The 288,358-nt window shown below is 44.5% G+C and overlaps 7 protein-coding genes and 1 non-coding gene across 12 annotated transcripts; 4 read left to right on the forward strand and 4 right to left on the reverse strand.

Moving 5' to 3' along the window:
* Positions 1-33,022: 33,022 nt before the first annotated feature.
* On the reverse strand, positions 33,023-127,249 carry eipr1 (EARP complex and GARP complex interacting protein 1). 2 transcript variants are annotated; one of them, XM_030718184.1, is made up of 10 exons: positions 127,094-127,249; positions 126,927-127,010; positions 119,684-119,816; positions 116,149-116,305; positions 90,857-90,956; positions 83,397-83,533; positions 64,055-64,222; positions 59,099-59,266; positions 53,828-54,046; positions 33,023-33,052 (listed from the first exon to the last, which is right to left on the reverse strand). In XM_030718184.1, exons 1-9 carry the CDS (start codon positions 127,133-127,135, stop codon positions 53,872-53,874), a joined length of 1,164 nt encoding a protein of 387 aa, XP_030574044.1. In that variant the 5' UTR covers positions 127,136-127,249; the 3' UTR covers positions 33,023-33,052; positions 53,828-53,871. The 2 variants fall into 2 exon arrangements, with proteins under 2 accessions (XP_030574044.1, XP_030574045.1); XM_030718185.1 differs by lacking the exon at positions 33,023-33,052 and having other exon boundaries at positions 53,739-54,046.
* A 75-nt stretch (positions 127,250-127,324) lies between these two features.
* Positions 127,325-159,057, forward strand: trappc12 (trafficking protein particle complex subunit 12). Of its 3 annotated transcripts, none has more exons than XM_030718182.1 (12): positions 127,325-127,433; positions 129,860-131,123; positions 132,036-132,152; positions 145,049-145,162; positions 147,245-147,383; positions 150,068-150,180; positions 150,497-150,569; positions 151,327-151,400; positions 152,784-152,882; positions 154,030-154,133; positions 155,909-155,996; positions 157,411-159,057. In XM_030718182.1, exons 2-12 carry the CDS (start codon positions 129,867-129,869, stop codon positions 157,651-157,653), a joined length of 2,421 nt encoding a protein of 806 aa, XP_030574042.1. In that variant the 5' UTR covers positions 127,325-127,433; positions 129,860-129,866; the 3' UTR covers positions 157,654-159,057. The 3 variants fall into 3 exon arrangements, with proteins under 3 accessions (XP_030574042.1, XP_030574043.1, XP_030574041.1); XM_030718183.1 differs by lacking the exon at positions 127,325-127,433 and adding an exon at positions 127,505-127,622; XM_030718181.1 differs by lacking the exon at positions 127,325-127,433 and adding an exon at positions 129,547-129,774.
* An 18-nt stretch (positions 159,058-159,075) lies between these two features.
* On the reverse strand, positions 159,076-162,823 carry adi1 (acireductone dioxygenase 1). Its single transcript, XM_030718186.1, has 4 exons — positions 162,648-162,823; positions 161,354-161,473; positions 160,553-160,732; positions 159,076-160,041 (listed from the first exon to the last, which is right to left on the reverse strand). Exons 1-4 carry the CDS (start codon positions 162,768-162,770, stop codon positions 159,925-159,927), a joined length of 540 nt encoding a protein of 179 aa, XP_030574046.1. The 5' UTR covers positions 162,771-162,823; the 3' UTR covers positions 159,076-159,924.
* A 3,465-nt stretch (positions 162,824-166,288) lies between these two features.
* On the forward strand, positions 166,289-171,008 carry tedc1 (tubulin epsilon and delta complex 1). Of its 2 annotated transcripts, none has more exons than XM_030719490.1 (8): positions 166,289-166,483; positions 167,739-167,820; positions 167,937-168,136; positions 168,212-168,349; positions 168,441-168,509; positions 169,158-169,244; positions 169,357-169,500; positions 170,453-171,008. In XM_030719490.1, exons 1-8 carry the CDS (start codon positions 166,319-166,321, stop codon positions 170,810-170,812), a joined length of 1,245 nt encoding a protein of 414 aa, XP_030575350.1. In that variant the 5' UTR covers positions 166,289-166,318; the 3' UTR covers positions 170,813-171,008. The 2 variants fall into 2 exon arrangements, with proteins under 2 accessions (XP_030575350.1, XP_030575351.1); XM_030719491.1 differs by lacking the exon at positions 166,289-166,483 and adding an exon at positions 167,186-167,381.
* Positions 171,009-171,204: 196 nt separating this feature from the next.
* pth2 (parathyroid hormone 2) lies at positions 171,205-175,847 on the reverse strand. The gene is made up of 4 exons (XM_030719654.1): positions 175,742-175,847; positions 172,898-173,002; positions 172,379-172,558; positions 171,205-171,426 (listed from the first exon to the last, which is right to left on the reverse strand). The coding sequence occupies exons 2-4, from the start codon at positions 172,999-173,001 to the stop codon at positions 171,252-171,254; spliced, it is 459 nt and encodes a 152-aa protein (XP_030575514.1). The 5' UTR covers position 173,002; positions 175,742-175,847; the 3' UTR covers positions 171,205-171,251.
* An 8,200-nt stretch (positions 175,848-184,047) lies between these two features.
* rin3 (Ras and Rab interactor 3) lies at positions 184,048-206,794 on the reverse strand. The gene is made up of 14 exons (XM_030759113.1): positions 206,532-206,794; positions 197,469-198,018; positions 194,563-194,677; positions 194,390-194,462; positions 194,114-194,205; positions 191,906-192,923; positions 190,088-190,268; positions 189,822-189,993; positions 189,375-189,496; positions 188,248-188,434; positions 187,878-188,009; positions 187,618-187,784; positions 186,635-186,749; positions 184,048-185,132 (listed from the first exon to the last, which is right to left on the reverse strand). Exons 1-14 carry the CDS (start codon positions 206,564-206,566, stop codon positions 184,864-184,866), a joined length of 3,228 nt encoding a protein of 1,075 aa, XP_030614973.1. The 5' UTR covers positions 206,567-206,794; the 3' UTR covers positions 184,048-184,863.
* A 48,402-nt stretch (positions 206,795-255,196) lies between these two features.
* trnas-gcu (transfer RNA serine (anticodon GCU)) lies at positions 255,197-255,278 on the forward strand. Its single transcript has one exon. It is a non-coding gene; the product is annotated as a tRNA-Ser (tRNA).
* Positions 255,279-261,491: 6,213 nt separating this feature from the next.
* On the forward strand, positions 261,492-285,318 carry LOC115772300 (gephyrin-like). Its single transcript, XM_030718442.1, has 23 exons — positions 261,492-261,663; positions 268,331-268,409; positions 268,487-268,544; positions 268,775-268,867; positions 268,943-269,037; positions 270,219-270,285; positions 272,170-272,478; positions 274,395-274,496; positions 275,061-275,198; positions 277,215-277,257; positions 277,351-277,488; positions 278,033-278,125; positions 278,265-278,320; positions 278,951-279,070; positions 279,148-279,206; positions 279,296-279,571; positions 281,046-281,133; positions 282,249-282,322; positions 283,045-283,109; positions 283,632-283,735; positions 283,823-283,919; positions 284,235-284,373; positions 284,486-285,318. Exons 1-22 carry the CDS (start codon positions 261,492-261,494, stop codon positions 284,366-284,368), a joined length of 2,460 nt encoding a protein of 819 aa, XP_030574302.1. The 3' UTR covers positions 284,369-284,373; positions 284,486-285,318.
* The last annotated feature ends 3,040 nt before the right edge of the window (positions 285,319-288,358 follow it).

Genomic DNA, 288,358 nt, shown 5'->3' on the forward strand with positions numbered 1-288,358 from the left:
AAGCTGGTACTTTGTAATCTCTTTTTACTTCATAATCGAGTGTTTGGAAGCTCAAAGAGCTCCACCAGGATCCCTGCCTGATGCAAAGGAAAGGCATCTCCGACTGTGACCAGCATTCAGGGCTTTCTGTCCCTCACAAACTGATATCATATCTCTGGAGCTTGCGTCACATCAGTGAATGAGCAGAGTTTTTCCTGTGTCCATGGAGTTGAGAAACAGCAGACTGATGGCCAGCTTCACACAGCTGCAGACACACTGTTTTGTTATGAAGATGTTTTTCTCCTGTTGAGGCACTCAGAGTTTTCTCAGTGCTCCTTCATTTAGTTGCTTCTGTAGAACACGGATAAATCGATGCTGTAGTGTGACACTGAGCACAAACCTGTGTCATGAAGTCCACATCTAATACTGTGTCCAACACAGAAATGAGAAGAATAAATGTGTTGGAAGGAGCATGTTCAGGATTCCTGAACGTGCGTGACAAATGACTGAACAGCAAAACTGTGACTGTGTGAGACGGCTCACCTGAGTCAGCTGTGGAAACAATCAGACTGAGATCTACCTTTCAATCCTGGAGGATCTTCTGTGTGTGTGTGTGTGTGTGTGTGTGTGTGTGTGTGTGTGTGTGTGTGTGTGTGTGTGTGTGTGTGTGTGTGTGTGTGTGTGTGTGTGTGTGAGAATAAATGTCAGCACCTTAATGTGCGCCACTCTCTCACATGTGAGCATCATGTGAAGCTGCAGGTATTTAACAAACTCCAGCAGCTGAAAGCAACAAACAACAAACAACTTCAGCTCCTGCTAACATTTCACCCAGGATCAGGCTCACAGGTGAGTCTCATTAATAACCTCTCACAGACAGGTCTGAGTGTGTCTGGGAGTCTAACACACACACGCACACACAGTTTTGCATTTTGTTTCTGGACCGATGCTGGTGCTGAACAAGCCTCAGGATGCTAACAAGCACAGCCTGATATTCATTCAGTAATTATTGACTGAGAGACCTAATCCCTTTAAAAGCACACAGGCTGTACCAAGCGTTTCTGTTCTTCTGTCCAGTGTGTGCTGCTTTTTTCTTTTTCTTCTCTTATTAAAGATGCTCTCACTCTGAGAGGCACAATCGTACCATTCAGCACTCTGGGTTGGTTGAGGTCAGCCGAAGCTATTGTTGGATATTCATGACATTTGTTTGTGTAACTCAGACTCTCACACTCACCCCCACGCACTGTTCTGATATTTGTATTTGAGATAAATGGGATCATTGAGGGTTTTGTGCAGAGAGGCCGCAGGACTCCCAGAGCAGGGCTCAATTCGGGTGTTGTGACTGAATCACTGGTGTGTAAAGACGACCCAAAAGATAGAGGATAGGTCATGGAGTAACACGATTATTATAATCTAGACTGAAGAGAGGCACACCTTGCATTTGACACACAGTCACACACTCACAAAGTGTTTTTCCAACTGCTCTCCAGGTTGGCTGCGAGCTGGGAGCGTGAAGGATAAAAGTGGGAGGAATGGATGTCATGCGGTGGCGGAGAGAGAAACAGAGAGAGAGGCAGAAGATGTCAACAGTAATCCCGAGTGGATATCTCACCCCTGAGGGCATCCTGCCCTACGGCGAGAGAGAGAGAGAGAGAGAGAGAGACCCTCACACTGCTCTGAGAGTCAAGTAACAACCAGCAAGCAGCTCAGCTATTCAACACAATATTTCCTACCTGAAACTTGGAAGAGAAACAACCTTAAGATTATTGAAACCTTCAAAGATGAGACATCCCACACATAACAACTGCTTCCACCAACACACACACACACCGAATGACAGACTACCATTAGAGTCACATTGCTAGGCAACCCCACTAATTCTCATCTCTTCTTATAACACAACAGAAATGGATAATTGTAAAATACCTCTGAAGAAAGACATCCCCGTAACCTTCAATCAGCTGAGTTATTTTAGCCACTAAATGAGTGGGGTCGTTATATTTTATACAAGAACCCTTTTTAATGGCTCGTTTGTGTTTCCTTTATCTGTGACAGATATTCAGAAATGTTCTCATGACATTTTTCATGATTTTCAGTCATTTTTAAGCAAAGAGAATTTAACCTGTCTCATCTCCATCAGCTGAGATGCTTTCATCGTCACTGTGGGCTTCAAGTATCTGCAGCAGTAAAGAAAAGCAAAATTACAATCAAATCAAAAAATTAAAAATTAAAAAAATATTTGGTAAAATATATTTCACTAAACTTCCGACTGTTTGCCACACCAATGACCTGATTCCTGTAAAAACGCTGTAGATGTACATTTTTATGATTGAAAATGTTTTATGTCAGTATTGTTGCAGTTTTCCAACATGCTCAGAACAAATGCAAAGCAAAGTTTTTGTGTGCTTTGATCACCTACAATGTTCATGTGGTATGAAGTTATGATGGATCAAAAATGCTAGAAAAAATATTAACCCAGTTTGCACTGGGTACTTGGAGGGCCTTTAACTATAAAAAATAATCATAGTCAGGGCTTAAAGTGAGCCACAACGATCCGGAATGGCAGATGGTTCAGTTAACCATTCAACCTTGAGTGTACCGTCACCGAAAAAGTTCTGGCATTTTTCCACATCTGAAAGGGGACCCCATCCCCCGGTCGTCTGATCTCAGCTCATATCAGGGTTCCCCTACCTGCCAAATCCCACTTTAACCCCTGATCATAGTAGGTTACATGTTACTGTACCAAATTACAAAGAAAAACAGCTGATTCAACTTTCATGGACGGTCTGTTAGTCCAATGAAGCACAGCAGCCATATTATCAGTCAGATAACTGCATTCAAAATGCTCCAAAAGGCTCCAACAACCCAAACACGGTCCAGAGGTCCAGTTCAGGGACTCCAGTTAGCTGAGGTGAAGCCTAGCAGACAGCTAGCAGCTACAGTCGCCTGTGTCACTATCTACCTGTCAGTCAAAGAGGCCACGCCCCTTAAGCCAATTTAAACAGGTGAGATATAAAAACATCCTGCTGCCGTACAGCTGTTATGAAGGAGGAAATAATCTACAGAGATCAAAGCAGTTTCTGTATCAGTCATATTTCTGCTGGAAAGTTTTAACATGGGAGTCTATGGGAACTGACTCAATGTGGCGCCTCCAGTGGACAGCAGAGGAACTGCAGTTTTTGGTGCTTCAGAGTTTGATTCTTTTTTTTGCTCTTCCACTTCCTGTCTTTGCCAGTTTTCCTCTCCTTCACCTGTTGAATTTGTCTCCTTTTTGTTCTTGGCAGTCAACCTTGCCAGCAATGTATGGCTGTTGATGGCTGCTTTTATGTACAGTATATGATCTTCGCCTCGTATTAAAGTTTTGTTTTGGGACTTTCACCTCGGTCCTCTGTTCAGGTCTTCTGTCTTTCTCTGAAACTATTACAGTTTTCGGCCTCTCAGTGTTTGATTTTACATCCTCGTTTGGAAGATCCTTGAAACAGAACAGTCCACTCGGCTCTTACTCCTCATTAAGACCGCCTTGCCGCTCTCGAACAGCCAGTGTGTGGTTTAACATTGCTTTCAAAGCATCCATAGAAAACAAGCTGCCATTTGTATTCAGCAGGCTTCAACACTCAGCCGTAAATATGACAACTTGTTTGTATGGAAATCATTGTGAATGTATGTAATTACAGGGCAGACAGTTTTTAGGAAGCATTTACTGTCTGGGGTTTATTTATTAACATTATTTCAGCCTCTGTCAGAGTTTTCCACTAATGGGAGTTCTGATAAACAACGGTTATGAAGGAACAAAAGCCTCAAAACGGCCCAACATGAAGAAAAACAGAAATATTGAGTTATACGCCACACAATGAATTTTGGTCAACTCTTCGATCCATTCTCAGTCGACCACTTAAGCTGTCTGAAGTGTGAAAGGAGAGCTGTCAGAGCTCTGAGAGGAAAATCAGCTGGTGACGTGGCGGCGCTCTCCGTCATTGATCCCAGCATCCATCTGTCCGGCCGTCACGCCGCTCTCTCTTTCATGTTTACAACATCCCAGCTCTTGGGGTCAACATCCTCCTAGCCCTGCCAGTAGCATCCCGTCCAAGCCGTCCATCAAAACGCCCACCTTGCCCCGCCCCTTTTCCCCTCCATTAGCTGCACACAAACCCCTGGCGGCTCCACGGGACCAGACAGCCCGCCTCTGGCCCTGGCTCCATCTATCGATTGGTTCTTATGGTAATGGCCGTCTGTCTCCCTATAGTCTAATTGGCTAAGTGATGGGATTGATCCTCAAGATTGTTCGCTAAGTTCATTTGCTGCGGCCACCATCAGGACCAGCGAGTGGACCGTGTGCATGTTCAGAGCTGCTGCGAGGCAGTCAGGGTAATGGCTCTGTAATTGATCAGCTGCGAGCGGTGGTGGGAGGGGCTGGGTACATTAGTGCAGGAGGATGTTCAGAGAATGTTGATTAAGGCTCATTATGGCCATCATTATGTGATAATCGATTGAGGTGCACGTGTTGTATATGGTCCGGTGCGCCCTTTTTGGAGCAAACCTTTTATCTGACGTCTCGTCTGCAGAGCTGCTGTAATAGAAGATGCTGGGGCAGCCCTCTCATATCTGCAGGAAAACATCAAATCTGCTAAATGACTAAAGATCCGTGTAAGTCATTCAATAAGTTGCACCCACGGGGAGGTTTAGCCAGCTCCACATTTCAGTTGTATCAAGCAAAAATCTATTTATAGTCATGTTTGAACAGGTAATTTTCTCTCCTCTGTAACTTCAGAGCTGCTCCTCAACTTTCTCACCATCTATTTACACAAATATTTAAGCAGCACGGCGGCGTACACATGCTGTTTTATTTTATCTGGAGCCAAAATAGCAAGCGCAGGCCGCCGCCGGCCTCCTGTCCCAGTAGTAATAACACATACTTAATTCCATATCTGAGTCTCACCTTGCTACTCCCACACTCCTCTTATTGTTCCTCTCTCTGCTTACACAGAGTGGGCAGCGAGAGCGCGAGCGAGCAGAAACAGACGCGTGCACGAATCTGCAAAGCACAGCGCTCATTGATTAACACGGGATTAACACCTCTGAGCGCGCGCACACACACACACACACACGCACACGCAGAATCAACACCCCCCATCACACGTGTGGGCTCACCGGCAGCGTGCACACCACTGTGTGTTATCTCCCTCCCATATGTGTACCTCAGGGCAGTCCCGGTCCCTGTAATACACTTTCACTCAGTCTGAGTTGTGCTGGAGGGATTGTGGTGTGTGTGTGTGTGTGTGTGTGTGTGTGTGTGTGTGTGTGTGTGTGTGTGGGAGGGGGGAGGAGGGGGGGGTCACCTTTTTCCATGCCTGTCACTCTCCTATAAAACAATTAAATCCGAAATCCTACCCCACCCCACATCGCTGCAGCCCTCAGTGACTGCGACAGACACAGTGTGTGTGTGTGTGTGTGTGTGTGTGTGTGTGAGAGAGAGAGAGAGAGAGAGAGTGTGTGAATGTGCATCATGCTGGGTTCAGTCTTCACGAGCTTTATCAGCCTCATTATGACTCATCGGCGTGATGTGAAGCTTCATTCACATTCAGGTGAAAGCCGCACATCTTCGGTACGATCCCTTCATGTCAAGAGTGCACATATGGCAGCCACTTGGAAGAGAGTTCAGGGCCCTGGCCCACGTTAGCCCTCTGGTCTCCTGTGCATGTCACTCTGCTATCAGTAATGTTGAGCCTGAAGGGTGAAGATTTCCTCACGGAGGGAGAAGAGAGCAAAATAGAAAGCGTGGGATGAGGCAGTAAAGGGAAGGAAAGATAAGAGAGGGAGGGAGGGAAGAGGAAGAAGTAGGGAGGAAGCCAAAAGAGGTGACACAGTGATGCACAGTGAAGTGTTGTCACAGAGAGGAAAAAAAGGTTAATCCATTTAACGTGCTGCATATGATTCCATAAGCTGCACGGCAACGATGCCATCTCCACACACTGAATGCATCCTTTAAAAACAACATTCACACAGAGAACAATTACCCTCCACAGGTAATGAGTCACATTTTGACAACATGTAGGTCACTGCTGAGGTCACGGCATTCTGAGACTGAGATTATTAGTAAGTACAGTTGTATTTCTATTTTCTATAGCTCTTTTCAAAATAAGTATTGCAAAGTGTTTGACAACAAAAAACAAAAACTAAAAGTTTAAAACACAGAGTCAAGAGATTTCAGGCTCAAAGGGAGAGATCTGCAGAGGTCACTGTGGCAGAAGCTCGGCCTCCTTTAGTTTTCAGCCTCATATGATGCACAGCCAGCCATGATTGATAGATAGATAGATAGATAGATAGATAGATAGATAGATAGATAGATAGATAGATAGATAGATAGATAGATAGATAGATAGATAGATAGATAGATAGATAGATAGATAGATAGATAGATAGATAGATAGATAGATAGATAGATAGATAGATAGATAGATAGATAGATAGATAGATAGATAGATAGATTATTGATCCCGGAGGAAATTAGGGCATCCAGCAGCTTAATACGCACAATAATAGAATACAAACAATGGAGGTATAAATTATACAAACTATACTAAGCTGTACGGGGGCTCAGTGCTCTGAAAACAAGCAAAACAAAACAAAAGTGCGGTAGTGTAATATGACTAAAGAAGCAGATGTGCAAACAATGCAGTGCAGTAATATACAGTAGGAAAGTGTGTGATTTATAGAGTGCCAAATATCAATAAATGTAATTATGATTGTATGTTATCATTTCTTGAGTGAAACATTCTGATGGCTCGTGGAACAAATGAGTTCCTAAATGTGTCCGTTGAGCAGTTCTGAGAGCAGCTTTCCACTGAATGTTATACTGGTGTGTAATGGGTCCATGATAGAGAGCAGTTTGTCCTTCTCTGTGCCGCTGTAGTCAGAGAGTCCAGCTCCACTCCGACCACTGACCCAGCCCGCCTGACCAACTTATCCAGCCTCAGCATGTCTCTCTTCCTGATGCCACCTCCCCAACACACCACCGCATAGAAGAGAACTATAGATTGGTAGAACATCTGCAGTAGTTTTCTGCAGCTGTTGAAGGACCCCAATCTCCTCAAGAAATAAAGCCGGCTCTGCCCCTTCCTGTACAATCACATCACCTCAGGGACCTGCTGCAGACGTATGGATGTAAACGCTCTCTGAAATACGCTGGTGCTTCTCTATGCAGAGCTCTAAAAGTCAAAACCAGAATCTTATAGTGGACTCTGAAGTTAATGGAGAAATAAAAATGAATTATTATAATGCAGACACAATGACATAAAGGCATTAATAATAATCTCCAGTTCAGAGCGTGACCCAATCAAACTCAACGTCACAGTACTTCTCAAGTGAAAAAAGCAAGAGCGAAAGTGAAAGCTGAGTCAAAAATTACTGCAAGGTTCCTGATAGGAGATTTAGCAAATGTGACAAGGAGACCAAGAGTTTCCATTAGCTTAGGCACAAATCTGCCAGGAGCACACACAAGGACTTCAGTTTTCTCTTCATTAAGTTGGAGAAAGTTGTCAGCACTTGTTGATCTGTAGCTTAGAAACATCTCAGAGCTTAAAAGAGATATACAACTGAATGTCATCTGCATAGAAATGATAAGAAATGCCCTTCATAGGGCTCAAACTGTGGTGAAGAAGGAGCAGATATAATGAAAACAGTAAAGGCCCCAAAACAGAACCTTGTGTGGCACCCCATGTGTACATATAGGTCCTCTTACGAGATTAAGACACACGTCACCTTCATCTTTTCTCCTGCACAGCACCGACGAATCCTTTGCTTCTTTTAAATGATCTTCACGTTTTGGTTTCTCTCACGTCTACAGCTAGTCTGTCCCACTTTTGTCTCCCCAGAAACACTTCTGTTGTGCTTTGTGTGGTTTTGCAGTGTTTTTCTATTTGCTGAAACTTTTTTTTTTAAGTTGCAGTGACCTCTCAGGGCCACTGTACATTTGTAATTGTGAACTTGTTTGATGTGGAGGTGCTCACCACAAACAGGTTTGGAGAAACTCTCGGCGAATAAAGTGGCCGCTCTTTGTATTTTTATGGCTCAGCCCATCCTAATAACTGCCTCAGTGTTCAGCTGCTGTCTGCATCTATCATGCTGCTGATGTTTTCACAGCTCATTTAGGTGTTTTCCTCCATATCACCTGATGGTGTCTGTCTTTGTTCTGACTTTATGTGAACAACATGGTGGCAACTACTGAGAATGCACTGCAGTTCCCAAGCTCTATTAAATTGTTAACTAAAAGTGTATCTTACACTTAACTAAAATTACAGGTAAGTAAAACTGTTAGCTGCTGGATGAACACTTTAAGCTAATAGCCAAAATTATAAATAAAAAAATGGTACACTATAAGCTCACCGTATGGCTAGAAAAAAAAAAAAAAAAGAAGAGCTATGGATCAAGAGCTGAAAGTGTTAGCTAAACTTTTGAAGTGGTCAGTAAGAAAAATGAATCTCTGAAAGCAGTGGACAGATGGCTTTAATAGTGAGCCAACAATTATGAATGGTTGGGACACTTTGCTGCCACAACTGTTAAATGCAGTTTAAAATGAGGTCAAATTAATACATTTAGTGTTCAGATTAGGAGATGCTGTTGAAGGAGCTCCCAGATCCTGAGGATAAAGGTTGGAAACAGCTGAGGTTGACCAGACGAAGGAATGAATTTCCTGCGATGTGGCCATTGTTTAGGTTAAAATGCTCTGATTGGTTGTGATTAAAAGAAAAGGGTAGAATATATATGATTTACCAAGTGTGTTAATGATGTCCAGCAGTGTGTTACGGTGTGTTATGGAGGAGTTCACAAGCATGAGTGTGTGTTAGATGGCCAGGACACCAATTACAGACGGCACCAGGGGTTGCAGCAGTATCTATAGGTCATTACTGTGATACGGAGCGTGGCTGGAACCTATGTATTTAATGGACACAGGGGTGTTTGGGCCATTAGGCTGCTTCTCTGCAGCCATCTGGTCATCTGAAGAAACTCCTGTAACAACCCAACATTGCACATCATTATAGCCATGACCAGGCAGACTGTGACTCTCTGTGTGTGCGTGCGTGTGTGTGTGTGCGCGCGCGTGTGGAAACGGAGGTTAGCGCCCGGCCGATGATAGAATCAGCAAATGGACGCCACCTTTTCCAGCAGGAGGACAAGTCATTTTAGCAGCCTAATGGAATTTTACAGCACTGGAATACAGTGTGTGGAAGACGATATCATCTGCTGCAATAGGAGGAGCTGTGTGCTGCGGGGAATTCTGATATTTCTATTTATTCACTCACAGTGGAAGATGAAACTTATTTCCAGGTGAGGTTAACACAGATGAGATTGCTCAGACTCAGCTGTGGGACTTAACCCTCACTCTAACAGGAAGCTGGTGTCCAGGTAGAGAGCACACTCATTGGCTTAAAGATAAATTTCAGAGGTGTTTACAGCTCGTCAAGCACCATGCCACGAATGCCTGCATCTTGCTTTTTAATAAGCATGCAGCCATAAATAACTGCCAGATTCACTAAATCATTAGCCATTAGCTGCTTTGTGTGAGCTGTTAACAAAAGGTTTGCCAGGTGAAGTTTATGTGTGTTTATTGGCACTGTGAATTTTTAAGGAGGGCTTCGCTGAGTGCAGGAGATCAATAGCTTTTCTATATACAAGTTCTGCTCTAAATCATTTCACACTGAGAGTCAGGTTACAGCTTTGTGACAGTGCTGATGATGGAAGTTATGAGTAGCAGTATTGCTGCCAGAATAAAAAGCCAAGTACCATTACCAGGAGGGAAATAAACTTCACTTTGATGCAATTAAAAGGTGTGGAGCTGCTATGGACTTTGGCATAGCAGAGTGGGACTAATCACATATAGCCAGAGGTGTGTATTGAATTTTTATTTGGTTTTGTTAATGACCAAAATAGCAGCAGACCCCTCGAGTGGGAGGTTGGCCCCCAGGAGAGCGAAGCTGTTGAAACTCACAAAATACATCATCAAACTCTGAAGAAGGCTTCTTAATTTGGCCTTTAAAAAAGTGGGCATATATACTGTATCCTGACACAGACCACCACCTGCGACAGCTGGTTAGCCAAAAGCATCATTAGTTGTTAGAACTGTTTGTTAAAAGTAAAGATATAAAATAAATCAGCAGCTTGTGAAACCTCCTTGAGCAGCAATAAGTTGCAGTGATGGTTTCCTGTGTGACTTTATCAGTCTGTCACATCACTGTGGAGGAGTTTTGGTCGTAGCTTCAGCTCAGTGAGGTTTGCAGCATTCATTCATGCACAGCTCTCTGAAGGTCCCACCACAGCATTCAGTCAGGCTGAGGTCTGGACTCTGACTGGGCCGTTGCAGCACCTTCGTTCTTTTCTTTTGCTGCTGTGCTTGGGATCATCATCCTGTTGGTGACCCAGTTTGGTCCAAGCTTCAGCTGTGGGACAGACGGCCTCACACGTGACTCTGAATACTTTGGATGGTCTGCTCAGTGACTGCAAGGAGCCCAAATCCTCAGCCCTCCTCCACCGTGCTGACAGCTGGTCTGAGGTGTTTGTGCTGATGTGCTGAGTTTGGTTTCCTCCAAACGTGCTGCTGTGCATCATGGACAAACATCTGCACTTTGGTCTCGTCTGTTCCAGACATGCAGCCCAAACTTCTGCTGTTACAGAGATGCTCACACTGCTGATGATCAGTTAATAAAGTGCGCTGATCATCTGAGCATCTGGCTGCATCTTACCCTTCTTCCTGTGGAAGCAGTGAGGGTGGATTTAGTTTTTCACTGGAGTGCAGACAGTCTTGTGAAAACTATAGCTAAATCACTAAAATAGCTATTCAAGCTATTCAGTTCAGTTCAGTTTTATTTATTTAGCGCCAAATCACAACAAACAGTTGCCTTAAGGTGCCTTATACTGCAAAGTAAAATCTATAGAATAATACAGAGAAAACCCAACCATCAGATGGCCCTCTATGGACCAACACTTGGCAACAGTGGGAAGGAAAAACTCCCATTTACCAGGAACAAAGCTCCAGCAGAACCAGGCTCAGGGAGGGGCGGTCATCTGTCGAGCTGAGGGGAGAGAGACAGGACAAAAGGCACACTGTGGAAGAGAGACAGAGATTAATAATAACTAAATTAAATGCAGAGTGGGGTATGAGCAGAGTAAAAAGAGATGAATGAAAAGAAACACTCAGTGCATCATGGGAACCCCCCAGCAGCCTAGGCCTATTGCAGCATATCTAAGGGATGACTCTGCCTCCCATTCTACTCTTAAGTATCCTAGGAACCACAAGTAAGCCAGCAGTGTGAGAGCCAAATCCTCTGTTGGGGTGATACAGTACTATGAGGTCTTTAGGATAAGATGGGGCCTGATTATTCAGGACCTTGTTGTACGTGAGGAGAAGAATTTTAATTTTAGTTCTGGATTTAATGGGAAAGTTATGACTAAAATAAGCTGAAATTTACTGCCAAAAGTATGTCCTGTAGTCAGAGTTGTCAGCTACTAGATAAAGGGCTGAAACAGCTACTACATCACTCTGCCTCGTCTTTATTTCTTCTTCTTCGGTATGAAGAATCCTTTTCAGGCAGCTTTTAGCACAGAGTGTTCACGGTCTGATGAAACTTCCTGAGAAAACAGTGCACATTATTTGGCAGAAATACACTTCTTTACCCACACAACACAAACATGTCCACCAAAGTCTGCTAACCACTGCACCACTTCAGGTCGCCAAGAGCTGATCACAGGCTCGGTTCCACTACAGCACTAAGAAGTCCTTATCTCCTTAGCAGCAAGCTGCTTTAGCCGGCCTTCTGAAGGGAGGAGACAGGCTGCGCATACAAATACAGATAAACAGAGGAGGAGCAATTTCTCTCTATCCTCTTTCCTCCACGTCTCTTCTTACCCACAAGGCTGAGGGAGATGCGATGTCGGAACAGAAGGCGTGTGCAGCAAACCATGAGAAACAACCATCGTCACCCGTTGCCTAATTGCGGTGGTGCCAGCGTGAGGGCACAGTCTGCATAAAACAAGCTGCAAACAGTCGAATTAGATTTTATTCAAATGTGGCTCCTCTGAGGCTCCATGAAGGTTCACCTGACCTCCATTTTGGGCCCGGTTTCTGATTGTTGACATGGTTCACGCAGAAACTTCCTGTTTACTCCCCAAAGAGGATTTTTTTTGTGTAAACTCCCTCAGCACCTTTGCACTTCCAATTTGCAGTATTACGTCGATTTGAGCGATCATTCTATTAAGCTGTCAGGTCCCAGAGTCCCAGCACTAGTTTGGGAGGATGAGATATTTCCAGGCCTGTAAACAGAGAGGAAAAACTGCTTTTACTCTGAAAAAAGAAAAAAAAAGGAAAAAAAGGCATCTGTTTATGTTCTGGATACAGTAAAATGCTGCAGTAAAATGCTGGCATACATAGGCTGCATGATGCACTGAATACCAGCCAGAACAATTACTGAACAATAAGTAATTACCTGATCCAGTCAATGAGTGGAACTGAGACAAGAACAGAGGTAACAGTGAAAAAAGTTGTAATAATAAATTAAACTATTAAATATACATAAATGAAAGAAACAAGGCCAACAGCCACCAAGAGCTTCACCTGAAGAGTTCAGAAACAGTAGGTAGACCAAATACTGTCCATGGTGCTGGATATGGATTACAGCTTTCCCTCCAACAAATAATGATGGCTGTTTTTATGCCATCCATAAATGGCATAGTTTTATCAAATTGATTTTATTTTGTATTCAATATGACCTGAAACTAGAGAGCGAGCCCATAAATTCATGTCGAAAGTATGTTCTGAGGTCACCTTCACACCACTGGCTCAGGAGCTGCTCCTGGCACACAAGCTCTGTGCTGATGTTAGTGGCACAGGAGGTTCAGAGCTCTGCAGATACTGAGTCAGCAGAGTGCTGGCGACCTGTAGTTCCTCTCCTGAGCAGGACTAACACATCATCAGCTGTCCGTGGATGGTCTAATCCACAGCTCACGGTCCTTGTTAGTGGGTGAAAAATCCAGTGCTTGGTGAATTCTGCTGAGAGCCAACAGACGTTTTTCTCCAGCCTTCTGTACATTAAAGATGTACAGCCACCCTCCCCTGCTGTGCCATTGAAAGGCTGCTGCCAACAATCACCCACCTAAGCATCCCAGAAACAGTGATCCCTCACCCACCCTGGGGTTACGTTCCAGGGATCCCGTGATAGGTGAAAAGTAGCGGCGTTATATTTTATTATTTATATATATTTTAAGACTTTATAAATCCTTCCAACACTCCTATAAACCTTTTCCACTCTCTTATTAATAGTGTGACGTGTACAGCGGTAGTGGCGTACAGTACTGCGTTTCCATTGTGCGTAGTACGTAATTAATCCGCTGATGAAATACCAGTACATACTGTATTTTATTTCAATTTAAAATTCTTTTAATAAGTTTGAACATTTTTGTATTTTTATATAAAAATATTATGTAAAATATTATATAAAATATAATACACTAATATAATACTGCAAAATCGATATTTGATATTTTTTTTAAAACCCACGAAACAGTGAAGCCGCAGTAAGTGAATGAGGGATAACTGTACAGAGAGGCAAAGTCGATGTTAAGGGTCAGGTCGGTGGCAGTTTTGCAGTCGCACACAGTGTGAAACAGATCATTACTTCTTCACCCTCCCAGGTCAGGAGGTCACTGTTTCACACGCAAACAGCTCATTTGTTCTTGTGCTGCACAGTTTTAAATTTTCACATTTTTCTGTTAGTCGAAATCAGCAAAAATAACGAGTAACTAAGGCTTTAACAGAGATGCAGTCAAGTTTCCCGCCTGCATGCTGCAGGTGTCTCTGCCTGCATGAGTGAGAGGACACCTGTTAGCCTGCTTACCTGAAATCTGACACATTCATAGACTATTCAGCTCTAAGATCATGCAAACTAAAACATTTCGTTTAAGCTTCTTAATTCACTTGTGCTGCCAGTGTGTAAAACAGGTGAACAGGTCACTTTCAGGAATATGCTGCCTGTTTGAACATGGCTACAAACCAGTCTCTAAGTCTCTGAGTTTAGGTCAGCAGGTCATGACCCCAGCTCCAAACCCAAATACTAACCCTGTGTTTGAGAGAAATGCAAAAACTGTAAATAGTTTGTGGTGTTTGACAGTTTGAGTGATTTCATTCTTTCTTCCCTTTGATTGCCAAGAACAACACAAGGTTACATATCTGATAGAAGCCCGTTCGGGTCAACACAGATGGGAACTCAGACATCACAGAGTTAAAACTACTCGATTAGAAAAAGAATTTGGGGTTAAAATTGTTCCTGTTTACTGGCCTGACGAGCTCCGCCCCACAGAAAGGTGATGATAGCTTTGGACATTTTACAGGTGGCTGAGGTTTCACAGGTAACCACAGCTGGTTAGAAGTGACAGCTTCCCCTTCCTCAGAGCTCCGTCAGAGGCTCAAACACATGCAGAAGCAGTCAGCTGATGTCATCTAACTTATTGATTTTTTAAAGATTTGATCTAAAATTAACCAACTTCAGAACCCAAGGCAGATGAATATTTTAATGGGAAGTAAGAAGGCATATCAACTATAATCTATTGCTTTTCTATCCTGTTAAAGGGGTGCTTACATGATTAAGATTTATAGATGCAGTAAATATTGCCTACTGATGATAATTAAAAGGATTAATTGCACATCTGTCAGTTTATTTTAATTATTTTTTATTTAAACACTGATTGTGGATTCATCTTTCCATGATCACGGCCCACAGTGGTTTCTCCTGGTTCTGCCTGGAAGGAGAGACGTTAAAGTACCACTAAAGAAAACTTCTAAACGTGGTTAAAAGTCTTTGTTGTTGCTCTGTATGCACTCCATGTGTTGTTGTGAAACTCCAGGGTCCAGAACTTGTGTGGGGCGGTGAGGGTGGTAAAACTTGTCCGAGTCATCCATCATTGCTGGGGGGGGGGGAGTACCCACCTCTGGTGGCACAGCTGTTTGGGCAGTGACACCGGCGTGCCAGTCGCGGCCCGCACATCTGCTGCTGGGTGGGTGCTGACAGGGTCATCTGTGGGTTTTTTGGAACACAACAGGCAGCACGGCGCCGTCTGCAGCACACAGACTGAGACACAAAAGATGGGGTCAGAGGGCTGGAAGTGATATTTTGGGTGGAAATGAGTTTGTGATCGAAGCTGATTTCACGTCAGATGCTGCTGGAGGAGAATGGACTGGCCAGCAGGAAGAAAAGAAATGTAAGCTGCCCCTTTATGGGTTTCATTTTTCTTTTTGTAGCTCCATGAAAGGAATATTCACTTTGTTGATTAACCTAATGAGGTGAACATTCAATTAAAGGAATGTGAACACCTGAGTGAAGTTTTACAGATCATCTGTCACTGTGCCCCTTAAAGCTGGGGTAGCAACATGTGTTTGTCTCTGGACAAAAAGCCTATAATGAAATTTCAGCACATTTAAATGTTCTGACAGGGAAGCATACTCCAGCCAGTGGTGGGAAGAGATTGGCCAATCACAGGTCTTTTCAGGCAACATCAAGTGTGCAGCAGGCTTTGGTGGTATCACAGCGTTACAGTATATTAGAATACATAGAAATCCTGATGATATCCATTCAAAACCATCAAAAAAAGCACATGCTGCTCTTTGTCTCTTTTACAGAGACGCTGTGTTAAGGTCATGTATTGCACTGCATGAAAACTCCACCAGAGGGCACTCTGGGCTCAGTGAGCTGCAAAATGTGGAGACTGCGAGTCGTAAATAAAATGTGATTAGCAAACTGTTATCCCAGCTTTCATTTCTTGATAAAGGTGAACCGACAAACATGTTTGCATCTAAACAAATTGTGGCTGAAGAGGAAAACGCTTCAAACGGGATCTCTGTGCAGCCCAGCGATGTCCCGGTGACCACCGCAGACCACACAAAATATGGATGTAGCTTCTGGGTCTAAAAAGGGAAGCCAACACTGAAGTCCCTTAAACCTGCATTCTATCTAATAGGCAGCAGGGGGCGACTGCTCTGGTCTGTGGGAAAACAGCTTCAGTGATCAACGCTGAGACTGATGACTTTACTCATTCATGTTCAATAAAACATGAAGTTGATTTAGTAAAATTTTGCCATTTGAAGAGTCAGAAAGGAGGAGATGCTCATTGGCTAATGACCTGGCATTCACTGTGAATACTACCTGTGATACCAGGCTACAATGTATTTTTTCAGGATAGAACCTCCAGGGGAGGTGATGTAAATATGTATGTTAAAGACCATCTGCATTGCACTGTTGCTCTTTCTAAGTCAGTCCCCAAGCAGTTTGAGTTACTGCTGGTAAAGCTTAAAATCTCAAGTTTCTTTCTCAATGTTGCTGTCTGCTACAGAACACCCTCTGCCCCAGCTCCTTCACTAACAGCCCTTAGTGAACTCCTAGCACCATTTATCACCTCTGAATTTGTTCTTTTGGGTGATCTAAATTGGGATATGATCAACCCCCCCACCCCCACACACACACACACTGACATAGTTCAGCAGCAATTTAATGCGCTAAACCTCTCAGAGCCTACCAGACCCAACCTCAAATCTCCCTCATCCTCCACACTAATGATTCTCATTCTCACTAACACCCCATCTAACTACAATTCTGGAGTTTTCGCCCAAATGTGAAATGAGCCAAATTGCACTATTACATGTATACGCACTGGTCGCTCTGCTAAAAGATCACCAGTGATTGTGACAAAGCACTCTCTGAAGAAACTTGATATGCAGGCCTTTCTTCTAGATGTTGTTGCGGTGCCTTGGTACACAATCAATTCTATCCACTCCTTAGATGATACCTGGTCCTATTTTAAGAATACCTTCAGTCTGATTATCAATAAACACACCCCATGAAAAGATTTAGGACTAAAGATCGTTAAAGCCCATGTTTCTCCCATGACCTGGCAGAGCTCATCCATAAAAAGAACACCCTTTGGCGAAAAGCCTGCTCTCTCAATCTCCTATTGACTGGCTTGCCTTCAGGCAATGTCGGAATAAAGCCACACAGGAGATCAGGAATGCCAAAATCTCCCACCTTAAGGAGAAATTCACCACCTGTGGCTCTGATGCAAGGAAATTCTGGAAAATGGTCAAGTCCATGGAAAACAAACTTACTTCTCCCCATCTGCCAGTCTCTATGGTATTCAACAATATTGTTATCACAGATAAGCCCTGCATGGCTTCACTCCTCAACCATTACTTTGTTAATTCAACCAAAGCTTTTACTATTCCAGACTCAGTCACTGCCTTGTCTGCTGCTGAGCCTTTCCTTTCCAGCAAAATATTTTCTCCTTCAAATTCCTCTATTTCAGAAGTGCTGGATGAACTCATTAAAATAGACCCAAATAAATCTGCTGGCTTTGACGGACTTGATCCCATGTTCTTAAAAGCATCCGCTCACATCACAAGAATAGTTAACCTGTCTCTACAGCTTTCTGTCTTTCCTTCTGACTGGAAATCATCCATGATCTTCCACCTCTTCAAAGGTGGCTCTGGCTCAGACCCCAAATGCTATTGACCCACTTTCATTTTACCATGCCTATCCAAAGTCCTGGAGAGTCTGGTTCATAAACAGCTAAGCCACTACCTTGTTTCAAACAATATCCTGTCTGATCTTCAATCTGGTTGTCGTGCTGGACATGGATGTATGGCCACTATCACGAAGGGTCTTGATGACATTATTATAGGATTAGACAGCAAGAAGATCTGCATAGCTGCCTTCGTTGATCTTGCCAAAGCCTTTAATTCAGTCCTTGTCAGGATCCTCTTAGGTCAGCTTTCCAGCATTGGTCTGTCCACCACCTGCTGTGACCTAGCTGACCATGTCCAACAGCTGAAAACAGAAAACATCTTGTCAGAACCATTAACCATCTCCAAAGGTGTGCCTCAGGGCTCCATCTTGGGACCAACCTTGTTCTTGATCTACATTAATGATGTAGCCAAAGCCGCTGGCAGTTCCCAAATCCATCTTTATGCTGATGACACCATCCTATACTCAACTGGACTTTCGCTATATTCTGCAGCATCTACACTTCAACTCAGCCTCACCTTTGTAGAGCAGTCCTTTCACAACCTCCATTTCTTTCTTAACACCAGTAAGACCAAATATATCATCTTTGGTCAAAAAAAAATGAGGCCTCCAATCCCTCCCAAGATTAGCTATGCCAACGGCACAGCTTTGGAGTATGGTAAATCTTACAAATACCTAGGCACCTGGCTGGATTCATCTCTGTCCTTCACCACACACACATCAACAATCTTCAGACAAAAGTCAAAGCCAGATTAGGTTTCCTCTTTGCAATAAAGCCTCCTCATGCTGCCAAGCACCCTCTTGACAAGATGACAATACTCCCAATTCTGGACTATGGCAACATCATCTACAAAATGGCATCAAGCACTGCTCTCAGAAAACTGGACACTCTTCATCACTAAGCCATCTGCTTTGCCACTAATGCGCCTTTCCATACTCATCACTGTGCCCTCTATAAACTAGTGGGCTGGCCCTCCCTTTATACCCGGCTGCTCCATCACTGGTTTCACTTCATCTAAGACAACAAGACACCACCTTATCTGTCATCTCTTCTTCATGTAGCCCATAATAAATATCATACAAGGTCAAGTGAATACATCAAGCTCACCATTCCCAATACCTCTACTATTTTTGGCTGCAAGTCCTTTCATGTTGCAGCAGCAAATGACTAGAACACTTTACAAAGCTCCCTCAAACTTGCAACTTTAACATCTCTTACAACTTTCAACCATAAAATTCAACAGATCATAGTTGACTGTTGCTCTTGCTGATCACCCCAGATCACACTAATGCACACACCCACAAACACTTTCTCCTATATATAGTCATACATGCGTACAATCACACACAGCAACCCCGCGAACACGGAGCCTGTTTTTACGCCCACAGCAGAGTAAGTCCCACCTGCCGGTGATGTCAGCCAAGAGGGTTCTCGAGAGCAGCAGCTCAGAGAACGCCCAGGACTCGGCACCTGCACAGAAGAGAATCCGTAGGGATGCAGATCTGTTTAAACCAGCAGTCACGGTCATCGGCACCAAGCGTCCTGTCGCAGCACCCCGAGCACCTCACTCAAAGCCGCTCAGAGCTGCAGGAGCTACTGTAGCTGCGGCTCCGTCTAGAGGTGTCATTAAGCCGTCTGTAGCTTCAGCTGCAGCAAAGGGAGGCACGAAGCAGTCTGTTGTTTCGATGGGCACAAAAACAGGTGGGACCGGGGCTCCCAAACGTAAGCCTTGGGACCTGAAGGGCAAGGTCAGCGACATGGAGGATAAGATCCGAAACTACCAGACAAAAGTGAAATCCTTAAATCAGGAAAACGAGGTTCTGAAAGACTCGATGAGCCAGAGCCAGACAAAAATGGTGGAAGTGGAGACGGAGCTTCAGAAGCAGAGGACCAAGATCAGAGAGTATGAGAAGCAGCTGCAGGTGCTTGCAGGCGTCCAGGAGGAGCTGGAGAAAGTCCTGAGTGATAAGAACGTTCTTCAGAAGGAGCTCTCCAACTTGGAGGGAAAATCTAAAGTGATGGAGACTCTCCGAGACAGCCAAGAGACGGAGCTGCAGACTCTAAAGATGACGCTGTCTGTGCAGGAGTCGACTCTGGCCCGTCTGCAGGCAAACCTCCGGGACACCGAGGAGGAGGTCCGGTCTCTTAAAGACACTGTGGCCCAGCAGAAGGATGAACTTTACGCTGGAGAGATGGAGCACAGATGCCTCCACAACACCATCCAGGAGCTGAAGGGTAATATCAGAGTGTTCTGCAGAGTGCGCCCCCTGGTGGGAGGAGGCCTTCCCAAACACATACAACTCACTGCAAGTGACAATAAAGCAATAACACTGGCCAAAACAGAGGAGGTGAACGACTGCGTCATCAGGACGGAGACTGCCAACAAAAAGTAGAACCTGGGTTGAACCTCCTGAGGTTTCTGCTCCGGTTTAAACTCTGTTTGTGGTGACGTGTTCACAGCGTATCAATGTATGTAAAAACCTGCAGTTTCTGTAAATGTATTTTAAACAACTTGTGTGCATCTTAAATACTTCAGACCTTTCATACTTGTGTAGTAATGCACAGAAGTATCTGCAGCGCACTGCAATAAGAAAATGAAAAGGCAAAAAAAGGTGATTTCACTGATTCAGCGTCCTCTCCTTATCTGAGCTCAGTGACCTCAGTGTGACACATCAGGTAAACTGATGCAGGTCCTCAGGTAACACCTGTGTTTACCTGCTGTTAGAAATCAATGACAGTTACACTGAGGCTTTCACCACTGTTTGTGTTTTATCATCTGCATTATAACTTTTGCTCATTTTCAGTTTTTACTTTTTTCATATCAGAAGGATGAAACTAATAATATGCATCGAAATTGAATGTTTAACATGTACTTGGGGTGGCTGTAGCTCAGGGGTGGCTGTAGCTCAGTAGGTAGAGCAGGTCACCTACTGATCAGAAGGTCAGCGGTTCAATTCCTGGCTACTCCAGGCTACATGCCAATGTATCCTTGGGCAAGATACTTAACCCCAAGTTGCTCTCCGACCATCCTGTCAGAGTATGAATGTGTGTGAATGCTAGTTAATTAAAAGCACTTAGCTTAGTATAAACATGGAAGTGCTTGTATGAATGTGAGTGCATGGGTAAATGTAAACAGGTTGTATAAGCGCTTTGAGTGCTCTGACTGAGTAGAAAAGCGCTATATAAGAGCTAGTCCATTTACCATTTACACACACACATTAGCGCCCCCTCTTTCCCCTTTCTGCTAACTCACCTATTCTTCTCTTCATTCCTGCTTTTTATACAGTTGTCATGATTCACATGCTTGCTCCATGTTAATCTCAGATTTATTCATTTATTGATTTATTTTGGTATGTTTATGTGTGTATATTATGTATCTATATGTAGTGGACCTGATTTTATTGGGCCCTCTTGGCCAGGTCATGTCGGTAAATGAAAACTGGTTCTCAAACATTTTACCTGATAAAATAAAAGTTTAAAATAAATAAACAAAAAACAAAACAAAACAAAACAAAACAAAAAACTCAGTAAGGCCTCCAGCTGTCCCAGAGTCTATGGCAGGGGTATTCAACTGGTGGCCCAAGGGCCAGAACCGGCCCATCAGTCATTTTGGACTGGACCACTGCCCATTTACTTCTATTGTACAAAAAATTTTAAAAGAAGCTGTGACTAAACTGTAAGCACGGCATGTAGTTCACACTCCTTACAGGTGGTGGCGGTAAGGCACCATAGATTACCAACCACCACTAAACTCAAGAAGAAAAAGAAGTAGAAGAACGGCATTTTATCAGTGCTGCTGGCGACTTTGTCGCTAGAGTTAGCAGCTTTTCAGACCCCCCTAGCGAGTTTTTCCCAACTAGTGACAAATTTATCGAGTTTTCCCGGTGATGTCGGCGACTTTTGGAGAGCTTTTTGTTAACCTTAAATCCTCCACTATCGCTGTGTTTTGTGTACATACAGCCTTTGTACTGCGTCCATTCACACGCTTTGGCATCGCCCGGACCCCCAAGAGTACTGAACTGTTGGTATGTACCGTAAGTCACGTGACCTTAATAGTGGAAGTGAGTCTGATCCTGTCCTCGTGATGCAGTCGGCAGATACGACGCCACATTGAGTGGGTGGGCACGTTGCTGTGATACGTCAGCATAGATGTCTATGGCATACCTGTCAAGTTTTGTATTTAAAAATACGGGAAATTTTCCGCTGCTGAAAATAGAGATCACTATATGACATCATCACCTAATTTGCATAATTGTTCATTTGGATGTAATGTAGTTGCAATCGAGGCTGCAGAAGAGAGGAAAAACATCTTTGGAGAGACAAAAAGTGAAGAAAAAAAACCCACCATAAATATGTTTAAAACTACAAATAAACTTTATGAAATAACTTTAATGCCTTGCCTAGACCCACATTACATAGATCTATTTTGTCTCGTATTGTTTAATGTTAGAATATTGTAATATTTATTACGGCAGAGAACAAAATACAAGGACACTCAACTTAATAATATAACTTTATTCATAATCTAAGACTTAGAATCTTTAAAGAGGAACTCAGTATGACAACCCCAGACAACAGACATCAAAGATCAGCTCAGACAAGGTTCTCTCTCCAAAATGACTGCACCCAATCACTGCAAAATAGAAATCAGCGCATGCTATTCCATAACACACCACTGCAACCCGAACGGACCATCACAGTATCGATCTAAATCACTCCACTGCAACCCCCCCCATGGGGTCTGAGTATAGAAAACTCCCTTGGTTGATTGGACACACCCTTGGCTTCCGGGCTCTTCTCGGAAGATGAAGGAACTCCAGCTGCACTGTGATTCCAAAGGACAGGTGTGGCTTCACTCCAAACGACTGAAACACGCTTCAATCTAATCTAACCACAATGTATGGCTGGAAGGACACATCTAAATCCCCAATCCCTAGCTACCTAAAAGAGGCAACTAGCCTCTCCTTTTTAACTGTCCTCACCGCCGGCAGTGCTGATTGCTGCGAACGGCACCCTCCCACCTGGTGCCCAGCAACAACACAGAAGCAAGGAAGCACTCGCTCACCTCTACACCTGTTCCCTTTTATCTCCTCCTCCCCAGGTGAGTTCAATTACTCCTCATTAAGTCCTGCTGTGCCAAAGGCCCTACTATTCATCACAATATCAAATTTAAACGAAAACACTGTGGGGTGAGACTGCTAGCTAAGTTCAACCCTCCTCCTTTATCTGGGCCACTGTTGCCAGCTTGTGTAAGAAAACTCGCTGTCGCCTGTCTCAAAGGTTGAGAAAGGCCGAAGTGAGGTCCGGGGATGGGAGCGGAGGGAGCAGGTGGGCAGGCTCGGTGTTTAAGTGAGGTTGGAGGGTGGAGGGTGGAGGCGAAGCGAGGTTTGGGCAATGCCAAGGTGTACGAAGGGACACAGTAAGAAGGCTTTACGTACACAAAACACGGCGACAGCGGAGGATTTCACTGTCGCTATATCGCTTTATGGGGCAAAAAAAAAAAGCTAAGCTGGCAACACGGAGCCCTATCATGTCTTGGTTTACGCTGCTAAACTAAACCGGAACACATCACCGAACTCTGTGAAAAGGGCGCACTGAGGTCCGGGTGTTTTTACGGGGTTGTTCCGGCTGTCGGCACTAACCTAGTGATAGTGACAATTCAGTTTGGAGCGGCACAGGAATGCTTTAAAAAATTGAAAAGTGAAAACTGAAAATACGGGATGACGCCGGAACAGAGGGGTAATATACGGGAATTTCCCGGCCAAAACGGGAGACTTGACAGGTGTGGTCTATGGATTTACAAATCCTGCTGACTGAAGGATGGAAGTTTGTTCATTCAGTCTGTTTACATATTTTGTTCTCTTACACATGAGGAAGCACTTTGGTGAAGTCTACTTCACTGCAGACTGGCTTTTTAAAGAATAAGTCAGCATTTTGCAATTTTGGCTCTGTATCTTTTCTGTTAAAATTTTAATAGCACAGCTGCGAGTCTTTTGTTATGGAGAAAAAAAGCATTAAGTTATTTGGGGAGCATTATTATTTAAATATGTCAGTGGTTTATTTTTGAGCAATTTCTCCTGTACATCTACAGCTGAATGTTAATAAAAGTGTCTGTGTGACATTTGGGACATGTAGCTTTGACTCAGAGGTGCCTTTTTGTTTATACCTTCGGGAAGAAAAATATATCAAGATATATTTCGTATATCACCATTCAGGTAAAAAATATCGAGATATTATTTTGGTCCATATTCCCCAGGCCTAGTAGTTCCAAACATATTCAGGGTGTTTTTTTCTTCACTTTTTGTCTCTCCAAAGATGTTTTTCCTCTCTCCTACAGCCTCGATTGCAACTAAATGCAAATAACCAATTATGCAAATTAGGTGATGATGTCATATAGCGACTTTTAGGACATCCAATAGCTACTTTCCTTGCTGAGGAGTTGGCGGGAGGCCAGACAGTAGTTTCTGATGAAATGATGTCGCATTCAAAAGAGAAGAGGCGTAAGGTGGACAGGAAAATAGAAAACTGAACAACAACTGGACCGATAAGTATGCACAAGAGTAAGTGTCCTGAGAAATGTGTGGCCCACCGGCAGATAGCCTCATGACAATTTGGCCCATAGAAAAATGTAGTTGAATACCTCTGGTCTATGGAGAAAGGTAAACTATTCAGTTCCTCAATTTGATCAACAGAAATTAAAATTTTGACTCATTGCCTTGATTGAAAGCATGAAAACACGTGGCTAACGTTAACAGTGCTACCAGCGTTCCTTCCGTCCCTGCAGGTTAGCACACCTGTGCCGAGCATGGCTATGATGCTGGAATCCAGTCAGATTATTCCGACACATCCTTTCATTTTCATCCTCCTCCTTTCCAGTCTGGGCCGTTAGCCTGGCGGGAGGGGAGCTCCCAGAGCTGCAGCGATATTTTTGTACACTGATGATATGATTCATTAGTTTGGGAAACTCGTGTCATTGTTTAGATGGCTAATCATTCACACGCACAGCTACAGTGACTTCAGAACGTCAGCTTTAAACACTGTTACAGCATAAACACCGAAATATTAAGAGAGTGTGAATGTATGAAAAAATATAACACCCAAGCCTGGTGATTATCACAGAGTGACGGCAATAGTAAAAAGTGGACAGATGAAATAAGATGATGGTGCGATGGGTCAGTCAGAGGGCTTTTACCTGGGAGAGCGAGGCCTGTGTGAGGACTAAAGTCAGCATGGATTTAATTTTAGGTAACCTAGTCTGGTGGGAGGGGCTTATAACTGAGAGTGAAGGGCTGTTCTGCCTACTGCATCTTTAAGCCGAGGTGCGCTCTTCCACAGCTATCTAGTGTTGATGGTGCAGGTCTGCAGCAGCACAGCAGTGATGCCCATAAACATATTTTCTCATTCTCAGGTCCTCTGAAACCTCCACTGACTCTGAGCGCTGCCTTATGTTCTCATCACGTTCTTCTTTTTACTCTGGGGTCACATTAGTGAGAGAAACCTGCCCACATACAGGAAGAACAGGTGGATTTTATAGCAATTTGAGGGCATCATTATGATTGTAATAAGGTGGTATTCACCATAACACATCAAGTACTTTGTAATTTGTGCTGTTAAGAGAGTTTGGTGGATTTGAATTCATATGAAAAATCTACACACAAACACAACAAAAGTTAGCTAAGAGAGACTGAAGATGAAATAACGAGAACATGAATTTAGTTCCCAGAAGGTAAATTACTGTTTGTGATGGATTTGTTGATTTGGGTATCTCTGTTTGGTGAGGTCTGGTTATTTTGGGGGGCCTGAAAGGGTCAGACCTGTCAGGTGGACCCTCAGAGGAAAATTAACTTCTTGTGGCCCACCTGTTTCATTTTTGGGATGACGCCCACAAGGGTACACATTGGATACAGTAAACACAATTAAAGTTCACAGTGTGTAATTTGCAGACCCAAACAAAAATATTAGTCAAAATGATGAAGTCCAGAAAAGGTTATCACAAACACGTTGGTTCAGTGTTTGAACTGTTTTTACAGCAAACAGCGCAGTACTCAAATATAAAAAAAATAATAATAATAATAATAATAATAAATCAACTGTGCACTTTCTGAAATTGATGCTACTGCTAGATTTCTTCTCTTGTTTGCTGCTAAAAAGCTGGAGGTAAGTAGCTGAAGCTGAAGGGAGATAGCAGGTGGTACTTAGATTGTACAAAAGAGTTAAGAAAGTAAGGCCAAGAGTCTTTTGTTTTGAAAATCTAACATCTTTCTGAGCAGCGTTCATTTTCTAAAATCAGTTTAATTTAAACATGGGACTTAATGAACTAATGGGTCAAGTCATTGTGTTACCTCCATCTTTTATATACAGTTTATATGTTTCCACAAATTAAACCTCCCCAACACCAAAATTTTCAGTTTGGTTATTTTTGTTGGAGTAAATCCACTTTTAAACTGAAACATGAAAGCATCTCTGAGGCTGTCAGCATTACTGCCAGCTGAACCTCTCACAGGTGTACACAGGCGAGGGGTTGGGTGAAGCTCCCTTTATGGAAGGCTCGTGTAGTGAAAAAGGTGAAGCTCCTAGTTTTCTGCCTGCAGACTGAGGATTATCCACTGGGCCAGGGAAAGGCAAAGAAGCTCCCACACTGTAGAACGGACTTGTCTCCAGTGGGCACTGGCATATTGTTTTTTCCACAACCGTGTTTAAAAGGAAGAGAAGTTTATTACTCCAGAGGGTCCCATTGCAGGAAGAGGCATGGTGCGACTGGTGTGTGGGCTGAACAGTTTCATATAAAGAAAAAATACTTGTGTCAGATCATCACAGCCTGAATGTCTTCTGTTTGGCATCATTAGTTTTGGATCTACAAAGGCCTCAAGGACAGCCTCGCTGCTCGGTGATGTGCAGAGGCTCTTATCTTCACGAAGGCACAAAGAACTCTGTGGAAGGTTAAATCTCAGAATTTGATGACTATAGCTGGTGTGCCACTCAATTCTCCACTCCTTCATATCAAGTACTTTCATAATAAATATATCTACTGTGTGGCAAGACCTCCAAAATGTATTTATATATATTTTTTAATATCAGACTAGTATTCAGACACATGAAACATTTAATAAAACTGCACCCCAATAAAAGATTAAAAGGGCAACATTTATTCCAATTAACTAGTTGAACATCTGCAATAAATATAATTGAAATACAAATACAAGTGGTTTGCTTCCTCTGAGAGAGGAAGAGAAGATCTGAGGAGGTCTGGACGTGGTCGCTTACAGCAAGGAAAATATATTTAATAAGGTCGAGCACTCCCCAGGACTACACACACACACAAACACACACACAGCAAAGAAAAGCATACAGTCTGTGGAGGAAACGCCAGCATAAATACCACCAAACCCATCAAAAAAGGGGTGTGAAGCACAGGTGAGACTTCCAAACCTCAGAAACAGAAACGTCAGCTGTGTGACGACTGCTGTGGTCAACGTGCAGCTTGATAAAGGGAACAAAAATGTTCAAAATGATCCAAAAGTAAGAAGGTGAAAACATAAACAACAGCTACAGAGACAACAGCGTCAAAGAAATGTGCGTCAGACTGATTCAAACCGCTCAGCACAGAGATGCTGAAGCCACAGCAGGCTGATTACTTCATTATAAAGAAGTTTGAGCCTTTGTTACTTTATGTACATTATTAACACATGGAGCCAACTGATGGCACTGAAAATGGAGCAAGACATGAGGAGCTACAGAAGAGATGCCAGGGCTGCAAAGCTGAAACAAAGAGAAGCAGATATGAACATCTATTCCAGCTGCCATCATGGGGAATAAGATGGACAGGCTCGACTCCCGTGGGGCTTATGTGTAGCACAAATAAGAAGCTTTGTCATTGGTCAGATAACTGCATTAAAAATGCTCCAGAAGGCTCCAACACCACAAACATGGCCCAGAGATCCTGTTCAGGAATGCCAGTTACCTGAGGTGAAGCCTAGCAGACAGCTAGCAGCTCTCTTTGTCACTATCTGCCTGTTAGTCAAAGAGGCCACGCCCCTAATAAGTTCGGTTCAGGTCTGGAGAGTGGCTAGGCCACTCCAGGACCTTGAAATGCTTCTTATGGAGCCACTCCTTAGTTGCCCTGGCTGTGTGTTTCGGGTCATTGTCATGCTGGAAGACCCGGCCATGACCAAAATCTGGCGATACATGCCCCCATCCATCCTCCCTTCAATACGGTGCAGTCATCCTGTCCCCTTTGCAGAAAAGCACCCCCAAAGTATGATGTTTCCACCCCCATGCTTCATGGTTGGGATGATGTTCCTGGGGTTGTATTCATCCTTCTTCCTCCAAACATGGTGAGTGGAGTTGATACCAGAAAGCTCTATTTTGATCTCATCTGACCACATGACCTTCTTCCATGCCTCCTCTGGATCAGCCAGATTGGCCTTTGGTGAAATTTAATAATGGACATTTGCTGGCGTGAGCAATGGGACCTTGCATGCCCTGCACAATTTTAATCCATGATGGCACAGTGTGTTACTAATGGTCATCTTTGAGACTGTGGTCCCAGCTCTCTGCAGGTCATTGGCCAGGTCACCCCATGTAGCTCTGGGCTGATTCCTGACCTTTCTCAGAATCATCCTTACCCCGTGAGGTGAGATCTTGCAGACTGAGGAAGCTTGACAGTCATCTTTTGGTTCTTCCATTTTCTATTATTGCACCAACAGTGTTGCCTTCTCGCCAAGCTGCTTGCCTATTGTCCATGTTTAGCCGCATGTTCTCCTTGAATCGCTGGCTGTCTGAGTGGTGTCCAAAAAATGACGTGGGCTTCATAGATAACTGGCAAAGTTTCTGGGGAAAACCTGGTCTTGTTAGGAGAGACGGCATCCATCCCACTTTGGATGGAGCAGCACTCATTTCTAGAAATCTGGCCAAATTTATTAACCCTCCTAAAAACTGACTACCCAGGGTTGAGACCAGGAAGCAGAGTTGCAGTCTTACACGCCTCTCTGCAGCTTCTCTCCTCCTGCCATCCCCCCAAAACCCCATCCCCATAGAGTCGGTGCCTGCTCCCAGACCACCAAAAACCAAAGCTAAAATCAGCAAAAAGCTATTTAAGCATAAAAATTCAAAAACAATAAATAATACAGCTTCATCAACTGCACCAAAAAATAAAACAATTAAATGTGGATTGTTAAACATTAGGTCTCTCTCTTCCAAGTCCCTATTAGTAAATAATTTAATAATTGATCAACGTATTGATTTATTCTGCCTTACAGAAACCTGGTTACAGCAGGATGAATATGTTAGTTTAAATGAATCAACACCCCCGAGTCACAGTAACTGTCAGAATGCTCGAAGCACAGGTCGAGGAGGAGGATTAGCTGCAATCTTCAATTCCAGCTTATTAATTAATCAAAGACCCAGACAAAGTTTTCATTCTTTTGAAAGCCTGACTCTTAGTCTTGTCCATCCTAATTGGGAAAATCAAAAACCTGTTTTATTTGTTATTATCTATCGTCCACCTGGTCCTTACTCAGAGTTTCTGTCTGATTTCTCAGACTTTTTATCTGATTTAGTGCTCAGTTCAGTTCAAAATAATTATAGTGGGTGATTTTAACATCCATGTAGATGCTGAGAATGACAGCCTCAACACTGCATTTAATCTATTGTTAGATTCAATTGGCTTCTCTCAAAATGTAAAGGAGCCCACCCACCACTTTAATCATACTCTGGATCTTGTCCTAACATATGGCATAGAAACTGAAGACCTAACAGTATTCCCTGAAAGCCCCCTCCTGTCTGATCATTTCTTAGTAACATTTACATTTACTTTAATGGATTACACAGCAGTGGGAAATAAGTTTTATTACAGTAGAAGTCTTTCTGAAAGTGCTGTAACTAAGTTTAAGGATCTAATTCCTTCATTGTTATGCTCTTCAGTGCCATGTGCCAACACAGTGCAGAGCAGCTACCTAAACTCTGCTCCCAGTGAGGTCGATTATCTCGTCAATAGTTTTACATCCTCACTGCGTATAACTTTGGATACTGTGGCTCCTCTGAAAAGGAAAGCTTCAAATCAGAAGTGCCTGACTCCGTGGTATAATTCACAAACGCACAGCTTAAAGCAGATAACCCGAAAGCTGGAGAGGGAATGGCGTCTCACTAAATTAGAAGATGCTCATTTAGCCTGGAAAAAGAGTTTGTTGCTCTATAAAAAAGCCCTCCGTAAAGCTAGGACATCTTACTATTCATCATTAATTGAAGAAAATAAGAACAACCCCAGGTTTGTTTTCAGCACTGTAGCCAGGCTGACAAAGAGTCAGAGCTCTGTAGAGCCGAGTATTCCTTTCACTTTAACTAGCAGTGACTTCATGGATTTCTTTACAAATAAAATTTTAGACATTAGAGAAAAAATTATTCATAAACATCTCAAAGATTATTCTTCATGTTCGGCTGCTTTCAGCACTGCTGGTATTTGTTTAGACTCTTTTGCTCCAGTTGATCTTTCAGAGTTAACTTCAATAGTTACTTCCTCCAAACCAGCAACATGTTTGTTAGATCCCATTCCTACTAGACTGTTCAAAGAAGTCTTTCCAATCATTGATGCTTCAATCTTAAAAATGATCAATCAGTCTTTATTAGTTGGCTATGTACCACAGACCTTCAAGGTGGCTGTAATTAAACCTCTGCTTAAAAAGCCATCACTTGACCCAGCTGTCTTAGCTAATTATAGGCCAATCTCCAACCTTCCTTTTCTCTCAAAGACTCTTGAAAGAGTAGTTGTAAAACAGCTAACTGATCATCTGCAGAGGAACGGTTTATTTGAAGAGTTTCAGTCAGGTTTCAGAATTCATCACAGTACAGAAACAGCATTAGTGAAGGTTACAAATGATCTTCTTACAGCCTCTGTAGACTCCAATTTGTTCATGTAAATGGGGAGTCTTCTTCACACACTAAGGTTAATTATGGAGTTCCACAGGGTTCTGTGCTAGGACCAATTTTATTTACATTATACATGCTTCCCTTAAGCAGTATTATTAGAAAGCACTGCATCAATTTTCATTGTTATGCAGATGATACTCAGCTTTACCTATCAATGAAGCCAGATGACACACATCAATTAGTTAAACTGCAGGAATGTCTTAAAGATATTAAGGCCTGGATGACCTCTAATTTCCTGCTTCTAAATTCAGATAAAACTGAAATTCTTGTTCTCGGCCCCACAAATCTTAGAAACATGGTGTCTAACCAGATACTTACTCTGGATGGCATTACTTTGGCCTCCAGTAACACTGTGAGAAATCTTGGAGTCATTTTTGACCAGGATATGTCCTTCAATGCACATATTAAACAAATATGCAGGACCGCTTTTTTGCATTTGCGCAATATTTCTAAAATTAGAAACATCCTTTCTCAGAGTGATGCTGAAAAGCTCATTCATGCATTTATTACTTCTAGGCTGGATTATTGTAATTCATTATTATCAGGCTGTCCTAAAAGCTTCCTGAAAAGCCTTCAGCTGATCCAAAATGCTGCAGCTAGAGTACTGACAGGGACTAGAAAGAGAGAGCAGATTTCTCCCATATTGGCTTCTCTTCATTGGCTCCCTGTTAAATCTAGAATAGAATTTAAAATCCTTCTCCTCACATACAAGGTCTTGAATAATCAGGCACCATCTTATCTTAAAGACCTCATAGTACCATATCACCCCAACAGAGCACTTCGCTCTCAGACTGCTGGCTTACTTGTGGTTCCTAGGATACTTAAGAGTAGAATGGGAGGCAGAGCCTTCAGCTTTCAGGCCCCTCTTCTGTGGAACCAGCTTCCAGCTTGGATTCAGGAGACAGACACCCTCTCTATTTTTAAGATTAGGACTAAAACTTTCCTTTATGATAAAGCTTATAGTTAGGGCTGGATCAGGTGACCCTGAACCATCCCTTAGTTATGCTGCTATAGGCCTAGTCTGCTGGGGGGTTCACATAATGCACTGTTTCTCATTCACCTTATTTACTTTGTTTATACTCCACTCTGCATTTAATCATTAATTGATATTAATCTCTGGCTCTCTTCCACAGCATGTCTTTCTCTCCCCTCAGCCCAACCGGTCGCGGCAGATGACCCCCCCCTCCCTGAGCGTGGTTCTGATGGAGGTTTCTTCCTGTTAAAAGGGAGTTTTTCCTTTCCACTGTCGCCAAGTGCTGCTCATAGGGGGTCGTTTTTGACTGTTGGGTTTTCTCTGTATTATTGTAGGGTCTTTACCCACAATACAAAGCGCCTTGAGGCGACAGTTTGTTGTGATTTGGCGCTATATAAATAAAATTGAATTGAATTGAATTGAATTGAATTGTGTAGGTCTACAATTTTGTCCCTGGTGTCCTTGGACAGCTCTTTGGTCTTGGGCATGGTGGAGAGGTTGGAGTGTGATTGATTGAGTGTGTGGAGAGGTGTCTTTTATACAGGTAACGAGTTCAAACAGGTGCAATTAATACAGGTAATTAGTGCAGAATAGGAGGGCTTCTTAAAGACTAACAGGTCTGTGAGAGCCAGAATTCTTGCTGGTTGGCAGGTGATCGAATACTTATTTCATGCAAAAATGCTAATTATTTAAAAATCATACAATGTGATTTTCTGGATTTTTTCCTTTAGATTCTGACAGTTAAAGTGTAGCTACAATAAAAATTACAGACCTTTCCATTGTTTGTAGGTGGGAAAACTTGCAAAATTGGCAGTGTATCAAATACTTATTTTCCCCAGTGTACCATGACAAAATCAAAGACAACAAGACATGTTTACTGGACAGACGTGTTTTAACTGGAGAGGTCGTATCAATATATTGGTTTAATGCTGTTAACAGGCCAAATAAAAGTGATCTGTTGAAAGAAGACACTGAGAAATAACAGTTTTCTGTTTTTTTTTTTTCTTTTTGAGTGAGAAAGAAACCTCGGCCGATGTGAACCACCAAAACTCAAAGGCAAATAAAGGCGGAGTCTCAGCCAGCATGATAAAGTGGTCAAAGAGGAAAAACAGGCAAAGAGGTGCCGTAAAAACACTCGGAGGAGGAGGAGGAAGGATGAAGTCGTTTTAGAGTTCAAACCCACAAACATGCCTGAAGAGCTGAAGGGAGGCGAGCACGTCGCTGCTCCTCTCCTCAGCTGCTCCACCCCAGCGAGCTTCTCCTCTCACCTCCCCTGCTGAGAAGTCAGCTTTCATGTTCTTTTCAAAGTCTCAGGTAGTATTACCCAGGGCAACCCTGACAGAGCCCGGGGCAAAGGCAGCGCTCGCTCCATACCTGCGAACACACACGCGCTCGGTGCAACGCACGCACGCCATTACCCAGGCATCAGTGCTGCTCTCTGCCTACCCACCCACGCACTGCCTGCACACACACAATAAGACACACTTTGATTGTCTCCACGCTGTGGCTGTCATTAAGACTCATTAAGGGGGATGGTTTTATTGAAGGCGGCCGTGTTGAGGCATCCGCTGAATTATTCATTTTCACCACACGCACGCACACACACACACACACACACACACAGCATGGAGATGCAGGAAGCTGGAGCAGACTAAAGAGAGAGAGAGATGCAGCCTATATAGGTCACTTCCTCCTCCACCCACATCACTCAGAGAAGTGGAACTGGAAGGCAGGAGGGAGGGAGATGGAGAGAGAGGCTTATTATAGCAGGCGCTCACACACAAACACTGAAACAGGGAGGCCATGGAGATAAAGAGGCGCACCTCAGAGAGTCGACTGTCGCTGCCATGAATGAAGCTTCAGCGTAGCACTAATTCACTGAGGGAGGCAGGGAGCGGTGTTTAGAAAGGCTTCACTGTTGAATAACGTGTTTCCTGGACGTCTGCTATAAAAATGGTCTCACCTCATCTGCTGCAGGTCTTTGTTGGACTTTCTAAGAAAGGCAGGTTTGTGTGACCATGTAACATTCTCGCTCTTGAAAACAGAAAAGGTCAAATCTGTACATGAAACACAGACTGCATATAAAAGATGGGCATACCCACTGTGATGTCACCTGTTGGTGTCATGTATGGCGAGCAGGGTGGACCCAAACGCAGAACTCCAGAGGCAAACTGAACTTACTGAACAGTGACTTTATTGTAGATAAGTGAAAGAAAGCAGGTGAATGGCACTGAAACAAAAACTCTAACAACAGGACAAAACCACACCTTCACGAGGGAGGACGCGACAAGGAACAGAGCGAACACGGGCTTAAATACACACAGGAGGTAATGCTGGGAAACAAGAAAGAGCTGGGGAACACAGGGCACAGGTGAACAGAATCTAACAAATTAAACAGGGGAAGCGAAACTAGACATGACACAGAGGGAGCACTGGACTATCAAACTAGAACAGGAAATAAACAAATGCAGACTAAACACAACATGAGGAAATAACATAGACAAGAGGCCAGTAACTAATAAATGAAAGACAAGAAAAGGATACAAAACCCTAACTAAACTCAAAACCATAACAAACTGACGACTGACATGAAAGAAACCAAATAAACATAATCAGAGATATAACAAAACATAACCAAAAGAACACAAAACTCTGGGCCACCGGCCCCGAATCATGACAGGTGGTTGGTGAAGTCCTATTAAAAAAGGCATTTTCACCATCGGCATCATGAAACCAGATGAAACAATCAAGGGGAGGATCTGACTGTGGAACAGTCTGAGGGACGTTACATACCAGGTTATTTCTCCTTTATGACTAATGTAGACCTGAGCATGGTGCAGCCTGCTTGTACCTGACCAGCCCACATGAGGTCAAAGGAAAATCAGGATTCAAATTTAAATAAGTGTACATCATTCAGTTTGTCCCACTTACTAGTTTATTTAGTAGTGACTTTGGGACGGTATGGATCTGACAGGGAAAAATGTTGGTTGTTTGAAGCAGATGTCCTCTCAGATAAAGTGACTGAAATAAACCTTCTTTGTATCATATTGTACAGCAGGAGGTTTTGTCTCAGTGCTAAAAATGACCCATGTTGTTGATGTCACACACAGTTTGTTGCACTTTTGGAGGAACATGAACTTGGTGACAGGCTATCACACCTATGTGGTAGCCTATGTCACCATAGGCTGTCAGGGGGCTCAGCCTGGGTGAGGTGTCTGGGACCCGAGGGTGGAAACCTGAGAGCTTTGTGAGAAGAAACACTTGGACATGGCAGAGCTCTCAGATGCAGAGTGGAAGGCAGATTGATGTGACTGTCCCTCACATTTCCACCTCAGACACTGAACCTGACATTAATACACTTGTTCAAGCCCAAAACAGACTAAATTTCTCTCAGTGAACAAGAAAAAAGAACTTAAAAACTGCAGAAAGAAGCCATTAACCTACAAACAGAAGCAACAGCAATTTGGCTAAAGTTGAAAGCCTTTGAAATTTTTCCAGAAAGATACACATTTTGTTCACAAATGTTTTTAGGAATGTTGATTAAATAGTAATAAAATGTTTTCCTGGTTCACATTTTCAGTGTAATTGTAACATCTACTCTTGCCAACAGTGGTTTATAAAGAGGTAAAAATTCATACTGAGCAGAACGGAGTTTCTCCACAACAGTCCCAGTTTCTCATGTGGCCCCTGTGGAACATTAATTGCCCACATCTGGTCTAACATGACCATAAATTCCAAAATGAACTTCATGTTTTATTCAGTCAGGCCTGACACCAGTGACTGAGACTATGAAGTCATCAGGAACGAGTTTACTGAGCTCAGAAATCCACTGAGCAGGAGGCTCATGTTCTCATAGACGTCTATCCAGTCACACTTCTTTTTACAGCCAGGAGAGTCGCCTCCTGCTGGACATTAGAAAGAATGCGGGTTTCGCGTTTCACAATTTTGAAAGAAAATAAACTGTAAATTAAATGTACTGAAAAATGTAAAAGATATTTTAAATGTGCATTTTCTGTCTTTATTACAATAATAAGGTCAATATTTCTTGCTTTGGCTTGAGTGGACCTCTCTTCTCTGTGGATTTTGTTTTTGCTGTTCTTTTATTTATTATATGTTTTTGCTGTTTTGATTGGAGACATATTGTCTATGTTTGCTGGGTAGTGAAGACTTAAAGGCATAAAGACCAGACTCCTCAGACCTGATGGAAGTGATCACCTTTTCACCAACCCCCTTCTGCACTAAACCCACAGTATGCATGGAGCTGGGTACACATTTAGATTTAGTTTGATCATATATTCCATCAAATATTCATAACGTACAATCAGGGTTAAATATGCATCTCATCATCACCATGTGGCTGCAGCAGGAAGAAGAAAGGAGAGCTAAGTGTTGTGGGTAAATGCACACTGGAGGCTAAAATAATTAAACTATGATGTTAATTATGGTTCACTACAGCGTGGCTCTTATTTCTGCTTCTCCAATCATGTTTTTAATGATGGGACTGTACTCACAAGTTTGCTGCTTAGATTTAAGGATTCAATGATATCATGACCCTAAAGAAAGGCATTAAAATAGCCTGCTTCCTTCCTGTGATGGCCCTCTTGACGTCTCCACCCCTCCCCCACCCGCCACCTCTACAGTTAGTCTCACTGCTGACCAGGTGAGAAGACAACTTAAGAGACTCCACAAAAACAAGGCTGCAGGCCCTGACGGGGTCTCCCCCAGGGTGCTTAAAGCCTGTGCCACCCAGCTTTGTGGAGTACTGCACCATGTCTTCAATATGAGCCTGGATCTTCAGAGGGTCCCTGTGATGTGGAAGACATCTTGCATCGTTCCGGTCCCAAAGATGCCGCGACCCAGTGACGTCAAGGATTACAGGCCAGTGGCACTGACTTCCCACTTAATGAAGACCATGGAGAGGCTCGTCCTGGATCAGCTCCGGCCCATGGTCCAGTCATTTCTGGACCCCCTCCAGTTCGCCTACCAGCCCCGCTTGGGAGTTGAGGACGCCATTATCTACCTGCTAAACCGAGTCTATGCTCACCTGGATAAGCCGGCCAGCACTGTGAGGGTCATGTTCTTTGACTTCTCAAGTGCATTCAACACCATTCAGCCTGCTCTTCTGGGTGATAAGTTGACAGCGATGCAGGTAGATGTCCCGCTTGTGTCCTGGATTGTTGACTACCTGACTGGCAGACCACAGTATGTACACCTGCAGCACTGTGTGTCTGACAGAGTAGTTAGCAACACTGGAGCCCCACAAGGGACTGTCCTCTCTCCCTTCCTCTTCACCCTCTACACCACAGACTTCAGCTACTGCTCAGAGACCTGCCATCTTCAATAGTTTTCTGATGACTCTGCAATAGTTGGATGTATCAGCAGGGGAGATGAGGATGAGTACAGGAGGACAGTGAAGGACTTTGTCACATGGTGCAAGCGGAACCATCTAGAGCTCAACGTGACAAAGACAAAGGAAGTGGTGGTGGACTTGAGGAAAGACAAGGCACCGGTGGCCCCTATGTCCATCGGAGGGGTCAGTGTGGACACCGTTGAGGACTACAGATATCTGGGAGTACACATTGACAACAAACTGGACTGGGCTAGGAACACTGATGCCCTATACAGGAAGGGCCAAAGTGGCCTCTATTTTCTGAGACGCCTGAGGTCCTTCAACATCTGCCGGACTATGCTCAGGATCTTCTATGTGTCTGTGGTGGCGAGTGCCATCCTCTATGCTGTTGCATGCTGGGGCAGCAGACTGAGGGCAGCAGACGCCAACAGACTCAATAAACTGATCCACAAAGCCAGTGATGTGGTGGGAGTGGAGCTGGATTCGCTTATGGCAGTGTCGGAGAGGAGGATGCTGTCTAAGCTGCAGGCCATTATGAACAATGGCTCCCACCCACTCTACAACACAGTGATGGGACACAGGAGCACATTCAGTGCAAGACTCATCCCACCAAAATGCACCACAGAGCGCCACAGGAGGTCATTTCTACCTGTGGCCATCAGACTCTACAACTCCTCCCTTAATAGGTGACATTGTGGTTCATCAGTGTCATTCACTTATCAGTATTCAATTGTACATAAAATTGTTTAAATTTCCATATACATTGTACATACACTATATACATTGTACATTGTACATACACTTATACATTGTACAAAAAAGGACTGTGCATATATATATAATGACACCTATTTAAAAATTTTTGCACTCACAATTTTCATATGTGTATAGTTTTAGATGTGTATATAGTCAAAATATCTCTTTAGTCTTTATACTTTTATGCCTTTAGTGTATGTTATTGTGTTTTAGGTTTACTCGTTTAAATGAAACGGTTGCAGCTGTAACAGTAGTAATTTCCCTTTGGGATCAATAAAGTATTCTGATTCTGATTCTGATTCTGAAAAACAGACCACCAGGAGGAACAGACCTCCAAAATTTGAAACCACAAAAGGAAAGAAGTTAAAACAACGTGAAAAATATTTGCATGAGAGTGCATCCTGGATTCAAATTGTTGTTGTCTGAGGAGTGGATGGGAAGGAGCGGCCTGCCTCCGGCACTTAACAGTGGGATTAACAGGAAGTGGAACTGCTTCGCCTGATCTGCTCTGGTTCCACCTGTAGAGGAAATGGAATCTTCCACCAGCAGTTTCCTTCCAGTAGGAATCTTCTGACTTGGACAAGCTCTTGTGGACATGATATTCTTACATTACGCCCAAACATTTCCTCTGTTGTGTGTGTTACGTGTTGGGCAATGAGCAGCATGGTTAGTCTCAGTATCTTTATCTATAATTCTTTCTGCTCTTTCAGCTGGCAGCTCTCCTGTTGGGGTTGTGCTTCTGTTCAGTCATTAAGCTCTGCAGACTCTCTTTTACCTGAAGGCTGCTTTGCATAGTTTTAGTTTAGTTATAAAAGTTTAGTTTAGTTGGAAATCCTGTCCTATACTTCATCTGAAAAAAACTTTCCATGAATTAAAATGATTTGTTTAATAGTAAAAACATTTGTGTCACATTGCATCAGTGATTCATTCATTTTCTAAAAAGTAAGAGCTGAGAAGACATCCTCCGAGCGTCCAGGGGTCTGATACATAAACAGAAGACATAAAACAGGTGAAAACAGTTAATAACAGAAAGTCCAAATACACTGAGATGAAACAGAAACTACCCTTCGCAGTAAAACAGGAAGTAACCAAAAGACAAAAACTCAGAGACAAGAACCCACTCGAGATGAGGAAACACTGAGGGAAGTAAACCGAGCCAAAGGTCACAAGAAAAATGATGAAATCAAAACCAGAACCAGAGCTCAAATGATTTCCAAACATTAAAAATTCCAGACAAAGACGATTCTGTGACATCATAAAGGAAAAAAATAAGATTCCTTGACGAGTTTCTGGTGACTTTAATGGAAGGAATCCTTTTTCTCTGAATATCCTGATTCGGATCCATTTTTAAACCTCAAATGTTCGTCACATGCCATCAACATTGCTGTTTTTAGTTGTATTGTTCTTTATTGAAACACAGAGCTGCTCCTTCATTTTCAGGTTGGTTTCTTTCCCTGTTTTGTCTGCTTGCGTGTTTTCTCTCAGGCTGTGGCGCTTTGAACTCTCAGGGCCGTAAATCTGTGACGTTACATGCACAGAGGCGCAGGCAGCTGAGATATGACAAAGATGCCTTTGAAGATGCAAACTATGCTGAATGACAGGTGAAAAAATAACCCTGCATTTAATCCCTGAGCTTTGTGCTACGAGAGTCTCTGACTAACGCAGACTGCACCAAACGAGGAAGAGGATGCGTTCCCGCCTCGTCACGAGGAAGATCTCTGGTTAGGTGGGATGCAGCAGGTTCTTCACATGTAAAACTTTCAGTCCTGAAGCAGAAAAATATATTTTATATGAAGTTTTTTTTTAATATCAGAGCAGCCTGTGCTGAGCAATCTCTCACTGAGAGCACTTTTCAGCATATAATAATGAACAGCATGCCAGGTCCATAATAATACTCAGCAATCAAGTGAAACCACCAAAGTTTGAAACTCCATCATTAATTCACCACGAGCTCAGTGTTCATGGAGCTCTGAGCTGGCCTAATTAGTTTTAATAGATTTCACAGAGCACCGTTTGACTGACACACACTGACATGTTCACCTGTTGGTTCACCTGCTAGTCACTGATCAGTCTGCAGGTGGGTATACATCGAGTTTAGGATGCAAGCTTTCTCCTTCGAAACAGGAAACAAACCAAAAGAACCCAAAGAACCTAAAGCAGTGTGCTGGGATGCTGCTCTGCAGGCAGCCTGACGTCAGCGTCCCCTGGGTCAGGATTTTTCTGGATTATTGCAGAAAATAAACTGAGTGTGGGGGGGAAAAGGTTTACAGTGCTTACACCCACTTGCCCCATTGTGAAGCATCGAGATAACCGTTTCCTGTGTCACCATCTTGGCATTTTAAAACTGAAAGTGATGAGCAGTTCCGACTAAAACCACTTCAAATGTTGATTGTTCTAAGACCCAGAAAAAAGATTGACAGCTTCATTAGCCAATGAGCAGTCCTGAAAACAAGTAACTGAGCCCGCAAACTCAGGAGGAACGTGTTTGCAGAGGTCAAGTTAACACTGGAGGTCCTTTTGCACCCAAAGAATCTCCTTTTCCCTTGATGATAGAGGTTAACAAGTGAAAAATCCCAAGTTCAAGACTGGTAGGAGACACAAACCCAGCCAAGTGGCGCTCCCAGGCCCGGCTAAATGGGAGGGTTGCGTCAGGAAGGTCATCCAGATCCATCCAGGTCCATCCACTGTGGTGACCTCGTGGGAAATAAGGAGCAGTTGAAAGCACCTTATTCTAGAGATAGCACAGGTATATTTATCTAAGCAAACATCAGAAATTTTGATATCCTTAAATTCAATATCAATTGTCAATAAGGCAGATATTGCATTGCAGTTAAAGAGTCCTGTCTAAACTAGAAAATAAAGTTAATCTTATGCATGAATACCAAGTTAGTTTGGATCAAAATGATTGGTGGGGGCAGTTAAGCAGTTAAGGTATATATATATATATATATATATATATATATATATATATATATATATAGACACACACGCGCGTGTATATTTTTAGAGATAATAGGGGGCATCTCAACAATCCGATCACTACTGATAGAATGATCAGCGACAGGAAGGAGCCGGAATCATAATGAAAACCATGAACAAAAGGCTCGCACCTCCTGTCATCCAGTTTCTCATTGGCTGTTCGGAGGAGGACAAATAGCAAACACACCTCTGAGTCAGGCTTCCAAAGGCAAAAAAGTGAGTGCGGCTATTTATGCTCGCTTGACAGGCAAACACGACGTGGAGACGAGCGTGTGTGTCTGCGTGTTCCTGTGCTCACAGGGGCAATATCACAGCAAAGGTTCACTGCTTCTCCCTGTCACCTGGGCTCCTCTGTCCTCACCTGATGTCTTGTCAGCAACCCAAATGTCAAGTGTGTGCATGTGTGTGTGTGTGTGTGTGTGTGTGTGTGTGTGTGGTCAACTGGGCAGAGAAGACAGATCTGGGTCAGGCAGCTCCCACGAGTGTGTCCGAGCGCTCTGCGGCGGATGACATGTCTGATATGAGCGAGTGAGCAAGGAGGAGAGAGAGAGCAGCATGACAGAGGAACAGCCGGGGGTCAGAGGAGGACACACACGCACACGCACTCCTGTAGCTAATCCACATGCATCAGTGCATCAGTGCTGTGACAGTCACGCAGTTGTGTGCGTGTGTGTGTGTGTGTGTGTGTGTGTGTGTGTGTGTGTGTGTGTGTGTGTGTGTGTGTGTGTGTGTGTGTGTGTGTGTGTGTGTGTGTGTGTGTGTAGCAGAGTGGTGGAGAAAGCCTGTGTTCTGCAGGTACCGTGCAGAATACAGTATGTTAGCTGTTAGCTCACACGAGAAAAAGGTACAACCACATTTATTCACATGAATGAACCAACCAGGAGCCGAGGCTGAAGTGAGAGCCGGGGAGATCGTTTCTGGCAAAGCTGAGACAAAGAAGGGAGCAGAAGTCTCTGCTTAATAATCAGAGCAGGAGTGGAAATTCAGGATGTGTGTGTTCAAAATGAACCATTATGCAGCTGCAGCATTACATTTGTTTTTGGACTGCAGCAAATTTTTCATACTGTTGGTGGTCGTTTTTGGAGGGCCAAACAACAAAGACACCAACACCAAACAGAAGACACTGCACACTGAGTCAGGTGGAGATGCACAATATGCTGAACTGAGCATGCTCAGTCTGGATGGCTTCCCATAGTAGTAACTCCTTTTTTCATGGGTCTCCAGTGCAAGAACTGAACTGTCAGAGTTTGTAGAACTCACTTTCCAGACTTTTTTTTTTTTAATCTCCTGCTGCAGTAGGAGAGCATCAGGGGACACACAGTGATGGGCCCAGACAGAAGTTCATTTTGATCAGTAAAGCACTTTAACGCCAGTGCAAACAGCAGTAAACCCTCAGACATGTAAACAACAATGTTAGCCTTAAAAATGGAACAAAACACAACAGAATGAACCAGGCTTTATTGACCTCATATGTGTCAGGGTAAATGCGACACAACGTTGACTCATCAGTCTCCAGTTTCCCCTCAACGGGCCACTAGACATCTGCTGTACAGTGAAGAAATGTGAGGGGAAAAGAGAAGAGGCTAAAACAGGATTGGAAGAAAATAAAAGACCACAGCAAGATGTGATGATGAGCTGCTGGACCTGTTAGCTGTGGGAATACAAACTCATCCCAAGGTAATGTCCAGATCTGCTTGGTCCAAAAGTGGTTTACATCTCCTGACTAGGAACACCTGGGTGTCCCCTTTGGAGAGGTGGGGGAGAGGGAGGTGCTTTTATATGCATTCATCAAGATTTTGTACATATGTAAGATTTCTATGTTTTAACATTTCAGATCAAATCCAAAACTTTAAAGATCAATAGACAGACCTCTGAGTGAGGTGAAAGTTTCTTGATTCTTGTTGGACAGGTAAATAAGCAGCAATACTTTACAAAAATTGCTTTTGAGGCAGAAGAAGAATGTTACAGGTGGAAATCAAAAGAAAGTCGGTCCATCAATCAGCCCATCCCCTCACTTGAAGCAGCAGCAGAATTATTTTGTAAAAGCAAAGAAAATGGAACAAAAAATATAGTCTTTAAAATCAGATCAGCCCGGATGGAGTCTATGTTGAGCGATCCCTCACTGAGCGCTTTTCAACACATAATAATGAATGACACACCAGGTCGTGGAAATAATACTCAGCAATCAGCTCAAACCACCAAAGTTTTGAAAATCCATCATTAATTCACCATGGGCTGAGCGTTCATGGAGCTCTGAGCTGTGCAGCTCTGGCTAAATTGGTTTTAATGGATTTCATGGGGTGCCGTTCGTGGGCTGTTTGATTGACAAAGAGGTTTGAGAGTTGCCATAGCCCCTGCTCCCGCTCTGTCCCCGAGCTATGCACCATTGATCAAACACATACAAAGTGTCACTCTGTATTGCCGGGATGCCAGTGACGGACTCAGCAGTCACTTCAATCATTAGTCAATCAGCCTCACATCCAAAAGCTGAGGTCACAAAGTGAAGCACGAGGAGAATATTGCTTGTATTTCCAACTGGTTCAAGGTGAAAAGAAAAATCATTTAAACATGCTAAATGCAGCATTTTTGAGTGTGTGTGTATTAAATGCTTTTTTATTGCCATTGATTTATAAAAGGAACAAAAACATATAGCCTCAAGTAGTATTTTTTAACAAAACAATACTAATGTTAATGTGCTTGGTACCAGGTAGTTTGGGCATGGTAGAGTAAAACAGTGGCATTCCATCAGGGCAAGCAAGACAGGCAGTGCTTGCCCAGTGAAATCTAAAAATAGACATCAATTCAAACCTCTCCCTTGCCTTGCATCTCACACAGTGTTCTGTCATAAAGCTCCTCTTAAATCAGCATCCTCCCATCAACCTGATTTTCACTGAATCAGCATTGAACACTGATGGTGATTCTTCATCACTGTTGTGCACCATTGATTAATTATTAAATTAATAGTGAAACAGAATTGACACCATTGCTAAAGATCACCAGGACTTCAGTGGTATTTCAACTGCTATTAAACACTGCTAATTACTATAAATACTTCATAATATTGTACTTCTTTATCTACTGCCAGGATCAATGTTGTAGTTATGTTGATTAAATATATATTCAACCTAACTATTAAACCACCTGTTGCAGGGCCAACACAGAGAGACAGACAACTATTCACACCTATGGGCAATTTAGAGTGACCAATTAACCTAACCCCAGTAACTGCATGTCTTTGGACTGTGGGAGGAAAGCCACACAGACATGGGGAGAACATGCAAACTCCACACAGAGGCCAAGGTGGAATTGGACCCAGACCTTTTAGATGTCATTCTAGCTGTGAGGCAGTAGTGCTTACCACCGCACCACTGTGCTGCCTATAATGATCATTGCAACTTTCATAAATCTCTGTATCACTGCATATAATGTTGACAATATAGATACAATTGGTTAAAAATTAATTTTGCACAATTACAAAATAAGTGAATGCTTCACTGCAGTATTTATAAAGGAGATCGCTGAGGTGCAGTAATGTCTTCTACCACAAGATCATCTCAGTCAACCATAAATCAGGGATTTTTCAACACAGATGTACCACTGCAAGAGGGCTGCAGAGGAACAATCCAAGTAATAATAGCTTTAACCGCACACCTGTGCTAGGTTGCAAAACTTGAGCAATGCATGACAAGCTGAAACGCCACCAAAGTGCAACTAACGCCAGCAGATGTTGCTATGATGGCACCATCGATGGGTATAATGGACCTACAACGCTCCAAGGGGAAGAAGTTGTTTTATGGGGTTTTACTAATGTTTAAGTTGCAATCTAAGAAAAAGTCATCCTTCTTTATGTTCAGTGACAATAAATTAAGCAAATGCTGTCTTATGTCAAGTAAAAAGGAAAAAAAGAGGTAGAGGAATATTTTAGTTGCGGTAATTCGCCAGATATAAAAGGTGTTAGTGGGCGATGTCTCTGCGTGATTATGTGACATCATCCTAAATAATGTGTATGAGTGTTAAATGTGTAACAGTAACAGACAACCTGCATATGGACCTGAAGAGTAGCTGCAGAAATCTGCAGAGCTGCATGGCACTGTTTAATAAAGAGGAGCAGAGACTTTGACAGTAAATGGTTCATAATGGTGGCGGAATCTCATCACCTTTTACATTCAGTTAGTTCTGTTGATTTTTAACCTTGCGCAGACCTCTGCCTCCGCAGATGTACATGCATTAGCAGACCCGACTCCCCCTGAGCAACACGACATCCACGCATGACACAATCATTTCATTGAAACATACAAGCAAGCAGTTTTCTACAAATTCTGCCCTCCAACCCACCATCAAATAATCCAATCCAACATTCAACCTATGACCCGTGATGTCCTTCAACAACAACCAGCTCTTAATCTCCATGGAGACACCACGAGGGCATGGGGGAGCGAGTGTCGGCACTGGACATGAGAAATGAGCGCAATTACGGCATTTGAGAGGTAATTACATGTGCGTTGTGGTAGCGAGGGCCCATAAATAACCCTGGATCCACTCCGTGTGCTTGTTCGATAATTGAAGAACAGCAAGGTGGGAAAAGGGAGGTGGGCACACGCCACACTGCTATAGCTCATCATCCATTGTGGTCTCTTTCACCCCAGAAGAAAGGAGGGTCGGTCAGGCAGACAAAGCCGAACAATGACAAGCACCAAGAAAACAAGCCTGCTGAGAGTGCTCCTAACAGCAGGCTGGAGGGGAAAAAGGGAGAAAGAACCTGGAGAAAAAAACTTTGCAGCCTTTAATATAAAGATTTTCAATGAGGTGTAGAAATATATAACAGAAGTGTCTGTGTAGCTTCTCAGCCATCCAGTTCAAGTTGGTCTGAAGCATTTAAGTCGAAGGCAGCTGGACGTCTTTTAGGTTCTTGAGGACATTTCACTTCTCATCCAATGGGCTTCTTCAGTTCTAAAGCCTGATGGAGAGACCCATTTATTTACCCTCGAGTGGAGGTGGTCTCAACATGTTCCACCTTACCATCATGTGAGTTTTTAAGATCACAAGGGTCAAGGTGTGAATGGTGGTTGAATGGGATGTCAGGACTGCTTTCTAGGTGGCTGATAGATGGTGCTGTAGGCCACCACCTCAACGTTGGTGGCCTATTTGGACATAGATGGCCTCCTTTACTCCTCTCTCAAACCATCTGTCTTGTCTTTAGCCACTAAAACACATCCTACCAAAGTCCAGAGAGATTTAAAGTGTTGGGAAACCTACAGTATGCCACAGCGGACCGTAGGGTGGGTCACCCAGACAAAGCTTAACAATGACAAGCACCTTCAGGTCTGCCCAAGAGTGCTTCTAACAGAAGGCTGGAAGGGAAAAGGGTTCAGAGAAATGGAAGAACAGACTTTAGGTACTAATACACATCCTGCCAAGGTCCAGACAGACAGACACAGTGGACTGTGAGGGCTTCCTTCTAAACCTAAATACAGACTCCTCCTGTAATTTTGATGGCTTAATAGTCTCAGTTCCAAAGCAGTTTATCTTCTCCAGAAGCGATTGGATGGTAAATAAGTAGCTTACGGCACACATAGGGGCTTTTCCCTGACTACAGGGTGGTTGTCAGTGTTAAGTAGCTATCCTTGCACGCTCTGAGCTAACATCAGAAGAGATGGGACCGTGTTTCATTGGCGCTAAGAGCCTGAGAGCACACCAACAAAGAGCTCCCAGCAGCTCGGTGCGAGTAGGTTAGCGTTTAACAGATTTCTTCTCCTTGTACAGTAAATCCCTGCACATTTCAAACCCTTTGTTTATTTTTAGTCCTCCACAGGCTCATCTCTGGGTTTCAGAAGCAGTGCAGGGAACACAGGTCTTTTGCCCTGCAATGGAAAATAATCATCCTCAAGTTCCTTCGAGTTGCGTGCAGCTCAGGATTCACACTGAACCGTTTTTAAAAACACACACATAAATGCTGGATCTGCATGAGCATCAGTAAGCTCAACATAAACCCCCTCGAGGACCACACTTGGCCTGCCTTTCCCTCTTCTTCTGTACACACAAATAATCCTGAACGTACACTTCTCTCTCCCGTGGGCGCCGTCGTCAGACCTCTGAAGTCTCCTTTCTCCTGCTTTCCTTCAGTCTGTCTTTGCTTCCTTTCACCGTGTTTGTGCATAATTTTCATTTCAAGGGGTCACATAAATTCTCTTCCATGCAAATGAGTCGAACTCTCAAAGGTAATAATCACCTGAAACACCCGCTCGTGCTCACGCTCATAAACACACACAAACACCCCAGGTGGCATCATATTGCATTGCTGACATGAATAAATAATTAAATGAAATCTCATTTTTTTAATTTCAATTCCACAGCAGCTAAATCTAATTCCGCCTCCACCCTTTGAGGACGGGCGCCCGGGTGACCCTCAGGTGCAATTACCTCCATTCAAGGCAAACACTTGTGTTTTAGAAGTATTTCCTGTTTAAGATGTGACATATGAAGCAGCCGCCATCATCCATGGTATTTACAAAAAGAACAAAGACATGCAGACATTATGTCTCTGTGGCATTTTCCTCATCAGTTTCAATGCAAAAGCTTCAATAATTTTTCTACACAGTGCATCCTCACAGTAAAAAATATATTTCTGAAGTAAATCCAGAGAAAACAGCGTCCTGTTTCCCAGCATCATAAATATTTCAGTCGTTTTCTCTGTTTGGTGCATTTGCCTTCCCGAGCGAGTGCACTAACACGCGTGAGGCTGCTGGCAGCCACAACAACACTGTCACGTCTTATCAAGGTCAAGAGGGTCACGACCCGAGGAGGCCCGGGTGGCTGGCACGTACACTGCCCCCATCATGTGACCTGCGGTGATGCCACATGAAGCTGCAGTTCTCTGTTGGTGTACAGAAGCAGCCTGTGGAGCTTCAGGATGGGAGATCACAGTCACTACATCTAAACCACAATTCCAATTAGATACTTTACATTTAATACAAACTACGCAGCATTTATTAAAAGCTTTCTTAGTGCCAATAAGTGAACAGACCTGCTTAATTCTTCTTGCCATTCATTCAACAAAATGCTTCCTCAGAGTTTTTGGTCCATGTTGACATGATAGCATCACACTGCTGCTGCAGATTTGTCGACTGACTCCATGATGAGAACCTTCTGTTCCACCACACGCCAAAGATGCTCTGTTGGACTGAGAAGGCCATATGAGTACAGTGAACTCATCAATTCAATTCCCATTAAAAAAGACAGATTGATCATATTTAAGTTTGAAGCATTGATTAATATAAAGACTTCTTTGAACAGTCTAGTAGGAATGGGATCTAAAAGACATGTTGGTGGTTTGGAGGAAGTAACTATTGAAAGTAACTCTGAAAGATCAATCGGAGAGAGAGTCCAAATAAATATGAGCAGAACTGAAAGTACTCAAACATGAAGATAAGTCTTTGAGATGGTTATGAATATTTTTTTCTCTAATGTCTAAAATTTTATTTGTAAAGAAATCCATGAAGTCACTACTAGTTAAAGTGAAAGGAATACTCGGCTCTACAGAGCTCTGACTCTTTGTCAGCCTGGCTACAGTGCTGAAAACAAACCTGGGGTTGTTCTTATTTTCTTCAATTAATGATGAATAGTAAGATGTCCTAGCTTTACGGAGGGCTTTTTTATAGAACAACAAACTCTTTTTCCAGGCTAAATGAGCATCTTCTAATTTAGTGAGACACCACTCCCTCTCCAGCTTTCGGGTTATCTGCTTTAAGCTGTGCGTTTGTGAATTATACCACGGAGTCAGGAACTTCTGGAGCCTATCCTGGCTGTTGCTGTGAAATCCATTATGTACATGTAAATGTTATTAAGAAATGATCAGACATGAGCGGGTTTTCAGGGAATACTGTTAAGTCTTCAGTTTCTATGCCATATGTCAGGATAAGATCCAGAGTATGATTAAAATGGTGGGTGGGCTCCTTTACATTTTGAGAAAAGCCAACTGAATCTAATAACAGATTAAATGCAGTGTTCAGATCATTTTCAGCATCTACATGGATGTTAAAATCACTCACTATAGTTATTTTATATGAACTGAGCACTAAATCAGATAAAAAGGGAGAAATCAGACAGAAACTCTGAGTAAGGACCAGGTGGACGATAGATAATAACAAATAAAACAGGATTTTGAATTTCCCAATTAGGAGGGACAAGACTAAGAGTCAGGCTTTCAAAAGAATGAAAACTTTGTCTGGGTCTTTGATTAATTAATAAGCTGGAATTGAAGATTGCAGCTAATCCTCCTCCTCGACCTGTGCTTCGAGCATTCTGACAGTTACTGTGACTCGGGGGTGTTGATTCATTTAAACTAACATATTCATCCTGCTGTAACCAGGTTTCTGTAAGGCAGAATAAATCAATACGTTGATCAATTATTAAATCATTTATTGCAGGGACTTGGAAGAGAGAGACCTAATGTTTAATAATCCACATTTAACTGTTTTACTCTTCGATGCATTTGAGTATGCTATATTGTTCTTTCTTTGTGAATTTTTAATGCTTATATAGTTTTGGTTTGTTTTTTGTTGGGCTGGAAGCAGGCACCGTCTCTTTGGGGCAGGAGGACAAAAGCTGCTGAGAGATGTGTAAGACTGCAACTCTGCTTCCTGTTCTCAAACCTGTATAGTCACTTTTTTTTGGGGGGGGGGGGGGTTAATAAATTCAGCCAGATTTCTAGAAATGAGAGCTGCTAAGTGAGATGGATGCCGTCCCTCCTAACAAGGCCAGATTTTCCCCTGAAACTTTCCCAAAAAATAAAGCCCATGTTGTTTTTTTGGACACCACTCAGTCACCCAGTAATTCAAGGGGAACAGACGGCTAAACAGCAGCTAAGCTACCTTGGTCAGGGGCCTGGCTAGCTACAGGATTTTCAGGGTGTGGAGCCGGGTCTCCAATTCACTCAACATACCCTCCACAGCTACAAACAGGCTGCATTTGTTACAAGTACCCTTACTGGAGGCCAAGGAGCATGTTCAAGAGCATGTCCAAGAAACCCTTCTTGAACCAGTCTAGTCCACCAAGTCTTTGTGACATGGTGTGTTAACCTGCTGGAAGCAGCCATCAGAAGATGGTTACACTGTGGTCATAAAGAGATGGTCAGCAACAACACCCAGGTAGGCTGTGGTGTTTAAATGATGCTACTAAGGGGCCCAATAGTGTGCCAAGAAAATATCGCCCACACCATCACCCCATCAGCAGCCTGAGCCACTGATATTAGGCAGGAGGGATCCATGCTTTTATGCTGTTTACTCCAAATTCTGACCCTACTATCTAAATGTGGCAGCAGAAATTGAAACTCATCAGGCCAGGCAACATTTTTTCAATCTTCTATTGTCCAGTTTTAGTGAGTCTATGTGAACTGTAGCCTCAGTTTCCTGTTCTTAGCTGACAGGAAGGGTACCTGGTGTGATCTTTGCTTTGTAGCCCATCTGCTTCAAGGTTGGAACTGTTGTGCATTCAGAAATGCCCTTCTGCAGACCTTGGTTCAGATGAGCTCCTTTCAATCAGCTCGAAGCAGTCTGGCCATTCTCCTCTGACATCAACAAGGCATTTCCTCTCAGAGAGCTGCTGCTCACTGGATATTTTCTCTTTTGTGGACCTTCTCTGTAACCACAGAGATGGCTGTGTGGGAAAATCCCAGCAAATCAGCAGTTTCCAAAACACTCAGACCAACAACCATGTGAATTAGACATTTGCTTAATTAAGTGGCTAACAAAGTGGCTGGTGAATTATATGATTATTTTTTTAGGACTCCAATGATATGAATATATATTCTGCAAGAATATGAAGATTTATAAAGGATGAATCATTCTTCTGTCAGCTGTTCAGTGTTAGAGCATCATGAGAAATGAACCATGATGCTCTAAAAATGTTTCTTGGTCAAATCATGCTCAAAACTTCATAAATACAAAGTGGAAACTGAATTGTACTCATTTTGATCTGTTAGGAAGGAGAAACTCTTTAATACAGTTTGGGAAGAGATCAAAGTGAGAGGAGAGATTATTTCAAGTGAAACTTAACCAGACCCAAAGCTGTTTCTGCTCTGTTTGCACCCAGAAGGACATCATTTTAATAAAAATGAACAAACACCAGTGAACCTCATTTTTTTAAATGCCTAAGAGCCAACAGCACTGACTGGAAACAGGAACAGATGCACTGAAGGACAAATAAAAAGCATTCAAAATGGTTTGGGGGAGCTTTTTGAAGTCAGAGTTGTTTTTCCTGTGATTTGTGAATTGATGAAGATTTTTCATCTTTTGTGACTTTGTGCGTTTTGTTTGTAGGAAGGAGCAGTCTTTGGTTTATGTAAAAATCTAAACTGGATTTAATAAATTGTTGCAAAGGAAGAAGGAAACACTGAAACAGCACAGTGACAAAAGTACTCGTTGATTACCCGACGCTACCTTGCGTCTTCGTGATAAAGACGTGATGAGCTTTGGATTTTGTCTGCTCTTTGGATCCTCAGAGCTCCGTCAGGTTTGATCTGCAGAAACTCTCAGATACGTCAGAGATGTTGGTTGGGTTCAGGGTTAGGTCTGGTCCCACTGGAAGCTGAACCCTCAGATCAGTTTGATGTCCTGAACGCTCTGGAGCAGGTTTTCATTGAGGATCTCTCTGTTTAGCTTTTTTATATTTTTTTTATGGATGCACAGATATCCTCCTACTTTGGTGTTCATTAGAGATACACACTGAGACTGTGGGGGAAGACAGAGAGCTCACATGAATTATTTTGCCGGAGGCAGAAAAGCTTCTGAAATCTTAGATTTATTACAAGAGCGTGGATTTAAGGAAAATGATCTCCAAAAAATAAAAGATGAGCTGGAGATGTTCTGATAGAAAGCTGTGGCTTAGAAATAGGGTACAGTAAGAAACCATTTCTGTAGAATCTACAGCAGTTATTGGATATAATAAATGTACATATATGTTCCAGGGCAGTAAAAGGTTCATATTTGCATCATTCCTTCAAGATTTGAAGCTTCAGTATCAGAAGACGTTCTGTGCTAAACATGGGACTGATTTATGGGAGGTGGTGATACGTCCCTTCCACTCTCCAGTTTGACGTTACACACTTTGACTTGAACCTTCCCATGCTGCATAAACATGTCATTGGTACTTTTTGGTCTCATACAAATGAATGAATCCAGGTCCCGTTGGTCGCTCGTTGTCAGGAGGCATCTGTGTCGTGGCCTTTTCGGGATCAAAGGGCGTGGCCGACCACTTGGTGTCTTCTGTGGGCGATGGTGGTGTTTGTTTTGTTGGTGATGTGACTGCAGTATCGGCTCCCCAGCTGAAAGATGCTGACCTTCTTGTTGATACTTGCTGATGGTCGCATAGATAGATGTAAGCAGGTGGAGCTTGATCTGATAACACCTGGGAGAACAGCCACACTGATCATTGTGTTGGAGCTGGAAGAATTTGGACTGTTTTTAACCATCAGTGGTGCCTCAGAGACAGAAATGGTCTGAAAAAGAGGCTTAACTGTGAAAATGCATGTGAGGTGTGTGTGCGTGTTTTAGAGGGAAGATGTTGGTGGGTACTGACAGATTTCGGCTTCACTCACCAGTTGACATCATGTGTTCTTGGCCGGGAAAACGCTGTAGGCTGCAGACAGCAGCTGAATATGATGCAGGTTATTCACGCTGTCAGCGCGGATCCCGATCTGCACATCGACTATCGATGCATCACAGTTAATGTAATTTGTCGTGGGCATACTAAAAAGGTGCTGTCATCGATTCGCATGCAAACACTCAGCGGTTATTAGCAGGAGGATTGACTGATGGGTCAAAAAGCTGCTTTCATAATTTCATACTTTGTCACACACGCTGGTCGCCCTCACACGTCTGCCTGTGACAGGAAGGAGAAGACGACGTGTGACACGGGGAAGAGTCAGCGCTCGCCGTCCCTCTGCAACTCCACCCTGATCCCTCTTCTTCTTAATAATTGACTGTAGGGTAACAAGGGCGGTGTGTGTGTGTGTGTGTGTGTGCGCGCGCGCACGTCTGTGTGTGAGCAGCTTCTCTGATTAGATGGATGCATAAATTCAGTATTCAACCACAGCCCTGCCTGCACTGACTGGCATACCTAATGAAGTGCACAGGCCCTTCCTTTATTGTGTGTGTGGATTTGTGATCGTTGGAGTCGAGCTGCAATTAAGAGGCCCGTCAGAGCCGTCTGCCTCAAACTGTCGCCGCTATCGATCGGCCTCGGCGTGCACTGTACAGCTCCAGAGGGGCAGGGAGCGAGTGAAGAGCGAGGGACTCAGAATAAAGAGGGTGAAGGAAGTGGAAATATTGGAATATCTCCTGGTTGGATGTTGGTGTGCAGACGGTTCAAAACCACAGACTGTATATAAAAGATGGATGTCACCACTGTGACGCCACCTGCTGACTGAAGTCAAAGTGTAAATGAACTAGTTCTTATATAGTGCTTTTCTATTCTGTCTGAGCACTCAAAGCACTTATACAACACGTTCACATTTACCTCATTCACACCCATTCATACAAGCACTTCCATGATTAACTAAGTGCTTTTATTATCTAACATTCACGCACATTCACACTCCAATGCTTGCATCGGAGAGCAACTTGGGGTTAAGTATCTTACCCAAGGACACATTGGCATGCAGCCTGGAGTAGCCAGGAACTGAACCGACGACCTTCCGATCAGTGGGTGACCTGCTCTACCTCCTGAGCTACAGTGTGGAGTGTTTTGACGTGATGAGTGAGCGGTGCTTCTGACTGTGAGGCCACATACTCACTGGCTCGTTGTTAGCCAATCGTCCTTTCTGCCTCTTAAAATGACCAAAACTTATAAAGTGCACTTAATGTTTCAGTCAGTATGACCTGAAACTCATCAGAAAGTGTTTGCTGAGGTCAGGCCTGAGGCCGTTTTCTTCTGTAGGATCTGAAATCTTTCTGCAACTGCAGGTTTCGCCCCCTGGTGGACATTAGAAAGAATGCAGGTTTGAGGCACTCCTGTGTTTTAGTACCCAGGAGTTACATCCATGTTTTGTACTGTGTTCAAAACATGGCAGCTCGATTTCGGTTTCAAGGAAAAGGCAGCACATCACTCCTGTTTTAGCTAATGTGAGACTAAGAAATGATTTTAAAACGCTATTTAACTCTGAAGCGTTACATACCTGTGAGCCCAACAATGGTGTTAGAGCCAACAACAAGCACAAAATGTCAAAAGTTTATCCAGACATGTCTTTTACTTACAAGCAGCACAGATGATTTTTACATGAACAAAGTTTGTAGCATTACACAAAACACACAGTCTGCCACACACACACACACACACACACACACACACACACACACACCACTCAGAGCAGGATGCGGTATTTGAGTGCACGGGGGACTCTGTTGATGACGAGGCGTCCGTCGTAACTGAGTGAGGCGAAGAGCCAGGGGTCGGCCGACGACCACTCCGCCGCGTACACGCTGTCCTCATGTTCCTCATAGGTGGACACCACGCTATCTTTCAGCGGCTCCTTACCCCTGCATCACACACACACACACACACACACACACACAGAGGTGAGCCGTGAAATGTGAGGCAGGAATCACAGCTGCTTTTGTTTTATTTTCATTGCGTCACTCTCAGAACTTTTTCAAATACAATGATAGATGGTATCCATAGGAACAAGCATCATCAGGTCAGCATCAGCATCACAAGTGGCAAAAAGGCTGCTGCACCGATCAGAGATGAGCGAGTCGATAATCATTCAAAAGCAAACACAGAAAACTTTATTTAACCAGGAGAGTTAGAATCTGTTTGTGTGACTGTCTTTAGCCTAGCAGGATTCAAACCCACGACCATTCTGCTGTGAAGTGCCTCTGCGTTTCCTGTGTAACCAGAGGCAAACAGAGAACCTTAAACATGTTCAGTACGTACATGTAAACAAATTCACAGAGAAATCTGCATCCTGCCATCACTCGTCCACAGCTCGTCACATTAAGCAGTGTGACGTAAAGGTTCCTCAGACACTTCCCCTCTTGTGTTATGATTTTTTTATGCACCAGTTCTTGGTAGAAATGTTTGTTTACTGGAAAGAAGAAAAATTAAAATATAATAATCACTTTGTTACATGGCGGCTTTAAAAAGTGAAAGCAGAACATTAAATTCAGACTGAAAGCCAGACATTAGGGCCAAAAACCAATATTAATGATAAAAAACTAATAAAAGAATAAAATCTATACAGCAGTTATAACAGGCAAAACTACACAAAGATCAGAGCTGATAAGAAAATACAGCATCACATAAAAAAACCCCACAAAAGTGTGTTTCTAAAAATGTGATTTGAAGGTCATGAACAACACGTCAGCAGTGAGTGAACGGATCGCCGCGGCCTCACTTCGGGGATTCTCCTGCAAACGCCAAAACCCGTGGGGTCACTTTCTCCCCCTGATGAGGGGCTCCTGCTTCCTGTTCATCCGTATGAGACGCAGTTAAAGTTCATTATTAGAGTGACACAGTTTCAGAAGGTGCTGGAAACTAATGCTCTCCTTCCTGCTGTGCAGTTGTTCCTCCTGCTGCCGCACAAAGCGACAGTAAATCTGACTCCAGCGTTATGATCGAGCGTTATTGCCGTCCCAACTTCCTCCCAAACCTGCCGCTGTTAGTGCTCCTGAGGGGAAACCCTGACATACATATTTGGATTTATATTACACGTTAACTGTTTCACGCCGACTGTAGCTGCTCCCTCCGGGCTGCCGCCCAAAATAAAATCACTTCTCAGCTCATCACTCGTATAGATTCATCGTGGGGAGAAACGGGAACGAGGCGCTTCATGTGAGCGCGTCTGATGATAATAAATACTCAGCTTGGCCTCCGTTAGCTTAAAGGATCGGAGGGTTTAGGGATCGTGTCATCGAACAGTTTTAGTGCCCAGAGATGATCGTGCATCATACAGGACGGGGACACTTCAGATAAAGGTTTCACTGCTTTAGATCAGATTTTAGGAGCAGGTACGCTGATGATTAATTCACTAAGGACGGCTCTTCATGCTCCACGTGCACATTCCTCAGTACTCATCAGCTAAATTCTGTTTTTTATGGCCTGGTTATTCATGTTTTCATGTCAGACACAACTCTCACTCTCAAAGCCAGCACTTTTTTTTAATGAAAAACTGAGTTTTCAGTCAGGCTGTTTCCACGTTTCATCACCAACTTACTTTACATGCTGGCACCACACAGACCTGTCTGCACAAGGTTCATAAAGAGGCTGAACAGTGAACGCAGCCTAATCCTGGTCTGAAACAACCTGGATTAAGGGGTTAAATGGGAGCTGAAGTTGTGTTTGCTGCTTCCAGCTGATTGAGCTCATTAACAGACAGTAGCACTGACTGCAATTATTCAAGTATCTCTGGCAGGATGCAGATCGGTCAGGCTCGAACCATTTCCCTTATCTTCTTTGCTGCACAGGTTCATGAGTCCCACATTCAGAGGCTTTGGGTGATGTCTGATCACTTCCTGTTGCAACTGAAACTCTGATCTAAACAATGTGGTAGCATCTGCTGCCCCAGGAAAGTAGAGGAAAGTACGGATACAGCAACACCGGGGAAAACAGGACATACTGTGACTGTGTGCAGTGACTCTGTGATCTCATTGTCTTTGAAATGGTTGCTTCAAAGACAGGGACCAGGTCTGCAACCACTCTCAGCCAGCTGCCATCTTCAAAGTGATTTTGGTGCATCAAGATGGCAATAAAACAGCAATGAGATGCAGACTGACCAGAAAACAACCAGTTAAGCCAAGTCCAATATGCACCCTCAACCTCCGAGCAACCAGCTGGTGCTGCAAAAACTAGAAGATGGTTTCCAACAGCAAAAAAAGATCAAAATTAAATATGGAATTTAATTTGGGCTATTTGCTGTCAGGTGTAATTCTTGCACAGTTTTTGCTTTAACGTCTCACCTATCCCCTCGTGGTTAAACTGATCACAAGACTAAACATATCCTTTTCAAGAGGAAACAGAAAGTACAGTCTGCTTTGTTTGGGCCACAAAAAAAATAACCATCAGCCCAAAAAACCACGGGAGCAATTCAGGTGTCCAGGTACTGTGGAGTGGACACGTACTGCGCAGACAAGAGGGGTCAATGACTGCAGTGGAAGGGTTAAAACTGGAGCTGAGTGCTGTGATTAGGAAGAAGAGCTGATAATTGTGGATGAGAGTCAGTCATCAAGAGTAAGAGCTGGTGGCTTCAGCTGAGAGGGGGAATGGGACCATAATGGATGGAGGACAGCGGCAGGTTTGGAAAGCACTGAATGGAACCATTACAGATGATATCCCTGCTGTTTGAAAACCAGCTCTGAACGCTATAGAGAAAAACTCCTGAAGTGTTTGACAGCAACACATTTTTAATGTTTTAACTCTCCACTTTTATCACTCCGAGTGTCGAGCCTGAGAGTGAAGGTTCAGCCCGTCAGCTTTAATCTGAGAGGACGATTATCAAATAAACCGCTCAAAATATGCTCAGTTTGTCTCATTAGGCTCCATATGGCACTAAAGAAATGTATAAGCAGGTATAACGCTTAAAAAATCTACTCACATATGCTGTGATGAAAGCTGATGGCGTGTGCCTTCACACAGCGCTGATCTGAATTATAATATCACAGCAGCAGAAGAAAGAGCATCACGGGATCAGCACTTCAAGATGATCAAGGTCACAGATCACGAGGTGTTCAGAAAACCCGACAACAAATCAAAGATGTGAATCCAAAATAATAAAGTCACAGAAGAAGAAGAAATATGTTAAATATTAATAAACTAATATCAGAGCTGATCAAATACCACTAAAGCTCTGCCCACGTACGGTTCTGCATCACTTGCAGCCGATGGTTGTTTACTAGCAGACGTTTCAGGCTCAGGTTGCACAGGTATCCACCCACCCCTCCACCCACCCATCCGGGTTGCAGACAGTCCCACCACAGACACCCACACCTCCCTCTCCTAGCCATCTCCTCCAGCTCTCCTGGGGGGACAGCGGGGCGTTCCCAAACCAGCTGAGAGATGTAAACAGCTCATCCAGGAGGGATCCTGCTCAGATGAACCTCCTCAGCTGGCCCCTTTTTGATGTGGAGGAACAGCTGCTCCCTCTGAGTTCCTCACCCCCTCTCCAAGGCGGAGCTCACCCTTCACAGGACGCTCATTTCTGCTGCTTGCTTCCTCGATATCGTTCTCTCAGTCACAGCTCGTGGTAGTACCCCACAGCACATCTGTCAGTGCTGCCCTCAACGTACTTAACCTCCTCTCTGAGAGGTCCATCAGTGTGCTTAGGATGATCGGAAACATGCCGATACACCCGAGTGACATCCGATGTTATTATTTTAAAAGTTATTATTTGTATTGCTTCAAAGAGCTTTGAGCCTGTGCACATTTTCCTGCCATTTCTGATAAACAAAAAGGTTTTATTGTATTTGAGGAAATAACACAGCAGTGAACAAAATGAGGATAAAGCTGGTGATTATCCTCTGGCTAGAGAACCTCACAGGCAAAGGCCAAAAACCGCACTGTCCCATCACGTGCTGCTGTGGCCTCATGAGCTCACATTGTTGTGCTACTCAGAAACTGAAGGATTACTGTATTTAACAGGTTCCAGTTTGCACATCTGTTGAATATCGGTAAAGCATGAGGTTGATTGCTTCATGTATTCATGCAGATTTATCAGAGGCAGACTGGAAGAAAAGAATTCAGGCTGGGAATATGACTCCATCTCCGGCTCTTTGGCCAACCCTGTGTGTTATCTGGGACTGTCACTACATCAAGGATCCTCCGCACGATTAAAAGAATTCTTTAATTCATTTCTGGGATGTACAGCAAAGAAAATAAACAAAGAAAGGAAGATTTTTACTTCAAACCTCTGTTCGGTCTGTTTTTGGAATATGAATAACACTCAAAATAAAAGTGATGGCCGGAGGAAAGAGAGTCCGTATCCATAACTGCACAAAAGACGCACACTTTGTGATGCTGTATTGTATTTCTTAATACCAAGGTTATCTTCCATACTAGTAGGTACTTAGTGATGTTCCTAAGGTACACTGTGTCTGGAAGGGAAGTTATCCAAAAACCCGACAAACCTGTCGGAACATTCCAAAACCTCACAGAGGAAAACCTCACAGAGACGACACTGACATCCAAAACAATCATCCTGCACCCTTCAAACTGAGAACGAGATGCAGAGCAAGCTCAAACGTTTAAGTGAGGATCTTTAAGAGGAAACGGACCCTCAGGCCAACAGGAAGCGTGCCAGCGCTGCCGACGGCCTGAGCTGAATCCTGACCCTCCGCTCGGCTTTGATAGTCATCATCACTGGTGGATGTGGCTTCGCTCGCAGGTTAGGTTAGTTTAAAGTTTACGCACAGGTTATCAACAAACCTCCAGCTTCATTTAGAAGAACAACAAAAGATGGTAAACGTGTAGTTTGCTAAAGTGTCCTACGGATCCACACAAACACACACAACACAAACCTCCTGTGAGGAGGAATGAAGACCAAGATTTTGCAGCATTACAAAGTCACGTGACCTGTCTGAAGTTAGTGTTCCTCTTACTTGTCCTCCTGGTGGTTCTCCTCCCCCTCGCTGAGCTCCTCGTCATCCACCAAGTGTCCAAACGGCTCTGAGGAGATGGACACCATGTTGGACAGGATGAGGCGGCTGTCGCTGCTGGCCGTCAACACCAGCTGGTCGTGGCTGTGGTTGTAGCGGACGCTCCACACCCTGAGGCCACACACACACACACACACACACACACACACACACACACACACACACACACACACACACACACACACCAAGGCATTAATTCAGAATTAACCAAAGCAGCAGTGTGGATAAGAGCAGCACTTTTTCCACCTATGCACACATGAATCACACATATACAACCTCATCGTTCTGAACAACGTGTGGGTGAAGAAGCCAGCGGCTATCTCTCAGTGCTGTGATGCAGATGACCGTCATCTTCAACCTCTTCTTCAAGCCCCCCCCCCCCCAATAACACAGGGAAGACTGTGATCTACAAATCAAGTATCTACCACAGGCTGCTTATAAAAAACATGGGGTGGCTCAGCAGGTAGAGCAGGTCATCTACTAATCGGAAAGTTGGTGGTTCAATCGCTGGCTGCTCCAGTCTGCGTGCCAAAGTACCCTTGGGCAGGATACTGAACCCTGAGGTGCTCCTGATGTGTTCATGAGAGTGTGAATGACTGAGACATGCTGTGTAAAGTGCAATATAAGAAGCAGTGTTTTAGCCACGGTGAGAGCATATTGTTTGCATGAGAAACGGAGGGAGGCTGCACTCGGTCCTCCTCACAGTAGCCCTGCCCTCAATCTATACGCCCTGTATCTGTTCCACTCATAATGGAACCATAATTTACTAAATAAAATCATCTTTTCAGACCCAGAAGCCACGTCCATCTTTCATATAGTTCATACCTACCAGAGATGACAAAATACCATTCAGCATTCACTCTGGACCTGCGTCCCTAACCTTAAGGATCACCCAGCCCACCCCACTCTCAAATGGATGTGACCGTATATGAAAAGACAGACGTAGGTGGGCGAGTCCTCTGGCTTCCAGTTATATTGATACCGATGGACAAACAGCCCTCGCCCCCTCCCTCTGTGACCTCAGTAAACTCTTTGCTGATGACTTTAGCGGCTCGGCTGCTAGGTCCAGGTCACAGTAAATCCAGTGTGCAGTTTACTCAGTAAATGATGGTCATTATTGCAGTCAGAAAGGAGGACTGTCATTGGCTGAGTTGAGTGGTTAGTCCTCACATCAACCAGTCGCTCGACAGTGAAAATGCTTCATGATGCGACTCTGTTTATGGATTCATGTTGTTCGCTCACCTTCAGCTGATCATGTGCAGATCAAGGCTCTGAACATCACTATTTCTATGAGGACCTCAGCCTGATGCTACTTACAGTCTTTGTTTTGTCGTCTTTCTCAAGTGTGCCAGCAGTGCTGAGGATGACATGCATTCATGTGCATTGGACAGCCTGATGGCCCGTGTAATGTTACTGAGGACTGCCAGTGGTGCAGAGCCACTTCTGCGTTGGAAACACTTCATTAACCAGTTTACAAAATAGTATTAATAGCAGAAGTAGGGCTCATTTTGGGCTGTACTTGCCAACCAGTGGTGATTTTTTTCAGCTATTATGTCAATAGTTCCAACTTTGGGCCCAGCAAATGCTGGAACCAGTTCTAGGTGGGCTCTGTCACCATAAAAGTGGAAAAGGGGTGATAGTATGAAAATGAGTGCTTTCTTTCCTTGTTGGGCTTGTGGACTACATGTAATGGTACAGAGAGCCAACTGTGGCTTTCACACCACATTTTTATCTTTTTTCCATCAGTCCAGTGACAGGTCTGAAGCCAGCAGGGAGCCCTTTGAGAACCAGTAGGTTTTAGAACAGATTATTATGCAGGGTTCTCTTTTGGTGGGATGAACATCATACATTGTCCAATCAGCAGTGATTTTCTTGAGAAAATACCCCTGGTTTTGGTAGCAGTAGCAGTCATTGTTTGGGTAGAAATGTATGGAAGTGCTTGTAGACGGGGCCAACGCATCACGTCAGTAGAACCTGGTCCTCAAACATTTGTACAAACGATTCTCCTCCGTGAAGAAGCACCTTTATTTCTAAGAGTGCTCTATGGTGAGTGTTTAAGTGCGATATATGTTGACATATATGTTGATATATGTTGTTGAGCAGACCACACATGCAGAGAAAGTGCCTGCATCTGTCTCTCTTTCACACACTCATGCCCACACAAATCATGCAGTAAATACAGCAGATTCACAGTGAAATATGCCTCTGTGTGCGTCTCTGTGTATTCAGATGCCAGCAATGGGGATTTGGTTCCTCGTGGCCTATGTTTGAGCTTAGTTCACATGAGCTGATGATATCATAAATGATGCTGCCATTCTTTTCTCCCTTCCCACCTTCCCTCCCTTTCTCTCTCCATTTTGTCCCTCTGGTTCTCTCTCTCTGATTGGTGACACTGTCTCCCTGTCTCACTCTTTTCCATCCCCTCTCTCTCTCTGCGAACCCGGGGCGCAGCTCAGAGTCCCAGTTCCCTCACAGGGAGGGATTGAGGGATAACCAACGCTGTTGACAGAAAATCAGCCACGGCCACGCCGTTCCCTGCGCTCCCCTAATCCGCTTGCCTGCTAAAAAATAGTCCCTAATACCCCCAGCAGCCCTGAGGCCATATCCTGGCTGCGCTCCGAAAAATGAGCATGCACAACAACCACACAGACACACACATACATACACACACACACACGCACACACACACACATATATACATGCGCCACACAAAAGATGTGTGAGCATACAGGACAAATGCACACACACGCAGTAAAACCACACACAGAGATAAAAAGAAAACCCGTCCATAAAGATAGATTAGATGGTGCGCGCGCACACACACACACACACACACACACACACACACACACACGCACACACACACGCACACCTCTATCTCCTATCACAAGAGATCCCATCTGCAGCAATCTACAGCTATGGATATGTTTGCCAAGTCTACCTTTGGTTTGGAGATAACTGCTGCTCTTGAGTGTGTGTGTGTGTGTGTGTGTGTGTGTGTGTGTGTGTGGTGTGTGTGTGTATCTTTATCAGGCAAGGATTGGTGTGCTGCAGCAGTAGCCCAGTTTGGCTCTCAGACACACTGATCATCTATTCAGCTCACACAGGAGAGAGAGTGTGTGTGTGTCTCTCTCTCTCACACACACACACACACACACACACACACACACACACACACACACACACACACACACACACACACACCTGCAGCACACACCGCTGAGCTTGTGGCGATGCCTGAAGCTGCACAGCAGATGACCCCATGCAGGACGGGGTGGCGCTGTGCTTCAGTCCTTGGTGACAAAACGAGTGGCTGCGTGTTTAATTAGTAATGAGGGTATGACGAACTTTTACTGCACCGGGAGCAGTTGGGGCATTTCATTAGTTGGGAGATAAAGCCGTTAATAAAAGCAGAAACCAATCAGCAGCGCAGCGAAGGAGTTATCACTATGTTTATCATTACTGTCGGTGCCTTTTCCTCAATGTGGCTCAATTACCCTCCAATGCAAAGTGAGACGCCTTCAGTTCGTTATGCAGATGATGGCAGAAAAGTTTTTTCTCACATTCAAACTGATTTGATGAAACAATCAAAGATGCTTTTAACTGGTTTAGTGAGATGTTCTGGCAGTGTTCACCCTGGACAACAATATCAGTGTAAAATATTAAAGTTTTTCATCAGTTCTCGTGTTTTTAGTGCTCTTCGTGTGCTTCCTTGTCTGTCTGCTTCTCTGGCCTTTCTTGTTGCTTCCTCTCTTATTTTGGTATCGACTTTCTCTGCTGTCCTTCTGTTGTTCCCTTCCTGTCCTGTTTTCCCTGCTTTGTCATTTGCTGCCCCGCCCTGATTGTTTCACCTGTGTCTGTGTGTGTTGTCCCTCTGACTCAGTTTTCTCTGATTGTGGTTTTCCTGGACTTTTTCTATATTTTCTAATAAGCTTTATTAAAGCTCATTTTTCATTTTTAAACCTTCTTCTTGTGTCTGCATTAATCTGATCGTTTAAACATAATAATAGTACCCAATGCAAAGGTCACACCTGACATTAACAAAGGGCTGTTGCAGTTTTTCTTAAGAATCTCATTAAAGAGTAAGTTTAAGACCTAAACCAGGCGAATGCAGCACCAGTTCCACAGCAGAGTGTGTCAGGATGCCACAGCTGGACTTGGATGAACGTGCACCTCTGCGCTCATCCTGGAGGTTGGTGGAAAGCTTAATGAATCAGTGACACACTTTTCAAATACTGCAGTAGCATCAGTGTCTGAGGCTTAGACATCTCCAAAGATCTTCAAAGTTCAAAAGTGTTACTGTGATGGAAAACCACATCAGAACTTTCCACCTGACCCCTCAGCTGTCTTTAGATTGTGGCTCTTGGAGTGGGTGTAAAACTGATTTTATTGCAGTTTTTAACAGAGCTCAAATGTGTTTTTCAGCCCTGAAAATCTCATGTTGATATCTGTTGTACTTATGAAGTTATGAGGGCTCAAAATACTGAAACAATAATGTAAGAAGCACCAAATTTGGAGCCACCTCCTGTGTGCTTGGAGGGGCTGACTCTGAGAACAGTATAAAAGTTAAAGGTTGCACGGCTGCATTTAAAAAACTAAAGTTATTGTATTTCAAGAGAATTAAAAAAAAATCAGCCGATTGTGGGGACGTATTTTCAGATTTGGTTAATGTTAAATGGAATAACCCAAAACCAAGAAAATAAACCAGAATGTTTCAACTACAAGCATCATCTCAAAGGTAAGATGCCACAATAATAATAATAATAGTAATAACAATAATAACACTTTATGGGCCCAGCTGTCATGAGCACAGGTTCAGGTTCAGAGGGGAACACGAGGACAGGATCTCTTTTCTTACTTCCCACCCACACCTGTCCCATCCTGTCTGCATCCACCCACCAGTGCGAGTGCTCCTCCAGCGTCTTCACGGGCTCCTGCGCGTTGCGGACATCCCAGAACTTGACCTTGCAGTCGTCCCCGCAGCTGGCCAGGTAGTACTGGCGGTTGGGATTAAAGTCCAGGTCACGCACCAGCTGGCCATGGGCGTTCTCTATACAGTAGATCTGACTGGAGAGAGAGAAGGAGACAAGGTTAGAGGAAAGAAGGCATGAAGGGAAACAGATAAGAGGAGAAAGTGGGAGGAAAGAGGATGAGAGTGAGAGGAAGCAACCAGTGCGAGAAGTGATAAGCGGGAAAAGATGGAGCAACAAGAGCAGATACGAGAGAGAAAGATTCACGGAGCTTTCCCGAGTTAAATCAAAGCCCTCTCTGTGTCGCTGTCTGTCAGCAAAGGCCAGGCTCAATAAAGCAGCCGACACCGGTGGTGGTAAATTACAAAGGCAAGCCTCATAACCGCACAGCCTTGACTTCCTGCTAACACAATGACACGACAGCGCGTCTCTTTCCATTTTTCCAGCCACCTCCGCCTCCTTTTATCTCCCTCAAACACACCTTTAAAAGAAATATCATCCCCGCTCTGAAGTTCAGGCCATCACCAACAAATTAACATCCTTCTCATGAAGCACGTCCATAAACAGCAGTTTTCAGGTTGGATCGCAGAGACTCGCAGAGACTCAAACGCTTTTGGCTCGTTTGGCATCATTTTGCCTGATGCTGTTTGTGCAGTTTTGTGGACTTTGTTAACATCCTTCTGGACTCCTATCCCCTGTATTTTGGTGGAGCATCGCTAGTTTTCATGAACCCTGCTGAACTCCCTGATGGAGGCTTGTAAGCCAAAGCTGAGTTTTTTTAGGCTAAACGTGACTGTGAGAATGAAGGTATTTAAAATGTTCTTTAAAAAGAGAGCGTGCCTCGGAGTTCTTTGCTGTTTCAGATGATGTATCCCTGCTGCTCAAACACAAACTAATTCAATCCAGGAAGGGCTCCTACTCAAAAACTGTCCAGTGTGCATCATTTAAAGCTGATCTATGATTGCTGCTGTGTAAGAAATGAACAGTTCATGTGTATTCTTTATGTTTAACATTTTTTATTTAATCCTATGAAAACTGTAAGTAATTTCCTAAATAAATTATCATCAGTTTAAAGATTTCACCAGTTTTGATGATTTCATGGAGTTCTGAATTTGGTTTGTTAATCAGCAATAAGGTATATCTGGTGTCTCTGACACCCCCATACAGAACATAGCAGGGATCAGTGGCAGGGGGTATGACATTGATTACAGCATTGATTAAATGGAAACGGCATGAACGGGGTGGAGATGGGTTGCAAAGTAGCTTGCATTAGCATAGTAACTGTGGTTAGGCTAAAGCAGCTTCCACCGTGTGAACTGTATGTGATCTGGATGCACAGACTGGTATCAGCTGAGCCCCCGGCTGATGTGGGCTCGCTCTGAGCTCAGCTGATTTGGCAGGACTGTGACTGAAGTGAGGTTACGCTGGATTTCTGTGAGACCTGAAGAAATCTGAGCTTTGAAAAAGTGTCAGCAGCAGTAACAAACTTTTTTTTTAAAACTTTGCCTTCAAACCTAAACAGAAAAATGTGTGGTCAGGCGTTACACTGGGGTTCAGCAGGTGGAGGAGCCCTAAGATCTGCGGCTCAGGGTGGGTAAAGAATCACACCTAATTATTTCTGTTGTGACCACCAGCAGATTTTCTTTGTGTCCAGGCTGCGATCAGCCGACCTGTGCTGCTGCTGTTCTGTGTGGATTTCCATCCCTGCACTGTCAGTGTGCTCTCATACGGTCTTTACCCTGACCGTGTAAAGGTTGAGTTCCATGAATGTCTTTACCTTCACAGACATACAAGTACAAACTTCTCTCAGACGTGTCAAACCTAAAGTAACGAGTGTCTTTGGAAAATGTGGGGAGCAGAAAATGTCGGGAGTAAAAGTAAAAATAAATACTCGAGTACAGTCCAGATACCTGAAAACTCAGTACAGTAACAAAATATTTGTACTTCATTACAGCACATCCCACCTCTGCTGAACTATTAAGATCAGTTCTGTGTGGGAGTCGAACCATTGTTTCTGGTGTGAGTTCAGAAATGATTCATTAAAAGTGGAAACTCAGACGGGCTCGTGTGAGCCAACATAAGGGGTCGAAATTCAGGAAGACAAATTATTGGATCAAACTTGTGACTGTTTGATGAGACGGTCGGACCGACACAGTGAGTGGAAAACTGCACATTACTCAGAAACACGTGACTACAAATCCTGCATTAATCAAATGTAAACACATGGAATAGAAACATGGTTACTGCTACAAGCAGAGCTCAGATGGAGGCGAGCTCAGATGAAGGCGAGCTCAGATGGAGGCGAGCTCAGATGCTCATGCAGGTTCCGTTTGCTCTTTAGGCCCAGCTCGGTTCATTATGAAAGCTGCAGAATTCAAAATGAGGACTTAATGGAGACAAATGAAAGTGACATTTATGGCTTTGTGGTTTTACCTTCTATTTGCTTTTGTTTGCTTTGTTTTGCTCCAGAGTTAGAGGTGACTGTCGGAGCAGCTGATAACAGCAGAGTGAAGAGAATATCTAAAAGCTGAAATGTTTGGATTACATTAGCTTCTAACCTTTTATTAACACTACTTTAATACCTGCTGATAATATAACACACTGAGCAGGAGCTGCCAAAAGCTCTCGCTTACATGCTACAGTGTCACTGTGCAGGTTAGCAGCGAGCTGCCGTCACACCAGTGGCGGCTTGTTCTGATTTCTTCTGCATGTGGAAAACATCTTAAAGAGACTGCAAGAATCACATGGATATACATACATTTCCCTCTAGCCTGTACTGCTATTGATCCTTGTAGGGATCAGCTACAGAGATATCTGCCTTCTGCAGGTTCATGTAGGACCTGTTTTCCTCCCACTGAGCTGCATCTATCAGCCATATCACTGCACAAGGATGGATCCACATTAATAACCTTTTATATGAAAACTGACAAAAATTAAACAAATGAATGTTTCATGCATCAAAAATACAAAATGTTAAACACACTGACATCTCTGCTTTCATGTCCTTCTTTTCGTTCGTACTCATGTCACTGCTTTATTTACCCAAACTAGTCAGATGGACAGAAAACGATAAACGCACATAAAGATCAATAAAAACTTTGGATAATTAACTGGGAGCATGACAGCGAGGGTTGGCCCAGCTCACTGTCCGTCTGGATCCGGGAGTTTCCTGAAAGTTTGGCATTTCATCACCTCTTCAGAAACTGGAACAGCGCGGCACAACTCTGGATCCAGACCTCTTCCCGGACTCGTGGGGAGGGCAGCGTTAAAGCTGCGGATGAACGGCGGCTCGCTGTGACACTGTTGTCATTTTTTTGTCCGCATTTTGACAAAAAAACACACCTGTGCGTCAGCGCCATGCGATTGTAAGAAAGGAGTGCATGGCTGGGGGTGATACAGTGGAAACCTGTGTGAAGAAACTGGTAATTAACTGGATCTGGCTCTGCTTTGTCCCTGAATGCAGCACAGTGCTGCAGAGACGCCTGTTTTCTTCAGCACCCGCTCCTCTCCAGGCTAGCCCGGCACCGCTCAGTTCTGCCTGGCTTTGTTCAGCCGAGTGGAAAGCCTCTGTGTTGTGGCCCAGCTGGATGCCAACAGCAGCTAGCCGGCTAGCTAGTCACCCCGCTGATTGTGATAGGCAATTAACATGCTAATTAAAAATCTCATTAAAATAAGGGAGGAATAAGAGAATGACCTGAGGCAGACCGCTGGGCTCCAATTAGGTCAAGACGGCTCAGGGGCTGTGTGTGACTCGTGTTCGAGAGAAAATATCAAATAACAAGAACGAACTTAAAACACTCAGAGAACAGATGCGGACGAATCTCAGTGTCTATGCTGTGCAAGACGGAGTGCAGACGTCCAGATCTGCTGTGCACTGTGCATGTGAAGGCCTGAAGGTCAGAAGGTTCAGAGTAATCTCATTATCATAAGAGAGAAAAGTGGACACTTTGCATCAAATCCAGACAAATACATCTCAAACTGAAACAAGGAGAACTGAGACATCCTCCTGATGTTCTTAAGAAAACATCTAAACAAGCTCTTCATTCTGGATCCATGGACTCAGTTTGTGGATGCTACCACCGTGTGTGGTGAACAGCAGGCTCTGCCCGTCACCTGCCAACACCCACCCCCACAGCGAAGCACGGCGACAGCAGCAAGGACAGAGGCGAGGAGCTTTCAGCACAACGATGAGCTGAAGCCAGCAGACCTCTGCACAGGAAAGCCAGACAACACGTGAAGAAACAGCACGGCACAACATGAAACACAGTTCTGCTGAAAGTTCACCCACTCCCACGCTGCACAGAGATCATTAAGAGTTAAGCAAGTCAGTGAGATTTTATTTAAAATGATTCAGATCATTTTATTTTATTTTTTGAAGCGCACAACTACAATTCACAGACCAAACATGGTGCCTCTCATGCCTTTTTATCTGGAACAATGATTGGCCCAGAGCCACGTGACCCCGCCCACTCTTATAGGCGTATGTGGAAGCCTTTTGCTTGTTTTTGTAAATGCGCATTTTTGATTTTTAATACTTAATACTTTAAAAAAGTTCTTCCTTTGTGAAGCCTCCTGAGCTACAGACAAGCTAACCTGCACAGCAGCAGCCTGCACATGAAAGGCAGAAAGGTAAAAAATAAATAAATCAAACCAGTGAAAATGTGGGACATGAGGAAACCTGGTCACACACCTCCCACACCTGCTTGGCATGAAGATTAGATGGAAAATGTGTGAGCTTACCAATAATCACAATAACCATGGTCATCTTTATATGGACAGCAGTACGAGGGCAGATAAAGTCCTGCCTGCCTTTGACAGCAGGGGTTTATCTGAACTGCTGGTGACATTTCTTTCCTCAATGTTTCTGTATGTGTTGCATGAGTCGGTCGCAGGGATGGCGGGTCACCGGTAAGAATAAATCCAGAGTGTTTGAGCACTCGTCGAGCAGCAGCTTCCTAATCCAAGATGACGTCAAACTTCTGGTGAACTTCAATCACTCTCAAAATAGCAATTTCATGTGTAATTTCGAGTTGGAGCACATGATTTATTTACAGCGCCGCCTTCCTCTGCTGTGCGCGGCTGTGAGGTATAAGGCGTGACCCGGGGCTGTAGGGTGGCTGGTGTTCAACCCGGCCTGCTGCGGAATGGGACGCGCCCGCTGCGTGAAAAGGAAATGGAGCAGGAAATTGGGTTAGTTTCGCTCTTTCCCTCTCTGGTGTCTCTGAGCGATCCCCTCCAAGCACACGCACACACCGAGACACGCGTACGTACGCTCCCCTGGCCCGGCCTAATAGAGGAGAGACCTGGGACTTCGTGTGTGTGTGTGTGTGTGTGTGTGTGTGTGTGTGTGTGTGTGTGTGTGTGTGTGTTTATGTTTGTACGAGTGTGGTTAGGATTAGAGCAGTGGTTGGCCCGAGCTACCAAAAACACTCAATCTTAAGTCATCCAGCGAGTGTGTGTGATGGGGGGCTGATGAGGGGACGGGGGACCTATTACACACACTGTTACACACACGCAGATAAAAACATAAAACCGGAAACACACACTCCCTCAAATACCATCTTTGTGTGTAAATACAGGCGAAGATAAAGGTGTGTAAGAAGGAAGCTACAAAGGTAGACGGACACACACACACACTCTTCTGGCTTAGTCTGGGTGATAAATCTCTCTGCTGAGGGGATCGACAATCACACACACACTCACAGACTCACACACATCCCTGTTTCCATGGCAACCATGGTGAGATGGGAGGGGGAGAAAAGAAAAATCGAAAGAGGAGAGCAATCATTTCATCGCTGATCAAAATTAAAGCCTGGCTTTGAGATGGAGCTGGCAGAGAAAGAAAGATGGGAGCAGGAGACGGAGGTAGGGAGGCAGGGGAGGAGGGGAGAGGAGAGGAGAGCAAGAGGGGGAGGGGAAAGCCTGCAGATGAACAAAAGTAAAGGATCATTACATCAAGCAGCCTAAATGATTGAGGATAGTATTGCAGTGAGTATGAAGTCAAAGAGAAAAAGTCACATCAAAGTAGGAGTAAACTTCCAACATAAATAAAGTTTTATCACCTGAAACTTGTATTTTTTCTAGTGTCCAGCAGGGGGCGACTCCTCTGATTATAAACAGAAGTCTGATTGTATAAATCTGTGAGAAATCGAGCCTCCTGCTCACCTGATCTCAGGAAACACTTTCATGATGAGTTTATGGTTTCAAATCTTACTGAATAAACATCCATTCTGAATGCCAGTTCTCAGGTGTTCTCAGGTCACTGCAGGTTCCCTCCTGGGTTATCATCCACGTTGATCTTACAGTAGATTAAAGGAAAACAACCAAAATTTGTTTTTTGTTTTGTTTTTTTGTCAGATGCTATTCGGTGTACCAAGAATCAGCCTCTGAAAAATAAATCATGGAAGGACCCAAAGCTGCAGCTCCTCTGCTGTCCGGCAGAGGCGCCACAGTGAGTCAGTGTTAAAATTTTCCAGCAGAAATAAACATATGAACATATTTACAGCCTGATACAGAAACCGCTTTGGTCTCTGTAGATAATTTCCCCCTTGATAACTGCTGGGGGGGGTCTATAACTCATCTGTTTAAAGCTTGCATTATTAGGGGTATGTCCTCTTTCACCAACAGGTGGGTGGTGACACAGGCGGCGGTAGCTGCTAGCTGTCTGCTAGGCTTCACTTTAGCTAACTGGAGTCCCTGAACTGGACCTCTGGACTGTGTTTGTGCTGTTGGAGCCTTCTGGAGCATTTTTAATGCCGTTATCTGACCAATAATATGGCTGCTGTGCTTTATTGGACTAACAGACCGTCTAAGAAGGCGGAGTTTCAGTTTGGGTGAAAAATTCTGGCATATTATGTGGACGTAACTCAGCGCTTGACCAGCCAGGCTAGAATTTGCTGATAACTGCATACAGTATGTGCTGTGGCAGGCGTAGCAGCTAAATAAGGGTGGTGGAGGACGAGACGTCTTAAATGTAAAGGTATTCATGCTCACTGTAATTATTTTAAGGTCTGCATAAGGTCATGACCCCTCCATTATGAGAGTTACAGCGTGATGTCTGGTTCTTGTCTTCTGAGGAAAAGCCCGGAGCTCAGGAAAAGGTTACCGATGATCGATTTGACAGCAGCAGGGTTCAAAAGGTCACCCTCAAATCAACAGTGGCATATGGAAGAGCACTATTTCAAAAACAGCTGACATCTTTTGCATAATGGCCCGTATTTGAATGTGAAATACGATACTTTCAACAGCCAACACTTTTTGCATAATAGAGCTGGATTTGAATATGTGAATAAAATATGATGGAAAAGGCTCGTGAATAATGGTTTACCTTGGCTAACCTATCATTATGGCGCGCTGAGGCACTGCCAGATCTGTTGAATAGGTGGAATGAAAAGGCTGTTTTTGGCCAGGTGGCGTTCAGGCTGATCGAGAGCTGCGTCGTCTGTCTGGATGAGAAGGTTTGATGATGTCTGCTCCTCGTCTTTCTACCAACAGACAGCCGGCTTTTAACCTGGATTGCAAAGGAGCAAATAGCACCTCTATCAATCATTTTGCCTCCTTTTGCTCTCCATTTCTGCTCTGCCTCTCGCACATGCACACATACACACCACAGGGGAGGTGTACAGGATCCATGCTTCACTGCAACACTGCACTGCTGTTCAGTATGCACCCTGCAGAGCATGGTATGGCTGCAGGCCTGACAGCTATTACACAGCTCAGTGTGTGTGTGTGTGTGTCCCTCACTATGGACTGTGGGTCCAAGAGGGAATTCAGAGTAGATGTAGAATAAGAACATCTCCAGTGACAGGCTTCTCTCTCTCTCTCTCACACACACACACACACACACACACACACACACACACACACACACACACACACACACACACACACACACACACACACACACACAGAGGGAGCTACATGCCCAGTGGCGAGTACTGCATGCCTGTTAGCTAGCCTAATATTATTCAAAGGCTTAAAGCCCCCCGGTGTGCCACCAACAGCCCAAAGTCAGATCCTCACAAACTAACAACTTGTTTTCATCTTTGCTCTTTAAAGACATTTTTAACTTACAAACGCAGCAGTTACTGTTTTGCAAATATACAGTATGCATGCATCCAAAATGTGAAATAGTTTTGAAAAAGCAATTTCTTTGTTTCTATGAAGTGTCCTGTTTATTCTTTACAATCAGCAAGACTTCGGATCCCAAGAACGGTTGGTGCCGGGGGGGGGGGGGGGTCATCCATATAAACAAGAAGCAGCAGCAGCTTTGGGAAAAAAAATGCTGCAATCTGAACAAAACCACAATCCCTTTCAGAAGCCTGACCTTACTGCTGCTGTCACACAGGCCTACTGAGCGGTCAGCAACCATTTGCAACCACAGGTCACGAGGAACAAATACAAATTCACCTGAAACCAGGTAAAATCAGTCGCAAAGACAGATGTCTTCTTTTGGCCGTTTCATTTAGAGGGCATCTGCCTCCATCTCCCCCTATACCAGCATGCACCAGTCACTCCAACCCTCTGCATGTCCTCCTTCACTACATCCATGAACCTCCTCTGAGGTTTTCCTCTTCTCCTCCTGCCTGCAGCTCCATCTTCAGTACATCCACCCTCCCTCCTCTGCTCATGTCCAAACCATCTCAGCCTCTCTGACTCTGAGCTGTCCCTCTGATGGACTCATTTCTAATCTTGTCCATCCTGCTCACTCCCAGTGAAGGTCTGAGCATCTTCAGCTCTGCCACCTCCAGCTCTGCCTCCTGTCTTTCTCTGGGTGCCCAAGGGCATGCTTCCCTTAGGCAGTATTATTAGAAAGTATTGCATAAATTTTCATTGTTATGCAGATGATACCCAACTTTATGTATCCATGAAGCCAGATGACGCACATCAATTAGTTAAACTGCAGGAATGTCTTAAAGACAAAGACCTGGATGGCCTCTAATTTCCTGCTTCTAAATTCAGATAAAACTGAAGTTATTGTTCTCGGCAGGTTTTAATGGTGTGGTGTCTAACCAGATACTTACTCTGGATGGCATTACTTTGGCCTCCAGTAACACTGTGAGAAATCTTGGAGAAATGATTTCTCTTGTGAGAGATCATTTTTGACCAGGATATGTCCTTCAATGCACACATTAAACAAATATGTAGGACCACTTTTTTGCATTTGTGCAATATTTCTAAAATTAGAAACATCCTTTCTCACAGTGATGCTGAAAAGCTAATTCATGCATTTATTACTTGTAGGCTGGACTATTGTAATTCATTATTATCAGGCTGTCCTAAAAGCTCCCTGAAAAGCCTTCAGCTGATCCAAAATGCTGCAGCTAGAGTACTGACAGGGACTAGAAAGAGAGAGCAGATTTCTCCCATATTGGCTTCTCTTCATATCACCCCAACAGAGCACTTCGCTCTCAGACTGCTGGCTTACTTGTGGTTCCTCGGATACTTAAGAGTAGAATGGGAGGCAGAGCCTTCAGCTTTCAGGCGCCTCTTCTGTGGAACCAGCTCCCAGCTTGGATTCGGGAGACAGACACCCTCTCTATTTTTAAGATTAGGATTAAAACTTTCCTTTATGATAAAGTTAGTTATAGTTAGGGCTGGATCAGGTGACCCTGAACCATCCCTTAGTTATGCTGCTATAGGCCTAGGCTGCTGGGGGGTTCCCATAATGCACTGAGTGTTTCTTTCCATTACCTCTTTTTACTCTGTTTATACCCCACTCCTCATTTAATCATTTATTATTAACCTCTGTCTCTCTTCCACAGTATGTCTTTTGTCCTGTCTCAAACCCCCCAGGCCCAACCGATTACAGCAGATGACCCCCCCCCCCCCCCCCCTCTGAGCCTGGTTCTGAGCCTGAGGTTTCTTCCTGTTAAAGGGAGTTTTTCATTCCCACTGTCACCAAGTGCTGCTCATAGGGGGTTGCTTTGATTGTTGGGTTTTCTCTGTAATTAGTATAGGGTCTTTACCTTACAATATATAGTGCCTTGAGGCGACTGTTTGTTGTGATTAGGTGATGTACAAATAGAACAGAATTTGCCAACCGGTTGGGGAATACACATTTTCCCTAGTGACTGGTAGTGTCATAGAACTGCTGTGGCAGGCAAGGCAGAGGACCCCAATGCAGGACTCAAGAGGCCTGAATTAAACTTAAGCTTCAGCTTTAATAGCTTGAACAAAGGACATAACAGAGCTGGTCAGGTGCCAACTGCACAAAACACTAGCTCACATAAAACTTGACTTGATTTAATTTAAACATGAACATGAACATGGGCGTGAACAAGAGCATCAGCACACAGCAGGAGGACCAAATGACGATGAGGACGCAACCAAGGACAAAGGCAAAAAGCAGACAATAAATACACAAAGGACGATGAGGGGAGTGACAGCAGGTGGGGATCACAGCTGAACATAATCACAGAAACACGACACAGAAGTCAAAGTAAACCAAGAGAAAGACTGACAAAATAAAACAGGAAACTGAACATGGGGACAAGAACGCAGAGTTGGCACAGGAGGAGGCAGGCAAACTGAAGGAATCAAAACTAAACCATACACAAGACTCAGGTGATGAAACTAAGAAAGGCAGGTGCTACAAATAAACTAAAACCAAGAACATAACCTATAACACAGCAAAACCAAAAAAATGAAACAAAGGAATCTCTTAAGGAAAACAAAACTCAAATTTGCAAAATACTTCTTAACATAAATAGCAGTCAAGACTCAAAACAAAAATGCTGGGTCAACAGACCCACGATCATGACAGGTAGTTGCCAGATGGTCACCGACCGGGCTGTGGGCCGGTGTAATGAGAAGTCACGATACATGAACATAGCTTTACTGGATAAACCTAGCCAAGAAATGTTGTTGCCTCAACCTAACCGAGTAGCTTTGTTGCTTAAACCTGAACAAAAACAAAAATGAAAATCAGAGTAAATACAGAAAAAATACACAACCTTACACCAAACCTTTACACAAGTGTAGACTTACCAAAATACCCCCAAAAGGTGTAAAAACGTAACACCTTGAAAAATTGGTCACAGTTCTTGGACTCTGTCTCACTATCTTCTTGTTCTAGACTGGGTCAGTAAATCAGCCTACAACAACAACCGAGGAGGATCCAGTGGACACTTACGAGACGTCTTGAAGACCTAGACTTCGCTGATGACATCTGAACTCTATCCAGTTGTCTACAAAATTCACAACACCAGATCAACAGTTTAGAGACTATGGCTAAAAGAGTGGGACTCTGCATCAATCCATCCAAAACAAAGACTATGTGTATAAACACCAAAAACTAAAACAGAATCATTATTAGAGACAAAGAAATTGAAGATGTCCAACAGTTTACTTACTTAGGCAGTATAGTTAGCATATTTGGAGGAACTGATGAAGACATTAAAGCCAGGAAACAGAAAGCGCAGCATGCATTTGCAATATTAAGATCTATACAGAAGAGCAAGACACTGAGATTAAACACCAAACTCAGGATATTTAATACCAACGTAAAATCGATACTGCTATACGAATATCGCTGGAATGGAATCCTCAGGGCCAAAGAAGGAAGGTCGACCCAAAAACACCTGGAGGCGAAACCTAGAAGCCCAGCTGAGATCTGCTGGGCTGTCCTGGGGAGAGATTAAGGCCATATCTAAGAACAGAGTCAGATGGAGAGCCACTGTAGATACTCTATGCCCCCATTGGACAAAGTGGAATAGATGTAGACTTACCAAGATACCCCCCAAAAGGTGTAAAAATGTAACACCTTGAAAAATTGGTCACAGTTCTTGGACTCTGTCTCACTATCTTCCTTCTCTCCATGTAATCCCAGACTGGCTTCACCCTTCACATGTGTCTTGGTAATGTGATCACGAGTGGGCAGCTTTGAGAACAGCAGTTCAACTTAGACACTGGGTGGGCTCTCCAAGCCTGGAATGATCACGTATCCCAAAAATTAGAAGAAGAAACCAAAGTAATGCGGACTGGCTAAAGTCCTTTTCGTGCTCCAGGCCAACAAAAATTTTTGCAGCCTTGTAATACGTCTCTACGTGCTTTTAGAAATTTTCAGACAACATGGACAAAGCCAGATTTTTGAGAACCGAGAACATACTCATCTTGTTCAGAGAATATCAGGTGAGTAGGCGATCCTTCAAGGGGGCTGAGGACACAGTGGAGGGCTGCCTTCACACTGCTGAAGCCCAGGCCACTTCTGAATGAAGCCTGAACCATCGGATCTCTATGCAGCGTCGCCTGAGTGCCTCTGAGCTGCACGCAGAGCTGTTCAGTGTCCTTTCACACATGCTAATGCCACGTGTTAGCAGGTCTCTGTGGGCCATATGCTGCAGGAATACTTGTACACTTTTTATGACCGGCTGTAAGCTGAGGGTTGTTGTGTCACACTGAAGAATAAATCTGGCACAAGCACCTGCAGACAGCATCTTTCCATTTGACAACAGGTTGCTTCCTGAGCTCAGTTTTTATGGTCTTTAGCACTTTAGCTGATACTGGTTGAAAACTGATGGCTCTGATTTTATTGATGAAGCCCACACAGCTTTAGGAATCAAAAATGTGCGAGTAAGGTTGAATTATTCACATTTTAATTTCCAGACTGTTTATGTGCATATCAGCCATCATGAGCTCCATCAACTTATCAATCTGCAGTATAATTAATCTGCTGTATATAATTATGTCATATTTGTTACAGCCCAAACATTCTTCTCTGTAAACGAGTGCACATCTTGCACACATTGTTTGTGGAGCTCTTCAAAATGCTGCCCAGCACTTACTAATGACCTGTGGCGTAACTGAAATAAGACCTTTTAAAAATACATTAAGGAAACAGACCTTGCCTTAAAAAAAAGAAATCACAACAGCAGCTCAATACAACAGGAATTATTCTGTGAATAATGTAAAAGCAAAGGTACACTGAGCAGGCTGAGGAGAAGTGAGAGTGTGTCGGGATTTTCCATTAAATGCAGTTTCTGTCCCCATATCGGAGCCAAGTATTCCATAATTTACATAATGCTGCATATTACATCAGTACAAAGTAGAACAGGTTCCATATATGTTTTATAAGCAGTGTTATCGTTGCATTTTTTTTTTTTTTTTAAAGCCATGCGTCTGGGAGGCGAGAGGGTGCTGCAGATACCAAGCTCCTCTCCAGGGTGTTAGATAACCAGCTAAAGGCGCCTGCTGCTGGCTGAGCTGCACTCCCCGTTCTTATTTTAGAGGACAGGAATAATGCTACAGTCTCACCAGGAAAAACCTCATGCACAACCAAAATTATTGTGACTATGTGCAATGAACAACTTTGTTGGGTTTGGAATGGTTGCTCTGAAGACAGGGACCAGGTCTGCAACCACTTCAAAGTGACTCTGATGCAGCAAGACGGCGATACAAGTCCAACAGGACAGAGTCGTCTGCTGTCAGCTTGTGAATCACTTTGCTTGTGATTAACGGTGATAAATCAGCAAAAATTGCTATTGCTGTCTGTATAATTAACAATAACTAGAAATTTACATTAAGCAACCTTCTTTTTTACATAGAAGAATAACCAGAGTACAACCAGCTGGGCTGAGTCTCCTACTGCAACAAGACGCATCGCAGACAAGTTGCACTCATCAGTGCAGACTGACACTGATCGATTGCAGCTTGTGACAATCTGTGTTTATAAATTAGATAATTATTTGCAAACCTTCATCAATCTCTCTGAGAGCGATTGCAGTCAGTCTGTGAGCCTGACCGCAAATGTTTGGAGACAGGCTGCCTCCCACCAGGTGACCTGTGCAATCACCTTGTGATCCAACGTGGTGTTACCTGCTCAACCTACGAAAACTCAGTCCAATCACCGAACAACCACCTGTTTTTTCTAGTCGTTGGGACGGTGCGTCCCATTTTCACTGTAGTGTGACTGAACTGCAGAAAACACGAGCAAAAGACAAGATGGGAGAAAAGAAAGAGGAGGGGAGAGTGCAGGTGTGAGGGGACACCACAGAGGTCACCTGAAGAGGCAGTGAAGCGTGCTGAGAGGCGGACACACACACACACACACACAAAAATGTTCCCACAAGAAAGAGCAAACACTGGTGAGCACAAACTCAAACACACATGCTGGTCATTCACGCTTGCAGCCACTTCACACTCGTGCACAGGCAGTGAAAGACTCACAAAAACCCGACATGCTGTGCCTCGCACCTGCAGACCTCATACGATACAAACATCTCCAGACTTTCCAACTGTGATCATAACTCCAGTGTCCACAAATCTCCTTCAAAACGATGTCTGAAAAATCTTTACTGGAAAGTTTCACATGCATGACTGCGAATAAACAACTTCTTGTCTATGAGGGGAAACCCACTCATACATCTGAGGTACACCGTGGACGGCCAACCCACGAAAGCCGCCTCCTTAGTGACGCTGCAGTGTTTACATAGTCGGCCTGTGGAGACAGCGCCGTGTTTCCTGAGCTGGAGTATACTCCTGCTGTGGGCTGACCTGAGTGGACTCACGGGCGTGGAAAGTATAACCCTAGCTTCACTTGTCACGCTTCTTTTAATGCACAGCACTAGCTTAGCACATGCGCACGCACACACACACACACACACACACACACACACACACACACACACACACATGAGATTCATAATAACTGCATTTATGTAGAGCACTATAGGGCTCACCTCAGGCTGAATTGGTGGTGGGAGGTCACATAGTGGGTTGGGCCATCTACAGGAATGTGGAGTGGGCCCCCCCACCTCACTCTCCCCTACCCCACCTGCCTTCTATTTTAATGCATCTCACTAATTTATTTACACAGGTAGGTGGGGCTCACAAAAAAAAAAAAATCCAATCAGGCAATTGGAAAATGCATTGCATTAGTTATAATAATTTATAGATATTCCCCAATTGGGAAATTGGGGAACAGACTTGAATCATAAATGCATAGACTCCATATATTATATACAACACATAAATAAATTTTTTTAAAAAGGGGAAAGGGTAAGAGTGATTGTCACTATGGGTTGAGTGGCTGGTGGGCTGGTTTGACTCGGGGGAGTTTTGGCCCCCTGCGTCTCTCCTTCCTCCCCAGCACTGGTCCTCTGTGGGTTTCAGGAGTGGGGGCCGGCCTGCTGTGGGCTCCTCTTTCTGGGTGCCCGTGCTGCCTGGGTGGGACTGGGTTGTGCACTTGGCCTCTGTTGTGTCTTGGCGTGGGCCACAGGCACTGGTGGAGACCTTGCTGCGTGTTTCTGCCTCGGCACACAGCTGTCCACTGCGTCTGACCTTTGATGTAGGCTGCAGCTGCTTAGGTTCTTATCACCATCCTGTGCTGTGATGTTTGGACTCTGGTGACTTTGTTGAGAGTGGGGGTGCCATCAAAATCACCACACTGCCTGGTTTGCTTTCTGCTAGTCTCTTTATCCTTGTTTAGGTGTCCGGATGTTGGCCTTCACTGAGGTGCATTTTGCTGGTGACTTTTTCTAAAAGATTGCTCTCATAATGAGTCAAGATCACATGCATGACCTCATGTCTGCAGGGATACAGGTGCATATGCGCGCGCACGCATCGTGAAGATCTGAAATTTTAGGAAACATAAAAAAGCCTCTCTTGGTTAGATGGAGCCATATATTCAAAGAGGGGAAAATCAGGTTTGAGCTGAGTACCTTTATCACAGGAAAAATAATCCCAGACTTTCACAACAGCGGCACCTTTGATAAACAAAATCGCTGATAAGTTTGAGAGTAATCGTCAGCTAACAAAATGGGGTCCCAAAATATGCCTTAATCCAGGAAACAAAATGAAGGTTTTAGAAAATCCAGAATTAACACATTTAAAAAACTCAGTTGATTGAAGAATTAAGAAAAAAAAAATAATTGAAGTGCGACGTCTGGTTGAGCTGCTGTACCAAATATGAGACCTCGCCAAATTGAAAAAGACTGTAAACAGAAGCTGGCTGTTAATATATAAAAGCATCAGGCTCAGCACTGCAGCACAACATTCCCTGATCTTCAATAAGAGCTCCAACATCATGAACGAGCACATACATGTAGCACTGTGATGATTATTTTCAAATCAAAGGTGGACAAAGGCGAGAGTCACTTATTTTTGTTAAAAACATCCATGGTGGTGCACCCTCTACTGGCTGCATGTGTCCAGATAATAATGGTGTGTTTTCACAGTGATATCAGGGATGAGGCTCCTCTCTGCTAACAAGCCCCGCTCCGCCGCCCCCTCCCTCCCTTTGTGCCGATGGCTAAATCAGCACTGTTGCATCTTTCAAAATAGCACAGCGGGAAGAGAGCGGCCAAAACGGGGTGTGCAGGAACTCTTTAATTTGTTATGGGGCTGACGGGGAGTGATATGAATGATTCAACTATCTTATCTGGCCCTGTGATACACATCTTGTAAATACGTTCTCACTCTCTCCGTCTCTCTCCTTCACCCGGCACCCCTCTCAGTCTCTTCGGCACTTTGCTGTTATCATGGCGATCGATAGCGAGGTGATTATTATTCCTCCAGCACAGCCCACACGTAAACACACGCTGACCTCACTCATCAAGTGCTGCAGAAACACAGGAAACAAACACACGCCCTGCAGTCCGTGCACACACACACACGCACGCACACACGCACACACACACACACGCACACAGAGGTTGGAAGGTGCTGCTGATAACCTGCAGTTACAAGGTTAATGTGTGGTGGTACATATGCTCCGTGTCACACAGGAACATCAGTGCTCAGCAGCCTCGCACTTCATCATGTGGCGAGCAGAAAAACGCACTCGACTCAACCCACGAACCGGAGACGAGAGGATGTTCCCTCTGCTTCCCGAGTGCTTCCACAGACAGCGTCACACCTGACACACACACCTGGATGCAAATATTGTTCTGCACAAGACTGCAGAGATTTTTGTCTGTGTGTCTTTTGTTAGAACACAGAAACAGTGCTGACAGCTGCAAGATTAGGGCGAGTATAAGCTTTAACATGTTACAGTGAGGAGGAGTATGGAGTATTTCCTGTAAGCTGCACCTTTCATGGGTTCATGTGTGTTTTAATAAACTGCAGCCTCAGACCTACTAAACCTCGTTTAGTAATTCTGCTCATTTTCAGCTGGATCTGTATTCTTGGACTCTATCAGAGGAGCTCTGAATGATGCACAGTTCATAATAATTATTATTTATGTCATACTGAGCCTCGGTGCAGCCCCTCAGATCATCCTCTCTCTGAAACAGCCTGTTTTAGCTCCTGCCCCTTTAAGACGGCTTTCTTCTGATTGGCTGCCACTTGCAAACAAAAACTTTAAACTATAGTGCGTGGGTGGGTCGTCTCTGCTCACAGCCACTGCCTGACATGTCCATATGAGGATATCCCTTCTCTGTGACATCATACAGAGCTCAGGTTAGAAAACGCTGTGATAAACTGAGTGTTTAGAGCAGGCTGAGCTTTGGCTCACAGGGATTACTGACACACACTGAGCTCATTATTAGAAACAGCCACACTTGATATCGCCTAAATGAGCTGATGGCTCAGCTGATACTGTTCTGTGCTTCCAACTGGTAAAACTCACATAGGACGCACGATTAAAGCTGCATCTGCAAGCCACTTTATAACCCAGCTTCACCCCAGCTGCTCAGTGTGACTGAGGTCTGATAATAAGAACTGATGTACAGACAACAGACAAACACCGGACCTGAGGCAGGCTCACAGACAGCATCAGCATCAGCATCAGGTATGTTCAGGTGGCACTATGCAGCAGTTAGCTACTGAGATTCACGTTTGTCTTAACAGTGAATTACATATCCACACAGAAGCAGCTGACAACATGTACTAAGAGATACAGTGTCTTAATAAATGGTTGCAGTAGAGCCAACAGAGCTCTGGTCTGTGGAAGTTAGAGATTCACGGTTTTCCTTTAATTTGTCCCGTCCTGAAAGGTTCTGTGTGGGCCGCTGTCCACAGACTCCAAGCCAACAGACTCCGAGCCAACAGACCAACAAATCTTAGTAATCGCGAACGAGTTTAATTCATGTAGCAGTTTTGGCTTTGAGTGGACAATATAACATCTGATTCCCCTTAAGCTTCATTTCATTGCCAGTCTTTTATTGACTTATGCATTGTAAGTGTCCATATACTAATTAACTGCATCTGAGAGCTGCGAGCTCTGTTTCTACTGTGCTGCTAAGCTACCTGTAGCGAGGGTCACAGGTTTGTGGTGCTTCTCTTCTAATTTAACTGCTCCAACAAGTCACATCAGCATCAGTGGATGTGCAAATAGCAAAAAAATATGAGACCATAACATTAGACCATAATGTTGGAGCATGATAAAGATTCAAAGGCTCCAATACAGTGATGACCTCTTTAAAGGTTTGGGATCACAGAGAAATATGAGTGTTTCTGAAATAAAGCTACGTTTGTTTTTATGTAAAATGACCATAAAGTGATCAGAAATATTGCAAATAACTCCTAATCATTCATCATAATCACTTATGATGTTTAATGGAATATCTATGACGTATGCAGGCCCATTTTATGCAGCCATCGCTGGTTTGTTCCATCCTCACCTAATGGAAGTTCATCATGATTCCAGACACTCAGCTAAGCACATTTATCGCTTCTTAAATCAGTGCAACAGTTTTCAGCTTTGCTCAGATCATTTCTTCTCATCAGTCTTATCTTCTAACAGGATGAACTCCAAATTCCAACAATGATTAAAGACTCAATCATTGATTGGCATGTCTAAGCAATTTGAAGTTTTAAATACAAAAAAAAAGGAGTGGGGGCACTGGTTGTTTCCAAGCAGTTTTCCTCAGAACCAGAAAAATGTAAACTCTGGTCATGTCATGAATCACTGATGACGCTCAAGCTGTAAATATGAAGAGTCTCTCACGGCGTTTTTAAAGATAACATACGCAGCGCGTTTCCTGACGAGCTGAAGGCAGTTTGTGACTCGCTCGTCATGATGAGTCAAATTAAAGGAACGTCCTGTGTAGTGCACTGAAATGTTGTGTAGTGACCGTTTAAACTGGAAAGCTCTGAGTTTCCCTTGTATCACTCGGTCCTGTTCAGACTCAGTCAGCTCAGAGCTGCAGAGTGAAAAAAGTGCATTCATGCTGATCAGCAAAGCTGGAACAAACACACCTCGTCAACTATCAATGACACCTAAACACTGCTCTCAGAGTCTCTTTCATGCCTCGCCCATCCAGGTGTCCCTGTCAGGATTCACAGAAGAGGACGGGACTATTTTAGGTCCAGCCTCAGGTAGCAGCGCTCACCTCATGGTGCGAAGGTCCCAGCCTCGTATGGCCGTGTCGTTGGCTGTGGCGAGCTGGCTGCAGTTGTGATGGGGGCTCCACTTGCCGGAGGTGAACTTCAGCTGACCTTTACCCTCGAGGGTGGCAGTGCTGGAGACCTGCAGAGGGACGGCAGCGCCTTCATTAGCAGGGACATGAATTTCATCTGTACATGTGTGACAGGTTCAGCCGGAGCAGTTCATTAAATCAGCATAATGAGGCTTTATTAGGAGTCATTTTCTCTGCGGGCCGCTCTCAAAACTACAATCGTTCGCTAACAACTGCAGTAATATTTGGGGTATTAGTGGCACACCAGCTGCCTACATCATGCCAGCATGTACACGCTTGCAAACATGTCTCACCTCTGTGCTGTTAATGTGCATTTACAGCATTATTCAGACTGGGTCAGTATTATTAGGGACTCTAATAATTGATCAGGATCTTCATATACAGAAAGGATGCAAAGCGATGGCCGTGACTTTAGTGCACAGCGCTCTTCATCCTCGTTTAGCTCATCTTTTGTGATATCACATATTCCTCAATTATTAAGCCTGCGCCGATCAACTTGAGAAAGCTGTTTTAAAAAGAGGGTGATCTCAAAGGGAGAGGAGCTCAAGGTCTGCACGGTGCCCCCCCCTCCCGGTACAAGATAAAGTTATTTTGCACTGTGATGCTGACCAAAGCCTGGACCCAATGAAACAAAACATATTTTACAGTTTCATTAAACTCTGGATAAAATCCAAATGAAATACAGAAAAATGAATGTGTAAAAATGGTGTGGAGGTGGTAGGGGACACCTGATGTTCTTGCAGGTGCTCTCCAAACACCAACAGTTGGCCACATCTTCAGCCTGCAAGCACGGGAGCTCTGCAGGTGCACTGGACAGGAAGTCAGGACAGCAGCCGTGAGGAGAGTGACCGAGCGACACCTCGTACACTTTACAGCACTTTCTAACCTTCACACACAAACTTTTTTTATAATGTTGCTCCTACACATGTGAATAACAAACTGGATGTAGACACAAGATATGTTTGTAATGCCAGGTGTTGTGCTAAAGCTGGTTGTGCTGCCCCCTAGTGACCAAAAAGATCAACCAACGCATCAAAAAACTTTAGAAAATTCGAACTTTAGAGTAAAGTCAGAGACACTCACATCTTTGTGATCAGACAGGGTTCCTGTATTTGCAAAACTTCAAACTAGATTTATTTAAGCTTATTTCCCCATCAAAAAGAAAAACAATGAAGAATGGAGCACAAACAGAAGAAGCTTCCAGCCAAAGCTCCCCTCATCTCTGTGCAGCGCTTTGTTCTGCAAAAAAAAAAGGCCAAAAAACTACGATTATATTAAACGTGTTTGAATCTGAACGTCGAGAAACCGTCATCGAGATGATGACAGCGTGCCAAACACAGGACACTGATATAACGCAGATATAACGCAGGTCTGTCAGGTCCCGATCGCTGCCCTCGATGGCTCCGTTACTTACGAATCAGATCAACATTTAAGACTGATCAGCGCTGAAAGTCAAACCAAAACATTTAAAACCTTGAATTGATTGCACCGCCTTTGGTTTTTCAACAGAAACACATTAAAGTGACAAAATGTCAGTGGATCCCAAAATGAGCTGAGCTGAGCTGAGCTGAGCTGAGAGGCAGGCAGGTTAAACTGCTGCATTTAAAGCTTTTCAAAGCAGGCGACGCGCTCGCCGTCGTATATTTATCAAACCTGCTGCACATATTTCACAAGGCAACAATGGAGGTGAAATTAATCAAAGTCAAAATGCTTCAAGGACTTTGAATTATAAAGCATATCACTTCATCAGGCTACTTTAAAAATGGAATCCAATTAATTCAGCAGGCCGGCTTTGGAAATGATTATCTTTCCTTTAAACTGTGATGCATCCAGCAATTCAAACAGCAGCATCACACTGCCTCATTTTTCTCTGCTCCCCCACTATCTGCAGGTTTTATTCTCATCCTTCTCCCTCTCTCCCCCCCGCCTCTGCCTGTTGGAGCAAGGATCATCGATCGGCCCGTCAGCACACGGCTCCGTGGTACACTCTCATTATTTCAGCTAGAGCGGACAGAAAGAGGGAGGCAGAGAGAAGAAGGCCGACTGAGCAGGGAGGTTTAAAAGAAGGAGACCAAAGTGGGCAGAAGGGGAGAAGAAAGGAAAGGAGTCAAAAGAAAGGAGCTGAAGAAGAGCGGCAAAGGAGGGGAGGAAGAAAACAAAAAGGAGAGAAGCAGGGTTTCCTCTGTGGCCTTGAAGTATATTTCCAGGACTATTTCACGAAAGTCCATTCACAAACTGAAAACACTGGTTTCTCTATTTGTAAAAAATGTCATTTAAATGTAATTTTTAAATAATTTTTCATGTTTTGTGAGATTTACTGAGCATGCAGAGCAGCTGCAGCTAAAGCGCGGCTCCAAAGATCTGCCTCTGAGCTGCTACACGCTGTACAAGTATCCACGGTAAATCAAATGTTTAAGCTCAAACATGTGAAATGATGAGGAATGAAAACGCCTTCCTAAAATCATTTCTTCCTCTCAGCAGGCGCAGACAGAAAACAATCCCACAGGCTGATCGGCACCATAGACTGTATACAAAAGATGGACATGGCAACCGTGACGTCACTCACTGGGTTGTGGACGTTGCACTAACACTGCATTTTGGGGTTGATGAGACCTGAGTGTCATCAGCTAAATGAAACGCGGTGACGTCAGGAGTCGCCACACTGAGTCATCGTTTGGCTCTGCAGAGCCAGAAGTTCAACTTCTCAGGAAGGACTGCAGATAAAATGCAGACGAACCTACAGCGACTGCACAGCAGCTTTATTATTGGGCAGATCATTTTATTTAAAAAGCCCCAAAAGGCTCCAACAGTGCAAACACAGTCCAGAGGCGACACTTCATCTGAGGGTTTTTAGCACTTGTTGGGTTCATGGTTCATCCTCCAATGTTGCTGCTTTTTACTGACAACATAGTAACGGTTAAGTCCAGAGGACCTGTTGTAAGAACTCTTTAACCAAGCATGAAACATGCAGAAAGTCTCTGAGTTCGTCAAAGAACACACACGTTCCCTGACTTGAAGCTCTGCAAACCCCATGCTTGCATCGTGCAGCCCAGGTTCCCAGCTTTATTAGCGCACTAACCAAATTAGGGGCCCTAACAGGGCAGCACACACAGCACTGGGGGAGGCATTCATTTAGGATGCAAGCGGCACTAATGCAAAGCTATCTGTCACAACACCATGCATTTATGCTTCCTCTGTAGTCCGGAAAGGAGTGTGTTAGTGTGTGTCTGTGAGAGCAGATGTGCAGGACGAGGTGTGTGGGTGTGCTGTGAGTCAGCGGAGATGTTTTCACTCAATCCCACCAGCGAGTCTAATTGATGAGCCACACGCACACACAAACACGAAAATGTGCCTTCAAACACAATGCACACAATCCTCTTTTGTAAAAAGAGGACTCACACATTCACTAATCTAGGCCAGGCCCTCGAGAGAGACGTCGACGCTGCAGCTGGACATGCTGGAGATGAACACGTCACCCTCTGGCAGACAGGGGGAGCTGCAGGAGGGTGGCAGCTAGATTAACGTTCTCATCAGCGCTGGAGGAATTTGTCTCTCCTCTTTTTCATTCCCTTTCTCCTCATCAAGCTCCTTCCTGATGCGTATTCACTCCTTCATCCTTCCAATCAGCAGAGCTCTTCATCGCTCCCTCCATCTACCCTACCCTTTGTCATCGTCCTCCACCTCCCTCCTCCTTCCTCCATGCAGGCTTTAATAGCCGTGTTGCCTGGCGTCTGTGCTCGAGAATTCGATCAACGCCCTCGCAAACTTTGGCGGTCCTACTCATCCTTACACCGAGGTCACAGGACGCACACACACACTGTGCTGATCACAAACAGAACAAAGACACCCCTGAACATTATATGAGCTGAGCGCAGACAGAGCTCCATCCTCTGAAGCAGGCAGCTTCAGGTGTGTCACTCACTTCACTTTTTATTTTGCAAAACAACCGAGTGGGCCACAGTGGAGCACAGAAATATAGATTCTCAGGAGTAAATTCATTCTTTGTGTTTTTAATATCACCTGCAAGAACATTTTTAAGCCAGTTAATTGTTCTAGAAGCCTTCATGTAATCCTAAAACGAAGTACCTGCACCTTCTACTTGGTGACCTTGTATTAAATTTGGAAATGAACTTACAAACTGCTTTGAATTGTGATTTTATATTTGTTACTCTCGGGCTGTTTAACACCACCGAGGCTGCAGCTGGAGGGAAAAAAAACTACAGTTTTCAAGCAACGCAGTGATTTACAGTGTTTCTCAGAGTGGAAGCAGGATTTTTAACGGGGACATTGAGGAGTTCTTTTTATTGAAGGTGACTTTACACACACAGACTCCTGATAATGTGACCGTCAGCAAGCTCTGCTGAATGTGTGGAACTAAGAGGTCAGAATATCCCCCAAAAATGTCCCCAACATGTGGACTCTGGAAAAACTCTGTGTGGAGCTCATTTTTGTGTCACATCCCACGGGGACCGCAGCCTGCATGTGTTTGGGATCCTCCTGATTTCTGTCTGCAACCAAGAAGGGCAGCTTACAGTTTTAATATCACATTTCTGACCTAATGATAATGGCAACTGTCCAGTTAAATCAGATCTGTTGTTTGCCAAACACACTCACCTGCCTGAAACAGAGGAAATATCCAATGAGCAGCAGCTCTCTGGGAGCAGATGCCTTGATGATGTCAGAGGAGAATGATCAGAATGCTTCGAGCTGATAGGAAGATCAGTGATGCAAACAACCGCTCGTTGCACCCAAAATCGGCGGGAGAGCATCTCTGAATGCACAACACGTTGAAGCAGATGGGCTACAGCAGCAGAAGACTACACCGGGTACCGCTCCTCTCAGCTCAGAACAGGAACTGAGGGTCAGGATTTGGTATTGACAACATGAAAGCATGGATCCATCCTGCCTTATAACAACGCTTTGGACCTGCTGCACTCCTGTATCTACACTTGTCCATGTTTCTGATTGGTCACATGCTACAAACGCCACGTCTTTCATGTGAACACAGCTGCAGCTCGATTGATAAACCTGGGGTTGACTTATCAAACTAGTGCTACTAGCTACTGCAGCCAGTGAATGGCCAGATTACACACACAGATTTGTACAGGTGTGTGTGACCTCGCTGGACTTTATGTGAATCACTAAACGAGTGCATGAATCACTAATGATTCATCTATAATCATCACTCCGGACGGAACAACACACTCCTGAAAGCCTGGGCCAACCCACGCCGCTACTCTATTGCTTCTTCCGCACACGCCTGACACACGCTATTATTCCCAGGCTTTAAACACATAACGGGCCTTTGGGTGCAAAGCGGGCAGGTAGGAAGACAGAGTTTACAGTGAAGAGCGTCTTCACCCTGCATTAGGAAGGACAGGACCGCGGACAAATTGACCAAAAGCATTGATGCACAATTCCGTAACACAGTCAACGCTTCATTTTTACTGCGTTAAAAGTGATCAGCGTGTGCATCTGCAGGCTGACACATGACAGGTCCATACACATGTGGTTTTTCCCACTTTGGACTGAAAGAACCTGAAATCAGAATCCAGGACCTCTCTTCATCCTCTCAGAGAGCTCTTAACTTAGCCTAGAAACTATTCTCAAGGTCTCCCAGTTTAAAAGCAATTCAGGAAAATTTTCGGAGCAACCACAGACAGTATAAAGATGGATGTAGCTTCCAGGACTGAAAAGCTGATGCGGAAGCACATTAAACCTGCATTCTTTTTAATGGCCACCAGGGGGCGACAGCTGTGACTGCGAAAAGACTCGCGAAGTCCGTATGAGAACTGTGCTCTGCCCTTCTTCTTTCAGCTGCTCCCTTTAGGGGCGCATCAGATAATCTGCCTCCATCTCCCTCGATCCCAGCATCCTCTTCTGTCACCTCAGCTCTCTGCATGTCTGTCTTCACTACATCCATGAACCTCCTCTGAGATCTTCCTCTTCTGTCTCACTTCTGCTGAGTTTCACTCCTCTTCTCTCCAGAGCATACCTCCACCTCTCCGGACTCTCCTCACAATCTGGCCTGACCACTGTAAATGCTTCTTTGATGAGTTTATGGACTCAGTCCCTTATTTCAGGTCATACTGAATAAAGCATTACACCGATTTTCTACTTTGGTCATTCCAAGTCGGTCATTCCAGAAAAAAGGATTACCCAAGACACAGATTTAGTTCTGAAAATTCTGTAAGTATACTTTAGCTTACAAACTGTAAGGAGACCTGTGCAGTCCTTCATTCACAGGCTACAGTATTTTTGCTGGTACCTTTGGTACTTCATCTGTCCAAGCATTCAATATTGCACCAACAGTACTGGCAGGATCGCTGTCTGTGAGGGCCATTCTGTAAGTCTGTAAGATGTGATTAATGAAATGCAACACATCACAGCACCAAAGTGTGAAAGCGCAGTAACTGGTTGCGCCCATGCAGAGACGAATGCCATCATATGGCAGGAAGAAGACACTGAAAATGGACCAAACTTCAGCCAAGAGAACATCTGAGATGATCCACCCAGAGCACCGGTCAGTCATTAATGTGCAGCTGCGAGGTTTAGATTACTGCTGTCAAAAAGTCCTGATCCTCGGCTTCATGTCCACAGTGAGAGGGATTCTTCTCTGCAGGGCTGTAGCTCCACCGCGAGTTTTTAAAACTGAGCTCAAAGACGAGCTGCACGCCAACAGCTGAGAGCGACGCCTGAACTGCAGCGCCTTAAAAAGACGAGAGCCTCATCCGGCGCGGGAGACGCTCGGACCAGATCCGCAGTGGATAAATGATAAATGACAAGATAAATAATGTTTAAGCGACAACGTTCATTATGATTTTATTGTTTGTTAGCAGCAAAACAATTAGTGACTGAAGTTTAATTAACTCTTTAATTAACTCTAAGTCTTTCCAAAGCAGCAGAACGAAGTCACAAAGTCTGCGCACGTTTTTAAAATGAGACGCTCGGCTTCATGCGTTGTGTGTAACGTTCCTCAGACACATACATCAGGTTGTGTACTGCAGCGCCTGTAAGTGAAACTTAATGTATAACTGCAGCAGCTCTACTCCAGTGAACTGTGAAAAGAGATGGAATGATTTCTCTCGTACTTATTAAACAAGACTATTACTGTCACAGTGGGAGAGACTTGACCAGAATAATATTAAAGGAGTCACAGCGCGCGCGCGCGTGTGTGTGTGTGTGTGTGTGTGTGTGTGTGTGTGTGTGTGTGAGAGAGAGAGAGAGAGGCAGAATGAATGGTGGACACTGCTGTTGTCACACAGAGAGGATGTGTGCGTCTGATAACACCAGGACGATATGGCGGTTATCAAATAATGAGTTAGCTATTGTGCGATATGGCGTGCGTGTCTCTGGTTTACAGTTTGTCTCACCGTGGCCTGTGTGGAGCTCTCCTGCAGGTCCCAGAGCAGTGCATGGTTATCAGCCAATGAAATCACGCGCTTGCCGTCCCCCATGGGTTCCCACAGCACGCTGTATATACACACACACACAAACACAGAAGCACAGAGTTACAGTCAATGAGCGCACACATGCTGCAGACATGCAGGGGGTGGAGTCTATAACCCGTTTCACACGTTTGCAGACGTCTGAGCATGATGCATAAAACTGCACGTTTACAAAGATTAAAACAGATGTGTTGTCAACAAATTCCTTTAAAAACAAATTAATAAAAAAATATTACTTATCAAGTACCAAAAATAGAGGCAAGCATCAACCTCTGAACCTGCAGTTCCTCTGCTGTCCAGCAGAGGCGCCACAGTGAGTCAGCCCCCTTGTTAAAACTTTCCAGCAGAAATAAACATGTTTGATACAGAAACTGCTTTGGACTCTGTAGCTCATTTCCCCCTTCATAACAGCTGTAGGGGGGAGGAGGTTTCTATAACTCACCTGTTTGCATTACTAGGGGGGGTGGCCTCTCTGACTGAGAGGTGGGTGGCGACACAGTCGGATGTAGCTGATATAATTATCTGGCGTTGCTCTCAGATGTTTGTTGGTTTTCTTGTACTTCATCCCACCCTCTCTTTTTAACAGTTAGATACTTGTGTTTTGGTTCCTTCCTGTTTTACTTTGAAAGGTAATTTTCCCATGTATTTTTTACTTCCTGCTTTTGTTCCTTTTCCCTCCTTTCCTGACTGACTGACTGACTCACCTTCATTATTCCCACCTATGTCTTGTTTTGTAATGGGCCGTCTGTGCACATCTGGTTTCATTGTTCCCTCCATCTTACTGGAACATCTGTCTTACTTCACCTGTGCTCCTCTTCTTACCTTTGTCACCTGTGTGGATTATCTGACCAACAATATGGTTGTGCACTTCATTGGCCTAACAGACCGTCCAAGAAGTCTGAGCTCCAGTTTTGCTGAGTGAAATTCTGGGATTTTATTTGGATGTTACGGAGCAATGAGCAGTTATGTCTGGCCCCAAAACCCAACATGGCCACAACCAAAAAGCTAACGTTGGGGCTTGTAAGTGGGTGACGTCATGGATGCTGCTTCCATCTTTCATTTTACAGTCTATGGCAGGCATGGCTCCCGAGCTTAACCAACGTTAACCTTACTTCAGTGTAAAATGGAAGGATATGGGTGTAAAAATTCAGACCTTCAGTTCATATGATTTCAGACAACTTTCTGGTACTTTGTGTTTTTTGCCAACAGAAACTTCCAACCGTAACAAGCAATACCAACGTCAAATTCTCTGAACTTGCACTGAATGATGTCGAGGGTTTTCAGGAACATAACAGAACCATTATCAGTGATTTTTGTGTGCAGTAGAGCTCTGACACATCTCATTCCTCCGTGCCATGGAGCCCTGTTGTTGTCTAAAACTATTGAAAACCCATCAGTGAGTCATTCTGTTGCACTGCGTTACCCGCTCCTTTGTTAACATAAGCTCGCTGTACTTTATTTTGAGTCAAATCCACATATGCTGTTCTGCTGCCAATGATACTCACAAGAGCACCAAGTGTGTATTAACCTACCTATTTCAAAAAGAGAGAGCAAGAGAGGAAAACAGTCCCTTTAAAAACAACCAGACACGGCTGCTGCAGGATGCTTTTTAAAGTAAAAACTGCAGAGAGGCTGCATTCAGCCCAACGTGCCCCTCAAACATGAACATTCAGAGTGAACTCCTAAACTGGCTGGAGAAAAAGGTGGGTAGGAAGATGGAAAAACACATCCTCTTGTAGGTGGCACTGTGACAACTGTGGTAGTACTTTGGAATGAGTGGATGTCGAGAAACGGACATCTCAGGTGGTCACCCACCCTGTCAGGGTTCACTGAACGGGAACGTTTTCAGCAGGGCTTCAGTCAGCTCAGGAAGATGTTGGTTGATTAAGAAATCCACAGCCACAGTGGATCGAGCGCAGCTTCTACCCTTATTAGCCTAGATTATAAATAAATATAAATGAGTTACAAATAAATATGGAAAGATAGTATTTTCAGCATGTTAAATTATTTTATTCACATTATTTTAAACTAAAATGAAAATAAAGGTAGTCCATCACAATAATAACACTAATGGGTTTGTCCTGAGGTCAGACATAGTGAACTGCTCCCTGGATTAATCCTTCAAGGCTGTTTTCCTCCTTATGAAGCTATCGCCATTCTTCTGCTCTCCAAGGGCAGCTTTGCATGATCCAAAAGTCATAATAATCCTCCTTCATCTTACACCTGGCCTCGGTGCAGCCCCTCAGTTCATCCTCGGTTTAAAACAAGCAGTTTTTGCCCCTCCCCTTTAAAGACAACTTTCTTCTGATTGACTGTCCCTCACAAACAGAAGTTATCAACATCAAATGGGTGGGGCTTGCCGTCTCTGTGACATCACACAAATCCCAGAGTAGGAAAAACCTGATAAACTGAGTGTTTGAGCAGTCTGATTTTGGCTCACAGGGATTCCTGCACATACACTGACCTCATTATTAGAAACTTTGGTCATGTTAATATGACCATCCACCACTGAAACCACATATACATCAATCAAAAACCTTGAATGATTTAAATTTGGATGATCCCATATATTCGGTGATCTTCTCATGCCCCTCGGGACCATGTTAATGCTACATTTAGGTCACTCTGTGGAAGTCCCGTTGTCTCTGTGTGGGAACAGTGTGCCGGATCTTCTTTGGTGTTTCTTAGATATTCATTTTAGGAAGTAGACAAAGTTACAGGGAGGCAAATCTGGACCGAGAGGCAGGTGGCGACTGAAGATTGTGCTTATTTGGCCACAAAACCTCCTGAATGTTCAGAGTGCTTTGAGACGGCATGAGATGGCACGCACAAAATTTCTGATCCATTTCCTCTGAACATTCTCCGGCAGATGTCTAAGAATGTTACAGTAGATCTCCACGCTGACAATCTCACCCTGAGAAGCAAATTCACAGTGCAGGACCCCATGAACGGGCAATAAATGAAGAGCTTGCTCCTGGTCTCGCTCCTCTATTGATGTGCAGATGAGTTTAGAACCTTTGGACTCTTCAACTGAAAACTGCTCTCATCAGCAGCGCTGATTCTCCACATCAAACTCAGGCCAGTTTGAAACAGAGGTACAAGTTCAAGGCGGTGAAATAACAGCAGTGCTGAAACCTGTCCAGAGGTGCACAAGAAGATGATCTTGAACTGGAGATCAGACAGACGGCCAAAATGAAATAAGGTAATGTTTTTCGATTTTTATGGACATAATCGGAACCTTCTGATCACAGCACATAAATGACAGAAAAGAAGAAGAATGCACATTAGGTCCAGTTTAAAAGCTGCCCTGTTAGCAGCATTAGCAGCTTTTTGCAGCCACAAAAGTGACAAAAGCACATAAGTGAGCTGTGCATGGTTAGCACAGAGGACCCGGTTCTGTCAGTCTACTCTCTGACAGTAGAATACAGTAGAGCTTTTAGTGCACACTTTGATTCCTCCCTGTGCGCTTCCGTCTGCAGAGTATCGATTCTTCACTGCAGCTTCTTTAGTTGAGATTCTCCTCTGCGCTCTACTTAAAGTATGTATTCTGGGGGGAACTTACACACCGCAGCACTAACTGTTTTTCATTATTCCCTTGATGCTGATGGGATCACTTGTATGCTTTTGTTCCCACCTCTTACTTTGGATGGTTTAGCAGCTAAATAAAGACAGAAACCAACGGCATGGTCAAAGAAGGAGGACACAGCCCAAGTGAGAAAGCAGTGCTTTTAACTCCGAGTCCTGCCAGCTTTAAAAGCAATGTGTCAGTGCAGTCAGAGACCTTGCAATAAGCTAAATATAACCTTGGCCGGGAAAAGCTGCTATATGCTTGTTAGGTTTTGATTTAGTGTGACTTTTCAGCTGCGTCTAATCTGGGTTAAAGGATGTAAAATGTCAGCGAGGTGCAGACGTGGTCTGGCTGAAGGTTTGGATGTCTGTCATGGCTATAAATGATGCCATTTATTTAAGGAGTTCATCAATTAGACAACTCCATTTTCTTGGACTCATTTGTCAGCTTGAAGCAGCAGCAACAATGCCAGCGTTTGAAAAAGGGAGCGCGGAGGTGAGAGTGTTCAGGGGAGATAAAAGAAATGACAGAGGAAAGGAGGGGAAGTTAAAGTTTGCTTTTGGGTTTAATCCAGGCTTCAAATATGCACAGTGCTATTAGAAAAGGTGGAGCAGGGAGGGAGGAAGAGGAGGGAGAGGAATTTATAAGGGCTGTAAATTCATAGCTGCCGAGGGGTGGCTTTTACTGCCCTCCTGAGGAGCAGCGAGTCATGGACGCACTCACAACATGCAACCTTCTTTTTGTCATTTAGGAGGACATCACACTGACTTACATTCAGAACCTGCAGACTAAAAGGGAAAATAGTTTTCCTGAATCTCCCTTAATGCATTCCTCACATTCCTATATGTGGAGTCCTTGTCATCTGTGCAGGGTCAGAGCACAAAGAGTGCACAGGCAGCCGATGACTGGCTCATGTCACTGTGCGGTTTCCCACCAGAAAGACTACGACAGAGAGGAGCACAGATTCATACTGTCACACACAGCGTGTCCACAGAACAGAGGTTAGAAACTAAGATGCTCATCAGGAATCCTGCTAAATCTGCATTTAGGACCATCATGCATGACATGCATAAGCCAGTACAAACCACAGCACTAACCGGTAGGGTGACCAGATTCCCCTAAGCTAGATGTGAGGATATGCAATGCTGGGACATAATCTGATATTACCATAACCTAACCTAAAAACGCCAAACTGCAGGTTACAGGACTGTGTTTTGCATGCAAAGGACAAACATATTTTTTTTCCAACTCCCTTTCTCAGTAAACCCAGTGAGAACGAACGGAAGCCCGGCGTTGTGTTTGGTCCTGTCTGCTAATCATCTCTGGGTTTCAGTCCAGGGATGCGCACACACACACACACGCACACACACACACACGCACACACACACACACGCACACACACACCACACACACACCACACACACGCACACACACACGCACACACACAAACACACGCACACGCACACGCACACGCACACACACACGCACACACACAAACACACGCACACGCACACGCACACACACACACGCACACACACACACACGCACACACACACACACACACACACACACACACGCACACAAACACACGCACACGCACACGCACACGCACACACACACGCACACACACACGCACACACACAATCATGTCACACGTTATTTCCCCTGTGCAAAACTGAAAAATAAATCTTACAAAAGCGACAGACATATTTTTTCAGTGTTTATTGTTGGTAATTATCATTTTTGCTGAAGCCGGTGACTTTTTGGTGATGTTCCCTGTTGAGCATTGGTAGAAAAAAGACTGGTTAACAGCACTTTCCTGCTTTCTTCACATGCGATGGATAAAAAGGAAACATTAGAAAAGTGCATGCCCTGCAGAGCCAGCCAAAATGTGAGGAATCATCATGATAAAGAAATGCTGTGCAGACGCACACAAACGGGGACAGCTGGTCACCTACTAACCACATGTACATGCATTCTAATGGGGAATTACACAATTACAAAAGTGAAAACGTGTTTTAAAAGGCACAACTGTGCGTATCTGCAGAAGAGAGAGGTGGATCTGACTGTGAACTCACCCACTCACTGATTACCAACCTGTCACACAATGATCATGCTTTTACAAATTTACAAAACTGACTTACTCTTTTGGTGAGTACCACCTGAAATTAGTAGTTGGGCCCATCAACTCATCAAGAAAGTGTTTCCTGAGGTCGGGGCAGAGGGCCTTTTTGAAGCTCCTTTACTGAAGCGAATATGAAGCTTCTGTCTGGCCTAAATATGGCTTTGACTCAGGGCGAGTCTGCTGCCTCAACTCAGCCACAGGTCCACATCTGACCCACACAACACCTGCCAGCCCAGCCACTGAGGTGAAAGTGCCATTCGCAGCCCAGGTGAGGCTCAGCTGCTGCTATTGGAGAAGTCTGCCACAGATTTCTGTTCTCACTTCAACATGAAGATATTTAAGCATTCAGAAAACATCTAAATGTGTTTCAGGTTTGTATTGACACATCAGTGGATATAACACAAACTTCAGACTTGATACGTATGGTAATTTAAGCCAGACATCTAATATGTGACATCTGTTTTCATGTACACTGTGTGCACAGTTATTAGGCAAGTCATGTTTTTGAGGATTACCCTTATTAATCACCATCAACAGTGCTCTCATTTAATCCAAAATGTTAATAAACCTCAAACATGAATGTTTAAGAAAGTAAAAGTGAGGTTTTGGCTTCCTTAGGAGAATATCTACAGTGTATCACAAAAGTGAGTACACCCTCACATTTCTGCAGATATTTAAGTATATCTTTTCATGGGACAACACTAACAAAATGACACTTTGACACAATGAAAAGTAGTCTGTGTGCAGCTTCATGTCTTCAGACATTTCTTGGCCCAGTCTAGACATTTCAGCTTGTGTGTCTTGTTCAGTGGTGGTCGGGTTTCAGATTTCCTTACCGTGGCCGTGTCTCTGAGTGCTGAACATCTTGTACTTCTAGGTGCTACAGGTAGGTAGCAGTTCTGGAATATGACAGAACTGGAAGATAATGGTTCCTGGCAGCTTCATGCTCCATTTTTCTCAGATCCTTGGCAGTTAATGTGTCTTTTTTTCTCAACACGTTTCCTGTGAACCTGTTGAATATTTGCAACCAAATGTCTGTGATCACGCCCCAGTATCTTAGCCATTTCAAGTGTGCTGCACTCCTCTGAGAGACTTTTGGTAATTTTTGACTTTTCAGAGTCAGTTAAATCTCTTTTTTGGCCCGTTTTACCTAACAAACAAAGATGCCTAATAATTATGCACACCTTGAAATAGGGTGTTGACCTCCTTAGGCCACACCCTCCCTCATTACACAGACACACAGCACCTGCTCTGCTTAAATCCATTAAGCACGGGGTGCTTGGGTGGCTTAGTGGTGAAGCTGGCGACCACATACACATGCCGCATTGCGGTGCGGGTTCGCGTCCCGGCCCGTCGCCAATTTGCCCACGTGTCTTCCCCTGTATCTTTCCCCCATTTCCTGTCTCTCTCCACTGCCCATAAAAGCCGCTGTGGCCAAAAATGCAACAACAACAAAAAAAAAATCCATTAAGCATTCCAGTTTATCCAGCTTGGAGTTAGAAAATATGCCTAAAAATGATAATATGGTCAAAATACTCACTTGCCTAATAATTGTGCACACAGTGTATTTCTGTTTTTATATATAGTTTTCTAACTAATGTTAGCGGGAATGTGATTAACTGCTGATAAGCCACTGTTTTAATATCAGTTTTATAAACACGTCTTTACTTAAATTAAGGTGAAAACTGACAAGATTTTTTTCTTTTTAATTTTTAATGAACAGGTTTTGTGAGGTAAAACATGAGCACATTCACATAAATTTAAAAAGAGCTCTAAAGGGATACACCTGACTATTATTCAAATCATACAATTGTTTTCTTGGTGAATTAAAAAGTAATTAACGGCGTGCTTTATGAACGCTCCTTGCTAAGCTTACTATTGCAATACTGCTGCATCAATAAGTTAGTGGTAAAGAGAAAACAGGACAGCAAACTGCCCCAAATTTGCATCTTCTGCATTTCACAGTAAGAATAACTCATAAAACAAACAGTCAGATCTTTAAATGAAATTGAACACATGTCTTTAGTCCAAATGGAGCTGTCCAAATCAACTTAAAGTCAGGTTATCTCATCAGAGATCTCTCTGGATTATCGTTTTTAGAGACACCTCAGAATCTATGGATGCTGGAGACACACAGCCAAACCCTGCCCACCGTTGTGGACAAATGTGTGCACAGACATTTCAGCAAGATGGACACCTCAGCTTGTATTCGGAATAAAAGGAGCTCAGAGGAACCCAGATATTATTAAACAAGCCCCCGTTAGCCGGCTAGCTTTAACTTCTGCATCCGTATGTTGAGTTTGTACTGGAGTCCGTGCTGTGCTGCACTGAATTACTCCAAAGATCTCCATCTTTTAACAACCAAAAAATGACTCTGAACAAAGCAGGAAGACTGCTTAAATATTATTTTGCAGTAATTATCTTCTTTTTATACTGTTAGCGCAAATTTTTTATAATTTTGCTCTGTACACCACCCCCGTGGATTTTATTCTCTCTTTATTCAGTTACCACAGCAACAACTATTCTTCCTGGGGTCCACAGACAATACAAAACAGCAAGTTATAGACAATCACACATATAATGAAACAATTAATATATTACAAATGCACTGAGTAAAGTAAACACCACCTGCAACAAGAAAAACAGAACAACACAGCTATCAATCTCCCCGATCAATAATCAAATGTGCCCCACCCAAAATTTCTTAGAATTGCTGCTTTTAATTGCTTTTTAAAACTTTTACTACTCTTAACCTCGACTTGAAAAGATAAAAAAAAAACATCACTATATAATTGAAGAACAAGAACAGCAAGGACAGAAAAAGACAGGAAAAAAACTGTTTGGACAGATGAGACCAGGTTGAAGCTGTGGCAGAGAAAAGTGTAGAGAAGGAGAGAAACAGCTGATGATCTGAAGCATCATCTGTCTAACATGGTGGAGGCAGTGTTACGGTGTGGGCCACTGGTGTTTATTGATGATGTGACTGCTGATAGAAGCAGCAGGATGAGCTGTGATGTGTACAGGGCTGGACTCTCTGGTCAGATTCAGACACATGCTGCAAACTGATCACACAGCACATGATTTAAGCAGCATGAGGTAACTGTTGCTGTGATTTGGTGCTATATAAATAGAACTGAATAGAAGTGAACTGAATAGTGCTTCACAGTACAGATGGATAATGAGCCAAAGCAAACCACAAAAACAACCCAAGAGTTTCTCAAGGCAAAGAGATTCTTCAACGGCCAAGTCAGTCACCTGATCTCAGCCCAACGGCAGCTTTTCAGTTATTAAATATGAAACTGAAGGCAAAGACCCACAAACATGCAGCAGCTGGAGGTGGTTGTCATCGTCCCAAAACTCATGGATCCAACTGTAACTGTTGGAAGTCAAACTGACAATCTAAGTTATTACCTGATTAATATCCTTTAGTACCCCAAAGGGAAGTTAAGTCCCCTAAAGAACTGTGTGAACACTATGTTCCCACAATGTAGTAAAGTAAGTAAACACGCACACACACACACAGCCCTCAGTGCTCCACATAGACCTCGTCAACGGAGACTACAGCATGTTCGATACACTTCTCCTTCCTTCCTAAACACATACTTCAGCACACCACAGGACCAATTAAAACATACTTCGCTTTGGGATTCACACACCGCATGTTTCCCTGTAGGATCAATTAATTCATGCAATACAGAGAGGCAGAGACAGTTGGGGTATGGTACTCATATCTCTTCTCTCTCTCTTATGAAACACTCCACGTTATGTGCATATGACCTTGAGCACTGCAACAAGCTGGCACACTGTCTACTGGAATGTATGTAAATACTGCTGGGAGAGCTGTGGAGGGTTTTACAGCCCCATATATCCACGTCTGGGCCAGAGATGCACCCCTCTCTCTCGCACTCTCTCTCTCATCAGATTGTTCACCCACTTTGCTGTGCTTTGCATCCATATGAGTTTAATCCCTCCTTATAGAAAGCCCAGAGCCAACACAAACACTTGCTGATCCTTCTTAGGCATGAATACAGGGACATGAAGAACAGTGTGTGCAGTCCAAAAAGTTGTTTTGTTTTTTTTCCCCACAGTTGTAACAGAGTGCTGCAGGAATGTGTCCTAAGACTGGGAAATGAGATTGCATTTTGCACTTCCTGTTCACTCTTGACACTCTTGTGTTTGTTGGGTTAGATGCCTAAAATAAGGCTGAGATCAGCACAAGCTTTAGACATTTTTAACATTTTATGTATTGTAGAGATTAAAGTTGAGGTTTACTTATATAGATTGCATTAGTGCCCCCTGATCTGTGCCACACACCGACTGGTGCTATGTAAGTGCATAAATGGCTTCTTCCCATTCCTTCTTGTCACAATAAAAGTCCCTAAGACACCTTTAGCTCAGCATCACTAATTCTCAAAAATGCACTGAAACATTTTATGAATCTTTAAATCTTTTCTTGTTTTGGTTAAAGAAATGTTTGTATTAGTACTATGAAAGCACTAATACAAAATTACTTCCAACAAGAACAACAACATTCAAACTGTAACGGTGACAGGAAATACTCATAATTTCACACGTGCATTGAACTAGTTCTATTTTCTGGATCGATACTACAGCGGCATCAATTTGTGGAGATTAAAACTTCATGTTAGCAAGTCATTTCCAAAAGATGCTATTTTCTGCAATAATCCAAAAGATTATGGAAATATCCTTTTGATTTCAGGGTTGGCAAAAAAACTAAAACAAAAATAATACAGCATCCAAAAGTTTGCAGCTTACACCCACAGAGTGCGCCACACATGTTAAATTGCTGCTATCCGATTGTCTTCTGTACCTGCCACCTTCAGCTCAGTCAAACACACTTCAACCAGTTCTTTAAGATTCTTTGGAGAACTCAAACAGATTTGATGGTTATAAGTGACAAGCTGCAATCCTTGTCAACATGGGCTAGCAGCATTAGCATCTAGGTCTGACCTCTTACCTGCAGACAGTTTAACCTTTAACCCACTATGTTCACCTTTCTCCCACAGACTGCCTTCTACACACTGACCGCCAGACTGACAGCTGACATTTAACCTGCATCATTATGTTATGATTTAATCAGATAATTTCCAAAATCCTTTTTCTTCTGCATTTTAAAAACTACAATACTGTACATAAAGTTTAAGATCAAAGGTCCTGATTGGCTCCAGGGCCCTTGGCATGTGCACACTTTGCTCACATAACATACCCAGCAGCAGCCCATCAGGAGACAAGCAAGAGCAGCAACATGTGAATTTTCCCCCAGGGCGAGACTGTAAACTTGTGGTTGCACTTTGTCCTGGGGCGTCTGAATGAGCGTATTCAAAGGAAACAAACTGGCATCTGCCAGCGGGCTACCTCACTGGTAAAAAAAAAAAAAAAAGCACAGGACTTTTCTCATCCACACCAACACAATGTAAATGTGTGCATGTAGGGGAGATTGAATGGTTATCTGTCTCTGTGTTAGTCCTGCAGTAGACTGCCGATCCATCCAGGGTGTCCCCTGCCTCTTGCCCAGTCACAGCTGGGATAGGCGACAACAACTCATATTACCCAGCCTTCTTGGAGTCACTGGGCGGAGGACGCAGGATGGAGGATGCTCCATCAGTGACTCTGTTGTCCAAGTGGGAGACTTCAACGCTCAAGTGGGCAATGACAGTGACACCTGGAGGGGTGTAAATTGGAGAAACAGTCTTCCTGACCTGAAGCTGACTGGTCCTCTGTTATTGGACTTCTGTGCAAACCACAGTTTGGTCATAATGAACACGAAGTTAGAACTTAAGGATGTCGTGGCACCAGGACAGATCAGATGTGCAGCCACATGTTCTGGACACTCAGGTGAAGAGAGGACCTGAGTTGTCAACTCATCACCACCTGGTGATGAGTTGGATCAGATGGCAGGGGTGGATGCTGGACACACCTGGCGCACCTAAACGTATAGTGAAGGTGCGCTAGGAACGCCTGGCAGAGGCCCCAATCTACAAGATCTTCAACTCCAGCAGAAATTAGACAGCATTACGAGGAAGGCTGAGGACATTGAGTCTGAATGGACCTTTCTCCACACTCCATGTGCCTGCTGTGGCATCAATCCCCGAACCAGATGGTGGACACCATCGGAGGCAGCTGATGGGTACCAGCAAGCCAAGGGCAACGCGACTTGGGCAGTGACTGAAGCTAAAACCCAAGTGTGGGAGGAGTTCGGTGAGGCCATGGAAAAAGACTTTTGGACTGCCTCAAAGCCATTCTGGCAAACAGTCAGGCAAATCAGGAGGGGAAGAGGGTGCTCTACTCATAGGTGGGATGCTGCTGACTTCAACTGAGGACCTCTTTAATCCCACTGACACACCTTCTGTAGATGAAGCAGAGTCTGGGGAAGGGGGAACGACTCGACCATCACTGGGGGTAAGGTTACTGAGGTAGTTAAACAACTTCTTGTTGGCAGGGCCCCTGGGGTGGATGAGATTCGAGTTCCTGAAGGCTCTGGATGATGCCCTAAGTCCCTGTACAACTGTAGCAAGAGCTTGGTCTGTATTGCCGCCAATAAGCTGGATTCATTTCCAGTGGGTGTGAGACTGTGTCAGGGCTGCCCTTTGTCACCAAACCATGATCATTTCCCATAAAAACAGTGAAGCTGTTTTGCTTTTCAAACCTAACCATAGTTGTTTTTTACCACAGAAAAACAAAAGTAACAAAAGTTAAAAACAAACAAACAATAAGTCATAATCTTGGATCCCTTTCTTTTGATGTTAAAAAGTCAAAAGTACACAGTTAATAGCTTATCTATTTATAAAACTGATGAACAGTCTGAGATGTCTTAAGAAAAATAAGTACAATTTCAACAATATGTCAGTTTTTCCCACTTTATAAAGAACTACAGAAACCTGTCAGCACAGCTTACACTTAAAGACATAAATGTATATAATTACAGAAAAGGGACTGAGCTTATTATGCAGACTTTGTCCTGTATTTTAAAAAGAATAGATAGCTCCTGTATTTTTTGCAGTGGAATCATTGTAAAATTAAACAACATAACAGAAAAATCTACAGTAAAAAACAGGAACTTTTCTGTTATTTAATAGAATAAGAACAATAGAAAAACACCTAATTTTCTCTCATTTAACAGTTTATCTTCTACTTACCAGGATGTAGGCCAGCTTTTGTTCTTGCTAGGTTTTATGATAATGTTTCAGTTTCTAAGTTTCTAAAAAGGTTGTAAAACTGGCAGCCTGAAATTTATGTTCTCCTTTTCAGTGTTCATGTCTTCCAAAGCCTTACAGTGGGCCAGACTGGACCCTTTGATGGCCGTCAGGCCTTATGTTTGAACACCACTTGATTATAACATCATCCACAACACCTGATTTCTAAGGTAGACCATTTTCAGTTTTTCTTAGTACCCTCTAAATTAGAAAATACCTCTTCCTCCCGAGGTTCATTTTTTAGCAGCAGAGGTTTCTGTCTGCTTTGAAGTGTTGACCCTGCAGCAAGCACTTCTTCAACTCTATAAACCACTCTTAAAGAGGCCCTCCTTGTTCCTGCAGTGGAAAATACCTTTTTGTGCAGTCAGACCCACCTGTACACCTCAGCTCAACCTGTAGTGTTACAGGCAGATTTGAAGTCGAAATAAACTGGAATTATCCTTTAAGGTAACTGCCACCAACCTCAGCTGCACACAGATTAATTTTGACCAGCAGCTGCTTTCAGTGGAGGGGGAAAAAACTGCAGAGTTAGAAGCTTCAGTCCAATGCCTCCATCATGGTATCTCACACATAGACACACACACACAGAAGGTGGATAGTGCACATGAGAGCCCACGTCAGGGGTCCAATTGATTGAGACTAGGGGACACTCACAGTGAAAATAACACTCGCAAAGTGTCAGTTGACTCTCTTGCATCCATATTTGTGCATGACGAGGCCCGCACACAAACAAAAAGCAGTGAATATCAGGGCTTTTCATTTAAAATGACCACACAAGAATAACACACACGGCTGCATTCATGTGTGTGCATACAAACACACACAATCACCCCCATAAACACCTCCTACCCCCTCCTGTCACACCCCACTTTAGAAAATCAACCTCGCTGCCTTCTGCGCTTTACCATTCCCTCCTAGGGCCGTGATTGGCTCAAATGGCTCCACAGGAATCGATGCACTCATCTGGCAAGGCTCCCAATCGAAACCAAGTGCAGCAGGAAGGGAAAAAAAAACAAAACAAAACATGATTTTTCCCGAGGTTTGTTTAGCTCCGGCTTTTTGGGTGTACTCTGCCGGTATTTCCATTCAGAGCACGCTTCACAACAGGGCAGAGGCTCAAATGTTTGCCCACCCAAACAATGAGGGGATTTGGGGGAAGGAGAAAGTGTTATTGTTGCTGGGAGGGGAGGGACTCGACGGCAACTGGAAAACACACACATGAAGGATGCGGACACGCTACAGTGGACACACAAGCAGGTGAACAAACACACAAAACAGACAAAAACCTCATAAGAACTCAAATCTCTTTACTCTTTGTCTTCTTACACACACAAACATGCACAGAGTGGTGCAAGCTGCCGGTATTATCACTCTGTGTGTGTGTGTGTGTGTGTGTGTGTGTGTGTGTGTGTGTGTGTGTGTGTGTGTGTGTGTGTGTGTGTGTGTGTGTGCGCGCACTTGTATTCCTACCTAAAAGTGGACTGCTGTGTCATTACACATTCACCAACAAAGGACCACTGGGCAAAGTGGGACATTGTTCCAGTCCCCCGTTGGTCCTGCTTTAAATCACACTAAAATTATTTATAAACGTTCTGGAGTGGAGTCGATGCAAAAACTAAAATTAGGTGTGAAAAAACTTTTCATTACTGAAATAAATAAAATAACTACATTTTAGAAATAGGCAAAATGATAAAACTACTTAAAATAATATAAATATGCAAGCTTTGGTGAATGTGACTGTTGCTACTTTCCCACCGCCGAGGAACCGGTTCGCGTGCCAGTGCCCGTGCCGATCCCAGTGAACCGGCGAAACGCTTAAGAACGGGCCCGCGTTCCCACCGCGTTTCTGTAAACTGCTCCGTTACGTATGAGTGTGGGCGGGTCCTCTGGACACGGAAGCCGAAGCGCACAAACGTGGGAGAACACGCTCTCCTTTCTCGTGCTGCAAATACGTTTTAGGGTCCAAACCAAACTACTGCAGCATCTGTGTGCAGCACAGAGGGAAACACAGACAGCGATTAGAGCAAGACGACAAGTACGCACTTTGTGTCCTTTTATCTGTGATGTAAACTGATACAAAGCAGCAAATTCAGCCTTAGAGCCCAACCTAATTCACAGCCATTACAGCCGCTTTTCTCCTGTAATACACATGTAATATGGTAGAAAACTTGATGTTGAGACGGCAGAGTCACGCCCCTCAGCCGCTTTCGGCACGCGTTCCTGGTTCCAGACCAGCTAGTTTGCGGGGCCGGAATTGAACCCGTTTTTCGGCCGAGCACCGAGTGCTTCGGCGGTGGAAAACCGGCCTAATGGTTCAAATTACGGCACAGGCTCCGGAACCCTGTTGGTGGGAAAGAGGCCTGTGTGTCCAGTGTTTGTGTTGCATTATTTTACTTGTCTGCACATCTAAAATCGTACATTCTGACAAATAGGATTTTTATGACATGGATGCTAACAGTAAAACTAACAAAAACTAAAGCTGAACAGTTTTACATAGTAACATCTAAACTGAAAAAAGCAAACTCAGTGGTGTGACCAAATCCCGACAGAACAAATGTGGAACAAGAAGTATGTTTGTGTGGGACAGTGCAGGGAGGCATTTAGCATGTAAAGGACAAAAATACTCTATTTGAATGTGACGTTCCCAACTTCCTTGCTAAGTAAATGCAATGAGGATAAAAGGAAGCTGAAAGTGTAGTTCTACTCTGATGATCTTCTTGCTCTCATGAATGCTCCCGTTTATCTCAGTGACCTTTAAAACTATTGTTAGCTGTTATTTCGGTTTCTGGTTTATCTTTGGTCATAATTTAGGTTTCAGTGGGGGAGTATCCATTAACTGGCACATCTCTCTTTAGGCTTCAGACTCCCAAATAACTGAAAACTGGAAAAACTCTCTGAGAACCAATTTCCACCAGTTTCACCCAGTTATCAGAGTCTTTATTGTAGCTGTATTTCCTTTAATTTTGGGATCATTTTGACTATATTGCATAAAAATCTACACAGCTTGGGACTTTGTGGTGACTTGCAGTATTCCCCATGACTTGCAGTAGACCCATGAGGACAGTCTTGCTTCACAGCAATTCAGTGAAAGCCAGACTCACCTGTCTCAGTATGTAGGAGAATGCTGTGCAGTCCCACACAAAGAGGGACACCCAGTCTGTCACCCTGGTGCTTATGAGTTTCATTTTCCTCTGATGCCTGGCATTGGTTCCTTATTTGTTTTGTTATTTAATCCTGTAGTCATTTAGTTTGTTTATAGATTATGTTTGGTTTATTAGCTCCCTGAGTATTACTGCCTCCATTGTGTTTCTGTGTCTGTTTTGTCTCTCTGTATCCTGTCCTGTCACTGTCTACAGCAGTCACCCTAAAACTAAAGTAAAATTTAAAATATGACTAGAATAATGTTGGATATGAGTGCAAGCACAGGCCATGAGATTCAACTAATCCAAGTAATTATTTCCAGATAAAACCAATAATTTAAGTTTTTAGGATTCTTTTCAGAGAAGATTAAATTATAAGCTGTTTGACTGCTAAATCTCATTCTCCAGTAAACAAATTGTGATTTAAATGTTGCTTATGTCATAAATAACATCTTACATATACAATGTCAGATTAGTTAGCATACTGTGGCTAACATTAGCAGTGCTAACAGCATCTTCCTTCCTTCTCTGCAGGCTAGCTTCCACATCTGTTTGTGCAGAATATGGTTATGTATTGCTCTGATCTTTCCACCTAGCTTGCTGACAACTTCCCATCACAGATGGACTAGTGGCAGGTGGCACTGTTACATCACCTAGATAAACATGGGATAAACATGGGTCAGGGTTGTCAAGTTGCTAGACTTCAAGTTGCTGCTAGATTTCTTTTTTCTTTTTCTTTTTTAACTTATTTAATTTATCTCTCTTAAAAATCTCTGGAAACACTGGTCCTCTCTTGACCAGTGTATAATGACAGTCCACACTAGATACGGTAGGTGTATATGTGTGTATCTGTGTGTATGTGTGTGTGTCGTAGAGAGATGGAGGAGGTGGGCAACAGACCAAAGCCATCCATCTAGAGAAGCCAATAGTGCACAGCATAGGCTACAGGCTTCACAGCATTGAATTCAGACTCCACAACACACACACACGCACACACACACACGCACGCACGCACGCACGCACGCACGCACGCACGCACGCACGCACACACACACACAAAGTTTGGTGCCCTTGTGAGGGTTACAGCTCTCAGGGTGTTAAGATGGTGGAGCCCAGAGACATCAATCTTTACCCAGCAGCCTGCTTGACCTGCCCTCTGACACACACACACACACACACACACACACACGCACACGCACACGCAGAAAAACACACAGTTACACAAATTCAGTATCTTCTGTCTTCACCTCCTCCTCCTCCTCCATCTCTATCTCTCCCTCCCAGACACCTGCTACAGTATGCATCATGCTAACTGATTGGCGCCTCTAAAAATGATCGCAATCATGAGGCGGACAATGAAGAGTGGAGTAAAAAAGGGGGGACAGCCATTGATTTTCGTTCTCATGGGGCTGTGAGTTATGGCGAGGAGCTCTGACTGCAAGACAAAAGGATCAGACCGTGACTACAATCTGAGTAAAATGAAATGGACTTATATGGCGCCTCTTGACTCAGTTGAGCACTCAAAGCGCTTCTACTACAAGTCTCAGTCACCCAGTCACAGACACACATTCATACAGTGCTTTTATCTACGATTAAGTGCTTTCTAGCGTCCCCACACACACTCACATACACACTCCGATGGATGCCTCAGGGCTCAGTATCTTGCCCAAGGATCCTTCCGCATCCAGACTGGAGAAGTCAGGGATTGATTCAGCGACCCTCTAAATGGTAGACAAACCGCTCTTCCACCTGAGCCACAGCCGCTCATTTGAGATGTGGCCCAGTCGATAATCTGGGCCAGGAACGAAACAAAAGCACCCATATGGAGGAGTGTGTGGGCTGGTTGAGTGCCTGTAGGCCTTACAACAGGTCCATCTGTCCACCCTGGAGTGATTTCCACTTCATGTCTTCCATTTAGTGCTGTAGATCCTGAATCTGTAATCTCATTATATAAGACTTATTGTGCATCGTATGTATTGTACATATTGTACAAATCCAAAGGATGTTTTGTATGTTGAATGCTGACTGGTTGGAAAGTTGGCTTTAACAGGAAAAGGAGTGAAAGTGGAGATCAGCACAGAGATGAAAAGCACCAAAAAACATCAAAGATCAAAGCCACAAAGCACAAGGAGCAGCATGAGAAGCTCCAACAGGCTGCAGAGGACGCTTTTCACGATGACTTCTATCTTCTCTGCCTTTCAAACTATAAGCTAAAGGACCAACAACAGCACATGCTTGAATAACAGTGGCCCACAGGCCAGTTGTTTGTGACAGCATCTCCTGGTGACAGTACAGAGCTATAACATGTAGACTGCAAAGCTCAGGATAGGTTCTCCAGGATCTGCAAAGATACCATCATCTCAACCAGGACTGAATCACCAGAGACCTGAAGGCCCTACTGAATGATAAGCAGAGCGTCTTCAGGTCTGGGTGTTAACTGAAGGCGGGGCTAAGAAGGTGCAAAGATGCGTTCAGGAAAAAGATGGAGACCAAACTTCAGCTAAATAACATCAACGATGTATGGAGATCTAAGAGATCATCAACAGCAGGGAGACAGCCTGTACAGAGCCAATAAGCTGAATCTGTTTTTCAGCATGTTCAGTACTGGACCCTTGTTGCCCTTCCTCACACAGCACCAGTCTTAACACCTCTTCCATCTCTTAACCATCAAATAACCCACCACTCCATCCCTCCTTCATCCTGGGCTTGAGCGTGATGGCTGGCCAGCTGAGGAGACAGCTGGAGCAATTACACCAAGCCAAAGCTGTAGGACCTAACTGCATCAGTTCCAGGGTCCTGAAGTCTTGTGCTGCCAAGCTGCCTGGCATCCTGCAGTATCTCTTCAACCCAAGTCTGCATGAAAAGGTACTGGTGGTATGGAAGACATCATGTTCAGTGTCTGTACCAAAGTAAGCCGCCCCTTTGATCTTAATGATTTCAGACCAGTTGTATTGACATCACATGTAGGGATGTGCGTGACTAGTCAATTAGACAACTAATTGTTGCTATTGTCACTAGTTGGTACAGACATACTAGTCAGTTAGCCTAATTATTAAGGCTTTAATTGATACCCAGTGCTCGTAAATGTTTGTCCTAAATGTTATGCAGCCATCTGCCACCAGATGGAGCTGCAGCCCTGACACTGTTATAGAAAAATGCATTAACTCCAGTATTCTTGGTCTGATACTTTTATTAGGTCTAATATTGTTAGTTATTTTTGAAGTTTTACAATGTAACCTGAAGTGCACCCCCAGAGAAATACCCTTCCTTCCCTGGCCATCATCGATTCAGAGAAAGACTCTACTGACAATATTATACAGGAACAAGCTGTGGGTGCTGCGTGGAAAGCACCCAAAGCCGCCAGAGTAGCCAAAGCCACCATAGATAAAATCAACAAGGAAGTAGAAGTATTGTTCCAAAAAGCCAAATCAAAAATGGAAACCATACGCAGTAAACCACAGAAAACAATTATTCATAAGGTATGTACATTAATTCTACATGTTCCTGGCATGTTTTCATCTATGCTGGCCTGTATATTTGTGCGTAATCTGGTGATTGGCGGCCGGCACTGTTGCCAACTGTTGTGTAAGAAAACTCGCTGTCAGCTGTCTTGAAAGTTGCTAGAGGTCGCTAAAGGACAAATTGAGGTCTGAAGGAGTGGGGTGTCCCCAAAGCGAGGTCCGGGCGATGCCACAGCGTACGAAGGGACACAGCACGCAGTACAAGCGCTGGATATACACAAAACATGGCGACAGCGGAGGATTTCTGGCCTATCTCCAAAAGTCGCTAGGGGGGCAGGGGCTCTGAAAAGTTGCTAGCGACAAAGTCAATAAGTTGGCAACACTGGTGGCTGGTGCAGCTTCTACCATGTGACAGAAATGTTCTTTATGACTCAAAATAAATTGATATCATTCATAAGAGATAATGTTTAAGATATGCTTGATAGATTCTAGGTCCAAAAGTCATTTACAACAGTATAAATACCGGCAATAATTTTTTTTGGGCAAATACCAGAAATCACTTTTTGGCACAAGACCGACTATTCAGATGACAAATTGCTCCATTGCCACTGTATACAGTGTGGCAGCATGTACATTTTGCATACATGCAGTGCAGTACACATTCACGTTAAAATTCAAATCAGTTTATTGCACCCTATAAATTCTAACATAGGTATATCTGTTTATTAGTACAACAATACAATGTTTTAGTAGATAGGAAAGAGTATATTTGATACAAAAATTTACAGAATTTGTTTTTAATACTTCCTTTTACATTAAAATACCAAAGAACCAGGTGAAATTAAATATCATGAGAAAAGATTAACATTTTCTTTGTATACTTTTGGGGAGGAGGCAGAGGGGTCTGAAAAAGAGTACTCTTTGTACACTTTGGAAAATGTTGCTAATTGTGAATGACCGCTTACATAGGTTACGCTGTAGCTCTACAAAGACCGAGCGCCACACTTTTAAGTTGCAATTTATTAGTTTTTTTTTAATGTTATTTTCTCATTCGATGATGCGTGAACATCATTTGCAGTAACACGTTTTCATATTTTTAACATCGAGTGTTTTTTTTCCCCTTGTTTGGTGTTCATAATGCACGGTGCCACACAGTTAAGCAGCATTTAAAGTGGGATTCATTATAGAAGAATGCGATTAATAGTTTCAAATGTCTTTCTTTAGAATGTTTTTTGGCATTGTCCATTAAACAGGCATAAAATTTAATTTGATATCTGAGTGTTTCTTAGTATTAAACTAGTTGGTTAGTCTAATGTTTTCCTTTTGTTTAGTTTAGTGTAATGAAGGTGTTGGAGAGACTGGTTCTTGCAGGCATCGCTTGCAGGTGAAACACGCTCTCGACCCCCTTCAGTTTGCTTACCAGCCCCGTGTGGGGGTAGATGATGTAGTTATTTACCTGTTGTAGTGTGCTCACTCTCATTTGGATGGTACTGGTAGCACTGTGAGAATCATGTTTTTTGATGTTTTTAGTGCCTTTAATACCATCAACCACTTCTGCTGAGTAAGAAGCTGTTCAGGATGGGTGTCACCACTTCTGCTGTCTCCTGGATTGCTGACTATGTGTCAGAGAGGCCTCAGTTTGTACAGCTGGGGGGAACCCTGTCTGATGTGGTGGTTAGCAATACTGGGGCACTGCAGGTGACCGTCCTGTTTCCTTTCCTGTTTACCTTGTGCACCTCAGATTTCACTGCAACAGCGAAACATGCCACCCGCAGAAGTTCTCTGATGACACTGCAGTGGTTGGGTGTATTAACTGTGGGCAGGAGACAGCATACAGGGAGCTGGTGAGCAGCTTTGTGGAGTGGTCCAGCAGAAACCACCTTCTTCTGAATGTCAGCAAGACAAAAGAGATGGTGGTGGACTTCCGCAGTAAAAAAACTGCAACTACTAAGCCCATCAACATCATGGGTGAGGAGGTGGGAACAGTGGACAGCTACCTGAATGACATACTGGACCGGAGGACCAACAGTCATGTTGTGTATAAGAAGGGGATGAGCAGACTCTACTTTCTAAGGAAGCTCAGACACTTTAATGTGTGCAGCAAGATGTTGGAAGTCTTCCACCAGTCTATGGTACTGAGTGCCATCTACTCTGATATTGTCTGCTGAGGTGGCAGCATCAATGCCAGAAATGCCAGCAAGACCATCAAACCAATTCACAAGGCTGGAACTGTCATTGGTCAGAATTTGGAGGAAGTGAGGGACTGAACAAACAGCTCTCCATCATGGGCCACCAATTTCACCCTCTCCACTCCACACTACTGAGGCAGCAGAGCTCCTTCTCCCTCAGACTGATCCAACCTTGCTGACATAAAGAATGCTTTAGGAAGTAATTCCTACTTTTCTCTATAAAACTGTATAATAACTCCTCTCTGTGACTGGTGAACTCACCTGTCATGCACAACTCCACCCTGTCATCTGCAGAAACTCTGACACTGCCATTGTTGGCTGTGTGTCAGAAAGCAGGAGTACAGGTGGGTCATCTCAGACGTTGTGGGCTGGTGTCAGCAGAACCATCTGATTCTGAACACCAGCAAGCCTGAGGAGCGTGTAATTGACTTCCGAAGGAAACCTTCCCATCACACACTGGTGAACATCCAGGGCTTGAGACAGTGGACTCGTTTAAGTACCTAGGTGTTCACCTCAACAATAAACTGGAGCGGACAGACAATAACAACACCCTGCACAGGTCGGGCCAGTCTCGACTACAGTCCTTTGGTGTGTGTGAGGCTCTACTTTGGACATTTTATGACACTGTGGTGGCTTCTGCAGTGTTTCAGGCCACCCTGTGCTGGGAGGGGGCAGCACAGACAGAGAGAGGACAAGACTGAACAAACTGAGCCTGTTGTAACTTTAAGTTTAGTTGGACTTTGAAGGACATTTAAGTTTAATATTTCCACATGATGCACGTTACAGTTTATTGGGGATTTCATATTATATTTGATTTGATTTATACAAGTGAGCAGTTATTAGTTATGATGTCATCATTAATGTATGTTTGCTAATTTGATACTACAATTTGAACCCAGTATGGACAGAAGTTACAGCTACATTACCCGAGATGCATTTCACATCCCAGAATGCACCATGTTCTTGTTGTGACATGAATGGAGATGTACCGCTGTATCGTGAGTTTCCGTAGCTGTTTTCTTACAAGGGCTCTACGACTGTTTAAGTGTTGGCTAGACAGATTAGACGCAACAGAGCCAGCTCTGTCCTGGGCTGCCCACCGGACTCCACTGAGGAGGTGAGACACAGAAAGAAGGTCAATCCCTCCCACCCCTGCACCACACTGAGCAGCTCCGTCACCACAAGACTCTTCCATCCCCAGAGCAGGGAGAAGCTACTGCAGCTCATTCCTGCCCACAGCCATCAGGTTATATAACCTAACATGGAAACAGCCACAGAAATGCAAGAAACCACGTCATCTGTCAATGTGCAATATTTACGTATATTTAATTTTGTAATATTCAGTGTTAATGTCATTGACGAAATATTTTCATCATAGGTTTCACCAACGACCTTTTCTTCCATGATGAAAACGAGACCATACCTAAATTAAAACCACCTAAACGGATAAAAATGATGACGAAATTAATTTACGCTTTCGTCTTGACATAAGTGTAAATTAATTTCACAAGAAAATTAATTTACACTTTCGAAAATGGTTTCGTCTTGAAGAATCATCGTTTTTAACCTTTTAGGGGGTTTTAATTTAGCAATCGTCTCGTTTTCTTCATGGAAAAAAAGGGTCGTTGACGAAAACTATGACGAAAATATTTCGTCAACAAAATTAACACTGGTAATATTCTGTATAGTTTTGTTTTTCTATTTTGCTGTATTTGTTTGCTGTTCTTGTTATCAAGTGCTTGCTCATAGAGGATCATTTGACTGTTGGGTTTTCTCTGTATTATTGTATTATAGTCTTTATCTTATAAAGCACCTTGAGGCGACTGTTATGATTTGGTGCTATATAAATAAAATTGAATTGTTTTCTACCCTTTGTCCACTGCTGCTGTAACAAGTGTCAGGATCCTGGATCTGTGACTCAGCATCTTCAGTTCTGGACTTTCAGTTCCTTTGTTTAACGTTACTGTTTGATTCTTGGTTTAATGACATCTTTGCAGTTTTGAGCTTCTGTAGCATTCCTGGTTGGCTTCTTTATTTATCCCCAAGCCTTCTTAGTTTAGTTTTCTGACTTCTCTTCTTAGATGTAGTTCATTTGTGTTTAATTCCTTGTTTCAGGTATTATGCTTTCTCAGTCTAGTTATTTCCTGTTTTGTTTTGCTGGTCCCTTGTCTCTTGCACATTGTGTTTGGTTTTGCTTCCTCTGTCTTGTTTTCTCCCGATTACGTTCAGCTGTGTACCTTTGTGTTTCTCGTCTCCCATAATTATCCCAGTGTGTATTTATGCCCTTAGTTTTCCTCTGTTCTTTGCTGCGTTGTCCCTTTCAGGGAGTGTTTCCCTGTTCTGTGTTTCCCTGAGAATCTTAGTCTGTTGGATCTGTTTTCCTTGTTTCCTTATATTTTGCGAGTTACAGCAATAAAGCTGCGTTTAAGTTTACGTTAGTCTCCAGGTTCCTGCATTTGGTCCACATCCTGCCTGCCACACTGTAAACCATGACAATGTGGGATTAATCAAGTCCTATTTTATCTTTCAACCTTCCCAGTCCCTTTAGAAACAGTAAGCAAAACACTGTACATGCACAGAAACATTATTCAAACATGTTCAAATCCATGAAATTTAGTAGACACAACTGCATTCCTGAGGTTTAAAAGAAGTCAGCAAAGACAGCAAGCAGCAAAGAACCCAGAGTGATGTTAAAACTGGCCCCGACCAAGCAGCCAGAGCCTCATGTTCAATAATAATAATAATAATAATAATAAAAACAGTGATGATGTATAGCCACTTAACTAAAAGAACTGTAAAGAGCTACATAAGACATTTATTACATAAACCATTTGCAGGGTGACACATTTTTCAAAATCTGACTTAATGTCAACACTGCAAAATCCAAGTCGGACTTTTTATTACAGTATTAATATTATTCTGCCTTCTTGCCTTGCTCATTAGGTAAAATGTAGTAAAGCTTTAGAAGCCTTAAATGAAGACACAAATAAACTAAACGGTGCAAAGCCCAGCGGAGCATGGCTGCCTGAACCAGGAGTCATGGACCTGCGTTACCTGTGTTCACTCCTCGCAGGTACGCCTGATCTTGGCCTGGAGTTTTAAAGCCATCAGCCTGCTTAAAGTTCTATTTATTATCAAAGTACTGATACTTAGATTCCATTGCACAAACACTCAAAGTGCCCCACAGAGCGTAACAGCTGTTCAGTTTCAAAGTCAGCCTAGTCATGTTAATAGATAATCTGCATTTCATTTATACTTCCAGGCCCTGTCCTTCCTTATAAAGCGACTGTTATGATCAGAAGTGTCTATCTGGATAGTAAAGTTTGCCGACCCTGTTTTGTGATGAGAAAACCTTTAAAGCAGTCGTTCATTTTATTCTCTGTGAGCTGCAAGTTGTCCTGAAGCCCATTATTAATACCTCGCCTTGTAATAAGCCCAGATGCTGAACACATTACGGTGGATCAAAGGAGCTCTTGCATCATTTGTACTGCGACTCCAACCGTTCCCCAGCAACACCTACCAGGCAGCGTTGCCGTGGGTGCTGTCGTCTAGGTGACAGAGCAGCTCCAGGGTTTGGGGGTTGTGGGCGGAGTCGTCAGGTGACTCATGGCTTCCTGTCTCCCAGTCAGAGGGCATCCGCCACACGGCCGCACAGGATATCACCCTGCTGTCACTGGCTGCAGACACACACACACACACACACACGCACACAGATTGTTAGGGTGGGGGTGCGTACTTGCATTACTAATGTTGTGGGGACACCTGACTTCAGTCCCCGCCATGTTAATCGGTCATTTTAGGACATTTTAAGGTAAGCGAAGGAGCTGAATCTGTGTTCACAGGAATCAGTCCACAGGCTGTTACTTTAGGGAAGCCGTCATTTTTTTAAGTTAGGATCCAATCAATCTAATAATTGGCAATAAAAATGCATGAAAAAAATGTTGCATTGAGTATGTTTCAGGTGGGGAAAGTAGACCACCTTTAAGCACTCCTAATGAGTGATGAGCGCCAGCATACAATGTTTTGTTTTTTTGATTCTATATATCCATATTTTGCCTCATTGTTGGCAGTTCTTGAGGTTTAAACTGAATCATTGCTTAATAAACGAAGCCTTTAAAGATGGACAAACAGAGCATTGACCCCTTAATGTCCCACTACAGTGGCCCCTCAGTGGTTCTTCTTCAGGTTAAAATAGTCACTACAGTAAGGATAAGGTTTGTTAGTGTGTGCATGAGATGTGCAGGCACTAATGTGACTACACTCTCTTCCTAATCCGCATAATAAACGATTTATTTTGGCACATCCACACCAGGGCTGGAGCTGCTAATTGGAACCAGAGGAGTAAATGTAGAGTAGAGTACAGTGATACAGTAATTGGACTAAAAGTTTGCGGGTGGAGAGCAGAGGGAGAGAAAGACTCATTTCTTTTTGGTGTACATATTGGCAGTGTGTGGGCAGGCGTTGGGCCTATTTGTCAAATTAAAAGCAGCGCGGCACGAATCCACAGACTCTTGAGTGGTTTTAGACAAGCTTGCACTCGGACTAAGTGGCCAAGCAATCATTGTGAACAAAACCTTTCCCTGCTCACATGAGAGGCGGTATGGAAGCGCTGCATTAATGCACTTAAGTGTGCTGCCTGTTGTGTTTCTATATATTTTGGTTTTGCAAGTGTCGGTGTGTGCAGCGGCGCGTAGTGGGCTGTCCACCGTCGCTGTCATCCCGTGAACTCAAGCATGGAGAACTCAGCTGACAGAGAGACGGAGATGGAGATGGAGGGGGAGAATGGAGACTACACCCAGTCCCAGAGCTATCTACCCCCACCTGACATGACTGTCTGCTCTGCGTGAGGCAAACACACCCGCTATACCTTCTATACTCGAGAGGACCTTTCTGTCCCATCGGCCTCAAAATACATTAGTCTAGCTTTATTAATAGTATAATAATATCCTTTATTTATCCAGGTGAAAGTCTCATGGAGATTATAAACCTTGTGTTTAAGAGTGACCTGACCCAGAGGGCAGCAGACATAAACAGAAGCACACAAATACGTCCGACATGCAGAACAAGCAAGCAAACACAACATCCCGGTCAGATGCAATAAACATGGCATAAAAGCTCAACGCAGCATCCGGGTCTGAGAAATGAAGCCAACGCAGAGGCATTCTGCTTAAGAGCCACCGGGGGGGCAATACCTGTGGTTACAAAAAGACTTGCAGTCGTGTAGAAAAACAGCCCTCAGCCCTAACCTTTGCTGAGGAGTTTACAGGCTCACTCATTTCAGGTCACACTGAATTAAATATTAATCTTTATTGATTATTGAGATTGGGAATATTAGACGGTAAAGGGGTGTCCACACAGGAAGTTACTGTGACAAATGGAGACTACAGAAAGTCAATGACATTCAGTGACAACAGGCCAAATAACAGCTCCTCCCTGACCTGGAGCAGGAACCGCGGACTTTTCCAGCTGAGCACCATGGCCGCAGACTTGGAGATGCTGATAGGTTCAGATCATTTTAATAACTCAGAGAACAAACACACAACTCTTTTCAAACTTGCGCAAGGAGGAGAGATCCGTTCCTTGAACTCAGCTCTCGGCTGTTATCTGTCCCAAAGAACTGCTTCCTGCGCAGCGCTTTCATTCAGACTTTCACAATAAGATCACGTGGGTTACACCAAACGCAGTTTACAGCATGTTATAAACAACATTCTTGGCTTTTTCCTTACCATATATGGCAGTAAGTATACTGTGGAATGTGCATGTAACATGGCGTATATGAGACACGTATCCTATGTGTGTTCTGCAGGCTTGAAACAGCCTACAGGTAACTACAACTTCCTTTGTAAGAAATGTCACCACGTGTTTCCGTTTCAAACATAAAAAACAACAGTATAATATATACACAAAACATTTTATGAAAACATACAAACAGAAGATATGATAATTCATAATAAACAGAGTGGAATTTATACTATAACTCCAACAATGCCAATCTGAAAGACACCCTTGCACCCTGTGGGTTGTAGCTCAATGAAGTAAAAGCATGACAAAATCTGTGAAAGCAGTAGAGATGAGATCCCGAGACCCCCAAACCCTCCGCCCCTCAGCTGTGCCTAGAAATTGTGTCCATGAAAGTTATGAATAGAATCGATGACAAAGAGCAGCACTGGCAGAGTCCACTCCCACTAGGAACAGGTCTGTCTTATGAAACAGTAACAACTGGCCCAGGTTTAGCTAAATGGAGGACTGTTTGGGTTTTTATGTCCCTACCATCACTGACACCAAACCCACACCACTGGCTCCACTCCTGGTCATCAGTTACTGCAAACATCAGGAGCAAAGCTCGACAAAGGAGGCCCCGAAGTGTTGAGCAGCTGCTACATCAAGCAGCAGTCGGTCTCCCCACTTCCCAAACACTTACAGATGTGAGATGAGCGTCACAGTGGGAAACACGTGTTCCTGTCTCAACTTTTTTTTTTCCTCAGTCATTTAAATAAAAATAGTATTTCCTGTCAAAGCTGTGAGTGGAGGCCCGTTTCAAGTGAGACTGTTCAGGTAGCTCCTTTAATTTTAACAGCTAGGTTACTGTCACACCAAAGCTCAGCTGAACTGCTGGTTATAAAACAGCTTCCTGTGGCCTTGGACCATCCTGAGGGAGCAGATTCTGTGTAAATAAAGTTCAGCAAACCGAGAGACGTGAATTTGTACAGTTTCCACAGAAGGCCTCCATGTGACCTTCAAGATTTCTCCTGCCAGAGTGAGACTTTGCAGCCACTGCTATTATCTCTCATGTGGCTCATCATGTTCACGGTTTAGTATTGATTCTATCAGAGTCTGAACATGATTTATAACTCAGCTGCTGATGTTAAACCTTTGAGGACAGAGCGGCTATGGGCTGTTAAAAACCTGCACGGGGTCATTAGATATAAGAACTGGAAATAAAAAAGAAGAGGAAGATATAATATATGCAAAAAAAGAGATAAAAGGAAAGAAAAAAGAGAAACATAAAGAGGCAGTGAATGGAGCCAAAGACAGAAGGAAACAGTAGGACTCACTTTTGTTATAGCAGGTGGTAAGCACAGCCTTATCTGCAGGACTGGCGCCGATGTGCCATATCTCCCCAGCTTGGTGCAGAAGGACGTTCTTATTAATGATGTTATTCTCATCATCAAAGTCAATGATGTGGATCTGAAAGAAAAGCAGAGATGTGCTGAGGATGAGGCTGAAAAACACCCGGTGCACCTCCCTCCACTCACACCAACTGCAGTTCAAAGCTTCTCTGATTCCCCCAGAATGAAGAAGAAGAAAGTTCTCTTTTTTTAATGTGACAGTAAACGTAATTTCAAGGCAGACGTCACTTTGGTTCTGTTATTTTTTTTTTCCCCCCATAAACTTCACACGGCTGAAGATTTTCATCTTGATTTGGCCTTCAAAGCAGCGATTAAGACACTTTGAGAAGTGATGTTGGATTCAGGGGAGTACGCACATGTTGGAGAAGTCACGGGAAGAGAGAGGAAACCAATAACAGCTCATCTGTTTGAGCTTTAGAGAAACAGCTCAGCTAAATAAGATGAGATGCATTATCCGACAGAGCTTCTTTCTTTGAGCAAAGCAGACGCTACCCCAGCTTCTTACCTGGGGACTGCTGATGAGTTAGGGACACTGTGACATGTTTAAGGAACAAACAGGAAACCTTTCTCCCTCTCAGTGCTGGAAGGCTGCAATGCCATCTTCAGTCCTAATGGACCATTCAGCACCTGATAGAAGATCTCGAGTCAAACCTACTTGTGAATTTGAACTGCATCTCTCAGATCTTCCTCAGGAGATGGAAAACTTCAAGATATTGTTAAAAAAAGTAATAAAAGTTTAATTTTTCCAAGCCTGATGCCACTTTTCCACTGCTTAGAAAAGCTTCATTTTGCAGCCTAATCTTTCCTTCATTTTTTTTATTCATTATAAACAGAGATGGAAGAAAGACTGTGCTCAGCCTCTCTTTATTTAAACAGGCAGCAGCATTGAGGCTTTTTATCAGGAAATATAATGATTTTTGATACATAAATGAAACCTTTTAAAATGCTCTTAATATGAAAACATAGCTTCTTATTTTTCACATTTGTAGGCAAAAAGTATTTAAAGTATTTAAAGAAAATGATTGTGACCCAGAAGGAATCAGATTGTGACTTTTGGAGTGGATGTAAAATTGATTTGGCTTCAGCTTTAACAGAGTTTAAATGTGTTTCCGCCCTGCAGAAATTATGTGTATATATCCTGTGTTTATGAAGTTATGATGGATCAAAAATGCTGAAAAAATTATGAAAAAGAACCAAATCTTGCTGCAGCCAGGCGCTGCTGATCAAATGTACTTGATTAACTGATCATCAGCAGTGTGAGCAGTTTCTGCTCTTTTCTTGTCTGGAGCACTCAGGTGTGTGGACGTCCCGGCAAATTCACCCCGAGCTCGGACCCTGCAGCGCTCAGAGAAACTGCAAAAACCCAAGAGCTCCATCTCAGACTCTACAGGCCTCAGTTAGCTGGTTTGGAAGGGCAGCAGCAGAAAGCCTCTCCTCTCTTAAAGAACACGGCTGCACAGCTCAGGTTTGCCAAGCTGCATCTGAACAAACCACAGGACCTCTGAACAGACAAGACCAAAGTGCAGATGTTTGTCCATGATGCACAGCAGCACGTTTGGAGGAAACCAAACTCAGCACATCAGCACAAACACCTCAGACCAGCTGTCAGCACGGTGGAGGAGGGCTGAGGATTTGGGCTCCTTGCAGTCACTCAGTGGACCATGAACTCCTCTGTATACCAAAGTATTCAGAGTCACATGTGAGGCCGTCTGTCCCACAGCTGAAGCTTGGACCAAACTGGGTCATGAACAGGACGATGATCCCAAGCACAGCAGCAAAAGAAAAGAATGAAGGTGCTGCAACGGCCCAGTCAGAGTCCAGACCTCAGCCTCACTGAATGCTGTGGTGGGACCTTCAGAGAGCTGTGCATGAATGAATGCTGCAAACCTCACTGAGCTGAAGCAACGCTGTGAAGGAGAGTGGACCAAAACTCCTCCACAGTGATGTGACAAACTGATAAAGTCACACAGGAAACCATCACTCTAACTTACTGCTGCTGAAGCTGCTGGATCAGGGGGTGGACTCAGTGTTTACTGGACTGCAGAGAGCGCAGTGTACTTCGAGGGTCCACAATCATGCAAATATTCATAGTTTGAAGGTAACATTTGACAAGCCTTCATCTAATAGGCTAAAGTTATTATAAATAAAAAAAAAAAAATCAGCTGATTCTGGGGGTCAGGTGGAATGACCTTGATGCCATAACATGGTGCATCAACCTTATCCACCACATTCGGGGCTTTAATGGATACAGTGTTAATGAGAAAGGCAACTGACCCCAGAAGTTTTCCATGTTCACTGTTAAATGAGAAGTGAATTCTTGCATAAAGACTATTTAACTTTGAAAGATTTGTCCTTCAAAAGTCTGCCTTCTTTCATCAGTGTTTCTACCAGCATGCACCCCAACTCAGCTTCCCAGTGAGGGTCTCCAACAGGAGATTCGAGGAACTCGGCTCCACCTACGAGTCACAGTGTGACAGAAATGTCTTCAGGTTTCCTTGAAATGGAGCAATCACGAGGGCTGGAGTACACTTGAAAACAATCTGCTGCCATGAATTTTACAGCACACGACTTCAACAAACAAGCCAAACTTTTATCCATGAGAACTTAATGGAAACTCCTCCTCACTGCGCTCTTTTCATTAGATGGAAATCTATTCTAAGAGGGCCCTCGATTGAATGCAGTTCAGGGCCCACAATGCAGTAAAAAAGTGAGGGTCTCAAGGTTTGATCAGACAATTAATGGAGGTTTCTCCCATAAGAAAGACACTTACAGCACCTCGGGGGATCGTTAATGGGGTTGCACTGGACAATAACTCCTTCTCGGCACTTCCACTCCCCTCGCCTGTACTACTTTTACAGGCTGAACAAGAGGATGAAAGGAGGAGGTGTGAGGAGGAGGAGGACTGGCAGCATCCTTCAGCCTCCTCAAAGTCAGCTCGGTGGCTATTAACCTTGAGTTGGACTGCGTCGAGCAAAAAATTATTAGGCAAAGTTATAATTTTATGGCGGTGGGGGAGCAGTACAAATAAATTCAGGCCGGCGGGACAGGGTAATTGGAGGGCCTGGTAATAGGGTCCCCCTGAATGAACCTAGGTGTGAGAGGAGAGAGAAGTTCCAGCCCTCCTCCCCCAGGTGATTTATCCCTCGTTCTTCCAGGCCTGCCGAGTGACTCACAGCCTTCAGCCACTCGGGCAGCCAGCCCAGCACTTTTAATTATGTGCTGATGGTGGAGGGAGGAGGAGGAGGAGGAGGGGGAGCTGGTAAAATACGGGGGGGGGGGGGGGGGGGGGGCTGGCTGGCTTGTGGCCCCCACTTCATGGGCTCCTCCAGTAAAGCTCTTTAGCCGCACAGATGACAGTAAGCAGGGCGGAGGAGTAGCGAGCGGGTGAGAGGTGCCAAGCTCGGGCGCTTTATCTCGTTAGCAGCCTTAAATGCCACGCTGACGCGCCCTCCGATCTGTCATTCCAGCGATTGGTCTCTGAGGGATTTGAGAGGTGCTCAGCGAGTTAAGAGAGACATTTCCACTCCGCATTATGCTTAATGGGAGGTGGAGAGGCCAGCGGGCTTACGGGTGCAGCAGGAGCTGTCGGGGCTGAAATGCCAATCGGAAAAATGTTTTTCATGCGAGTTCAAAGCGAACTGATGCTGGCCGAGCTACGCAGAGCAGGAAACACGATGAGCTTCATGAACGAAACGGACCAGACGGCACAATCATCGACCTCGAGGGTGAACAGTGACCCTGGCCGGGGTTTACAGAAAAGCAGGAAACAAAGTTCAAGCTGACATTTTACAGTTTAAAAACATGGGCTCATAATTCCTGCAAACATCGCACTTTAAACAAGAAATGATCATTTAGAGGCGGCTTAGACTGTGCACGCCGGCTCATCTGTAGCCCTGCAGTGTAAATACAGAAACAGAAAGAATAAGCAGGACATGCTCAGCACAGCTTATACTGGTTTAAAATGGGCCGCTGAGGAGTGACTACACATGCCATTATTATTATTATGGTGAAGGTTAAAACCTTTCCCTCTTTGCTGGCCACCATCATCTTTCATATGCAGGACAAACGCTGCACTATGTTGAACTACAGGAGGCATGCTAGACCCATTCCTCACATCCCCACCACCATCAAAACATAACTGCATAATAATTTTTAATTTCATTGCAGCCCAATTTAAGGTTAATAGCGGACTTTGAGCCTTCCATGAATCAGTTTTTCTACCCCCCCCAGAAACAGCTGATTTTTATGTACAATAACTTTAGTCTTTTTAATGAAGCCATGCGAGCCTTCAAATGTAGACTGATCTGTAGATTGTTACTCTTGGAGTGGTTGTAAAACTGATCTGGTTGCAGTTTTTTTAAACCGAGCTTAAATGTGTTTTCAGCCCTGAAAGTTTCATTTGGATATTTGCTGTTCTTATGAAACTATGAAGGCTCAAAAATGCTGGAAAAATAATTAAAAAGCAGCAAATCTGGAGCCACCCTGTGTACTAGGAGGGCCGTAACTCTGAAAATATCCATAATACGAATCCAAAATTTGGCATCAGCTGATTCTGAGGGGGTCAGGTGTGAACTTTGCTCAGATTTTATTTGGACACAACATTAAAGCAAACAGAAACAGGAAGGTTGATTATGACTCCAATCTGCAGCAGGTTTAGATTTCCACTCTGCTCACGCCGGCGAGGACGACAGCGTTAGGACACGCAATAAGAAATCACACAGATCGACTGGGATGCATTGTCACCGTTTCCAACGAGCTCCGTATTAGCCTCACTACACAAAACTTGGACTGAAGCGCGTCTGCGTTCGGTGCCAGACTGTTTTCACACTGAAGTCTGCCAGGAAACAGGCCCGCTCATTCAAGGCAGAAATCTCCCTCCCTCCCTCTGTCTCTCTCTCTCTCTCTCCCTCCCTCTCCCTCCCTCTCTCCCCCTCCCTCCCTCTCCCTCCCTCTCCCTCTCTCTCTCTCCCTCCCTCTCCCTCCCTCCCTCTCCCTCTCCCTCTCCCTCCCTCCCTCTCCCCTCCCTCCCTCTCCCTCTCTCCCTCTCTCCCTCCCTCTCCCTCTCTCCCTCCCTCTCCCTCCCCCTTTCTCCCTCTCTCTCTCTCTCTCTCTCTCTCTCTCTCTCTCACAGAGCTAATTATTTCTCCCCCGTTTAGAGCCAACTGTTTCTGTCATCTGTCTCCCTAATGACCTCTGCAAGATGCGCATGCATGCTCTCATTCTTCCTGCACCACACACTCACAAACACACTCAGAGCAGAAAACCCCACCAACAATCTCTCTCTCACACACACACACACACACACACACACACACACACACACACACACACACACACACACACACACACACACACACACACGTTAGTTGTTTGTGTGGAGGAAAGCTGAGGCAATAAGCTGATATTAATTCTAATGATAATCAATCAACACATAATCAACAGTATCTCTGCTGACTGTAGAGCCTATAGCTCGTTTCCTTCAGTGTTTGGGCTCTCAGGCGTGGACTCAGGTTAACACAGACTGACGGATGCTTGCAGGATGTCTGATCTGTGGCAGCAGCTTCAGAGGTCTGTAGAAACCACAGTTTGCAGGTCTGGACTGAGATTTGAATTCCAGCTTCTCAGATACAAAGAGTCCAAACCAGCCGAATGCTTTCACACGCGCACACACACACACACACATTTCATCCAGCTTCTGTGTGATATTCCACAGGTATGACACCAGGGACCGAATCCAAGCTCACTTTTTTTTCAGAAAGAGCACTTTTTTTTTTTTTGCATTACAGCCAAGTGATGCTGGTCTCTCTCATTTTACCCTGTGAATTTATTAAATACTCACATTTAAGTTTTTAAGACTCACAGGTTTTAAGAAAAAGGGTCTAAATTTCACTCAGTGCCTTTCATTTTCTAGATGAGATGAAGTTGGAGCGCTTGTCCCAATCAGCTACAACCCTGCTTCCAGGAATGAAGCACAATCTATCCTGTTTTCCCCACTTATCCAGTTCCAGGTTGTTCGGACTACGACCGAAGCAGAGACACCCTGAAAAGAGGCGATCCCAAATCAGCCCCGAGGTGTAATCCCTCCAGCACGTCCTGGTTTCTGCCCAAATGCTTTTTAGCTTCTGTCTCGTTTTTGCCTCTAAATTATAAATAAATTATTATAACACAAAAGCACGAGCCAGCCAGATTTTCACTTGAGTTCCTATCTCTTCAGCACAATGCAAAGATGTCAAAGTTTAGTAACAGCAGTGCTGCTGGTGCTTGTGGATGGGAAAAGTGGCAAAAAACAAAAACCTGAATTTTTCACTGTGACCAAAAATACAGCAGAAAACATCCGTAATCTGTAATTTCCCCATTGTGGGACTAATAAAGGTATTCGTATCCAAGTCCAGCATCACAGGCAGGTTTGAGAAAGTGATGAAAGGCTTTTATTTTACAGGGATAAAGACACTAAAACACACCAGTGTGTATCGGCTCAACAACTGATGCTTAGACATCAAGTCAACGTGTTTTATTTTTGCTTCTTGCTCTGTTTCTGGCTTTGATCAGTTTGGGAAGTTTGAAACTCTTGTTAAAATAAGGATTTACAGTAAATACCTTTAAAACCATAAATGCATTGCAAAAAGGTTGAACAATTTTTAATATTATAAAGCAAGACATTTCCTGCATATACAATTAGCAGTAATGCAATAAAAACATGTTTTTAAACCTGTTTCTTTAGTGGGTTTTCAGTAACTCAAGTTTAAAAAACACGTTTTGTTTTTAAAATGTCCAAAAATCTTAAATAAACACACAGTCCTCTGTTAGGTGAGATACTGCAGCCTCCCTGCCTTATTTACAGGAGCGTGGGTCGAGGTTATGTCTGCAATCAAAGGCCCACTGTAAGCAGGGAAAACCCTCATAAATGTGAGAGGAATAATTAAATATATTTTCCTGAGGGAGAAAAATGCAGAAAATGTTTCAGTAACCAATAAAAGGATAAAAAGAAGAAACTTATTTCATCTCCAATTTTTTCCATCAGTTTGTGGCTTTAATCCCAGAGATTATTACAGTTTGTCTTGAAACTTTAGCTCTGATTTTCCTCCCATTACCCCCTCCTGCAGGCTTGTATGAGTCAGTATTTTCGGCCCTGACACTGCGCCAGGTGACGTGAACGGGTTGCTCTCACCTGGTTGTCAAACTTCAGCGACTGCGTCCCTACGAGGAAGCGGACGGCGTCAGTCTCCGCCGTCTGCGCCGTCAGAGCCCGAGCCTACAAGTAAGGGAGTACAGAGTAACAATTACATTACAGGATTACCGAGGCGGCTGTCACACTGCTCCGCAGCGCAGCATCACCTGAAACTCGAGACCGTAAATGACAGGCGCGTCGTCCTCCATCTGCGACTCTGTTTTTGCGGAAAAACGTCTCTGCGGATGGAAAAGCGTCACTAAAAACCGTCTCTGCGATCCTTTCTACTCCAAACACAACACCGCGCCACACTTCCGCGATCTCAACACCCGAAACGTACGGTTAATGTGCGTAACGACGCACGTGTAACGTTCCTGACGTTAAAAAAAATACGTACAAGAAGATCCAGAATAGCAAACATGAAGCGTGTCCTCTCTGACGCGCCGTACTGCGGCTTTGCTGTGCAGCGCATGCGTGGTACAGGTGCGTCTGTCAGGTTGTAGTAAGGTAAGTAGCTGTCCTGCTTCTTCGCCTGTGCCTTCATGACTTTGCGCCTCTTTGTACGCTGAAATGAGCGGCAGCGCAACAGCTAGAGGGGATCCGTTGTTTGTAACCGGTGTTAGCGGCGTGTGGCAGTTAGCCGCGCGGCTAACCTGGCTAATGGAGCTAACCGGCTAACGTAGCATTAGCATGACGGTGAGAAACGGGTTTACCAACCCGGGACCGGGGTGATGTGAACGAACAGTCTGTTCTGTGAGCGGGGATGAAGGTGTTACCGGCTCCCTGTAGCTGGGGCGCACAGCCTGGCATTGATGGAGCTAACATGCTGTGTTGGCAGGGACAGGAAGTGATGGGCTTAATGCTGACGGGGAGTCTGTGGTTCAGGTGCCTGATACACCTTCCTGAAACATTACAGGGCCCGTTTAAAGAGCTGCTGTAGAGCCAGAAACACGGACAGAGCCAGAGTGTTGGGCCGGCCCTTACCTGCACAGGTACTGCAGGTTAATCAGAGGTGGTGTTACAGGCACCGAGGCCAGCGGTCATAGTCAAAAGGACCTATCAGGACAGGAAGAACAGTCTGGTGCTAAACAGGTCTAAAAACTATGTAAATACAGCCTGCGATGACGTTTTACGGCGCGTCATTTATTTAACGAAAACAAAGCAGTCCAGTAGACACTGAGTCCACCCCCTGATCCAGCAGCTTCAGCAGCATTAAGTTGCAGTGATGGTTTCCTGTGTGACTTTATGATTTTGTCACATCACTGTGGAGGAGTTTTGGTCCACTCTCCTTCACAGCGTTGCTTCAGTTCAGTAGGTTTGCAGCATTCATTCATGCACAGCTCTCTGAAGGTCCCACCACAGCATTCAGTGAGGCTGAGGTCTGGACTCTGACTGGGCCGTTGCAGCACCTTCTTTTTTTTTGCTGCTGTGCTTGGGATCATCGTCCTGTTGATGACCCAGTTTGGTCCAAGCTTCAGCTGTGGGACAGACGGCCTCACATGTGACTGTGAATACTTTGGATTAGAGAGAAGTTCGTTGTCCACTCAGTGACTGCAAGGAGCCCAAATCCTCAGCCCTCTGCCACCGTGCTGACAGCTGCTCTGAGGTGTTTGTGCTGATGTGCTGAGTTTGGTTTCCTCCAAACATGCTGCTGTGCATCATGGACAAACATCTTTGGTTTCGTCTGTCCAAAGGACATTGATCCAGATGTCCTGTTGTTTGTTCAGATGCAGCTTTTCAAATCTGAGCTGTGAAGCTATTTTCTTTTAGAGAGGAGAGGCTTTCTGCTGCTGCCCTTCCAAACCAGCTAACTGAGGCCTGTAGAGTCTGAGATGGGTTTTCTGTAGTTTCTCTGAGTGTTGCACGATCTGAACTTGGGGTGAATCTAGTGGGACGTCCACTCCTGGGAAGATTGTGGAATTGTGTTAACACACCTGAATGCTCCAGACCAGCAAACTGCAGAAACTTCTGCTTTTATAGAGCCGTTCACACTGCCGATGATCAGTTAATAAAGTACATTTGATTAGCGGCACCTGGCTGCAGCTTACCCTCTTAGTTTCTGTAAGGTGGACTTAGTTTTTCACAGGGCTGTATGTGAGAGTGAGGCAGGCTAAGCTTGAGCTTAGCCTTTCCTTCTGCCCCTTACAGCATCCTTCACTGACAAACTTAAATAGTTTTGCTGCACTGATTAATTTTGACTTATATTAAAAGTGGCACAAAGTAGACAATTACACTGTGCAGCTTTTAAAGAACTCCCACAAAAGTTACATCAAAACATCCAGTTCAATCAGGAATCGTGCTGTGACTTTTGGAAATGGTTCTTCCTTCAATGTTTATGAAGTTAGTAAAGTACTGCCCTTTTTCCTGCCATGAGCATGGCTGCTTTGCAGCCCAGAATCTCTGACATACTTCATCCTAAAAACATCTTTGAAAGTTTAAACTGGTCACAAAGATTTGGAAGCTTGATGACTGAATCTGTGTTTTGACACTGTTTTGACAGTTTAAGTTTGAGGAAAATGTAGTTTTCCCATTGATGGGGATGTGCTGTGGGATGGCATCACTAACACTAAGTTGTGAGCCAGGAGTTTATTGAGGAAAAAGTGTGTTTCTGCTTGTTTCTCGCTTGGAAGTTTTCCTCTGTAGGGATACAGAGAATTTTCTTACCCAATGTTGCTGTCCTGTTGTGATTGGACTTGAACAAATTGCACCAGAACACAGATTTTGTCCACCGAATCTTCCACAGAGACCTGTCAAACTAAATTTCAGCTGGAAATCAGAAGCATGGGGCATCTCCCACCTGTGACTGTTTCCATACAGTAAAGAAGAGGGACATGAAACGAGTCCAGCTGTAAGCAGCAGCTTAACAGGAATGCCACGCAGATCTTAGAGGAAGTGTTCATTCATGTATTTGTGTGTTTTTTGACTGTGTACAGCAGTGAGATGGACAGCGGGGAGGCTCACGCCCAGCGGCCGGTCACCTTGGACATCGCTGTGGAGGATGTAAACCAGGAAGCCTTGGCTCCAGCCCCTCCTGAGCCAGCCACAGTCCAGACCCCGCCCACAGACAGTAACCTGCCCCAGGAGGACAGCATCGATCTGGGTAGGGAGCTCGCTACACCAACGCCACAGGACAGCAGCACCACGCCCTCAGAGAGCCTCATGGAGAAACTCAATGACCAGATGATGGAGAGCGTCATGATTTCTGATTCACCCACTAACAGTGAGGAGGACGACGTTGCTCCTATCGACTCCCTTCTAGATGGTGGTGAGGAGGAGAACACGGCAGAGGAAAACCAAAAGGGGCAAAACGAGATCGGACAGAATACGACTGAGATTAAAGTTTCAGTGGAGGATCAGGAGGAAGGAGGCTCACAGGAAAAACCAGAGGAGGAAGCAGCAGGCTCAGTTTCACCTCAGGGTGACACGCAGAGTCCATCTGACAGTTGCAGTGAGGAAGCAGCGCCGCAATCGACCAAAGTGACAAAACCAAAGGACGAGCCTATTCCTGTGTGCACCATATTTAGCCAGGGCACCCAGCCCAAGTCTCTGGTGCCCGACGGCTTCCAGCCCACCCTCATCAAGTCGCCCAGCTTCAGTATGGGCACCTGCAGCGATGACGCCGTGACCCCCAGTAAGATGGGGGCGCCCCTTGTGTGCCAGCCCAGCCCGAGCCTCAGCAAGTTCTTCACAGATAATGGACAGGCCAACCCGGCCTCTGACTTCTTCGACTCCTTCACTGCTCCCTCCTCCTTCATCTCCGTCTCCAACCCCAATGCAGAGATCCCTCCAGGCCCCGCCCATGCACCTGAGCGCCAGCTGTCCTCAACCTCCTCCTCCATCTCCACCCCTGGAGGGCCCCTGGACTCTGGTGCTCACACGCCAAGCTCAGTGTTTACCCCCGCGGAACCATCCCCAAAGCTCCAGCCGCCTACATCCCAACCAGCCTCGGCTCCAGGCTCCACCCCCACCTCGGCACCAGTGGCACCGCTCCAGTCTTTCAACCAGCTGTTTTCAGGCGGTGACGACCCGTTTGCGACAGCGCTGAGCCTGAACGAGGTGGACAGGCGCCACGATGCCTGGCTGCCGTGTGAGGAGACCAGGAAGGTGTTAATCTCTGTGGCGACGCAGCAATACAGCCCCGCCTACTTGGAGAGCAGCAGGCTCACCATGCCGGGACTCAAGTTTGATAACCTGCAGGTAGGACGCTCACTTAGGTGGGAAGATGATTATTAGTCACAAAGCTTGAGATGGCTTCGGCCCAAAATGTGAAAAGTTCTGAAGCTGCTCCAGATGTTAAAGCCCAGATGAAGATGAAGTATTTCCCACAGAGAAAATATCTGCTGTCTCTTGAGTTTGTCCACCATCTCCTCCATGGAGTTCTGCAGCTGGTAGTCCTGGTTCTGGTTGGTATATTAGCTCTTGAACCAGTTCTCCACCCTCCAGAGCTGAGCCAGGACCACTGTCACCAGCAGCAGTCCAACATGGAGGAGAGCAGATGTAGGGAAACAGGAGACAGGAAGGGCCTGAGCTAACTGGCTAACAGCAACTGAAATTTCAAAATAAGAGCGTAGGGCTTGTCCTCTTGTAGATTCATCAAGCTGTTTTCTCAGATAGATGAAAAATCAAAATATACCTGGCTGACCCACAAACTAAAGGCTATGTGTGGGGAAATGCTGCAAGCATGTTCATAAATACTGCCTGTTTTATTCATTAACTGATACAAGCAGGTCATTTAATATAAGAATAATTAACTTATTGCACAGACGGGGACAGAAAAATGAACATTTACTAACAGACCTTTTGAAAGAAGGATTCATGCTCATTTTATATCAGTCATGTCTACTAAAATTGAGTATTGCTGACATATTTCTGCACTTTATTCCGTTTCTGTTCAGCTGCCCTTTGCTTACTGTACCTAAGTCAGTCTCACCCTTGGAGAGCAGATTTTGCCTACCCTGTCCTCAGCTGTAGATCCACCCATGTTTGTTTGGCTGGAGATGGATATAGACCGGGTTATATGGCTGATAAGCATGATAGGTTCCTCATCTTTTTGTTGTACATTTGTCTTTTTGCTTTTGGTTGATGTTGAATTTCTGTGTTTTCAAACAGGGCGATGCCGTGAAAGACCTTATGCTTCGTTTCCTGGGAGAGGCGGCCGCCACAAAGCGTCAGGTCCTCACCGCCAACTCCGTGGATCAGTCCTTCAGTGGCCTCAGGCAGCTCATTGTGAGTCCCTTTAGTGTCTGACTGATTTCTGATCGCTCATGTCCACGGTTCAGAGTATCACTCGGTGTGAAATGGAAACCTGGCATTTGCCATTCATTTGTTTTGTCTTTGCATTATTTGCAAGTAGTTGTAACAACATCAGCTGTGCAGAAGTTCCCCTCGAGGTCTGCTCCCTCACCAGCAGGTGAATTTTTTTTTCACAGTGTCACATTTAACATTTCCTTAGTCTGCGTCTGCAGCCAGTGAAGATCATTTGAAAGGTGGACCATCTGAGCCTGTTGGAGACATGCACACCTGTCCGTTAACGCTCAGACTAGTCCAGCACACACTCACAGCAGTTCACGACGGAGTCTCTGCCTTTAATCTGCTGACTCGTGCTACTGGACATAAGTTCATGTCCTTGAATAAACCTTTTCATCAGTTCGCTCTCGTATGTGCTGATTCTTTTCTGTGTAAACAAAATTAATATTTTGCACTTTTAAAAGGCAAAAAAAAGTTTGCATTGGGAGGTTGGAGGGGTTGGTGGAGGAGCCAATCATTTCACTGATCGCGCCAGATGTTCAATTAATACATATCACAGATTTTCATAATTTTTACAATTTTTAAATACATTATTCATTAAAAATATGTTGCTTGGTTGAGTTTAGGCACTAAAAACTACTTGGTTAGGTTTAGAAAAAGGTCACGGTTTGGTTTTAAATCCAGCGGCTGCCAATTCTTAAAATCTTTGTCGTCTTGGTTCCCTTGGTGATGCCTCTCTGCTTTGTCGAGACAAAATAGGTGCTTTTGTGGTGAAAAAGACTTCCTATTGAAATACATTACTTACAAAGTCGTGCTGACTGATAATTCGTGTCCGTGAACACAAAAAAAAAGTGCTTTTTCTTGAACGCAGCCTGAATCTTAGAAGCTGTGGAGTTGCTTCAAAGTGAATTAAAAAACACATTTTTTTGCATATAAAAAAATTTTGGCTCCCACCAAAGGAGATTCACCAAGACTTTGATAAACATATTTCTAACCTGAAACTTGTGTTCAGAAGAAACACAGACTCTTTGCCCAAACTTCATGTGGACCAGTCATGTTTATGCACTTGCTCGCCCTTTCCAGCCTTTCTTAGACGGCTTTTTTTCTGCACCCATCAGGAGTCACATCACAAAGAGCACAAACGACAGTTCATACCCTTCATGTGTCGGGTTTCCCCCGTCTACTGCACTTTGACATGTTTGTGAAGGATAACTTTAGTACATTGATGATGGAGTCAGATTAAAGAGACTCAGCAGTAATGACTAAAATCTGAGTATTGACAAAACATTAACCACAAGTAGTTTGTTGTTTCCAGCTGTCAGTAGAAGTCTTTCTTCTGAGTTTGTTGTGTATCTGCAGCAGTCACATTGCTGTATGATCAGACAGGCTTTCGTCCAGGTAACCTTAGCTTACAAACAGCTTGATACCCAGTGTGTCATCTCTACATAAATTCTGTGTGAATCCACATCAGGGTTAGTTTTTGTCCTTATGTGGAGTTTGAGTTGGAGTCTGTTGTGCTGGGAGCCAGTCGAGTGTGCTGAGGCACTCGGAGCATGAACGTCACATCCTTTGGATTTTGGTCCTTCACATAGAAATCAGTCCGCAGACAGTGGAGGGCAAATGAGAGTCTGGAAGGTCTCATTTTTTAGGTTTTACATAAAAAGCTGCACGGTGCATGTTTAATTATACAAAGTAAAAATCTCAGACAAGGAGAAGCAACAGTTTAATAATTCTGTGAGAATGAAAAACTTAAAAGGATTTCATGGCAAGAAGCAATTCAGCTGACCAGAGAGACTAATTTATTCATCTGTTTCACTCCATTCGAGATCACGCTGTTATTTTACCCTGGAGCTCTTTTCTCGTGGGCGCAGGACACCTGAGACGGTGGAGAAGGAAAGAGCTCCTGTCTTGGCGTCACTCGCAGGTAGATACCCAGATTGGAGGTGTCTCTGCAGCTCTCTCCCTCCCTGGTAGGACGAGATGCTGAGGACAGCCTGCACATTACAGTTCAGCCAGTTCAGGATTTTAACGTTGGCTCGGAAATGAGATCTGGAGATCTCTGCGCAGACTGAGCAGCATAAGATGGATGGATGTTGTTGTTTTTTTTAAAGGTTTTAATCTCATTTGCTGAACGTTGTTGTCCTGTCTTATAAAAGCCTGAATGTGCTGCTTAATTTCAACACTGTTTGGTCTTGAGATTAATTTATTGAGGTCTTGAAAAGCATTCATTGATATTATTAAGTGGTGCAGGAACCCTGGTTTTCTTTGAAACCCTGCAGCTGGAATTTGAATCAGAAAAGTTCAGGCAGCTACGACGGATAGATTTTAAACCCTTGTCTAGAAAAGAGGTCACTCTTTGCATTTGTAATTCTTGCATCAGGCAGCTGAGCAGCAGCTGAAAAGCTTTGTGAGCTCGTGCTATCCTGCAGGAGCTTTCTGAGAGCGCTCCCTCGCTTTCTGTAGGTAAACGAGTAAAGCGGCGCTCGGCGTCCCGCGGTGGCTGCAGCCCGTATGACCTCCTGACAGTCAGCCTGTTGAGACGATGATTCTGCTGAAGCTGCTGGCTGGTTTTGGTCTCAGCTGACTGAAAACAGTGAATCATTCGCCTCCTTTCTCTTCATATCCTATTTCTTCTTCTGCCAACTATAAAAATGTGTGTCTTTCTTTGTGACCGTGCAGTCTCACCTCATTCCCTCTCCTGCTGCCATCCATCTCTCCGTCTACCTCTCCAGCCCTCGTGCGTTCCCTCCATCATAATTTCTGACCCACAAACGACCCTGAGAGATGGTTGTTATTTAAAACATATGCACAGCAGCAGCAGTGATGGAGAGAGGAGGAAGAGGAGAGGTGGAGTGGAGAGATGGAGAGGTGGAGATCCACTCGGCTCACAAGTTCTCTTCCCCTGCTGTGCCCATGTATTATGCATAGGACTGCTGTGCATATTTCAAGGGCCTGCTGGACTTGGTGTATACACACACACACACACACACACAATATGGTGCTTTCAGCCTGCAGTCAGCCGCGCTATATGGTGTAGGTGAGTGTGTGAGGATCATACGCTGTCTGCTGATTGGTGTGGGTGGCTCCCCGGAGCAAGAGACGATAAAAAGGGAGACGGCGAGGCAGGAAGGTGACGCAGGCCTGCCAGTGAAAGACGAGCAGAGAAGGAGAGAGACAGGAGCAGCAAAGCAGGCTTCACCTGGATTCACACGTTTTACCCACAGACAGTATGAAAGATGGATGTAGCCACCCTGATGTCACCCAGTGGTTCTAGGCCTTCGTTTTTCTGCTCTGGAGGTCACTGCTTGGCTTTACCTCATAATATGAAGGCTGCTTTAGACATTAAATTATTGAAAGCTAACTGATAAAAATGTTGGTAACTTCTAAAAGGAAAAAGCAGTAATTTTTATGAGTTATCCACTCATTTAGTGAAGAATAATCATTAAGTGCAAACTGGGCCTGGGCGAGTTATCAGATTTTAATGTCAGTTTTAATTTTAGCTTTGAAGGATTATGAAAGTCAGTTTGGACAGTTGGAGATTGGATCTCCAAGGTTGCTGGTGCATCTGGTGGGCTGTCAGGACTCTGGATGCAAGTGGCTCCTGCTGGCTTTTCTGATTGGAGCCTCATTGGCCAAGACCTGGGTCCAGGTCGGGGGCCCTGCTGTTCCTGTTTTAGGCTCCTAGTAGTTGTCTTCATATGGGTCTTTTGAATTACGGAATTGTGTATCTGCTTTTGTGGATGGCGTGGTCCCGTTGGCTTTTTAAAGCGACGACCTCCAGCTTTCATTGGGATGCTTTGCAGCCTTATCCAAGTCTGAGGCCATGATTCTGTGCTGGAAAAGAATGCAGTGCTCAGTCCAGATCAGGGATGAGTTGCTGCCTCAATGGAAGGAGTTCAAGTATCTCGAGGTCTTGTTCATACGTGAAGAGAGCCGGAAGATTGGCAGGTGGATTGGTGCGGTGTCAACAGTGATGTGGACACTATACCGGCCTGTTGTGGAAAAGGTGAACCTGTCGATTTGCTGCTCGATCTATCCACGAGCGGTAGTGACCAAAAACATGTGGTTGAGGATACAAGCAGCAGAGATGTGCTTCCTCTGAACAGTGTCTGGGCTCAGCTTTAGAGATAACGCAAGGATCCATTACTCCTCCACATCAAAGAGAGCCCAATGAGATGATTCAGCATCCTCCTAAGCGAGGTGTTTCATGTGCAGCTCAGAGACTAACTGAGGACACCCTGCAGAGATTGCATGATTGAACAGACTGAAGATTGGGAACGCCTTCGTCTCCCCCAGAGGAGCTGGAGGAGATGGCTGTTGAGAGGGAGGTCTGCAAAGGCCTGGCTCTTTTCATTTTTGCAGGAGAAGTCAGTGACCTTCCTTTGTTCTCAGAAGTGTCTGAGTATCGCCTCATATACCAAAGGTCATGTGAACACATGGGAATGTTCTTCTTGTGTTCTCAGAGTTGAAATATAAGCTGCATTACACATAAGAGCTTTAGATTTTTTTCTTTCTTGAATATGTAGACGCAGTGACTTCAGCACATCTTATTCTTCTTCCTCCACATCAGCACGACTCAGTGCCACAGACCTGGAAATCCCATATAATGTGATACTCGAGAGCCTTCAAAGGAAGTTCTCTTTACTTTCCTCTTTTTTTCTCAGGGAGTCCAAAGGTCAGCGCGAGCTACAAGGCAGCTTTCTTTCCTTCTGCTGCTGCTTCAGATTCAGTGTCTTGTCTTTGTTCCATGAGGCAGATTATTTCCAACACAGAGACTTGAACCTGCGGCCTCCAGCTGAAGGACGACATCTCTGCTCACTACATCCTGCTTAATAAGGAGCTTGTGTGGCGTTGCTGACATAATAATCGAGCACTGAGTCACTCTGGCTGATGAATGGATCAGACACCATCTGCCTCCTTCATCTACAATCATCTACTCACATTCCAATGATTTACTTACCAATAAATTATGAAATTTTCAAACTTCCAAGATCAAACAAACTCATAGATCAAAGCTGTCGTAGGCGATGTAGCTCGCTGAGCTGGGAGGGGAGGTTAAAATTCAGAAAATGAGAAGATATGAACACACACACACACTTAAGGAAGTGCAAATGTCAGAAAGCTTTAGGCCATTAAAAGTGCAGCCTGCTGAAGAGTGATGCCTTTAAAGACACCTGATCGGTCACATAGAAACGGGCTGCTGAGAGGATGTGTCGCTGCTGCATGTTTGTGTGAAACCTTTTGCTCGGTCGGCACTCGTCGTTGAGCTTTATTCTGCCGCGCGGCGTCCTGAGTGATGCAGAGGCCGCTGTGAGCTGGCAGAATGAGTCATGCTGCAGAGCCAGAGTGTGACTGCACCCACTGCCACTGTTCATACAAACACATGTGCAACGAGGACACAAATACACACTGAACAGACTCACAGGAGGTTTGAGAAGAGTCTGCACTTCCTCTCTCTCTCTCTGTCTCTTTGCATCGGCCTCTTTCCTCTCATCTACTGAATGAGGCCATCAGTCAGTCTCTGTAGGAGAGCTGCTGTTATACCCCATTGTGCCAAATTCAGTAATCTCATTACAGTTACTACTCCAGCCTTTATGTTGTTACCTGCGCTCTTCAGTTATCAGCACAATGGGTGAATACAAAAGAAAAAATAATCAAACGTGCCTTTTTTCAGTGATGCAGTCAGCTGATTTCAGGTCATATGGAAGGGGGAATTCAATTCAGTTCCATTTTATTTATATAGTGCTAAATCACAACAAACAGTCACCTCAAGATGCTTTATATTGTAAGGTAAAGACCCTACAATAATGCAGAGAAAAGCCAACAATCAAAACAACCCCCTATGAGCAGCACTTGGTGACAGTGGAGAAAAAAACTTCTTTTAACAGGAAGAAACCTCCAGCAGGAGATTGCTGTGGAGAAATGATACTGACATTTTTTTTGGTTTTGTTTTTAGTGAAAAATGTGTGGAGAAAAAAAATGAATGTTGCGGTAAAGTGCAGAGACTGCAGATTAATGTAAAGACTGCATGCAAACTAATGCAGAGAAGACAGGCTGATGGAAAGACGACTGCTCCAGCTGCCAGTCTGAGGAAGAAAAATGATTTAGGTCAAAGTAAACCGACGTGGATGGATATCATCTGATCTTTGTTTTGTTTTTTCAGGCTGTTTTTGTAAATAAGAGCTAACAGTAAGCTCAGACTTACATGACCAAGCTTAGACCCCAGGCCTAAAGACTGGTCTGCAACCCTTGGCAGGTCACCGGTCACTAGGGAAAAAATGTGGCGCGAGGATGCTGGAGGTTGGTGAGTGAAATTGGTCGCAAGGAAGGTGCTTTGCAATTGATTTGGTTGTTAGCATGGAAGACACCAACCTGTCTGCAAACACTTGTCGTCTTCCATGCAAACTGTGGGGAACTGCAGTAATGTTGATGCAGCACACTCTTTGCAGCCAGTTTCACCCAACGACCAACAGCAGCCACTCACAGTCTTATCAGAGAATACACATTTTTCCTGGGGGGTTGCTAGGCCTGCAAGACTGAGTCCTTAATGTCTCAGGGACATCTTTATGATAGAAAAAAACTCCCTGGTTTTTAAATGCTTTGAGTACGAGAACTCAAAGGTGATTTGCCAGTTTTTAAAGCACTATTGCAGACTAACAATATTAGACACGTGCTTTTAATGCCGTCCTACCAGGCAGTGGTCTCTGTTTCACCGCAGAGTTGTAATAAACTAGTGTTCTCAGACCGCTGAGCTAAACTGCACTTTTACAACAGGTCTGAGCATATGGCTGCAGCCAACATAAACAGAGCAAGGTGAAAACAACTAGCAGGAAGGTTTAAACATGCCCTTCAGCACAACAGAAGCTGACGGTGCATTACTCGGAGGCGTGGAGGTGTAACGGCGGAGGAAATGACAGCTACGTAGAAAGGTTACGATAATGACAAGTAAAGGTTAGAGCAATGATATCAAAGCCGGCTGCAGCAGCTGGGTCGCTGCAGTGATTATAGGGGTGTGTCTGTCTGACCCAGCCAAGGTGGGTTTAAAACACACACACACATGCGCGCACACACACACCCTGGCTGCAGGCCCAGACAGCTTCACACTGTGGGAGGAGAGAGAGGCTAGAGTCTCCAGTGGGTCGTACAGAGGGAAGGAAGTGGGAGACAGAGATGGAGGGGAGAGGAGGAGAGGATTTGGGGGTGATTGCTAATGAGGGAGACGGATGAGGAGCAGCCCAGGGTGGTGCTGAGCTGGAGACTAACTCTCTGCTGACCACAGTGGGGACAAGAGAGGAGACAGAGGTCACTGTGAAGAAGAGAAGAGCCGACCAAACTGAGCCCATAGATTATCCAACCTCAGCCCTTCATCACTGCTGCAAAGGAAACATAGACCCGCACGTTAGTTTCTGGCCTATAACATGTACTTTTAGCCAAGTTTTGGTCAGATATGTGTTGATAAATGTTTTCAGAGCTAATCAAAGTGCACTGAGGTATGAAGCTAACCAATCAGCAGCATTTACAAGACGTGTAAGTTTGGCTGTTCAGTATCAGCTTCTTGTGCACCGTTTTCAGTGCATCAGTTAGAGATGCACCAATCCAGTATTTCCAGTGCTGACCAAAATGAATAAAAAATGTCTGTCGTTCATTTGATTTGCAGATTTGAGCTCAATGTGGGAGTCAGTTTCTTTGTTCCCTGCTCTCAGTCTGTAGGTGCGCCTCATCACACAGAGCAGTGCAGACAGAGACAGCAGAAGGAGATATGATGACATGTTAAGTTGCAGTGAATGGAAAAAACAACCAAGTGCTACACCAAACTAATGCCCTCCTGTCTTCTCCCTAATGTAACGTCTCTAACGAGCAAAGGTAGACGAGTGAGTGAGGGGCTAAAGCATTGTGTCGTCTGAGGTTTTGCACTTAAGCAAAAACTGTTTGGAAGATACAGATAAAAGCAGCTGGTGCAGTAGTGTGAAACCTCTCCTGTTTGCTTCCTCCATGCTACATTAGCTCTGCTGCTGTCGCCTCGATAAATAAAGGGAATCACAGTGAACAGGTTGTCACCGATGCCCGATCCAGCTATCGATTCAGGATCATAAGTATGGGGTCAGGACCTCCTACTTTCAGTAGAAGTCCTCTTGCATCTCCTTGTACTCGTGTCTCTGCAAAGTGTGCTGGATCTCCTCCAGCGTGTCAGAACGATGATCCTTCAACAGGATTTTCATTTTCAAAAGTAGACAAAATCAAAGTAGATCCTTCTCAGGTCCGTGACTGGACCGCTCAGTCACCTCTCTTATTAAATACTAAAGAATTCAGACAGTCACGTACTCAGTGTACCAGGTCACTGCCAGCACCACGAAAGAAATATTCAATAAAGAAATCCTCATTTGATCACTATAATGATAAAAAATAGAATCCTTTGAGCTTTTAGAATTTAAAAACATTCAGGTTGGATTGTTTAAATATATAAGCTTCAGACTTGCTCTGCCACCTGCTGTAAATGCTTTTAGGAAATAAGGGGGCTGGAGGGTTGGCTACAGAGGACTCTGATGGTCAAACACATCTGGACCAACTGGACAGGAAATACTGGAATATGTTTCTGGTTATGATAAAAGATCAGGGTGTGTTGGTCCTGTGTGTTTGTGTTGTGGAGTTTTCTGTTACCGGCCGTGAGAGCAGTTTTACTCAATCTGACATCTTTACTCCTCATATTTACACTGAGAAAAGAGGGTTTTTTGTATCTGCTAAATAATAATAATAATCTTTATGTTCATTAAGTTCATTTTCCATGTATAGCATCACCACATGAGGACTGTGTGCTTTTTATTGAAGACTTGGAGTAATTAGTGACTCCACTGCAGCTTCACACTTTGCAAAGCCGTCCAGTGGGCCAGAAGTGAAGGCCTGTCAGCTGTCAGCGGTGCTTTGGGATGGCTCCTGTGCTCTATGACTCACTGGTGACTCAGGCCTGATGCAGAACTCTTGAATGCTTCTGCAGCATCTCGGGGGGGTTGGTAAGGGAAAACGGGACACGCTGTTGTTGTTGAAAACCAAACCTTCAAACCCCATCCAGCAGCGTGCTCGTCCATCAGCAGCTGATTTTTTTTTTCTCCCCCCCCCAAAGGACCATCGCTGGGATCTGGGAGCCATCTTGGGGAGTGTCATGTGGAGTTCTGTTAAAGGCTGCGAGCTAGCTCAGTGCAGTGCGTCCCAGCGTCTCTCTGTGATGCTGTTTGAAGAGACAAAATGGCTGCTGTGTGAAGTTCAGTAACCAAATTCGACGTCCTTCAGCTTGAGGGCAGAACGTGTCCCCTGGTTCAAGTGTCTGCAGACCAACTACACAGGCATCAAAGCACAGGGAGCTGCCGCTGCAGCAACTGGGTGCTCTTTTAGCATATTACTAATGTATTTTTTTATTTCCCACACCCTCTGTGTAATCCAAAATGCAGGGGCTTAATTGAAGTAGTGCTGTAGCTCCCTGTGTTAAGCAAAGCTGGTGTGAGGAAGCCTTTTTATGTCTGACTCGCCTGGAGGCTTTTGGGTCTTGTGAGAGAACAAGTGGGCGTTCGTTTGTTCATCAGGCTTTGTTATGCTGGATTTTTTTTCAGACTCACTAAAGGATAGGAGCAGTGAACTTCCGATCTTCAACGCAATTAAGGAGCCTCACCCCTTTTAAACTCGCGATGAGACTAATTATGAGTATGTGTGTGAGGGGGGGGTGAGTAAGCAGGAGATTGGGTGAAGCATTGTAATGCTGTTGAAGCCAGTCATTAATTAGAATTAATAAAACTGTTTTTTATGTTTATATTTAAAGCCTGAGCCTCGATATGTAGAGATCAGCTCATCAATACCAACACAAACTGACACCAGACCGCTGTTTCTTAAAGGTTATCCTCTCTATTGTCTTTCTGTTCTTTTATTTCTGCTGTAAAGTTGGACATTTGAACATCTGGCAGTCTGTGGGGAATGAAAAATTAAGCTGCACTTCCTCTAATGTCCACTCGAGGCTCTAAAAGTGAGGCAGTCCCATAGACTCTGATGTTAAACCCAGTCATAAAGGCAGGACTTCACACACCCATGAATATCATCACTTGTGCAAGTTCACTCTTGGATCAAAGAAGCTGGAAAGCTCGAATATGGATGTGAGCAGCTGTAATGAGCATCAGGACCCTGTAAATGTTAGATTAGCATCTTAGCAACAGTCTGGGCTGTGATGGCTCTTTTTTCCATCAGCGGGGTCAGACCTCAGGTCTGACTGACGGAGACGACAGTGAAGCAGAGATGTTCACCGTTATCTCACCGAGGGACGCTCACATGGCGTCTTTGATGGAGACCGACCCCGAGACCTTTCCAATCAAACCACATGACCTGTTCGCTCTCTAATCACAGCTCTTCTACAGCGTTTAGGTTAAGACCTTAAATTACAGGCTGGTGACGGTGTCAGAGCGTGAAGTTATAGTTATGTAAATCCTGAGATGAAGTTTACTCTCTCAGCTCTGTGGGCTTTTCACTTTGGCTCTTTGTGGTGCACGCCGGCTCCTTTTTTACTTCTTCCCAGAAAAAAACCTGTAAAATATGCAGTGAACGCACCATAAGAGCTACAGGCAGAAAACAAAACCAGATAATACCATAGTTCACCTTAAAATATTAAAATAACAGAGGCTGCTTACAAAAAAACATATATTATTTAATATCTATTCAACTCCAAATAGCCATCGAAAACAGTCGTATTAAGTCAGGGTTTTAGCTGATAAGATCCCTTTATTGTCATCGCACAATACAGGTGCCGAAATAATAAATCCAAGATAGAAATAAGAAATATAAATAAAATAAATAAGGTATTTTCAGTGACTGCAGCAGCTTCTCATCATCTACAGACAAAAATCAATAATATCAACATCAGTGTCATTTACATTAAAAAATAACTAACAAACTTTGTCACCATCAGGCAAAATTTCACTCAGTAAACTGGAGCTCAGCCTTCCAATGAAGCGCAGCAGCCATATTATAGGTCAGATAGTTGCATTCAAAATGCTCCAAAAGGCTCCAACAGCACAAACGCAGTTCAGGGACTCCAGTTAGCTGAGGTTAATCCTAGCAGACAGCTAGCAGCTACAGCCGCCTGTGTCGCCATCCACCTGTTAGTCAAAGACACCACGCCCCCAATAATGCAAACTTTCCTAAACGGGGGAATTGGCTACAAAAACCAAAGCAGTTTCTGTATCAGGCTGTAAACATGTTTATTTCTGCTGGAAAGTTTTAACATGGGAGTCTATGGGGACTGACTCAGTGCTGGAGCCCCTGCTGGACTGCAGAGGAACTGCAGCATTTGGTGCTTTAGTGTCGGCTTCTATTTCTCACGCGCCACAAAATGAAGAAACGCTGAAGAACAACAAACCCTTCCAATATTTCGGGCCATACTAAAGGTCATTTACTTCCTGCTGCAGCCTCTTTTCCCTTCCTCACGCAGACACCTGTCTTCTCGCACCCTGTGGCGGTGAGCGGTGTACTGTAGCATACTGCAGGATGTGTGTGAGTGTGTGTGAGTGACTGCAGCTGCTTTTGGCCATCCAGGCTGCCTCCTCGTTTTCAGCTTCATTTCCTGCCCTAATGAAGATTCAGAGGCAGTGCTGCGACTGGCACAGCACAGGAAGGAGTGGAGAGGAGGAAACTGTGACGGCGGGAGGAGAAGGGAGGCAGGAGTGAGAGTCAGATGAAGGGGAAGGAGGCGATGAGGAGAAGGAAAGTGGTGATGAATGCCGTGGTAAAGAGAGTAGCCCTCTTTCTCCTGCTCTCTCCTAATTAGCTCGGTGGCTGTGATGAATGCTGCAGTGCTTAGGACCCAATCGGCGAACCGACCTTGTCATGTGTGTTGATGGGGTGTGGTGACTCTGCACCCCCCCATCCCAGCTCTGTCCCCCCCTCTTACCTATTGTACCTCCTCCTGTGGAAGCAGATGCTGCTGATATCTGGGCACATGTGCACTCATCCACCATGTTTTTGTGTGTGTTCTCTGGCCTTAATGGCCATCAGTGTGCACTCTAACACACACACACACCTGCCTCATTAAATATGTGGTCACTTTTATTCTGCAGCACTAAAAAGTCTCAGTAGTATCAGTTTAGGGTGCTTATTTCAGTGCAGGGCTTTGGAGTTTCTGCGGCTGCTGCAGGAACAAAAACATCCATCTGCACTTTTTGGTGTTGGAGATGGGATGTGTTTGAACTGATTTAACCTTTTGCCTTAAAGATCTTGTGGCTCATGTCACGCACATGCACACTATTACTGCTTATGTTTGGGTGTTTGAACAACTCCACTTCCTGCCATCTTCATCAAGCTTTTCACAAGAAGGGAGCCACACAGGAGATTTACTTATAATTTATCAAGCATAAATGAACCAAGACACACACATCACAAAGGAATGATGCCAGGTGAGACTGAGCAGTTCATCTGGGCCAGCTTTTATAGGCTGGCAGGTCCAGGTGAGCTGCATTAGCTGACCATCCTCCCGTGTCTGCCAATCATCAGTAATGGTAGGCCAGGACTTCTTCTTGTCCTGGACCTGAACTGCATTAAAATATGTCTGCGTGTTCTTTCAGTCATAAAAAGATGTTGGTTCATCTCCCTCAGCTTCCTGCTCAACAGCCGGTCTTTCTCTTTTCTCTCCATGCACTCACACACGTGCACACTTTTTTGTATAACAGTGATTGATTGTTGTGATTGAGTTGTTTTTCACATTATAACATTATTAAATATGAGTCATTTTCATTTAATCAACAAACTAAATTATTCCAGAGTTTTTATGACTCTATCCAGTGGAAGCGACCTCTGACGGCGATGCCTCAGTATTTCTGACGTCTCATGTCTCGTCTCCCCTGCAGAGCAGTAAGAACTGGCGGGCTGCGGTGGATCTGACGGGCCGAATGCTGGCATCTCACGGTCAGGGATACGGCAAGGCCGGCCAGCCAACCTCCCACACCACCGACTCACTGCAGGTAGGATGCCGTGGACTCCACATCCGGCCGTCTCGTATCATTTATTTTTGATAGCTTGAATGTTTGGGTGACAGATGTTGAGTCTGTCGTCTCTGCAGACAGAAGTCTGAGATATTTTTGTTGTTTGCTTTGCCTTCATCTCATAAGTTTTACTGGCATATTTTCCCTGTGTGTTTGTGGAGCTCCATCCAGAAGATGGATGGCTGCATGAGCTCATTAAGAGGCCACCCCTGTGCTCAGCTCTGTGAATGAGACTCTAAATTAATTAGCCATGGCGGTGCCTCATGCCACATATCACAGATAGTTTTATGTTCTTAAACATCCTGGCACACTTCTGAAGTCCAGGATTTAAAGTACTTTTGTTCCGATGATTTCTCATATGTTATATCCTGCTTTATTAAAGTGTTTGTCTTCTCCTCACTTCCTGTCATATATCTCCTGTTCCAGTGGTGGATGTGCATATTAAACATGGCCATAGTTTCTATTAATGAGGTCAGTGTGTGTGCAGTAAACCCTGAGAGCCAACAGCTCAGGCTGCACACTGCTCAGTTTTTCTGTTCGGTTTTTCTGTTCATAATAATGTGGTAAAGAGGGGATAGCCCCACCCACCTGCTGTTCAAACTTTCTGTAGCCAATCAGAAGAATGTCACCTTAAAGGGGGGAGGAGCTAAAATGACATATTTCACACAGGATGAACTGAGGAGCTGTACCAAGACTCAGTTTAAGAAAGAGAAGGATCATTTTGAGCTGTGAATCATGCAGAGCTGCTCCAGTTGAGAGGGCAGATATTTCCAACACTGGGTGACTCACAGTGAAACAATCTGAAACAGCACTACAGACCAGAGGAAACATGCGCATTTTTGGTGAATGGTCCCTTTAAAACTAAGTTTTCAAAACTCCCCGAATAAAAATGGCCACACATCCACTCAAGCACAAATCCAAAGGTCATTGCATCCTCGGCTGGCTTCATCTCGAGGCCTCCGGTTCTTCCTGAAGTCTTCTTTAAGTTCTGTAAACAGTTGACCTCGTGCCACCACATGAACTCCACCACACTGCCTGACACGGGTCGAGAGAGAGAGCAGCAGTGTCTGCAGGGGTTACATATGCTGCTCACGACCTTCTGGATCTTTCTGTGATGTTGCTGCCTCACAGGGAGGCGGTCCATCTTCAGCTCCACCAGCTCGGGATGCAGCATGAGCCCTGGATTCTGTCAAACAGCTGTGAGAATATGTTGCCCTCCAGATGTGATACAGTACAGCAGCCGCCATTCAGACTGCAGCCTGAACAGCCTGAATGGCTAATGGATTATTTTGATGATTATCTGTTACCTGCGGCAAATGAATAAGAGGTTAAAGGGACAAATCGTGTTTGATTCCACCTGTTCAGCTCCTGAAGCCCGAGGTGGAAAAGTTGGTGTGTCGATCAAATAAAATGCAAAATTTTTCAGTTTTTTTTTCCCCCCACTTCCAATAATTTGGCTTCATCTATCTGCTCACACCTTAGTGCACCGAAATTAATAGGCTGAATTTCTATAGCCATATTTGTTCTGCGGAAAATGTTCTTCCTGTTCCTGCTTTTCACCATAAAAGCCCTCAACATACACATTGTGACTACTGTGTAGAAGAACACTACATAAACTGAATAATCATCCAGGCCTATCATGAATAAAGCTGGGTATCATCTGCATAGCAATGAAATGTCTGCAGTTTTTTGTAATAATACTGCCTAAGGAAAGCATGTATGATGTAAAAAATGTTGCAGAGTGCGTTAAAATTTTTAATTCGTTAATTTCCCCTTAATTAATTAATCGAAATTAACGCGTTACAGTTCCACCCCTTATTTATATATATATATATATATAAATATATATATATATATATATATAAATAAATTAATTAATTAATTACATTAAATACTGTATTGATTATATTGATTAAGGAGTGTCAGAAGAGCTGCAAAACAGACATGAATGTGGAGTTTGTGTACAGCAGAACAGCTGCAACGCACGGTGGAGTTTGTTGAATACGTTAAATAGTTTACCAACTGTGTGTGTGTGTGTGTGTGTGTGTGTGTTTGTTGCAGCTCTGGTTTGTGCGGCTCGCTTTGCTCACCAAACTGGGCCTTTTCCAAAATGCTGAGCTGGAGTTTGAACCCTTCGGCAACCTGGATCAGCCAGACCTCTACTATGAGTACTACCCCAACGTGTACCCAGGCAGGAAAGGTGTGGTCTCTCTCACACACTCACACACAGTCACTCACTCAGCCTCTGTTATCTGGACTCAGTATTATCGTCACTGATATCACAGATGTTCCTGGTGAACGTTTTCTAGGTCACATGAGTAAAAAGATCTGGCTAGTTGATGAGTTTAAAAAGTCAGTCAAAATAATGGAATTAATTTCCCTTTCTGTCTGGAAAACAAATCTTTATTTAAAAAAAATTGCTTCAAGCCTTTCATCACACTGTCAACACAACTCGAATATGAAAATTTATGGTACTGGGTCATGAAATAACAGCTGCAGAGCCATTGTGCCCCATCACACAGACATCAGGTGCTGATGTTTACCTGATGCAGCCAACAAGGTAAATATCAGCTGATGCTGATATTCAGCCTGGAAAGTGTTGCGTTATATCTGCTTCTGTTATTGACCACAGATCAGAGACTTGAACGAAGACTCCTCCATGTTGCAGTCATGCATCTCTTCAGCCTCTTCATATTTCGCGTGTCCATAAGCTGCTCTGTGAGCCCACTGAAGGCTGAACAGTGGTATTCATGACAGCGCTGAGAGGCTGCTCTGTGAGTGCTGAATGTGTTATTAGGCTTCTCTCCGAAAGGATTTTGCATTTTACCCACATTTTTTTAAGGATGCACAAGCATACCCACCACTGTCCTATTAAATATTCAGAGGAAAGTTTGTGCCAGGAGCTTGATATCAGCCTGTATCGTCGAGAAGCTCCAACAACTCTACTTGTCTCCAGCAGCTCTTTGGTTTTGTTTTTCCTCTTTTTACACTGCATGAATTGCTCTCTAATGTATTCCCATTACTTTGGATCTGCTTCGCCCCTCGGGCTACCACAGTGTGAAGGCAGCACACACACCACACACTTACATAAAAAAAACACTTGAAGCTACACTGCACAGCTCTCTGAAGAGAGCACCGATTGACTTTCCATTGCTCAATATTAAACGCTTTGTGCCCTGCTAAGGTGCTCACAGACAAACTGGCATGAGTTGTGTAGCCTGGCATCACAAGTCGAACAATTCTCCAACCCAGCGCTTGCATTGACTATCTATTACCCATGATCGCACTCTTTGAAGGCCTTAAGAGACGACTGGTCCACGCAGCATCGAGTGAGCACTCGGATGAGGAGCAGAGTTGGTCTGTTAGTTATGAGCATGAAAAGCTGAGTCCAGTTGGGGCTGAAAAACATCAGAACCTGCAGGCAGCTACTGCAACTCCTCCTGAGGGAATCTGAAGAGCTGAGACGGGTCAGTCCAAAGGAGTCTGAAAACTCCCACCTGATCCCCTCACGACCAGCTGATTTTATTTTTATTTTTGTTTTCTTCTCTACAATTACTCCAGTACAAGTTTTAGCTTCACACTATTAATATTTTCAGAGTTACAGACCTCCAAGGATACATGGGCGGGTCCAAGTTTGGAGCTGTTTGATTTGTTGTTGAATTTTTTTCTGATAATTCACTGGAAAATTAAAATCAAAGAAGTGGATTCTGGGTAAATTTTCAGGGGACATAGTGTGTGATAGGTGGCTGTTCAGGACATGTAGCAACATGATGCATTTCAAATTAAGAGCTCTCACACTCCAAACATCAGGCATTCACTTCTTCTCAAGGCTTTTATTGCAGAACACTGAGGCATAGATAGGATATGTTTTTATCCAGTTTTTCTCCATTTCTTTGAGTCAGTTCCTCCAGCTGTTATCGCAGGCTCAGTTTTACAGTGACTACTGGACCTCACCTTAGCTGAGGTGAAGCCTAGCAGACCGCTAGCTGTTACAGCCACCTGTGTTGCCATCTGCCTGTCAGTCAAAGAGGCCACGCCCCTAACAATGCAAACTTTCCTGAAGGGGGAAATTATCTCCTGAGACCAAAGCAGTTTCTGTATCAGGCTGTAAACATGTTTATTTCTGCTGGAAAGTTTTAACATGGGAGTCTATGGGGACTGACTCGCTGTGGTGCCCCTGCTGGATGGCAGAGGAACTGCAGCTTTTGCTCTCATTTTTTTTTTTTTTGGCTCTTTGCTCTGTGGCGCTGCTCATATTTCCTTCATTATGAAGGATGCTAATGTTTCTAATGACGGTAAAAGCCATAAATTAAATCTGATGAAAATGACTGACACCCTGGAGAGAAAGAATAATGAATCATTCAGAGTCAGCGAGGTCCCGTCACCGTGAAGATAAAACCCTGTAACACAGGGAGGGAGAGTGTTCGTGTTCAAGCAGATAGACGAGAAGAGATGGAAGGTGAGATAGAGAGACGGGCAGAGGCAGCAGCCAGAGATGGACCAGCGAGTTTCACATCTGATGGCAATATCAAAGAGCCCCTGATCAAAGCCCGGGGACTCACCTGAATATAGGCTCTTCCTCAGGGGTGTGTGTACGTGTGTGTGCGTGTGTGAGGCGGTGTGAGTGATGTTGAGGCAGAGAGATGAGTGATGGAGCTGAGCAGCACACAGAGAGAGAGAGAGAGCGAGATGAGAGGGTTTAATAAGCAGCCATACGTAGCTCAATGCCATCTGTAGGTTCCTGCCTCCAGGGCTGTGTGCAGTCTGTGTGTGGGTGGATGGCTTTATATTCTCATCTTTCTCTCTGTTTTTTTTCCTCCCTCTCTCCTTCCTGCTATGTCCTCATCCCACCTTGTTTCTTATTTCCTCCTCCCTCCCATCCAGGCTCCATGGTACCGTTCTCCATGCGCCTGCTGCACGCTGAGCTTCCACAGTACCTGGCTAAGCCCCAGGAGGCTCTGGACCGCCTGCACCATCTCAAAACCGTCTGCCTCACCGTTAGTATACACACACACACACACACACACACACACACACACACACACACACACACACACACACACACAGCCTCTGGAACATACAGGTATGCACACTCAGTTGTATTCACACAATAAAGCCACACACCCACGCAAAAACACATTAGCTGTACAAATCCTTAAGCCCACCTGTGTAAACACACAAATGTGGTGGGATTTTTGAGTTATTGAATACGCAGATTGTAACACACAAAGCTCTGAGTGCTGGCACTGAACCAGATCACCCCCCCCCAACCCCGAAGTTTTAAACCCCCTCCCTGCTTCCTTTTCTTAACAGATTCTGGAGAACTTGGAGACGGGCTCGGCTGAGGATGGCAGCATGATCACCTTAACACAGGAGAACAGGCAAGGTAGGCTCACTCAGAGCTGGCCGCAGTCCCAGAATGCATCACACTGTGGGAGGAGAGTGAGGTCACAGGCCCCCACGGGTAACACACACACATACACCTGGTGCAGGACTGCAGCATCGCTCAGCCTCTCAAACACACCAATGCAGCGCACTGAAAGTGTTTAGCACCTCACTGCTGCTTCTACCTGCACTGAATACCAAACGGCTTCTCCAGCCCCGCACGCCGAGCAGATCGATACGGATCAATCTCAGCCAATCCACTCACATCTGCACAGGCGTGCAAGGGAAACGGGCAGAAACCTGCACCAGAAAGTCGCCGCATTTTACGTAGACGTGCCCACACGTCACCTGATGTCTGCTCTCTTGTGTTTGAGGACCTTTCAGGAACTTTTCCAGCATGTTTATCAGTTTAAGCATGAAGAGCTCGGTCTGCAGAGACATACGTGTTTTTGAAAGTAGTCGCCACATCCTCTGTCTCTCCTCTCCCCGCCCACGCAGACAGTCAACAGTCAAGTCAATAACACCGGGCCTCGCCTTCACACATCAGACCCCTGCTGAGTGATTAGCTCTTCTCCCCAACACACACTCTCACTCACACACACACACACACACGGTGAATAGTAATAGGCACACGAGCTCTTCCACACTGTGCCGCAGTGTCTTCGCCTTAAAATAAACCTCGCTGTGGGGTGGGAGAAGGGGGAAAGACGACGTTACAGGGATGCCAAAAAAATCTTTCTCTTCTCTTCCTGTTACAGCGTCTCTAAAGCTGTGGAGGTCTCGCCTCAGCCGGGTCATGTACTCCATGGCCAACTGCCTGCTGCTGATGAAGGTAGGGGTGTGTGTGAGTGTGAGAGTGTGTGTGTGTGTGTCAGAGATCTCTGATGCCAGCCTGGTGGAGGATTCACAGTGAAATCCCCCCAGACTGACCACTAATTGGATTCTTGGTCAGTGAAAGAGCGCGTGGACGTGAGAGGACGGGGTGTGGGTTCACATCAGTCTCTGCACAGAAACACAGTGCCATCTAGTGGTCACCATTCAGATTATGACTTAGTTTGAATTTCAATACATAAAGGTTAACACAATGAATAATAATTATCTTTGTTTTGTCTAAATTCACATTTATTGTGAAATTATAACGAGGTCTAACAATCAAAGCCGGCAGTGACAGACACGAAAAACACAAACATCAGCATCACAAAAGATTTATTAACAAGGGTGCCAAATACACCACACTGTACATATAGTAAAATCCATTCATCTGACACTATATTTGTATATGTAGACATCTTTCTATTTGCAGTTAGGTCCATGCTTCCTCTTTTGCCTGCTCCTTTAAGGGGCGCCACACCAGATCATCTGCCTCCATCTGTGTGATTGGAGTGCAGATTTTCAGCTTTAATTTACTGGCATTTTTATACAGTCTCCCTTTTCAGAGGTCTAACAGACTAACATGATTTAGGATTTGAGGAATGTTTTTAATACTTGGAGAAAAATCATTATATTGTAGGTAAAGACCCGACAATAATTAGAGAGAAAAACACTCAAAACGACCCCTATGAGCAAACATTTGGTGACAGTGGGAAGGAAAAACTCCCTTTAACAGGAAGAAGCCTCCAGCAGAAGCAGGCTCAGGGAGGGGGGGTCATCTGCTGTGACCGGTTGGGGCTGAGGGGAGGGAGACAGGACAAAAAAGTTTCTCTCCTTCTCCACACGTCTTCTGCTACGTCTTCATCCTGATTTCATCCGTCCAAAGTGTTTCACAGACCTGCGCAGGCTCTTTAAGATGTTCTGAGTCCCGTCTGTCCTTCCTGGTCCTGAGTGAAACCAGTGGTTTGCATCTTGTTGTAAACTCTCTGTTGATTGTAGACTCTTGTATTCTCTGTGTTTATTGATTTTTAAACCTAATTTTAAAAAGCCTGTACATCCGTCTCTGTAGCTTGTTTCCAGCACACACCCTCCCCTCTCTGACCTCTGTCGCCCGCTCAGCACTCCAGCCACCACGTGAGCGATGTGGAGGTGGATGGAGGGTCACTTTGCCCGCTAATATTCCATATGTTTGATTAATGCTCTCTCTCTCCATGACTAAACTCTGCTCTTTCCTTACCCTGCTCACCCTCCACCTGTCTCCACCTCCCACTGTTCACCTCCCTCACTTCTAACCCGTCTTTCACTCTTATCTTTCACTTTAATCTCTCTCTCTGTTTGTCCTCAGGACTATGTTCTGGCAGTTGAGACCTATCACTCCATCATCCAGTATGAACCCCAGCAGAGTGTGCAGCTGCTCAGCAGCATAGGACGCATCTTCCTGCAGGTCTGCACATTAACAGACAGATGAATGGAGATTATCACACAACCCTGTTTCTGAAACAGTGCAGCAGTCATTTCAGGCCTTTATTTTTTAAACAGTCCAGATGCAGCATATTTAAATGCTAGAACTGAGGAATTAGGTCTTTTTGGGGGGGGGCTTAAACACTAACGAGGTGAATCAGTGAGGTGAGTAGGTGTAAGAAGATCCTCCCAGAGAGGCTCAGAGGTGAAGACTGTCCAACAGTCTGAGAGGACAGTCAGAAGAATCATCTGATGAACAGACTCAGAGGAATGTGAGCACACAGGGAGCAGCTGCAGAGCTGCTGGATGCTGGTGGAGTTCAGAGCCTCAGAGCGGACTCTGAGGTGGAGATCACTGCATGGGCTCAGGAACCAGTCTGAGAACCATCAGCAGAGAACGCAGCTCATCACTGCATCCACACAGAAAGCTCCGAGGAACAAGAGGAACAAGATCCAGAAACACCGCCACCTCCTCTGAGCTCATATCAGACGGACTGAGGCCGGGTGGAAACTGTCCTGTGCTCTGACCAATCAGAGCCTGAGATTCTCTGGACTAAAGAGAAGAGGAACCGTCCAGCTGGTTATCAGCACATAGTTCTCAACAGCATCCCTAACGGTATGGGGAGGGGGGGCATTAGTGCAGATGGCAGAGGTAACCAGGACAACTTTGAAGGCCCCACTAATGCTGAACCATATCTCAAGGTTTAGGAGCAACATCTGCTGCCATCCAGACGCCGTCTGTTTCAGGGAAGCATTCTTATTCCAGCAGAGGTCGCCCTCCAGCAGCACGGCTCCATAACTGACCTGAATACAGCACATCACCAACTGGAATATCTGGAGCTTCGTGAAGCCAGAAACCCCACCACAGCAGGCGTTCAGAGAGGAAACATCATTGAATTCAGACTCGGAAGAGTTTCACATCAGCTCGGGAGAGCTCCACCTGCACAGCTTATTTTAGATTTTCACCTTAAAAGGCCTCAGATTCACTGTCGCAGTGCGCTTTGTGTTCTCGGCAGCAGTGTAAAGGTTTTGTGATGTAATCTAACCCGTTACACACACACACACACACACACACACACACACACAGAAAGGTCAGTGGCTAACATGCTGCTGCTGTTTGTTCTCGGACAGATCGGAGACGTTAAAACAGCAGAGAGGTACTTCCAGGAGGTGGAGAAATCCTGCCAGATGAAAGCCAGCCAGCAGACTCTCACCACATGCGTGTTGATGAACAGGTACGTGTGTGTGTGTGTCATTTAGCGCCTCATGTGACGTGTGAACTTTACCCGCTCGGTGGACGCGGGGCTTTCTTCGGGACTTTTCACAGGTTCGTGTTTCCCTCGGCGTGCGATTTGGAACAGGTCACACGTCAGTGGCGCCGGCCGGAGGTGACGACCTGACTCCCTCACACTGAGCACCGATGCTCACTTCAAAACAAGAACCACAGACCTGATATGAAGTCTGATGTTCAGTATTTATATTTGCAGCATGTCTTTGATTTCCTCGCGTTGGTCTGTTTAAGTCTACTGAAAAGGATCATCTCCACTTTTTAAAATCACTGCTGTCCAGTTATTTATTTACGGTCGTCGTAACGTGAGCTGAAAAGACTGACGCTGGGCGCCTGGGTGGCTTAGTGGTGAAGCCGGTGACGACATACATATGCCGTGTTGCGTTGCGGTGCGGGCGGCACGGGTTCGAGTCCCGGCCCATCGCCAATTTGCCCGTGTGTCTTCCCCTGTATCTTTCCCCCATTTCCTGTCTCTCTCCACTGCCCATAAAAGCCGCTGTGGCCAAAAATGCAAAAAAAAAAAAACACTGACGCTGACGTTTGCAGGTAGAGGAAAACGACAGCCCGCAGTCATATTTGTCGTTACCGCCGGCGATCTCACACATTTATTTTAGGATTTAGTTACATGACCTACAAAAGCCACACAGACCCACCTGCTAATAATCCACTTCCTCTCGTACACAGATATGTCAGAAAGGTGCTGCAGTATTATCAGAGCACGGTAATAACAGGGAACTGACCGACTGCAGTTACAGTGCTTAACAAGGTTATTAGACGACCTGTCATAAAAACAAGAAAACACAATTTTATGAGTCCATCAAGAACTTATTTCAGACTAAAAATTATAGTTTTATTTATGAAGCAAATAAAAAAGTGAAGTCATGTTTTTATGCCCAAATGTGAGGCGGCACACTGCAATTACTCAACTTTCAACCACTGAAACTCATTTTTCTGGAATCAGGAATGCAAGTTAAAAACTGTTGGCATTAATACATTTAATCCCAGATTACACTGCATTTGTTAAGCCCTGTAAGTTCTCTTTGGTGGTTTTATATCTGCAATAAAGCACAAAATATATGACTTATATAAAAATACTGAAATTGGAAATGTTTAGCTTGAAAAATGGAATTTGGCTCTTATAGAGGCGAAAAAGAGAAAAGCTGCAACTCTAAAACTGCAGGATTGGTCGGTGCAGAGGGGTCACGGTCGGTGCAGAGGGGTCACGGTCGGTGCAGAGGGGTCACCAGAGGGTCACTTCTGATCATCAGTCCAGAATCCAAAGGCTGATTTTACTGTGGACAGCGTCGGAGGCCGTCTGATTATTGCACTGCTGGAAAGCTGTTATGACTGGATTATAAATACTCCAGTTTTACGTTGTTGTCAAACATTTTTGAGGTCTTAAACATGTTTAAAAGCAGTGATTTTATTTTTAAAGCTGCAGCAGGCTGGGCAAAAGTACAGAGCTGTTCTTTAGGTAATCTAAGGCTAAGACTTCTGAGAGAAGTACATCGGTGTGCAGCTCGCTCTGGCTGCAGCTGGAAAAAGCAGCTGCTGCTCGTCTGTGTTTGGAGTGAGCGCCAAACTTCTGGTAAATACCTGGAAACAGAGCGGCAGATCCAGGACGAACGGATTCATTTCCAAAGCTTGTCTTCATGTTTGTGTCTGGAAACGTTTTGCAGGTTTGAACAGTTTGCAGCTGAAATGTTTGCGTTCTGTTTTCAGGGCCTTTGTCTACCTCAGTCAGAACAACTACGCTGAAGCGCACGGCGCCTTCATCGAAGTGTTGAAGATCGACCCAAAGAACCCCGTGGTACGTACGACCGTCAGCCTCTAAACGTGTTTGTGGTGTTTACCCTGCAGGAGCTTCGGCCTCAGCATTCAAACATACAGTCAGCAGAAGAGCTCTTCATTGGTCACATAATGACCACGTTAAACTTACTGCAGGACGGACCGCGTTACAAACATTAATCAAAGTTAAAGTGCTGATCAGGAATGTCTGCTAACTGCTTTAGAAGTGATTATGGTTTTTAAAAAGTAAGAAATGTCTGAGTCCTGCATCTGTGAACTCTGTTCACTGTTATACAAGTGCAGACATTTATTTAAAATGAGAAATATTTTATTAATCCCAGATTTGGGAAATTCTTAAAATTAAACAGTGACTGGCTGAAATAAGCAGAATGGAACTCACTAAAATCAAGTGTGTGTGTGTGTGTGTGTGTGTGTGTGTGTGTGTGTGTGTGTGTGTGTGTGTGTGTGTGTGTGTGTGTGTGTGTGTGTGTGTGTAGTTTTGTAATTTAACAAAGTTAAACATGACTCACTTCCTGTTTTTGATCATGAACTCGAGTCCAAGTAAATCATCAGTTTCACATTTCAAACTGAGACCATAAACATAATCATGTGGCAGCTTCACCTTTCAGTATAATTAGATCTGTTTAAATAAAAATGACTGAATATATGATTAAAGAATCCTCGTGCGTATGTTTGATGAAACATGGGTACCTGATGCCCTGACGGTGACGAGCTGACTGATCAATAATTAAACCACAATAAGATGAGCATGTAAAATCATCTCCCATCAGTTATGGTGCAAGAAATGAGTTATTTTTACCTGATGGTTGGTAAATATTATCAGATAAGTGTAGCAGCCATGTATGGATGATGCTGCTGTGATATTTGAGCTGCAGTAATGTTATTATGAAGTGCTGCCAGCAGATGGCGCCAAACAATCACAGACACCTTGCTTGTGCAGGAACCATTACTGAAAAGGTTCCTGTAGGAACCATTCTTTGTACTGTCTTTCTCTGCATCCTCCAGCTGTATCACTCCACAGGGGGAAGTGAGTGTTTACCTAAGCTCATGTGACAGGAAGTAAACAACAGTGGTGTTAGCCAGGTGGTGGATGTAGACAGTAGAAAGAAAATAGTCCCTACATGAACCACATCTCAGGCACACAAAGCCCCACCCACCTGCCACTCAGAGCTTCTGTTTGTAAGGAGCAGCCAATGAGGTGGAGAGAGGTGGCTTAAAGTGGGAGGAGCTAAAATTGTGTTTCAGAGAGAGGATGAAGTGAGGCAGCACACCAGGGCCCAGTGTGAGAGAGGAGGATTATTCTGAGCTGTGAATCATGCAGAGCTGCTCTGGGAGAGTCCAGGAATGACGGCCTGAACAGACTTTCTGACACTGCTGACGTTCACAGTTAAACCCTCGTCTTCCTCCGTTTGCAGGCCAACAACAACGCGGCGGTGTGCCTGCTCTACCTGGGCCGGCTGAAGGAGTCGCTGGGCCAGCTGGAGGGCCTGGTGCAGCAGGACCCGGCGCAGTACCTCCACGAGAGCGTCCTCTTCAACCTGACCACCATGTACGAGCTGGAGTCGTCCCGCAGCACGCAGAAGAAGCAGGCGCTGCTGGAGGCTGTCGCCTGCCGGGAGGGCGACAGCTTCAACACGCAGTGCCTCAAACTGGTCTGAGAGGAAGAGGAAGGAGCTCCTCTTCACCTGAGAAGACTGATGAAGGATGCAAAATCACCATCCACACAACCCACAGGAACAAAAGCAGCTCCCACCTCCAAGCCCAGAAAGTCCTGCAGAGTTCATGCTGGTTCAGTCTCAGAGTAAAAGGAGAGTTTGACACTGTGTGTTCTTATTTACATGTCTGACTCCAGATACAGATGAAGCTCAGCAGGGTCCTCCAGATCTGCAGAACGCAGGCAGAACCTGAGAAACGTTCACGCTCCATTTGCTTTAACTCAGAGGAGCCGAATTTGGAGCCACACCCTCTGTACTTCACGGTCCTGTAGCCCCAAAAATATTCATAGTCGGCAGGTAAAACTTTGCATGGCTTCACTGGTTATACTGAAGATATTGGTTTAAAAAAAAAAAACGCTGATTCTGAGATGACCCCTCCGATTTTAATCAGCAACACGACAGGTTAAAGGTGCCAGTCTTTGCCCACCAAATCTTAATCTCCAGATTCCACTTCCTCCTCATTACACACGTAGAAAAAACAAATATGTGAATGTGAATATGCAGAATCTGCAAGATGTTTAGAAGCTCGTTGGTTTCCATTTGTAGTCCTGACTTTTAACTGGACTACAAATTGGCCAATCATGTTTGAGCAGGTGTGTGTGTGGAGGGTAAAGGAAGGAAGAGATTTACTAAAATGCAGACATCACACCCTCTCTGCAGTTTTTAGAGGAAGCCATGTTGAGCTACATGGAGTACATTAGGAGGGCATTTTTTTCAAAATAAAAGCCCCAGCACAGAGAAAACACTACTTTGATTTGAAGCCGTGCAGAACAAAAACCCACATCAGTGTTTTCCTGATCAGATTTTCCTGGTCCAGAAGAGCCTTCAACAGGGGGACAGCTTCATCTTTATTATTTTTTTTTTTTTTAACTCAAAGCAGCAGGAAGTGCACCTGTACGAACCCCTCCCTGCTCGCTGTGGCTTGATGATGGCAGGGATTTTAGCTGAAACACTGATAAACAGCTCGCCTTTTAATTTGTAGTAATGTCTGGGACCGTGTTTTATTTTGTAAGGAACAAACTGACACTACAGGTGGGTTATGGGACTTTGCAGCTCATTACCTGGAGCTTCAGCCACTCTGCAGACCGTAACAGCTTCATTAACTCAAGCAGGAAATTTAAAAACGCCCTCAGATTGCATCGGGTCTGTCCACTTAAATGTAAAATATAAAGTGAAATGTGTACATATCACACGCAGGTTTGAATGATTTCAGCAGAAATTATTGATGTGTTTACTGATCATATTTATGTATATGAAATAAATTGTTTTATCTGAAGAGGCACTCACTTTGTGTATTTAAATGGAAAGAAATGAGAAACAGCAGCAGTTTTGTTTTTAACCTTTAATCTGTCGGTGAAGTAGAGATTAGCTGGGTCTCATTTCAGAGAATAAGGCACTAATGAGCTCATCCTGATTTCTGACCAATCAGAGATCCTGAATGAACATGAGAACGGAGATTCGGTCCTGATGCTGGACCTGAGAGCTGCTTTCTGACGTGAAGGTAACTTCAGCTCTACTTTGGATGTTCTGGGAAGTTCTCAGTGCACCATTCTCACCTGACCGTACTCAGCCACAACATTAAAACCCCAAACCTGTTCCACCCTCTCACTGCATGAACCTAGGACCTCTGGGTGGAGCCTCCTGGTTTCCTCTAATCCATATTCGGGTCTCTAGGGGAGCAGTTTAAACAGAGATTCCCAACCTCTGATCCAGAGTCCTGGATGCTGAGGTGTCTTCTTTCACACGGCCAGCAGGGGGTCACTACCCCCACTGCATTACCTGATGACTTTATGGTCTCTGTTTCTAATTTCAGCTCATGTGAAAAAATGTGAGGTTGATTTAGTAAAACTGCTCATCCTAAGAGTCAAAAAGGAGTCGGGATGAGCTCACTGGCTCATGAGTGGCTCAGTTTGGCCCCTCGCTCATCTCAAGGCTTCATAACAGGACTTTTACCTGTGGGTGACGTCAGGGTGGTGCTGCTCTGGTTTTAATGTTGTGCTGATTGTGCAGGTTCTGTAGGTAAAGTTTAAGTTTGATTGTTCATCACAGTAAAATATTTTTCTCTAAGAAGCAGAAAAGTAAATTAAACATGAAACATGATGACTAATACTATACTGTGTTAGTGCTACATCATTTACTCATCATCCACATTAGCTTTCTCTGCTCTGATTGGACAGTCTTTTCCTCAGAGGCTCTGACTGAGGTGCGTTGCTTTCAGGATCCCTGCAGGGACGCCACGTACTTCTGACGGATATCAAAGTCGTCAGCAGGGCGGTTGTAAGCCTTCCACACCGGCTCGCCCACAAACAGCCGCATGGCCTTAGTGTAGTTCTGTGGAAACAAACAGACCCGGCCGAGTGAAACGGGAGCCGACAGATTCAAATCCACAGCCTGAAGACAAACTGAGCCCCAAATATACATCCCTCCCTGAGGATACGCAAGGTCCAAGCTTTGAAGTCATGTGCAGTATGCAGCATTTTTCAGTATATTAAACCTTTTATGTCCAACATGTAAAAGAAGCGTAATGCGTCTTAAAGAGCCGTAGCTGCAGTTCACTTAATGACCACTGGGGCACCAACACCTGTGTTTGGTTAATGTTGCTCACGTGTGCGTTCCGCGTGTGAACACCTGTCAGGTTCAATATTTGCTGAGCTGTTATTCAAACATCGTTCTTTCTTGCAGCGATGACCTCGCCCCCCCCTCAGGCTTCACGCCATCCTGGGCTGACGAGCTCACAAGATTTTAACATGGAAATGCTGCTCGGATGTTTCACCCCCTGATCTTGTGCAGTCACTTTGGAAGCATATCGTCCACATTTGTGCTGTTTAGCAGGTTTTCGTACCGTCTCATCCAGCGTGAAGCGGTGGTAGATGCCCGCCGGCAGCGTGATCAAGTCCCCCTTCCTCATGGCAATCCGGATCCATCGGTCCTCCTTGTCCCGGACATCGAAGTAGGCTTGGCCGTCCAGGATGTAGCGGATCTCATCATCCAGGTGGAGGTGTTCCTCGAAGAACATCTTCAGCTGCAGGAGAAATGAGACAGACTCAAAGCCGGTTTTAAAACCTCTCACTTAAATAAAGCTCACAGCAGTGGTTAGTGCAGCAGATACCGGAATGATCCAGGAACCAAAACCGGCACCAATTCTCTACAATAAAACCCAACAGGCATTTAAAAATCAAGATGGCCACAAAAAAACATGAGAAAGTCAGTAGAGCCACCCTTCCTGAATGATCTCACATGTTTGATGATGAAGTCTGAAGCTGCTCTGCAGCTTTTCTGCATCATAATAATAATAAATAAATGTATTTTTCCAAAGTGGCGCTAACAGAGGCGCAGTGATGAGCAGTGATGGGCTCTTACTCTGTACAGCACCGTGCAGGTGCCATCAGCTTGATGCCGTCAGCATATTTAAACCTCTGTGTGTATCCATACCCATCACCGTGGGGTTTTTGGTTAGAAAAAGACAAATAAAAAAAGCTCAGGCGATTTTGTTTAAGGTGTAAACTTGACTTCCCTGCAGTGAAAAACCTGGAAATCAAGAGTCAAACCTCCAGCGGTGTATGACAGATTCTTGAAAAGCTCCACAAACACATTCTGGTATCTGCTGCTTTCTTTAGGGTGTGTAAAGAAGGACGTGTGATACCTTCTCCTCGTAGTTGGGCAGAGTGTCCTTGTGGATTGTGATGATGTCCATGTAGGAGTAGCCCTGGTCCTTGCGGATCTGCTGCAGCTCCGGGTCCGTTTCATAGATGTCAGCATTCAGCTGCAGGAAACAGGAAGCAGACAGAAAGGAAACTCAGACCCCATTCGCTCACGCAGGAGGATCAGACGCATGCTTCATCATTTTCTGCGTAGTGGTGGAGGTGTGTTTTGAAAAGAAAACTACAGTGAGGACACATCTGTCCCGCGCCGTGCAGATGTTCTGATGTTTTTCGGGAGCTCCTTTGTGAAGCTGTGAACAAACAGTAGAAAAAGTAAAAGCAGTGACATCAGAGGTTCACTGCCTGCTGCTGAGTCTGCAGCTGCACCCTGATTCACCTGCACCAACCTCAGCACCAGCTGGAACACAGCTGATGAGTCCATCTACCTACCAGCCTGTTCATGTTAAAGGGGCGAAGCTGGCAGCGTCTGACCAATCAAACAAAGGAGTTTGGCAGCAGCAGGGGGGCTAATTTTATGAAGCAACTGGAAGTAACATGCAAAAAGAGTGTGTGTGTGTGTGTGTGTGTGTGTGTGTGTGAGAGAGTGAGTGAGAGGAAAAGTCAGCTGCAGCTGCTCTTTTAGGGTCTGAGACTAAAGACTAAAACCTGAAGTCAGACTCAGGCTTGGACTACCTGCAAATCTGAAGTACGAGTTGTTGTTTGCAGCCACAGGAGAAAGTCAAGGAATAAAGCTGTGCATAAAAATCTGTATTTATTACTGATGCTCATCATCCAGACCGCAGAACCTCTTACTGTCCGCACACTGCGCTCTGAGGGGCGCGAATCTCCAGAGACCTGACTGGTCAGTAGGCGGTGAACTCATAGCTGCCGATCAGGAACATGAATGTCTCCAGAGCAGGCTGGGTCTGTGTTATAACACACCTGTTCAGCCTTTTTCTGCTGTGTGATGTCAGTACAGGCTCGGCTCAGTGACCAATGACTGCACTTTAATATCTGCTCCTGATGCTGTCTCAGGGGTCCCACCTGGAACCTTTCCCCAGATCCTAAACACAGACAAGTTCACCCGTTTTGACCGGAGCACAAATCTTACTGAAGCAGTTTTTTCCTAAGTATTCCAAGTATTTCATGATCCACCAGGAACCAGTGCCCTTTAAACCGAGACTCTGAGAGACAGAAAACCCGCAGGAAGCCAGACGGTGAGGTCCAGACCTGCAGGTTCCGTACCTGCAGCCTGCCACAGGTGCGCACAGGTTGGCGGGCCCCCCGTGGACTTACCTGCCAGTAAAACACTCCGAGTTCCTTCAGCCGCTCCAAGCTCACCGGCTGGTTCGGGTCCAGCCTGTGCGGCTTCCTCTGGTCCTCCTCGGATTCATCCATGTACCAGGCCTCCAGAATCATGTTAAAGCCGGACCGTCACAGGAGCGTGCTGCTGCTGCGGCTGCAGCTGTCACATGACTGCAGCAATACTTCCGGTGCGCTGCTTTCACGTACCCGGAGTATAGCAGGAAAAATCTGTGATCGAGAGGTCTGCAGGGCCCTGTTTCCTTTGTTTTTATTTATTATTCTGACTATGGGGATATCCGAGGAACCTCATGCGCTTTGGGGTTCTTTGAGGAACCTTCAACAGCTCTGTTTTCAGAAAAGGATTCCTCCTTCCTCCTCATTAAAGCTGTTCCAGGAAGAATCTTCTTTTTTTTTTGTATTGGCTCGTGTCTATTTGCTGCATTCACCGCTTTATCAGTTTGAAATATAGCAAAAATAATCTCTATTTACATTATATATATATATGTTGACCTGGGACGGGGTTATGAAGGCAAAGCAGGAAATCAGAGACAGGATCAACATCAGCAGAAGGTTCTTTGTTCCATCGAGGATTGAATCATCCTCGTGTCTGTAAATGCAACCAAACAGTGGCGATGGAGAGGCTGATGAGGTCAGGCAGGAGTCTGTGGATTATGATGTTTGCAGATGACACTGTGATCGTCAGTGAGAGTAGGGAGCAGGTGGAGGTATGCTCTGGAGAGAAGAGGAATGAAAGTCAGTAGAAGCAAGACAGAATGCATGTGTGTGAATGAGAGGGAGCAGAGGGAGCGAAGGAGGATGAGCTTAAATACCTGGGGTCAACCATCCAAAGCAGCAGACGGTGAGAGGTGAAGAAGAGAGTACAGGCGGGGTGGAGACAAGTTTCAGGGATGATCTGTCAGAAGGAGAGCAGCCAGAGTGAATGGGAAGGTTTACTGGATGGTAGTGAGACCTGCTGTGATGGATGGTTTGGAGGAGGCCGAGCTGGAGGTGCTCAGATCTTCACTGGGAGTGAGCAGGATGGACAGGATCAGAAATTCTAATTATTTTGTGTATGCATTTAATTTCAGGTTTTTCTGTTCAGTTCAGTTTCATTTTTATTTCAGTATTAATTTGTTCTTCTTAATTATTTAAACTAAAATAGAACATTTTAAACAATACCAACCAAAATGAATTAAAATTAAAAACTAAATCAAAAAACTACTAAGACTCTGGATTAAACATGACGTCAGAGGCGTGGCTGGAAATCTGGAGTGGGAGCCCCCAGTGTCAGCAGCACTGACCGCAAATGTATACCGCAAAAATACAATGAATTCATATTATCAATAAAAGCAGTGTTTCTGCTACCAACCTGTCTGTTTCTAGGCCACAATGGTGACTGTGAGAGATGCCCTGGCCAAATGGGTGAGAAACACAGACGCACACACACATTCAATCAATCAGTCACAGTTTATTACAGCATACTCAGAGTTAATCAAACATAGCAGAGGCCTGCAATGCGAAGCTTTTTTAGATAACTGCAGGGCTACATCACTATGGTAACTGATGCTGCACATCTAACCTGCACTGCAGCAGCTGGCTGCAAGTTTAAAATATTTGATTGTTCAGTAAACATTAATATCAGACACTCCTGCTGCTGTTTTCACTCAGTGTTTAACTTCTTAAGATTTGTATGATGTTACAGTTCCGGTGTAAAATCAGCTGACCTGTCCATGGTTCTGATTGGTCACATGTTCCAACATTCTAACCAAAACAAGACGCTCACCGGGCTGGTAAGTCACACAGGAAATCAAACGGGCCGAGGCCTCCTAGGGACATGGCTGAGACAAATACTGCAGATTAAAATTAAAATTGAGAGATTAAATTTACTAATATTATTCTGAACATGGTCATCAGCTCATTACGTCAGAAAGAGAGTTTGCTGCATCTGACCAATCAGAGCAGACAAGAGAGCAGCTGATTTCACAAATGAAGAGAAAACAATGCTGAAAGCAGCACGAGTGTGAGTGTGTGAGGAAAGGTGCTGTACAGCACTTTTCTACGGCCATGTGACTGTCATCCACCTGCAGGTGGCGCCGCAGAGCTCTGATGGCATATTTAAAAAGGTTTTCTATTTATAACGAGGCATCCTGGTGATTTTCCTTTGGTGGAGAGCCAAAGTTGCTGAAATGCATGAAAAGCCCAGAACAGATTTCTTTAAAACAATTCCAGAAATTAAAATGTTGGCTCTAAAGCTCTGTCATCTTATTTTGAAAGTGCAGTTGCTGATAACCATCAGGCTCTGGTTCTTCCTGTTTACTTACCATGGGCTGATCTGGTTCCCAGACCCTTGTCCCACAGTCAGACTCCTCCTCTGCCTTGTTTGACTGCAGCCGGTGATGGTGGTCCTGTAAGCAGAACCTGCAGCAGGTGGAGAACCAGGACCAGCAACATGCAGCAGAGACGGCCCGTACTCATAGATTCAAGAAAGCATCTCGTTTTGGGGGACGGTTTATTGGGGGGGTTTGTCGTCACCCTGCCGGGTGGGGGGGCAGCCTACTTCAACTTTGTGAACATGCTAGGTCACAGGGAATTACCCTGTGACCTAGCATGTTCAAATTCGCACCATAGATGCATCTATTAAAAATCTCAGCAGCCTTGACCTCAAGGTCAGAGGTCAAGTTTTGAAAATCTTGTGAAAGCTTGAGAACGAACATGTTTAAATCCATTCCGTAGCTGCATCTGTTAAACATCTTGGCTGACTTAGTTGTTACATAATGAACCAATAACAGACAGTGACAGTATTCTCAGTGGTTTATATCTGTTATGATTTCAGGATTTCTTCTTCCTGGTTCTCACTCAGCCATTTGCTTTTGAACTGATGTGGTGAATAAAGTCACTGAGGCTCAAATGCATCCAATAAGATCTCTGAGACCTGTAATTATGTGTGAATGTAAATATGTGTTGTAGAGCTGGTGCTTCAGGGGATTTATGCCCAGCTGCTGCTGTTTCCTGTTTCAGACCTCCTCTGTAAACCAGAGATGTTTGTGTGAGAGATCCCAGTCTGACACCAACAACCGTGCCACGTTCACAGTCACTTTTTAAAAAATAAATACTGTTGATGTAACAGTTTTTGGTTTTATCAGTAATCAATACTGAAAGGTTCCTTTCTGTGAGAAATCTCCAGGAGATCTTTGGATTCCAAAGGAGATGATTAAAGTACATGTCAAATCCTTAGAAACACTTTCTAACCTGCTGCGAGCATCGTCACAGGTAGCAGCATATGGGCAGCACCATGTATGTTTGAGCTGTTTCTGCGCGTTCACTGGAGGAAACTACAAAAAAGTGCATTCTGGGTAAATTTCAGGCTCATAGCCTGCTCAGAATAAGTAAGACCAAGATCATCTTCATGTGTGACTCCTCCAGGGCTACAAAAAAATACACTTTACTGTGTTTATTTTACTATTATGTTTATTTTCCATTCTGTTGCTTATAATTCATTGTTAAAAAAAACAAACCTGGAAAAAAATCTTCCGCTTTTGTCCCACCCACCGCTCTCAGGATCTCGCTTCTGTTTGGTTACGATAAACGCCAATCAGCATTTAGTTCATTCGCTTCCTTGGTAACAGCCAGGAACCCGGAAGTTAACGTCTTGGCCGCGAAATATGAGCGGCGGCAGGAACATCTGTCCATCTGTGATGAAGAGGAGCGCAGCTGTGGAGGTGAAGCAGGTGATCGCGGCTCTCTGCAGGCTTCTGGCGGCCGCGGGTCTGGACTCGGTGCCCCCGCCGGAGGCCTTCAGACGGGCCAAGTTTGGAAACACAGTCCAGGTGAGTTCATCGGTCTGCGCGCGCCTACATAAAGCCGTGCCGCGTGCACTCACCGGCCTCTCTATTGGGTACACCGGTTCACCTCCTCATTAACACAAATATCTAATCAGCCAATGACACGGCAGCGCAGGCAGACAGGTGAAAACGACCTGAAGTTCAGAGTGAGGGAGAAAGGTGATTCCAGTGACTGAACGTGGCACGATTGTTGGTGTCAGACTGGGATCTCACACACAAACATCTCTGGTTTACAGAGAAGGTCTGAAACAGGAAACATCCAGCAGCAGTTCCCTGGGAGAAGATGCTTTTCAGAGGTCAGACTGCTTCCAGCTGATAGGAAGGCAACAGTAACTCAAATAACCACTCCAGGTATGCAGCTCACCGGGTGCCAGTCCTGTTAGCTGAGAACAGGAAACTGAGGCTACAATTTACACAGACTCACTAAAACTGCACAACAGAGAACTTTCTGCTGCAGCATTCAGATGGTAGGGTCAGAATCTGGTGTGAACACCATGAAAGCATGGCTCCATCCAGTTGTTCACGCTGCTGCTGGTAAACTGAGCAGCGTTTAAACACCACAGCCTACCTGAGTGTTGCTGACATGTCCATCCCTTTATGATCACATGTCACAAAGCTCAGATCATCTCAGACTGGTTCCTTGAACATCACAGTGAGCTCACTGTAGTCATTCTGCCTCCACAGTCACAGACCTCAGTCCAGCAGAGCACCTTTGGACGGCAGCGGCTGTGTGATGCTGTCATGAAAACATGAACCAAAGTCTCTGAGGAATGTTTCCAGCACCGTGTTGAATCTGAGCCATGAGGAATCAAAGCAGCTCTGAAGGCAAAATGAGGTCCAACCTGGTACTAGCAACGTGTGCCTAATGAAATGGCCAGCACGTGTATGTTCATATTGAGAGTCACGCGCACACATGATCCTTTCATATCAGGCATTCCATTTGTTCATATTCAGCGATTTGTAAGTCAGTGAACAGCCACATTTTTACACACAGGAAATGATCAAATTTGTAAAGCTGAACTTACAAATTTGTGCGTAAATGAACGCATCAGAACAACACACACAGATCACTGTTAACTGTAACTTTTAGTTTATGCTTGTAGATCATGTCATACACACTTATTTCTCTCCATGAGTGGACATTGCCATTGGTGAGATCAGATGAGCTGCTGCAGAGAAATCTTTCTCCATAAAGCGTAAACACTCAGAAAGATAACTCAGAGTCTCGGTGGGTTTCCAGGACGATCAGTTTTGGCAGCTGCTCGCCGACATCCTTCAGACCACCGGCATCGTTTCCCCCGACAGCGCAGAGCCAAGAGCAGGTCGGTGAACCACTGGGTTATGATGTTTGGGGGCGTTTCTTCATCTTTCTGCACCTTCATACATGAAATCAAACGCTAACTCTGCGCTGCTGTGATTGGTGTTTGTCCCTCTGCAGAGTGCAGGAAGCTGGTGGCCGTCGGCCTGTGGCAGAGTGGCTACCACGCTGACTGGATGTATGAGGACAAGGAAGGAGGTCATTTCTCCAGTCGGGATCTCCTCCTGGCGCTCGGCTGGCTGCTCGCTGCGGGAGCTCTGGAGAACGTGGTGATGAAGAGAGTGCAGAAACTGGACAGGACGCTGCTCACATGTACACCTGTGAGTACGATGGCAGCAGGCAGGTGAACCTCAGGCTGCGCCTGTGTGCTAACCTGTAATTTCCCTCTCTGTCAGGTGAAGCCCCACTTTTCTGCTGACCTCTGGATAGACTCCGCCTCCCTGAGGAGACTCCAGTGGCTCATTGGCTGCCTGAGACATGAGAGACGGATGCTGCTGTCGATGCTGCAGGAGCAAACCCGAGCGCTCCATGCTGTGAGGAAACCTTCCCTTTAGTGTTCTGTTCACTAAACCAGACAGCACCAGCCTGAAGGTGAATGAACTGTTGAACAAACTGTGTTCTCAGGTTCTTTCTGCCAGCGTCGCCTCTGCTGCGCCGGCCTCCTCTGATCAGATCTCTGCAGCACTCAAAGAGGTACGGCTTTAATACCACACTCTGTAAATGAAAGATGGATGCAGCTTCCAGTGATGAACTGCCTTAAACATGCATTCTCTCTAGTATTCAGCAGGGGGCGCCTCTTCTGAAGCCTGATTGTATAAATGTGAGAAAATGAGCGTCCTGCTCAGCTGATCTCTGAGCTCAGTGAACTGTTTACTGACGAGTTTATAGCCTCAGTCGCTGCTTTCAGGTCCAACTGAATAAAACATGGAGTTTATTTTGATCTTGTCGATCACACAGTATTGATTAAACATTAAACAGCAGCGCCTGATCCATCCACAGCACAGGTTAGTCATTAACACGTGGTTTGGAGTACTCGCTGTGAAAAAGTCCTGATCCTCAGCTTCGTGTCCATGCTGAGGGATTCTTTCCTGAAGGGTTCAGATATCTGGTGTCCGGGACACTGTGGGCTTATGGGCTGCAATTACACTGTGAGTTTTTAAAAGCTGAGCTTAAAGACGTGCTGCACGTGAACACAGCTGATAAACAGGCCGACAGTGATGCCTGAACTGCAGTACGTTACGAAGTCGAGCGCCTCATCCAACGCCAGAGATGCTCGGACCAGAACCACTGTGGAACCAGCAGAAAACAGCTGCAAGAGTAAAGTGTGTGCTTCTGTTGTAGGAGTGTGTTTGTGTGCGGCAGCTGTGCGACCTCCTGGAAGCTTATCTGAAGTGGAAACAGGTTGAGGAAGTCTTCTGGACCTGGATGGTGTGTTTTTGGATCTCAGAAATTTATCACTGACATGAATTTAGCAGAGAGTGACTGAGAGTGACCAGTTGAGTGTGTGTGTGTGTGCGCGCGTGCGTGCGCGCGATTGTAGGACAGCGTTGTGGACTTCCATCTGAAAGATCCTGTCACCAGGAGGCCAAAACATCCACCCAATGAGAGTCCGGGAGTGTGTTGTCATGGAAACAGTGGACTGGAGAAGCTGGAGGAGATGCTGCTTAGGCTGTCCACAGCTCAGGTGAGCACCACACACTGGTCATCCAACACAGGTCATCAAACAGTCCTGACTTTGAGTCACTCATGTTGGATTTAAAGATTTAAAGACACAAATTTACTATCAGCTGATTCGTATCCATGGAATCAATATACCTTAAAGGGTGAAAAAATTCAGTGTTTGGAGGCTGAACAGAAACATTTTGCTGCTCACAGCAGAGGCCACAGTTTGAGTCCTACATGGGACAGAAAGTATTCAGCTACTCGTGGTTCAGGGTTAAAACACATTTACCACTTTTTGCTGAGTCGTGCTGATTCTTGGAGAATCTGGAGACATGCTTGTTCCCAAAAACAGGGAAGAAAGGTCCACAGATGTTGTCTAAAGTCAAGTCAGGGCTGTGGGCTCTTCTTCAGACATTTCCCATGATTCTTTGGTGCTCAGGGCTTTACTCAGCATGTAGGTAGCTGCTGCTACATCATGTGACTACATCCAGCATAAAGGGAGCCGACTGCATTTCAATTTTCATTTTGAATTTTATTTTTAAAGCACAGCACTCGTCTCAGAGTGCTTCCTACTACCTAAGGCAAAGACAGCATGCAGTATCCCAACAATCAGCACTTGATGACCACAGGGAGGAAGCAGGAAGTAGTATTAATTAGCTTTTCAGCATGATATTGAGACGGGATGTTTCTGAGTTTAGAGATGTTGATCAGATAAAAAAGGCAGTCCTGTTTGTTTAATATGTGCATTGAAGGACATCATGATCAGAAATGACTCCAAGATTCCTGCAGTTTAGGTGATTTGAATCATCATAGATAATTAAAGCTGGGTATGACCTGCATCTGGGTGTTTGCTAATAAAATTACCTCTAAGGGAAGCATGTAGAGGGAGGAGCGTTCAGTCCTGGCCCCTGTGTGAGGGCCTGCCAGCTACGAAATATTAAACTGTGGCGTTTATGATATTTGTGCTCCTACAGAGAGAACAGAGGAGAGGAGGAGAAGCTGGTAAGGACAGAGAAGGAGACGAGAGGTTGCAGGGAGGGTGCGGCGCCTCCTCATCCCTCCCTCCTCTCCTCTCCTCCCTCCCGTCCTTGCCCTCCCTCCCACAGGTCTGCCGAGCGAGTCTCCGGCCGGAGGAGCCGCGGAGGTTCCCAGCAGGGGGCCCCTGCAGCCGGGCTGAGGCTCCAAACGAGCTCTCGGCGTCTGAGGCTGTGGAGCTGCTTCGTCATACAGAGGCTGTGCTGATGAAGAGGAGGGACAGACAGAGGCTGGCCAACAGGATGAAGCTGCAGGAGACGATCGGCAGGCTGGATGAACTGGTGCTGATTCCACCGTGAACTTTGAGTTTGAACTGGATGAACTGGTGCAGGTTTGTGATGGTGGATATGAAGCTGTGAGGACGTTATCTTTGCTTTCTGTGCAAAATTATAAAAATCTGATGAGACTGAAGCAGCTGCTGCACAGAGGAGTCAGACATTAAAAGCATTTAATAAATAAAAACTGTCCCACCACATATCTAAATTTCACTGTGATAACTGGATTTGTTGGTCTGATAAATTAAATGTCATCAGTTTGAAGTCAAACAGAAACTACGGACGTCAAAAACATCATTTACATATTTATTCATTCATCGACACAAAGTAATTTTCAGCAGAACCAAAAAAAGTCACTTCAAATTTAAACATTACAAAAATCTGCACGGACCAGATTCAAGCTTCGGTGTCTTCTGTTCATCTGCGGGAGTTTCGTGGCGAACGAGCTGCGGCTCCGCGATCATCACGAATTCACCACCAGCAGTTTCTGCATGTATGAGTTGAGCCACTTCTGCCTCTCCATGGAGGTGAGCAGCTTGCTCTTCTCCCTGAAAGCGGCGTCGTCGGCCACCACCAGGTTCCTCTTCTCCATCCCGGCTCCCGGAGACGACCATTCGACGGGCCACGCCCCCTCCACGCTACAGGTAATCACACAGAAAACAACACGGATGTTAGGTCAGGGCCACCGAGGGGATTTAAAATGCAAAAGGGGCAGGTGAGTTTACACATTTCAAATATGTGCTCATCAATAAGTTTCTTATAAGTTCAAATATGTGAATTTTTCCAGATAACTGAAAAGTGGAGGAATGTTCCAATCTTCAGTGTTTTTTCCCTAAATAAGCCGTTTGTTTCATGGGAAGTTACCATAGTAAACTTAACATTTTTCTCCTGGTAAATCAGCCTGTTTCTCAATTATTGTTTTTCCCCATAAAATTTCCATTTTTCCATGTAAATTGTCCGGTGTTTTTCTTGTGAATTTGCCTGTTTTTATAGTAAATTTGCAGCTTTAATCTAAAAAATTCTCAGATGTTTTCCTCTGAATATTTACCCCCTTCTCTCAGTTCATCATTGATTGTAGTTAAACTCACATCAAACATAAACTGCTTCATTTAAAGCCTTTAAAGGAAAGATTGAAACCGGAGTACTCGCAGGAAACCTTTGCACACACGGGGAAAACATGTAAACTCTTTCCTCGTTACAGTGATCCAGAAACTTCCTGTACCGCCATTTCCGCCTCTTTAAGCCAACCTAAACGCTCCTGAGCCCGCTCCTCACCCTCAGCACCCTTCATCAGGCCCTATTCTGCTTTAGCAGCCTGCACTAAAGTCCTTCAGGGCTCAGGTGCAGTGCATTTCTGGCTGCATGTGTGTGAGGTAGATCCTCCTGCGACTCTGATAATGACCAGCGTTTATAAAATGAGCTTCATGTTTTCTTTAGGCAGCAGCTGAGACTCATGAGGAGGCTCACAGACTTCTATCCAATCAGACCGCTTCTTACAGCCAGAGGAGTTGCAGCTTTAAAGTGCTTCACCTGGCTCTGCTGCCTCTGTCTTTTATATACAGTCTGGTATTTCATTAGAAACAGCTGTACCTTGTCTCCGCCCCCTCAGGAGCAAATAGCCACGCCTCCCTCATCAGCCCAGAGTTGCTGTTGGCAGCCGCTCTGAGGCCGGGTGCTGACATCATCTGAATGCTCCAATCACGGAGTGAGATGGAAGGATAGAGGACGTCCCAGTCAACTCGTTTGTGTTCCTCGGAATCATCCGAGCTTCTGCAATCAGAGGTCACAGACAGACAAGAATATAACATACATAATTTCATCAACATTTAACGTGTCAGTCACACAGACTTCTGTATAAACAGGACAAATGAGCGTCCGTCAGCAGCCATGAAGGAAGAAACTGTCCATCACTAAATCAGCTCCAGCCCAGGTGATGATGATGCTGCAGCTCACTGCCTGAGGTCAGGGATCAATAAGAGGCTGGATCAGCTGATTTATCCAGTGCATTTATTGATCCTGCAGCATTTTGAGTGTGGATTAGGAAAGTCTTCCTTGCTTCAGTGTGTGACAGATCATCTGTTCAGTGCTCAGTGGGAGTTTGAAAAGCACCTGAGAGGTAGTCGAGGCTGAGGGAAGCCAGACGTCACCAAGATCATACCCAGAATGCAAAGCAGCAGGACGGGCGGTCGGGGAAAAACAGGAAGCCGAGACATCCTGAAACCAAGCAGAAGAGGAAATTTTACAGTTTCATGAAACCTGTTTTGATCTCATGAGTATGAAATAAAGAAAAAACTACTTTTGTGTTCAGGGTTGCAGCGCCTCCTGTGGTGGATGGTGGTCACTGATGGAGGCCTCCTCAAACGAGCCCCCCATGAAACAGGATGAGAGGAGCTCATAATTCACATGCACAGTGAACAGTTTGATTCATTCATCACAGAGTGTGACTGCAGGTGCTTGTGTGGCAGATTTAAAGCAGAATAAATGAAAGTGCTGCTGTGGCTCAGCTCAAAGTTTAATACGACTTAAGCTGTCAGAGAAGAAAACATCAGATTTGATGGAGAATTCCCTCAAAATGGCCAAAACCTACAGAAACTCCAGCTTATGAGTGATGAATTGAGTCACTATTCAGGGTCTGTGCTGAAAAGGACAGAAAAACACTTCAGATTCCATCCAGCATTTCTGGGCCAAACGATGAACTCACCAACCTGATTTAGCCCAAAAATGAACATCTGGGATCAACCCTCACACCACCTCCCGCTGTCATGAAGTTCTGTCTTACAGTAAATCTAAGAACAGGTGAAGGATTGAACATTTTTAGCTTCCTTTGCTGACGCTTTAAGCTGCACCCTAACCCTTTAATCCAGACCTACCTGGGCAGCTTTGATTAAATCATCAGTTACATGTGAGACTGAGCAGAGAAATGATTCCAGCCTCTGCAAACCATTCATATGTGGAGTATTTACACATGAAAAAGGTGGAAAATCTTCACTTTGTGAATATGAAACGTGTGTGATGAGAAGTCATGTTCAGGTGGATGAAGATGAGGAGAGTGAGGAAGTCACAGATGAAATGTGGCTGCAGCTGCTCGGTGCTTCCTCCTGTCTCAGAACTCTCAGATCAGGACATTTTCTCTCAGAAACACCGAGAATCACCCAAAGCTGCTTCTTCCACATTTATGGACTCTACTGCCTTTTGTTTCCGTTAGACTCAGTGACACAGTGGCTGAGATCAATGATCTAGACATGAGCAGGAATCTTACTGAGATGTCAAAGTCCAGGCAGGTTAATAATATTCATTATTATTATTAACAGGTGGTAGCTGCACATTTCATCGGGTTACTTTTCAAACAAAAAGGCTGAAAATCAGCCTGAATGATATGAAACAAAAGTAAACTGTCAGCTTTATACATTTTCCTTAATAATAAACACATTTGCATCATAAACTGATTTAAAAAAAATCTCCAGAATGAATGAAATTAAGTTTCTAAAGAATCGCTGGAATCTGCCGGCCCTCGGGTCATTTTCAGTCTGTGATTGTTACAGTGGAGTCTGCCAGTCACAGACCGTAAAATAATTCAGAAACTCTTCATACCACAGTTTACTGATAAAACCAGCGCTGTCAAACATATGGCCCATGGGCCAAAACCAGCCCACTAAAGAGTCCAGTCAGGCCCATCAGATGGCTTTGAAAGAGTGTGAAAGCTGCACAGACGCGATAAGGCGATGAGGCTGATCTGAGTCACATAAGAGCCAAACTTTTAGCTGCAGTCTGACGGAGCTGGAACTATAAAATGATGCATTATTGCTGTTTTCCTTTCAGCTCAGTCGACCCAAGCCGGTAAATTCAGCGGCTCAGAGGTCTGATGAGGAGCCACGACCTGCCGAGCCTCCCTGAGCCAACATCACAGTCTGACTGCAGGTTTGAGCTTTCATCATTCCTGCTCCTCGACTCGCATTTCCCTTCTTTCATCTTTCTCAAGGTGAAGCTTCATCATCCTGTTCATATGTGGAGGGTGAAAGTGTTGCACCTCAGTGAGTCCCTCAGTGGACAGATTTTTACACTTTAACTATGTTTCAATCGTTTTACTAATTAAGGTTAAGGCTACAGTACAGCTCAGCGTTGCTCTCATTTATCTGTCAGAGCTGCAGGTGCCCTGACCTCTGGGTTAGGGCATTAATCATCAGTCCTCCAGCTCCTTATTTCTCAGCAGGCTGGGTCGCTGCTGTGAAAGATTTCTCCAAACCAAGTCGAGCAGGCTCTGCTGGTTTTTAGAGGCTTTGCGGCCGTTATCGCTCCATCTGCACAAATGCCTCATTTTGTTTTTCTAACATTTAAGCACATTATTACAGAAGCTGCTGACATTATACTGACACAGGTGCTGCTTTCTGTCACTGGTGTTGGCAATTTTAAAGACTTTTATTAAATATTATCACTCTCCTCACTCTCTTCAGCACGTGTCTGAATAATAATGATGATGCAACAAATCAGGAAATTTTGTTTTCGTTCAGGTGTGATTATATTACATCATTACAGCTGTAATCATTTATATCTTAACCTTTCACAGCAACAAAATTCAGTGGCTGTAAAATTATCAAATATGGCACATTTTATTAGAAGTGACAGAAAACACACACAGTAACAGCACTGACACAATGAACCATCCAGGGACGCATACACACTCAGCTTAGACACAGCACGGTGGCGTGGTGGTTAGCACTGCTGCCTCACAGCTGGAATAACATCTAGAAGGTCTGGGTTTGAGTCCACCTTGGCCTGGGCCTCTCGCTGTGTGGAGTTTGTATGTTCTCCTGTGTGGGTTTCCTCCCACAGTCCAAAGACATGCAGTTACTGGGGTTAAGTTAATTGGTCACTCTAAATTATGAATGGCTGTGTCTCTCTGTGTTAGCCCTGTGACAGGTTGGTGACCTGTACAGGGTGTACCCTGCCTCTTACCCTATGATAGCTGGGACAGGCTCCAGCTCCCTCGCAACCCTGAACAGGAGAAGCAGATGGATTAATATTTTGCGCAAAAAAGAGCTGTAAACAATTTTTGATAACGTTTTTATGTGTATGTGTGTGTGTGTGTGTTTGTGTGTGGTGGGGGGGTCGCTGGTGGTGTTACCAATAGAGACGAGAACACCAGCGACAACAGGCTTTCTATACGGCATCGAACCACAGGCTGTCAGTCAGGGTGCACTCACAAAATGATGTCATTCAATCCACATGCATTCAGTTTTTACAGTAACGTGAGTCACACATATGAAATTATGACATAAAAGAGGAAAATTCAGATAAATGCAAAGAGACAGCATGAGACGCTTTACAAGAAGTACGTGACAGGAAGTGGATTGATGACATCACTGTGGCCATTTCTTTCTTTTCTTACACGGTGGCACTCATTTTCTCATAGTTTATTAGTTTTGTGATGTTTATCATACATTTGAGATTTATATTTACAGTATTGCATTTTAAATGATAAAAAAAAAAAATTATTTTTGACCCACCACCACTACTTTACCCTACCTGCTGTACCCTCCCCACTGTCCCTGACTGTGGGGATGAGTGCGGACTAATATATAACTGATTAAAAAGCAAATAGTGTCAAACTGCTAACATTTTCTTTGAAAGAGTTTTGAAAGTCAAATATTTCTGTAAAGGTCAGGGGTGGAAAAACGGACGTTTCCACCCAACAAACCTCCATCCGTCTTTCCAAGCGAAGCAGCGACCTCAGGTTGTGGGGGGGGGAGAAGGACACTCAATAGTTCAAACAAGTAAGTTCACCATGCAATGAGCAGACTTCACACAGACACAGGAAACAGCACCAAAGTGTTGTTCATGTGTGTCTGGAACTACAGGTGTGTGGCTGTTGTGTTTGTTTAGTTTAGTGAAAAATCAAAAACATGTGTGTTTGCATTTCTAACAAAAATCTGAGAAAAAGTTCCTGCTTTGTAAGATGCACTGTGATTGGATCTCTGGAATAAAACGTCATTACGCCGTCGCGCCTCCACCAGTTTGGTCTTGAAGGACGATGTTGATGTTTCCACCATGTTTGCTGGGATATGGGTGCAAATGGACGCTTCATGCTGGACTGAATGCGGGAGCCAAAGAGTTTGACGGCCCCGTGATGAACTAACCTGCACCCTTACAGAGCTTCGTGCAGACGTGCTGTTCAAAGATGCTTGTAAGCCAGAAGTTTGGTGGGTTCTTACCTGCTCCTCAGGTGTTGGCGTGTCTCTTCAGAGCTGGATTGGATGTCGGCCGTCGCTCAGGAAGAGAAATGAACCTAAAAAGAAACCGAGCAGAGCTGCAGAGGAAGCTTCTGTGCCCGTTGGAGCTGCTCTGGTGTCTGCTTCCTGTAAGCAGAATAAAGTTTGGGTAAAAACAAAATGGATTCCTCCTCGTCCGTCTTGATGCTTCTCTGTGTGCAGATGAACGGTGATCTTTCATACTTATATACACCTTACACTGGAGGGCTTTAGCCCCCCTCAGTCAACCCCCCCATACACAATGAAACCTGTACACCCCTCAGGAGATCAATCCAGCTCTGGGTTTAGTGCTGAGGACACCGCTGCTGGGAGCGTTAGCTTGTTAGTGTCCCGTTTCAAAGACAGTGACTAACAGTTCACCGCGCTGTTGCAGAGGGCCAGCATCTTATTACTGACAGTCATTACAGAGCTGCTGTGTGTGTGTATACGTGCAGGAGTGTTCATTCATGCCAAACAATGGACAAAAGAAGCAGTCTTATAGGACGAGGGAGATGTGCTCGGAGCTGGAGTCCACTGTGGAATAACAAGAAAAAATAAATCATCATGAAATACAGAAGCACATTAAACAAATAGCTGGGACTGAGTTAGTAACCGTGGAAACAAGAGAACAAACAAAATCCAGCAACAACAACTAACAAACTCATGTAAGGCAGGTTTGAGCTGAGTGTCGCTCCTCCAGGAACATAAGATCGTCAGACATTTAATGTTGGTTTATTTATGTACAGAAAAACAAAAGCTGAATAAACATAAACAAAAAGCAGTCTTTGTAAAAGGTTAAAAATCAACACGAGCCCAAAACTGTAAAACAGGAACAGAGATGCACAAACAGCAGAAACACACAGAGCTCATTAGCAAGGGAGACACAGGTGGGAACAATTAAGGTGGTGCAGATTGTTTACTTGCCCCATTCAATCTTCGAGCATCATGGGCAGGATTCTCTGTGGACTATGATGTTTGCAGATGATACTGTGATCTGCAGTGAGAGTAGGGAGCAGGTGGTGGAGAGCCTGGAGAGGTGGAGGTATGCTCTGGAGAGAAGAGGAATGAAAGTCAGTACAGGTGGAAAGGTGAAGATGCAAGGAGTAGAGGGAATGAAGGTGGATGAGTTTAAATACCTGGGGTCAACCATCCAAAGCAACAAACACAAGAGAGGTGAAGAAGAGCGTGCAGGCAGGGTGGAGTGGGTGGAGATGAGTGTCAGGGGTGATCTGTGACAGAAGGAGAGCAGCCAGAGTGACAGGGAAGGTTTACAGGATGGTAGTGATGGATGTTTGGAGACGGTGGCTCTGACACAAAGACAGGAGGGCGAGTTGAACGTGGCAGAGCTGAAGATACTCAGATCTTCACTGGAAGTGAGCAGGATGGACAGGATTAGGAATGAGTCCATCGGAGGGGCAGCTCAGAGTCAGAGCCTCTCGTCTGAGATGTGCGGAGGAGGGACGGTGGATATACTGAAGATGGAGCTGCCAGGCAGGAAGAGAAGAGGAGGACCTCAGAGGAGGTTCATGGATGTAGAAGAGATTGATGTGACAGGAGGATGCTGGGATAAATCTCAGCCTATCCTAGCATCCTCCATCCCAGCATGAGATGGAGGCAGCATGAGATGGAGGCAGATGATCCACAGCGGAGCTTTGGTGCCTAAGGGGGCACCAAAGCTCCGCTGTGGTGCCCCCTTAGGAGCAGCCGAAAGAAGAAGAAGACTTAAAGAGCTAATCTGTCCCGAGCTCGACACATCCTTAAGATCTTGTATTTCAGCAACCAGAGTGCAATCAAAGACCTTACAGCAGCACCAATCTGAGCTGATCCAGGTCAAAACTGTCACGGGTCAGTCCATAGTGCAGTATCACAAGGATGACACATAGCCTGGTTGAGGTGTTTGCTGAAGCATTGGCTCATCAACAGCGTTCAGCTGCCTCCCCGCTCTCATTAGCAACACTTTGGGCCCTTGAGCATTGCCGTTAACACCTCCCCCCATCACTCCAGCTGCCCCCTGCTCTGCATGTTGTGCCGTGTGTACTGTGTGTGATACATACTACATGAGTGATGGGTCCAAAGCAGAGATTGAGTTGCGCTGCATGTATACATGATGTGTGTTTGTGACAAATAAAGCTCCTCTGTTCTATTGGACAGAACAGTGTAGTACTCTAATACAAGTGGGTGAGCAGTGAGCATGAGTCAGATAGGTAGTAGGAGGGTGATTTACACTTGGCTGAGGACCATGATGATGATCAGCTGAGGGAGCATTCACAGCAGGAGTAATATGTTGTGTGTGTCTGACACCCCATTAGTGATTTGGTGGCTGGGTCCAAGTCAGCGGATGGGGCAGAGGCTGGTGAGGGCAGGGGATTTGGTTTTGAAGTATCAGCTGGTAAGATGAAAGGTGGCAGTAGGGCATTTGCAGAGCTCGTACTATTTTCTCTTAGCTGTGGACTTCTGTGGGTCTTCCTTTTGTTTTGGGGGCTGTTTTCCACGGCTGTGGGTCCTTCTCGTAATCACTGAGAGGTCTGGATGAGGTGAGTTCACTCTGTTGTCACCTGAGGAAAGCAGCAACGAGCAAATTTTTCTCTTATTGCATTTTCTTCTCTTTCTGACAGCGTTGCATTCATAAATGTTTAGTAGAGTCTCTCATGTCATTCGCAGCACGAGCTTCCTCATCTAATTGACATCTCTGTCTTTCTTTTTCCATGAGAAGGTCTTCCTCCTTTTCACTGTTCCTCAGCTAGTCTTTCCTCCATAATCTAAACTTCATGGAGGTGTGCAGCAAAGATAATCTCACAGCAGATCATTTGGGAGTTTATTCATTGCTTTGATTCATGTTTGTGCATGAACACACACGCCTGGCCTTCCCTACTCCTCCTCGTCCATGAAAAATGGCAGCAGCCCCTAATGACATCATCAACTACGGCAAGACCACCAAGAACAAATTGGCCAAATTGCTAACATATACAGTAAGGTGATTACAACTGCAATCATACCAATGAAAAGTTCAATATATGCAGGCTTTCTGACACTTTTGCCTTTTAGTGTTAACCACACAAACAGACATGTTTCAGTGTGTGTCCTCAGTCCAGGATCCATACAGAATAATTAGTTTATTTTAAATTAATCATCTTTTGGAGCTTCAGCTTCGTTACACAGGTCTGGAAACTGGTTGTCACAGTTAGGCTGTGTGGCAGGCAGGGTTGTAGGACGCAGTGGCAACAAACTTCACTTGCAGTGCTGTTTTGTTACTAAAGTTACTCAAATATATGAAAATACAAAATCCCCAAGTCCAGGCATGAACAAAGTCCACAATACAAAAGCCTGAATTAACAAAAAGGGGACAACTCAGAAAGGGCCACACACAGATGACAACGCAACAATGAACAGAAGAAAACTGAGTTTAAATACACACAAGGTAAGAAGGAGAGTGAAGACAGCAGGGAAGAACAGATGAACCAAATGAAACTAATAACACAAGGGAAGCAAAACTGAACATAAAGCACACAGGACAAGGGAACATCAAAATAAAACAGGAAGTGACCAACCACGACACAAACCAACCAAGACTTGACAGGAAAGGAATACACAAGAGAAAGGGGACAATGACACAGAGGGATAAACACACGGTGGAAGATGAGAAAAACAAGGGAAGACAGCAACAAATACAATAACTAAAAGCAGAATTCAGAAAATATAGCAAACTAAGAATCCAACTGTAAGCAAACTGAGAAACACAGCAGAAATACAACAAAAACAGAACTGCACAGAAAAAACACAAAACACTGGGCAAACAGCCCAGGACCATGACACCAGCTGACAACTGCCTGGCAACCATGGTTGCCTGGGAAAAAAGTGTATTCCCCAACTGGCTGTCAAGTAGTTACTGGCTGCCTGTAAGTAAAATCAGAGGGTGCTGCTCCAAAAACCTTCCTGAGATCGGCCTGGTTGCTGCAGTTTCCTGTAGTTTGGGAAGCACAACTTGTCTGCAAACACTCACCAACTGCTCTCCAAGCAGTAATGAAACCTGAAAAAGAGCAGTGCAAACTGAAAGCACAGAACGTGTGCCTTTAAAGTAAATGTTGTACATCAGCGCTACAATCAAGATGTCTCAAAGTTGCAACTTTTACTTTGAAAGAAAACGGGCACTGTTTCCTCTTTGCTTTGTTCACTACTACTCAGTGAGTAGCCGGTGAGTGTTTGCAGATAAGCAATCACTGTGTGTCTCTTTGCAACAGATTTCAGCCAGCAACCTTCAGCAATCACTCGGCAACCAGTTGGTGAATCGCGTTTCCCTAGCAAGTGATGGTTGCCCAGGGGTCGCCGCCTGGTCTTTAGGCCTGAGTGACTGAGGTCATAGATGTGTTTCAGCAAAGGTTCTACTCATGTTTAAACTTTTTGGCACATTCAGAACGTGTCATATATATACATCTGTTTTTGAATGAATTTGTGATCTAGCTTTTCTGCAAAAGGCAGCCAATTAGAAGAAAGCTGTCCTAACTGGGGAGGAGCTAGAACAACTTTTTTCAGACAGAGGATGAACTGAGGGGCTGCTCGTAGGATCAGTATCCTCTCATCGCCGATATCGACTGTGTTTCCAGTGCAAACATCTCCTGAGTTGGAGAAGGCTTTGAGTCCTAAAGCTCCCAGAAACTCTTCAGTCATCATCACTGTCAACCTTTCATCCAGCAGACCTTCTTCTCATCTCCATAGTTGGTACATTTCAATATTCACATCTAACATTTCAGATGCCATCATTTCATCATCTTCATTTCAGCACAGCTTTATAACCAGACTCTCTCTAGGACAGCCTGCATGAAGCATCTCTGGGAACCTCTTTGATTTGATACTCGCCGCTGAAGTGGTTTTAGTGCTGCATAGTAAACGTCTCCTGGACGCAGCTGTTCTGCTCCTGTTACGGTGACATTACAGAGGGTTTAGAGACCATCACCGTGTATAAAGACACCTCGTTAGCTTCAGAACTGCGTGTGTGCATTGTGTGTGTGCGTGTGTGTGTGCATGTGTGTGTGTTTGGTATTTTGGGTCATCAAACAACAGGAACAAGACAAAGGGTGAAAAGGAGGAGATTCTGACAGGAAGCTTGTCACCATTTAAGGAGCTTGTTATGGGCGCTGCTGGAAATAATGACCAGCAGACAGGAAGCAGGTGGTCTTAACAATCCTCCACAGAGGATAACAAGCACACAAAGCTTGAGTCACCTCGCTGTGCCTGTGCTCATCAGAAATCCCCGTCTGTGTCCCCATCACTGGATTCCTGTTGGAAATTATATTTAGACATTGATCAGATTCTGGAGAAATGTAGGTGAATCACTGTTTGGTGTTTTAAAGTCGTGTCGACTCTCTGTTCCTCTTCATGGACCGCTAACACTGTCTGCTTCACCTACAGAAGATTCAGAGAGGCCCTTTCTACACATGGATTTTTAGTGTAATTCACTTGCTGATTAATTTGATAATAGCACCATGCATGGCAACCATAATCCTGTGCACCTGGTGTGTGCATTTGTTTAGAAGCCATTTATTAATTAATTTATTGAGAACATCTTGAGAATTCAGCATTGAGACCAGCAGGTCCTGTCTTTGGAGTCTTTAAATGATTCATGAGCATGTGATGCTGTTTCCCGCTGCATCCTCTGTAACGTCCTGACTCATGTTTGAAGCCTGACATCATTGGCTGTGAGGGTGCTGCACTGTCAGCAGTTCTGATGCTTAATCAGTGCCAGATTTCCCGTCTTGTGTTAGTGAAAAATACATGTGTTAGAAATGAGGAACACAGGGCCTCGGTCAGTGACGCCCCGGTAACCACCAGCTGGGAGTCGCCAGCATGAACCTGGTTGGAAGAGGTATACAGTGCTGCACCAAAAGCCTCCATGCTGTGGCGCTGGTCACTCACAAATTGCCCTGTTGCCAGTAGTTTGCAAAGCCTGACCAACTGCAGAAAAGATGCAACACAAACTGGAAAAAGAAAACTTCACCTTCAAAGTAAAAGTTGTGAATTACTGCTGAAACCAGCGTGATGCAAAAGGCTCCACTTTAACTCATACAGCAAACAGTTTTTACAGTTTGTGACACACTTTTTCAAGTTTTACGCTCAGTGAGTAAACAGAGGTTTGGCAGACAAGTCGGGGTCTGTCATGCAAACCACGTGAGACCGCGGCAACCTGTTGGCAACCAAATCAATCACAAGGAGGCGTTTGGTGCAGCACCTTCTTTGTGACTGATTTCACCCGGCGACAGCCAGCAGCCGCCCATCAAACATAGACATTTTTCGGTAGTGATGTTTGAAAGCAACACCAATCAGTCTCTGGAAAATAGCATGAGGTGTATGCTTATGAAGGAGCAACATGTCTGCATAAAACATTGCAGATGACATGCTGGTTCCATAAGAAAACTGGTGATGTCAGGTAACAGAGGTGTGAACAGGTGTGCCTTAAAATGTTAGCTTGCCCTTTGATGTGGGCACCAAATGTTTGAATATTTCCTCCTGTGATTATACGCTGTCTTTGTTACTGCTGGGTTATAAAGACCATTGTTTGCTATTTATCCCTTCTGTATGGTGATAATGTAAATGTTTAATACATAATGAGTCTTCAGCAGTGAGACAGGGCGATGGCATGATATCCTCACAAATACAAACTGACAGGAGTAAATATGGCAGCTTAATAATGATGGATGGATGCTGTCTCACACCGAGTTCACTCTGCTCTGCTTTCACTCTCTGTCAGCTCCTGAGAAACTGGTTCTTTAGCTCCTTCTCTGTGTTCACCGGCTGGTTGCAGAAGTATCTGTGAAGCAGGTGTGCAGTCCCAAAAAAGCCATAAAGGTGAGGAACCTGAAACTGAAGTTCTAAAACTGTGGGCTGCAGGGACTACTGCATGTTCATGCATGGCGTGAAGGGTCTCAGGCTGCTGTTAGTTATTATTATACTGCAGAAACAGTTTTAAACACTTTAAGATCCTTTAGAAACATCAACACAACCAAGAAACAGCATCAGCGTGTTTAACAGCCCGTTTATTAACAGCACAGACAGCGCGAGTATGGAGAAGATGAGCTCCACAGCTTCAGGAAGGTGTTTGGAAGTTTTTGTGTGTCGCATCACTTCTCAACATCCACCGAGTCATCCGACATTAAGCCTCAGGGCCGGGTTTTATTTTAGCCACACACTGAATATGCAGATTTGTATTGAAGGCAGGTGTGGCTGTAGAGCAGGTCACCTACTAATCAGAAGGGTGGTGGTTTGATCCCAGGCTGCTCCAGTGGGTATTAAAAGGTTAACCCTCATCCCAGCCAATCAGATTATGTCTTCTGTTTTTAATTAAATAGTTGTTCCGAGTCTTAGAACTCATGGAACAAAGAAAACAATGATTCTAACAGAAACACGTCAAAAAGGATTCACATTTTTTTCCAAAAAACTCCGCTTTGCCTCTAAAATATAGCGTTAGTCTCGAGGACGACTCGAAGGGTTTAAAAAGAAAAGCGTGAACAACACAGAGAGTAGCATCGTGTATCAAAAGGGTATAAACAGTATAAACATGATCATATATGTGCTTGTTACATGTAAGTTTACATTCTGTCACACCTCCTGCAGTCGTCGGGGTTCCAGACCCCTTCCTGCTCTTTAAATTCAGTCTTTGTCTCAGTTTAGTCGTGCTGCACGTGTCTCACCATGTGCTGAAATCTGTGTTCTACGTGCACTCAGATTTAATTTTAAATTACACCTGAGATGAAAACGTCGCTTGGATTTTGCTTTCCTTCTTTTTGTATCTCCACTGATGATGGTGGGGATGTAGTTCCCACTGTGATGCTGGAGGAGCTACAAGCTGATCAGACTCTCCTCCTCCACCTTGGACTCCTCTGTATCAGCGGGCACCCTGTCGGCAGGGACCGAACTTTCAGCGGGTGGAGCCGGCGGCGGGTCGGTGGGGCAGGTGCGGCGGGGCGCGGAGTTGCCGGGTTGGTCGGCGGGGTGATAGACGAAGCAGTAGGCTCCCGGTTGGCAGCTGTTCTTCACGCTGAGGGCGAGCTCTGTGAGGGCCACAGGGTGGTGGACGCCATTTATGTACACGCTGAGCGTGTAGGAGTCTGCAGAGGAGAAACAAGGAGTCACTTCCTGTCCTAGGATTGTATAAACCCAGCAAACATGACTGAGTCCAAACTGAACCATAGATGGACAGACGCTGACATCGTTTATCCGACCATCTCTTACAGAGCAAGAAATACACATCAGATTATTGCAATAAAGAAAGCAAATACAAAGAAAAACAATATTTTAATGAAAGCCAGACGTCCACGTGACGCCCACAATACAGACAGATGAGAGAGAAGCTGTAAGGAACAGAGGGAGTGAAGGTGGATGAATTTAAATACCTGAGGTCAGACAGTGACCAAGAGAGGTGAAGAAGAGAGTGCAGGCAGGGTGGAGTGGGTGAAGATTATTGTCAGGGGTGATCTGTGACAGAAGGAGAGCAGCCAGAGCGACAGGGAAGGTTTACAGGATGGTAGTGAAATGAGTCCATCAGAGGGACAGCTCAGAGTCAGAGAGGCTGAGATGGTTTGGACATGTGCAGAGGAGGGACGATGGATATACTGAAGATGGAGCTACAGGCAGGAGGAGAAGAGGACGATCTCAGAGGAGGTTCATGGATGAGTGAAGGAGGACATGCAGAGGGTTGGAGTGACAGAGGAAGAAGCTGGGATAGGGAGAGATGAAGACAGGTGATCCACTGCAGCCCCCCTAAAGGAGCAGCTGAGAGAGGAAGAAACACCACCTTTGAGCTGTTATCTACGTGTAGATTCGGTCCTTTTTGTCACATGGTGAATTTAACATGTTTGGACTGTCACAGCCATCGGTGCACTGTCCCGCTGTCAGCGTTAAAATGCTGTGATTTGACTCAGTCAGTGTGTCAGTGTGTAGCCCACCAGCTCAGTGGGATCACAAAAGGCCTCTGGATTGGGAGGTCTGAAATTTGAGTTATTGAGCTCATTTTGATTTTCTTACTCTTCTCTTGATTGGAAATGTTTTGTTGTAAAAAAGGTGATATAAAGTGATGCTGAACACAAACTTTCTTCTACTAGAAAGTCCACCGAGGATCTCCAGGTGATGTTCAAGAAGCAGATCGAGTGGATGAACTTGTGTCTCTGACTTTAATCTTAGAACTATTTCTAACTGAGCTGCTGGTTATTGCACGTTGAGATGTTTGCTCTGATAAAAGCTCAGTGATGGCTCAGTCACTCTAGAGTGAAAATAAGACTGCAACCTCCCTGCAACTAGGAAAATACAAATCACTGGTTGCATCACATTTTTTTTCAAATTCGGTCACCAAGAGTGAGGGGATGGCACGGGTCACCTGATGGGAGGCCACCTGTCTCCAGCTCAGACTGACTTCAGCCACTCAGGTTTGTGAATAACACCTTTATAAAACCTTAACAGTGAGATTTAGGACGGGTGATCAAGCTTTACTGCTGCTGCTAGTATTTATTCTAGCTGAGCTTAACTACCTATAACAGCACCATGTAAAGGCTTTCTGTGGCTCTAACTTCCGTGGATTTAACCCTGCCCTTTAAATGTGCTGCCATGGGGTTACCTTGCTCGAAGCGTGCGGCACACTGCTCAGAGAGCTGCTGGATGGTGGTCGTGGGGAGGACGCCCAGGGTTTTTGGGTTGGCCCCGATCTCAGGACAGCACACCGTCAGGAAATCCTGCACACCACATAAACAAAGACATGAAGAGACCTGCGTGCAGCCAACGACTCTCACAGAGTGTAAAACACACAGTCCTGGATGTGAACATTTATTATTTTTTGAGCCTTTTGTTTTTTGAGCATCATTGATCAGGTTTAGTTTGTGGTTCTGCTTTGATTTCGTTACCATCGTCTGAAGGTGTGTCCCCATCTACAGGCTCGTGTTCAGAGTGAGTCTTCTCTTACTTCCTGATGTCTTGTTTTACTTTGAAGGTTTGTTTTCTTACTGTTTTGCATCAGTCTTCCTTCCTCCCATGTGTTTATCTTCACCTCTCCATGTGCACATGCTCCTGTGTTCTCTTTGTCAGAGCTTCTGTGGCTGTTCCAGGATCTGCTGCTTTGTCTTTTTTTTTTTTGTCATTTTTTAAGGATGTCAGTAAACTGCCAGAAACTTTCAGGTTATCTTAAAAGCAACTTTTAACTCTGATGTAAAGACCTGATGAGCTTATTTGTGAATATTTAAGTGGATTTGCTGGTTCCAGTTTAGATTTGAGCTGTTTGAAAATGATCAGTTTTAGTTTCAATGTTAGTTTGAATCCTTGTAATCATGATAACATGTCAGGGCCAAATTAAGACGTTCAGAACAGAAATTACAATCCAAACAGTGAAGACAGTAAACTCACAGTGATTTAAACACCAATGTCTGAATAAACCAAAGCCTCACAGGCACCAGACTGATGAAGACTAGACCTAAAGAAACTTCTTGTTTCTATTTTGTTTTATTTTATTTTAAGTCTGCAGAACTTCAGAATAAATGTTTACATTTATGTCGAGTTTTCAAGTGTGTGTGTGTATGTGTGTGTGTGTGTGTGTGTGTGTGTGTGTACCCGTATTGATCCCTGAGCCATGCGCTCCTGGTTGAAGGTGCGTCGTCTTTCCCAGCGGTGGATGGAGTCTTGTACCTCTCTGCTGAGCTGGCGTGTTGCTGACCTCTGCTGGTCAAACGTCTTAATGTGCTCCACAGCCCCATAGGTGGTGGTCAGGTAATAGGAACCTACACACACACACATACACACTCAGTGATGTAATCAGTGATGAGTGTGTATATGAGCATTTTCAGCATCTTCAGCAGTGTATGTTTGTGCACCTTCTCCCAGTGTTAGCGACGGGTCCATCAGCTCCATCATGTATTCAACATCCAGCTGCAAAGCGGACAGATTGCACCGGGCCAGGACGTACATCATCACAGGCAGAAAGTCATCAGCGCCGTGGGCCCGCCCTGCAGAGACATATGCAAATATCAGCTGTAATAAAAGATGGACACAGCCTCAGCTCTGCAGCAGCTTCTGGCAGAATGGCCGTATCTGACAGCCTGAGATCTGAACATGCTGGACCAACACAAACAGCAGCGGTGGGATGTCCGCTGTGGCACAGCTGTGACAGTTGGAGTTACAGTTTATGTGGTGACCACTGATTCAAGTTAACACGGGAGCTAAAGGACAGGTGGCAGTGCTGACCTGGACAGCTGACAGACATGGAGTCGTAGATGATCTTGCAGGCCTTCAGCAGCAACTCGATCTTCTTCTGAGGAGAGTACTCCTGATGGAGGTTGTTCAGCTTAATGCTGATCTTCTCCATAGCTGAAGCCTCGGGGATAGCAGTGGTAATTCCTAATGCCGTGGTGGTGCTGCCGAGGACTACAGACTGACACACAACAACACAAACACCATCAGCATCACAAAGGACACGCCTGCTGCCGTACAGCATTGACTCCCACAGTGCTACAGACACATGTGTAAATGATTAAAACAGACAAAGAAAATAGCATAGAAACTGCTTGCTACAATTTCAGCTAACTCAGTGCATGTAGGCAGACATGGTGAAGACCACGTGATGAAGTTTAAAGTGAACATCAGAAGGGTGATTTCAGTGACTTTGAAGGTGGCATGGTTGTTGGTCTGAGTGTTTCAGGAACTGCTGCTCTGCTGGGATTTTCCCACACTCTAAGGTTTCCAGGAAATGGTCTGAAAAACAGAAGTTGTCCAGTGAGGGCAGCTCTCTGGGAGAAAATACCCTGTTGGTGCCAGAGATCAGAGGAGAATAGTCAGACTGCCTCCAGCTGGTAGAAAGGAACTCATTACAGCCTCGGTGTGCTGAAGAGCATCTCTGAAGCATGAAGCAGATGGGCTACAGTTACTCAGCTGCTCCTCCTGTCAGCTGAGAGCAGGAAACTGAGGCTCACACAGGCTCACCTGTGGAAAATGCTGTGTGATGCTGTCAAGATGTCCAAAATCACTGGAATGTTTCTTGTACCTTGTTGAATCAGAGTCATGAAGAATCAAAGCAGCTCTGATCATAGAGTAAAAGTACGACTAAGGTTTGTTAAAACTATAAATAAAACATTGGAAATTATCAGCTAAAAGAGTGGACAGCAGTTGAAACCATTGACTCCTATGAGTAGTGTGGTTGAAATGATCACTAACCATAAATGATCGATAGTAAGCTGAATGGCTGAGATACAGTTAAACACACAGGACATGAGGGGTGCTGTTCCCCTTCAGGTGAGAGAGGCTGGGAATCACTGAATCAGTCCAGGTGATCATGTTCACTTGACACCAGGACTGCAGCAGTAACCGTGTCTCACCTGGTTCTGAGCCAGCTGCTTGAGGCTGTCGTCATTGGTGTGCAGTTGCTCCAGTCTCTGGTAGATCGGCTCCTTCAGGGGCTTCAGTACACTTTTACACAGAGCAGCTTCGACTATGCTCTCTGCAGGCACAAACACACAGCATTTATTTCTGATGGAAAACAACCAGATTTCAAAATATGTTAAAAACAAACAGTTCAAACTGAAGCTGGAGACGCCACCTTAACCTAGATTATTGTTTGGGCCCATCATTCCTATTATACAACTCTTAGTGTTTTCAGACTTCTGCACACTGATGTCAGAGTTTATTTCTTCTCCCCACAGAAAAGATGATGTAGTGTGAAGTAAAGCTACAGGAAATGACTGATCTCAAAAGTCCCCACATTGCAAAGTTCACATTTAACATGTTTAAAAATAATATGGGTGCATAAAACAGTTTGAATTTACCGAGTTTGTCCTGTGTGTACTGGTGCTGTGGCTCCAGCATGACCTGCAGCTCAGTGCTCTGCAGCAGGTAACTCTTCAGCTGAGTCATCATCTGTCTGATCTCCTGCAACATCTCTGTGGAGGACGAGTGGCTCGACATCGTCTCCAAGGTGAACGCGCGGTGCTCTTTCACCTAAACACAAAGCAGTTGGTGTGACACGGCCATCCAGGCGGAGGATAACTGAACTGAAGGTTCAGGTGGGAGGTTTCCACCTCTGTGCACCCACCAGATTGCCAAAGTAGCTGAAAGGGTCCCTGGCGAGCTCTACGATGCGCTGCGTGAGACGACGCTCGTGGCTGATGAGTCCGGTGAGGACGGTGGACAGGCGGTAGCGAGCCCGGTCCAACATTACTGTGGTGGAGGTTCTTCTCATGGGTGCTTTGGAGCTGCGACTCTCTACAAGGCGGCTGTAAAGAAAGGAACGCCTTTAGTTTGACCTTACCTCTCCGTTGAGCTGTCCATGTGACACCTGATGCTTTTAGAAATGTTTAAATTCATAAACATTCTGCAAATCCGACTTCCTTTTGGCTAGCACAGTGATACAGCTGAGCTTGAACTCCAGTCCTTACTGAGACTTACGACACAAAGGAGCGGTGTCTTACAGGTTTTCACACTGACCTCAAAAGCTTTGATGATTTCAGCTCTGTACAAATTTCCTTCCTGAGTGTTGTTGCCTGTTTGAAGCATGTGCAACGCGCAGCCTGAGAATCTAAGAGCATGCATCTTATTGTGTGTGATAGAAAGCATCAGAGTGGTTAAAATATCATATAAAGTCTCCTGTGGTTGAAAGGTGTGCCACATCTGAAATCACAGGACTATCAGCCTCACGTTGCAGCACTTTTCTAAATATGTAGTGATGTTATGGGTGCATTTAAGGTGGATTTTTATTTGTAATCTAGTTTTTCAGCCTGCTAAAAGGTATCTGGTAAAGGTAAGCAGCCTTTTTTGGACTTTGTTTATCACATTTGGTGTACAGCAGGGGTCTATTCTGGAGCCCCTCTTCTTATCGATGTACAGTGTAACCATCCACTCACATGCAGCTATTTGCTGGCAGAATCACACCTGCACGTTCAGCAGAGACGCCTCAGGAGCTGCATGAAAACGTGGGCTGCACTTTGTGTGATTCTCCAATCAACTGCAGTTTTGTTTTGGCTGCATCATAATGATGATGACTGAATTTGTCGTCATCAGCCAAATCCATGGACCCAGCTGGCCTCGTGTCAATAGTCCAACACTTGGTGGTGTTTACAGGAGACAAAAATGATCATTCTTAAAATGTTAAAAGGTGGAAAATATTCCTCAAAATCCGACTGGTGAATTAAGAAGAGCAGATACCAGATTCAAAGATGGTGCCTGTGCATTGAATGGACAGGGTCTCGTTGGACGGTGATGTGCGCTGCTATTGGCTGCAGCTGGGGTACCGTCCCGTTTTAGAGCCCCACAAAGTCCTAATTAGCTGCTGGAAGGACGGCGCTGGAATAAGTTGCAGGATTATTGCTCAGCAGGACAGCGTTTGTTTGGACTTCTGTGTTGGACTTGCTGGATCTGCTGAACATTTCTAGGATTTTTTAAATGTTGTGGGCAATATTTGATCAAAAAGAAACGCAGTGTAGAAAACTTTGGCTTTGGACGCTCAGTCTCGTGTTTGGCCCTCAGGCAGATGAAACAGTGGCTGCAGACAAGTTCAAACGTGTTTCATGTTGAATAATTGTTTTACAAAGGCATTAAAAAATCATTTAGACATTTTACTTCAAATAAGAAAAATTTTAAACAAAGAGCCGAAAGCAACCAAACAACCATATAATAATGGCTCATAATTAAGTATTGTGTGTATACATCACAAATCTAAAACTGACTTCTCTGTAAGAGCGGTGGGTTTGACAGTGAAACTAAAACTTCATTAAAAGAGTGATTTTTAATGTTTGGAGCTGTGCTGTGTTACTGGTGTCTCCTTTATGATGGTGTCTGTGATGGTACCATGAGTGACCACTAGGAGTCATGCAGCCAGAGTCGTACCCAGCCCAGGTGATGGGTGCAGACCTACTTGTGATTTTGCTCCAGGTCCTGGTTCGGCTCTCCGTCTTCCTCTGCGCTGCTGGTGGAGCTGGAATCAGGGTTCATTCCTACGATAGCGCCCCCCTGTGGTGAGTACAGCGACACATCGGGCCGCCGTGCTGGAGATGGAGGGGGCACTTTAATCCCAGTGCTCTGATTGGCTCCTCCGGCCTGGCTGGGGCACGGGGCCAAGTCTGGGATGGCTGGTTTCCTCCTCGGTGGAGGTACTGGGCGGGATGGTTTCTTTCCCAGCAGCAAGCACTGGGGGCTGCTTTTCAGTTTGTCCTCCTTCTCCTCCTCCTTGCCTCTTCTTTCTCCCTCCTTGCTTGCCTCCTCCTCCTCCAGCTGCTGGCCACTGCTCTCGTGCTCAAACAGCAGACCTGATTTACTTTTTATTTTCTCCTCTCTCTCTCCTCCCTCCTCTTTCTCAGCTTTCTTTGCAGCATTTTGTCCCTTCTCTCTCTCTGTCCCTTCTCCTGCCGCTCGCTCTGAGCTCTTTCTGGAAGGAGAGGTGCGACAGAGAGGAGCAGGAGGCAGAGGGGGAGCGGCTCGGCCCTGCGGGGGGACAGGAGGCCTCGACGGAGGAGGTGATATTAACGCTGACTTCCTCTCTTCTCTCTCCGCTACTCCTCCCCTTCCTTCCTCTTTTCTCTCAGCTTCTGGAGTTGCAGAAGACAACGCTTGAGGTGAGGCGGGAGGAGGGGTGAAAAGGAGGCCTATGCCGGACCCTGAGCCCAGGCTGGGGGGTCGGGGTGGGGGCCGCTTGTATTTAATCTCTTGGCTTGTTTTATTTTGACCTTTGACCTTCTGTGAAGCTTCTCCGTTCTGCAGGGAGGAGGTGATGTTTTGATTGGTGGTGACATCGTGTTTTGAGGTGGAGGAGGAGGGGCTCAGTTCTTTGGGTCTCTCCTCCACAGGAACAGAGTTCACATACAGGTACATGTGGTCCTGCTGTGGAACCGGGTCCTGGTTCTCAGCCGACCGGTTCAGATCAGACGTCCAGAAATCTGCAACACAAGCAGGCGCTGATTTACATTCACCTTACTAAGTGTAGTCATTTCAGCATCATCCCACATGGCATGATTATACAGCAGGCACGCATTGACTGAATGTTCAGTCTGGGTCATTTTTAGGGGTCTCTGCAGGTTCAGCGTTTCCTCAGCACCAATCAATCAGATGAAGGTGGTTTTAACTCAGCCCAGGGCCTGCCAGTCTAGCTATGAGCATTAGACAAGGCTGCACAGCTCCAATGAAGGTAAAAATATGATATCAGAAAAATCTGCAGAGGTTAAACTCGTGATAGAGACTGAAAGCAGCACAGCTGCTGCAGACCGAGCAGCAGAGTGTGAGCTGTATGAACAGTTATGCACTGAGACTCTGAGGCTGCAGATAACCCTAACCCGTCCCTCCTGGGTTTAAGGCAGAGTCGGACGAATTCTTTCAGCTGCAGCCTGAAAAAAAATGCAGCAAGCATAAAGTCCTGTTTTAGGGTCATTTCTTAATTAAAGCTTATAGAAAATGTACAAAGTCTCTGCAGTGATGGAACTGAGAGAAAAAATTGCTTCGAGGTACGTTACAAACCCATCAGCTGAGACTTTTAGGACGCCAGCAACAATCAGGGATGGAGGAGGAGCTTACTGCTGCTGTCTGAATGGTTCAAAAAAGGGAGAGAGCTTGAAGAAAAATATGAGAATTTGTAGGACTTTATGGTCAGTTCTGAAAATCTGTTTCAGGACTGCTCTGCATCCTTTGGCTGCTGAATATTTGTGGGTTTCCGGACATGGTGAAACTTTGCTTCATGTTTGATGTGAGTGCAACATAAAAATTCTTCCTATCAGACAGGCTTAAAAACCTGCAGACCATCCAACTGTCTGCACTCTGAGGGATTTTCCAGGATTGGTGACATTATTTTCCAGAGATCTGATTGGTCAGTATGAAACATCTAAAACCTGTTTAGTAGTTCAGGCCTCAGTAAACAAGAAACGTAATGTTCATGTTTACTGAACTGCACACATTTTGTAACGTCATCCTCAGTTTTCTTCAACCTGTTATCGACAATTTGTCAAAAGCCACCAGAAAATGTGGTCATCTGATAATATCTGATAATTAAAATTTGATTTGTCACTTTGGACTATTTTCTATCAAATATAGTCTTTAAATGAGCTGATCTGTCTACAGTGATGTAGAGTTATTTTACCTGCACCCATAGCAGCAACGATCTCCAGCTCCTCTCTCTTAGTTGCCGTGGTAATGGCCGTGGGTAACCTCAGTGGGACAGTCAGGACATCCCTGATTGGTGGATTGAGTTGGACAAAGGGTGAATGCAAGCAGGTAGTGAAAGAGTGCTGCTGTCTGCAGTCGTGTGTGCACATGCATGTGAATGTGAGTTTGCACGCGTGTGCTGGGTATAGCAGACTTGTTTTTATAGTGTTGTGCGACAGAGCGCACGCAGCTGCAGGTGTGTTTGTGTTACCTGCTGGCACAGTAGAAGGAGACGAGCTTAAAGATGTCATCAAAAACGAGAGAGGAGCCCTCTAAGTGGATGACTGAGGCAGAGAAAAAGGAGAAAGAATCAGTGACGTTGTGTAACTCTGTGTGATGTCTGTACTTCACTCTGAAGCTTCAGACGCCAGAAGCAGCACATACACGTCTTGTGTTGTTTGATCTTCAGGTTGCGTAGGAGCGGCGCCCCCTGCTCATCGGGCAGCCGTACTGATATGGTCACGGCGGCTCCGTCCTCTGTGGCGTGCATCAAGAAGGCCTGCAAATACCAACAAGTGTGTTTTTTTTAACTTCGAGGTCATGTGATTTACAGTAAGAATCTAAGTCCTGTTTTAGAAGCACATACGTGCACAGACAGGGTGATGAGTCACATTTATACGACTCACAGGTCGAGTGACAGCAGAAGGGCTTTTTTAAACCTGACACACTGAGGCCACTTTTACACATCAGTGTTTCACAAAAGTGCATTTAATGGGTCCCATAAAGAGAAAATTATATGCAACTGAAAATTAAGAGGATTCTTTCTGAAGATCACAGGCCCTCTGCAGGTTAGCGGGCTGTGAGGAGGTCTGAGGTCAGACTGTTTTCATTTCAGTGGAGATCTCAGGAGCTCCTCCACCAGCATCAGAGACTCCACTTCCTGCAGTCTCAGGAATCTTTGCACCTATTTGCAGCTTTTCTGCATCTGTCTATGATGGAAATGTCTTTCTTTATGTTAAGCGAAGAGAAAACTCAGGCAGCAAAGTATTTTGGAAGAGGGCGCAATGAGACTCAGCTTTTCTAATTGAATTAATCTTCCTGCAGAGCCACCACACATGAAGATGGAAATTCCTCCTCAGTTCTGTTTGTGTTTGTCTGGTTTCCAGATGTGAGTCACAGTTTAAAGCTGATGATCTTGTTTGGCACCAGGCTGCATTGCCTTTGATGTGCATGTGTTATCTGTACGTATGAAGCCCTGGATTCTCAAAGCACGTCATGCATACCTGTACCTCTGCATCTCAGCTTCTTTTTTTTTTCTTCTTTTTGGGCCTGTCATGTCTGGCACTTTTTGCAATCAGAATGATCAGAATGATGATCTGAATGCACTGTAGTACCAAACATATTTGCTTTTACAAGAAGAGCTCTATAAGATTTCTATAGGCTATTCTTGTTAATGTTTGTATTTGTCTTTTTAGTTTATTTATTCTTGCCAGATCTGACAGGCAGGAAGGAAGAGAAGAAGAGAGATAGGGAGAGACAGAGAAGAAGACGAAGAAAAAAAAGGGGAAACAGAAAAACAGAAACAGAAAAAAATAATAGAAGCTGGATAGATACACATACATACACATTCACATATATATACATGCATATACTACATATATACACATACATATAGTCTTGCTGTAGTTTGTAGTAATGTGTGTGTGTGTGTTCCTCTGTCATGGAACGTACTCAATAATGAGGACAAGAAGCCACAACCACCCCCCCTCTGGATCCTGAGGCAAGCAGGGATAGACCCAGGGGACCCGGGTCATCCACGGCCCACCAGGAGCTCAGAGGCCACACATCCTGATGGCAACCGTGCACGCTCAGCTTATAAATTAACAAACACAGCCTGATGGCTCTCAATGACTTCTGATATCAGACCTCCGAAGGAGCCAGAAGGAATTCTAGCTCTGTCATAGTTTTATTAACCTGCCTGGGCAGAGGAGGAGTGCACCTGCTGTGTGCTGGAGGTCATCAGGTTTACCACACAAAATTCCCTGATTGCAAAAAGTCACAATTCATAACTTATATTCTGTAAGTGAAAAAGATCTTCGCCTGTCTGAAGCTTTTCTGCTGATATCATACACCTAAACCAGTGAGAGCATTTAAAACCACACATGACTGCTTTCACAGCATTTCTCCAATCCAGAGTGGTTTTCTGAAGAAAAACAGGAAGTTGGTCCTGGTTCTGTGGTTATTGCGAGCTGTTTTCTTCTCTGACATGAAATCCGGCAGGAAATGTGATGCTCGCGCTGCGTCTTTGCTAACGAGGAGCTAAATGAGTGGGCACAGTGGATCCCAGGAGCTTGGTGCTGCAGCTCGCTTAAAGCCTCACATCCACGTTTTACTTATGGAGATTGCATCTCTGCTCAGACATCATTAACTGTAATTACCTCGTAATTATCACAATTATTATACTACTTACTACCTAAAAATATTGTGTAGTTATACTGAATCTTCTGTTAGTCATGGAGTAATTGCCTCAGGTACCCTCTAACTGTTAGATTCTGTGAATTTTGGTGTTTGAAACATTTTTTTCAACATTTTACCTGAAAAAAATCCCCCCAAAACTGTTTTTACCCTGTAATAACCAGCAGCTGTTGTAATTACCTTGTAATTACACAATTACAGGGCCAATGCCATGTAATTAATACATCATAGCATAAATACATTGTTATTACCACCATGTTTAGGGTAAATTTAATTAATTATGACCAGTTATAGTGTTAATACCCTGTAATTAATATCAATTATAGTAAATACCCCCTAAAAAACTTGTGTGATTAGGCCAGTTACTCTATAATTGTAATCAATTTTAGGGTAAATACCCCACAGTGAATATACATTATGAGGTGTATTACCTTTAATTCCCCTTATGATTAGTTTGAGGTAAATATGTTGTAATTAATTCAAACTAACGTCAGTTATAGGGTAATTACAGCCATCTATAAGACAAATCCCTTTCATTATTACCAATTATAGGTTAAATACTCTTTAATTAACACCAGATATAGAGGAATATGGTCAGCTGTCTGCATAATATTGTGCTCTATTAGGGCAATACTCAAAAGGGTAACAATGGCTAATTATGGGGTGAATGCTGTCACTGCCACACAGATTTTAGGGCACTATGGAAGTGAAAAACTTGATGAAGTGCATAAAAATCGATTTCTGGAGCCTCTCAGACCGCAATATGCAAACTGAAGCCTTCCAGGTGATTGTGACTCTGCTGATGTATTAGTTTGAATTTAATGGAGCTTTCAGGTGAAATCTGTGTGTCAAAGAAATAAAAGTGTGTGTCTCACTCCGGCTCTCTCCTTCTCCAGTATGCTGGTGCTTTGCTCTTGGCTGAGTCCTTTGGGCTGCCACACAGAGGTGCTCCCCACCAGCTGATCCACTGCGCTCAGCACCAGAGGGGTTGGTGAGGATGGTGGGAAAACAGGGGGAGGAGGGGGTGAGGAAGAAGAGGAGGATGAGACTGTAAGAGATAATGGAGGGGGAAGAGGGGAAGGAGAAAAAGAGGGTGTCGGATCAGACGAGACAGCAGACGAGAGAGACAGCAGGGGAGGAGGAGGAGTGGAGATGGGAGAAGGAGAGAGAGGGGGAGGCAACGATGGGGGAGGAGGGTTGGAGGGGAGAGAGGGAGGAGGTGCGTGGACGGGAGGGAGAGGAGGAGGGAGGGATGGAGGGGTGGATGGAGGTAGAGGAGGACGAGAGGGGAGAGGGGAGTTCTTGACTGCAGAAAGTGGAGGTTTAGGCCGACACGGCCGGGTTGGAGGGTGGGGGGGCAGCGAGGGTTGCGAGAGGGCAGAGGAAGAGGGGACGGAGGGAGGGTCGAGTGGTCCCGTCAGTGGGCTGCAAAGAGAAAAGGTTAAAGGTCAGGGGTGTAAATAAACAGAGGATGTGTGTTTGTCTCATCTTTAAGGCTCGTGATGTTTTTCTGGGAACATTCGGAGCTGCTGTTGATCAGCAGCTGGCTGGCTGTAGGAAATGTGCTGCATTGTTTTGCACTAACAGAAGCTGCGTTATGGCAAAAACACAAAGAGCTGCTGTCTTTAATCAGACATTTGCTTAGAGGAGGGGGGGATTTTAAGGGTGGAGGCCCACTAAAACTGTTGCCCCACCCTTTAAGAAACACCTACAGGTTGTTTCAGTTTCTTTGAGTCTAAAGTTTAACATTGCAAAAACAGCCATTTATAAAATCACTGAGATGCACATGATGCCAAATCCACTGGACTGTTACCTGCTGTCTTTAAACATCACTGCGACATCAGCTGACTCGGCTGATGTTTGCTTTCCATGCAAACGGCTTCAGTATGCAGTCTAGATTTCTCCTTGTTTCACTAGTTTGATGAAAAGACCAAAATCTAAAGTGTGTTAGTTCAAGCTTCCCTACCCTGTTTGAGGTTTTCAATTTGTAAAACCAGACCAGGACAGAAATGAAGTATAAAACCATTGATTTTGTATGGAGGAGCTGCACAGACCAGGCTTCAAACACAAGCTTGCCGGCTGCTGATGCTGCTAAAAGCCAGCGTTTAATGAACACGGCTGCTAAATTGAGGATCACGGCTCTGCTGTTCGGTTCTGGAAAAATTCTGGTCCACTTCCATGAATCGCCACCCTGTTGCGGTGATGAGGTTTGTGTGTCTGAGGGATCTCAGGAGCTATGTTGTTGAGGCCACTTTACCCCTGGTAGGGATGCACATGAACCAGAGCAATGCATTTTTGTGCTCTTTAAATGTGATTGAGAACTGTGCAGTTTTAGCTTCTGGCTAAAATCCAACCTAACCCCACCTGTGGTGACCTGGTGGAAGAGGTTAAGTGTAATTTAATTGTACAGGTTCTGCTGCTGCACTGTTAAGAGGGGATATTTTCAGTCATGCAGATCATGAGCTAAGGTGTGAATTCTTTGTGTCTCAAATGGTGACTTTCAGGACCACCTTCAAGGTGAAAAGCTTCTTGGATGAGTGGTGAAACACCTTCGAGGACCTAAAAATGGAATCCAGTTGCCTTCAGCTGAAGCATTTAAGTCCTTAACACAGACGATAAAGACTAATTGACTCTAAAAAAACATCAGCAGACACCATTAGCATATGTGTACATCCTGCTGAGTCCTCCTCGGCCTCCGTTCCTCCGTGCTCACCGACTGATGACTAACTGCAGCATTCAGAGGCTCCTGACTGAAACAACAGCCCGGAAACGGCACAGATGTTACTGAAATTGGAGCAGAGGACGACTGCAGCTGAGGAGAACAGTCTCTGGGGTCTGTCAGTGCAAGTGACTCATTTTATATTTCACATCATTTCATCTAAAATTATAGCACAGCTTAAAACTGGGTCATGGGTTCATTTGATATATATTTTTAAAGGCTACAAAACAGCGTAAAGTTCGACCGACAGGAGCAAACGGTGTGTGTGTTTTTCCAGCCTCGTACAGTCACCGCTGAGCGTCTGTGGCGGACTGAGTTATGGTCAGCAGGTGTAGCTTATTCTTGTGTTTTCGAGCATGATCAGATTTTCGATGCAAACTCAAATCGTCTGTTCAGTAGTTTATTCATCATTTTGCTCTGGATGCAAGTGAATAGTCCCTGAAAGCAGTAGATATGGCAGTGAGGGGTTCTTTCTTCACCTCATCTTGTGAATACAGTTAGTTGCTATCATGAAGCATTGTTAGAGGAAGCACTGTGGTCACGTGGGCATGTGATAAGGTGCTCTACATCTCTCTGGTTACTGAGGAGACCAAAGGAGAGACCGACCTTTACTTTAATGTAATCCTCTCCGTCTGTACTGAAACTGCTTTTTATTTAACATGAGTTCTTCTTCGTCATTTCTTTGACAAAGGCTAACTTATATACACACTGACTGGGATTATAAAAGGTGGAAAACAAGGCACAGGTGCAGTCAGCACAGGTGAAGCAAAACCCAAAATAAGACACAAGAGAAAACTTCCTCTTCTTTCTACTGCCCATAGGGGGCGCCACAGCGGATCATCTGCCTCCATCTCCCAGCATCCTCCTACGTTACTCCAACCCTCTGCATGTCCTCCTTCACTCCATCCATGAACCTCCTCTGAGATCGTCCTCTTCTCCTCCTGCCTGCAGCTCCATCTTCAGTACATCCACCCTCCCTCCTCTGCACATATCCAAACCATCTCAGCCTCTCTGACTCTGAGCTGTCCCTCTGATGGACTCATTTCTAATCTTGTCCATCCTGATCACTCCCAGTGAAGATCTGAGCATCTTCAGCTCTGCCACCTCCAGCTCTGCCTCCTGTCTTTGTGTCAGAGCCACCGTCTCCAAACATCCATCACAGCAGGTCTCACTACCATCCTGTAAACCTTCCCTGTCACTCTGGCTGCTCTCCTTCTGTCACAGATCACCCCTGACACTTGTCTCCACCCACTCCACCCTGCCTGCACTCTCTGCTTCACCTCTCTTGGTCACTGTCTGCTGCTTTGGATGGTTGACCCCAGGTATTTAAACTCATCCACCTTCATTCCTTCTGCATCTTCACCAACTGTCTCCTTTGGGCAGGTGAACTAGAACAAAGTAGAGAACGTTAAATTCTAAAGCCTGTGTGACACTTTCTGTGTGTCGCTCACATTCAGTGCTCATTTGAAGTTTTCTCTCAGTTTCCAAGTGTGTCTCTAGCTTTCTTGGCACCTGACAGATCTCAGCCCGAGATCTCAGATCTCAGGCATGTTGACGTCGACGGCCCAGATGATGGCAAAGGACAGAAAGAAACACATTACAAGAGTTTTTTTCTTCCTTTTGCAGTTTGAAGGATTCTAGTTTAACAGGAAGAGCCTTATAAAGAACAGTTTACATATTGTGAGAGGTTAGGGTGAGGGGGTCAGGGTCAGGATCGTGGTTAGGGTTAGGGTCAGGGTCACATGGACCTCAGAGGAATAACCTCCTGCCTGTCAGTCAGATCCTTCTGTCAACTTCACTAAAGGAGTTTTTTTCAGGTTAAATTGTGTGTATAAAATAATGATTCAGTAAATGAAAATTTTATTCATAAATGGTTGTCATAAACACTCACAGAGCACCAGCATGCCTGGATAGACCCGAAGAGCAGCATTTGCTCCCATCTGCTGCGGCATGAGTTACATCTGCCTTATCTTCCAGAGGTGGTTTGGCTTTAAATACACCGAAGATATACTAACACACTTTGTGATGCACAGAGAAATGCATCACACCAGGATCATGTAAACTCTTTGTCTTATTTGAATGTAAAGTGCTGTTTGCAGTTGGTAGATAATAAATACTCTCAGCTGGAGAACAATATGACCGCGTCAGTGAGCACTGATATAGTTGCTTTCTGGGCTGCCCAGACCACTTACTTCCCCTTTTGGAAGCTTAAGAGCATCAGTGGTTGCACATTACAGCAGATAAACTGACAGTTATTGGCAAACTGTGGCAAACTGTGTCCAGTGACCTCTGCAAACCCAGACCTGGGTGAGCAGCAGAAAATGAAACAATAGATGGGGGGAACATTCTTAAAAAAGCTGCTGAGGTTTCAGCACCCTCCACTGTTATGTGCACAGAGCATATACAAGTTATTTAAACTGCTAAATTCCACTTTGACACGTCTTCAGTGAATTTAAAAAGAATCGTCTCCACAGCTGATGAAATCATGTGACTAACTGATCCCGGCCCAAACCGCCAAAATCTCGACGTTCACTCACAGGAAGAGAGGCGGCAGAATAATTGTTCAGTCAGCTGAAACGGTCAGCACTGACATCCTGTATTTGATTCATGTTTGCTGAGCCACACGGAAACATCACACGCTCACATTTACTACACGTTTTATTCCAGTGGAGGAGAAATTAGATTAACTGCAAATGATTTTAGGAGCTGATGGCAGAGTTCTTCCCTCACCATTGCTTCACTCAGGTGCAAATTTGAGGTGCTTTCACTTCACCTGAGCAAATGAAAGTTAGAAGTCAGGGAAAGCCGTTTCCCTCCACTGCATCTTATAACAGTCTGATCTGTGTCACCCTTCAGCCACTGACTATTTATTAAAGATGAAAAATGTCTAAAAATATCCCTTCATTCATAGCCTGCTGCTGTGGTTTACATCACAATGCAGTCTGAATAGTGGCTTGAATGGTCCTGGCCTGTGGATCCTACAGTTAGATGAGCATGATGATGGTTATGGAGACGATAGCATCTGTTTGGCAACTCGACACCCACTGAGAGGAAGAGCTCTGCTTCCTGTCATCAAATGATGGCCTCATGGTGAAACGTCTTCCAGTAAGAGGAATTTTACACATCAGCTTGCACCACCGCCACACAGTTCTTGTCTATGTTTTTGCCACCGTGCAGCTCCATCAGCACGTCTGTATCTGTCTGAGCATCTGTGCTGGTCTGAGTTGGAAACACTGAACTCTTACAGACCCTGAGCCAGCTCAATGGGCAGACTGTTACTTCCTGCATGCAGGAGAGGGTCTGATACTTCCTGTCTTTCATGTTTGTTAGTGAGTCATGCTCGCTGCCTCAGGATGATCAGACTGAAGAGTGTTTGGTTGTAGTCATTGATTACGACCGCCACAAACTCTGAATCTTCTAGTGAGAAAATGGGGTGGCTGTGGCACGTGAGTGGATCAAGCTCAGGCTCCACCTGCCTCCTCCAGGGTGCATGTTGAGCAAGAAGCCTAAGTTGCCCTAGATGCATTTGTCAGTTGAATGTGTGTGTGTGTGTGTGTGTGTGTGTGTGTGTGTGTGTGTGTGTGTGTGTGTGTGTGTGTGTGTGTGTGTGTGTGTGTGTGTGTGTGAGAACGAGTGATCTGTTAAGGACCAGTCCATAAATGCATCAGAAAAGCTGAGAACACAGCTGTGGCTCCAGGTTCATCTTTGCTTTCCTCCTTTCTGCTCTTATCCTCAGGAAAGATCTGAAGAATATGACTCTGACCGTTTCAGTTGGACTGGAGGTCACAGCCACGAGCTCAAATGTGTCTGTGTGGAGTTTCCTCCAGAAACCTCCGCTTCAGCATGCAGGTTACTGTGTGTTAGCCAAAGCACCACCTTATATCTGGGGTGGCTGTGGCTCAGGAGGTAGAGCAGGTCACCTACTAATCGGAAGGTTGGCCGTTCAATTCCTGGCTGCTCCAGGCTGTATGCCAAAGTATCCTTGGGCAAGATACTGAACCCTGAGTTGCTCTCTGACACAAGCGTTGGAATATGAATGTGTGTGAATGTTAGACAATAAAAGCACTTAGTGTAGTTTCAGATGGAAGTGCTTGTATGAATGGGTAAATGTAAACATGTTGTATAAGTGCTTTGAGTGTTCAGTCACAGTAGAAAAGCGCTATATAAGAACTGGTGCTTTTACCATTACACTGTTCCTCAAACTACAGATGGATTCAGTACAGAGAAAGGGGATCAGTAAATTCTGCACAGCTAGATGCTGTAATGGTTATTTGTGCTTATTCAAAGATATTAATGTGCTATATAATGATATATAATGATCTTTGATTTATAAAATCTCTAACTTTATAAAGATTCGCAACAAATTTTTGATATTTTGCCTTATTATATTTAAGATGGGAACCATCCACCAATTTTCTTTTGCTATCCTTTTCAGGGTTGTGTGTCTCTCTCCCACCTGTCATAGAGTGGGTGAGAGGCAGGGTACACCCTGTACAGGATTCCAGCCAGTCACAGGGCTAACAGACAGACAGCCATTCACACTTATGGGCAATTTAGTATCACTAATTAACCTAACCCCACGTCTTTGGACTGTGGGAGGAAATGGAGTACCCGGAGTAAACCCACACAAACACAGGGAGAACATGAAATCCACACAGAAAGATGGATTTGAACCCAGGCCTTCTTGCTGTGAGGCAACAGTGCTAACCATCACGCCACCATGCTGCCCTTTTAGTGCGGGGTATCCAGGATATTTTGTGATGTATTATCACTTCAAGAAATTTGATTTCATCCACTTTTTATAATTCTCTGCTATTCATTATACATTTTCTAGAATTTGTATCTTTGAATGTTCTGAATTTTGTTTTACTCAATGTGTCAATCTCTTGAAGTCAAACCAGGTCTTCAGTGTATTTAATTGATTTTTCTGCTACATTTAAAAGTTGTTCCAAGTTACAGTACCAGTCAAGAGTGTGTCCAAACTTTTGACTGGTGCTCTATTTCCACAGCACAGGAAGTTTGTGTCATCTGCAAACAAAATTACTTTCAGTGTCTTTGAAACTACACATGTCATTAATATGCAGTATAAAAAAAAACCAGTGGCCCCAAGAGAGATCCTTGGGCAACCCCACACAACACATTTTGATCAACAGACTTTTATCCCAGAGGAGTTTTAAATGCAGAAGTGATACTGAAATGTAGTAGAGCAGCACAATACTTCATCCACCGCTGACTTTGCATTGACTAAATACAACCTTCAGAACCACAATAACAACATCAGCTCAAGCTGAGGGTTGTTGCCATCAGTAATGTGGTGATTAGGAACTGGATGAACTGAGTGAGTGATGGAGACCATAAACCCATCAGGAAAGAGTTCACCAAGCTCAGAGATCAGCTGATGTAACACTGTTTATGGTGTATGTGATTCCACTTGCCATAATAACCACAACATGTTGTTAAGTGGAGGGTTACTGGCTTAATGTTGTCCTCTCAGAGGCAATGGATAAATGCCACCAGCGGTGTTGAAATGTGGCCAGATCATGAGAGACCAGCCTGAGGTGCGTTGTAGCGTATAGCAGTGTACATGATTATTAAGAATTGACATCTCGCTAGCCATTATATAATCACTGTAAATGATGTAACTGCTAATAAGAAGACTTCAGGTGGATTCTTGCAATTGTGGAGTGCTATAACAATCATATAATAGCACTGGCTAGGCTAGCTAGCAAACTTCTGGGCTGCTATAATGTGCTATTCTTTTGTAGTGTGCTGTGCTTGAGCTGCTTCTAATGAGCCAACCTGCCTCACCAGTATATATTATTTTCTTATCCAGATAATAAAAAGCACACATCTTAAAGATAAACAAGCCTTTGTCTATCATTACTACACAACCCAGAGCTGAAGAGGTTTTTTTGAACCAGCCAGTTACAGTGTAATTGAGCCTGGTTACTCTGAGCAGGAGGCTCATTTGCAATCAGACTCTTTACCAGTGGAGTCGCCCCCTGCTGGACATTAGAAAGGATGCAGGTTTGAACATAGACTGTATAGAAAAGATGGCTGTAGTTGGTTTTGGACTCCTCACTTTGAAGTATCAGCATTAGCATTTTGGCTTAAACCATGTTGGCTGACCATATTTGAATTCTAAGTTATCTGTTAATGCTTATAGAATGTATTAGAGCATCACACAGATATCCGTTAATGAGCGCTCAGCAACATCTGAATAAAATCTGAGAATTTTACTCAGTAAACTGGAGCTCAGCCTTCTTGGATGTTCTTAGTCCAATGAAGTGCACAGCAGCCATATTATTGGTCAGAACAGCACAAACTCGGTCCACAGGTCCAGTTCAGGGACTCCAGTTAGCTGACTTGACCGAGCAGACAGCTAGCAGCTACAGCCACCTGTGCTGCCATCTACCTGTCAGTCAAAGAGGTCATGCCCTTAATAATGCAAACTTTAAACCTTAATTAAATTTCAAGGTGAATTATAAAACCTTTGTCCCCAGCTTTTTGTATCAGGTTCTAAGCATGTTTATTTCTGCTGTAAAGTCAGACATTTTAATGCTGGAGTCTCTGCTGGAGCCTCAGGTGGACGTTAGAGGAACTGCAGCTTTTGGTGCTTCAAGGTTGGCTTCAGTTTTCAGCTTCGGAAGGTCCATCTTTTACATAAAGTCTTTGATTCTTGTACAAATTAAATAAACTAAATTAAAAGTGAGGAATAAAAGCAACAAACACTTTTCAAAGTAAATGTAAATGTTTTGTGAGGGAAAGTCTGTCGTTAACATTACAACTGAAGAGTTTTTCATTTTAGGGACTTAAATCCTGAAGTAAGTGTTGACCTGACATTCAAATAGTTGGCTGCATGCCCCATAATGATCAAATCTGCCTTTTTCAAGCACTTAATATCAGCTTGAAGCCAGTTGAACTCTTCCCTGAAAGTGGAAAAACAGACTCCAAATGTCAGCAATCCTGGAAGAACATTTTTTGTCCTGAAGTTTTAAAAACCTGAACACAGAAGCAGGATTTTCCTCAAACTCTGGGAGGACACTGACCTATATATGAGTCAGTGAGTCATCACATCTGTTTTTCCTTCTCTGGCTTTCTGACTTTCAACCCCGACTCCCTCCTCTACACCACACCATCCCCCTTTCCCTCCTCACAAAAAGGCTCCTAACTGCTTTTTTCACTCGTACATATCATCACAGACTGCTCTCAGACTCACCCCACGTCCTGGGGAGCAACGCTGGCCTCCATCATATCTCCACAGACTGACTGTTCGACTGCTCCTTCGCTCTCAGCTCCATCGAAAACCCCGCCTCCTCTTTGCCCCGTTTATTCTTCGTCCTGTTGATCGGAGCAGGACTGAATAAGGAAAAACTACAAGGCAAAGGGGAAAATATGTTCCTGTGTGTCAGCCCTCCCCTCTGTTTAAGCCTCGACTTCCTGAGCTGATCGTGAGGCAGGAAGAGGCCGAGCACTTTGGTCAGACTTCCCCTGTTCGGTCTCTTTTTAGCTTATGACACACTCTCTTTGCTTCATTACTCTGTAGCTGAGCTTTCTGAAGCAAAATTGCTCAATCAAATCTTTTAATTTCTGCAGTTTTTCCTTGTTTACACCTCAGAAACTCTTGCAGAAATATGATCCCTGCCTCCTCCTCTTTTCCTTCCCCCCTCCCCTTTTTACTTTTAAAGTTTTCCAGATGCTCAAACTGTGGAATGCTGAACTTCATGTTTCCTGCAAGCTTCACTGTTTTCTGACCCTGTTTTCTTCTTCTCACCTCCTCCTCCTCTTCCTCCCTGCTCACATTCTCATTCGGTAGTAACTCTACTGTTGCTTCCCCCACCTCCTCCTGCTTGCTTATCTCTTCTCTCATGTGTAATCTCTTTTCCCTGAAGACAATTCTGCCCAAAGAAACTATTAAGATTGGACTGATACTTTAAATTAAAGTGTTCCTGCCTTCTCTCATACTTTTTGGGATCAAAGCCAAGAGGGAAGACTTCATATTTGCAGGTTTGGGAGCTTTTAGAATAGACAGGGCTGAACAGTGAACAATGATGTTAATCAGAAACTCAACAATGTGCACAGAAGCACCGTCTAAAGGTCTCTGCCGCACATTTTTAAGTCACAAAGCAAACTAAACCCCCCTCTCTGCTCTGATGGCTGCAGCCAACTCAGGCTGCACTTACTGTAAAACTTTAAAGGTGCATGGACATGCATATGTGGTCAGAAACACACACACACCTACACACACAGACACACACCTACACACACACACACACACACACACACTGTGTCATAGTGCAATAGTGCAGCCATGTGTGGTAAGTGTGCAGCTGCTTCCTGTGTGATAATTTTTCACTCCGACAACCTCCACTACTCACTTGAATAACCAGGTGTGAAGTTGACTTCGCACATATTTTCATCAGCAGTGAGCATCCACTGGAGGGCGCTGCAACACACAGCATGATCCTGGGATAAAACCTCATTACACACACAGAGAGTCATGGTCAGTCATTTTGTGCACAGTGTTTTTATCCTTGGCCACTCGAGTACAGCAGGGAGCAGGGCTCATTAAAAACCTGCTGTGACCACGGTAACGCTCGCCCACACCACCAAAGCCAAAACAAATCTGACCTTAAACTAAAGTCTGACCTCAACGATTTAACCGACTCTCACTGATTTTTCTGGTCTGCAGATGAAAACAAGAAAACTTAAAATAATAAAGATCAGTACCAGAGACCAGATATAAGGTCAGGTCCTTAAACCTTCTCTTTAAGGTCCAGCAGGGGCGACTCTTCTGGAGCCTGATTGGACAGAAGTCTGTGAGAAAACGAGGCTCCTGCTCAGCTGATCTCTGAGCTCAGTGAACTCTTACCTAATGATTTTATAGTCTCAGTTGCTGCTGTATAAGCCTAACCCTTGGTTCCTCAGTCAGATCCATCCCTCGCTCTTTATGGCTGCTTGGAAAAAATAAATCAAAGATGGCGCCGGACAAAATGTTTGTGTTGAGACGTGTTGAGAAAACTGGATTTTACTCAGGAGCAGGCGATGTTGCCATATGAAGGATGCATGCAGCATTTGTGGACTCATTTGAAGCCTAATGTTGGCATTTTGGTCTCCACCAGAAGTGACCTTATGTGAAAGAGTTGAGTGCTAGCTTATTAGCTATGGTGTTTGGCAGACAACTGCCACTGTGTGGACTTCCCATTCCACAGGGGGCGCTCTCAAGCTTGTCCAGAATGAATAAGGCTCTGTGGAGCTGCAGAACATTTTTCTTCTGGAAATCTTTGATGGCCACGAGACAATAGATACAGTTCAATTTTAGATGTTTAACAGATTTCACAGCACCATGAGATGCTTTACAGCATTTTGATTTGGGGTGTGAAGCCAGCAGCAGCAGAGAGTTTGTAACAGCAGGATCCTGGTAGCATCACCTCCAACCACCACAGCCATCTGCTTCTTCTACACACACGAAGCTTCTGCCAGGCTTTAACTATGCTGCTAACATCTGCTGGAGGTTTCGTTTGGAATCCAGAACCATCGAGGGAGCACGTCCTGGCCTAAATCCTAAACTGACCAATCAGCGCACATTAGCAGAAAGCTACGTCTTCAAGAAACAAAAAGAAGTCCAGTCGCCTTTTTCAAGCTCCAGAGACTAGCAGAAAGCTAGTTTTATGATCAAAATCAGCTTCAATGCGAGACAAACTGAAGGACAGAAGCGTTGTTTTGTTTCAGCTCAGACACGCTGTCCATAATGGATTAATGGAAACTTCAAAAAGTCCAAATAATGTGGTCTTTATGTGTGAAAGCAGGTGGAAATAATTATTTTAACTGTTTAGCTCCATTCACTGCTATTGAATGAAGGCAATCTCACACGAGCCCCCTGCAGAGCCCCTGGCTGAACTGCAGCTAATTCCTGAACAAACAGGAAGTAGGATTGGCTCACCTGGATTGTAGCCATCAATTTCTCATTAAGATCCACCTTTGGCTCATTGTGTCTGGTTTGAAAACACCAAGCTGGTGACACCAAGAAGAGGCTTCATAGTGTGACTACAAACCAATCAGTGATGTCACCATGACTCCGTCCATCTTGCATATACAGTCTGTGGAAACCTAGGCTGAAAACTGATTCATGCTGCAGTGAACTTCACTGACTGGTGCATGTAATAACTTAACTTTATGTAATTCTACCCGTAGGAGCAGCAAACTAATGTGAGGCTCTTCTTCATGTGTCCTGGGCTGGTTTGATGTGCATAAATTCCAGCACGTGCATTTTCAGACCTCATCAAAGTCTCCCTGATTGTCAGCAAGTAAAAAGCCTTTAAAAAGCTGGGATTTGTCCCATATATTATAATGAATAATCAATGTAATGTTATATATTTTATAAGATACTTCTGCTGGCTCTTTGCTCTTCTTGGCCGCTCTTACAGTGAAAATGTGATTTGTAGTATGAGTGTGAGCTACAGGCCACCATATGCTGTGCCACAGGCCTGCTGGGATGCGTCTGAAGAGATTTCTAACCTCGTCTTTTATCCGCTTTCTGAACGCCGGAGCTACATTCTGTTTTAGCTGAAATGACAAGCAAGCATTTGATTTAGGTGATTCATTTGTTTACCAGGAGCCGGCTGCAGGATTTGACTGCATTTCAGTATTTTCTACAGATGACAGTGAGTGAGCAAAAAATGAGAGGATCGGCTGTTTGTGCAGCATGAGGTTTTTGCTCCAGATGGAGAAAGACGTGACTAACGGATAGGATAAAACCCTCTGAAGGCCACACGATTTACATACACATATGGAATATATAACATGCAAAGACTGTATATTGGAGATGTATACAGCTGTCATTGCTTTGTGAAACCTGATTTTTAAGATTTCAAGGTCAAGTTTTGGTTGGTGCTCTGATTTCTGTGTTTCAGGAAGTGACCATGTTTGGATGAAAGGGTGGAGTGTTAAGTTACTCTATACTGCCAGAAGTATTTGCTCAGCTGCCTTCAGACACATATGAACTTGAATGGCATCCCATGCTTAATCCATAGTCTTTAATATAATGCTGGCCCACCCTTTGCAGCTGTAACAGCTTCAACTCTTCTGGGACGGTCACAAGGTTTAGGAGTGTTTATGGGAATTTTTGACCATTCTTCCAGAAGCACATCTGTGACGTCAGACACTGATGTTGGAGAGAAAGTCTGGCTCACAGTCTCCGCCCTAATTCATCCCAAAGGTGTTCTATCAGATTGAGGTCAGGACTCCGTGCAGATCAGTCAAGTTCTTCCACACCAAACTGGATCATCCATGTCTTTATGGACCTGCTTTGTGCACTGCTGTGCAGTCATGTTTTAATAGGAAGGGGCCATTCCCAAACTGTTTCCACAAAGTTGGGAGTATGAAATTGGCCCAAATGTCTGGAACTAAGGGGCCAAGCCCAACTCCTGAAAAACAGCCCCCCCACCACCACCACCAAACTTTACACTTGGCACAATGCAGTCAGACAAATATTGTTCCCGTGGCAACTGCAAAACCCAGACTCATCCATCAGATCGGCAGATGGAGAAGCATGATTCATCACTCCAGAGAACATGTCTCCACTGCTCTAGAGTCCAGTGGCGGCGTGCTTTACACCACTGCATCCAAGGCTTTGCATTGAGCTTGGTGATGTAAGTCTTGGATGCAGCTGCTCGGCCATGGAAACCTATTCCATGAAGCTCTCTACACACTGTTCTTGAGCTGATCTGAAGGCTACATAAAGCTTGGAGGTCTGTAGTGACTGACTCTGCAGAAAGTTGGTGACCTCTGCACCAGGGTTATAATAGTTTTGGATTTTACATTATCGGTACAAGAGTGACTATTGTGCAATAAAAAATTAACAAAAGATACCGTAAAGAAATATATTCAAGAACCAACAGTTCACAAGACAGCAGCACTACATGCTAAATGTGTAATAATTAGGACACACATGAACATCAACAGGCAGAAACAAAGAAAAATATAAACTCCCAAACTCAATAAATTCTACAATAATCTCCCAATAAACTTCATCGTCAGTGCAGTAGATTAACAACACCTACATGTGGTGTGTGACAAAAATAAACTCTTTGAAGGAGTCAAAGCTCAAATCCAGCTGCATCCTGATGTTCTCACCACCTGATGCTGCTTCTGTCTTGGAGCTAGCTTGGTTTGATGCTCTAATTAGACTTGCAGGGTCTTTGCAGCCTCTATATACAACCTACAGAAGTGTCCGACCTCATGTCCACATTCATGCTTGTGTAGCTGGATTGTAATAATAATAATAATGCATTAGTCTTATATAGCACTTTTCTAGACACCCAAAGATGCTTTACAACTTCCTGCACCTCAATCATACCTGGTGGTGGTAACCTACTAATATAGCCACAGCTGCCCTGGGGCAGTCTGACAGAGGCATGGCTGACAATTTGCGCCTACGGCCCCTCCAACCACCACCAACCGACCTTGTGGTCGCATGCCGGTGTTTTATATGCAGTGCTGATTGGTACTTTTTTGGTCCTCGCTCTTCGTGCTCAGTTTTTTGGCTGCAAACATATGTGTCCCTATTTTTTCACTTTCTTCATTCCCTCACGTCCATTCCGAGTCTCCCTCCAGGAATTTTCTGACATTTGTGAGTCCTTATATTGATGCTTTGATTATTAGTCCTGATTGTTATTCTCTGACTGATAAAGTAGCCGGAAACGCACAAGGACGGAACAGGTTAATCACAACGTTGCGGCTGCGTGGACCTGACGAGTAGTCACATTTCTCCAGAGGTGAACATCAGGTTCTGCTGGTTCTGAGCGACTCTGCCGTTTTCTCGTGCACATGCACACAGCTGCCTGACGGCTCTCCCAGCTTAAACTCAGAGAGCAGAAAAATGATCAATCCACAAGGCTTTTAAATAAAATGACAAACAAGAAAAAGGTAATTTTATCTATAATTTCAGTTAGTTTTAGTTAGTTTTTTAAACTCGCAATGCACTTTTAGTTAGTTATCGTTTTTTCTTTTAATTGTAGTTTTTATTTATTTCAGTTAACGACAATGTATTTTCAATTTCAGTTTTCGTTATTTCGTTCGTTTTCGTTAACTATAATAACCCTGCTCTGCACAATATGGACCTCAGCATCCACTGACCCCACTCTGTGATTTTACGTGGCCTACCACTTCATGGCTGAGTTGCTGTCGTTCCCAATCCCAATTTGTTATAATGCCACTAACAGATGACTGTGGAATATTTAGCAGAGAGGAAATTTCACGACTGGACAGGTGGCATCCTATCACGGTACCACGCTGGAATTCACTGAGCTCCTGAGAGCAACCCATTCTCTAGGCATGCAGTCAGTCTGCATGCCTAGGTGCTTGGTTTATACACCTGTGGCCATGGAAGTGATTGTAACACCTGAATTCAATGATTTGGTGACCTGGTCAGTACTACTTTTCAGATTACATGCATTTTGGCTTTACACTTCTTCTGATACGAGATTTATTTTTTTTTTTTTTGTGGGGGGGGGGGGGGGGGGGGGGGGGGTCCATGGAAAGTGGTAGATCTGAACCTAAACCCTGAATATATATAAGAAGTTGGAGGACTCCTCACATTTAAAACGTACTTGCTGCCAGCTGTTCTCACAGCTGTTCATCTTATCGAACACAACATGCACAGCTGTACAGTGTGGACACAGACGCATGTATGTTTCCACTGTGCTGACTGAAATCTTTCTTTCCCTCCCTGTGCTCCCCTCTATCCATCTCCTGTCTCAGTTTTTATTCCAGTAGACACACACACATTCACAGAGTCAACACCACTTGAGCTCACATTGCAAGCAAGCATTATAATAAAGGGAAGTCTGAGTCAGTCTTTGTCTCTGTCAATCATGCGAAGCATCACGGAAACGACTGGCCCAGTTTTAACAAGCCTGTGGCGGATGGTGCAGCCTGCAGCGGAAACCTTTTAGAAATACACGATTTTGTTTTGGTTTTTTTTCCCCTGCATTGAATAATTTAAATAATTCTAATGTATGTTAACTGGTACCCTAATGTTTTTCTGTGCAGTAAACCAAAGTCTCCTGCTGGCCTTCATAACCATCCATTGGCTAAATACTAAGTGAGTCTAAATTGCTTAACTGCAGTAATGGATTCAGGAAAGTGCTCCATCCATCCATCCATGCAGGGATGCTCAGGCCTTCATCTCCCCAGCCACCTCTTCCAGCTTTTCTACAGGGACAGCGAGGAGTTTCCAGTCAATAGACATGATCGTTCCAGTTTGGTCTGGGTTACCTGGGACATGCCGCCTAACCTGGAGGTATCCAGGAGACAGGCTCCTTTTGATGTGGAGAAGCAGTGGTCTACTCTGTGCATCTCCTGAATGTCCTTACCTTATGTTTAAGGCTGAGACCAGACACCCTTCAGAGGGTTACTACCCAGAACTCGTGGTCACAGGTGAGGGTAGGAATGTAGATCTCTAAACCAACAGCTTCACTTTCACACTCAGCTCTCTCTTCACCGCGAATGGACATTATCGTCTCCCCATAAAAAGAAAGTAAAGTTATAAAGAGAAGTGTTTCAGATGTCCTCTTCACATTTCATCCAAATTAGCCCAACAATTCAATCCCTTGTGAATAAATAATCTTGTGCCTGTTGTTGAAAGTCAGGAGGTTGCGCTTAATGCTTTCACTCAAAGCTTGTGGAAGCAAATTCAGCAGCTGTGCTATACATCCATCTGTTTTTGCCACTCATCCAGGTCCAAGTTGGCAGCTTTCACTCACTCTACCAGGAGTACTGAGGCAGTTGGTTCTTCCTTGAGATCTTATTCCGCACACACGTGCCTGATTCAGGTCACCTTTTTCCTGTGGAGGAGCAATGGTTGTGCATGAATGACTGAGTTCTGCGGTGACTTGTCACTTGTGTCCTTGGTTTTAGTCTTCAGTCACTGCCCAGAGACTGCAGCAATGAATGATGGTAGCTTCCCCTCTTTGAATCACCACCTTACTGCATTAGAGGGTTTTGAGAGCACAAGTAAACCCAACAGCTATGGTGTTAACTTGCCCCTAGTAGGAATTTCCCAGGTAAATTAGACCTGGGTGAAGGGCCACACTTATGGGGGCATGTAGAGTCGAGTAGCCTCAACTCAGTTCAATTTGGTGACTTAAACAAGCAAAATGGCAAATAACTGCAAATTAATTCATCTCAACCTTAAGGCAGGAGCCAGTTGAGGTGGCTAGGGCATCTGATTAGGATGCCTCCTGGCCGCCTCTTGGGTGAGGTGTTCCAGGCATGTCCCACCGGGAGGAGGCCCCGTGGTAGACCCAGGACACGTTGGAGAGATTATATCTCTTGGCTGGCCTGGGAACACCTTGGGGCCCCTCCAGATGAGCTGGAGGAGGTGGCTGGGGAGAGGGAAGCCTGGGCTTCTCTGTTTAGGCTCCTGCCCCCGCGACCCGGTCTCAGATAAGCGGAAGAGAATGGATGGATGGATGGATGGATGGATGGAACTTTAGGGCAACAGGATCAAAGTGATTACTAGTGGGGGGCTAAGGATACAGCTGACTGACACGATGCCAACACTGCTCCTACAAGAAGAAGATCAAGGAACCAAATTACCTTCCTCTGGATATGTTTGCAGATGACACGACTCTCATCGGACTCATCTCAGATGGGGACGAGTCGGCCTACAGGATGGAGGTCAAACGTCTGGTGTCCTGGTGCAGCCACAATAACCTGGTGCTGAACGCCCAGAAGACAGTGGAGATTATAGTGGACTTTAGGAAGCATACAGCCCCTCTACCCTCCATCATCCTGACTGGTACCCCCATCACCACAGTGGACTCATTTTGCTTCCTGGGAACTACCATCTCCCAGGACCTCAAGTGGGAGCCCATCATCACCTCTGTCGTCAAAAAGGCCCAGCAGAGGATGTACTTCCTGCGGCAGTTGAAGAAATTCAACTTGCCAGTAAGGACCATGGTGCAGTTCTATACTGCCATCATCGAGTCCATCCTTACCTCCTCCATCACTGTGTGGTACGCTGGAGCCACCACTAGGGACAAACAGAGACTACAGCGTGTTGTGCACTCTACTGAGAAGGTGATTGGCTGTAACCTCCCATCTCTCCAGGACCTGTACACCTCCAGGACACTGGGGCGTGCAGGTCGGATCACAGCCAACCACTCTCACCCTGGGCGCAGACTTTTTGACCATCTCCCCTCAGACGGGAGGCTACGGTCCATTCGGACCAGAACCTCCCGCCATAAGAACAGTTTCTTCCCCTCTGCTGTTGGACTCATGAACAATAACCCTAAAGGCCCTTTCACACCGGATGCGTTGCGTAAAAACGACACGAAATTCCGAATCTTTCGGATGCGAACCTGTCGTGTAACCTACATACACACCGGACGCGTTGCGTTTTTGCGACTAAATCCTCCCTATATAACGCACGGTGGAAAAAAAAATGCAGTCGACATCAAGTGATGATGTAATGGTCCTGATGTTTCTAAACAAGAGAAGGAAGAAACAGAGTTTATGGGTTCATCCAACTCATAAGAAAGCAGCAGCAGGGAGAGTTTCATGGTTTGATCACGGAGCTGAAGCTGCATCACGGATGCTTTCACTCAAATTTCTGGATGTCAGTGGGACAGTTTGAGCTCTTGTTGGCAGAGTTGGGATCACATGTGAGGAGGCAGAGGATAATATCAGAGAGCCGACTGACCCGGAGCAGCGTGTAGCTGTGTGTCTGAGGTAAAATATTATGATTTTATTGTTCCCACATCACTGTATATTCAGTACATCGGTTCGTGTTTTGAGCTATGACCTCGCATGCTGCTAAATGCAGCGCTCTGATTGGTCAGTCCTGTTTGTTCGCTTGCGAAAGTCAGAAAAATCGAACTTGATCCGAAAAAATAAATGCCGCAAATTCGTCCTGTGAAATGACACGGTCGGTGTGAACAGCTGCATTAAGAACAGGAGAGTCCGAAAAATATTTTTAACGCACGAAACATTCGCACGGAATTTACGCGTCCGGTGTGAAAGGGCCTTAAGACTGTTACCACCACCTTCCACAAACGCTGATGACCCTATGTTTGCACTGATCACTGCACTGTCATGTACATATTCCTGGACTATAGTTTACATTCTTTTATCTTTTAATTATTCTCTGCACTGTATATTTTGTAATATTGTGTTGTAGTTATAGTTCTAATATCTCTGTATGTTTGTAATTTGTATATTTGTAACATTGTCTTATAGTTTTTATACTTATTTGTTTTTTATGTAAGCACGAAGTACCGCAGCAATTTCCTAATGCTGTGAACCTGTTCACCCATATGGCAATAAAACCTTCTGATTCTGATTCTGATGAGACCCTGGCCTTGTACATTTATTACACAGAAGATGTCCTAGTGCATGGTGAGGTTTTGATAATAATAGAAAAGTGGACTCATTCTGCTCCACAGTTCAAAATAATGCTTCTTTACCCTACACCGGGCCTCGGTATGACTCATTTCATCCAGACTTCATCCTCAGTTTGAAACAGGCTGTTTTAGGACCTCCCCCTTCAAGCCAACTTTCTTCTGATTGGCTACCAGTCACATAACCAGAGTTGTGCTCTTTAGGTCTCAGTCACACAGGCCTAGAAACTGGTTGGCAACCCGCAGGCAACCTCTGGTCACTTGGTAAAACTGTTTATTCCTTAACTGGTTGGTGGGTAGGTGAAATCAGTTGCAAAGAGGGTGGTGCACCAAAAAACCTAATTATGATTGCTTTGGTTGCTAGCAGATTGCCATGGTTGCCCATAGTTTGTGTTTTAGACGCCAATACTCACTAACTAACCCCCGAGCGATCGCGAAACTTGAAAAAAGTGCAAAACAAACTCAAATAGACAACATTCACCTTCAAAGTAAAAGTTGTGCCTTAACACTGAAATCAACACACTTCAAAAGACACAACTTTTACTCTGAAGGTGAACGGTCTCCATTCAAACTGCAGGTGAACGCTGCAGTCTGCTATTGATCAAAGGTTTGGCAGCACCATATACATCTTTGTGACCAATTTCACCATGACCAGCATCAGCCGGCAACCTCCCACAACCACAGGGAACCAGTCACACAACCAGTCAGGGAGTGCACGTTTCCCTAGCAACCGGTGGTTGCCAGGGAATTGCTGACCGGTCTCTCAGTCTGTGTGACTCAGGCCTTAGATGATCATATTATGGATATCCTTCTTTTATGACATCATACAGATCCAAGAGTTGAAAACATTACATGAAACAGGGATTACTTGCACATAGTGATGTCATTATTTGAAATTTTGGCCATGTTTAAAATGAGCATCCACCACTGGAAGAGCAGATATATGACAGGAAATGAGGAAAAGCTTTTAATAAAGTGGACTGCGGGGCCTTGGAAGAGGTTTTAAAGTGTTACTGCAGTGTGTTTCTGATCTCTTGAGCTCACTTGTCAATCAAACTGTGTGGGCAGCATGGTGACATTTTCTTCTCTTTTCCTTAGTGGAGGAAATTTGTGTTGCTGTAGGTGGCTCTTTTTTATTTATTAATGCATTTTTAAAAATTTTGCCCAAACATGGCTATCTTCTCTGTCCTTCCCGTTCTGTTCATTCAACACAAAAGGGAACCAAACAGAGCGTGTGCAGAGTGCGTACCTGTCATACCACGCAGGTACAAATGTGCATTATGTCTCATGGTGGTAAAAAAAGAAATCCATCCACAGCTGTTTATGGTCAAACGGTGCTGCTGCTGCTGCTGCTGCTTTTAAATTGCAGTGTACAGTAATGTGCGTACCCATTGTTGCTCTTTCTTTGTGTGTCGCTCTCACTCTCCCTGCCGCCTCCACACCGATGCGTGTTGTTGCATTAACGCGGAGGTGAAGAGTGGGAGGTAGAGGGCAAACTGAGAGGACTACAAGAGGGATGGAGTGAGCCAGAGAAGAAAGAGAGTGTGGGAGTCCGAAGCATGGATGGATGGATGGATGGATGGATGGATGGATGGATGGATGGATGGATGGATGGATGGATGGATAGATAGATAGATAGATAGATAGATAGATAGATAGATAGATAGATAGATAGATAGATAGATAGATAGATAGATAGATAGATAGATAGATAGATAGATAGATAGATAGATAGATAGATAGATAGATAGATAGATAGATAGATAGATAGATAGATAGATAGATAGATTTGTCTGTCCTTCTTTCTCCTTCTTTGCCTCGTTTCTAAAATGTATGATGGTGATGATTTCCCACGGGTAACCCACTCAGGTCAACCTAAATCTAGAAGGTAATGAGAGAAGGGGGGAGAGAGAAAGATAGCCATAAAGAGTGATGATGAATGAGGGATGAGGTGGAAAGAAAAGAGAGGCAGATGGAGAGGAGAAGTTGGTCTCTTTGCAGCTCCAAAGCTCTTAAAGCCCTGAAGCTGTGTGGAGTGCAAACGGGAGGGAGAGAGGTGGAGGGGGGCTGAATCGAGGAGAAGAAAAGCTCGAAGGGAGAGAGAGTGAAAGGGAGAGGAGGAGGAGGAGGGTTTGCGTTGGTGTGTTGGCTGGCAGAGAGAGCGCTTGTCAAAAAAACCTTCCACTGACAGAAGGCATGATTCACAGCAGAGGGAGAGAGAGAGGGAGACAAGCGAGAGGAAAGAGAGAAACGGCAGAGATAAAGAAAGAGGGAGTGAGAGAGGAGCGCCAGGGTAGAGATGCTAGTTAAGAAAAACAAATGAGGATGCTGATTTGAAGCAGGATGACAGCACGCCAGCAGGATGGGACTGAGATCGGCAGAGTGGATTGACTGACTGTGACCGTGTTGATAAGGTTCTGGCTTTTCTATTGATCGGTTTGGAAAATAGAGCAGGTGGCAGCGATGAAAGGGAGCAGGAGAGGAGAGAGAAAGAGAGGATGCCTGAGAACGAAGGCACGCTGAAAGAGATAGAGAGACCTGGAATGATTCTCAACTATCAATAGGCTTCTTTGACGGCTGATGGAAATTAGACAGCTCTGACTGTTTACCACCGCATTCGAGATGGGTATGAGTACGGGGACTGTGAAAAGCTCTCTGAAGATGTTTTTCAGAGCATGAATCACTCACTTCTCTTCGTGCGGGGTAAAGAAGTTCTCTAGATTCAGTTTTTGAATCTGTAAATTGTGATTTAAACTTTGTTCCTGCTGAAGTGGTCCTGAGCTTAGCAGATCTCTCAGTTTGTGTGGTGGATGCCTGTGTTCATTCTCAGAAAATAAAGTACCTTATTAACTCTTACTGGTACAGTTTGTTGCTGGGACTGTATCCTCTCAGGTTCTGCTGGTGGAGGAGGTAATCTGGTTAGACCTCAGGATTTGTACCTTACAGAGACATCTCTAAATTTAAAAAGATTTGGGTGCAGGGATACCTGTTAATTTATTTTATATCTTTTGATTTTCATTCATACAGACAATTGGCATTTTTACAGCCTTTTCAGGTCTTTCTGATCACTCATAACTGTTCATCTCAGACCTGCACCAATCACCAGTTAAATTAAAATGTCTTTGGACTGTGGGAAGAAACTGGGGCACCTGGAGAAAATCCAAAAGAAAGGTCCGAGCTTTAAAATCTCAAAATGAATATTTGGACTAACACAGGTTTGCTTCTGGCAATGCACCTTAAAATCCAGAAGAAATGGGACCAGTTTGTACCTTTTACTGGTTAGGGAGATGCATTTACTGCTTTTGGCCTCTAGGAAAGGCACACATAATTAGCCTGAGTTCTAATAATTAGACCTAGAGATGATTTTGGTGATTGTACTTGCAGGGAGTGAAATAGGCTCAATCTGTCCCCCTGTTTCTGAGACTCTATGACGTAACACTGAGAAGTAAATATCTCCCACAAAGCTGGAGTTAGAGAGCTGTTTGCTGTCGATGGACCACTTTAGTACATTCAACCTCAAACCAAATAAAAATGGCAAATCAAGGAAAATCTGCTTTCAATTTCTCATGTGGAATATTGCAGGAATATTATCATCTTAAATTTTGTTGTGGCAACAAATGAGCTTCGAGCTTTAAAGCAGCTTTGGTGCCACATTGGAGACAGTCTTACCTTTTAGGCTGTAAGAACTGTGCATGTGTATCATCTATGAATTTATCCAGAGGGTTTAGCTAAGAAACCCTTTTTTGATACTGCCAGCAGGTGACCTTGTCCACTGGCAGGAGGGTGTTAGCACATCTTTCTTTATTTCTGGATGCTTGGTGCTGCTGAGTGTTGTAATGGGCCAATTGTGATACACAAGTTCAGGATTTGAGTCTGAGACTTGAATTTTGGTTTTAGCTTTCTTTATGTTATAGCATTTGATTAGGCTCAGGCAAGAAAAGAATTCGGTCTCGTTAGGTAAAAAGTACTCACTCAGGTGTAGGCACCAAAAAAACACAGCTAGGTTTAAGCACTCAAAGTATTCTGTTAGGTTTAAGTTCTAAAAGTGGGCTGCATTTTCAAGATTTTTATATCTGATGAGTTGATGGATCATCTCAACTTGAATGTGAGTGATTGAAATGACTGCCAACAATAGCAAAGGGTAGCACTGATCGACAAATGCCAGGGTGGTAAATACTACAGAAGGTTTCCATCCATCCATTCATCCATCTTCTTCCACTGGAGCCTATCCCAGCTGTCATAGGGCGAGAGGTGGGGAGAAACCCTGGACAGGTCACCAGTGTATCTCAGGGCTTTGCAGGTTACCTACCGAACCAAATCCTGGCAACCAACTGTCAGCCACAAAGTGATGCAGGACGAGTGAGTTTCTTTATATGTGAATGAGGTTTTATTCCTGCAGCAGAGAATATGGTTCACTTCTCTTTGGACAGCACGCATCTCCCCTGAGTTTGTAAAATGCTCTGCAGGCCCTGTCAGAGGAAAGTTTTAGAGGAACTCTCACAGTTTAACATTGAACTTCAAATCAAATCTAACTCAAACTTCCTGATACTGGTCGAGCTCCAAAAACCTAACGCAACCTAACTGTGTTTCTTTAGGCTGTCCCTGCAAGGCAAATGTCACATTCAGATTAGTCTTGTGTCCAGTCACAGAGCTGAATCATTAGATCAGCGTTTTTGTTCTCAGTGGACTTTGTACCACCGCTGTCACAGGCTGAAAAGACTTCTAGTGTGAAGTAAACTGGATTAGTGTCCCCGTAATTGGCTGTTCTTTGCTATTATTACCCGATATCCTGCTTATTGTCTTTGATACGTATGGAGAGACTTTTTCAAGCTCTTTTCCATTCAAATTACTTTTGTTTTCTGTCTCGTTCCACAGCCAGACGACAGTAATCATCGAACACGGCCAGAATGAGAAGAGAAGCTTTGACTGGATTCAGTCATCCATGCTCTGTCGCACTGTCTGACGGACTGACGCTCTGCTGGATGAAGATTTAATTGGCTCTGAACAAACACACAGAACAATAAACAGCCAGAATAAATACAAATGTAGTCATGTCGGGAGGAGAGTGGGAGAGAAGATGAGCTAAAAACAGCAACTATGAGGACATAAAAACTGGACCTATTTCATTTTTTCTTGCCTTTTTTCTGAAAGCTGTTTGGAATATTTCTCAAAGTCGGATTCCTCATGTCGTTTGCAACATTTTTATGTCATGGATTATTTGACAGAAGGCGCATTTTTTGCAGGAGTGTCATACTTTGATCAGAGAGTCTCCTGATTTCTCATTAAAACTGAAGGAACATGCTTCACAGAAATGTTTTTGAATGTGATGTTTTATTCTGCCATGGCTGTCTCGAACCCAGCTGCCATGCGTCTTTCACTTCCTGAATTTCTTTTTTAGATTTAGTGAAATTAACGACTTCACAATTCACTCTTCAAGCTTCACCCGTGACTCCCACCAACCCCTCCCACCCTCAGCCATCCATCCAATCATGGGCAAGCCTCTCAGCCGTCCCGGGTGTTTCAGGAAAAGCTCTTGCTGCCTAGAGAAACATGGAGTTGGGGATGGAGGGGTGGGAGGGCGAGATGGGGGAATGGAAGGGGGATACGGAGATGGCTACATACCCCAACGATCCATCTATGACACCATGTGCATCAATCAGCAGATTGACAGCCATCACCACCACCACCCTGGAGGGTCCATACGGCGAGATGGTGGAGGTGAGGGGAGTTTTAGCTACTCTGCCAGTGGCTCGCTCAGAGTCAGCAGAGGCCCCCCTGACATGTTTGATTCCCAGCCCCGCTCTTTAACACCAAACCCCTCCTTTGTGCGGCGCCTGGATGAACGAGCCATCTATGATTCACTGAAGCTTGGAGGTCAGGATGGAGATGATGGCGGCTGTCATTCGCCAGGACGTTTCACCCGATCGGTTTCTCCCTCTGTGTCTTCATTCTCAGCTCCGGGAGTGTCCTCCTCCTCCTCAAAGAAACACCACCATCACCACCACCATCACCATGGAGACAGCACAAAGAGCCGAGATGGTCGACATTCCTGGAAAGTCCTTACGCCTCCGAAACACCTGGAGTGTCTGGAGCTGACTACATCTGAAATGATGGACAGAGGAGGTGGATATCTAAACCCTGGACACTATCCTCCTGCCGGGGGACAGTCCTCCTCTCTCACTTCCCCCCTCATTTCACCCTTCTCTGGCTCCCCTCTCTCTTCAGGTTACCATACTCCTGTGTTTTTCTCCCCTGCCAAACCTCGACCCAGTCAGACTCAGAGTTTACGTTGTTCCCCTCCCCATGTGATCCAGCCGAGGCATTACTCCCAAACCCAGAGCCTCAGGCTGTCACCACCCCACGAGCTGAGGAGATCCCCTTACCGCTCCCCACTGGTCCAACTGTCTGCTCACGACCTGGAGCAGGACCTCAGGGATCGAGGAGGAGGAGGAGGAGGAGGAGGAGGAGGAGGAGGAGGAGGAGGAGGAGGATGGGGACGCAGTGAGCGAGAAAGGGAGTGGGAGAGGGAGAGAGAGAGGGAGATGGAGCGAGGGTGGGCTCAGCGAGAATGGGAGAGGGAGAGGGAGAGGGGAAGGCTGGAGAGGGAGAGAGCACGAGAACGGGAGAGGAGGGAAACATCTTTTGCGACCTTCGGGTATGGCCGAGCAGTTCCTCTGCGTTCAGACAGAGACTCTGTGTTTTTAGAGTCCGACCAGGGTCTAGACACAACTCCATTACTGCTCCCCCAGCCCTCTCCTTCACCCTCACCCAGCGCTGCCCCCAGAATGGGCACCGGGGCGGTGGGTAGGAACAGAGCTGGGTCGAAGGTCGGTCCTGAAAGTGTAGGCGGGGGGATGGTTTCTAAGTACGACAACGGGAGCGTGAGCATAGGTCTGGTGTTGGTTGATAGTAAATCTGGGTGTGGGCCGAGGTTAGTGAGCGATGTTGGGGGTGGAAACATGATGGAGGCTGAAATTAGGGCAGGAATGCAAGAACATCATCGCACTGAGAGCTGGAACAAGTACAACAATGGATCCAGGGCTAGTGTTAAAAACGAAACAAGAATGGGCTCCCAGGTTAAAACAAGACCAGGGGGTCGAGATTTGGAAGGAAAAGTGCAGTCTGGGGTGGAGAGAGAAAATATGGCCCCATTGGCAAACAAGGAGGCACACAGGGCAGGGTCCTCAAAGAGTGGAGAAAGACCTGGAAGGGGTGCAACTAAACCAGAACCAATAGCTGAAGCTACACCCTCAAATGTGACTGAGACTGAGAGCAGAGCTCAGCCTGGAGGTAAAGCAGATCATCCACCTGAATCTTGTCCAGGGATAAAGCCACAGATAGGAGTAGAAGCTGAGATTAAGGCAAGTTCAAGGCAGGTGGAGAGGAAGGCTGAGGTGGAAACTGAAGTAGCTAAAACAAATAATGAGGTTTCAGCAGCAGAGTCCAGAGTGGAGGAAAAAGTTGAGACAGATGTTAAGACTGCTCCTACGTCTAAGCCTGAGGCAGCAGTAGAAGGTGGAGCTTGCACTGAGACAGGAAATAAGACTAACAGTGAGGGTGGAGTTGTCAGTGAAGCTAAGAACAGCACTAAGACCACAGATAAGGATCAGACCTGTGTTGTGGCTGAAGAGAAAACTGAGCTCCCCCCTGCAGATCAACCTCAGAAAAAGACTTCTGACACGGATAAAGTTGAATCCAGCCACGTAGAGAAAAGTTCAAGGTCCAAGAAGTCCAAATCATCCAAGTCCAGCTCCAGGACTCGACCAGGCACGGCCACAGGGCTGCGGCCAGGGGTGGTCAGCCCTCGGCAGAGCAGAGGGCTTGGAGACCTTGAGTCAACGAGCCCAGCTGAAGGCATCGAGTCTACGTGGCCTCGACGAATCATTGTAAGAAAGAGGACGGTTCGTCAAGGTGGAGCGCTCCACAATCTCCCCATCCTCCCCCCTCTCCCCTCCGTCCTCTCTGCATTGGAGAAGAGGCGCCCACACGCCCACCTCCGTGCAGGCCACTTCTCAGAGAACCCATTATCAAATATAACAAACTCTACGAGTATTGTGGGGCGATGCTCGCTCAAAGAGCCCTCTCATCAGGAGCCAGGACTGGGGACCAATTTGGTGGGCAGGGCTTCGCTGAAGGAGCAGAACTTGGAGCACTGGAGGATCTGCAGAGAGCAAGAGGAGCCAAAGAGATCCAGGAGCAAGGAAAAACAAGGAGAGAAGACTGAGAAGGAGGAGAGGAAAGACAAGGAAGAGAAGAAAGAGAAGGAGAGGAGAGAAGAGAAAGACAAAAAGGAGGAGAAAGTGGAGAAGGGCAAAGAGAAGATTGGTGTGGGCCTGGTGGAGGAAACTAAACAAGAAAAAGTAGAGAGAACAGTAGAAGAAAAAATCCAAGGAAATTCAAACAAAAACAAGGAAGTGAAAAAAGACAGAGATATAGAGATAACACCTGAAAAAGCGGAGGAGAAAAGGATGAAGATAAAGGATGAAACACATGGACGAGGCTTGGAGGAGGTGGTGGTGACTAAATTACAGAAAGAAGAAGGAGAGGTAGAGGGAGGAGAAGGAGGGACACTCGGAGAGGAAGGCGGAGTGGAGAGCTGGGATGCCGTCCTTGACATGGTCAACACGTTGTGGGATGATGGCTGGGAAAAAGGAGGAGCTGGAGAAGGAGGAGGTGATGCAGATTCCCTCTCAGGCTCCCTGCAGCGCTGGCCTCTCCTCCGACCCCCCATTGGGTTTGGAGGCTCCCACCCTCCGTCCTCAGCGGCCTCGGAGCTCAGCCTGACAGAGTTAGAAAGGAGAGCCCGAGAGCTGGACTCTGACCTGGAGCACCTCGACCTGTCTCAGCCCCACAACCAGGAAATGTACCAAACACTGCTGGAGCCTCAGAGGGAGCGAGGCGACATGTACCAAACTCACCCTGGACCTCAGAGAGAGAAGGCTGCTCTGCACGCAGGTAAACACTGGCTGCATTATCCTTCCCTGCCTGCTCATTCATGCACCTGCGATAATTTACAGGATATAAAAACTAAAGCTAAAAACCTAGCAGATTTAGGCTGTTTTAGACAGTTTTTTTTTTTTTTTTTTTTTTACCTTAGTGATCTACTAGAAATCACAGCAGACAAATGTCCTGGTAGCTTGAAGCATCAGATGATTAGTTACACAACACTGTTCAAACTGAGAACACAAATCCAGACACAGGAGTCAAACAGCTTCAGCAGGCAGAATATATATTCAGTGACACTTAATGATGAGCACAATGCAGGCAGGAAAAGTCCGGAAGGTGAACACTTGGAAAAATACAGCACAGAGCACAGGGAGTGAACATGGGAGGGGAAACAGACAACGGGAGAGGCAAGACAAGATGTTCCCTGAGGGTTTATCGGTAATGAGACAGGTGGAAATGAGGTGCAGGCAAACGTGAAGAAAAAGGCACATGAGGTGGGGAGGAGGAAGCAGAAATTTGACCTTCATAAGCCAATTTATACTTCAAAACATGGTGGATAAAAGTAAATATTTGGAAATGAAAAACAGGAAATTACAATCACAGACTGACCTTTTGTTCTAAAATTAAACAGAATTTTCCCAATTAAGAAATCCAGCCCCAATAAAAAGAATAACTGATATTTATAAATCAGGAAATATACAATATTTTCTTATTTATTATTATTGAGCTGGATCAGAAGAAGAGCAGAATGAGAATGTCATTGTTCAGTGTAACTGACTGTTTACTGTACACATGACAATAAAACTCTCATGAATCCTGAATCTTGAATCCTGAATCTTGAGTCTGAGCAGCTCTGATGTCAGACACGGTAATATTTTGTATATTGTATTTCTTCGTGTCCATTTGGAGCAACAGATGTTTAATCACTTTAAAATGAAACCCACAGAAAGACGCTTTTGTGCTCTCTGTTTATGTTCAGTCAATGCAGCGTCATAATCATACTGCAAACACTGAGCAGATTTTGGATTTCAGTCGTTATTCTTTATTGTTTGTGACTCAGAGTTTAGCTGCGATGCTGGCTGTGAATTATTGGACCGAAACAGGAGGTGGTGCTGAGTTAGTGCCAGGAAAGTGCAACTGTTCCTTGTTTTTGAACTGACTGATTCTTTTATTCAGAGAATTTAGAAAAAAATGCAGCATTAAAAGGATTTAAAAGACATAAAAGGAGTAAAGAGCAGGAAATGCAAACAAAAATCAACAAGACAGACAATGAAGCATCTAAGAAAACATTATAAAATATTATACAAAAGCCAGTTTGTAAAGGTGGGTTTTTAACAGTTTGAAATGAGGAACTGAAAAGCTGTTTTATCCAATGGCAAATTGGAATTTTGGGGTCAAATCTGACCCTGAACTGTCACTCAGCCCACTCACAGCTGTTATGAAGCTACAGAGACCACAGCAGTTTCTGTATCAGGCTGTAAACATGTTTATTCCTGCTGTACAGGAGGACATTTCAACATGGGAGTCTATGGGGACTGACTCACTGCTGGAGCCTCCAGTGGACTGGAGAGGAACTGCAGGCTCAGGTGCTCAGCTCCTCAGCAGTGATAATTGTTCAGCACAGCAGGGAGTGATGTTACCTTTCCCCTCATGGAGGAGGTTGAGTCAGAGCCAGATGGATGTGGGAGGTGGAGATTTTGAAATGCTATATGAACTGTAGCAGCAGTGGCAGATTCATTGGTCCATAAAGGGGATGTCAAGGTTTCAGAATAGGAGCATTTCTGCTTGATTGTCATTTGAGCAGCACTGAGAGTTGTTGGTCCAGTTTTGCCTACAGTGAATCCTTCCAGGAACCAAAGAAAGTCTTGGATACAAAGCAGCCACCACACACTGGCAAATACTGACCAACTGCTGAGCCACAATTAAAAACAAAGCCACTATCAAATGCATCGATTATATCTCCCGCTTCTGTTGTTAAAAAGATAAGTATGTGATGTACTTTTCAGGGGTGAGCAGCAGGTCCCAGGTCAGCTTGGAGCTCAGTACTATGGCCTCACCAGCTGCAGACACAGACAGACCTCCTGGTTCCTGGTCAACCAAATCTGCTGGGACGTCCACCGCTGGCACAAGGTAAGTATTTTCCACCTGATGTTATTGCATTCTGTGGTGAAGGGTCGCTGCATGGGACCAAAGCACATTCCAGGTTCAGCCATATCTCCACCCTTCAGAAGTTTTGTCCCGTCTCCCTCATGAACTGGGGACAGATAGAGACATGTTTTAAGAACGCCTGTAATGGAAAACATCTTCAGTAGTAACTGTAACGTGATTATGGACCTTAGGAAGCAGAACAGGAAGCCATGGAGAAAGAACAGAACACATGAGAGTGTTTGGCAGCTAAAAAGACCAAAACACAGCTACAAGATTAGAGAATGCTGGGTGTGATGTGTCAAAGTAATCAGAAAACCTGAAAACCCACTAAAATTAGAAAAACAATTGAAACCAGTCCAAGAAGATTTTAACATCATACTCACGGGGGATGAACATAAACATTTGGTTATGCTACAGTCACCCTGTAGTGAAAAGGGTGGTTGGAGACCACCGCACGACCAAAATTCTTCCAACAAATTCACTTATTTCACTACCTTTGAAATGGTTCCTTCAAAGATGGGGATAAGATTTGCAACCACTTCCAAACATTGGTACGTCAAGTTTGTGAAAAAATGGCAATAAAACGGAGTCTGTCTATCAGTCGTATATGACTGTTAGACATATATAGCACCAAATAACAACAAACGGTCACCTCAAGGTCTTTAAGATAAGATGGGGCCTGATTATTCAAGACCATGTATTGAAGCCATTGAAGAGAGGCCAACATGGGAGAAATCTGCTCTCTCTTTCTAGTCCCTGTCAGTACTCTAGCTGCAGCATTTTGGATCAGCTGAAGGCTTTTCAGGGAGCTTTTAGGACAGCCTGATAATAATGAATTACAATAGTCCAGCCTAGAAGTAATAAATGCATGAATTAGCTTTTAAGCATCACTCTGAGACAAGATATATATATATATATGTGTGTAAGGCTGTACGTGTGTGTATGGAAGGCAGCTAATTGCCTTTCTTATCTATGTTGTTTTCACATTCCGACATAATGAAGTTGGAAAAATGATCCAAGGATCACATGAATACAGAATATTTCACAAGCTGATTAATGCACTCAAGCAACTGTTTTACTCATTGTTGTTGGCTTTTATCTGACTATCCCAGAACAGTAGAACAGAGTGAGCCATATCTTGATGAGCTGAAGAATTTAAGTTTAAAATGTCATCTAACCAAATTATCTCTAATTATGTGCTTAAAACTGAGCTGAGTCCTAGGCTTGGTGTAATTGTATTTGTAATCAGGATCATTATGAAATAATTCTAAGAAGCAATTACAGGTGTCATACATTTGAGCAGAAACGAATTTGCTCCTATAATCAGGAAGATGAAAAAATAACACAGTTAACTTTCCTGTGTCTGTCCTGCCTGATCATGATCATTCCACACTGGCTTACAAATAAAGATATAAACCAAACCATGTCACAGCCTCAGCCAAATTAGAAAGCTAATGTATTTGTAATGATGTGTCCATCACCCAGGATATCTGTGCCGATGTCTTGGGGCTGTGCGACTAAAACAAATCAATGACCTTGATCTGAAAAAGTAGGTTATAACCACTTTAAAGGCATCAGTGGTAACCAGTGAGAGGGAGGGAGGGAGCTGAGCTCACATGGGGATGTTTCACCAGCTTCTGTCTTTTTCTTTCCTTTCAAGCTCCACTAAAGAGGACAGCTCTCCAGACTCCAACCTGACGCTGGAGTCCGACTCCAGTGGCGTCTTCCTCTCCTTATCCAATCAAAGCCAAGAGGAAGCTGGCTCTGACAGCGACCAGCCAATCAGCGGCTCCGACCTGGGCAGCAGCAGCACATCACTGGAGAAAGATGGGGACGATGGAGGGTTAAAAGAGTGGGGGAGGGAGGAGAGTGCAGAGCTACAATGGTGCTACCCATCACTCCTCAACACATGCTCGCAAGAAGACTTCGAAGGCGAAAGGGAGGAGGCAGGGCGTGGAATCATGGGGGCAGATGAAGAACGAAGAGAAGGAGAGGATGGCAGGAAGGGTGGTAAGATGGGAGTGGTTTCAGTCATTAGGAGCCCATTAGAACAGACCGTTATTAAGAGCTCCACGACTCTGCAGAGTGAGAACGTGCCCCCCAGGAAAAAAGTCACCCTCATGGGATTAGAGTCCCCTCTTTCTCTGTCTCCTTCAAAGCAACCAATCAAACACCTTCTCGATCCTAATCAGAAGCCAATCAGAACATCAGGATTGGACTGTGGCGACATAGATCCCTTCGTCCAGTCAGACAGCTTTGTTTACCTTGCTGTGTCTGCAAGACCTGCCTCCAAGGGCGAAGTCCCCACAGTCACAGAAATCTCCGGCCAGCACGTGAAACAGGATAGTATACAGCACCACACAGACAGCACGAAAATGAACGTGAATCTGCCAAACCCGGAGAGGGACACCAAGGTGACTCACCTTGTCCCACAAAAACCAGAAGAAGGAGATTTTCTGTGCACTGACAGCTTTGTCTACCTGGCAGCTCCAGCCTGCCTCCTGCTGGGCCCTCCAGGAACTACACCCTACAGCGGCAAGTGAGTATGTGCTCACCTAGAGCTCATCTCTAAGAGATTTACTCATTTAGACAAAACATGCATCCGTATGTCCATCCATCTGTCTGGCAATTCACCATCCATCCATCCATCCATTTGTCCATCTGTCCGTCCATCCATCCATCAGTCTATGTGTCATCATCCATCCATCCATCTGTCCATCTAGCCATTCATCTAAATGTCATCCGTCCAACCTCCATCAATCCATCTGTCCATTATCCATCTATCAAAAAGCCTACCTCTAACCTTAGATGGTTTGCTGATGACCTGCTTGATGCTGAGAAATTAAAATCAGTGCTGCTCTGCTTTTAAAATACATAAAAAAATGAAGCCATCAGAGAAATATGTGTAATAGTTAGTTGTCTGTGGTACATCTGGCTTTCTGTCTGCTCTGTTTTCTAGGGAGTCTGATTCGGAGAGTTCAGGTTCAGGACCCGTTGACGTGTCAGTGCTGGGCTGTGGTTCGGTGGCAGGGGACAGTGACTGGGACTCAGACCTATCTGACTCTGATCCAAGCCGCTCCTCGAGGAGCTCCGCTGCTGGGAGCAAGTCTGTGCGGCCAAAGCGGTTGCCTGCTGAACCTGACTGGGACTTATTTGGAGAAACCACTGAACCTGAAGTACTTAGCGAGCTCTTCACAGAGCAGGACAAGAACAACAATGGCAGAGCTGTCAGAGTTTCCGCGGTTACCACCAGCATGGCAGCAACATCCGCCGTTCCCTTGGCAACTCAACCCATCACTCCACCAGTGAAGACAATGTCAAGTGTGGAGCAGTCGTCAACGAAGAAGGTAACGTGGCAGTTTAAACCTGCTCAGAGGTCCGTTTGCACAGGAAGCAAGAAGGACAAAGAGAGGGAAGCAATGTCATCATCATCTGTGGGAAGGTTTACTGAACTGGAAAGTGACGAGTTCTACAGACCCACCCCTTCATCTTCATCATCTTCATCATCGTCACCATCATCATCGTCCTCTGGCTGAGTTCTGAAAGAAAAGGTTGTTCGGAGAAGCTTTTGATGGGCCAAAGAAAGGTAGAAAAGATCTTTAACTCTACGTAGACCTGCAGCTTTTGCCTGTATATTCTGAATTTTGCATCTCGCTGCTGTCGTTGCCTTCGTTGACCTTGTAAAGGCTGCGTTAAAGAGTTGTTGCATTTTCTTCGATTACTCAAGAAATTATCATATATATATATCACTTTATTGTTATTATCATATATCTCCTTAAGTTGAGATGGATGGTGAGTCTTCACAGAAAGAGCATCATTACTATAGCGTTTTACTGACTGTCAAATTTCAGAACACAGGGTTGGCTTCTTAGTTATATGTTCACATTATTCTCTGTTAAAATAATAGATCTGAATAATTCTGTTGGATTTTTATTCTGCTGAATGTACTCTAAGGGGAAATCCACCCTCAAGCTCACATCCAATAACCTGGCCTGTTTGCCTGCATTCAAATATTATAACTGTGCTGGAATTAAATTAGAATAACACGTAAAAATGATCTGAGTTGGAGAAAGTGGTTTCTGCTGCTCTCTGATGTTGTGTTTATAAGGATGTAAGAGTGTAAATGTGCCTCGTCCTTCATATTGAATTATATCTGCTCCCCCACATCAAACAGTATCTTTTAAAAACTGACTTTTAGAAAGTGGCTGAGGTTGAACATTACAGTGTATTTTACAGTGTTTTATAATCACAGCCAACTTTACAGTGTGTTTAACAGTGTGTTGATAATATATTTTGAACATGGAGATAATTATTGAGCAAATTATTAATATTTGTGTGTGTGACGAATGTGAATAACTACTGGAAGGATTTAACAATAGCGTTTAATTTAAATGTTTTATTTATCATGTAGACTGAAATTGTGAATGTTATAACTGAGCAATATGCTTACAGATACATGCTATATTCTATGTTCAACACGCCCTCGTTCACATGAAGTCAAACACTGCCATTCTGTCGAACCTGCTGGCATGTCAGAGATTTGTGTGAGGCAGCCTTTGGTGTTTGTGCATGGACGCTGGTCCAGTTTGAAACAGTAACAAAGTCCACAGGTAGAAGCAGGAGAGCTGGCAGTTAATAAAATCTAGGCGGCAATCAGGAGACAAATGTTTGTGTCTACTTCCACTTCCTGTGTTCCTGTGCACTAAATAACTTGTGTTATGTGTTGGGTTAAAATATGTTTGCAACACGACACATTGAAAGGATGTTTAAGGATACCCAGCATGTTCAGATCAGCTGGGAAACTCAGGATCTGAACAATGAAGCTAGTGCTTAACCAGCAAGCTGCAGTTCCTCTACCATCCAGCAGAGGCGCCACCATGGGTCAGTCCCCATATACTCCCATGTAAAACTTTCCAGCAGAAATAAACAGCCTGATACAGAAACTGCTTTGGTCTCTGTAGCTCATTTCCCCCTTCATAACAGCTGTATCTAACCCAACTGTTTCAACTGGATTCAGGCTTAAAGTCTGCATTATCAAGGGCGTGACCTCTTTGACTGACAGGTGGATGGTGACACAGGCAGCTGTAGCTGCTAGCTGTCTGCTAGGCTTCACCTCAGCAAACTGGAGTCCCTGAACTGAACCTCTGGACCCTGTTTGTGCTGTTGGAGCCTTTTGGAGCATTTTTTAATGCAGTTATCTGACTGATAATATGGCTGCTGTGCACTTCATTGGACTAACAGACTCAGCTTCAGTTTACTGAGTGAGATTCTAGGATTTTATTTGGAGTTAATGAGCACTAATTAGCAGGTATCTGTATCTGTGTGCTGCTCCCAGCTGGAGGTTGTTAACCTTGTGGTTTCAACTGGCACAGGCTGAAGGGTGGTGCAATTAATGTAGTGCTATTAACAGCTAATGTGTGGCACAGATGGAATATGCAGTGCAGAGATGCAGCCAGAGATCTGTGCACACAGAGGCTGCAGAGACCGAGATGGCATGGAGTTTATTTCCCACTTGTCAGCATGTACTGCTGAGAAATCACCAAATCATGACAAAGAATGATCTAACCCACAATAATCTGCAATTAGACTGCAATTATTTTTATTCTTGTGCTTTTTTGAATTATAAGCCAGTTGCAGCTGTTCCCTTGTCCTCAGCAGGTAGCTCTGCATGTTTGATTTTTCAGATTTTTACACCAGACACCGTTCCTGACACAAGCCCAAAAGGATTTGTCTCTTCCCAGGATCGAACCAGGGAGCATTCACTCACTGGGTGTAAACCACCAGGTTACAGAGTCACCATTTGTTTTTGATATATAGGCAAAATGGCTAGTAACATACATTAGCTAACTCAGGTTATAGCATACCAAATAATCCCCATTTTTTAGGCCCAGTAGGGGCTCCAAAAGATCAACATGGCAGCTGCTAAAATGCTCAAACTGAGGCTTCACAAGGGGACTTGACAAACTAATGGCTAACACAGTGATTAGGTCCATCTTTACATACAGTCTATGGTTCAAAGCCAAGGGTCTGTATATGTTGGTACTGTTTCTCTGACACAGGTGGTTTGACAAACGGCAGTATTTGACATCCTGCGGGTGAGAACGAGCTCCTGTGTTTCATACATGCAAAGTGTTTATATGTATAATAATGGCTGAGTTAAATTTTCATTTATACAGCCAAGTTTTGATTGTAAATACAGTCTTAGACTCACTCAGAGGTTTTATGTGTAACATTTTTAATCATCAGGTAGTTTGTTTTAAGTGCCATAAACAGCGAGACCATGGCTGAGATGATTGGTCGTCTTTGTCTCACACCAGGTTTATTTGTGCTGAGAGTACAGACTCCTTCTCCCATAATCCTCCTCCTTCCATCTTTGGTGTTACTGAGGAGGATAAACATGCTGGAGACTTTTTTTCTCACTCCCCGCCACCGTTTGTCACAGCTTCAGCTGTGTTTGCGCTGAAAAGCAAAGCAATCCAGGAGATTTCCCTCCGAATCCAAAGCGAAGTGCAGCCAGCGGGGAGGCAGGTGGAACTGCCAGTCATCCCAGCAGTGGTCCTGCTGTTGAATCATTACATGATGAATGTGGTTATTGTTTACTGATGTTAAAAATGATACAGGTAGCACCTTCCAAAGAGAGTGCAGGGCTGTCAGGTCACTGATGAGAGAAGCTGAATGGATAAGGCTGACAAAGGTTGTGTGGGACGTTGTGGCCTGACAGGCTAGTTTTTTCCAATCAGGTTTAATTTTGTTGTTTGTTTCTTAATTTTGCTTTTAATTTGAAATTGAGAATAAGAGCAAACTTCCGAGGGCCAGATTTACCGACGGTTTGTAACTGCAAAAACTTTTTCAGGTGTTGCAAAACTGCTAGGGAAAAGGTAGTATTCCCACCGGTTTGGAAGAGGTTGCTGGGTGAAAAGAGAGCGCTGCACTTTTGCTCACTGATTGCTTTGGTCACTAGCAGATTGCCACAGTTGTTCATAGTTTGCTGACTTGTCTGCAAACACTTGCCAACTACTCACCGAGCGGTAGTGAAACTTGAAAAAGTGTGATGCAAACCGGAAACGGGGAGCACTCGGCTTTAAAGTGAAAGTTGCATCTTTTGGTTGCAGCAGTACTTTGAAGTAAAAGTTGTGCCTCTTCCATGCAAACTATGTGTGACTGCTGCAATTTCCTAGCAACTGAAACACAAAGAGATTACCCATATACCTCTTTGAGAGCAATTTCACACTAGTGACAACCAGCAACCTCCAGCAACTAGGTCTCTAGGCCTGTGTGACTGAGGCCTCAGAGAATCGAAGGTGGTTTTTTACTAAAGTTTGCAGCAGACAGTTTACTGCAGTTTGCACTGATCAAAAGCATGTTTTATTTAGTGCCTGCTGATTTATTTGGATTGAGATGTTATCAGAATGAGAACATTTTTGCTGTGTCCTGTAGCTCTTCACCTTTAACGTTTAGAGCTAAACTCCACATATTTCTGGTCCTCAATAACACTGATATTTTAATGTTACATACATGTAGCAGAGCTTAACTGACCAGAGTTTAATGACGCTGCCCAGTAGAGGACTCATCCAGGCCATAGGTGGATCACAAGCAGCCTAATTACTTGCTGCAGTGAGCCTTTCTTTCCTTCTCTGTAGTTTTGGCTCTTTTACAGAACACACTGAAACGTTTGTCAAAATGCAGCTGACGCGGCACAGTGACAGTAACGTCATCAACACTCGGATTGGTCAGAAAATGTTTGTGTTCTTCTTCTGCACATCCTACGGGTCAGCTGATTTCAGGTTTAAATGGTAGAACAGTCTGTAATCCTCCTCTGGCTGAGCTCTCAGGTGCATCACACAAACACAGACACACACAGTCCTTTCTAACAGTGGACACATCAGCTGCCTCTCATTGATCTGAACCTGCACATGCACTGTGTCATTTAGGTCAGTGGATTAATCGCTCCCCCATGACGTCTGCTCATGTTCGACCTGCTCTGTTGCTCTGTTGCCTGATTGCGTCGCTCATTACTGAAATGCATCAGCTGCGTCTTTGCAGAACGTTCCCCAGTTAGTAAATCTGGCCCCGAATGTGCTCGTGTTTAAAATGAAGGTGAGGGCACGTCTGAAGGATGACTAAACATTTCTGCATTTTTACCATAGCTGGGATATGATGATGTTTTTCATGCCAAGAGCAGCTTTAACTGCCAATCAGGCATCAGGGATGATGATGATGATGATGATGATGACGATGACGATGACGATGACGATGATGATGATGATGATGATGATGATGATGATGATGACGCTGCTGCTCTGTGTAAACCAACAGGATTTGGTGGGGCCTTATACGCACCTGTCAGGTTCAGTGACAGATTTCTTTCTGTGGCTTTTAAGCACAGATTTACAAGCACAACCACAGAGGAATCAAGTGTTTCATTAACATAGCTCTATTTTTAAAGCTGCAGCTTTTTCTTTTTTGACTTTTTTTGACTGTCTGAATGTCTTTGAGGTGAATGTTAATCAGGACAGAGTTAATGAATGATGAAGGTCTCAAATGGGTAATGTTTTTTTTTCCCCTCACATTAGAATGCAATAAATAGATGTTCCTGGATGTTTTTATGATGCACAACAAAACCCAGAAATCCTCGAAAGTCCTCGTTTAACAGGAAAAGCAGAAATAAGCTGTGAGGAGACCCCCTGGGCACCCACTGACCTCCTCTGGCAGGAGAAACAGATGAGTACTCCTGTGCTGGGAGAAGTCCACCTGCCCCCAGGCTTTTCTGCATCTCTTTCATTGTAGTGATTTGATTAAATATGTTGCACGTAAACACAAATATATGAGTTTGATCCTGATGACACCGCTGCCATGAATTTAAAATAAAGACTCCTGATCTTAACTTTAGCTTTAACAAAAAAACAGAGATAAAGTGACCTGCAGCAAAGCTAATTCCTGCATGTATTACATCTACGCTGGACTAATGTAATTCATTACTTGTGGTTCCTAGGATACTTAAGAGTAGAATGGGAGGCAGAGCCTTCAGCTTTCAGGCCCCTCTTCTGTGGAACCAGCTCCCAGCTTGGATTCAGGAGACAGACACCCTCTCTATTTTTAAGATTAGGCTTAAAACTTTCCTTTATGATAAAGCTTATAGTTAGGGCTGGATCAGGTGACCCTGAACCATCCCTTAGTTACGCTGCTGGGGGGTTCCCATGATGCACTTCTCTCCCGTCTTTTATTCCTCGTGTGTTTATATACCCCTGCTGCATCTCATTAACTTTTGTCTTCTCTCTCATCTCCTTCCGCTCTCCTTTTTATCTTCTCTCTTTCCCTTCATCTTCCAACCAGTCTCAGCAGATGGCCGCCTCTCTCTTATCTTCATGCTCTTGATGGTTTCAACCTGTTAAAAGGGAGTTCTTCCTCCCCAGACTCACCAAGTGATGCTTATACAGGACTGCCTGATTGTTGGGGTTTTCTCTTTAATATTGTGGGGCCTTTCCTTACTGTCTGAATCACCTTGAGACCGATGCTGTAAACTGGTGTTATATGAATAGACGAGGGTTGGAAAGCAGCCCTGACAGTCTGCATAACACCTTTTACTTTATTGTAGACCGCAGTTGTCTGGAAGCTCAGAGCAGCAGTAAGAGAGGTCAGCTGATAACAGCTGAGTCCACACAGGAAGGCCGATGAGCTGGATCTAAGGCTTCGCCCACTTTAAGCTCCTTGTTTCAGTCGTGCTTTATAAAAGCTCACATTGCTGTGGAAACAATCATATCTCCAAGCTGAGTCTGAATGGTTTTCCAGCTGGTTATGTCGCCTGTGGTGGAATTTAAAGTTCTGTCCTTCTTCTCCACCTTTGTGTTGCCCGTCCTCAGTCTCCTCTGCCATCACCACTGATACCATCTTCCAGCTGCAGCTCAGCCTTTGGGAGTAAATGCATCACGTAAGCACTAACATCATCTTTTTCCTCATCTGGGCTGGACGCAAAGTCCTGCCAGGTTTTTTTGGAGAAAAAAAAAAGCCAGGCAAATTTAAAAAGCCACCATGACCAAATGTGTCTGTAAAACATTATTTTAGTAAAAGAAGAGTCACATTCTCTCTCTGTCTGTCTCGTATCTGTGTCCTCCTCCATGTTGCAGTTTTGGTCACATCCCCCTGCAGCTGCCGCTCAGACCTGCAAACTCTAATTACCTGATTATCTTTTCAGACAAACAGCGTCGCTCTGAGCTTTTTAGCTGAGACTCATTGTTTCCTCCCCAACTGAAAAGCCCCCAAACACATACAGCTGCCAGCCAATCAGAGTCAGCAGCTCTCAGTTGTCGCAGTAAAAGTAATGTGGGTATTTTATCATAAATAAGTAAAGCTGTACATACATTTATTTGAAATTTGCAAAAAATCAAATTACCAAAAGCTTTCCAACATGAACAGACTTGGAATTCTGGGAATTTGGAAGCTGGGGTCCTATCCCTGATGATGATGAAGGCCACAAACGCAAACAATAAAGTTGTTCTATATACTTGAAATTATGATGGAGAGCTGAAACTTCTTCTTTGGAAGTCTGTAAAGCTGTGCCAGTAACCTCTGTTTCATAAATCTGCTGTCTGGTGTCATACAAGCTTCAGAATCGCCTCTTTGTGCACCACTGAACCACTTCCAGCTCTACTTCCAGCTCTGTGTCCTTTACCTGTAAGTCTCGTTCTGACAACCTGCACTCTGCATCTGAGCTGCATGCTGGATATCTTCCACTGACTCCGAATCATAACTCTTCAACTTGAAATCTTTCAGAGGATAAGCTGAAGTGGCAGGAGGTAACTCTGGAAGTCTGGTCAGTGTGACCCAGAAGTCAATGTTTGACTGAGGTCATGCAAGTGATCTGAACAGGACATCCCGGGAGTGATGGAAAGGTCCAGAGGTGCACACAGACGAGCGTGAAGGGGAGTCCAGCTGGATTTAAATCGGGTCTGGTCTTTGAGTTTTGCTTGCTTTGTTTCTAATCCAGCATGGCATTGTGCAAAATGGAAATCAGAATCTGGACACCTTCCACCCACTTTTCACATATGAGCAATATATAAACGTGGAGGCGAGGACTGTATGTGTTGTTGTACTCCTGCCCCTCGTCTCCTCCTCTTGGTTCTATATAAAAACAGGTTTGAAAATGGCTGCAGATGGAGTCTGCAGAGCCAGTTTCCCCCTGCAGCTCCGCAGTCGGGCTTCAGGCAGCTTCTCAGTGGTTCCCTGCCAGCTCCGGCTGTGCTCTTCGTTTGAAGCTGACTGTTTCTTCCTGCAGAAATGGGACTGTCTGTGTGGTGACCCACTCTGCCTCTTTGTACTGACCCTGTGTTCAGGCTGAATCTGAAAAAGGTTGTTTATGTGACACTGCTCCTTCATTCTTTAATATAACCTGAATTTTTTATTTTAACTGATTCAACTATTGGCTCTTTGATGTGCTTCACCTGAGAACCTGTGTTCAGCTGGAATGACCTGCTGCTTTACAGTCTGATGGAAGAAAGAAGTCAAAGCTCACATGAATGGATGAGTCGAACTTTATTGTTCAATTTCTGTTGCGTCAAACTGTGGCGAGACATCTAGTTTCACTGTGATGGATAAATACCACATCCTCTGCTGACCTTTGTAAAATCAGGCCATATGCATAATAATTTGCTGTTCATATCAATGCTGATCACTGGTAAAGCTTCATGATGATTAACATTTACGACCTGAGATGGTTTTTTTAGCTGGAAAAAGATGATTTATGTGAAATCTTACTGTGTGCCATATTCTCAAGCCTTGTTAAAGCGCATTATTGTATAAATAAAGACTAAAGTTGATGGTGAATGTGACTCACTGTGGCCTGTTTATTCTCAGTCTTATCCTGGTATGTTATTCCAGAAGAAGTAAGTCAGACTGCACTACAAACCATGACAAATGGGTCAAAATTGGATCATTCTGTGTAATTTAAAAATGTTCAAAAACAATAGAGAATAATGGGATGGGAACCCCGGGTCAAAGCCCAGAACCTTCCACTTACACGATGTGGATTTGTGCTGCAGACCAATGCAGCTTTTACACCTTTTGAGCTGAGGCAGGAACTGAGAGGCAGCAGGATGAATGCCGAGGTGTTCTGTTCTTTTATTCAGACAAATGCTTCAGAAGTCTTTGGACAACATTTGTCTTTCTCAGCAGGACAAAGACCAGAAACATCCGGTCACAGCAACCAAAGAGCTTCTCAGGGTGCAGAGGTGAATAGCCTTCACTTCACCTGCTGAAGATCAGACTGAGGGCAGACAGACTCCACAGCGGAGAGCTGAAGATAAAAGAAGCTGCTGGTGTCTTTGGAGCCGCCATTCAGGCAGCTGCTTCTGTGACCCAAGGTTATTGGAGTTAACTAAAACTGAGATAAAAACTAAAACCAGAACTGGAAAAAAAAAGGTTTAGATCGCTAAAATAAAAATAAAAACTAGCCTTTTGGGAAAAAATGTAATCTAATTCAGTCTATTCTGTGAGCTTGGAAACCTAAACTTTTAGTATTGTTAGTTGTTAGCTGACCTGATGAGGCTTTGATGGACTCTGGAGGTCTAATAGACCATGAGCGTTCTGCTTTTATTGTAAAAGCTGCATCTTGCCTCTGACATTTACCCTCCATACAACAATAATGAAAAATGAATAAAACTGCCACTGAAATGAATAAAAACTAAACATTTCCAAAGAATAAAAAATAAACTGAAACAAGAAAAACCGCTCTGGAAACTCCCTGACACTAAATGACAAAAGGTCAAAATGAACTAAAGCTAAAAACTAATAAGAAGCACTCAAAGCCCCACCGAATAATATTTTGTACATATTCATTTTGTTTTCTTTGTTCTTTTTAAACATATTTTAAGGAGTTTGTAGTGCAGTAAAAATCAGATCAGGGCAGTGAGACAGGTTTACTTTGATTTCACCAACATGTAGGAGTAGGTCACGGATAGTAGGGACTGATTAATAACTGCAGCTTATTATATAACATTATACTGCAGCATATTTCTAACTAACCTGGCAGCTCATTCACTTTCTCCTGACACTTTCTTTAAAGATAGAAAACATTTTGAGGTCAACTTAAAAGAAAGGCAGATGTGAAATGTTAAAGAGAGGTCAGAGGTCAAATGTGGGCTGATATTTTAAATCTTTATACAGTACTTTCTATAGGTTGACAACACACACCACACTTGTAAGAATCGGTTTCTAAGTTAAAAGTCTCTTTTTCTATTTTGAACCAATAAATCATGAAGTTGACCTTGAAGACCTCGTGGTGGATGTGAGCCAAGTATAAGTGGATTGTTAACATGACCTCTGACCTCTGCACCCCTATGAAGTTTTATCAGAATTCATTCAAAACTTTTCCACCTATCAGGTTTACAGACAGAATGACACGCAAACACTATCAAAATCATGACCTCCTTGGCTGTTATTTTCAAACCTCCAAACTTCACTGATACAAACACATGTTCAGATTAAAGCTGAGACTTTAATGTCCAGCCTGTGTGAACACTTACTGTGAGGACAGCCAGTGAATGAAAAATAAAGAAACAACTGAACAAAGTTTGGACTGAAGAGGAAATACCTCAGTTGCAGTGTGGTTTTGGTCACTCAGACATTTCCAGGGTAAAGAAGGACCTTCAAGCTTAACAACAAAACCTGATCGAGATTGTTTTCTCTCCTGTGCCTTCAAAGTAAAAGTTGCACTTTTACTTTGAAGGCAACAGGCAACATCATTGCTTTAGCAATTTTACAGCAACTGCCAGCAACCACTCAAAACCAATCAGGTAAGGCACATGTTTCACCTTGTGATTTGTGATCACTGACCGGTTTGCAGGCCCGTGTGCCTGAAGTCTAAGTCACTGCTAATGATGCCCCCATCAGTGGTAGTATATTTTGGAAAGAAATCAGAAAGGTGAAATGAAATCAGTTAAAATGATTTACTGGAGTTCTGACTGCATAGGGTGAGGGTTAGGATCATCAGCGTTAATCAGCATGAGCAGCTCTGCTGAAGTGTTTGCACAAAAAGTTTAATCTCAGTGCAGCTTCAATTTTAAACCTGAGTAATAATTTCTACTGCACAATCCTGACCCTGCTCAGTCTGCTGCCGCCATGACCCGAGTTTGGATGGATGGATGGATGCATGGATGCATGGATGGATGGATGGATGGCAAAAATAGCAGCCATATAAACTCAAAAACATCTCAATATATTAAAGATACAACATTAGAGTTTTTCTCTTCAGCTCTCAGTGGAGACGGTCGCACTTTTCTTCTCTCCCCAGCCCTTCCTTTTTCCCTCTGCTTTGCTGCTTTAGAGCCTCTCTTCACACAACTTCCGAACTAGAATTTATAATTATGGATCTGGTCAGCTGGTCTCTCAACGCCATTGTTTTTATCAAATTTTCACCATGAGGAGATTGGGGGAAGGAGAACCCTATTCCCGCTTATTAATTGACATTCCAGCTGGCTACGTTATGGATTCCTGTGTGGTGTGGAAGATGACGTGCCTGGCCCTATTGTCAATGGAATACACACAGATTTGGCTTATTGACGCTGGGGTCTCTCTGAATTGGACCTGGAGATACCTGGCTTGTCGTTGCAATTCAGGAAGTCTAGGCAGCTGTCTGGCCTTGGTAAGGCTGCTTATGACGGGAACGCGGGAAGGTACAGACTCAAACTCAGACTCTGTATCTGGAGCTGAATGGAGGGGTAAGATCTTGGAGATGTATGTATCTGTTTCTGCACGGCGAAGGAACGAACCAAGAAGATTTGGATGACTTGGATTTTTTCTCCACAGAGAGGTGCCAGAAAGACTGAAGGCTGTCAACAAATTAACCAGTACAGTCTGTACCAAAACAAGTCGTAGAATCAGGAATTTGGCTCCCTGGCGTTCTTGGACTGCCGCTTATCAAATTGTCTCTGAGATGTTTGTAAACAGATGCTCTACCCCCCCGCCATCCTGTCTTCTTCTGACCTGTGTTGGACTGATCTCCCTGACCTCGCTGCTGATGAACTCTACATCTTATCAGAGCTGTTAGCTGAGGAGGGAGTTTGAGTCAGCCCCACAGTAGCCTGACCCCCCCCCACCCCCGCCTCCGCTGGCTCCCCTGTCCATCCCTCCCCACCCTAGTGCTCTCATGCTATATGTTTCTGCTCTGTCACAGAGGTTTCTGTAACCTTATACTGTGTATGTGCGTATGTATACAAAGTATGAGATGATTTTTTTCCCTCACTCATCCTTATATGTTTTCACTATTGTTTCTGTCTTTTTAATGGCAGCGCCTCCAGAAGGGGGGCAGCATGGCCACAGCTCACCTCCCCATGTTTGTTCTGTTTGTCTTCTTGGATGGGTGTTCAGTTAACCCATTGTGGGATCAATAAAGTATCATCATCATCATCATATTAAATATAAATCGCAACAATGTAAAATATAAAATAGCCATGATATAAAACATTAAAACATTAAATTTTCAAGAGAAACATCCACAAGTCTCCTTCACTGCATTCCTTATTATGCATTTAAATTCACCAACACATAGAGGCATATTTAAATTGAGGTTTTTCGGTAAATTATTCCATGTCCAAGGTGCATAGCGAGAAAATGCTGTTTTCCCTCTCTGTCCTAGCTCTAGGTACATCAAAAAGCAACCTTTTTGAAGAGCATGGCTGGTAGCTATTGGTACGAGGATGCAGAAGGGTACAGAGGTAAACTGGAAGTTTACATAAAATGACTTTATAAAGGAAAATATACCAGTGCTGTTTTCTTTGAATTGTCGGTGATGGCCAACCCACCAATCGTAGAAGGCAGTGGCAAGTCAGAGACTTTGCATTTGTAATGAAACATAAAGATGCATGGTACATTGACTCAAGACTCTAGAAATGAAGAGGAAACATGCATATACAGTGTATCACCATAATCAATTACAGGCATTAGCTGAAAAGCAAGATTTATTTTTAAAGTAAAAACTAATCTTCACTTTGAGCTTCCTAATAAGATTTGCAATGTGTACATTAAAGAGAAGTTTACCATCTATCCATATACCCAGATACTTGGAGGCATGTACCCTTGCAATGTTTTTGCCATCAGATGTAACAGTATCCTCAAACCCCTGTGGTCAAGCTTTTGAGAAGACCATGAATTTTGTTTTCTTAGCATTTAAAACCAATTTTATATCCAGCAGAGCAGTTTGTAATGAATGAAATGCACTCTGAAGTTCTTGTACTGCTTGCATTAAAGAGGAAGCATGTGTGTGTATAACAGTATCATCAGCATAAAGATGTATTTTTGCTGGAACGTTTTTGCACAAATGATTTATAAAAACAGAAAATAAAATGGGTCCCAAAATGGAACCCTGCAGGACACCTTTGGTCAGCTCAAGATAATCAGATTTATGGCCTTCTATATAGACAGACTGGGTTTGATTTACCAGATCATTTTGAAACCACTTGACAGCCTTAGGACCAAATCCAGCGTTAATAAGTTGTTTCAGAAGCAAGTTATGATCTACTGAACCAAACACCTTAGACAGATCAACAAATAAAGCAATGCAATGCTGTTTCCTGTCTAGGGCACATATCAACTCATTTATCACAGCTGTGGCAGCAGTAATGGTACCGTGCCCAGTTCTAAAACCAGACTGAAAATCATTTAGAATATTATTGTCAGATTAAAAACTGCTTTAACTGCATATTCACCTGAGATTCAAGGATTGTAGCCAGCACTGAAAGTTTAGAGATCGTACGGTAATTGTTCAACACTGATGGATCTCCACCTTTAAGTAGTGGGAGAACGTATGAAGCTGGACTGAAGACTCGGGTTAAGAAGGTAAGTGACTGGTTCTGCAGTGATATCTGCTGAGATCCTTAAGAGATAAGGGTCAAGATTATTGGGAACTCCAGACTTTCTGTCATCAATCAAACAAACTTCAAACAAATCTATATTTCTGATTGTGGTGTCAAAAAATTGGACAGACGTATTTACCTTTGAGCTATCAAATATAGATCCAGCACATATAAAGTGTTTGTTAAAGTAACTGATCATGCTAGCTTTGTCCTTTACTTCATTTGAGCCAGTCATTATATGTTCAGGGAGATGTGAACCAACATGTGAAGGAGATAAGGATTTTATTAGTTTCCAAAATGTTGAGGGGTTTTTTTTAGATTATTTTTGAAAGACTTAGAATAAAACTCAGATTTAGATTTGCTAGCCATTAAGGTGCACTTGTTTCTTAAGGTTGTAAATATATTCCAGTCATCTGAAGAATTTGAAAGTCTTGCTTTGGCTAAAGCCTTATTTCTTAAATGAATTAACTCTGAAAGATTTGAAACCCAAGGATTATTCCTACCACTGATCCTAAACTTTTTAACAGGAGCATGTTTATTACAAATAGATAATGATGTTAAATTAAAATAATCCAAGGCTAATTCAATATCTGGGATCAAAGTAACTCTAGATCACTATCACATCATGAAGGAAAGCCTGCTCATTAAAACTCTTAAAATGTCTTTTAAAAATATAGCTGGGTTTTAACTTGGGGATTTTTGTATTCCATTCACAAACAATTACACAATGATCACTAACATCAATGCAAAATATCCCAGTTGAGGTATATTTATGTGAAGGGTTTGTTAGGATTAAATCAAGTAAGGGAGACTTTTTGTGTGCTTTGGGATTTGGCCTTGTAGGAGCATTTATACATTCACAAGATTTAAGGAGGCACACAAATATTTAAAACAATCTAAGGTCCCTGAAAAGCAGTCATTTAAATCATCCATAAGGATGAATTCAGAAGCATTAAATTTATATAAGCTATCTGAAATTAATTTAAGAGCATCCTTAGAAGCAGAAGGAGGTGTGTAACAGCCGACCGCATTAATGTGAGAATTCTTTGATACACTGACTTTGATGGCTAAAATCTCAAAATGCGTTTGTTTAGTAATTGACAGAGTTACAGAACTAATAAAGTTGGATTCGGCATATATGGCAACTCCATCTCCTTTTTCAGTGTACCACACCTATACAATTTATATCTATCAACTAAAATGAAATCATCAGTTACAGATTTCTTGAGCCAAGTTTCAGATAAAACCATTACATCAACATCTTTTCCTCTTCCTGCTGCCTTCCCCTGTTTGCTGTCTTTATTAACCTGTTGGACCTTTTAGTTCTCATTTCTGGATGTGGGCCTACCTGCTAAATTGCTGCTTTTAGTTTAACTGTGCATATTTTGTAGAAAATTCACTATTTTTACCCCCTGCCATCTGTCTCTCTGGCTTTTCTCTAATTGCATGTTATAAAACTGGAATTCATTGAATGTTGTATCTAAATGAGCAAGGAATCCAAGCCCTGGGTGCAATTTGGGAAATGAAACTTTAATTAGAGGTGCAGCGATTTCATTGATGTCAAATCAGTGATATTGGGCTGGGTGATTAATCATTCTTGAGAAAACAGTGCATGTGAAAGGCGTGCACTGCCATCTGTGTATTCAATAGTACATGGTGCAGGAGGAGCTGTGTCAGTAATGTAGGTCTGTCCATCTATTTAAGGCTGATTAATTAGAGCACTTTGAATAAGGCCACAGAGAATGAGAGAGAGAGAGAGGAAGGGGAGAGAGAGCACTGGAATGAATGGATAATCCATGTGCCATTTGCACAGCCACCGCAGGGACTGTGGTGATTTATTGGGCCAGATGACACAGTCTGTTTGCCACACAGCCTGAAAAAATATGCGAGCAGATTTAGTCTGATTCTTGATCTAATTTGGAGAAACTTTGGAGGATCAGTGACAGTAAACACAGAAATAGAGGCGACTTCATTTCCCGGTCTATCTCATCACAGTGAGGCAGATAAAGTGGTCATCGTACTGAACGCCTTCAGGGACTGATGGGTGTGGACCTATGAGGCTGTGAGTGATGCTCATTAACTTACAAATGCTGGTGATTAACATATATGAGTTTGAAAAGTTAAACCAGGGGACAGAAGCTGAGAATGAACTCCTGACATGTTCACAGTGACGTCACAGCCAACAGGAAGAAATCGGGAATAAAGATTCTTCTGAGAATCCAGATTTCTTACTGATGCCCATCAGATAAACACAAAGACTTCAGAGCCTCTGACTCTGCACTGAGTTCTGAGGGATCTTCAGGAATGGTGGCACGATTTTCCAGAGATCTGACTGGTATTTTTGGAACCTGTTGATCTCTAATCTGGAAAATAAGCTGCTTCGGAGCAGATTAGGTCTGCTGCATTGGTTACCATGGTGATGTACCTGGTAAGAAGTGATCATTATTATAAGGCTGAAAACACAGAGTTAACCCTCAATAACCTCAAAGTGCAGATCTCTGAGTTATAAAGCCTAAAGTCCTCCTGTAACAACACCCACACAGTTATTACTGTAATTAATCAAGCTCTTCTATTCTCATTAATGTCGTCATTTTATGTGATTGGTCAGTATAACTTCCAAAGTTGCCTCTTAAGTACAGGTTTTGCAGATTATGTTTATACTGTACTTACTTAAACTAACATATCTGCGCCTAAATCGAGTCGCATCATCACCACAGTGATGCAGCATCATTAAAAAGATCTCTGTCTCTTTTTGAAGCGCTTTTCTGGGCTTCACCTATGGCACTCAAAGTGCTGTAGGCCACATTCACACAGCGCTTTATCTCCCTCACACTAGTTGACCTAACATGCCTGTCTTTAGACTGTGGGAAGAAGCTGGAGAACCCAGAGAGAACCCACAGAGACATGGGGAGAACATGAAAACTCTTCAAGAATAATGAGCGCCGAGCTTCAGATAGAAGCATCCGCAAACCCTTGTGTGTTGTTGCTGTAGTTTTCCTGAGTTCCTCTCTCTGTACGATCATCTGAAACATCACATGGATGTGTTTTTTTTTTAGATTTCACTCCTGTCACACCTCCTGGCCAGGATGCCTGCTAAGTGTGGTATTTCAGGTAGGAGGGGACCCCGGGGCAGACCCAGGACATGCTAGAGAGATTCTGTCTCTCTACTGGTTTGGGAACATCTCAGTGTCCTACCAGAAGAGCTGGAAGGAGTGGCTGGGAAGAGTGAGGTCTGAGCTTCTCTGCTTAGACTGCTGTCAATGAATGGATGGATGGATGGACGGACGGACAGACGGATGTTTTTCACACCAGCACAAAAAGCCACTTAGCTCTTCAGCAGGTGCTTGCTGACCCATGCTGAGCAGGTGTCGTGTGTGCCCTCTTGGTTGGCTGATTATCCAGCGTAGGCCCGCTCAGCTGTTTGTGCTCGTTGTGATTTTCCAAAACATCAGAGACACGAATGAAAGCAGCCAAATGAAAATACCACAGCACCACGGAGTGCCATGAAAGCCCGGCCTTTATCTGCCTACCGAGGAGGTGCTGATGGCTTTTTGTGTCTGTAGTGACCATTGGCACCGTGTCCACGTTTAACCCCTCCTGTCTTTATTCTAACAGAGATCATCAGACCCCGTCCATCACTGCCTCTCTGCAGCTCCATCCTTCTGCTGGGCGTCTTTCTGCTTCACATTTTTGTTGTGTGTGTGTGCGTGTGTGTGTGTGTGTGTGTGTGTGTGTGTGTGTGTGTGTGTGTGTGTGTGTGTGTGTGTGCGCGTGTGTGTGCATGTGTGTGTGTGGGTGGGTGGGTGTGTGTGTGTGTGTGCACGGATGTGCGTGTGTGTGTGTGTGTGTGTGTGTGTGTGTGGGTGGCTGCTGGCTTTTGTCGTGGTGTATGAGTGTGTGAGTTGTTCTGTGTGGGTGCTGGCTGTTTGTATGCACTGCATGTGTGAAGAGAGGCTGCTGTATCTCAGCAGAATCTAACACACACACACACACACACACACACACATGCATAGAAGAATATAAAGTGGAAGGCATCAGGATTCAAGGCTGAATCTCAGGCTTGTGAAATAAAGAGTCACACATATTGTACCTCAGCTCATACACAGAGCTGATCAGCAGCAGCACTCCCAGATCCCTTTAATAATATTAATCACAGTCATTATCATCATGAATATTTACCTGCATTCACGTGTGCTGTTTGTGCTGCCATGAGCAGCTATTATAAGTCAGTGCACATTATAAGATGCCTCTTGGTTAAATAACAGACACGTCTGCATATTTCAGCTAAACTGTGACCCTGAACAGGTTTTCTCTACAAAATATACTTCTGGCTTAATGATCCCAACAGTCTCACAGCACTTAATCTATTAGTTTGTGTTCCTGGACATGGATTTCCTGTGATTTTTCACCTCATCTTTGCAGATTCATGTTCATGTATATGAAGGTTTTCCAGTTTTAAAGAGGGAAAATGAGCGTACCACCCACTGCTGATTTTTACTCCTCAGCTGCGTTAATAGTGAGAGAATCACTCACTTAGGTTTAGTTAATAAAAACCACTCAGTTAGGTTCAGATGAAGATTTGGTATGTGCTGAAATGAAGCACTTTCCAAAGTTCAGGTCAAACTCTGTTATTTCCTGCTGAAACATATGAGTTTCAGTTTTGCTGTCACAGATAAACTGGAAAACTGGTGTTCCTGTACACGATAAAAACTGCACGCCGACAGACTTTCATCCAGCAGCTGGAGTTTGATTCCCAGGTGGGATCATATCTTAAACATTTTCTGCCGCTCCTTCTTTCCTTTCCTGTCACATTTCTCCTGCTGCAGCGCCGGCTGTTCATATTAAACACGTTCAAAGTTTCAGAGTCTGTGAGACGATATGTGTGATGTCACCCGCCCGCCGGTCAGATCTTTCTTATAGCCAATCAGAGGAAGGGCAGCGTTTGCACAGCTGCAGACCTGGAAACAGAGCCTGGATTATTTTTTCATGCTCATTTTTTATTTAAAATTAAAATTTCACATGCAAAAATTATTTTAATAATTTAACATATTTTCATAATAATTTAATAATATAACAATGAAGGCTAAAAAAGCCTGTGCAGGTCACCTGCTCAGCGCAGTGAGCTGTAGCAGCACTCTAATCATTTGAAATAAGAAGAAGTCTGTTTAACTCCCAGTTTGTTCTTTTCATTGGGAAGTCTTAATATTTATAATTAATCAATAATTCATACTTTTGCTGAAGTAACTACAGCAAAAGACACTAGAACAAGCTTTCCAAAAATATCACAATATTAAACAGATTTTTTCTTTCCACTTTGTTGTTTCCAGAAGAATCCGATTCATGGACTCGTTTCACAGCAGCAGGAAATAGTAATTCCACTAATGGTGACTCTGGTCCAGCAGTCAGAGTCACTGTACTTCAGTGATGTAATCGGCCTCACCTGCACGACAGGTCAAAGCATCTGCAGCATGAAAGGATTATTAAATGGCATCCGTGCAGCAGCTCCATCCCGGTAAGGCAGCAAAGACTGGAAAATCCACACAGGAACAATGAAACTAAGTGATTTAAAGCAGGCTGGGTGCCTGAAAGGAGGACAGAAAAGGAGGAAATGAGCCTGTAAAGACTCCCGAGCAGGTGAAAAGGAGGAAACAAGAGGCCGGCCCAGCAGACAGTACTGACACAGTCTAAAATCAGACTGTGCTAAAACACCCAGGAGGTCAGACAGAGAGGAAAACGAAGCAGCAAAAAGCAGAGTCCAAAAACTGTTTCAAAGAGTCAGAAACCAGGAGAAACTGAGGAAATACACGAGGACCACCTGACTGTGCAGAGACAGGTTTTATTATGGTGGGAAGACCAGACCAGAAGGAATACTGACTGAAGAAAGAAAGAAAGAAGTGATTTCAAAATAAGACAGATGGAGGAAGTGACAGGGAAATAAAACTTCTAATGAAAGTTGAGACATGAACCAAAACACAATTTTCTACCAGAACAGTAAAGACCTCAAAACAAGATCAGAAGCCCTGAGACTATCAGCCCTCCTGAGATGTTATTGCTGCCCCCTTCTGTATATTTTAGATTATTTTACTGAGCCCTCAGGCTGGAAAAATGTGCTTTCAGATCAGTAAGTCGATAAAATCCTTCCATCGGGCCTTTTCAGATTTGCTTTGCAGACAAACACTGCAAGCAACCATCAACCTCCAGGTTTCCAGAAGCTGCTGTTCCTCTGCTGTTTTTATGACCATTTGAATCCTAAATACAGGAGAGAGAAAATATCTAGATCAGAACTCAAAAAGGTTCCTCAGAAATAAAAAGCTCTCACAGAGTTTGTATTTCTGCTGTATTTCAGGGGAGGCTGTTGAGTCTGGCTCACCGTGCGGCTGTTCTGTCCGTCCTCTGTGTGCGGCACCACGAGAGCAGAAACGATTCCTCTCTTAATGTTGAAATGTTGGCCGGTTCGTCCGCCTCAGGGTAAAGTTCAGCGCTGGTGACACCACGGAAGGTGCACTTCAGAGGGTTCCTGGATGAAGCAAGGAGAAGAAAACCTGAGGGATTTGTGTTCAGTCTGAGAAGGAATCCTGGTTTGAGTCCACACGCATTCACAAATGCTTGATTTTTAAAATGTAACTTTAGGTCCTGATGTGAGTTTGAACACTGCATTTGATGGTTTTTGGGGGGTTTTTGGGGTTTTTTTGTTTTGTTTTGTTTTGGGTGGGGGGGTTGAGGAGTGATTGCACAAACACCAAAACCTGCACTTCCTCTGGTGTCCAGCAGAGGCGCCACAGTGAGTCAGTCCCCATACACTCCCATGTTAAACTTTCCAGCAGAAATAAACATGTTTACAGCCTGATACAGAAACTGCTTTGGTCTCTTTGGACACCTGTATAATTAAAGTTTGCTTATTATTGGGGGTGTGGCCTCTTTTACTGACAGGTAGGCAGCTGTAGCTGCTACCTGTCTGCTAGACTTCACCTCAGGTCTAACTGGAGTCTCTGAACTGGACCTGTGGACCGTGTTTGTGCTGTTGGAGCCTTTTGGAGCATTTTTAATGCAATTATCTGACCAATAATATGGCTGCTGTGTGCTTCATTGGCCTAACAGACCATTTAAGAAGGCTGAGCTCTTTCCTGGACCCCTCTCTCTTTCAATGCATCATATGTGCTGCTTATTAGAACCCAGCAGCCTGCAGTAAAGTGAGCAGAGGTAGATGAAGCTGTCACAGATAAACAGGCTCTTTGGTTTGCGTAGGAAGAGTAAAATGCAGGATCATTAGCACTCCGATCATCCTCTGTGCTCACTGCATATTTACCTCAGACCCACAGCACGATGAAGGCTGAGGAGGATTTGAACGTCTGTCTGGGTCAGAGCAGACTGGCTACCTCTGCCATGAAAATCTCTGACAGTTTTATCCTGCTTCTTTTGTCAGAGAGAGTGAAAGAGATTCAGGCAGAAAGAATGGGATACAAGCTCCAACATGAAGAGGAAGAGAAGATCAGGAGGTGCCGATTATATAAAACCCTCACAAATATCAGCCGAGCTATTTTAAACCTGGGCTGGAGCTCAGAGAAAGCAGCAGTGTGGGCTGATATGTTGGCCATCACAGCAAACCGAGCTGTTTGTGTGTGTGTGTGTGTGTGTGTGTGTGTGTGTGTGTGTGTGTGTGTGTGTGTGTGTGTGTGTGTGTGTGTGTGTGTGTGTGTGTGTGTGTGTGTGTGTGTGTAAAGCGTGAGTTTCCCTCCCTGCAGAAACCTGGCTGATGGCGGACTGGGACTTTAAAGGCAGGTTACATAATGTGGATCTGGGGCTTTTATCACCATCGAGCACCCCCAGGTTTCTCCTGGTCCAACCGTGCCGGGTCCTGGCTGAGAGACGGCGCTGAATCCGTGTGTCGGTACAGGGGTGGATCTCTCAGCTGGGATTTAGGCATGGAATGAAATCAAACATAAAGTGGCTGCTATTTCGGAACACCGAGAAGGAATAAATGCTCTGCACTTACCTTTTAGCCTGAGCAGGTCTGTGAAGTGCTTTCTAATCCACGCTCTGACGATGGTGGAGCTGCTGTCAGGACGCGGTCAGACCCCGACCCTCTGAACAGCAGACACACACGTCTGCTGTTTCTGAGCTGGTAAAGCTGAAATCCCACAGGTGTGCACGGAAAGAGAACAACAACTATGTCACTCTGTATGAAAGCTGATAAAACCTGCAAATCACAGAACAACCCAGCCTGACACAGTGATGAGCCGGGTGATAGCCTAGGTGAGACGGTTACCTGTGAAGGGCTGTGATTCCACTCAAACCACAGCTGCAGGTTCTCCAGGCTGACAAACCTGAAACTTACACAACCTGCACCACCCAATCTCCCACAGGACAAACCCATAAAAGAGTCCTCAGATTAACTGCAGTCCCTGATGGAGGCTGTCCGAGTGCTCCAGGTGAAACAAGAGCCTCCTGGGAGCAAACAGGCATCTTTGTGGGATCTGAAGGAGCGCTTTGGAGCTCTTTGATGTTGGAGCTTCTGAACACGACTTCCAAAGAGCCGCTCCGATAAATCCAAGAAGCACTCCTGCTCAAAAACCGACCTCCTCCATCCGACTGTGAGACAGCTCAACCCCTCGGGTGGTCCGGGCCCAGTTATTCCCAATTATTCCTGGTTATCCCCGGGGTCTCCACCCACAACCAGCTGCTTGCTCCTGGTCTAGATTTTCATTTTTTTCTCATGACTGATTTTACTTTTTTATTAATTTTGCATGCTTATTGTTGATATTAATGATTATTTCAGTATAATTTCTTCCCCTTTGTTGGTGTTAACTCTGCACTATTGTTGGTTAAATCATCAATTTCGAGCTCTGGATTGCATTTGAGGATTTACCTTTTTTATAATCACGCTATTGATTTTCTCTTTGTTTTTATTGTATTGTGTCTCTTCTGTCTGTGTGGATTTAGCTCTGCATTGTCTGCAGCGTCCTGCTGCAGTCTCATAGGCGCTGCTCTGTGAAGGCTTTGCTCGCTGTGTGGATGTTTACGGCTCTGGTAGGAGAATAAAATGACCACATACACAGATAAATAATAAAATGTGAAGAGATGACAGAGTGAAGGAGGTCCTAGGGGCTAGCTTCTTGGGGCACAGGAAGTCCTCACCAGGCGGCCTGCGGAGGTTCAGAAGGTCAAGGTCGGCCCGGTCAGCAGCGGTGTCTGCCAGTGTTTTAGAGCAGATTATGAAGCTTCGAGCCGCTCTGGACTTGGCTGGATGTCCCTGTTTATTCATTGCTGCACAATCATGTGACCATGAGTGTGCTTTAAGGTTTAAGTGCTGTGACCCAGCCTGTTTCTTCCACACCTCCCACTCTTGAGGCCCACAGAGTCTACGTCACACCTAAATATATTTCTCATAAACTGATTTCCCCTGTTTCCCTGAGCTCTAGAGGAGGCTGGAGCTCCTGAGTTGGTGGCAGAGGGCCAGTGCAGTCCTTCAGCTGTGAGTCAAACAGTGCTTCATTCGCTGCTCTGCGCTGTCTTCACACTTGGCTCCATTCACGTCTGCAAACGGCGAGTAGTGCCAGCTGATCTGACACATCCACATGAAGTCCTCCCTCCCCACGGAGGCCAGGTGTCGGGTTCACCTTGAAATTCTTCCACGCAAACAAAAGGCAGCATTTAGAGACTGAAGCTGAGTGCTGGTTAATTGACTCACTTCCACAGCAGCTCAATAATCCTGCCTTAGATCAAAGCAGAAGAAACAGCCTCCAGGTGAAGCCAGGTGGAGCTCAGTGCGTCTGTTAGTGATGTGCAGCTCCCTCTGCAGGTTCAACTTTTAACATGCAGTCTGAAAACCGGACCCCCCCCATCTGCTCTCAGCTCCTTTTTAAAGGAGAAACACCTCCTGCTGGTATGCAGTTATTCTTCCTGTTATGAGGAACAGTGTGGGGGGTGCACAGTGAACTGTCAAGCCCCCCCCCCCATGACTGGATTTTGACACGCACAGACCTCCTCCCCCAGCCTCCATAAACACACACCAGGAGCATAAAGAATAGAAATAAAAGCTGAAGATCTTGTTATGTGAGAGAGTGCAAAGTTTTAGGGGCAACAAACTAAAATAATCAAAGGATGTTAAAGAAAATAAAAATATGGTTGAGATTGTGAGAAAAGAGTGCAGATGGCTTTAATACAGAACACGTATACTATAAATCTGAGAAACAGGAAGGTTTCATACAGCAGTGTGTGTGGAATCTTCAGGTGTGCTCACCTGTGACAGAGAGGGGTGGAGTCTGATTATTGGCTTTAACTTATGCTTCTAAACATTTTTATTGATCTGGTGTCGGTTTAAATTTTTCATTTGATTTTCATTCGTAGGTTTTATTATTTTTACTGCATTTAGATAATTCTGTGGAGGAGCCCAGGATCCGAGCCGGGATCTGAACCGGAGACAGCCGCAGCGCGTGGCTGAGTGAAGTTCTGAGCTTTGGAGCGCATTAAAAAAATTCAGGTGTGGATACAGGTGTTCCTGTGACGTGTCTGAGAACAGAAAGTCTGTCTCACCACCCAGCGAGGACGAGGTGGCCGAGTGGTTAAGGCGATGGACTGCTAATCCATTGTGCTCTGCACGCGTGGGTTCGAATCCCATCCTCGTCGACAGGAAGTTTTCCTGCTGAAAACCAAAATCCTCCGCGCCTATCAGCTTCTTTAACAAAACAACGCGTGCACGAGCTGCGGCTTCACCAATACTGAACTGTGAGCACGCTGACACTTCCTGCAACTACCTCCACAATAAGAGGTGTTTGCAGCTTCATGTGCAAATGTATTAAAACAGGCTCGTTTCCATCTACAGGCCGCCAGCATTCACAAACGGAGCGAAGATGTAAAAGCTTCCAAACATGAAAAATATTTTATCATTCATTCAGTGCCTTAACGTGTTATTCTTATTCTTATTATTGTGGTGGTGGCGTGTAGTTGTACTTCCTAACGTGGACCATAGGGGGGCAGTGTTCCTTCATGACTGCAGCTCTTTCTGCTCTTTAGGGTCAAAATAAAGCGGAAATATCAGTGAATTTGTTGGTTTGTGTCCAAAACTGCACCTGCAGAGTGTGTGTGACTGAGATGAAGACCTGTTCATAAAAAGAGGAGAATCATTGTTCCTGCAGCAGCAGCATGCTGCTCACCTCAGCTCATGACGAACATCTTCTGCACCAAAAACTAATCACTTTCCAACATTTGCACTGAAAGTGTAAACTGGACTATTTTTATGTTTGGGTAAATAAATCAAACTGATGAGCTATATTTGCAGGATTCTTATAGTTTTATATTTTTCATTACTTTTTATTTTGATTTCCTGTTAATATTAAGAGTGTTTGTTCTTTTAATGCAGTTTTATTGTTTAAAAATGTTTTAGATTTGAGTGATTTCAATGATAGTTTTAATTCTGCCAACCAAACGCTCTCAGAGACACAGTTGTTGTCCACAAAGGAAGGCGGCTGAATAAAAACAGCTGTTTTGAGAACTTTAGCCAAAAATGGCCGTTTTGATGCAGGCTGATGATCACTCAGGACATCCACTTCCAGATTTTGCTTCTTTAAAAATGGCTGGACTGAAACACACAGGAAGTGAAGCAGAAGCTACATGTAGGCTCACATTTATAATTGTGAGAACATCACAGCCCGGTTTACCAAAGGCTTCTCGATGGAAGAACATCTGTTGAAGTGGAACACATCGTATCTGACAGCTGGGAAAAGGAGACGCAGGGATTAACTCCGGAAGTTCAAATATTTGCTCGAACACTGCCAACTTTACTAAGAAAAAAAGGGAGTTTTTCCTTCCCGCTGTCACCAAGTGCTTGCTCACAGGGGGTTGTCTCATTGTTGGGTTTTCTTATTGTAGGGTCTTCACAGAATAAAGTGCCTTGAGGCGGCTGTTGTTGTGATTTGGTGCTGTATAAATACATTTTTTAAAGATGCTTCAGGAATTTATGGTTTCAAACACAAACTTTGGTTTACATTGATTTTTTTTAATCAAGCATGAACTGTAGCGCCGGTCTCTGGCTGCATGACCGCAGATGCTCGTCTCTGGATGAGTGACCTGGAACGATCATTTCGTTGTGTGCCTTGTGTTCACAGTGACAATGAGTTGAATTTAATCTAATCTAAAAAAATATGCCACCTTTGCCGAATGAACCATTGAAAATCTGTATTTTGAACCAAAACTCAAAGTCATCACTACAATAATTATGAAGTCAAAACAGAAGCCAAAGACTCAAAAATCACCAGAAATGAAACTCAGAGTCTATGAAAGGCCTGTTTTCCTGCCTGTCTGTGATCGATTTTCTGTGTATACATTATACCTCCTTACTAATAATTATCATGAATACCGTTTGAGACTCTGGGCGCACACACCTTCCTCGCTGGCTGTCGGTGGAAGGAGTGAGATCACAGGTGAGTCTGGGCCCGTGCAGGTGGTGTTTGGTGTCGGAGGCCACGCTGCAACTTCAGCGCTCACACACTGCTGCGAGCGGCGTGCACGTCCGAACAAAGTGAAAGCAGAGACCTTGTGCTCGGAGTGTGGCAGAACATTTGAGACTGAGCCAATCAGCACATTGCAATAACTGCTTAGTATTTCCCTCCATCTCCCCCCATGTGGACAGACTTTTAATTAAACGAGCAGGAGGTGCATTTGGACAGAGGAGCTCTTTAAAAGAGAGCGTGACTGGAAACTGAAGCCCCGGGTTTGAGTTTGCAGTTCCCAGAGTCACTTCCTGCTCCGATGATTGTGTCCTACATCCACAGAGACACATCGGATCTAATCAGCCGTGAATATTTTACAGGAGGATTCATCTGTTTGGAAGTGTGAGCAGTCATGTGAAAGAGACAGCTCAACAGCTCGAAACACATTTATTTAAATTCATATATTTCTCATCTTTGTGGGAGGACTGGAGGTGGAAAATAAAGCAGATAAATTCCGGACGTCGGGGTTAATAATAATAATAATTAATAATAATAATGATGATGCTTTAGGGACTTTAAGCTACAGAAAGATATGTTGTCTACGCCAAGCATCAGCCTCTGGTGGTGTGCTGATGCTGCAGTTGGACATCTATGTGTTTTCCTCAGTATTAATCATTAGTCATGATTTCTTCTGCTTGTAAATCACTTAATGGGACCTTTGTGAACACTTGCAGTGTGTTCTGCACTTGAGTCACGCTTTTATTTTAGCGCCCTCTGTGGGTGTTTAGCTGCAGCCCAGGTGTGGGTGGCTGCTATCTGACTCACACTGATTATTAACCTGATGAATACTTCCTCGATTTTCACAAAATGCTGAAAGAATCAACTACAATTATCATTTCACTTGAATTCATTGTGGCTCGTTTGTTTTCTGAGGTTACATCTGCACCAAAACGTATTTAGCAAGTCTTCTGATTTCATTTGTTCTTCCATTTTTAAATCTATTGATTTATGATCATGTGAGAGTGCTATAAAGACCTGAGGCCCTGTGTTTGTAGTCACACTGTTTCCTTTTTATTCTTCAATTGTTTCCTCTTCTGTAGGTTTTTTCTTCCATTTGTGGGTCCAGAGCTGAGATCATGGAGTAAAACCATGTTTCCTTTTCTGCACTCCTTCAATGGGCTCCTGTTCGTGCACGGTTGATGTGCAGCTCTTCATCTGCTGTGAAATAGCTGATGAAGAGTTTGGGTCCTTACAGTATACTATAGCGAGTACTGTTACAGACCAGGTGACTCCTCAGTGCTGAGCCAGTGTGTGTGTGAAGGAGGCGGCATCTGGAGGAGGGTTTAAAAGAAGGTGGAGGGCTCACCGTCTGATCCGTCTGCTGAGCTGACAGCAAACAGGAGCGATGAGAGGTTCAGCTGCAGCGGTTCACAGCGAGCAGGATTGGATCAGTGTTCAGCAGATAATCAGATCATCATCTAATCTTCAGTCTGACAGTACAGTGAGCAGGTTAACAGGCACCAGCCTAAACCAAAGAAGGCCACATACGTCCCCCTGATGCCCATCAGGAGCTCCAGAACAATCAGTGGCCCAGGAGAGTACCCTGCATCTCCGCCAGCAATCAGAAAGGACTCCGAACCAAAGAGAGAAAATACGATCCTTCATGTGACTGTGGCAAAGCGTGGGAAACCAAACCAAGACTCTGACAGACTCAGCAGAATCGCAGCAGCTCTCTCTGAGACAAACAAAGAAGGCATCCACAGCAGGCCGCAGCCTGCAGAGCGTCTGGAGAAGCATGACAACAATGACGTCAGCGGTGCGGACAGCGACCATATGATGATGGCGGTCATGGTTAAACATGACGCCGCCATCTGTGAGCCACAGCAACAGAGAGGTTTCTGCTCTGATGACTCAGCTGCTGAAACAATATCTGAGGACTCAGAGGTCAGAGGTCACACGGGGACGCCTGAGGAGGGCAGTGATGACGAGTACTACACTGAACAGAGGATCACAGAGTCCTTCAGGTCGACACGAGCCTCTTCTCTGCAGGAAAAGCTCCAAACCTGCAGTGGAGCATGACGTGGCCACGATAAGATCATCTACAGAGGAGACTAAACTCACAACTCAGGCCAGGGACCTCCTGCTGCTCCTCAGGAACCTGGAGGACATTTGGATGCTGATCGACACAAACCAGTGAATTATAGAGGAGCCCAATGTCCTCCAGGAGCAACACTGACAACCAACCAACACAGAAAAGCAAATAAAAATTCAATGTTTGTGTGTTTTTCTGGGTCACTGCTGATCAGTGAAGTATCCCCCCCCCCCCTCCTCCTCCTCCTGAGGCTCCTCATATTCCTGTGAAGGTTTGTCACATTTAATCAGACATCCTGGTAACTCCAAAGGGTTCATTTTGCATCGTTACTCTGCGCTATTCTATTTGAATAAATGTGATAAAAACTGAAAAATGACAGGAGTTAGAGCTGATGCCAGCAGAGCCTCTCAGACTGTTTCTCCCGCTTTATCATCCAGGCTTGAAGCTGAGGGTTAGGGGTTAGGGTTAGGGTTCTTCTGTCCTCTGAAGCAGGTATCACCTCTGCTCCTTCCTCTTCGCCGCTCCTTTTTCTGTTCAAGACAGCTTTTCAACCAATCAGCATTCAACCTACATGTCAGGCTGCAGGCAGTGAGCCTTTTAGACCACAGCACACGACTGTGTCTCCGTAGCTCCGGTGCAGGTTCAATTCCCACAATGAAACCAATGAGCTGTGCGAACACAGGACCATAAATCGTGCATAAACAGGACCATAATTTACAGGTTTTATTCACTGAGACTGGAAACTAGTGACTAACGTGGCTCATTCATGCACACGCTGCTCTTTGGTGTCACCGTTGCTCTCCATGAGCAGGCTTACTTTAACTCAAACCCTGATCTCATCCTAATCCCAACATTGCATACGCCTCAACAGCGAGAAAATCAAAACCAAACGCCAAAGTGCTCCAACAGGACGCCAACCTGAGCTTGCAGCACCAAAGGGGCTCCACATGCCCATGATAGCTCTCCATTATCTGCTTTCACTGATCCGCTTGATGAGTGAGCCCAGGTTTAATCTGCACGCTCGTGTGAAAGAGGCGGGGCTGGCAGCATCTGACCAATCACAAACATGGATATGTGTCCTAGCAGCAGAGCAGCTGATTTTATAAAGGAAGGTAAAACTGTAATATTAGAAAATATGAAGAGGTTAAACAGAATCCAGACTGAGAGTAACACTGTAGTGTGTGTGTGTGTGTGTGTGTGTGTGTGAGGAAAAGCTCAGTATTAAAAGCTGTGTGTGAATGTGGGACCCCTGGGGTGCTATATTAATAAAGTTCAGCCTGTTTGAAGCGGTGATCAGACTGATCGATATCACAATCACTGTCAGCTGAGCCTCGGTGCAGTTTAACGCTCTGAATGAATAAAAGCAGGATTCAGATCAGCAGCTGCAAACAGCAGCTCTGCTTCAGGCCTTAACGCCTATTATTATTAACACCTACAGAACAATAAATCTGTTTTCATTCAGCAGGAACTGAGAATCTGTATTTATTACTGACATCAGGAAAAGGCCCTCCTGCTCTCCCCGCTGGGCTCTCCCAGGAACAGTGACACTATTTCAGTAGGCAGTGACGTCATACCTGCTGATCTCTGATCTGGAATCTGCTCCTGAGCAGACCATGGTGATAAACCCCAGTAAGCAGTGATTCACCTTCGTAGTACAGGAAACCCAGGGTTAGCCCTGAAGTTACCTGGACAAGGTGATATCTTGCCTCAGCCTCATCTCCGGACTGACAAACCTGTGATTATGGCTCCGCCCCTCCAACCTCATGTGGAGACTTTTTTGGTCTCTGAAGGTGGAGTCTGATACTGCAACCTGAGGATGAGAGCATGTTGGCCCCACATTCAGGCTTCTTTACACCAGGAGATCTGACAGTGCACATTCCCACAACTGCTTCCTGCTCCTTCCTCCTTCTTCCTGCTCCTTCCTCCTGATTGCCTCTGTTGGGACAGAATCTCCAAAATAAACTTTATGTTTATTCAGTCAACCCTGAAAGCAGCAACTGAGACCAGAACCTCAGCAGGAGAGAGCTCAGAGTTCAGGTGAGCAGGAGGCTTATTTCCTCACACCTGTCTAGTCAATCAGATTTCGGAGGAGTCGCCCCCTGCTGGACGGTACACAGAGTGCACGTTTAAGCGTTGCTCTGTCCCGTTTTTTCCCACCTGAGTTCACCTGGAGCGGCTCTCAGTGATTGGTTCACCTGAGGACTCTGTGGGGTCAATGTCAACTTCACTCAGAGGTCACCAAGCTGTTGTGGGGCTCCCACGCACCCCGCTGCTGTTACCCGGACACCTGATCTTATTCTCAGTTGGAAGGAATTCATAATGCACGCGCATGCACACACCGGTCCTCCTCCAGAGGTGCAGCACCCCCTCCCCCTCCACCCCCCAGCCTCTGTATGCGCCGTCACAGTGCAGACAGAGGTTGTAAACATGGCGGCGGACGGGATGGTGCTCACCAACCACGACCATCAGACCCGCGTGGGGATCCTCACAGGTAAGGACACCCCCTCATTAGAAGCGCTAAAACGCCTTCGGGCAGCGCACCTGTGCGCCGTTTTGTGTCTTGCAGCCTGCGCGCGGCAGTGTCACGATACGGGCTGCAGAGCGGGCTAACGTTAGCTGCATGCTAACCGGTTCCTGCGTGAGCCGCGAGGGCTGCGGGCGCAAAGGTACGCTGTTTGCGCTTGAGAGCGGCTTTAGCGTGTTTCAGTGTGACTGCGGACTAACATGTGCGCCCCGGCTGCACCTGACAGCGAAACTGCGGTGCACAGAAAGCATTTATTCAGCGTGAAGTGGGGCAGAGGAAGGAGAAGGGCCGGGGAGCTCTTTCAAAATGCGGGCGACCTGCGCGTGCTGCAGTGACAGTCTCACATAAACGGTGCTTTTACTTTGGAGGGTTTCTCCGCTGTGTTCCGGTGTCCGCGGCTCGCTCGGCGGGCGGCGGAGCGACGGAGGGATACCGTTACCGACACGAGCTGCATTATTCATGTACCTCTGCGGGTCCGCCGAGCGGGCCTCGGCTCATATTACCGGGACCTCACAGCTGCTCTGTGGCCGCAGTTAGTTTCCGTTTGACGCTGAAATGAGCGTGAACATTAAACGTGAACGCGCGCGCGCCGTTGTAGCGATGTTCGCCCCCGAGTCGTGCCCGCGGGAGGACTGGGACCAGTATCCGGGACCCAGTAAGCCCAGCAGGAGCACCAGGACAGAGGCTGACAGTCCAGCAGGGGGCGCTGTGAGGTGAACAGAGCGAAAATGATGATCCCCTCCTGTTCCCACATAAAAATATTTCAGTTCCAACACAATAAACATTTCCGTTTCCACAGACCCAGAATCAGCAGTTTTATTCACCATGAAGGACTAAATATGAGTGTTCCGTGTGCTGATTGGAGGATTTTAGGACGGGAAGTCCTCGATGGCGGGCTTTTCCAGGCCAAGTATCCAGCAGACTTTAGCAGCACAGCTAAAATAAAGATTATAAAAACCCGTTAGCAGCACAGCTAAAACCCAGCAGGAGCTTATTGTGTGGGAGAAGCAGTTGGTTGTGGCGGATCAAGGTGATGCTAGCAGGGAGCTGCTGCTTCTAATTTGTTGTTTGTCAGATTTGAGCTCAGTGTGAGAGTCTTTCCTGCTGTTACAGGAACTCTTTCAAACTTACAGAAAGGAAAAAAAAAAACAAAATGGAAGAAGCCATAAAGTGGCTTGTGATGCTCACATAAATATATTTTACTTCATTGGAAACATTGTGTGTTCCACAATGTTCTGCAGCTCCATTCATCAAGGACAAGCTCAAGAGTGCCCCCTGGAGCAGGAAGAGAGCCTGCTGTTTCACGTGGGCGCAGTTCAGTTCACTTCAGCGACTTTAATTAGCAGAGAAACCCAAAGGACTGAGTAAAGCAGATCAAACCGACGGCCAGGGTGTGAATGATGGCGGATCTTTGAGGCCAACGTCAGTTTTTAAGGAGTGCAAAAGTCTGATTCACAGTCATGGTTAAAAAAAAAAAAGTTCCCCCTCGGCCATTTCTAAGGTTTTACATAAGAAAAAAAATATTTTAGTCCTTATCAGGTCTAAAAATTAAGAAAATGCAGCCTGAGATGAACAACACACGATATATTACACAGTATTTATTGAAGAAAAAGACAAAATGTGTGAAACACTGAGTCAACCCCCTCATCCAGGAGCTTCAGCAGCAATAAGTTGTAGTGATGGTTTCCTGTGTGACTTTATCAGTCTGTCACATCACTGTGGAGGAGTTTTGGTCCACTCTCCTTCACAGCGTAGCTTCAGCTCATTGAGGTTTGCAGCATTCATTCATGCACAGCTCTCTGAAGGTCCCACCACAGCATTCAGTGAGGCTGAGGTCTGGACTCTGACTGGCTGTAGCTCAGTAGGTAGAGCAGGTCACCTACTGATCAGAAGGTCAGCGGTTCGATTGCTGGCTACTCCAGGCTACATGCCAATGTATCCTTGGGCAAGATACTTAACCCCAAGTTGCTCTCCGACTGTCCTGTCGGAGTATGAATGTGTGTGAATGTTAGTTAATTAAAAGCACTTAGCTTAGTAGAAACATGGAAGTGCTTGTATGAATGTGAGTGCAAGGGTAAATGTAAAACGTGTTGTGTAAGCGCTTTGAGTGCTCTGATTGAGTAGAAAAGCGCTATATATAAGAGCTAGTCCATTCTTTTGCTGCTGTTCTTGGGATCATCGTGTTGATGACCCAGTGTGGTCCAAGCTTCAGCTGTGGGACAGACGGCCTCACATGTGACTCTGAATACTTTGGTATACAGAGGAGTTCGTGGTCCACTCATACCACGTTTCCACTGCCGAGGTGCCGGTGCTCGTGCCAGTGCTGGTGTGGGTTCCAGTGAACCAGCGAACCACTTAAGAATGGGCCTGTGTTTCCACTGTGCTTTGCGAGCTGATCCTTTACGTTAAGTGTGGGCGGATCCTCGTCTGGAAACGGAAGCCAAAGGGCACAAATGTAGGAGAACACGCTCCTCTTTCTTGTGCTGCGAACACATTTTACGGTCCAAACAAAACTACTGCAGCATCTGTGTGCAGCACAGAGGGAAACACAGACAGCCATTATGAGCAAGACGACAAGTACACTTATCTGTGATATGAACTGATACAAAGCAGCAAGTTCAGGCTTAGGGCCCAACCTAATTCATAGATGTGAAAATTGCATCGCTTTTCTCGTTAAATACACACCACGCAGTGAAATAGCGGCAGAAAACTTTACGTCGTGATGGCAGAGTCACGCCCTTCTGCTGCTTGCGTCACACGTTCTTGGTTCCAGACCAGCTAGCTTGCGGTTCTAGAGTTGAACCCGTTTTTTGGCCGAGCACCAAGTGCGTTTGCAGTGGAAAAAACGTTGAACGGTTCAAACACTGGCACCGGCCCCTGTCATGTGGTTTGTTCAGATGGAGCTTTCTTAGTTTCTGAGTGTTGCATGGTCTGAGCTCAGGGTGAATTTGCTGGGAAGTCCACTCCTGGGAATATTGTGGATTATGTTAACACACACCTGAATGCTTCAGACCTGAAAACTGCCCAAACCTCTGCTTTTATGGAGGTACTCACACTGCTGATGTTTTAATTAAGTGCATTGATCTTGATCATCAGCACTAGGGTTTAATCCCAGGACCCGGGATTCCCGGGAAATGCGATCAGAACCATTTCCCGTTTCCCGGGAAATGTTAAGACGGGAAACCGGGAAAAAAGTCGCATTATATAGCCTATAAAATATGGCTGCCCTGAACAATAAAGAAATATCTGTGTAACTTCGAGTGTTTCTTTTCCTCGTTTGCAGCCGCTTACTAACAATCATGAATTAGGATACGGGCCTAATGTGTGAAGAAAGTATCATGAAATAGATTACTTTAACATATTTCGCTTTTTAAATGGAGTTGAGAAAAATGTATATTTTTTAGGGTATAAGGATTGGCCAGTTTTTCAAAAGATGATTCACAACGAACCTGCTTTGACCCTCAGACACGGTGTTATAAATTTGCTGTTGCCAGAATGGCAATGACCAAGTTGTAGTGCATTACTCAAGACCGGTGTTATGTCATATTATAGTGTAGTACGGTAGTTAACTTTTCAATGACTATTACAGCGTTCCACTGGTGGAACGGTGTGCACGACAGCGCCAGTGGCTGAGCCTTTATCAGTGCTGTGTGGAGGTGAACCGTATTGTTTGCACCAGCAGTTGTAAAATAGCTTGGTATAATTCCATGTACAATGCAGGAATATTCAAATTATATTTGTTAAGGGAGCGTTGAGGAACGATATAACACCGCATAGCTCGAGCACTCGAATGCCGAGATGTAGGTTTTATTGCATTAATCAAGCCAATGTTGCCCCCTACTGGGCATAACAGGACATAGCTGGAAAGCTACCTCTACAGTATCAAAATAGGTTAAGCCCGACACAGGCTACAGAAGGCCTAATTAAACTAATAAAAAAAACTTTTTCCTGGGATTACTGGGAAATGGCTTGTCTTTTCCCGGGATTTGATTCATGTCATTTTTGGGAAAAATATTAAACCCTAATCAGCACCTAGCTCCTACTTACCCTCTTAGTTCCCATGGAACTTTCTGGCACATTGTTTCTGCAGTTTGGCTTAGCTTTTATTAAAATGTAATGGTGTAATATGTCATGTTGTAATTTTAAAGCTCACTGAGGACCAGATTATTTGATTTATGTTCTGATAGGGGTGGCTGTAGCTCAGGAGATAGAGCAGGTCACCTACTGAGCGGAAGGTTGGCAGTTCGATTCCTGGCTACCCCAGGCTGCATGCCAATGTATCCTTGGGCAAGATACTTAACCCCAAGTTGCTCTGCGATGCAAGCGTTGGAGTGTGAATGTGTGTGAATGTTGGATAATTAAAAAAAAAGCACATAGCTTAGTTAATCATGGAAGTGCTTGTACAAATGGGTTTGAATGGGGTAAATGTAAACGTGTTGTATATAAGAATTAGTCCATTTACCATATGTAAAGCTTTAGAACTGAAAAAGGACATCGTTTCTTTTCTCTGTGAGTGTATCTGCTGATATTTGTAGGGACACACCGATCCAGCTTTTTCCAGTTCTAATTTATTGTTGCTCGTCAGATTTGAGCTCAGTGTGAGAGTCTTTCCTGCTGTTATTTACAGGAACTCTTTCAAACCTACAAATGACTGAAAAAATAATTTAAGAATTATTTTGAGGTGTGAATCAGGCCAGGCCACTCTGGTAGGTCTGCTTCGGTAGAAGTGAACTAAAGGTAAACTAACAACTAAAACTAAGTCAACCAACTTTGTCCCACTTTGATGCTAAGGCCCAAAGTCTGGATGTTCTCTGAATGTTTGTGTCAAACTCTGAAAGCTCTTCAAACCTGTGGTTCTCCCAACTGGGCCTCCATCAAATCAGTGAAGATGCACAGGAAAGAAGGTCACAGGGAACAAGGTCAGACACCAACTATGGAGAATGGGAATGACAAACGGAACAATATTGTCATCCTCACCTTGACGGGATGGGACTCAGTTGTACATCTGCACTTAAAGGTTAAAGGTCAGTCTTTCGAGAATGCCAATGTTCACATTTTGGACCGGAAAGACTGATGGTTTGAAAGAGGAGCCATCTCTGTGGAGTCAGTGTCCATCACTGAACAGAGAGGGTGGATTACGACACCAATTTTCCCTCATCTACAGTGCAGTCCTGAGATCCCTTCCCAGGCACCTCAACGCCAACTCATGCCTTACTTCAGGTGACCTTAATAGGTCACATGATAGAGATGGAGGGGGTCTCACAGTGGTTTCACCATAAGCCACTGATTATAATGACCCACACCTTCTTTCACACCTTGGCTCATGTGATGATGCACCTCCAAAAGCTTAAAGAAGTCCAGTCGCCTTTTTTCAGGCTCCAGAAGTTAAACTGTGAACCTGCTGGGTTTCAGGGTTTCATTCATGTGTCAGAGGGTTGAAAGAGTGAGCAGCTTATTATTATAAATGATTGTTTCATTTCTATTAATTTTTCTTTCTGATGAAAAATTTGATATACAGTGAAAAAAATTAAATGAAAGAACCTTTAGGGCGACATGCTAACTCCCTGTCTTGGTTAGTTCATTAGATAAGATGATCGGTTCTATTTCTGTGGATCCAAACAGTCCCAAATTTTTATGTTTCAGAGTGTGTCTCCATCCTTTTACTCTGGAGTTGCAGTGGCATAGAGGATGCGTGCAGGATGGTGTTCTTCTCCAAGCTTTGTGGTTGTGAGAGAGGGTCTGAATTTCTGTTAAGGTCTTTCCTGCATGTTCCTCAGTGTTATTGGACCACCATTTCCTCCATCTTCCTCTGCCGCCCTTTACCTGGAACAGGTCCTCAAAGAACAGTCCTTCAGCTCTTACGGCATGGCTGCACCATTTGAGTTTTCTTCTGCTTCTCCTGTCAGTAGATCTTCACATGAACCTGTGTGTTGTTCTTTTTTTATTTCATTCTAAGTACCATTAATTTTTTTAAAAAACATTTCATCTCTAATTTCTCCTAAAAAATGAACATTATGTTTGCACGGATAATGTTAGAAAATGTTAGACTCCTGCAGAGAACTGATGATGATATTTTGGTGTCTATGTTCTTGATACTTGTGGAGAACCTTGTTACCAGCCTTGATCCTCCTAAAAAAAACACATCCTGCTCATCTCCAGCTCACTGTTTTTACCCTTGGACTGTACTAGAACAGCTTTGCATGAGTCACAGTTCAAAATAATCCTTCTAATCCTTCTTTATCTCATCCTGAGCCAAAATGCAGCACCTCAGTTCATCAACTGTCTGAAACAAGCTGTTTAAGCCCCTCGCGCTTTAAAACAGCTGCTGATAGGCTGCCTGTTACAAACAGAAGGTTTGTACAACATGTAGGTTGGTAGGGGCTCCTGCAGATGAGATGAGCATTTAAGGGTATGCCCAGTTTATGACATCATACTTATTCAAGAGTGGAAAAAACTGTGACAAACTGAGTGTTTGGAGCAGTCTGCATCCTGAGCTTTGGCTCCACACGCTGGTCTCATCATTAGAAACTTTGTGTTTGATATGAGTGTCCTGCACTGGAACAGGAGATATGTGACAGGAAGTGAAGAGAAGCAGTTTGTATGTGTGAAATTCAGCTGAAACGTTCCTCTGCAGTGAGTGACAGCTGCTTCAAGAACCTGGCTGAGGACCGGAGCGGAGTGAACCTCAAGGACCTGGTCCACGACCCTTCATTGTGAGTCATCATAAAATCTGCATCATGCACGTACACACACGACCACACGGTAACTGTCCTTGTGTCACTTCCTGCAGACTAGGAGGAGTCATCGCAGCCTACAAGATCGTCCCAGATGAGATCGATGAGATCAAGGTAATGGCAGACTGTGAAGCACGTTAGGATTCAGTCATTTATGAGAAAGATGTTTGTCAGTGGGCGATGTCTCAGTCCACCTTCAGTCATCAGGTGGACCGGAACATCACTTTGATCTTGCATGTAAAGGTTTTATTCTGTGCTCCCAGCTGTTTTTACAGCCACTGCTCCACAGTAGTTTTTTTTTGCTGCTGCTGGCGAGATATTAGACGAGTTCTGTGTGTTTACAGGAAACTCTGCTGGAGTGGTGCGATGAGCAGGAGCTGAATCTCATTCTCACTACAGGAGGAACTGGCTTTGCTCCGCGAGATGTTACACCTGAGGTACAGATCCATGCAGAGGGCTTTAGCTGCAGACAGCAGCCTGAAATGTCTTAACTCACTGTGGTTTTGGTGTAGGCCACCAGGGAGGTGATCGAGCGAGAGGCTCCAGGAATGGCTCTGGCCATGCTGATGGGATCTCTCAACGTCACTCCGCTGGGAATGCTGTCCAGGTGAGCCCTTTGAACTCTCACTGCTCATGGAGAAAAACCGGTTGTCCTGTAAGAGTTTGCTTCTTCAAGATTTTTTTCTTCACATCATACCAAGTGTTATTTTATGCTTCCAGCATGCTTTTATTTTTATCCAGCTGAAAATACAGATCAAATCAAATGTTGAAACTGAAAAATATCTGCTCATGTCTGCACATCTGAATAAAGCAGCTCCAGCTGAGCTGCATCAGATCTTCTAACACTCAGAGGTGATCAACTGCTGCTGTTTCAAAGCCTCTTTTATGTGTTCATGGCTTCATGAAGCTCCAGATGTTTCAGTGGGTGATGCTCTGGACTGTATTCAGGTCAGTTTAGCAGCTGGAGTCATGCTGCTGGAGTACAAGCTCAGTGAGGTTTGTTCATCATCTGCTGAAGTAGAACTTACCTGAAACGGACCGCGTCTGGATGGTAGATGCTGGATTAGCCCAGCGCTCGCAGCTTCCATGATTTCCAAACAGAATCTCAGCTTCTGATTGGTCAGACCACAGAACAGTTTCCAGTCAAGCTCAGAGGAGCTGGTGGTGTTTCTGGATCTTGTTCCTCTGTTGGTTCTTTGAATGGTGGAATTTGAGCTGATGGTTCTCAGACTTGTTCCTGAGCCCGTACTGTGATCTCCACCTCAGTCCAGTCTGAGGTCTGAACTCTACCATCAGCTCTGCAGCTGCTCCCTGTGTGCTCACATTCCCGAGTCTGTTCATCAGATGATGGCGTCCCTGATTCTTCTGACTTTCCTCTCAGACTGTTGGACCATCTTCGCCTATGAAGCCCTCAGCCTCTCTGGGAGGAACTGATTCCTCTCGTTAGTGTGCAGATGCTCTAACAGCTCCAACATTTCCAGATTTTGTTGCTCCAAGGAACAAATGAGCAGATACTTTTCAAAAAACAGTCAAACTTAACATGTGATGTGCAGTTTTTGGTCTGTTTTCAGGTAGAATCATGGCGCTCTGTTTCTTTTATTTAAATTTTACACAGTTTGCTGAGGCTTCTAGAAACTGTTGTTTACTCAGATCTGTGTGTGTGTGTGTGTGTGTGTGTGTGTGTGTGTGTGTGTGTGTGTGTGTGTGTGTGTGTGCGTGTGTGTGTGTGTGTGTGTGTGTGTGTGATATCCTGTCCTGCTCTAATCCATTTTTCTGTGTTGTTTCCAGGCCTGTCTGTGGTATTCGTGGTAAAACTCTGATCATCAACCTTCCAGGCAGCAAGAAAGGCTCTCAGGTACGAGTCTTGGGCTTTACTCTGCGAGTGCTCTGCTGTGGTGAATCTGTGCTGTGCAGATCTTTGCTCACAAAGTCTACCTGCCAGCTACGCTACATTTCTTTAGTTCTGTGTCGAGCTTGGGCTGAAAGCTTGGGCTGAGCAGATTGACGTGTTCGGCCAGTCGGGTGGAGCTCAGTGTTAGTATGGTCAGCTACATGCTTACAAAACTAATGAAGGGATGGTGGAATTTAGTTGTTATACTTTTTCTGATCTTCATAAATTTTCTTTGTGGCCAACAGTCTGACTGTGTTCAGGCAGCATTTCTTTTTATATGGAGTCATTAAATGATATCGAGCAGCTTTTAAATGTAAAGTCTAAAACTGTAAAGTTTGAACATCAAAATCGGTCTGATACTGTATCACAGCTCCATCAGAGTCTGATCTGTTTGCTCCACAACTCAGAGAAACGCTCTTTACTTATTCAGCTGCTTCACTTATTGCATACTGTTAACTGATGGGAGTGGGTACAGAAGACAGAGTGGGGGTGGTCAGGGGCGGACCCGAGCCCCTTTGGTTTGTGGGCTGCCAGCGCAACCAGGGGAGCTGCAGCGGCGCCCCAAAATGAAACGTCTCTAAAGAAACAGATCAGGCCGAGTTAGTCTGGGAGTCGATGTGCAAGTCGTGGAAGGTGTCAGAGTTTGGAAAAAGATCTAATTTCAAACTTGGCTCTACATGCTGACAAAATTACACTGATGATTTTCTCAGTAAACCTTTCATATATGGTGACAGTCGCAGGGTCAGGCTCACAGCACAAATATTTAGAAATCTCAGTTGATTTTCACACTTCACATTTGGCACCTTGTGGCAAAAATCTGCGTTTTTAACTCAAGGATTGAGTCCTGCCTTTCTTTTAAGGCCAGAAAGAGACTTGTTGCTTCCACCTTTATGCCTTTGATGGATTATATTGTGTTATTTACATATTCACAGACCTTCAGACACTTTAAAGCTCTTGCTCACCAGCCTGTGTTTGTCCTGCTATAGACTCAACCACTGCTGTTTTCTTATTTATTAGACTCTTCTTGGTCTGCTCCCCTCCAACCTGCAGACCTACATCTGTCAAAGTGTGGGGCGTTATTGTCTCCCTCCTGTCTGCCCCCAAAGCTCACGCTGAATTTGGCACATTTATTTCTACTTAGCCCAGAATCGGCTGCATATCAAATTAAACCTAAAGGTGCTGGTGTCAACAAGTGAATCCAAGGTCATTTTAAACAACCTGGAGGCTGCAAATGTCCCACCTGAACATTACTCCTCCTGGCTTAAGTTAGTCTTGTAGTATTAGTCTTCATTTTTGTGAAACCAGTTCCTGGACACGCTCACCTGAGATGTTTGCAGATGTCGACACGCTGCTGCTTCTTCTGCTCTGTGCAGCTAATTTCAAACTCAGACCTGCAGGGGAAAAACCTGCTATGGTGATTCCACATCCCGCAGAATCTTGCTGGCACCTGTCGGATAACCATGACTGTGTCGGCACTTTTTGATCACCCCTACGCATCAAAGCAGTTCATTCTTAATCAGATTTTAATTTACACAACAATTTTGGCTTCTGGGGATTATTCCAACAAGATAACTGAGGTAGAAATGGTTTTTGTGGTATATTCTGCTCCTGCAGTAACACTCTTCCACCCTCTGCCCCTGCCATGCTGTGGCAGGTTCACTTCACCTTTATTCAGTTTATTTAGTTATGTTCAGGTAATCAGCTTAATTCAAAGGACAAGCTAATAAATCCACTGTGTCTGTCAGGATCATGAACCTTTAACATGATGATGATGATGATGATGATGATGATCAATAAATTGTTGAACTGTTTTTGGTTCAAAGTCTCTAAACTCTCTTTTTTTTTCAGGAGTGTTTCCAGTTCATCCTGCCCGCTCTCCCTCACGCCATCGACCTGCTGCGCGAGGCCACAGTCCGAGTTAAATCCACACACGCCGCTCTGGAGCAGCTGCCATCCCCCTCCCCTCTGCAGGCCAACACATATGCCAACACACACGCCAACACACACACCATGGAGCGTGGCACCCAGTGCGAGGAAGAGGAGGAGGAGGAGGAGGAGGACAGGAGGAGAGGTCGCCACGCACACAACCACCACCATCACCACCACCACCACCAGCATGGCTCCTCCCACATCACCGCAGCCGCTATTGCTGCCAAGGTAAGCCGCGCGCAGGCCGTACGGAGAGCGGCGCCGCTGCTGGAAGCTGCCAGATGAAACTTTAATGATCAGTGTGGGGAAAGTGGGTCATTGCAGCAGCTACCGTACTACAGACTCATGCAGCGCCGAGGCTGCAGGCTGCTGCAGGACGCACAGACATCAACGGGAAGCAAACGCTCAGCAGGGCAGGAAGGAAAGCAGGAGGCCCTCTTTACAGGAACATAACGTCCCCGATATTCACAAAGACGCATCCGATTCAGGATCCCGTGGGACCTTGAAAGCTCTGAATGAAAATCCAGGAAACGAAGGCCATCAAATGTCTTAAATTTACCTTCCCACAAGGTTTTAATGTGCAGGTGATGTTCTCATAACCGTAGAAAGACATGAGAGTCAATAAGACTAGTTTTTCCAATCTGTAAAGTTCTTGCATTTGGACCTGCAGTCTAAAATTTAGAAAGACACGGCTTACTGTCATGTGACAAAGTAAAGCATCAATGCTGTTTGCAGGGATTATTGTTTATACCAAAAAAAGTCGTTATGGCTGGTTTATAAATGCCAAAAATATGATGTCTGATTTTAATATGTTTTTGCTTCTTTAAAAGCATTAAAGTAGGAGCGACAGGATTCAGTGAAGTGAGGGCAGTTTTGGTGCATAAACGCTTAAACTGACATGTTGAGAAATTATCAAGTCAGAAAGATAAGAGACCCATCCCAGAGTCAACACGGTGGTGACAAACATACAGTCCGAGGGCCAGAACCGGCCTGCTGGAGGGTCCAATATGGACTGAAAATTGCAGTGAAGTCATCATTTTTTAAATGTATATAATATAAGGCGTTGGTATTTCTGGTGCAGTGAAATATTGCCAGCATTACGAAGCAGGAGTGAAGATGTGTGAAAAGTTATTTCTAGTAGTTTGATTCATAGAGAGTTGCTCAGCTAAAAAAAATGCTACATGTGAAAGTTTTACAACTTGACTGTGATCAGTAAATGTTGATGTTGCTCTTCAAATCTGGCAGCCAGTGAGCTGAAAGGAGTACACCCCTGGTGTACACACTCCCGGTGGTGGAGCAGGCCTGGTGTTTGGCTCACTCTTTAAAGCTGGAGATGGATGTTTATTTGCACACACTCGACCTTCATCGGGAACAGTTCTGACTGATGTACAGTAGGGATGTTCCATGTGGACTAACCGTTGGCATCTAATATTGGTTAAAAAACTGTTCTAAAGTTGGAGATGTTAGTTTGTGGTAAGCTGGATGTACCTCTTGGATGTTACCTGGTCTTCTTTGTTGGACTTTGTAGCAAGAGAATCTTTGTTTATATATTTATTCTTTTACCAATTTTACCAACAGACTTAAATAAAAATATTCCTGATCAGCAGACCGAGAATTTTAAACCAGGAGCCTCCTTGCTGTGAGGTGACACTGCACCTCTGTGCTGCCCAGCAGTCCTCACTCAGGTGTGAAAACACCTGCATTCTTTCTGTTGTCCAGCAGGCCCGTGAGTCTCCTGCTCCCCTGATCTGAGCTCAGTTCATTGCTAATGCTCATCACATCCTGCTTCAAAATGCTAGGATGGCGACGGTGAAAAGCGCAAGGCTTCATAACGGGACTGCACTAAGCAGTTAGGGGATGCCAGAGAGGCTATATCCGCCTGTTATACTGTCTGTCTTTGACCATGCCCACTGGTGACGGCACACAGCTACAACATGTAGACGATGAACAGGCCCACAACCACGCCTGTCGCTGCAATTAGCTTAAAAAAAGATAACTGTGAGCTCAGATTTGAGCCATGAAATGTGAAATGTATCACAGGCTGATGTTTAACTTCATCCCATTTCGTGTCATTCACCTGTCTCTGTCAATGTGTGTGTCTGCGTGTGTGCACCTGCATGCTCGTGTGTGTGTGTGTCCATCAGACGAGCCATGCTGTGGTCATGGCTAAAGGGAGTCCCTACCTGCCTGGCACCACACCCGCTCCTCCCTCTCATTTCACCTGTTCCTCTACTCATGACCAGCAGGTGAGACACCCCACACATACACCTGTCCTTTCCTGTCATTGGTCAGTTTATCATGTCTGTCCATCGCTCACTGCAGGGCACCATACTTCATCCACTCATACCCAAGTTAGCTTGAAGATTATCTGATACCACCCAAGACCTTTTTAAGGTGGACCTATTATGATTCTCCTTATTTAGATGCTGTAACTTGTTCTGAACAGCCACTTATCCCACATTAGTGACATGAGCCTTTAAATTTACCCAGAAAACAGATGAAACATCCAGGGTACTGATACAGTTTAAAAAAAACTTTGATATATTTCACGATACTGATGCTCATAGAAAAAAATCTGAAAATATTCATAGTATGGAGGTAAAATTTTGCACGTCTTTATTAAATATATTAGAGTTATTGTAGGCTTTAAAATCAGCGATTGTGACGGGGTCAGGTTTGATGTGGATTGATCTTTAGCTTTAGCAGCTGTAGCTAACAACAAACAACTGAAGAAAACTCTTGGACTAGCATTAAGTGTGTGTGTGTGTGTGTGTGTGTGTGTGTGTGTGTGTGTGTGTGTGTGTGTGTAGATCCCGGACTCGATCATTTCTCGAGGTGTTCAGGTGCTTCCACGAGATTCGGCCTCTTTAAGCTCCACCCCTTCCGAGTCACCCCGGGCGACACAGGCGACCTCCCGCCTTTCCACCGCCTCGTGCCCGACGCCCAAGGTACACACAAACCTTCACACATGCACACAGACAGCACCGCTAAGAGGTCAGCCACAAAAGCCGCCATTTTGCATGAAATTCCAGCTTCCTGTTTGTGCTTTGTTACGATTAGAGCATGCCCAGTATATGTACGCTAACTGCTGATAAAAGCTCCTTTTAAAAACGGTAACAGGCAGTTCCTGCATGATTAGAGCTTTTAATAATTTTCTTTATTTCCTAACCTCCTTCTTTCTCTTAATAAAACCAGTAAAAACATGTCTGATTTCCTGACATAGAAAGTAAGTTTTAGCTTTAGGGCCTGACCGACGCTGATTTTCAAAGAATAAAAACTCCAATAGTGATAAAACAGCCAACGGTGTGTTAGATTTACACTGAAACAGAAAAACATTTATTAAGCTTTCTTCGTGTGACATTTTTCAAACATAAAATGTTTTTTATTGCCAATATTTAAATAGAAGTTTTTTTCTCTTTGTCACCTGGCGTTCCCCCAAGGCTCTACCCTGGGTCCTCCATCATTCCCTATAAACATGTTTCCCCATACAGCTTTTTGTTTTTTTTAATCACCAGTGTTTGAAGTGATTGCAGCATTATTGAATAGATAAGATGTTTCCTAACAGTTATGTTATCGCTAACAAATTATATGAGTGAGTGCCACTAATAAAGCTTAGAAATGGAGTCCACAAATTACTAACATCACCAAACGAACAATCACCAAACAAGTATGTATGAGTAGTATGAAGTAGTTTATTTATGTTAGCAGGTAGGCTAACATTGGCTAACAATAGATAGAAAAACTCTAACTGTGATGAGTAACAAGTTGTCTGTGGTAATAAAATTAAATCTCAAATCCAAACTGATCTGGGAGCCTAACTGGCCATTTTTAAGTGACTTTATCAGTCAACATTACAAGTTAATCATCACTAAATTCATGCACTGCAGCTAAGTTACAGCTAACTGGCTAACCTTATCTAAATCATAAGCGAACGACTGTCAGAATTTACATATTATATAAAAATATATGATTTTATTCTAAATTAAATTAGCTAGCTAGAGCAGGGGTGGTTAGCCAGCTAGCTGTACTTTAGCTACACATGTACTTCATCATATCCAGGCCAGTTGTTGTTGTACTGATATTCAGCTGCTCTGTCAGCTGTTTGACAGCAGCAGAGAGCAGGACAGTCTGTGTATGACACAGCACTTTTTAGATGCTAGTGCCTTCTGAGTTCATTTAACAGCCGCTGCAGTTTTCTGAGGTTTCATGCCTAATTTTCATTTACCGCACAGACTAATAAGCAACAGGAAGGTGCCAACCGTCAAACTCTGGACCGAAATTTGGCCCAAAAAAATTTGATTCGACCACAGTTAGAAACTTAGCATCATGAAGCCACCCACCGGAACATCAATAACACTTATGTTAAATTTATGTAACAATATCAATCCAAATGTCAAAGCCAGTTGTCAGTTGTAATCATCCCGCATTGCGTGATCGTCAGCTATTAATTTTGTTCAGGAAAGTCTCGGGACTTGTGTGCTGTTTGTTGAGTGGGAGTGAATGGGCCTGTGACGTTTGGGAAAACTTAGATCTATGGAAATGTCTTCAGTTGTGTATGGTTAAAAATAGAGAAAAATGTGTAGCATCAAATTATGCTTAAATCATCTAATTTCCCTTTTTTTTAAAGTCAGAAGACACCTAGTTTTCTGACCTCCTGTTTTAATTTGCTGTTAATGTCTTCAGGTGTTAAGACAAACCTAATTACCTGCTGCTTAGCACATCAGACAGGAGAGCAGAAATAGGCCCTAGCTGATATCCGATGTTTGATTGAAGGTTTAGACTGAGGCGATGAATAAAAATAAACCCTACTCGCTCCCACAGTAATCGCTCTTGAAATGCTTTAATGTTGCATCTAGAATTCATATTGTTTATGTTTCCACATCCTGTGAGTGAGACACATAAAAGAAGTCTTTCAGTCGTTCTTTACCATCATTTCAGTGAAGAATAAATCTGTTTCTCTGCAGGTTCAGTCACGCTGTGGCAGCAATGAGAACATACTGAGAGCCAGTAAGTTCTGTGTGTGTGTGTGTGTGTGTTTCATTAACAATACAGCTTGCAAAAGTTGTTTACAGGTGTGTGTGTGTGTGTGTGCGTGCGTAGGCCACAGTGCAGTTGACATCAGTAAAGTGGCTCGCCGTCATCGTATGTCGCCATTCCCGCTGACATCCATGGACAAAGCCTTCATCACTGTTCTAGAGATGACGCCTATTCTGGGAATTGAAGTCATTAACTACAGAGGTGAGTGTGTGTGTGTGCGTGCACGAGCGTGCATACAGATCAATTATGGCCCGAGGCCACAACTGGCTTGTACACTATGGCATCCAGCCTATGGTGTCCTAAAAGTAAAACAATCAGCATAATGACTCCAGTGACTCTGTACTTATCATTAACACGACTCTAATGCAGGGGGATTAAACATGCGGCCAGGGGCCCACAGTTTACACGCTGAAGTGTCCAGTTTAGTCCACTTTGCCAAGTGTGAGTCAGTAATTACTCCAGTTTGTTGATGAAATACGCTGCTAGTGCTGGTGTGGTGGGCCTTTGCCACCTAACGTGTATTATTCTTGGGTGTTTGACCATGTTATGTGGGTACTACCCCTGCAGAACCTGCCATCTCACCCAGTCATGAAAGCTTGCTCTGTGTCAATGACACCTGCTACAAGATAAATCTGTAAAAATGTGATCATGGTTGGTGTTTGAAGGTTTCAAGCGTGTGCTAACAGATGTACCTCTAACGAAGCGTTAATATTTTACGTTACATTGAAGCGTCTTTTCTCCACAGATGGTTTGGGTCGAGTTCTCGCTCAGGACATCTATGCCAAAGACAACCTTCCTCCGTTCCCCGCCTCCGTTAAAGACGGCTACGCTGTGCGAGGTGAGCCCACCAGCACCGCCTGAAACATCTGCATTTATTTACCTTTTATCTGTTTGTTGGAAATGAAAGCTGTAACCTGAATATTAAAAATCAGTGATCACAGTCTGATTTTAGTAACTGGCTTACCTGTGACCCATAGCTGCCGATGGCCCAGGTGATCGCTTCATCATGGGAGAATCACAGGCTGGGCAACAGGTCAGCTCTCATAACACAACTGTGGAACTTTATGATTACTTTAGTAATGCATAAACATCATCTGCTATTCTAAAACAGCTTTTGTAGGTGACACTGCTAAATAACTTCAGTTTTATTGGCCAGAGGGCTCTGTTTCAGTGGTGCATGCACCATGATCAGTGCAGCGTGACACGGTTTGGATTCATGGACTGATTAGGTTCACGTATGTGCAGAATGTAGATCAGGAGGAAGGCTGATTAAGGGACATTAGGATTTTTTTAGAGCCAGAATTACAGCTATGTTAGCACAGCACCTGTGCAGCCAAACACTAAAGTACCAACAGCTGCAGTTCCTCTAATGTCCACTTGAGGCTCCAAAAGTGAGGAAACCTTTGTGAGTGTGTTTGCTGATGGATTTGATGACTGAAGACTCTGTTTCTGCGAGTGACTCCATTATGGAGGGCTGAGCGTGCACCAGTGTAAAAGGACTTGGTTTATAGCAAAAAAAAAAAAGAGTGAAATGCAAAAATGTAGCAAAAAAAAAGTAATCATTTTATCTTAATTTTTGAAATCATAATTGACTAACAACCTCCTTAGACACACCTGATGAAGTCCAGACTCAGTAAACTGTCTGTGTTTTGTGTGTTTGCAGCCCACCCACACAGTGATGCCAGGTCAGGTGATGAGGGTAACAACCGGTGCTCCCATTCCCTGTGGAGCCGACGCTGTGGTCCAAGTAGAAGACACAGAGCTGCTGAGGGAGTCTGAGGATGTAAGAACACCACGACGAAGGCTGATGCCTCAGTCTGTGCACCTGCTGGCTTTACTTCACCTGTTCGTCTGTTACAGGGCACAGAGGAGCTGGAGGTGAGGATCATGGTCCAGGCCCGACCCGGACAGGACATCAGGTAAGAGGAAAACAGTTAGTTTTCCATTTGTGTTTGTCAAACAGGTGGAAATACAATAAAGATAATATTGTGCTTTTGTGTCCACACAGGCCAATAGGACATGACATCAGGCGAGGGGAGTGCGTGCTGGCTAAAGGTACGCACATGGGCCCGTCAGAGATTGGTCTGCTTGCCACGGTGGGGGTGACTGAGGTCAGTGTGCACAAGTTCCCTGTGGTTGCTGTGATGTCCACCGGAAACGAGCTGCTAAACCCAGAGGATGATCTCCACCCGGGGAAGATCAGAGATTCGAACCGCTCCACTCTCCTCGCCACCATCCAGGAGCACGGATACCCCACCATCAACCTCGGCATCGTCGGAGACAAGTGAGAGCGTTTCAACTTTGCACACTCTGTCCCTGTGGTCAGACTGTTTTCCAAAAGTATTCAGACACTGACACCTTTGTTTTGTAATTCTGCATCTCGCCCCCATGAAGCTTAGGCCAGACAACCCTTGTGTAAAAATGCTTCAGAGTCTGAGTTTTACCAGCTTAGAGATTGAATGAACAAATGATAGAATTTTATAAAGCTAATAAATGTTTTAAAGCACTGGGTGATCATCCTGACAGAGGAGTTCAAAGGATGGCTTCAGTGGGCCTGGTTCACTGATATTTGTGTGAAAACTGTCGGATTTATGAAACGCGCATACCAACCTATTTTATTTTTACCACCGTGCGTATGTTAGTGAATCCAAATTATTCTAACCAACAGGCGTGTGCAGTCTGCATGCTGCCCCGCTCCCATGTGTCTATATCCTCGAGGTAGAGCAGGGAAGCAGTGACGATGTTGTAAGGGTAAGCCTGCACCTCCAAAGCAGGAGAAAAAATCCGACTGAAGAAAATGAAATCGAGTGTCCGAGGAGGAATCCAGAAAAGGTGTTTCCACCTGAGCAATGACGGTTTAAAGAATGTGAGGCTCCAGCTGAAATTTTCAGAATAACGTTTGGCCATCAAAGTTGATCTTAAAAACAAGAAAAAGACTCAGACAGAAAAAGAAGAAATGGGTGAAGGACAAAGAGCAGCTAATCTGTCCGGCCGAGAGGAGAAACTCACTGCAGTCACTGAAAACAACATCCAGATTCTCCAGCACTGGGATAGAGCCACGAAAGGAAAGGGCAGACTTAATTTAAGATCAGAAATATTGGGATAGGTTTAAATTCATTCATTTTGTTTACTTAACATGCAATTTATTATTTTTATTTTTATTCATTCATTTTAATTCTGAGCATTTTGAGGCTTATCGTGTTTTGGAAAACTATAAGTCTTCAAAAGGAAGAAATAAAAATAATAATAGTAATTATTATTAGTTGTAGTATTCAGGTTAAAGACAGCCGGCTGTCATTTGTTCGTACACGTGCTCAGAGGCTCCTCTAAATCAGTTTGTAAATTATAAACAAATCCAGGAATAAAATTATTGCTGAGTCGCTGATTTGTGTGTGAAACTTTTGTATGTATGAGTTATACTCAGGTTTATGTGTGTGTACCGTTAGTTCTTCTTACCCACACACGCAGAGCTCAAGAGCTGACGCCTTTTTTGCATCGTGAGAAAATCTGAAAGGATCTGCTAACAGATTTTGTGTGTTTGTGTGTGTGTGTGTGTTTGTGTGTGTGTGTGTGTGTGTGTGTGTGTGTGTGTGTGTGTGTGTGTGTGTAGACCCGAGTGTTGCTGAGATGTGCAGTTTAAGTTTTTGTGGTTGGTGTTATTATTCCTCAGTTTGGTTGATGTGTTCACTGTTTGCACGTTGGACTGCTGATCAGCATTTTTAATGATCTCCAGTCCGATGCCTCACTTGTGTTTGCAGCCCTGATGACCTGCTGTCAGCTCTGCACGAGGGAATCAGTCGCGCTGATGTCATCATCACCTCAGGGGGCGTGTCCATGGGAGAGAAGGTAATGTTCACCTGTGAACCATCTCCTTGAAGTAACTGACGAGTCTGTTTTGAAAAGGCTTCTCCATTTACGGCTGTTATCAGCAAGTTTAGAGCTGAAAACTTCAGTCCATACCCACCTGCTGTTAGTCTGAGCTCCAGCACCTGAATTCCCCCTCCAGCCCCCGGTTTGTAGCAGCGCACCTCTACTGCAAGCTCCTCCCTCAGGAAGTGAAGCAATACAAGGCATCAATCTATATTTTTGTTTTATTGCCTGACCACGAGCTGTCAGTAGAGACTGAAAGAATTAGATCACAGATACAGCAACAGAAATGAACTTCCTCTTTAGGGGAAGCCAGGTTGGAGGCACTACTCCTTTATCTCAAAAGGAGCCAGCTGATGTGGTTTAGCATCTGACCAGGAGGACTCCTGAGCACCTCCTAGGTGAGGTGCTTCATGTCCAACTGGGGGGGAGACCCCGGAGCAGGGCCAGGGCTCGCTAGAGAGATTATGTCTGTCTGCTAGAAGGCCTCAGTGTCTCTTCAGAAGACCTGGAGGAAGCGGCGGGATAAGGGAACACATCCCTGCTTAGACTGCTGTACCTGAGACCTGGAGCCCAATAAGTAGCAGAAATTAGATGGAGGGGCAGGAGCCTGATGACGACCAGCAGGGTGCACACCTGGGCGTTCCTCAGCAGCTTTTATTGTTCCTGGTGGACATCTGTACGAGGCCTGGTGCTCAACATCTGATGACAGAGTTTGTGTCAGTTGGACCCAAACAGACCCTCATATACTCACAGATGTGTAAACTGTAACATGCACTTGGCTCAGGGGCTGGGAACGCAGCAGTTATGTGTGGTTGTGGTACCTAAAGGGCGAAGCCTGTATGAAACAGAGTGGTGGTTAGGATCGAGGCGACTCTTTAAGCTGCCTGAAGAAAAAATGTTTGTCTGATCGCAGCCTCATGCCGTAAAACCAAGGTGGGGCAGCAGGTGGGTGTGGCCTAAAGTTTTTCAATGTGAAGCTTTTAATCAGATTGCACTGATGCAGTGACATAGTGAGCAGATATTCTGATCCTCAGTACTGCTGACTGAATGGTACCTCATTGTTGCTGTGTGTGTGTGTGTGTGTGTGTCAGGACTACCTGAAACAGGTGCTGGATATCGACCTGCACGCGCAGATTCACTTTGGCAGAGTCTTCATGAAGCCAGGGTGAGAGGGGAGAGGGGAGAGGGGACTTCCTGCTGTATTCGCAGTACTGCTCGATCAGGGTTGCCAGCTCACGTCTGTGCCGTGTGACTTGCTTTTCCCTTCATTCTCAAACAAATCTCACGCCTCCATGAAATGATTGTGATAATGAACAGATTCTTTTGTTCTTGACATCAAGCATGCTCCATAAACACTGGAAAACACACTTTACATCTTTCTTTGGCTAGAGGCTCATATGCTCTCTCTGTAAGAGGCCATGAATGAGACTCACCTGTGAATATAATCCAATCTTGGTTTGACCAAACGTGAACAGGAGCTGTTTGAGTTTCTAAATATCTGCAGCTTCTTAGCGTCCACATAGAAGTGGGACTCCAAAGCAGCAGTTAGTTTTTCAGAGCTGAGGCACAGAGAGAGGATCGGCAGCTGCCTCAGTCAGTTTTACTGCTTCCTCTTCATGCCGAGTCCTGAGCTTCCTCACAGCTACAGGCAGAAATATTTCATCTGGTAGCTGAAAGCTGGCAACCCTGCAGCAGAGTTACTACAGTACTTCAGGTACTAATAGTACTGCTACTACACCTGATTTATAATATTTTATTATTTGTATGTTATTATTTCTGCTTTTCTGCTCCAAATGCCGATGCTCTTCTGGTGTGTGTGTGTGTGTGTGTGTGTGTGTGTGTGTGTGTGTGTGTGTGTGTGTGTGTGTGTGTGTGTGTGTTCCTCAGTCTTCCCACTACCTTTGCCACAGTCGACATTGATGGGACACGAAAGCTCATCTTTGCCCTGCCAGGTACTCTAACAGTATGATGCTGTATAATTTACCTGCCTTTGTATCGTCGTCCTCACGTCACGGCTCGACTCCTCAGATCAGTTTCACAAAGATAGATGCTGATTATGAATCTCAAACCTTTATTTAACCAGGAAGCAAAAAGCCTGAGGTTAAGAATCTCTTCAGCGAGCACGTCAGAAAGGCAGCTTTAATGTTTTTCAGTGGTGGGAGAAACTGGGGCTCCTGGAGAACACAGGGTGAACATCAGTGCCCTCCAGAAAGAAAGGTTTGAACCCTGGACCTTCTGGCTGGGAATTAACAGTTACTTCATGTTTAGCAGAGTAGTGGACGGGCTCAGTAGGCCGAGCTGTGTGTGTAGTTTGGATGCTTCTCCCAGGTACTGGATCTCCTTTTCTGCTCAACATCATAAGATTGAACAGCTGAAAGGAACAGTTTGAGAACACTTTGGGGTTACCAGGATTTCTGTATCAGTTCATCATGTAATGTGGTCTGAGCTGTGGGAGTGATTTTATTGTTTCCTAGGTAACCCAGTGTCCGCTGTGGTGACGTGTAACCTGTTTGTGATTCCTGCTCTGAGGAAGATGCAAGGCATTCTGGATCCTAGACCTACAATCATCAAAGCGAGGGTACACACATGTGCGCACGCACACACATGCACCCTTTGTGGACAGTGTATCTGTTGAAGTAGCCGCTTGTGTTTTCTGTATCTTCAGCTGTCCTGTGATGTTAAGCTGGACCCCAGACCAGAGTACCACCGCTGTATTCTCACCTGGCATCATCAGGAGCCGCTGCCCTGGGCTCAGAGCACAGGTAAGTGTGTGCACAGGCGCGCGCGCACACACACACACACACACACACACACACACTCAGTCAGACAGTCAGTGTCTGTGTAAGCACCGTGTTTTCTCCACCTCCTCAGTTTTATGACACTGGATAAACTGTGTACATTGGTGCTGAACCACGCTCACTGTAAACACAGCAGACATGGAGGAAGTGTTTTTTGCTGTTTTTGCAGCATGTTTTATATGTTGTGAGTTTGTACAGCTGCTGCCTTGGTCAGGTCTCTCTTCTGAAACAGGTTTCATGTCAGTGAAGTAACAGAAATAATACACCCCCCCCCCGCAGGTAACCAGGTCTCCAGCAGGCTGATGTCGATGCGTAGCGCCAACGGCCTGCTGATGCTGCCTCCTAAAACAGAGCAGTACGTGGAGCTCCATAAGGGAGAAGTCGTGGACGTCATGGTCATTGGACGGCTATGATGCAGGTATGGCGACCCGTGGTCACACAGGCAGACTGAGCGTGTGCGAACTGTGGGTTTCTCTTTTTTTTTTTTTTTTTTTTTTTTTTTTTTTAAATTAACCATTTTTTCTCTCCAGACTGAAACGTCACTCGCTACCGATTACCGTGGCAGCGCCAGGACTTCTTGTCTGCACAGGAAACAGCCGGGGGGGGCGGGAAGTGGTGCATGTCTACCTGGTCGCCATTAGCTGTGATGTCATATGCAACAGCCAATCGGAGCCAGCGCAGGCTGAGTCCTCATTGGTCTGCTCTGAGGAGATCACTGTATTTCAATGGAGAAAAAAATGTTAAAAAAAATATATAAAATATGAGATTTATTCTGTAATATTATTATCCTGATGATAATGATTATTAATATTCTTAATTAATATTCTATTTATTATTATTATCATGGTTCTGACTTAATATTATCATCTTAGTAGTATTCATGCCTTCTTCTCTCCTCTTCATTTGCTTTGTGCGTTTTTCCCGGGTAGATTAGAGATATAGAGACTCTCCCCTCCTTCTCCTCCTCCTCCTCCTTCTTTTTCTACCCCTGCTCTGCTCTGGCGTCTTCCCTCCTGCTATAGAAACTCCCCGATAACCCTGCCGTTTCACTACATCTCCTCCTGGATCACACCGACTCCAAACATCAGCAAAATATTACTAAAATATGAACTAAAGGCTGATGAAGACGTCCTCTGAGTGAAGCTGCTCGTACTGTTTGTGCCACTACAGTAAATATTTTTTGCCAAAAGAAAAAAAAAAGTTGCAGGCACCCTTTGTGTTCAGTTAAACTTTTCTGCAGATTTAACCCTTTCAGACCATCTGAAGACATCTCAATGAAGCCATGAAATCGTGCTCGGTGGGTCAGCGGCTCATCTTTGGAGCACTGAACGATTTCTCTGCTCTGACATCGAATATAAACATGATAAATACTCAACGACTTCTCTGATCGTCATATCAAAGGTGCGCCGCGCTGACAGTTTAATCCAACCCTGCATTCAAGTGGTGTTTCACCAACCTGAGTCTCACGTTTACAACATGAATAGATTTATTTTAAGAAATGCTCAGTAATTTTCCAAAACATCTGGACACTCTGGTTTTCGTACTCAATCCAGAGTGAAGAGTGCATTTATTGGGGACTATTTTCAGCGGCGGATTAATCCGCATCTGCTCCTCTAGTGAATGCTTCTGGGTTCTGGTTGTGACATTTGTCCTTTCGTGGAATTCACAGCCTCTCAGAAAAATACAGAATAGTTCATGTTCTTACCTGTCAAGTAGCCAAAGATTGTTATACTTAGTAGACAGTCTGTCTCTAAGGCTGGCCAATCAGGAGCCTCAGTCTTTGCTCAGATTTTTACCCACAGACAAACACACACAGAGGAGCTGCTTCACTGACGATATTCCCGGCTTTCCTACATCACTTGAAGGCAGGGTGTCACATTCAGGTGCTCGTAACTACACCACGTGTATTTTTACCATGACGGTGTTAAGGTGCTCGTTATGGTCGGTTCAAGGCTGTAAATCAAAACGTCATCTGACTGCTGTTCTCTCCACTGTACTGTATGAGCGTGCAGAAACCTTCCTTTTGATGTTTAGCCCACTACAAAAGCTTGATTTGCCCTCCGTTAAGAGCTGCTGGCTGCAGAGTCCTGATGAGAAAACACCTTAAAATGTTTACCAGTTACCGACAACCATTCAGAAGCATCCTGTGAAATCTGAGACCCATCCACTTCCTCTGATTCTTCCTCTTATACCTCTTTCTCTCCAGCATGGTGTGATGTGTAATCTAGAACTAGTTCACATTTTCCCAAAAACCTTCAAACCATCACAGTTGCAAAAATGTGCTGTGGCTGTGGGAGGGTCAAACACAAGAAAATGCAATTTCACCCTCCAAAATACAAAAAACTTTAAGTAAAATTCGAGGCAGAACTGACTGTTCTGGCACCATGTTGGTTGGAATGTAGGTATGCAGTTCTTCCCATGATGGCCCTTTTCTCCATCAATGTGGCACCAGGGTGTTAGGTCATCATATTTCCACTGGCACCTCAAAATCAGAGGTCCCATAGTTGGAACTGCTGATAGATGAAGCCCACAGTGTTTGTCTGCCATGATTTTCGTGCCTCGGAAATGATCCGATATTGTCCAGCCTGCGAGAATGAGGGCCTGGCTCTCAAACGGAACTAAGCAGGAGCTGGATCTGCACCAGCACCTCAGCTTTGGAAAAGGTATACAACCCATCCTGTTATGACCTTTTTCCAGCAATGCAGTGCTGGTGCCTTATCCAGACCCAGTTCCACGCCATCCCACTGAAGAAGTGCAGAATAGCTGCTCCCCTTCCCAGAATTGGTTATCCGGTAGTTGGATCCATGTATGACAGTGGCTGTGGGAGCAGGAACGGCAAGAAATTCGCCAATTTTCATAAATGCGGACCCGCGAGTCCGTCTGCCATCACGTTCCTACCACAGAAATTACCTCACCTTCTACTACCTAATGCTCTGGCTCTGAAAGGTCCCCGAGGCTTAACTGGCTCTGCACTGATGCTGCGTTTGTGGGAAAGAGGGATCCAATTCTCCACCCCCACCCCCCCACCCCCACTGATGCGGTACCAGTGCATTATCCACAAGTAGTTCACTGGATTTCCACTGAAAAAAAGCTCCCCAAAGCTGCAGCCCATAGTTGGAATCACTGATATCGGAGGCCATGGGAGGCCCTGCTGCGAGGTCACCGATGATTTGCAGCAGCAGCTCAGATTCTGTCCATCTGTGGGTGTTTGGTTCTCAAAACTGCGTGTGGGCTTGTTCTCAAGGAGAACCCTGGCAGAACCAGCTCTGTACCAGTGCTGTGTTCACAGAAAAGAGAGATTAATTTCTTCCTGCTGGAGCTCTTTTCTTGGACGCAGTGCTGGTGGCTTATCTAGAACTGGCTCATCACATTTCCAACAAAACAAAAAGAAAAATCTGGAACTTTACACCGAAATCACCCTGAGTTCCACCACAGGGCGCTCAAATGCCTCAAACTGGCACCACGTCAGTGTAGAACGTGTTTTAAATGTGATCAGTGCCAACCAAACCCACTGGTCAAAGGTCAGGTGTGGCATTCAAGTCATATTGGAATAACTGCTCTGGCACTTTATCTGAATTTAATGGTACTGAACATGATAGAACACTACAATTGTTCCTCAGTGAGCTGAATGCAGCACAGGTCTGTATTTCTGAGCTTTGACCGCTCTCCTGAACAGCTGACATCTTTCTCCATCCCTGCTCCTCTTTTCCCTCTTGTTGCTCTTTACACCTGCATGCCCATAAAAAGTGGGTGTGTCTTTCTCTTTGGGCAGGTGTGATTTCAGGCATAAGAGCGGGATGCAGCATCTGGGCGGGGCATCTGATCTGACTAAATGTGACACTAATGAAAATGTTTTCATGCTGCGGTGCCAACGCTGTGTTTTAGTCCAACAGCTTGGTTTCCAGAAACTTCCCAGTTACCTCAAATGCACCATATATATAAAATATGAATGAGTGGCTTGTGCTGCGTTCATGTCACATGAGAATGGTGGAAAAGGATGGCGTGGTGACATTTTGAAAGCAGCCATTAAATCAGAGAATTTCCTAAACTAATAAGCGCGTTTCCTCGCCTGCATTCGGCAGCTCGTATTTACGGCGACTCGGTTGCGACATGAACGCAGCATCATAGCACGTCCTGCCACCTGCCCAGGGAGGGCCAATCAAACCCAGATAGATCCATCAGAGTGAGAAGAAGCAGGTTGTTGTGAAACTGCCTTTGTACCGAGCGACTCGTAACACTGGACTGAACTCAGTGTCACACTGCACACACTATAAACTATGACCAGCACTTGTAATGAAGCAATGACACAGCATTCTACTACTACTGTATAAATATGATGAAGAGGATGTTTTTCTGTAATATTATTGAACCTGAAGATGAATTAATAAAAATAATCCTGATTA

Source organism: Archocentrus centrarchus, chromosome 22 (assembly GCF_007364275.1).
Source record: "Archocentrus centrarchus isolate MPI-CPG fArcCen1 chromosome 22, fArcCen1, whole genome shotgun sequence".
NCBI classification, from domain to species: domain Eukaryota; kingdom Metazoa; phylum Chordata; class Actinopteri; order Cichliformes; family Cichlidae; genus Archocentrus; species Archocentrus centrarchus.

Bases quoted from the DNA above. Each gene is read 5' to 3' on its own strand.
- eipr1 (XM_030718184.1), bottom strand. From the start codon at position 127,135: ATGGAGGACGACGCGCCTGTCATTTACGGTCTCGAGTTTCAG. The intron at 116,306-119,683 runs GTGAGTCCTACT...GTGTGTCTGCAG, and splicing joins TACCACCTGCTATAACAAAA to CCAGTGACAGCAGGGTGATA. The intron at 83,534-90,856 runs GTGAGACAAACT...GTCCCTCTGCAG, and splicing joins AGAGCTCCACACAGGCCACG to GTCTCCAGCACTGCCACCCT.
- trappc12 (XM_030718181.1), top strand. The intron at 131,124-132,035 runs GTAGGACGCTCA...GTTTTCAAACAG, and splicing joins TCAAGTTTGATAACCTGCAG to GGCGATGCCGTGAAAGACCT. The intron at 150,570-151,326 runs GTAGGCTCACTC...TTCCTGTTACAG, and splicing joins AACACAGGAGAACAGGCAAG to CGTCTCTAAAGCTGTGGAGG.
- adi1 (XM_030718186.1), bottom strand. From the start codon at position 162,770: ATGATTCTGGAGGCCTGGTACATGGATGAATCCGAGGAGGACCAGAGG. The intron at 161,474-162,647 runs GTAAGTCCACGG...TGTTTCCTGCAG, and splicing joins TCGGAGTGTTTTACTGGCAG to CTGAATGCTGACATCTATGA. The intron at 160,042-160,552 runs GTACGAAAACCT...TTGTTTCCACAG, and splicing joins GCTTCACGCTGGATGAGACG to AACTACACTAAGGCCATGCG.
- tedc1 (XM_030719490.1), top strand. From the start codon at position 166,319: ATGAGCGGCGGCAGGAACATCTGTCCATCTGTGATGAAGAGGAGCGCA. The intron at 166,484-167,738 runs GTGAGTTCATCG...GTGGGTTTCCAG, and splicing joins AGTTTGGAAACACAGTCCAG to GACGATCAGTTTTGGCAGCT. The intron at 169,245-169,356 runs GTGTGTTTTTGG...GCGCGATTGTAG, and splicing joins AAGTCTTCTGGACCTGGATG to GACAGCGTTGTGGACTTCCA.
- pth2 (XM_030719654.1), bottom strand. From the start codon at position 173,001: ATGTCTCGGCTTCCTGTTTTTCCCCGACCGCCCGTCCTGCTGCTTTGC. The intron at 172,559-172,897 runs GTGCTTTTCAAA...CTCTGATTGCAG, and splicing joins CAGCCTCGACTACCTCTCAG to AAGCTCGGATGATTCCGAGG. The intron at 171,427-172,378 runs GTACAGCTGTTT...GATTACCTGTAG, and splicing joins CCTGAGGGGGCGGAGACAAG to CGTGGAGGGGGCGTGGCCCG.
- rin3 (XM_030759113.1), bottom strand. From the start codon at position 206,566: ATGATGGAGGCCAGCGTTGCTCCCCAGGACGTGGG. The intron at 187,785-187,877 runs GTGCACAAACAT...GTGTGTGTGTAG, and splicing joins GTCGCTAACACTGGGAGAAG to GTTCCTATTACCTGACCACC. The intron at 185,133-186,634 runs GTAACCCCATGG...TCTCCTCTGCAG, and splicing joins TGCCGCACGCTTCGAGCAAG to ACTCCTACACGCTCAGCGTG.
- LOC115772300 (XM_030718442.1), top strand. From the start codon at position 261,492: ATGCACGCGCATGCACACACCGGTCCTCCTCCAGAGGTGCAGCACCCC. The intron at 275,199-277,214 runs GTACACACAAAC...GTTTCTCTGCAG, and splicing joins CCTCGTGCCCGACGCCCAAG to GTTCAGTCACGCTGTGGCAG. The intron at 279,207-279,295 runs GTAAGAGGAAAA...GTGTCCACACAG, and splicing joins CGACCCGGACAGGACATCAG to GCCAATAGGACATGACATCA.